Source organism: Melospiza melodia, chromosome 1 (genome assembly GCF_035770615.1).
Source record: "Melospiza melodia melodia isolate bMelMel2 chromosome 1, bMelMel2.pri, whole genome shotgun sequence".
NCBI classification, from domain to species: domain Eukaryota; kingdom Metazoa; phylum Chordata; class Aves; order Passeriformes; family Passerellidae; genus Melospiza; species Melospiza melodia.
In genome coordinates, this window is record NC_086194.1 from 106,184,325 (window position 1) to 106,472,682 (window position 288,358).

Genomic DNA, 288,358 nt, shown 5'->3' on the forward strand with positions numbered 1-288,358 from the left:
CAAATAGGTCCATATAATGCCACAAGAATAATTTTCCTTATGCTATGCTCTGTGATGCAAGATCTCACGTCTTGAAGAATCCTGTAATTTATGCAAATCTGCCAGTCTGCAAAGCCTGTGAAAGAAATAAGTCAAGAGTTAATATTCTTCAGTTATCTGGAATTTACTAAACATGAATTTTTTAGTTATTTTGGTAAAGCTCTATGTGACAGTAGTCCTTGCGATATGTCCACAATACCCTTCAGGAAGGGTATTGTTGAAGCAGAAAATATTCATTATTTCTTCTTAGTCCATGAGGTTGCAATAGTACAGTAATCAGCAGAAGAAATAGTGAGGGCTTTTCCTCCTTAAAAAAAAAAAAATTACTAATATGGCTACGTATCTTCTTTCCTATTAATATTATCGTTTGTTAATGTACAATATTTTCAGCAAATACAGTATGCTCTCTCCATTTCTTTGCAAGGAAAAAGCAAAACAAAAACATGTTATTGTCATTAAGTTAATATTTTTTTCTGCATTTTTGCCATGATTTGCTTTTATTTTATTTCATTTTATCAGGGAATTTATCTAAAGATTAAAACTACATTCAAATTAAAAAGCATAATTTTACATAGAGGTAAGAGCACTCAGTTTATTCTACAGTTAACTAGCAATAAGGTAAAAAATGCAGCACAATATTATTACTATACTAGGGGCATGGCTTTAAAAACCATTAAGGTCTATTTAGATTTAATGAAGTGAGAAAAAGTGTTTCTGGTATTGGTCTAGCACCCATAAAGAGACAAAAGAGAAAGCTTTCTTAGCTGCCAAGGCAATAGCCAAATACATAATAAACATGCACTTGCTGAATACACACTCCATTTACAAGAATACTAAGTCCTGGACACATTCAAAAACACATCTATAAAAGCAAGGATAAGTGGTTTCTCACCTAGATTTTACAAGTAATTTTTAGATTAAAGGGCATTCTGTTTGCAGACTTTTCATAGGATATAACTAGAAGGACACAGCTATTACCAGTTAATCTTTGCAATACACGGGATACTACAGTGAAATGACAGACAGATGGTCAGATTTGTTGGTGAAGGAACATATTGCAAATACACATATGTATGTATATATATATATATATATATATATATATATATATATATATATAAAATCTTATGTAAACACCAAGATGTACAATAAATCTAGAAAATGAAGTTTGACAATGAAAACTGCTGACAATGTACATACCCATATGTGCATGTATTTTTATATCCACAAAAATGCAGTTTCTTTTTTCAAAGTTAATATGGCCTTACAATACCAGCTAAACTAAATTCTACCCCATAAAATAAGTATATGGCAATAATGAACAATGGCAATATTTTCACCATTGATTCTAGGAGTGTCTTAAGCATGAGTCCTACAAAACATAACACAGGTACTCTACAGGACATGTCAAACTGATCCCCATCAACATAAAATCTAAATCTGTCTGTGCAAAGGTGTAATCTGACTTTCACCATGTCCCTGCTGTGTGTCTATATGGTGTTTGTGCTTTGCATTCCCTCTCAGCTTATGAATTGGTGCATTAAAGATACGAAAATATGGTGTGAAGAAAACTCATTATATATTCTTTGGTCAGAGATAAAATCACATTCCTATCTGATCTTTACATTAGACATCAGAAACACCACTGGAGCCAACAGGACATATTTTAAGGAAATCCATCGCTGACCAGTCAGACTGTATGCCCGGTGAGCTTCTCCAGATCTTACCACATTTTTGATGAACAAAGCTGGATGCTGCAGCTTCAGTTTCTGTTCAGCTCAGCACAGCATCCCTCCTGACCTAGGCCAAAGACTCTCAGTTGGCAGTTCACCCACCACAGACTACAGAAAATGATTCACCACAGAGTATGAACATTACAGCTTTTCCCCCCAAGCCAGTCTGCAAGTAGCAATGGCCACAAACAGCACATTGGCATGTTGAGGTAGAACATAGGTAAAAGGTTCCTTACCAGCAGCATGATATAGCATTGAGCAAGTTTCAGAAGTGAAGAACACCCACCTTGCAGATTTCCAAGACTTGGAGGCATGTAGCCACAACTGAACTAATCTAATACTGGAAAGCTGGAAAGGAGTTTGGACTGCATGACTTCCAGAGGATCCTTTTATGGTTGTTTGAAAACTGTGTGATGACCATATTTTTGATATATTTAAACAGACTCAAAACATAGGAATACATTTTTTCAGGTTATACACTTCTTGCAGTAGACTTTATTCTTCTGCTGATTGAAAGGGACATTGTTAATCAATTTGCAGCTCCTGCTATTTTGACATTAGCAATAAATACACAGTACAGTAAGAACAATGACAAGATTGCTGTTCTGTACTCCTGAGAGGAGTTCTGACTTGAAATGGGGGAAATAAGACATGAAGGTCCATATTCATTACAGACTTTCTACCTAATTTATACATACCTTAGGCCATGCCTCCAGAAATTCCACTTGAAGATCTCTTGTGACTAGCTTTTTCTGTTGTCAGGTATCCTACATGTAGCCCTTCTCTGTGGTGAATGCCAACAGAACTGATTTCATATGGATGGTGCACTTTCAAACATGTTTCATAGATCCATGTATCTCTACATCCTATGATCCATTTAAATTTGGCCAACTTGTGTAGCAGTCAAAATAGCAACTGATTGCCCAACCCTCTTGTACCAGCCAACCTCTTATGCCATTAAATTGGCACATAAATACCTGAGGAAGTGCTGATCTCTCAACAATCACTATATATGCGGTAAATGCTCAAAGTATAATCATCAGCTGGAGATGGAAGAGGAGAAAACCTATTTGCCCAGCCAAAATGCTGAAATATTTTGTACATCATACCTTCTGTAATCTGTTAGGCAAGTTGCAGGAGACAAAATACTTTTTAGAACCATTATAAATGTTTAACTGTAAACAGCTGGGCATTTAGGCTAGTTCTGGTATTAGTCTTTACTCTCCTAAAACAAAAATTACCTTCCTAGAGGAAGCCTATCAAAATTTTAATGATAAAGAAATTGATTTTGTTTGTGCTAGGTATTGCAACAGTGCTGAAATATTAAATCAGAACAAGAAACTATGTAAGGGACATTTTTTCAATTTTTTCTGGATTTTAGAGTTCAATATTTTTAAATAGATGTGTTTTGATATCTTCAACCTACATAAATATAGCTATATGTTTTGATAATCTTCAGCCTACATAAATATAGCTTCACTTTTCTATCATAAGAATCTGAATAAAAACTACTATATTTCCATTTTTGTCATTACTTACTGGCACATCATTAAGTTTATTATCTTAAGCTGCAACAAGACAGACAAATAATTCATTAGACCTCATCAGTCCATTAGAAAAGGGTGACTGTTTCCTCCTTGAATTTTTAAAAATTATTTGTGACTTGTAGTATTTTCTCTCCAGTGTGCAAAACAGTATTTCTTTTCAAAAGACTGTTTTTCTTTTATCAGCATTCTTGCATTTGCTTCTGATGCTATAATGTCCATCAAAGGTGTAGCATTAAAAATTTACCTCTTAAGATAGCATTCCAACTCAGGTGAAGATTAAAGACCTTGACTTTTGAAATATTCAATTACTTGTCAATGTTTGTGAGTCAGTAATCTTCCCCAGCATCATCAGTAATCACACCTGCTACCAAACTATTTTATTTTTCAGCTGAAAAATTATCGTATGGTTGCACGTGAAGTAATGCTGCAGAACCTACATTGATTTTCATCCCACAACATTTTGACTAGAAATAAGGACATATATTGCATTTGTTTTTCTTTTCTGTTCCATCTGGCCCCCTTGGGGTTTCTTAGGTAAAGGGGCTTTTGAAAGAGAACATTTGTCCTAGCCAGCTGGAGCCAAGAAAATGTCGTAAACCACTCGCATTAAATGACATAATGCTCAATCCTATGTGATCTCTCCAGCACATAATGCAGACAACACTTGTTTTCCACTATGCCACAGTCTGCACATTTTTCTATGCACAGTCTTCCTACTACTTCAAACAGTATCAGGAGACAGGTAAAACAGATTGCAAGAGACATCTGATGCAAAACTCCATGTAGCTGAGCAAGCCTCCAGTACTACTATAGGTTTTCTGCAAAATGTAAGAGCAAGGACTTAAATCTTCAGTAGAGAAATTTTTAACAGGGTGAATTCTCATGAGTTTAATTTAAATTATTTTTAAAATCTCAAAGTTGAAAAAATAAGATTTTTCCTTAATGAGATATTTCTCTTATGCGACAATGAAATGTATATTGAACAACACAGAGATCAGATCACTCATCACAAGTAAACTGAGATCCAAGGAGCTAAAAGGATTGCCAATGGAATACTGTCTTTATAAAGTATATTTGATAGAGTATGGCTATAGGTACACATGTCTGTGAACTGAAATATTAATAGAATATTTTATTTGGTTCACAAAATGATTAAGAACAGTTGTTTTTTAAAACCAACTAGAACTTAGGCTCCAAGTGGCCACTTGCCTCCCCCTGTCCCTCCATGAGAAAGGGACAAAAAGGCAAAGATTATGGGTTGAGATAATGATTTATTAGAAAAACAGTAATGAGATAAGGAAACAAACACTAACACCAACAATACTAACAACAAAAGTGTTTAAAAGAGGGTTATTTCATGGAAAAAATTCTCATGCAAGTCCAACTGACCCAGTGATGCTGCAGCCAGCAACTCATGAGCTCCCAAGACAAGGGAGAAAATGGTGGTTGTTACCACAGCCAGTGCTTTATTCCCTCAAGACAATAAGGAAAAATGCCTGAAAAATTGTCCATACTCACACTTCTCCCCCAAGCCTGAAACAAGGAAAAACTGTGATGGGACAATCCCTCCAAGCTGAATCATCTTCATGACATCACGCCACCACTCTGTACCCCACTTTGCTCCCCAGATAAAAAAGGAACAGAAACGGTGGTGGTTCCACATCATGTTCCCTTTTTCTTCCACCAGAAGCCATGTTCCCCAGAGATGATGTGCATGATATAGAATAAATAATCTAGACATGCCCACATGGATACAGGCTCCACAACCCCCTCATAGCAACTGTGACAAAATTAACTCTGTCTTAGCCAAAACTATGAGAAGAATACAGCATGGCTGCACTTGGATAATAGAGTATTTCACCCGAGTTACATTCTTTAATAATAGGACTAATGACAATAATTGCTCTTTTTAAATTAGTGGGACACCTTACCCAGAAATCCATCATAGATACTGCGGAAACTGAAGGAAATATAACAGATACCCAATTATTTGCATTTTCCCTACAATGCAAGTAACTATGTCTGAAAAGACACTAATATTCCTGCTGCTATTATTTCTTGAAATCTGGATCTCTTTCTCTGCAGCTGCCAACAATGCTATTGCAGACTGAAAGGAGAAACTTTGGAGTGCTACCGAGAGAAACTTGCCTAGGTATGGCATTAAAACTTGCTGCTTTCCTAGACATCTCCTCAAATATTCTGACAGATCAATTATTATGATTAAAATTTTGACCTGGCATAGCACTCTGGCACTTTACTAAAAACTCCATTTTGCTGGAAGTGTCAAGAGACCATGGAGGCCTGCCCTTATTTGCTTGCAATCTAAATGTAATATAACACTGATTCAAATAGTTGAGGGGCTGTCATAGCACTAAGACAATATTAGCGAACATGACAGCAAACAGAATAACATTTATAGAATAATTATTATTCAGTGTTAACTTAGCATTTTGGATTGGTGCTAATGGCTTCCTGCCATTTCTTTTCCTTCAAATGGAGCTCTTGCTATTACTGCAATTCAGCATCATTTATGAAGTGCATTTTGCCCTTAAACCCAAATTGAACATTAGCATTTTGCAACATTACCCTCTTATATGTTCCAGTATGAAGTCAAGCCAAAGTAGGTTCAAGGGATGAGGGAATCCAGCTCATAAAATGTTAATTATTGCTCCTATAAAAATGTTAATTGACTCAACTCTAAAATGCCAACAGAAATATGAGCATCATGTTCATTGTGAACTTGGAAGTACTGGTGATCTGATACGTCCTGCAGAGAAATAGCAGCATTTACCTAACAAAAAGTAGATCAGGATTATATGTTATAAAAATGAAGAATACATTTTATGACTTAATACCATGTACATAAAAGAAGTAAGTCTCAGAATAATGAGAAAGGAGACTTTGTCTCACTTCCCCTAAAAAAGTTTCTGAGCAGCCAGTGCAGCAGCTGCACACACCAGAGAAACATTACTCCTACTTGAAGCTAATAATTTCAGAGCAGATCTCTCAGCAGCCACTGAAGAGTCAACGAGGCATACAGGCTCCTGTCGGTTTCCCGTTACTCAGTTAGCCACCTTCTTCTTGAGTTTAACTTTTCCTGTTGATATTTATCAGGATTTGAACAGTGGCATGACCCACAGGATGCCCAGGCACTCCAGTGATTTATCAGTGCAACTCCTTTAGTCCATGAGTAGTGTGAGAGTTTGTGACAGACACACTTGACCCCTTGCTGTATTTTTGTTCAGGCTGACTAAGGGGCAGCAAACCTCACACCCTGTGGTGAATCTGTGAGCTGGAAAGCTCCTGTCTCACATACAAGTGAGTAAAGGTGCCATGGAAAAATATTTTGTAACCTGGCTTTGAAGCCCTAAAAATGAAAGATGGCCAAAGTACAAAACTAGAGTGTAGAGCTAAAATAAAGACATCTAATGTGCCTATATTGCTGACTAGCAGCCAACTACTTCACTCTATAAATATTCCCATCAGAATTAGCACAGTTTTGAGCTCTCCCTGAAATGCAGCAGAGCAATTACTCTCCCCTTGGGCAGGGACGACTCACAAAGTTTGATTTTCCCTACCTGAAACTAAGAGTTCTTCCTTGTCCAAGATGGACAAAGACCTTTACTCACAACAGATCTTTGTAAGTGCCTGATAACACTGAATTAATACTAATGAAACATTACTAATCCATGTATCTACTCAATAATAATTAATGTAAAATTTGTACAGATATATAAACCATTGTCCAAATCTATGACTAAGATTGGACCTAGCCAAACCTAGGCTGTTTAAGGAGTGGAGAAAGCAATGGGATCTATTTTGAGCCTCATGACTCAAAGGAATGATTTTCCTTATCCTTTGCATCTCTGGTCTCTGTGTGAAACTCAGTTCTAACTCAATGTGCCCTTGTGTGTTTCTTCCATGCAGTAATTAACAAGGTGGACCTCACTGTGAAACTTAATTGAACCTTGGTAAAACAGTAATAAACTTTCTTAAATTCCATTGAATGTATTGAACTCTGTCAGATCTATTGGACTCTGTCAAATTATTTTTTACATCAATAAAACATATTGCCGCTTTGCTCTTTTGGGTGATGAGCTTTTCATTCATTTGCAACAAATTGGGATTGTCAGAAGTATGGCAAGTAATATCACAGGTTATTTATGGATTCATGAAATAAATCTGAATCTCAACTTTTCAGAAAAATGTACTTGTGATAACTGACATGATTGGGAAGCTGTGGAAGAACTGCCAAATGTGGACAGTGGGCATATAAAGGATGGAATAGGGAAAGGAATTATTTTTAAAATGCTAGGTACTTGCTAAGAAGTTGCTTATCAGGATAGGAAGAATAATAATATAAAGGAGCAAGACCTAAAAAATGAAATAGAAAACAAAAAGGCAACTGAGTTACTACTGTATTTGAAAATTGAACAGCTGCTGAAATAGTTACAGGAAGCAATGTAGAAAGAATAAAAGTTAGAAGAAAAAGTCAAAATTATGCTTATGGAGGCTCCTTATCAACGTAAAACCGTGCAGATTAGGAAATTAATAGCATCCCCTGAATTGTGGGAAGCATATAATGTGACATCAATGAGAGTGAGCAAGGGGAAGATCATTCTTTGTTTTCCAAAGTCAGGTCCATTGTTAAAAGAGAACACTGACAGACCTCAGGGTGGTGCTTTGTGATACACTGTGTGAATCACTCCAGGATCTGTTACCATTGGCAAATTTACTGAAAAGAAATGGCAAAAAGGTGAAATTGAAATATAGTATTTGTGGCAAGGCTGCTAAAAACCACCTACTGAATAATGCTGAGTAGACATGAAGCAAACAAGATTTAGTGTCCAAGATATCTCTTAAACATAGGACTCAAACCTGCTTATGGAGTGCCATTGTATCACTAGCAGGGTAGCCTACGGAGCAGGGAAAATAGATGCTATGGAGCAAGGTGAACTCATAAGGTGTCTTAATGAGTTCTCTTACAAAATTTGCCTGCATAAAAGAGATGCATAAACAAGAATCCAATTATATTCTGTTATCTGCTACAACTGATTATGTGATGCTAAAACTACTACTGATAGAGGAGTCCTAGCAGTTCTAAAACCTACTTATTCATAAAATGGCATGAAATTAAAAGAGACTCAGAAGACAATGAGGGATTAGATGTTAATGATCCCCACAAACAACTCCCTATCTGGGCAATACTAATGCATGGCATTGCAAACCATGATTATGAAATAGGACGAGACAATCCATCAACTGAAAAACAGACCCAAGACCCTGAGCAGGAGGTCAACGAATTGGTGCTTGTGACCTCCCACTGCAGGAAGCACCTTTGCCTAAGTTACTGATCAGTTCTGCTGACTCCTGGTGGCTATCATCCAGGCAGAGCATTCATCTCAGTATTTTCTTCCCTCTTCCTTAAAACATAAGATTAACTAAGCATAAAACATTCATAATGCAATTGTTTAATTATACCTGCCTAGCCACAGCTAGTGATTGACAACTAAAACACAATTGTAAAGTTTTCCTCAAATCTTGAGGGCTTAGATCTTGAGGGGCTTAATGTGACATCCAGCCCCTGCACTACCTGATTCAAAGATTACTAATGTACCACAATACTTGATTTTTCCTGCAACACAAACAAGGATTTCTGAGGCAATAGTGGTCTTGGAAAAACTGCACATTATTTCCAGAATTCACACCCTGTAAAATTCACTGGTTTGGCAAGTCTAAAAATCAGATAGGAAGTAGAATTTAACAATTGATTATCAATGTTTAAATGCCAAGAGAATCCTACTAATGAATGCAGTACCCAATATTACAATTTCAGCAGCCACACTACAAACAGTCCCACACCTGTGGATGGCAGTGCCAAATGTGAAAGATATGTTCTTTGTGGTCTGCTCACAAGAAGAAGATAATGAAGAATTTACTTTTACTTTGGGGGAAATGCACCTTTAACAGACTCCAAGGATATGAACATTCACCTACAATTGTCCATTCTGTACTTGCTGAACTTTTACAGTCTCACTCCCTCAAGATGTGAAACTGCACCAACATGTAGATGATATTCTAGTCAGAGGATCTTTCCCTGTAAATGTGAGGGAAGCAGCAACATCAGCATGGCATGAACTGAAAAAAGTAGAAGTTGTGATCTCATCTGATAAATATCAGGAAGCAAGTAGAAAGTAAAGTGTTTGAGTAATACTTTACTTGGGCAATAGTGGGCACTGCTGTGTTTCCTCTAGATATCTGAAGAAAAATGGATCAGCTGCAAATATGCCAATCTAAGAAAGAGATACAACAGTTTATGGTAATTTTAGAACATTTGAGAAGGCATGTACCTGGATTTTTTATCATTTTTCATCCATTATATTAAGTTTTAAATAAGGGCAAACCCTGGAAGGGGAAATTAGAATATAAGGAGGCAATAAAAACTCTGACTGTAGAAAAGTATGTTAAAAGCATGTTAATAATTTACATCAACGCACTCTCATAACCTTATAAGAACCAAATGGGGTTTTACTGAATACAGTACTTGCTTATTTCAAACTGGTCCTGACAGATTTTTACTATTCGGCTTAACTGTGCTTAAATAGATGCACTTGGATGCTCTGAACAGAAAAAGGAGCTTTTGTCTTTAGTCAAAATAGTGAAACAAGTTGAGAAAATATACCAAAGGTAAGCCTATACAAAGCAGAGGACCATTTAACTTCCTAGAAGCAGTCGTAGACGGGACTGCTCTTTCAGAAAGAGTTTCACCAAGACTCACAGGCAGAAAATAGTGGGCTTATTTGACAGGAATTTGAGAGGAATGAAAGTAATCAACTGACATACTAAAGTTTCCAAACTAAAAATACTTTAAAATTCAGATCCATTACCATTATACAAACTTTGAAATCTCACCAATTTCCAATTCAATGAGGGAAACCTCATATTACCAACTTCAGTGAGAAATTGATACCACCAACAGAAGACATTTGATTCAGTGGAACCTCTGCAAAAAGGTTAAACAAGTCTGCTCCATTGAACATTACCACTGGCAAACAAATAACGGAAGAATAAAAAAGGCAGCATACAAGTCGGAGAACAAAGAGAAGTTATTTTAGCAAAAAAAAGGAGCAAACATCCTATATATACTTTCCCATACTGGGTGGGCTGTTTAAACAGAGTGGCTTCGTCAATACAAACCTCTGAAATGGGAAGTAAGCAGATCTCCACTTTGGAGAACTCAAGATTGACAAGCATTACTAAATACAGCCAGATAAACACCATTCAAGAGAAGATAGATGAAGATTCATTCTGAGAGCAACAAACCAGCTGCACAATGGAACCCAAAAGCAAATGCATTGACTAAAATTAGAAAAATAAAAAGTGTGAACTTTTTAAATTCCAAATGGCACCTTTTTGGAGCATGGCTACATCAAAAATTAGGTTACTCAGGTAAAGAAGTACTTTATTTTCCTGTGTAGAATAAAGGTTGCCACCTAAATAGTAAAACTAATGAAGTCATGTCTTTAACGTAGAAGAAAATTATAATCAGACCATCCTGCTAAAGCAACACTCCTACATATCAATCAAGAAAAAACTTTGTGGTCAACATGGCAAACTGATTACATCAGGCCAGTGATATTCCTTCACTCTGAGAGATACCAATACATCCTCACAGAAGATGAAATAGTCTCCGGCTTGTTTATGATGACTAAGTGACAAATGGCCAAAGGACAAAATTCAGAATGAAAGTTATCATTTTGGTTCAAGAAGAATTTCAATGAGCATTTCATACCTCATATTATCCTCAATCAAATGGGATGGCAAAAAAATGCTAATGGCTTATTGAACAAGAGTTTTAAGCCACCAAGGCCCAGTGGGATAATCGATTTTCCAAAGTACTACATCAATTGAGTAATTGATATGGACCTGCAGGAAGCCCTGTGAGCTGAACATTCTTTGCAAAAGAGGGAGCTTGATGCTCCATCCTCTGATCAAAGAAAACATTTGATGGCATGACAACAGGAAAACCTGTCATGGTAAATTTGCAACAAAGCAGTACAGCAGCTATTAACAGTAACTAAACCTTGTGGTCTACTTGCCATGAAAGCTACTGATAGTAGAGGTGCAAAACTGCATGGCAGACCTTTCTTTTTTTTCTAACCTGTCCAGCAAAACCTGCAACCAGTCTATTTTAACCTACTTGCTTTCCCATTAAAACCCACCTGTCTCAATCATCCATCAAGAGATCAGCCACTTTTGCGGTAGTGGGGATCACAGAATACTCTGGTCAGGTCAGGAGGTGCAGTACAGAATGCAGTAATCAAACAAACACACAGGACACAGTAACCTCTGTGTTAACAACATGTATAGTGAGGCCCTACATACCAAAATTGACCAGTGGACAGCAAGAATGAAGATATCAATCTGATCCCAAAAATCAACCTTACACTTTGCCTAAGTGTTTATAGTCTATCCAGGAATCTGGACATGGGTTAGAGACACATTTACATTATAGATGGAGAAACTGCCCTACAGTACAATCATGATACTGCTGAAGGATTTATTAAATTCGTCCTTTTATACCACTGCACACAGGTAACAACACCAAGGTAAACTCAACAAGGGAAGGCAATGCCCAAGAGGAATGTAGACATTTGGATTCCTTATGGGAATTTGTGCGCCAATTTACTGTCAAGATCATGGTTCAGGTGCCACAGTGGGCACTGGGAAGTTTAATATTTCTCTTATTCCCACAACTCTACTACAATAACAGCCACACCTATTGCCCACCAATGTAGTTCCTACCATATTAATCCTAGAATCAACCAAAACTTCTCCTCACAAATTACGGACATTAGACCTTATTCGATTAAATACAAAGGTCAACAGTGTGTGTTTAATTCATCATGCTCCCTCAAATGAATGAAACTACCAATAAAACCTATGTTTATGTATGTCTCATGCAGGATGGTTGGAATGGTTGCATGGATCAACCCCCACCTCTCCAAAAAAATCAAGAAGATATGTGACTGATATCTAAGGAGTAGGATTAAGAGTATTAAACAGCATGGATGCTGAAGTTTTAGCCAACAAATGTGCTCTGCAGCAAGTAATTTAGACAAGTCAGAACATCCATAACAATCCTTGTTATCATATTGGAAACTAACCAATAGCTCTTATCTGATGTATTTTCCCAATGGGAAATAAGGAAAGAAACTACCGACTAATTGCAAATGCATTATGTGCAACCCAAGTTAATGTCTGTCTCACTCTCCATTGTTTTCAGACTCAGTTGTGGGTACAATCTACTGTGGCAGTAAATTTGTAGGAAAAGGTGAAGAGACCACCTTACCCACTGTAAGAGGTAATCTGGGATAATGCAACTGATTTTGAAAAGGCAATTCAAATCCTGGTGGTGTCTAGTCAATTTAACCTATGACTCTACTGACAGTAAATCCACAACTTTTAGTATAAATATCCAATGCTTTGGTATATACTACATCCCACATCACTGGGCTGAAATTAAATCATTATGGAACTGCACTCTGTACAATAGAATACAGAGTATGGGCTCAACAAAAGGGAAACAAGTAGCAGACTGTTGATGTTGATATATGTGTTGAATGAGAACAAGGATTTGTGAAGGCAATGCTGTTAAAGCCTAAGACATTTGTCTTGACACTGAACAAGTATTTGCCATTTTGAGATATATACTGACACAACCTCTGAAACTGTACTTGTGTATGTTAGAAATGGATGTGTTTGTTATGAGAACTGTCTGTGATTTTGTATTTCTAGGCAATATCACTGTAGATAGAAGCAATCACTCAAATCTTTTTAGATTTAATTTTACTGAAATTATAGGCTGTGACTTTAACTATTCAGCTCCTGCCACTTCTCATCAATTATTACAATCTAACTCTACATCATATCAAGATTTACTACCTAACTCCATTGGAATGAATCTTACACTGTTAAGAAAGCTATTACAGCATGATGATCTCTACTCACTGCAGAAAAAGAAGTTCAAGAAAATGGACAAAGAATTATTATTCTTTGTGAGTGAGTATTACTGCTCAATATAAAGCAAAATAAATATGTCATGTCCAGAAGACTGCCAATGATAGAAAAAAATTGGTGGGATAACTTATGCAGAGGATCACTAACAGCAACAAGAAACTTGATTCTGGGCCTTCATCCCATTTTGATTTTGTTAGCTCTAACAATAAGATGCTTTTTACTTACAATCCTTCCATACAAAATTTTAGTACTTACGAAAGCAAATGCTATGCATTCATTATATGAAATCACCCAATAATGTAAAGAAAACCCATAAAATTCATAATAATATTCTACACTACCAGCTGTTTTCTTACTGTGGATCCTCAGGTGTGTCAACAGGATATATCAAGTGTTTATAGCATAAAGACAAGAGGTGAAAACATCAGGGCTCTATTGACATGAAGTAGGTTGACTCTAGTCAGGGAGGGAGTGTGATACATACACTTTACCCCTCACTGCACATTCTAACTCAATGTTCTTTTGTGTTTCTTGTGTTCAGTAATTAATAAGGTGAACTTTGCCATCTAACTTTATGAACCATGGTAAACCACTGTTAATCTTTGTTAAATTCCATTGATTATATTGAACTCTGTCAAAGTATTACCTCAGTAAAACTTATTGTTGCATCTCTCTTTTGCATGAGGTGCCTTTTACTCCTCCACAGCAGAGTTGTAAGACACCAATGAAGCAGACCATGAGCTAGCAACCAAATGAGATCCTGGAATTTTTAGTTACACTCAGCCCTGGCAGTATCAGATGAAGAATCAGACAAATTTCATGACAAGTGCTTCATCTACTGCACATCTTGGTCATATGAAATTAATTTATGCTTTTCCAATTACTTTAATCAGAGCAAAAACAGACCACTAGAAATACAAAAATAACCAAGTGACTCAACAGAGGATTTTTTCTTTTTTTATTTCTTGGTAAAAAAAAATGGTAAGAAGAAAAACTAAAGGAAGGAATAAAAATAGATAAATAATGAACAAAAGATATTTAAGTAATTCTATGAAGTTTTTTAACTAGTAAAAAGAATTATTTACCAAAATCAATCTGTTTTGCAGCATATTCCAGTGAAACTTATACACTTACAGAGTTCAGAGAAAAAAAGCTTAGTTCATTATTTTAGGCTAACAAAAGGCCAACATAGAGAAATATCTCGCTCATATCACATAAAGAGAAAAAGATTATGATAATCAGTTGTACTAATAACATCCCTACAAAGTGCTTTAACTTTCAAAAAATGCTCTTGTTTCAAGGAGATGCTAAATCAAAAAGTAATTACAGAAATTTTGCTTATTCAAATGAGGCAAAAGATCATCTGTATGAAGTGGTACAAAATGTAATTAATATCTGCCTCTTGCTCTTTGCTTAGTCTTTTTTGTTTCCCATTTCATTCTGATTCATTTTTAAGAAGACACTAACTTGAAAAACTGAAAAGCATTCTCTCACAACATGGAAAAATAAATTTCATTCTCTTCTTGACAGCACCAGGCAGAGATGTTGACACCCTGAATATATTATTAGGTATCAAGAAAAATTGGCAGTAGACAAGTTATACTGAAAATATATTTATCGCTACTTTGTCATCGCTTGTTCATTGAGCACATGGAAGTCATTCTGCATCACACCTTCCCATTTTAAGGCAAAACGGTTTGCAGATTTAACCAGTGGTGATGTGGCTGTCACTGCCTTGCAGATTTCCTACTGAGTGGGCAGACCACCACTTAAAATATTGGCCTTCTTAGTACAGGGAATAGAGGTCTTGCAGCTCTCATTTTTTCTTGCCAAAGAAGAACGAACCACCGCTTGCGTCAGATGAAAGATGGAGGCAGAAAATTTCCCTTTCCATCTGTCAGCCTGATATATTTCATAAGTGTTGAATAATATTTTAAAAAACTCTTACTGGTGTTTGCCTTTTTTTTTTTGCAGGTCACACATTTCAGTTTGATAAGTTTCCTTGCGTTTGGTTTTGAATGGAAATATAAGTGCACGCTCAAATTAAAAATTATTTGTCCGCACACATTAACAATGACTTAAAAAATGCTCTTCCTTTAATGATGAGACACACTGAAGCTTGAAACCTGTATACCTTTATAGTTTACCTTCTATTTACAACCTTTGAAAATAAAGTCTCATGTTTAGCTACATGCACATTCACTGCTAGAGCCCTGCAAGTGGAAGCAGTGCTAAGAAAGAAGTCTAAACAGAAGCACTTTCTTCAAAAGCAGACTGGACTCAAGTACACCAGCATATTACCTGCTCAAGGAAATCTAGATCATATACCCAATGAAGAAAGAAAAGAACAGGTATAATTACAAAGCAAGACTAGTAGAATATCTATCAAAGTAGAGACAGACCTCAGTGCAGAGTTACATATAGTCTGATTAATTGTGAAGCAGCAGCTTGGAGTAAAAAGTGAAGGATGGAGACAGCAGAAAGGAGCAACAGGAAAGCAGAAGAAAATATGTACTAACAGCTAGTCTTTGACAGAATGAATGGACTGGAAGAAAGAAGAATATGAGGAATAAAGGAGTGGCCACAATAGAGAGCCAGAAAGAATACCAGTTTAAATCTTTGGATGAAAGGATGAATTTCAAAGGTCTCTTTCCCTTATGGGAAAATATCCAACTTAATATTGGCAATTTCTTCGCATGCAAATGATCTCTTTTGAGAGAATAATCATTACTAGTTACGTATTACAAAATATAATTGTTGAAACATAAAACTTTCAGGCCATTACAGTTATGTATGTTTTGTCATGATTTTAAATAGGAAACTGAAATACTAATATGCTGGCTGACTTTGAATTATAATGTCAATTAGACATAGCAGGCAGCTAAACTCCATTTCTATAAATGTGACTACAGGAAAGAATGAATTTTCTGCTGGTATTAAGCATAAAATTTTGAGAACTACCAGGCTGACCCAGCTAGCATTTACTGTACTCTTTATTGCACAAGGGAAAAATACTTGCAGGTTCTTCAAACTGTGAACAAAATGAGCAAATCTGGGACAAATTAGCCAACTAAATCATTAAAATGAATCATCAAATTGACTCCCATCTGCTTGCAATGCATAGATGGAAATAAAAAGAGCAACTCTTCCATCCATTTTTCTAAGGTTCCAAATAAGTCCAGAGAGTCCTATATTGAGTCAGATAAAAAAGGCATAGTTTTTATAAATATTTAGTGGTGTGCATTTAGCACTTTGTGGGCCCTGTGAAATGCATTCACAGCAGTACTCATTCAAGTGTTTTAATTACTGTAATATCTGCTGTAGCAGTAGTCAAATAGTAATATTTTGAATTTAACCTATGGGTACAGCCTCAGAAACAGCCATGATTATCTGGGCTTTCCAGCTTTTGTCAAAAGTCCTTGAAAATTTACACATTTTTCCATAAATCTTTTTAAAAATTAAAATAAAATGGGGAAATATGTTAATTCTTCAGAGTATGAAGGCTAAAGAAAAGCTAAATTATTACAGAATAGTAAAACTAATATCATTTTCAGTCAGGGCTAACAAATGTGGAGATTTTATGCTCAATACCTGAGTTACATACGTCTCAAAACATTCCACCTGTTCTTAATTAAGTCGGGGTTACCTAACTTGTGGGAAGAGACAGGATAAAAGTGAATTGCAGTCTGTGGGATGCGCAGAATGGCAGAAGGCCATGGCAGGCAGCACAGAGAGGCTGTCTCTGCCTGACCTTGGCGGGAGGAGGTGCCAGTGGCACAGCCCCACAGGAGAGGAGATTGCCAGAAGCTGCCAGGCGGGTGAACAGCGCCCAGTCACCCACAGAAGGACATCGAGAGAGCGTTGCTGACGTGGCAGTGTGGGATAGGTCACCTAGTGAGAAGTACCATAGAAGGAAACACTGTGCCTTGAAAAAGTGTATAAAACCAGCTCATTTCTTTTGAATAAAAAATTGAGATTCTCTGCTGGTCTGGGCCTCTCTCATGGTCACTCACGCTAACTAGTGCTACTTTACAAACAATAATCCCGAGTTTAATCCCATGCACTACATCCTGAATCCCCTTCAAAATTAAGCACATATTCTTTAATTTGTAAAAAAAATCTAAGTATTTGGAATACTTATAAATTTTTTTTCAAGTTTCTAAAGGTGCAGCCAACTGTTTGTCTTTGATCATCTCAACACAGTTGTTTTTTTCTGCCCACCTCATACTTCGAGATCTTGCCCCTTTCTTCAGCTAAACATCCCTGGAAGCAGCCAAACCTTTAAATGCTCAGCTTTTTTATGCCATCTACAAGTAATATCTGAAGAAGTATGTTCTAGAAAACAGGAAATATCACTCATGCATAGTATTAATAAGCAGATTTTCAAAAAAGAAAATGTGGGAAAAAGGACAGATTAGTCTCCTTTTTTTCTAAGAGTGATCCTAAGATAGAGCTCCTAGGATCTGGAAGTCCAGATAGTAAACAGATTACAATTATGACAGCCTTTGTCTTTCTAAGTCTGCTTTCTAAGTCTTTCACCTTTCAAAAAAAAACCTGAGGAATGTTTCAATTAAGCCAGTCAGCATGTTTGTGGCAGGAAGAATGCTTCAACTTAATATAATTTAGCCAGAGAATATTTCAGTACAAAATGACATTTTTTTTCCAACCTATCCCAAACGACCTACTATAACCAGTACTGCAGCATTTTTATTTAATCAAACATTAATATTCACAATTGAAAAATTTCCTGTATTCATGTATTCTTTAATATTTTTCCCACAATACTTATTAGTCTTTTAATATAATCTTTAGTTTTACAGTCCTATTTCATCAGCTGTACTTCTGAGAAATTCCTATTTTTCAATTAGTTTCCCTTTTCCTTATTTAATTTTAGAATTTGCAGCAGAGTATAAAATTCAGAATGAGTACAGGTCACAACAATGTCCATGAAAAAGAAATAAAATTAAATAGAAATAATAATATATTACATTAAAAAAGGCTTCATTGCTTATTCAGCAGTGCTTTGTCATAACAACAGCACTAAAAATGGTAATGTTATCCATGTGATCAATAGAATAGACCCATAAAAGCAGTTATCTTAGATATATACCAAAATATATTAAAACAATTGTGCACTGAAACTTCTGGGAATATTAGAACACTCACTGGCAACTGCCCAACTTGCTTGTTTAGGAAATAAAAACAACTGGAGACGAATTCTTAAGTTGCAAGGAAAGGGAACAAAACTCTTTATTGGTGATTTTTATTTGTCATTCAATGATATTCCACCATATCCTTAGTAACAAAAAGACAGCTATAGACTACACAGGCACAAATATTTGATATTCAAAAAGCATCAACTAAGTTTCAAATATGCATAATTTTTTAATGAAGCTTTATTATTTTAGAAAGTTGAAGGAACAGAACATGAGTTTTTTGACTCTCGTATTTGAGAATCCAGTTACTAAGCAGTGTGTCCAGACTTGGGATTCTGTAGATGTCTGGCAATAACTCAGTCATTACATTTTTAAGCACCAACATTCAGCTAGAAGCATCTCATTCCTGAAATCATAACAGCTGCCAGAAAACAGGTCAAGAAGAGGAAAAGTGGAGCAGGGAACAAGGTGCTATAGCCAGCCTATTCTCTAGGAATAAAGTGAAAGCAAGCAAGGAGCATCTAACTACATAGTGAACTTGCTTCCTCCTTCAGATGATCTCTATTCCTGAGCTCCTGTGTAGAGAGGTCTCTATACAGGAGGAAACATGGGTGTGGTTGAACTGGTGGATTTCCTCAATGCCTCCTTCCTTTAAGCAGCAGAGATGCAAAAATCACCAGACCTCTCTGGGCTGATATGTACACTCAACACAGCTGTTCTTCTCCAGGGGAGGCTTGTCCTGAAGAACATGAATATAAGCCATTCCATGCCAGCCACCCCTAAGGCTTGTCCACTCCCTGGTGCCTTCACAAAGACAGCTTTTAGCTTTCTATGAAAGACAGAGTGCATAATTTAACACCTGTCTTTAGGAGTTTCATCTATTAGATCAATTTTCTAAGTTCCAACTCTAGGGAAGAATGTTGTAACAAGGGATGTAAAATCAATGAAAGCACATAAGTTTGTCAGGGTTTTCCTTAATTACGGCCATGTAGTTTTGCAATTTGCTGAATTAAGCCCTAGCCAATTTAAAGTCTATCCCATATTCTTGCAAATTTTTTACTTTGGTATATATTAATTATACCAAAAGACATTTGGATCAACAAGAAAGTGTCCCCTTAATAACTGCCTGATTTTTCTGCCTGTAATTCAAAATTTGCCATTGCTAGGAACCTTCTTATTTTTTCAGAATTTGTATAATTTATCAATGAGGAAATAGTTTTCTTGCGTATCAAATCAGATAATATCTTGACATCAAATGGTCTACTTTTTGCTTAAGCAATCTTCTGAAGGTTTGACATTTCTACTAATGCAAGGTACCAGATTTCACTTAACTATCCTCTGCAGATGTAATTAAGTACTTCCAAATGTTTTGCTTAATTGCCTTCCTTAATGTTCTGAGTGATGTTTTGCACTTTTCCTTTGGTTACGAATTGCGTTTATAGCTTCCAGTAATCCCGTTTATCACTGCAATTTGCTTAGCTTGAAATGTGCTACATTAATTAGTTCTTTTCAAGTCTTTTGAAAGAAATGTCAGGAGATCATTAATTCTATATGGGCAATTTATTATTGCTTAAGAGAATTGCATATTGCGGTCTGTTTCTTTTAGAAACTTCTTTTAGAAACTTATTTCAGTATTTCCCTGTATAAAAATTATCTTACATGATCACCTTTCATAAATCCTCCCTAGTGAATATCATTGTAAATTTTGTGGTTATAAAAGGCTCCCAAGCATTCAGCAGCCATTCCAAACAAATAGCACAAAGATATTTTTTTTGTAAACTCTAAAATTTTTGTAAACTCTAAAAAAATTTTTTTTGTTACTCTAAAATGAGTTAACAAGGCTGTATACATCATAGGAATAAGTAATATCCATGATTTATTAGTATGTAACCTGGTAATTATGAAGGTACACCATACAAAGAAACACAGGGAACTAATAGCAGAATTGTTCTTTTTACAGTTAGTTATCTGTAGAAGAGGTAATTGGTTATTATTTCTTTCTTGAAGTAAAACAAGAATACACACCTGGTTCTGCATTCTCCTGGGTTTCAGCATTGTGCCCTGGTGTAAGCGTTTACCGCTTGTCCACCTGCTTGATTTCAGACACATCAGTTGTTACATTTAGTGCCTTCAAGCAGAGGAGTAAGTCTTAGTAAGATCACAACGCTATTCACATGTTGACTCTGGTCCAGGGGAATTTATGAAGCCATCTGTTCCCCTCCTGAAGAAGATATGGGAAAGATCAAGTATTTTAAAAGCCCTAGGAAAAACTTAACTCCTGAATCTACTGACATTCATACTGTTATAATTCAAAAAGAGATCTAAGAAATGGCAGAATAATGTGAATACTAAACTTGAAAATCAAGATGGTAATTAAATATGAATAGCATTACCTGTTTAAGGAAGATTAACAGAGGCTTTCAGGTTACACTGAAGATTTGAAGTGGGAGGAGTTTCAGCTCTTTGAGAAATTAGCAGAGCATGAACTCATAATTCTTGTAATAGAAAAGGCACATATTGCCTGTTTAGATGCCCTTGATCATGCACTGTAACAGTGATCTGACTAGTTTTTTGTTTTATCGATCTGTTCCAAAATGAAACATACTTTTCTGAGGGTATTTTTCTGTTTGCATGTTGGTTTCCTGGTTTGTTTTAGGTGGTTTTTTGTTTTGTCTATTTTTGTGGGCTGTTTTTTTCTTTTTTTTTTTTTGGGGGGGGGGTTTGTTTTATTTTGTTGTTTGGGTCAGGTTTTTTTGGGTTTTTTGTTTTGTTTTTTTAGCATTAAAAGAAATTAACACATCTTTAACTTTCAATAAATACATCTTGGTTTTTTAGTTGTTTTTGTTAATATAATAACTAAAGTTTGGTTGATTTCCTATAAGTAAGAGAAAGCTATAAAGCAGAAACTGTTAACAAAAAAGCATACAGTCTATTATCAATCCCTTTGAATTATATTTGAAACACAATAACATTACAATACATTAATTACTTCTAAATGAGACACCAGGGAAAGAGCATGTCTCTTTGGGAGAAATGTTATGATTCACTTTATATACTTTAGATTTCACAGCCTAGAAACTGGGCAACTAATCACTTTCCATAAAGGAATTATTTCTTGTGAAAATAATAATATATTATGAAAACAAAAAATTCTTGTAAAAAACAAACACATTAAAGGTATATTTCAAGTTTAGAAGTTATCTAGAAGTTATTATCCTTTTTAAGTCTAAGTAGTTATGCGTAGTTTATTCATCTTACTAGACTCCTTAATGAGAAAATCAGTATTTAAGATCTTTAAGACTCTTGGTCCCCTTCTTCGCCTTGACAGGCAATGGGACTGTATCATATATTCTGTGGATCAGAAGGAGACTTTCTGAGTTGGTCTTGGTTTTGCAATATGAGTGTTGTCACATTATGACACAACTTGAAGACACAATATACAGGCTATGCAGCTTGGGATATGATAGATTTACTTGATTTCACTTCAGCCAGTATGAAAGAAAACTTAATATTTAAGACATCAATTATTAAAACATAAATATGAATAAGAAAATTCTCTAGGATCTACACATGATTGTTCAAATAACAACTCAAATTCTGGATTACACTGAAAACTGTCTCCACTAACTTATTCATATCTCATTTGCTTTATAAAGAACAAAACCTCAGTAACTTTTGACTGGAATTCTTCAGAAGTAAGCCTGGAATGGGATGAAAACTAGGAAAATACTATGAAAGAGATTCTGAGTAGGAAAGAAAATTGGTCTTTTATATAAGGAACAGAACAAAGGATTAAGGAATTAATCAAATACCAGAGTATGATGAAATATTAATTCAACACAGAGTCTCTGGCCCTACTCCCTAGGCTTTTCTTACTCATAAAAGTAGAAACTTCCTTAGATTAGGACAGACTTATTTAGTTCTTACCTTCCATTTCCTTTTCAGGTTATTACTGTCTGTAACATAGTGTCCTTGCAGGCACCTCTTGTCTTTTTCCTGTGATATACAGGAAGAAGCAGCAGGCTAAGCAACAATAGGATATTCCAATTACTACTCTTTATACACAGTATCTAGCAATAATAGAATATTATTATGCTTTTCTTTCTATCTATTTTAAAAATGGATAAGATTGGCATCTCTGCAGAAGATTTCCAAGCCAATAGGTTTTCTTCAGAGTAGAGTTAAGAGTTACATTACCTCCTGGGGGCCCTGTCTAAACCTGAACTTTTATGATTGTATCAATGCTTTGAAGACCTATAGATCGTGCCTTGTTCAAAGTAGCATATTCTCTCATCACTTGGACAACGCTTGGGTAATAGCTGAAATTATAGCTACCTTTCTATATTAATACAGCCAGCACTCTTCTTGACCTTTAGATACTTTGCCATTATCTTCTCTGGAATGAGAAACAGTTTTACATCCTTCTGCCTCAGCAGTATGTCATTACCATTTGAAATTTCTCATATTAATAATTAACAGAAATTTAAGGAAAGTCATCAACATGTATTTTGCTGTGATTTACAGCTACCATTGCAATACTTATGTTTTAATGACAACACAGAAAATTGAGATTAAATAAATCCTACTAGTCAAGAAAATCCTACTAGTCAAGAAAATTGCTAGTGTTTTTGGTACAAGCAGTTTGTTCATGATTAAAGGGTTTGCAGTCATGTTACTGGTAAATCTCGATTCTTTTTATGCTTCATCTACATATGGAACTGCAATTGCAACTATCAGTATGTATAAACCATAGCCTTCAGAAAATTTTTAAATATACACGTACTTCACAGACCATAATGATCAGCTTCCAGACTATCACTGATCCACAGACTGGAAAAAGGCTACTTCTTTTCATTGATTAAAAAAAAAATCCTTATTTGTACAAGTCAATCCTTTAAACCTTTTAAATTAATGAACATTGAAAATAAATACTGTCAGTGCTGTCCTAAATGCTCATAATGTTTTAAGAATTACCGGCAATAGAGTATCTAACTTAAAATGTAGGTATTCTATATGAATCTTTTATAGCATAGTTCCTTAAACCATTTCCCAGCACCAAAACAGGTCAGTATTTTAATTTATATTTAAAAGAATGAGAAATCCTTCACATTCCGAAGTGATGATTTTCCATTTAAGTGTACCTTAATACTAAAATTTAGCTTGTGGAAAAATATACTGCAGTATTACAAAGAATTTATGTCTCAATATTTTCACTTGTCTCTTACAACACTGAGCTACAGATTCTGTTTAAATAAATATGTGCATTAGTACCTCAAAACACTGGACATATTTTGACCCAGATACTTCTCTAAGTTCCTTTCTGAAATAACACAGGATCTATCTTCCCCCATATATTTGCATACAAAGACAAGACCAGGTTGACTGAAAAGATAGGTATTGTAGAATGATTTTTTTTCCTTCAATCTTTCTGGTCTTTGGAACAGCCAATGTCAGCTGAGAATGGCTTTGCAAACTGCAGAAATAGCATGAAGGGGGATTCCAAAAGCTACAGGCCTGTTATTGTCACTTTAGTGCTGGTAAAGTTATGGCAAAGCAGTTTATTCTGGGAAGTATTGAAAAATACATGAAAGACAATGCAGTAATTGGTCACAGTCTTCATGAGAGGAAAGTTCTGCTTATCAAACCTAATTTGCTTTTATGACAAGGTAACCCACTTGGCTGACCAAAGGAAGGCGGTTGATGTGATCTTTTTCAGATTTCATTACAGATTTTACTAGTGTCTCTCACAGAGTCTGTCTGAAAAAAATGTCAAGCTCACAGCTGGATAATCACATCAGTGATGGGTGAGTAACTGGCTCACAGGTAGGGCTCAAAGGTTTATAGTTACATGGGGTGACATCAGACTGGCTACCTGCCACTACTGGGGTTCAACAGGCCTCCATCTTAAGTCCCGTGCTCTTCAACACCTTCAGAAAAGACTTGACCACAGTACTGAATGGGATATTCATCAAGCTAGCAGACAGTGCAAAGCTGGGAGGAGCTGTTGACGCCCATGAATGTAGGGAGGCCCTGCAGAGAGACCATGACAAATTAGAGGTCTGGGCAAGCATCAACCATATAAAGTTGAACAAGGGAAGAGTCTGATTCTGCATGTGGCATGGGGCAATCCTGGGCATATGCACAGATTGGGGAAGGAGATCCTCAAAAGCAGCACTGTGGAAAAGGGCCTGGAGGTCCTGGTTGATGGCAATTTCAGCATGAATGAGCTCTGGCAGCCAGGAGGCCAGGTGTGTCCTCGGGGCATCAGGCCAGCCGAGCAAGGGAGGGGATTGTCCTGCTGGTCTCTGTACTGAGGAGGCCTCACCTTGAATCCTGTGTGCATTTTTGGCTGCCACAATATAAAAAAGACATTAAACTATTGGAGAGTGTCCAAAGGAAGGCAACAAAGATGGTGGAAGGCCTTGAAGGGAAACTGTAGTAGGAGGAGCTGAGGTCACTCGGCCTGTTCAGCCTGAGAGGGTGAGACTGAGGGGAGACCTCATCACAGTCTTCAACATCCTCATGAGGGGAAGAGGGGCAGACACTGATCTCATCTCTGTGGTGACAAGGACACGACCTGAGGGAATGTCCTGAGGTTGTGTCAGGAGAGGTTTGTGTCATATCCTAGGAGGAATGGCTGGACACTGGAAAAGGGCTCCCCAGGGAAATGGTCACAACACCAAGCCTGACAGAGTTCAAGAAGGATTTGGACAGTACTCTCAGGTACATGGTGTGACTCTTGGAGATGGTTCTGTGCAAGGGCTGTAGTTGGACTTGATGGTTCTTTAGGTCACTTCCAATTCAGTATATTCTGTGATTCTGTGAAGTTGTCTCAGGCACTGTAAGTGTACTGGGCAAAGGTGAAAGTCACCCTTAAACTGAAAACCCTTTCAATTTGTCGGTTCAGTGCAAAAAGTGCAGTTCAGTTCAGTGCATATTGATTTAAACAATCTTTTTATTTCAGCACACATTTTTTTACATATCTATTATCACAGACAATAATAATTTAGATATTTTATAGCAATTTAACGATGATGAACTTTTCCCTCTTTAGTTAGATGTAGGAATTATGAAAATACCGATCTGCATAATGTGGAAATTATATCATCAGCACTTCTCTCAGCTTTCTAGCAAAGTGACAAAAATTGTTGAACAATCTACAAATTTCAGCACTGTGCTTTCAAACTTATACTAAGGGAGGAAAGATAGCATATACATAATACATAAACTGTGTATATATATGCAAACAGGTCAGATCTTTCTTGTTTAGGAATATGAGGACATTATAGGATTTTGAGGGTCTTCTTAATGTGTCAGAAACACAAAGTGTGATACACTTTGTTTAGGAGATGTTTTGTTAGTTTGATGATAAGTTATACAGTCTAAATGTGTGGAAAATTAATGCATTGGTATGTCATTAATCTTTGTATATCAGAGTAATATACTTACTATTAATGGCAATTGAATCCTCATAAATATCTTAAAACAATGGTCTATTAAGTGTAAGCTCTTTGGGGAAAACTGCCTCTTTGTGTTTATACACCACCTTGCAGAAAGAGGAACTCTTTCATTATTTGATCCTTTAGGAATCAGTGATATATGTTTATTAAAATGACAGATTTTTCAGAATGGAATCAGCAGTAAGTAATAGCAAAATGTGGGAGGGTTTAGCACCAATGACATGGCAAGACTGGTGATGTTATCTATTTAATCACTGATACAACATAAGCCATTACTTATTCATCTGCAAATGAGGAAATCAGGCTACACTTATGAACAGGAGAATTTATTGTTTCTTTAAAACTTGTAATTCAGAAAAGAACTTGGTGGCTATAGCAGACAAGGCACTGAACATAGAGTCAAGTGCAGTACTGTGGGAAATGACATTAATGACATACAACCAAGATAGTGGCTAAAACTAGAACCATACATGGAACCAGCACTCAAATTGGTAATAGGTTCCATACTACAAAAGAGACTGTTCTAAAGAGAAAAAACTAGGCTAAACTGAGTTACTTAAGGACTTCACTCTATATGGAAGGAAAATACCTCTAATCTTAAAGATGACTTGAAAAGTGCATTTCATAGGGGAATCTTGAGTACCAAAAATGCTCCCTAACTGCGTTAGAGAAGCAGCCGGAACCAGAACCTTCAAAAAGAGAAATTAAAATAAAACAAGAACTTACATACACTTTATAAAAATGAATATAATTAACTATTAGAAAAAAAAGGCAAAAACAATGGAAGATGAAAATTAAGATGTGAGGTCATTATGGATATGTTCTAGCATAAAGACAAGTGATCTTCATATCAGACAAAATACACTAGATTCAACTTGTGAAAACCAAGTATATCTCAACTATTTATTTGGAGTGCCATACTAGATTAGTATCTAACTTTTTCAGCAAGGTCAGAAACATAACTTGAATAATGTCAGGAAAAGATGCACAGTGACCACAAATAAGGAAGTAATAAAGCATTAGAGAGCGCCCAAAGGAGGGCTGCTGAGATGGCCAGGGGTATGAAGGGGACCTTGTATGAGGAATGGCTGAGGATACTTGGTATCTTCATCCCGGAGGAAACTGAGCGGAGACCTCACAGCAGTCTGCAACTTCCTTGTGAGGGGAAGAGGAGGGGCAGACACTGATATTTTCTCTCCACTGATCAGTTACAAGGCCGTGTAGTTGTGCCAGGGGAGATTTAGGTTTGGTATTAGAAAAGGTTCTTCACTTAGATAGGGGTCAGGCGTTGGAGCAGACTCCCCAGGAAAGTGGTCATGGCACCAATCTGAGAGAGTTCAAAAACATGTAGACGGATCAAGGTAGTGTTTTTGCCAAAAATTTAATTTTAGTATGCTCTTTAATTTTAGTATACTCTTATATATATATTAAGTGATAATGACTGAGAATTTCTGACCTTCCTTGCGGTTATTTAGTCACAACAGAAGATTGGATGGCCTTTTGAGAGGTAAGTACTTATAAGTAGTTTTAAGTACTTATATATATATATATATGTGTATATATATATATACATATATATACATTAGTATATATATATATAATATATAATATATAATATATATAATGCCCAGGGGTGACTCTTGTCCAGTTCCACAGATGCTAAATCTGGACCATACATTCCATAATTTGACATAATTTCTTGGGATCAACATTCATTTCAGAAGTTTCACAAAAGCGATTTTACAGAAAGCTCCCTCTAGTCAGCCACTGGGTAGACAGAATCACAGATGTTATCTTTAGCAAATGTTAAACAGAATGTCAATGCCTGTGCAGTGCTGTTGGAGCATGAACTTGGACAACAGAAGTCCTGGAATTGATGGCTAGTTTTCATGGTTTAGGAATGGTATTCCCCAGTCTAGAGTTCCCCCTGAAACATTCCAAACCACATGCCACGTGGTCTTGCCCTCCCCTCTCCCCTGCAGCAGGCTGGAGAGGAAAATTTGAAGCAAAAATTGAAGGTAAAGTTCACAGGTTAAGATATGAACAATATTTTGAAAACAACAGCGAAATAAGACAATGGACAGTAACAGCAATGATACTGAGGACAGTGTACAGGAAAAGAGGCGTGTGATTCACACACGATTGCTTACACCCAGCAATACCCAACCACTCCCTTTGCCACACTGCATCACCCAGAAGGGAGCCTTTCCTCCTTCCCCAGAAAATGATGCGAGGTGATACAGAATAACCTCTGGGTCCTGCCATGCCCCATCTTGGCTACTGCAAAAATGAATGCTGTCCTGGCCAGAACCAGGCCCCTGACAAAACTAAATATACAATAACAAAAAAATCCCACTTTGCTCATTTAGTTGTTTTGTTTTGTTATGCATGTCGTGCATGAGTCCTTGCAAATTCATCTTTGAAAAAATAAGCGAAGAAAAATGTGTATTTCTGTGATAATCCATTCATAAATAGAATCAAGCATCTAAAAAAAAAGACTTATTTATTTGAAGATCAGTGATTTTCTCAGCAGCAAAAAACATAGATGGGACACAATCTTTAATTATGGCACCAAACAAAATCAATCTAATAGTGGACAATAATCTGTTGTGTTCAAAAAATGTTTTACAAGACTTTCAAAATTGCAATTAGATTAAAATTAGCCCTAAGTATCAAAAAAATATTTTCCTTCACAGAAGTATAATAATATCTGCATAATATATTTTATACTACTATTTCACAGTATATTATTTAAAAATAATATGAGACAAAGTAAAGATGAGAAATTTAATTTTTCACAACATTTTGCTGCTTGCTTTGCAACGTCTATGGACTCTTCAGCACTGTAAAATAACGATTGTCTTTTTTAAGAGTTTTTCTGAAAATATATTCTTATATTATGTCATGTTTTCTTTGTTAATGTTGTAGACACACCACAGAAAGCCAGGGATTGCTAGGGAATAATGGTACAGTATTTAAAAAACATATTAGCTAGAAGAGCTCATTTGGTGCACTCCCACCTTAAAAACAGTAATAAATTAGTTTTATTTTCCAGTAACTAAAGATTAGACAGCTTCCAAAATCTGTGTATCATTTTCAAATTTATTAATCTTTGATACATGAAAAGGAAATGTGGAACAGAAGGAAGAAAATTATTTATACAGTTGTTCAACAAGGAGGGTTTCTTTCAGAAACTGTTGCAGTAGATAATGCATAAAACAACATAGAATAATTTAGGTTCGAAAAGATCTTTAAGATTATTGAGTCCAAATTTTAATCCACCACTTCCAAGTGCACCATTAAATCATGTTTTTAGGTGCCACAACTGCACCTATCTTTTTGCACAATCTTTTAAATACCTGCAAGGATAGAGGCTCAACCACTTCCCTGGGCAGCCTGCGCTGCATTCCCAGCAGACATCTGAGTGTTGAAGTCCTGGCTGAGAACAAAGACTTCATCTGCCTGTTCATCCTCATTGGGTGGTCTATAACAGACTCCCACCATTCTCAGGCACATCCATGGTTTCTAACACATCCATAAACCTTATGTCTTTCCTACCACATGAATCTCCTTCCCCTACCTTCGCTGAGAAGACAAAGAGACCTGAGACCAAAGGACCTGGCTAGAAAATCATACCTCAAACACTGGCGTGCCCAGACTTATCTCTAGAGACCTTGGGCTTTTTTTCTCTTTCCCTCTTCAAGTTTAAAGTTTTTCAATGAGCCCTGCAAACTCCTGCAGAAAGTTCTTTTTTTTCCCAGCTGTCACCAATAGGTCTGAGCTTGTGTAGACCAATCCATGACCAAAAACCACAAAATTCTGCTTGTGGACACCAGGCTCAGCAACAAGTCTTCTGGTGTGTCCTGCTTACTCCCTCATCATTCCCTGCAGCTGGAAGTATTGGGTAGGACACACACTCACAATTACCATTTCACCTGGTTATTGCTCACAGAGATTTTTTTTAGTTATTCTGTCACTAAAGTGGATCATTACTGTGATGCTGTCTCAAGATACGGCCTACAATTTTTACAAGGATAACATGAGCAAATTTAAAAGATGGCATGTGCCTAGGGTGGGTATAAAAACTGAAATGATGATTCGTATCTGGAAATCTCTATCAGAAATGTATTGTTCTTTAATCTGGAAAAGCAAACTGCAAAAGGGATGTTGATAACTACAGAGCCTACAAGCATGTAAACAAGTAAACTGCAAAATTTAATGGCTAAGCCCCGGCAAATTCAGAATAGAAGCAAGACTAACTTTTAAAATCAATTAATTTTTTTTATTTCTAAGCAATCTCAAGTATTTCCCCTGAATTAATTTCTTATGCCTTTTAAAATATTTCCCAGGAGATTTAACCAGCAGTTATAGGTTAGATATAGGAATACCTGTGTGAGAGACCACACTACCGGATTGTATGATCTAAGGTGTCCTGACCCTGAATGAGATTAGTTTGCAGAAAATGTGCATTATGTTTCATCAAACAGTAATAGCAAAAATACTTCTGTCAAAAGCACGCTAAAACTGCAATTAGTCTTTAGATTTCAGCCATGAAAGAATTAATTTCAATTGAGGATGTTTATTTGAAATGCTGACAATAAGTAAGTACAGTCTAACAGGTGCTCCTATAATTAACAGCACATTCTGAATGAAAGATTAAATAATTTGGAGCAGTATTACCTTCCATTGCAATTTTCGCAGATCTTAGGCAACTAAAATAACCATTTTGGATTAAACCGAACAATGTTCTTATTTTAATTTACTTATAAGTATACTCATGGGACTGTTCTCTTTATCCAGCTTGTGCATTGACATTTGACTGTATTGCTGAGTTTTACACATTATTTTCCTTTTCCTTCCCAATCTACACTGCACACTAAATTCTTTTAAACTATATAAGGTTGGGGTTTTCTGTGGGTTTTTTTTTTGCTTAGTTTTTGTTTGTTTGTTTGGATTTTTGTTGTTGTTGCTGCTGGTTTTTGTGTTTTTAATTCTAGTGTTATTACTCTGTTCTTTATAAGTTCCTTTTACTAAAGTAAGAGGGAAGTGGCATAAATATGTTTATAAATACATCTAGGTGCAAAGACTATTGGGAGTTCAGTTAAAATCTATCTGTATTTGAGTATGTCTCATTAGTACTTAGCAGAAGAAGCAAAAATCCAACAAGAGGAGGAAAACCACTTTTCTCTTGCTGCTTTTCAAGGATCTGATGAACTTGACTTTTCCCAAGCATAGGGCAAAGACATCAAATAATTATATCAGAATACAAATACTCAAGGGACTCAGCTTGGACTCAAAAGGAAAGATAGTACTTGTCATTAGTTAACCACAGGACTAGCTGCATACATTTAAAAAAACATCTCTTTTCAGAAGAGTCTGAAAGACTTGGAGGAAAAATTGTGAAGTAGATAGAACCAGAAGACCTTGAGAATTCTTCATGACCTAAAAGTGGTCAAGCATGATATTCTTTCTCAGCAGAAATATTACAGGCATTCTATTATTTCATTTCTCCTTCTCTCCCAGCTCCAAAATGGTGGCTGAATTTCAAACCTTTGTAAAGCCTGTATTTCAATTAGTGTATCAAACCCAGACACAAATCATAATATAAATGCTGACATAAACCAAACCTGGACTGCCCATCTGTTACTGAGACTTTTGATTCCAGTGTTACTCAAAGGATGTAAGTAATATTTCTAGTACTGGGAAAGAGGCAACACTGTGGAGCTACAGATTAAAGGGATGGGTAGAGATACAAAGCTAGAGACAGCACTTCTACTCTGACACAGGTAACTTTAGGCAGGCAGCTTAAATGAAAAAAATGCAGAAGCTTGTGAAGGATCTGGCAAGGGAAATCTTTGCCAAGAAGAAAAATGTTTATCTCTAATAGTGTATAATGAAATGTGAAAATTGTACAAAATTTGTCTTGCTATTGAGCTCCAAATCTATGAGAGATGAATAAGCTCCAAATGTTAAGATCAAGTTTGTGTTAAAAGTAAATCTAATGAAAACATCATTTTAATATTTTGTCAATATTAAAGTTTCTTAGCCTACAATCAGCTGTAAAATCACAGTAGTACTTTTCTTCCTGCCACCATTTTGATACCAAATATTATTCTATGTAGCAATTGTAGGTTTGCACTCAGATGTCCATGAAGGCATCTTTCTCTTCTTTTTCATCTACTGCTTTGAATCTACTTCATCTGCTTTCATCTACTACTGGGATTAATATATTCTGATATCCCATCTGCCTAAAGTCATTATAAGCAATAGAATTTGACACATATCCTGAACTCCAAGACAAATTAGATTTTTTTTTTCCAGACTTTCAGAATTACACCTTACAAAGTGGGTAAAGGGAATTCCTTACAATACACAAACAGGCACAGGTATGGCAGCATTAACAGCTAAACACTGAGGAATCAAATATTTGTTCTGATTTTAATAAAAAGTTGCTCTTTTTACTTCCATTTATTAACTCCAGTGTTTCTGTCCTAAAGAAAATCTTATCAGATTTGATAGTCATAACCTTTACTGATTGCCCTTCTAATCCACATTTAGTAAATATGCTTTATTATTCCTTTCTTGCTGTCATCAGTTCTTTGAATTCAGTACTAATTTGCCCAGAAACTGTCAATATCTTTCTTCTAGGTTTTTAGGGTGCTAGTTTATGGTAAAGTTTATACACAATTGCCAATTATACTGAGTAACAAGTGATTTATTCTGCTGAGATAATGATTACAAACTGCAATTGCTATTACAAGTAGTGAAATAACAGTGTCCCTAAGCATTTAATGACAGTTGTCGGTATATTTCACTAGACTCAACAGAAAATGGATGCTTTTAGAGCCTCAGAGTTCTCTTTTTATAATAACAAATACCTCTCCTGTCAAAGAATGTTCATGGCAACATGCATATGATAATGTCTAAATTCAAATGCAATGATCAGGTTGGTCTTAAAGCTGGTAATGTACTCCCTCTGCAGTGCCAGACCAGACAAAAGTAGGACAGAGGATGAAAGAGGAAGAAAGAGGAAGGGAGAGAGGGAGAGAGAGAGGAAGGAATAGGCTGTGGACTCAGCTCTCAACTGTTGTTACGGTCTCCTGACAAGAGCAGAACTAACTGTTCTAAGGTGTGCATCTTCCCTGTGCATTTTTGGTCCAAAAACAAGCACATCATTGTAAATAATTTTTTTTTCTTAATTTTAAACTGAAACAGCAGAGGAAGAGACTCCATCCACAGGCAGCATTACTGTTAGTCAGTACAGAATCACAAACTGTAGTATGCCTCAGCTCAGACAGGAGATAACTTTTGCAGCCCCTTTTATCTGGGTTGCTGGAAGTCCTGTGTGACTCAGGGACATAATGGAGAAGGCACAGTGATCTGGGCCTTTAAGCATGTTACCTGAGCAAAAGGGCAATGATTCCCCACACCGGCGTGGGCTCCAGACACAGCCTGACTTTTCCATACAGTCATCTCTGCAGAATTTGTTGGTGAGAAAACTGCTGTGTCCCACCAGTTTGATTTCTGCTCTGATATATATTCTGGAACAAGAGCAGTAAAAAACTCCAAAAACCTAAAATACATTATTCCAATGAGGATAATTTGTTTGAGTTTATGATGTCTTTCTTTCCCTGATATTTAGTTGACCACAAGCAAGAAACAGCATGTGAATAAATTTTATCACAATGGGATGCATCCAGAATATGTTACCAGAACTATTAGGCTTAACTATATAACTGAAAAATATACTCTATGGCAAGATACCTGTCCTCAGGTAACTTCCTACAGCCAAAGTCTGTTAGTTCTTGTTGATTTGCTTTGGAACGATACCTCGTCCCAGTCTTTTCCTTTCTTTAATCTTCAACTATAACCAAGATGTTAAGACCAAACTACTAACATCACATTATTAATGCAGTAATATATTGACTTTCTGCAGTTAAAATCTGATTATGAATCATTCAAAAAGAGTATTATGACAGAATTTTTAAATTCAGTTAGTAGCTGAAGATACCAAAATGGTCTTAAAAGGAAACAGAAGTCTTAAGCACATTTCAAACAGTTTCTCAGCCTACATGAAGGGAAAATAAAGACCAGAAGGAAAGTGACAGCAAAACTGAATATACACAACTCATCAAAACCCAGAACATTAGACCAAAGTTTAGGTGATTAAATGCTAATTAGACAATTAAAATAATTTTAGATGCAAACAACAGATTGCATTACTGGGAGCAGCTAAGAAGATTTTGGTTCATCAGCAGTTCCAGAGCTATGACTGGAAAACAAAAAATCCCAGAGGCAGTAATAGCTCAGATAGAAACCATCCTTCTGCAACAAGTCTGAGAAACAGGACAAAGAGGAGTAAGAAATGCTCTATTGTTTGTTTGTTTGTTTATTTTTGTTTTGTTTTTCTTTTCCCATGGTCTTTGTACTTTCAAATTCTGGAGCCACAGTTACCTCCTAGAGAAACTCTGGCACCTCCAAGACCATCACAAAGCTGGCCTTGCTCCCCATGTGTGAAGATGGAGAATGGGCATGGGAAGAGAGGCACATTGAAGGGCAGGAAAAGATCTGGCAAAGAAAGCACGAGTTGATGTTTACTATATTCCTCTTTCTACAGAATTTTACATGCCATAATAAGGGACAAGTTCTGAAGAAACTACAGAGGTTTTTGGACCATGAACAATCAGAGACTTTGTTCAATTTTGTATCAGAATGATTAAATTCAACCATAAATCCTTTTCAGTACCTTTTGCAGTTTTCATCTATCTTATTTTGGCTTCCCAGGCACTTACTGAGGATGCAAGTAAATAGTGCATGCATGTCTAATGAGCCCAGTGAGTTTCCTGAAGCAAAAAAAGCTCTTGGAGGCAGGAGTACAGAGGAACACAGGAGAAGTCTGAATATTAAATAATTAAGAAATGGGATAGGAAGGGCAGGGTAGATTATAAAAAGAAAAGAAAGCCCTACAGACCTCTTAATCCTACCATGGTGTGTATCTGTAGCAAACATCAGCACCATACAAAACCTTAGATGTAAATTTGTATTTATTACAGTAAAGAAAACCTGGTGTCATTCCTGATATATCTATCACTGTTATTTCCACTCTTTTTTTTTTTTACAGCCAATATCACAAGACAGTTATTTTTTCTGACTTTGTTATATTTATAGATTGTTATGTCATTGGGATTTTTAGACCTATCTTGTCCTAAAAATATACTGAGTCATCATCACTGGAGAAGTATGGTGCTTCATGCTACCATTTAGTGACGGACTTGGCAGAGCTGGGTTTATGGTTCAACTTGATCATCCTGAGGGTATTTTTCAAATTAAATTGTTCTATAATTCTATGATTTTCTGTCAGTAGGAAAGCTGTGGATCAGTCAGAATGATCTCTATTCAAAATATGACTGGCTTCCCCTCATAATAGTAATCTGAGATTAGCTCAGTTGGTGAGAGCTTGGTGTTAATAATGCCAAGGTCAGGGATTTGAACCCTATATAGGCCATTCATTTAAAAGCTAGGCTCAGTGTTCCTTCTGGGTCCCTTCAAACTCAGACTATTCTGTGATTCTGTAAATACCATGAAGCTCTATTTGTGAAGAAATTATTTTCAATCATTTCAGTTTACGGACTTCTAAATATTTCCCATGACAATTGTGGAATTTAATTCTGCAAATTTAATACAAAGCTTTGAACATGTCCTATAGATTTCCATGTACCACAAATAAAAGATTGAAAATCTCAGACTTACAATCTAGCAAAGCAGATCAATAAATCTGACCACCAACGGGTGCTTCTAGGAATTTTGGTACATGATTTTCATTGCTGCAGAAGCAACTGCCACTTCCACATCCAGTTCAAAATTTTCTTTTTCGTGTATTTCTTATACAGAAATGCTGAAGGCAGTGAAAAGAAATGTAAAAAGAAGGAAGTGTTTTAGCCTCCCAATAAAGCAGTCCCTACTTACATACAATTTTGCCAACAGAATTACTTGCCAGAACTGAATTGTATTAATCATGGAATGTTTGGATTGAAAGGAACCTTAAGGATCCTCTAGCCCTAATTCCCCTTCCACTGACAGAGACACCTTCCACTACACCAGGCCACTCAAAGCCCTGTCCAAACTGACCTTGAACATTTCCAGGGATGGGGCATTCACAATTTCTCTGGCTGGAAACCTGTTCCAGTGCCTCACAAACTTTCACAGTAAAGAATTTCTTCCTACTATCTAAATCTACCCTCTTTTAGTTTGAAACCATTACCCCTGTTCTTGCACTACAGACCTTTATAAAAAGTCTTTTCCAGCCCTCTTGTAGTCCCTCTTCAGGTACTGGAGGGTGCTATAAGGTGTCCCCAGTCTTCTCTTCTCCAGGATGAACAACACCAGCCCTCTCAGTCTGTATTCTCCACAAAAATAAGAGGCATAATTTGAAAAACAGATTAGATGTTTGCAGTTCTTTTTATTAAAATAAAATTATTTGACTTCAAGGACTGCTGAAAAGCTCGCCAGATGGTACTTTCTACAAGCAGGCTGGATATGCCTAATAACCAAAATCAGACATGTAAAAAAGTTGAAGAATTTTCAAAATGGCCAGCAGCATACAGTAAGGTTCTTAAATTTGTACTTTCTTTTATTGGCAGAGCATATCAATGTTACCTCAGATGATTGGACAGTCACTTAGAATACTTGTCTGTATGTTAGCATGCGCAATGTCTGTGCATGAAGTACAAACTGCCCTTTCAAAATTCAAGGAACAAAAAGCCAAGAAAAACAGGGAGCAGGAATATTTTTGACAGAAATTTACAGATGAACACAGACTGAAAAGCTTCCTGCTGTGCCCCAAAGGCCAGCTTACTTAACCTTTGCAGTGCTTGGACTTTTACCTTTAGGAAAGCCTAGAAAAAGGTGGAAAGCATGTGTACAAGGAAACCCTACTGTGTCCAAGAAGGGAATTATTCATGCTGCATGCTCAGACATATGGCATGACCTTCTCAACAGAATTACAAAGGAATAGCTGACAATTCAACAAATAAACTATCAAATTTCCTATAGAAATTGTGCTTTTTAACATTTAGGGATAGAGCAATATTAGGATGAAGAAATTCTATAATATATACTCCACACACTTGAAAACATAGTCTGTGTACATTCAGCATCATGCCTGCTTTTTTTGATGACAGAAGTTATCTTTCTCCTTTTAGCTCAGAAGAACCAAAACAGACAGAATAAAAATGGAACTTTATTTCTTCCTTCAATTCAATTTAAAAGTCAATTAAGTTCAAAGCAATAGATTCAAGATTCCCCCATGGAAATCATTTTGAGGCATGGATGGCAGTGTTGAGTGAATTTGTAGCACAGGAGAGATCAATAACTGAGTGAGGTGACAATCTGTGAATGCAATACAAAAATAAAAAGAAACTAAACTCAGTGGATACTTGGAGGAATGGAGAGACAGGTCTTCAGGAAGCTGTATATAGACAGGACCGCGTGATAAGCCACATGGTTATACTGGAGCTAAAAGCATTCCCTTCTGTTAATCATTGTCATACTGAGAGACTGTGTACACACAGATAAGCAAGCAAGGAGGACAGGATATTGCACCTCAAGAAATGTGAAAGCCACCATTAGTGTCTCTGCTACGCAGCGGTGCAAATATAATTAAAGCTTAGGTATTCATGCTGATTATAGCTCTGTCATGCATTTCTCTCCTAACTTTTGATTTTGTTGGCCAATTTTATCTATGTTTTTATTGGTTTTGCATGGCCTCAGGTTTTTGTGGTTTTTTTTTTTTTTTTTTTTTTTTTTTTGGGAGGGGGGGAAGCTACAGGCCTGGCTCCAAGCTGCTAGAAGCTTCTTCCATGTCCAGCAGAGCCAATCCCTGCCAATCCCTCCAATCCCTCCATTCCAAAGATGGATGTGCTGCTAGCCCAGGCTAGGACAGTTAGAAATTGTGGTAATATCTCTGTGATAACATATTTAAGAAGAAAAATAAACATAACATTGCTATATAATTCCAGCCAGTGAAGAAAAGAGTGAGAACACATGAGAAGAGCAGCCCTAAAGACATCAGCATCAGTGGAGAAGGAGAGAGGGGGAGGAGGTTATCCAAGCATCAGAATTGAGATCCTCTGCAGCCTGTGGTGCAGACTGTGGTGAAGCAGCTCTGCTCCTGCAGCCCATGGAGATCCCTTGGAGCCACAGGAAATCTCTTTTTCATGCAACGGACTCACACTGGAGAAGTTCATGGTGTCCCACAGGAGGGACCTCCCCCAGTGCAGGAGGGGAACGACTTCTTCTCCCTGAGCAGCTGGAGAAGTCTTGGGTGATGAATTGACCAAAACCTCTACGTCTCCCTGTGTCCTTGCACTTCTGGGGGAGAAGGTAGATCTGGAAAGGAGGGAGGGCTGGGGGGAAGGTGTTTTAAAGGGCTTATTTTACTTCTCATTGTCCTGTCCTGATTTGGTCAGTAATAAATTCACTTCATATTTCTGAGTAGAATCTGTTTTGCCCATGAGGCGTTTGATAAGCAACCTCTCCTGTTCCTTATCTCTTTGTTATATTTTCTCTCCTTTGTTCAGCTGCAGAGGGGGAGTGAGTGAGTGGGTTTGGTGGGTGCCTGGCATCTGGCCTGAGTCCACCCATGGCAATGTTTGATATCAGGATCAACCTTTTAAAGTCCTTGTTGCCGTCAGGGGAAAAACAAAAGAAATTAAAAACAGGTAGCAGATACCCCAAAAGAAAAAACGAGTTTTAGCTTAAGCCCGACAGAATTATTTGACAATATAGAGACTTCAGGCAAAATAGAAAGACTAAACCTGGCTTTTTAAGTTCCTCCAGTCATGAACTATTTATATGCTAAATTAATATGAAAAAATATATCTTCCATTTAATATGTAAAAATATGCAAATATCTACATTATCATGTAGATATTTAAAAAATTAGCCATAATAAAATCTTTGAAAACATGGTTTTCTTACAGCTACAGATATTGTGCTATTTTGCACTTTATTTCAATGACTAGTTGTGATCAATATATCCTAAAAAACCCACATGTAATATACATGTACCTTAAGAATTCATACAGACATGTTTGCAGATGGTAAACACCTTCAGATTTATAGGTACTATGTTGCCTTTTTGCTCATATACATCACATGTCTTTACTTCTCTCATTAATTATAAGCTTGTTGTAAAAGGACAAAAACATTACATGGGATGAAAATAAACTTCACAACTAAAGTGTAATTGCATCATAAAATCAGACATGTAAAAAAGTTGAAGAATTTTCATAATAAATCCCAGAGTTATGGTTTTGAATCTTACTTTAATTAACATAATTAAATCTAGTAGCTCCTTTTAGAAATACTATACTTCAGCTGAAAAAGGAGCTTAATCTGATGTTTAGAAATACTGCAGACAGTACTACATCTGCACTAAAGCCAAATGACAGCAAAAATGCATACCAATTCAGAAAATTGTCATTGCTTGTACTCCTGCCCAAATTCCAGCTTAGAATTTATGCTCTTTTTATATGTCTTTCAATATTCAAAAAAACCTTAAAGGAAAACATGTCACTCATACTTTTACCTAGTGTATTTGCACTCTGTGCAAGCATAAAATGCATCTGCAATGTGGGTTCCCCCCCCCCCCCCCGCCCCCGTTTAACTAGAACAGATATTTGGTAGATCAAAATAATTTTGCAACATAAAATCCACAATTGTATACATGTGCTTGACTTTATACTGTATTTCATACTTTCCTTAGCAGGAAAAAACCCCTAAATGAAATGCTCTCCCTGCTACATAATTTTTTGGTTTCTGAGCCTTGTGCTGTGACATATTTTGTACTACTACTGCAGCATCTCTTCTTGTGCTAGGCTGGCTTCCCACTTTTGCAGGTTCAGGAAACCCCTGGCAAGCTCCGCCATGGCTGTGGGTAACACCCCATCACATAATCTACCATACAGTTGTTTCCATCACATGGACTACATTGGGGAAGAGGAGAGATCTGCAATTTATATTTTTCCATACAATATATTCTGTTTAAATGAGCTGACATCAAAAAATGCTGTGTAAGGGAAGATCAAGTTATGTTCCTTAAAGATCAGAGATAGTGAAATGGTTAATGTTTCAAGTTCATGGCTTTTGCTCAAATCAAATGCAAGTTGCTGTCTGCTGCAGAGAACTGGATTGCCAGTGCTCTATTAGGGCTCCATTATGGACTGCTATCCTTGATGAACTAATCAGAGCACTGTAAAATGACTCCAGTTATCCCTGATTATCAAACTATACTAAGATGGGTTCACAAATGAATGGGCAAAAGTCAATAAAAATGTTTTCATCAAAATGCTGCTTGTTCTGCCACAATCAAATAATCTCTACTTACAGCATGAAGAGCATATCTTGAAAACACATGCTTAAAACCGATCATGTGAAATAAATTCAACAGCCCCGGTCATGGGGTATGTCTTAAGTAATCACTAGATTAAAAAGCTTTAGCTTTCTAATAATCACAGACTTTGCAGAATTTTGGTGACTTATCTTTACATGCTGCCTGTTCTGTTATCTCCATTTTCATATTGCATTATTTAAATTTTTTTCGGAATGGAGAGTATTCTTTACATTAAAATAATAGACTAAAGAAAATATAAAAAATCAGTTTGGTCACAATAATATAATAAATATATTTTATGGCTGTATTACAATAAAGACATCATGCCTTTGATCCTTCACACCACACCCATGCTTTTTAATGCAAGGTATAGTAGCTAATGCATGTTAAATAACACTATCTTGAGAAAGATTCAAACCCAGTGAGTTTTGTCTTTCATTATTGTCATGAGGGATGCAGACTTAGTCATTTGTTTGCTTAAACAGTGTGAATTTAAGACATTGAATTACTTCTAAGTCTCATATGATTGTTTATGCATCAGGACAGCCACCTTTGTATTGCAGGAAAACAGACATACCATGAATATATCTGTATCATATCAGAAAGGGCACTTCTGCCATGTAATTTTCTTTACATCCTTTAGCTTTGCAATTTCTTTCTTTACACAACACCAAACAACCTAAAATTCCCAAGTCATCAGTGCAGTGGTACACCCAGAAGACTACAGAATGAAGAGTTTGATATCTGTGGGCTAGATTCCTTCTCAGTTACATAGATTTCACACTGAATAGTCTGTGAGCACCTATTCCCCAGCTATGGCAGAGTGGTGATGATTACTCAAGTGCCTCCTCTGGACCAAGGATACTGTGAAACTGCTCTATGCAAAATCAACCTGTGTAAAAACAATCAGTGCAAAGTCGATTCAAGTGCATGTTTTCAATATGCATTCACTCAGAATTATGTGTAATATTGCATTTCTTGAAATATTAAATGCTCTTGCTTGGGAACTATGTCTTTACTGAGATATGTGGAAGCATATTTTACAGTGGCTTCTCCAAGTGCACATTCTGGATTTGGCTGCTGTCAGTGACCAATGAACCTGTGTAGCAAAACCCTACAAGAGTACAGGAGGTCTTGGAGATGGGGAATGCTGCACAGCCTGCCATGATCCACGTGGAACAGTTTGTTCAATGCTGCAGCAGAGGTTTCCAGCAAAAATGTTTCCCATACATGAGATATAAGATTGCTATAATTTTTTCTATAGTTTCCATCATTTATTCGATAATTCAGTTTACCAGTTTAGAGTGATAGTTGCTTTTCTTACTGAGATCCGAAAAAAACCTGACACCTTCTCAGTACATAATAGAAGAAAGGGTTCAATAAAACAAGTATTGAAAGAAAACAGATACAAGTAAAAAAAGGTAATTATCAGTTGTGGAAGCAACTGGAATTTTTTAGATTTTTTTTTTGTGACTTGATATCTTCATTTCAAAAATTCACATAAGCAACAAGAAGTTATAATTTTTATTTAGCAACAGGAAGTCATCATTTGTATTTGGGTTCCTGAATGTGTAATAGGGGGTTTTTGTTTTTTGGTTTTTTGGGTAGTTAATGCATATTAATATATATTTAACTGCCTAGAGTAATTTATATTGATTTATATTTAATTTCTATTGGCTTTGAGTCGTGGAACTTAAAATAGATACCAAATACTGAATTCTTATACATAACCACCTGATGCTGAGCTAATAGGAGGCCACAGTTTGAAATTTCTGCACAAAATGAATGAGCGTCTCCCAAGATTTGCATTCAGCTTTGAAAATTATATCTGGATTGTTCTGAATTTCACTTTTAATATCTTTGATTGCATCAAGTTTTTGTTTAAACAGCCTATACCTCTAGAAGTTTACAAATAAAAATCTCAAACAAAGCCATAAACTATAGTTAGGAAGATCAAACAAAATACTGGGTTAATTTTTAATTAGATTTTTTTCATGCCTTGTATGCCACTACCAGAAGAGATTTCACAAGCAGAAATGGGTCAGTCCTAAACTTTTACTTTGGGATATCAGATACTTGTCTGTCATCTGAACTTTGAACCATGCTTATTCTCAGTCACATTTATATATGCTGCAATGTATTTTAAAAAACGCTATTTAAAATTTCCTGCAAACTTTCCAGCATTTCTGTGCTTTGTAAATAAAACCATAAGCTTTGTAAATAAAACCATTTATGCTAATAGCAAAAAGAAGGCTAATATATTTTATTTGCCCATTAATGACTGAATTTTTTGGTCAAATAGGCTATATCCTGCTTCCACTTCAGTGAATACACTTTTTTCTTGATTAAGATGTGTCTGATGTTTTCAAAGACTTAAAAGAACATTTATTCAGGCTACCCTTCTACTTCCAATAATGCAAGCTGTTTCTTACTACACTAGTCTAAAACATACATAAGATGAAGAAATCACACAGTAAATTCTCAGCTACTTCAATACTGCCATTAGCAATCTAACAGGTAAAAATTGGTGGGAGTCACTTCTGTCTTAATGGAGACATATGGGCAAAACCTAAGCCAGCACTATATTCAGCAGTGTAACTCAGCTACATTAATAGTTATTCATGGATCTTTATGTCCTGGCTGAAATCAAAGCCACATCACAACCTCACAAAAGAGGCAAAGCAGAACATAGCTATCCCAAAGACAAGAATATGGTGGGGAAAAGAGAAGGAGGAAGAATGCGAGTCCTAGAAAACCAGAACTGTTCCTGCCTGCTGGTCCTGAATACAGAACCATGACTGGGTTATGTTTCCCCTTGTTGGTCAGACAATATCTGCTGTTCCCAGAGCTCTCAACAAGACAGTTAACTTTCCAAGGCTCTGGCAGAGAAAATGCAAACAAGTCTGTTTTGCTGCCCTAAGAACCTGCTCATGTCAGTCATTCTGACAGATGGCTCTAGTCAGACTATCGTTATCTAGTAAAGTGGACAAAAAGATTATCATTATTCATGCTGGAGCTGTGGACTTGTATTGAATCACCAACTGCACATGACTGACCTACATAACTGGACTTCAGATTTAAACTGGGTTAGAGTTCCTTTCTACTTGTTTCATATGAAGAATATTACAAAAACCCCAAACTATCAGAAATTGTCTGCAAGTAAACCCATTACTAAATTAAAAAACCACTATAATAATAAAATTGAACAAAATTAAATCATAAAATACAACAATAATATTAACCTTATAAGCTCACACTATCACTTAAAAAAAATAAAAAGCTGCAGTGTCTGGAATCAGCCTCTTCAGATTGTCACATATTAAAGAGAACCTGCAACTACATGTGAAGGATTAAAACAGAAACTCTCCCTGCACTTACAGCATGCACCACCACCTATCTTTATATTCCAGTCTGCAGCAGGGACAAAGGAAAGCAGTTATTCTTAGACCATAAGTAATAGTTATGAAGTAGGATGCTGAGTGATTAATCAAACTTGCCACAGCTCTCTTAGATTTGGGCCCTATACTCCAAAGAAATCTCCATCTGTCTCATTCTAACCTTTCCCATGCATACAAAATGATATGGTTAGACTTGCAGCAGCAGTCTCCAGGCACAAAGCTGAGTTTAAACCTAATACTATAAGAAAATACTTTAATGTAATTTGCCAAGTACTACCACAACTATTTTGCAGATAGGAAGTGTATGTGATTTTGCTTTAGCTGAGTTTGCAGATTTCCAGTGTGTTCTCACAAATGTTCAAGCAGCTGAATGTAGAATGCTGACTAGTCAATAAATGCTTGTCACGAATCATGCTGGATAATGGATTTAAAATTGTATTCATCTTTGAAGCTCACTGATTCTAATTCAGACCTCAAGAAGGTCTTAAGAGCCATTTTTTTCCTCACTCTGTCCATTAGGTCTAATTAAAAATGCTGTCACTTACAATATTGTCCAACCAGTGATTTTCTGTAAATATTTACAGAAATCAGACTTGTCCAGAGAAAGAAGAAAAAGATTAAACTATTGCATCAATTTTCAAGCAACCTTTTATTTTCTGATATCATGACAGTTTTCAAATTTACATTCAGCCCACATACAGAATTTGCAAGCAGAAAGTATCTAGGCAGATGATTTTGAGCTATTATACATGGTTATATTTTCAAGCTATTTTTCAGGTAAGTCTGTAAAATGAACTAATGTATCAAAAGTTTATTTACATCTTCCCAGTTCTACAAGACTTAAAGGCAGATGACTCCTCAAAGTTGTGGATTTGGGCCTGTTTCACATTTTAATTGCCATTTTTAAAATGCTAGCAAATCTCTAAATTTTCTAGTATTGAGGAAAAGCTAGAAAATTACCTGTTTAGCCTTTCATGAGAAATAAAAGAAATAACATAAAATATATCTTTCCCCCCCCCCATTTTTTTTCTAAACTGCAAAATGGCCTTATGACTTTCAGCAGGATGACAAGCAATCATCTGGTGACATAGGAAGCTGGCAAGCAGATATTCTGGCCAGCTGGCCAAGAACACATCTGGCTCCTGCCCAGCTTTCCTGCTGTCCAGCCCCTGACTTCCTGACAGCTTCCACCATTCTCCCCTGGCCAAATGCCTTATCCTCTTGCTGGCTGCTCGATTTGCCACAGCTCTGGGCTCTGTGCGTGCAGCTGGCTGGTACAAAGGGTAGAGCCAGCTCTCCAGCCCCCCAGATGCACAGGCACCCATCTGGTGTTTGGGATGTCCAGCAGAGAGAGGGGCCAAAATGGACTGTTAACCTTTGCCAGAGATTCCAAACTGCTGATATTTACTTCCAGTGTAAAACAAACTAAAGACTCCTCAACTCAGGATTGTCTATAAAAGGGCAATTCCCTGTTTCACTGGGAAGCTTTGACTGAAGACCTAACAGCACAGAAACAGACTGGAGTGCTTTTCCATTTTCAGTAGTATTCTAGTCCATGCAATATTCAGTCAGATCTTCTTCGGAATAAAATAAAACTAGGCTGAAATAGAGGTAAGAAAATTATTTTTGAAGGTCCATATTCTACATCTCTTTATGGGGAGACGGTATGCAAAACACATGATAAACAATAATAAAAAACTTGTGCATGTAGTCTCCTTCTTCAAAGACAAGGAAAAAAAGAGGAAATAAAATTAAAGCTCCAAAGATCTCAGATTAAACCTGAGATAGAAAGATTGCAATGCAAAAAGGGGTCCTGATGTTTGCGTAGAAAGCCTTTCTTCAAATCAAGTCTTCAGAATCTTACCTGTATATGAAAGGCAAGCAAAAACATCTTTCAGTGGTCTCTGTGTATATGTATACACACATTATTTATTTTATATACACACATTTTCATATGATTTTGAAAACAACCTTCACCATAAGGTGACAATTCTACTGACCTGGCTGGGTTCCCCCCCACAGTAGTGAAGATATCCAACCATACTGGTAAGTGTATGTATTTAACACTGCATCATGCATGACTCCTTCCATGGTAAAAAAAAAAAAAAAAAAAAAAAAAAAAAAAAAAAAAAAAAAAAAAAGTAGAATGGAGTGTAGACTAGAAGATAAGAGTTTTGTGTTTCTGCAAACACAAAACACAACACATGTGCAAACACATGATATTCTTGAGAAGTAAGAAAAACCTCATGCAAGAGGTAGGTCTAATGTTCTTCCTGCCTGAACCCACTCCTGCTGCTGCCACCCAAAAAAACAGTGGTGACAGTTTATGGAAGAGCCTAAAACTATTTTTCCTGGCAACAAACAACAAAACCCAAGAGACCTATAACTAGAAGGACTTAGATGCACTAAGCCACCCTACTTCAATTCAGTGTTACCATCTTCAGGAAATTAATTAATACCTTCAATGCAATAAAGAAGACACTACTTAGGGAAAAGATCATGAATGTTACTCACAAAGGACAGGAGAAAATGCAAGGTTCCATCAGTCTGCAGAGAGGATGACCTATAACTTTATCCATAGATTTATCCATATTCAAGCTGTGTTAAAATCTCCAGTCTCTCTTCCTGCTCTCTATACTACAACACTGAAATATAATTTCTTGGAGATTCTGGAATTGGTTTAATTATTTCACTACTCATAACCCATACTAGCAATGAATGCTTACATGAAAGTTACACAATAATTTTCCTAGGCATTGAATAATCCTACAGTTTATTCAAAAGCCTAGATCAAACCGGATCCATAAAATTGATACATTTTTTACACTGAGTCTAATAAAAACTGTGAGGAAAGGTACAGCTTTATTAGTCATACTCTTCCTTGGATGAGTTTAGCAGTCGTTTAGAACATGAAGAAGTACACATGAAACCTTCATAATTTACATGCTCCCTTTCAGCAAAATGGCCACAGGTTTATTTCATTATTGGCTCTGAACATTTTAGTGAGAAATGGTTGGGGCTGACCCTATTCCTTATGGACCCTCCCACAGCTCAGCCCTAGGGAAAGGTTTTCCTGTTTTTTAGTAGAAAGGATGAAGGAGCCTATCAGGGAAAGAATATTTCATTTTCAGATCTTATCCCATCAAGCACAGGACTGGGTGAGACTAAATTGGATGATATATAACCACATTCTACATACATTTATTAGTCAATGCTGGGTAAATATATTAAGTAGCAAGGCATACTCCTGTTTACTAGGCTGTGGAATATGGAGCTGTGGAGGAAAACCCTCATATATTTTAAATAAAGATGAAATATTTTTTAATAAATTAAGTACATTTTTACTCTAGAAAATGTGGAATCCAAAACCTATGAGGGTAAACATCCTATTTCCTATTGCCTTGGAAATCTGTTACATGAACTAAGGGAAATCTTCTTAGCTGAAAATGGGTGTGTGGCACAACTTTCCATTTTTAGGTGAAACTGACATTTCATTGCATAACCACATTGCATAGTGTAACAGTGTGGCATGATGAAATAATGAAATAGCCACTCTTAGATGCAGAATTGAAGAAAGAAAAAATTACATTGAGCCAGGAAAAATGTTGGCAAAATTTACAGTAGTTATCCCCTTTCCCTCTCCTCCCAACTTCCTTCCTCTCCAAAAGAGAAATCAATGATTTTTCTTCTGAAGATATTCAGCAGTGTCATCACGAATATTATTACAGGCACCTGAGAGATCCTTATACCATTGTGTCTGGTAAGGAATGGAATGTTTGCTTGATGTATTGAAATTTTTAGCTTGTTTTATCCATGCTTTTTTTTTATACCTGACTTTTAATCTAGCAGCTCTCCTATTTTCCAGCCACAGAATGATTTTCAAACACCCATCCTTCTTTGTAGATCAGCACATGCACTGACACTGACAGCTTGCAGATTTTCCTTTTACCGCTTTCCATGGCAATATGAATCACAAAGATGAAAGTTTGGGAGTTACTGTGCTGGACAGAATTTAGAAGTCCAGAGAAAAGCTAATTTTGAATTCTAATATTGAAGGCTAAAATTATAATGAAAAAACAAAGATGAGGATAATATTGATGGCAACTTCACAGGGAAACTATGGAAAAGTTTTTTTTAACTTCCTTTAAGGCTCAGTTAAGATCTGCTTTCTTCAGCACTGTAGGATTAGGACCAGCATACATTAGCAGTCTTAGCTCACCATGCAAGGAGCTAGTGAAAGATATCAGTACTTGGCAGATAGTCAGAATGGATTACTTTCATGTTTAGGTAAAAATCTCATTTTTTGTCTAGCTTCAGAAAATGCATTTTGTAGTTCTTAAAGTTATTTATTTGTTGAAAAACAGGACTAAAACCAAAACACTGCAAGAAATTTCTGCCAAGTCATATGTATTTCCAGTTTTTCCTTGGGGGTGGCAAAAACCCCACTACTTTCCTAAATTTGACGCCCACTCTTCACAAAGAATGTTTTATACAACAAATGGCTGTCCCAACACTTTCTCACAGCAAAAGTGCAGTGTCATAGACAAATGAAGCTCTCAAAGAAAAGTAGTGTAGATCAGAGAGATATCTGTACAAACAAAGAATCAGGAGCATGTCCAAACCAGGCTGTAGTAAAAAGATGAGGTCTTGCATACTAGGTGGGTCCATGGAATTGCAGAGGTTGCCCTTTCCATGGAGCACTATTGGCTTAAAAGTACTCTATGAAAGAACCACAAAAAATAAAATTGGTGATATGTACTTGCTTCAGATAAATCTGCAACTCAGGTGACAACACAGTTTTTAAATTTAATGTGCTATCTTTCAAATTTCTGCATGTTATTGTCTTTATACTAGATTGTATCACCAGATATATGATACATATGTGTCAGGGGAGGTTTTGGTTGGATATTGGAAAATGTTCTTCACCCACAGGGTTGTTGGGCACTGGAAGAGCTCCCATGAGAGTGATCACACCACTAGTCTGGCACAGTTCAAGAAGGGTCTGGACAACACTCAGGCACAGGGTGTGACTCTTGGGGTATCCTGTGCAGGGCCAGAAGCTGAACTCAAGGACCTTCGTGGGTGCCTTCCAACTCAGGATATTCTATGATTCTTTATTCAGGAGGTCAGCAAGAGGGGAAGAATGGGGGAAAGCCTTCTCCATGATAAGCACAATTTTTTCAATTTACCATTATTCAGAACACTCTGAGTTCTAGTTTTTGCTAACATATTTTGGAAAAACTTGAATCATTAACTGATTTTCCAAATTGTTTCCAATATTGTTGGAAATACCATTCATATTGGTTAGTCACCTTTCAGAAAGAATAATTTCAATTTCTGAAACTATGAGATATTTGAAGAAAATAGGCATTTTTAAATATACATGCATGAATATACACATAAATATATATTTATATGTATACAAATATAAAGAAAAAAATACAAAAGCTACATGAGAATGAGAGATCTTTTACCACACGTTACTATTAGCTCAAAGCAATTTGGAAATTTTTCATGTTTTATTTTATTTTTTGTTGTGTTTTAGAAGTATAAACTAGATCTGAAACTGCAGAATTTTTTAAAAAATGGAAAACCCAGTTATGTTCTGTTCTAAATCATTCTATTACTCTATTGTTTTGTGCCTTTGTGATCAACAATAACTTATTCATTGTCCTTGCCTTCCTTATTACACATTGTCTCAGCATATATGCAACTAAAATTCCATTCACAGGACGCAAGGTGAATGGAATTTTTGTCAACACATATTGTCAAGCCAAACCCATAATCTGAAGAAAGGCCTGAGGAAAATTACTGTGGTGTGTTAGTTTACAAGAAGCTCAAAATGACCCAGCAATGTGCACTCCCGGCCCAGAAGGCCAGTAATATCCTGGGCTTCATCCAAAGCACTGTGCCCATCAGGGTAAGGGAGGGGATTCTGTCCCTCTATTCCACCCTGGTGATGGGACCTCACCTGGAACACTGTATCCAGCCCTGGGGTCCTCTGCACAGGAAAGACAGGGGCCTGAGTCCAGTCATTCCTCCTGAATGAGTCCAGAGAAGGAAACAAAAATTATCAGAGGACTGAAGCACATCTGGAGTTAGACTGCTCAGACTGAAGAAGAAAAGGCTCTGGGGAGAGGTTTTGCAGCCTCCCAGTACCTGAAATGGCAAGAAGAAGGACAGAGAAGAACTTTTTACAAGAGCCTGTAGTAAGAGGTCAAAGGGAATTGCTTTTATCTGGGAGTTGATTTGGGTTTGGTGTTAGGAAGTGATTCTTTACTGTGAGGGATATAAGGCACTGGGACAGGCTGCCCGGAGAAGCTGTGGATGTCTATCCCTGAAAGTGTTCAAGGCCAGGTTGGATGGGGCTTTGAGCACCCTGGTGTAGTAGAAGGTGTCCCTGCCCACGGCTGGGGGATCAGAAGTAGATGATCCTTCAGGTCCCTTCCAATTCAAACCATTCTATAGATTCTGTGATCTTTAAATGTGCTTTTTATACAAATATCATCCAGAAATGTACTCACTGCTATTCACATTTCCTAAGGACATTATAATTCAAGTTATTCGCCACTAGACATCTATTGTTCTATGAAATAAAACAAACCAACAAAGTGCTGCGTCTGAGTTCTCACCCATACTACAGTCAAAATGACAATACACTGCATGACAATACAATAATAGAGTCAAAATCCAGGCAGCTATAGTTACTTTTTTCTAGTTTGAAGAAAGCTTATCTGTCACAGCTATTTATATAGTTCATCTGTTCAGAGGTATAATGCTCTTAGATCACAAATGGTAATTTTGTAATTTCATTTTTATTTTTTGAAAAGGATTACCTTATGACTCCCTAGCAAATTCTCAATTTCCTCCTTACATTCAGATTACTTTTACATTTTCTTTTTTATCCTCCCTTCAACAGGTCTTCACTGACATGCTTTGTAGAGTAGGACAATCTAGGGTAGTTAAATTTCAGGAGAAAGGTAATTGGATTCTAATGAGCAAGTGGGATCAGCAGAGATCATTTCAGGTGATAAAACAAGACTTTTTCCTCTTTCAAACTAGCTGAAGTTCCTCTTTCTTCAAATGCTGAAGTTAAAGTGAACTATTTGAGCTCCAAATTTCTATGAACATGGGAAAAAAACCTGATTTCCTGCTCTTGAACACCAGTATTACCATAACTAGCAAGGGCCATCATTGATTATGATGATATCATATGCCTACCTACAGATATTTCCTATGGTCCTATGAAACTCAGCATGTGGAATAACATGAGTTACAGTTCTGCAATCTTTATTTCTAGCTAGATATTTTAAATATATTTCTGCAACTACAGAAGCAGTGTTGAATATTAAAATGTGTGCATACCCAGAGACTCTAGTGCTTTCTCAGTGTTCTGCCTAGAATGTTTAGGATATACTGCATAAGAGTGTCTTATTTAGATTAAATAACTGAGCTTGTTTGGCAGTTAGTTTCTTTTATAGATGTGGAGCCTTGTCTTTTTTTCCCAGCTTTGTCATTTTTACCCACACATTTTTACTACTTTGGCTTCTTCTTCTGATGTCTCAAGTAAGCCTAAAGAAAATTATTTGCTCTCCTCCTCCCACCCACTGTCAGCTTAGTGAGATAAACTGGCATGCATATTAAGTACTTCAGAAGCTTAAAGGAGCTGTAAAGAAGAAAAGTACAAAGGCAAGAGGACTATTTGGTCAGGGTTGGTAATGGAAGAGCAGGCTGTAGGGCAGTTCTACTTGTTGTGCAGATAAGTTTTTACACTGGTTAAGCTTTTCTTGTGTCAACACTCTTCATGCATGCAAATAAAAGTCATCGGGGTTTTATTCAAGCAAAGAAAATGAAAATGCAGCTATTTGATGTATCTAAAATTAAGTCAATTGCACCTGTGCTTTAGGTAGCTGTGGCTAACACCTTCTCATCTACACTGCAATTGTTTAAAGTACTGATAAAGCAATCTGGTACACTGCTGTTCCCTACAACAAAGATTGTAATTTTTTTCCATCTGTAGAGAAAGATACATTTAAACAAGCTTTTAGGCAGAGCTCATTAGGGCACTTGAAATGACCTTTGAAAATCATTAGTGAACTAGTTATCAACACTTCAAGTTTCATTTCTCTCACCACATCTGGTATATCTTTTTTTTCGGTACAAATAACTTTGATAATTATTATTAAAACCATTTACTCTCAAGTGTAAAATGCTATATGGCTGATTAGAAGGCATGTCTGTCCAATGTGTATTTTCCTTCCAATTCTGAGACTCAGACATTTGCAGCATGACCCTATACCCTTATTATGTCAATAAAAGGCACACATATGAAGAAATGTTTTCCTATTAGCATTGATTAATAAGTTTCCTAGCAGCTAGTATCGATGCACTATCCCAGATATTAATTTTCCTGTGTTACACTACTCATACTGGTGGTGTTAATTGTTTATACACTGAGACAAAGAAATACATCAGCCATTGAGAATGGTTATGCTTAGGCTTCTTAGCTTTATTATAGAGCCTGTAAATCTTCTAACTCTAAATGCACACAATACCACAGAAATCTTTCAGACCAGATCTCTGCAGCAGTAAATCAATAGAGCTCTACTGAAATCAATGGAGCCAGCATGATTTACAGTAGCTCAAGGTCTGCCCTTTCGATTGCGCCCAGTGATATAAGAGACTCAAGAGGGTTATTACAGTAATATTCAGGAATATATTTTCCAGTAAATTACAGTTCTTTAAAGATAGACTGAGGAAACATGCGTAGGTATTGCACTATGACACAGAGGATTAGCAGGGGGTGCATGCAGTTCCTCAGTCAGACTTTAGCTCCCTGTAGGTAGGCACCAAACTAGGCACCAGCACTGATTTGGGTCTTGTTCCTGCTACAGCCCATCAAAATACTTACATTCAAAATTCCTCTGTTCTGCCTACTCATATGAACATAAAAAAGTGCTTGGGGAAATAAATTTCTCCTCATTACAAAAGAACCCATGGTGCAGACATGAAACTCCCAGGCTGACAGAGGAGTTCTATCACCAGCCAAAGTGCCGAGCTTCCTCTGTCTCTGTCCTCTCCAGAGGCAAAGAAAGTAAGCTATGATCTTTTCTCATCAATCTCTACAGGTGAGTCTAAATTTTTCCTCTGATTGGCAGTGCAAGGTGATGCCTTAGGATTTTAGCTTTTGTATTTTTCAAATCCTGTACTGCATTAGTGTATAGTTCTAAACTCCATATAGAGTGTTAGTTTACTGTCTTCACATTTTGGTCAGACAAAACAACGCCTCTAGACCTGAAATTTAAGGACACTCTACTGCCTCATCCTGAAAAGTAGAGAGGGGATCAAACTGGTGGTATATGACTTCAGCACCTGAAAGTGTAACTGGAGGATTAACCCCTGATATGTAAATGGACCAAACTTTTAATTATCTGTGTATCTATTGAAAGCTTTTAATAAATACCTACTTTTTATTCTTTTAAACTTGTCTAGCCTCTGTTCTAGGTAGCCATTCCAAGGCATCAAGGGGATCCTTAACTTGAAAACTTTAAATGCCTAAAGCCAGCAAATTCAGCCATCCAGAGATGTGAGAAATCTGTATAAACTGTGTTTATCGGATAAGCACAAAGACTTAGGAGACTTAGAAATTTGTATTATTTCACTCTTAAAACCAATGTAAATGTAGAATAACTTTAGAGTCAAGTAGACCCTGTTATGTAATCACACTTGCAGTTTAGTTAAATGATATTTCTGTTTTTGAAGATTTCTGAACTAGCAATTTACTGTTTTCAGAACATCCCCTGGCAAACTAAATGCACTGGTGAATACAGTTGAGATGTGGCACTGTAACATATACTCATGGCTCTGCTGTTCATTCTTCATATAGCTTTATTGCTTCGAGGCACATAGGAGCCAAATATATCATTTTAGGTACTTGTCTTAGGAATGTTGCCAAATGGCTTTAAGTGACTGTATGCCTGCTTTGCTGTCCAGGCCATATCTTTCTTCTGGCTGATCAAATGACCAGAGATCATCTTAAAAAATCTCATTATAAAAGGCTTTAAAATATATTGAATAGAGAGGTATGACATAAAATGTGCCCACGCTACTGCAAAGTTATCCATGGTGGAGTCTTTTGATCTGGTTTTATTTTCTTTCCCAGTAACATAAACATAACTACCCCAAGCTGGAGACATAAATAGAGCAAAATATGAGAAAAGAGATAACACTTTTCCTATAGCTGGAAAAAGAAAACTAAGACCCTCTGTTAAGTGCAGAATCACTGTACTTTATACCACAATGTAGGGTATTAAAAAAAAAAAAAAAAAAAAGAATAAAAGAAAAAAAACCTCATCAAGGAGAATTAATTTACAAGACTTTCAGCTCAGGTGAATGCACCGCTTTTGTAACCCAACATTTAGCACTTTATAAACTTACAGGTGACTTTGAAGCTTTGTTTTTGTAAATAATTTGGCTGTTTAAAGTTTGTAATAAAATAAGGGATTATTTTCTCCTTTGTTAATGAGCCTTCCACATCTCTTACCACACAACTTGACAAGATTAGGGATTGGAGAGACAATGTTTAATTACTTTCACAAGCTGTTTAATGTTTGCAAAGAGTGCTTAAAGGTGTGGCTGAAAAGAGAATAATTATCACTTAATTATATAATCTTTAAGAAAACAAGTACATGTTTCATCTTTGAACCATATGAATGACAGATAGCACAATACTATTTAGCTCAAAAACCTTCACAAATCACTTATAGTTTATTATCTGATATCAGTTGTATCAGTTCATTGCATTAATACAAGTGCACACTAACAAAAACCACTGCGTGCAAGTTCTGTGATATGCTATGCTCTGTTAAAACTTTGGCTTTTTTGGCAAGTGCCATGTACAAGTGTATGTAAAGTGCTAAAGTTCTTTCTTTTCTTTGGACAGAGATATGTAAACATATTAATTCACAAATTCAAATGTTCAGGTAAATAATTTGCAATAAAATATATAGTTCTAGAAATTCTAGTACAAGACTGTATCTTGAAAAATCTGCCCTAAGAGATGTTTAAAACTGGACCTTTATAGCATTGCTAAGGCTGTACTTCATTAGTTGTGATTATACTTTAAAAAAATTTAGACCGTGGGAAATTTTTCTATTTAAATACTGAGATTTTAGCCTTATTAATGGACAAAAGCAGAAAACTACTTGAACTGGAGAAAAAGGAGGAAAAAATATCAGTATTTCTCAGACAGGACATAATTTGCTTAATCCCGGTCAGTCAAAGGATTTCTGTAAATTTTTTTTTTCCTTTTTTGCTAATATGTGTTAAGGTGTGTTTACTCCATTCTAAAAATTAGTTTTAAAAATTTAAGATACATTTGTATACATTTGTATACCTTTATGGGAGTTAAAAACAGCAAGACTCTATTACAGATTTATCTAAGATCTAAAAGTTGTGAATTTTGGCACACATTTTTGGCATGAAAACTGTCTTTAATATGTAAAAACGCTGATATATATTTAACTATAAAGTCAGTGATAGTGTACATTCATATAATAGTAAAGAACTACATTACATTGTGATGTGTTGACCCCAGCCAGCAAACTAGACACCCCCACATCCACTTGCTCACTATTCCACTTGCTCCATCAGGACAGGGGACAGAACAGGATGAGAGAAAGCAGAAAAACTTGTGAGACTAAAATGTAGTTTGTAAATGTAGGAAAGGTGATGGGTGGATTTGCAAAGGCAAAACCCTTCCCACAAGCAGATGGATGCTCAGTCAGTCTCGGAGAAATGGACATAGAGGGAGACAAAACCCCAACCCTCCTTACCCTGATTTGATGCTGAATGTGATATTATATGGTGTGGAATATTCCTCTGAACATTTTGTTCCATACTCATCTTCTTTTCTTCTTTCCCCTCCCCCATCCCACTGTGAGTGAGCTTTGCAATTTCTCCATGCTCCTTTTCCTTTGTCTTTAGTCCCACACATGAACATCCTGCTCTGTTCCTGTTAGGATTGAGGAAAAGCATACAACTGGTTTACTCTCTCTTTATCAAACCTCTATAAGGAATGCCCGAGGAGCATAGAGTGGAGCACCCAGAGTTCTCTCTCTGCCTCTGCTCTAGAGCAGCCCATGGTACATAAACAAGTGAAGGCATTAGCTTTCTCAATGGTAGTGTATTTTAGGGTGTTGTTTTCTTTTTTCTTTCCCCTGAATATATGGTTTTTGAAATATGCTTACTCTTAGTTTGCTGGAAAATCCACTACTGCCACAAATAAAATTTAATATACCACTAGAAACACTACACTATATTCTTCATTTTTACATAGAGTCGTGGTTTTTAATTAAAAACAATATATGCATTTCTTATGAAGTGCAACATTTGCATCTGGGAGGGTCACCAGCAAAGACTGCAATACTGCTGTTTGCATGGTATCAGTGGGAAGCTGGTTTTCACAGCTCTGTTTACACTGATAGGGATTCAAAATCACACACGTAACTCCCTTATGTCCTCACTCTGATTTTCTGGTTGTATTTTGTCCTAATTTTACCAGTAATCTTACAGACATTAGTAAATCTGCAAAGAGTCTGCAAAAGTGTCTGCAAGGTTTTCTCCATCTCTAGTTACTCTCTGAGTAATTCTGAAAATATATTTTTGCTGCACCATAATCATTACCTTTCATACTGATAAGATGCTCTACATTTTTTCCCTTGCTCTCCATTCATGAGTAAATTTCATGGATCAGGACAGAAACCACATGCTTTTCTGAGGTGAGGTGTTTACTCATCCCAGCCAAGTACTCTAAACTAATATACCCTGTCAAGACTTTCTACTTCTATTTATACATACTTGAGATGCTTCCACTTGCTTTACAGACAACCAGCAATACTGCAGGCCTTTCTGCCAGCCATTCCTATTGAAACAGCATACACATCTCTGTAGTGATGGGAATACTACTTTCCCAAATTGAACATACAAATGTAAATTCACCTACCTCAACAGAAATTTAAGTCTTTCACCAGGCAGTGCTGTATTTTCTGAATGCTTGATGAGTATCTTCTTTCATTGCTATACAATTTTTATAGCAAGAATAAAATAAATACCCAAGTCACCACTAAGATCATTCTGTTACCCTACCCCTCAGTCTTCACGACCAAATCCCTCTGAAAAAAAAAAAAAAAAAAAAAAAAGGGAAAAGAAAAAAAAGAGAAAAATACATTGAAAAGTTGCAAGTTAATCCACAAATGTAAGGGCTTTGGGTCCTCCTCATTCACTATGGCAAACAAAAGTCTTATACCTATGTACACCTCAGAATATTGCAGACAGCCAGAGACCTTTATATGTCCAGCCACAGATCTTTACCAAAGCAAACGGCTAAATTTGGTGTATTCACATCAAAAGAACATAATATGTATTATACCAGACAGAGATCTAGCTGGCTTGGTATTCTGTCTCAACTACTGGTCACAAGGAGATGGTTAAAACAGAAAAGAACCAGAACCAGAACCAGTGAAGGACATTTTGTCACAGCGCAGGGAGGCTCAGGACTCTCAATATGAGTATCAGCAAGCTCTCTTTTTTGATCGGAGCACCAGACGTTTTTCTACAACAAATAATAAGCTCATACATATTCTGCAAGCCAAGCAATCCTTTGGTTATATTCTAGATATCAGCTTCTTCATTCCAAAGGAGTTACATCTGCTTTTCCTCATGTCTCTAGTCTCTCCACCACAGCACTTTGCTATGGTAACACAGCTATGCTCAAGGACAGTGTCCTTGCAAGTGCAGGACTTAGATTAGCTGGGTTCTTGTCACATAGCTATTTCTCCACAACATTTCCCATTTACATGTATGCCCTGCCAAATATTTTCCATATGATGTACTTATTCAGTAGGATATATATTTAGTACTTCTATGAAATACATGGCATCAATTAATATTTGATATCCTTAAGTGGCATTATCTATCATGGTTTTGTCCAGTAATTTCTGCATCTAGGTATCCTCTCACTATCTATGACAGTCTTGGGCAATGAGCTCTTCACCACTGGGTGAAGAACCATCTCCTCTGTTTTGTCTCAATCTAACTCAGCTTAGTTCTGCCTCATTACCCAAACTCCAACTTATTTTAAGGAGATTCATATTTTTGCTATGTGTGTGCAGTGATGGTCCTTCATTATTATCTATCAACTCATCTGATGCTGAGAATCCATTTGTTTAACCCTTGTTAAACAAGAGTTAAAATGTTAAAATGTTAAAATGAGATCGTTTTGTGAGGAATAGATGAAAATGAAATCATGACATAAGTGCTCCATCTCTGAGCCCAAGATTTATGCCCCATGCTGTGGTACCTGCACTGCTTGTGAGCAAGCACCAGCTGGTTGGAATGCCGGGAAGATAAAAATGAAGCCTCAGATTTTTGTCTCCAGATGTAGCAAAGATGTCCAAAGTTTCCTGAATCTTTTATCATAGATTTATTGCTTAGATGTGCAGTGTAAAAATATTCAGTTCCCACAAATGGCTTGCAGTCACACAAACAGCTTGCAGGGCACAGCTAATGATATGAATTACATTTGTACAACTGTATATTGGTGTGACATCAAATTCATGGGAATCCTGGGCTAATCTACCCAACAGGAATTGCAAATCTATAAAACTGAATTCCTTCAAAAAGAAGCTTCTGAAAACACACGTAACAGTCCAAACTGCTGAATAAACACAGGCATCATCAAATCTATGTCAGAGCTTTTTCAAAAGAATGAAAATAAATATTTCATAAAATGCATCTGCAGGATATGCTGCATCTACAAATAAAATTCAAGCTCAGGTTTGGGGACATAAAAATTATATTGCAGCAAAGGGCTTACTCCCTTAGAAAATAAGGCCTTGAAACTGTCCAGCTACAATGAAACAATGCATTATTATTCCCTAATGCATTCATCATAAAATAAACCTAATCAGTTTTGAGAATATAGCAGTGTAATTAGCAGTGAAAGGAAACCAGTTTTAAGTTGTGGCTGCTACAAGTCCAAGAACACTATAAATGAAATATTTTAATATCTTGCTATGTTGATTCCAAAATATTGTAATGTAGAAATATAACTGTGCATATCTTTCCAGAGATGAACCTTCCATTATTTCCTTCAGTTATCAACTATAACCACTTTGCAGACTATGTTGCTCCCCTCTAACAAACAGCAGGTTCTACTATTCCTTTAAAGCTGAACCTTTCAGAGAATAAGGCTGTCAAAATTGACTTTACCAGTAATATACCTAACCTACAGTGAGTCAAATTCCAGTCTGAGGTCAACTTCCCTAAAGTGAAATAATTAGAAATTAGTCAAGATATTCTGAAATCAGACTACATTTATTAACACAGTCACCCTTTCTTCTTCTTCATAAGGATACAAAAAATCAGTAGAAAAACATCAGCTAGATTTGTTTCTCCATAATAAAAATGCTTCTTACAACTGCAATACCAGATATTTTTTGGTTAGTCAGTGAAAGAATGAAGACGTTGACAAATAATCCCTTGTGAAGGCTATAAAATACAGAAACATGATTCTGTCTCTCAAAGTACTCTTACATTGATCCTTGAATGGGAATTACTTTGGAGGATATTCCAGAGACATGTCACTGTCTACTTGACCCATTTCCCTAATAAGAATTAATTCTTGGCCAGAGTTAGAGATGCAATGGCAAGCTTTGGTCTGACATAGCCAGGCATTCTTAGAGCATGCTTCCGAAATTTTTCAACTCATTGGTATCGCACACTGAAGCAATTACAAAGTCTGGCAGGATAATCTCAAAAATACTGAGATTATTCCCAATCAAGAAATGCTTTTTCTATCTTATGATTCGAAATGTCTACTTATGGAACCTCCTTCTGCAGAGTATCTGCTTCATACTTGACATTCTTTTAGATTTTGATGGTTTTTGACCTGAGATTAGTGATTTGAAAGGAAAGCAGGAAGATATCTTCCTCTTTCCTCTCTAGTTCATATCAGAATAAGCTTATTATTTTGAATAATTTTTTCTTTTATAAGAAGAGATGATAACATGGTGAGAAGGAATTAGATCCAAGTCTCTTGACTGTTGAATGAATGAGGGAAAAAAAAAAATAGGCAAAAGAGGAATCAGAACCTAAGAATACCCCAAGGGAAGTTGCTGAACTTACTTCCTTGCCTTAATGAATCCTTCTTTTCTGCCATCCTAAACTTATGAAGCCATTCATGACAGAATGGCACAGGCATCCCTAAACAGAGCTGTAGGTGTCAGCCTCTTCCTTGCTCTTTCAGGATGTTGTTTTTTTCCCAAATGCTTCAGGCTTTTGACACATATGTCATGTAAGAGCTTAAACAGCAAATCGCTCCTCCAGCCCTGACAAGGCTGGAAAACATCAACTTATAACACACTTGGTGGGACAGAAGGAGATAAGTCAAACATCACCTTTCTTAGTCATCTTCTTTGAGTGCCCTGGAGGACTCCTCAGTCTTTTTCTTCCTGCCCTTTGGACCTTTTCCATGGGGATCCTGCTTGGAGCTGGATACTTGTTTCTCGTTTTCTTTATTAAACCTTTTCTTCTGTGAACTAATAAATATTTTTCCAGGTCATTCTTTCATACCTTTAAGCAGAATGAGAGGAGTATTCTCCACAGAAGCAAGAGAACTTTTTTTCCCTTTGTATTTTTAAGATAGAAGATGAAGAGGTACCAATGACAGAAATGTAGGCATGCAGCAATCACTACTCTGCGTGTATGCCTTTGTACACACTATCACACACACAGAGATTATCTCTGTGCTGAGATTACTTAAAACACCCCGATTTGTCTACACCAATGAAAAATAAAACTTCCTCCTATTCATTACTTCACAATTGAGTGCAAACTGCCACAAAATCCTAATTGAATCATAATAACAGTAATATAATTATAAGAATCATAATATTTTATCTGCTTTGCAGCAATTCAAACACTTTAACACGAACAATACCTTACACCGAGAAATGCATTTCAGGGTCTCCTGTGGTTCTTTCTTTAGGGAGAAATCTGCACTGAGGAGCAGGAAGGACAAGAAAACTGGTACTATTTACTGCATGCAGTCATGTGAACACATTTCTCTTTCCTTGGCAGCTTGTTCAACAGCATTCCTGTCAGTGTTGGGGGAGTTGTTGGGAAATCTGTATTGACCATTCTGATGGTGTTTGTTATTTTGTTGCATGGTGTCTGAGAGAACATGCTCAAGAGAAATGTTTTTTTCAGACAACTTCAAAACAAAATTTGACAAGGTACTATTGGAGAGCAGCAATTTTTACAATGAATACTAAAATCAGTTCTTCCATCTGCGTCCTATTCAATTTTTCTCATGCCGCAGCATGGAACTAGAATGATGGCAGTGTAAAAATAGGTCAACATATGGAAAATCTCATTTACTGAAACTGAGTACACACACTACTTGATCAATGGGCAGCTGTGTAAGAAGACAAAAATATAGTGGGAACAAGTATAAGACTGTCTATTTTCTCTAAAAATGATGGAGAAAATGGACATCCGAAAATGAAATCACTTAACCTAAAAGAATGTGCATCAGCCTACCTCTTGGTAACTCTATTCACTTCATCTGGAAATATCAATTTTCAGAACAGAATCTAAACAACAAAAGGTATCTAAAATAAATAACAAAGGCATCCTTATTTTAACAGGGTTGTACACTGTTGCATGAAAGATCCCAGCTCGAATTCCCTAAGCACTTACTAGGATTTTGTTTTAATGAAAATTGTGGGTTATTTAAGATGTGGAGGAGAAAAATCATTCTCAGCTAGTGTAGAATTCTTAATTTATTTTTGATATAAAAAAGAAATTATTAAACCACACTAAGTATCTCCCAACTACCTTCAAATACAGATTTTTTTTCTAATGTTACTTCAATTTTTTTCTTTTTGCAAACTTGAAAGCCTGATTTGTTCTGGTATCATTACAAAACAATTCTTGCAAGACAGTAAAGAAATTCTATCTTCTTACATAAACTAGTTACAGAAAGTTACAGAGAAATAAAACCTGTAGCTGCACATTTGTACAGCTAATAGCTTCAGAAGGAAAAAATCTTCAGTCTCTGTGCAACCAGCTCTCACTCATGGATCCACACTGCCTCCTCACCAGCAAGCATTCAGGAAAGATATTCTACACAGATCAGAATGATGTCGTACTATTTCACCCAGTCATTGCAAGAATAGCTATCTCTAAAACAATCTAGCATAATCTTTCCTTCTACATAATAATAAAAACAAATAGTGTAAAAAACCCCAACTCAAAGCAAAATAAACAAACAGACAAACCCTCAATCATTGTAGAAATGCTATGCACTTGATAGTAACTTTAAGCTGATTATTTTTCAGCATATAATTCTGCAATATATTTTTGAAGAAAATGAATCTTCATCTCTACATTAACTCAATTACTTTCTGTCAGTTACTTTTGACACCTGTTCCTTGAAGAAAATATGCTACTATGTCAAAAAATCTTTCACCTTTACTAAATATTGATAACTCAGTTAAGTAATTCTTAAGAAAATAATTGCTTTGAAATGGAATAACTTATTTTCTGGTAATGGTTTTACATATTCCTTTAAAATATTTTTGAAAATGTTTGAAAAATTACATTGAAAAATAGTTTAGATAAATCTTTACCATTTAGATTGTCACTTCCAAAAGAGATTTATAAGCAAGTTAAAACTGATATAAAACTGTGTTACCAAGTCAGAAGCTTTCTGGTTCAGCTTCAAATTATTCATTAATCACACAAGTCTCGACACCCCTGGACAGGTACTGTATTTTAAGCCTTAAACCTTCATACCTGCATATTTTCATCCCCACAGACAAAATCTGAAGATGGTACTGTATCAATTTCTTAACAGAAAATCTGAAACCAGACTCAAGATCATGTACCAAAGGTAATAGACATGTAAAAACATTAGATTTCCCACATACCTGATCAAGACATAAATATTTTAATTAAAAGAGGATCATTTATCTCCCTTAAGAGATTTTTTCTCTTAGTTATTGTAATGCCCTGGCCTGCTTGGCGGGTTCAGGGGACAGGAGTTTGATGTATTCTGGGTGGTGTGGGAGAGAAACAACAAAATTCTCAGGAGATCCAACAAAAAAAGTTTTACTTGCCAACTTCAGAGCATTAAGGTAGTGTAAGGTACTTGGTAAATTTTAAAACAACTTCCAGACAAAGGCACTTCACAAATTTTAATGCAGCAAACTTTAGTTTTTTCAGATACGACAAGGCCCTTACTAAGGCATTGACTAGAAGATTTTTAGTCTGGTTTACAATATATTTTGTGAAGAAGTAGTTGGGAGAGAGAAAAAGAGAAAGGAAAATAAGACAAAAAGGTGTATAGTCACCACTCTAGGACCCAGTGTGGTCTCAGAGTCCTTAAATCCAGGATAGCTGAGCACTCCACTCTAGAGGTGTCACTGTTCTTTTATCTGCTCTGGACAACTGAGGCTTCTCCACAGGCATGGGTCACACCTGGTCTTTAATGTGTCCCACAGGACCCCCATAGTCAGCTGACACTATTTTGGGGCTGACACTATTTTTGAGGCCAGTCAGTGATTTTGAGGCAGGCATGCAGCTGGACACCACCATTTCAGTCTGGACCAGTGTCCGACTAAGGCTTAAGGGGGCAGAGTGGAAAAGTGCACATTAAGTGAGATTTCACGGGGAAAATCCTGTGGCTGCAGTACTATGATGGATGGTTATAGACTCTTCAGGAAAAATAGGCAGGACAGATGAGGTGGAAAGGAATTGTTGTTCATAGAGGCAGGGCTAGACTACATAGAACTTGCAGCTGGGGATGGTTGATAGTCTCTAGGTAAGGAGGGGAAAAGCTACCCAAGATTCTGTGCTTGGGGGACAGTGTAATGTTGGATATATGTAAAGACTGAGAACAAGAAGTTGGAGTGCAGCCTTACACAAAGGTGATTGATTCTAAGCTCAGTATGAATCAACAATGTTGCCTGGAGTTCAAAGTGGCCAACCAAATCCTAGGGTGCATTAAGTACAGTAAAAGTAAACTTTCACACAGAGGGTGATGGAGATGAGAAAGTACCCACACAACTCTTGAAATTCATGAAATTAACTGTTTACTGCTCAGAGATCTTGAGGGTAAGAATGTGGGATGTCCACAGTTTCTCCTCTCCCAGCTAATATTGAGTGCAGAGCCTGCTTTGCTATCTGGGAACTTGCTGGGCACTGCTCTGACAACCATTTGTGTGATCTCATGGAAAGCAGCCCAGGTGTGCTAGGGTCATGAAATATCAGTCCTGTCACAGGTTGGTCCTCATCCCTCAGTTCTTCATCTTAAGGTGGGTCCATCCCTGTGGGTTCCACATCCTTTTGTGTCAGACTGACACTCGTGGACTCACCATTCTTTGATGGGTAATATGTGTGGGTCTCACACAGCTCTCTGCTAAATTGACACAACAGGGCGCCTCACTGTTCCTTGGTGGATCCAAATCCATGGATTCTACACCATCAGTTGCACAGCAATCATTCCCATAGATGGTGCTTCTCCTCCATCGGTCTTTTGGCACACTGACACACCTGGGCCCCATGCAGCTGTCCAGTAGAGCCACATCCATTTGCTGCACACCATTGGTCCCATGAGCAACCACAAATATTCTCATGTGATTCTGGGTTGTGTTGCACCTCCTCTGATTCCACTTTCACCCCCTGGGAAGTGGCTTTCTTCTTTGTACTACTCCCAGGAACTATTCCCATGGCCCCTGTGCACAGAGACCATGTTCCACCTCCCCTCCTGAGCCCATGAGCCTTCTCTGAATTCCGTGCCCAAGACAAGATGGTAGTAACAACATTCCTGGAGGGCTGGGGTCCTGGGTGATCCTTCCCTCTTACCTGGCACCCTGCAAGGAGCACGCCCACCTGCACTCATCAGTTGCTGAGGGGGGTCAAAGCATCCAGATGTCCCCCTGACAGGAAGAGGAGGCTCAGTCAACCTGCATAAAGTCTCTGCCTGCACTCCATAAAAGAATTGCTTATTGTTAAATGTTGCAAAAGCTCTTGTCCCCTGCCCCCGGCCCTGTCTGGAGTGTGGAGAGATGCCGTTTCTTCTGCACAGAGGGAAGGGGAGGGCCTGACATCCTTTGGGAGGCTGTTCCATTATTTTGCAAGAACCTTTTTTGGAGGCCATGGAGAGATGACTTTGGATTGTGGGGATGGTGGTGGTTCAGTCTGAGGCGCACCCTTGCTCTGTTTGTTCTTATGAAGAGCAAAGCTTCTCATCACTTTATTGGTCTATTTTTTCCCCATTCCAAGGAAGATGTCTCACATTTTGTTGGAAGAATCAGAAACAGCTCCTGAACTGCAGACTTCTGGCAGGTTTCCAGGAATAAGCTCTTGCCCTTCTAATCTGCCAGAAGATGGCTGGAAGCACACAAAGAACAAGGTGACATGAGTGACTAGCCAACACAGCTTCACCAAAGACAAACTGGGCTGGGACCAACATGAGCCTCACTTTGAGGAGGTGATAGTGCTAGTGGGACAATGGTAGGGCAGTGGCTGTGTGGTGGAGTGGCCCTAGCTGGATGTCAGGTACCCACCAAAACTGCTCTATCACTCCCCTGCGCAGGGAGAGAAAATGAAAGATTCATGAGCTGTAATAAGGGGCAGGGAGACATTGTTCATTAAGTGGAAAGGATTATCATGGGCAAAACACACTAAACTTGGGGAAATTAATTGAATTTATCACCAATCAAATCAGAGCATGATAATAAGAAGTGAACCATATCTTAAAAACACCTTCCCCCCACCCTCCTTGGTGTCCGTATCCTTCCCATTGAGAGCACAGGGATATGGAGAATGGGGTCCATGGTCAGGACATGACAAGTCGTTTATGTTGCTGCTCAGGGAGAGGAGTCCTTCCCTTGCTCCAGTATTGGGTCCCTCTGACAGGAGACAGGTCTCCACGAACTTCTTCAGTATGAGTCCTTCCCATAGGCTGCAGTTCTTCATGAGCTGTTCTAATGTGGGTCCTTTCCACAGGATGCAGTCCCTCAAAAACAGCCTGCTCCAATGTGGGTCACCCACAGGGTCACAAGCCTCGCCAAAAAAACTGCTCTAGTCTGGGCTTCTCATTCCATGGGTTCAAAGTTCCCTTCCAGGAGCCTGCTCCTGCAAGTCTTGGGCTTCCCAAGGAAGTGGTAATGTCTTCAGCTGTTCATGAAGTATTTGGACAATGGTGTAAGATGCATGGTTTAACTTTTAGGTTGCCCTTTGTGAAGTCAGGAGCTGGACTTGATGATCTTCATAGGTCCCTATTGATGCTGGATCTTCTGTGACTCTGTTCTATGATTCCATACGTCTTTTTTAAATTTTTGTCTCCCTTTTTGCTATTCTTTTGATGATGTTAAGCATCACTTCAGGAACCCTGAGGAAAGACTAAAATAATGAACAGATCTATTTGAACTATAGTACAAAACAAAAAGATTATATGCAATTCACCTCGAAAGTAGAAGCCATTATTATTCTTTTTCATGGCTATTTAAAAAGTTTTTTAAAAAATAGAAAGCTGCTGAAGTAATAATTTCACCTTTAGACATTGTCCTAAAGAAAGTGCTATGTTTGAAAAATCATCAGAAATTCTATTTCCCACTTTCATTGTGAAATTAAGAGAGCTTTTGCATTTTGAACTCTACCCACACACTGCAGCAGCAGTCCTCTGGATTGTTCTGAGCCTTAAATAGGTGTGCTTTGGAGAAAGTAGAAGGAAAAAAATCCTTCAAAAGATCTCACGCTAATGACATTCTAAACTTTTAAGAAGTTTTCTTTCCATATTTATTGAAGCCAGGCATTTAATTTTGTACTCATGGGTCCCAATGTATTCATGGTTTCCTACAGGAGATTTGGATATTTCTTTGCTTGGACAATTGTGGCTGTAATTATCTATTATTCCAGCAGCCTGAACCTTTTTGTGAGCACATATTATTAGTTGGTGGCAGTGCTCAAATGTTATCTGACATTGGCAAAGAACAATTTCTGGGCCTAGCTTTTCTTCATATATGCCAGTATGTGAATCAATAATAGCTCTTCAGAACTCAAAAAGTCTACCCCAGAGTGAGATTGGAGTAATGAGGGAAAAAATCAGACTCCCCAGTTTGAAATTGTCTTATTAGAGAGACTAGTTTGTACTTAAAAGTGAAAAGTTTTATTTAATTTTTTACCTCATTTGTGAAAACTGTGGATCTGCTAATGAGGGTGAACAGGGCCAAATATAATCCTGGTCCCACCCAAAGGGATGTGGTGGGCTTCAATAATTCTTCTAATGCATCTACGTGCAAAGCATGTGCCACACTGAATGATATAGTATTTACCCTGTCAGCAAGTCCCGGCTGAGAGGTCAATGGAACTTTGCGTATTGTGGCTTCATTTCTAAGACGTTTTATGTCATATTTCAGTTAAACTGTTAGAAGTCTTTCAAAACTAAGTGGAGGCACAGCATTCAGGACAGCTTGTCTCTATCCTTGGACTGTATGCCTGTGCCCTTGAGGCTAAGAAAGTTGTTTCCTCAGGGATGGGACGCTTGCCTAGGAGGGGCAAAGCACTCTCCACAGCTGGTGAGGGCTGTGCAGTATTGTATATTTAGTCCCTTGCCTTGTCTGAAACTGTGTGGCTGCCCAGCTTCACAGAAGTCTATGGACCTGCTGCATGATCATAGGATGGGCAGTTTGGAGAACTTCCAAATTGTGATTCGATTGTGTATGTTGAAGAACTTTCCTGTTCCTCAAGCCCAGTCTACACCTAATGTGTAGGGAATACTTAAAGGACAAGCTTTGTTAAGTTGCTGCAGTTTGGTCATGTGCATGTCCAAGCATGTATAGTTTCTAGCAATACCGAGCAAAAGACCTTCTAAAATCACCTAGGTTCCTGCAAACCATTAGTCACTTCTGAAGAGCTGGCTGAGAGGACTGAGAGTAAGGCATGCTGTCTGTTCCCTTCAATCTTTACTTCATCTCTCTCAGAGATAACACACTTCTGCTCTATAAAGAATATTTCTTTAGAAATTAAAGGTTTTCAACAGCACAACGAACTACATACAAATTCAATACAATATTTATCTCTATGTCCAAGACTGAGTTAACATAAGCATATGTACTTTTTTTTTGCCCTCTTACATTTTTCACTGCGAATGAAGCACTGATCCTTCAGAACCTTTTTCTTGAGCACCACTGAATTTTAAATGCTTAGAAAAATATAGAGAGAGCTTGTACATATTTATGATATATTCTGTTAAAGTTTTAAAATGTGTCATCTTGAAAATGCAGTGGAAACTTAAGCTTCAGATTTATGATAGTAAAATCCATATCCTCATTTTGTGTTCCACATTAATTGAATTCATTTCAAGATTTCTGAGTTTGGACATTAAAAAGTTTTGTGTAAGTATGAAAACACATACAAAGTGGTTGCATGAGATTAATACCAGGAAATTAATGTGGAAATGCTCTCATTGTTTCCTCTGGTTTTGTCCCCTTTTAACTGATGCCAGTTAAAACAAATCACAGCCAGTCATTAGAAATGTAAATAAGGATCCTATTGAGAAGTATTAAGGATCTGTTTCCTACCTTGCTTTCTGAAATCCCAAGCCATCAAAAGTCCACTTGCTGAGTGCCTGATCTCGTAATGAAACTGTGTTTTAAAATGAATTGCAGGAGTCCATATAACTCTGTTTTCCACAGTGTTAATTCATTAAAGTCTGGAATTACATTGTGCAAAGTGTAAAATTCTATGGCTCTGAGTTAACCTATGAAAAAGATAGGCGTTGAAAGGGATATGGAATGAAAAATTTGACTTTGTATCCCAATTAAACTCAATATCATGTAACTTCATTATAAAATTTCCCCTCTCTCCTCCTCCATGAAAAGGCTCTATTCAGCCATTATTCAGCTATAATATTTATGAGGAAAAAAGAAAAAAAAGAAAAAAAAAACCTGAAAAACTAAAACACTAATAAAAATAACAGCTTCTGGTGGTATGAGGACTGTTTGGAAAAAATGTAGGTCATCTGTTAAAAAAAAAGTGCACCTCAAAAATCCATATTAGTTAAAGAACAGAAGAAAATGTTTGAAAAAAGGTCTCAGAAAGCAGAAATTGTGTGTGGCAATATAAAATTTTTAAAAAGGTTTAGACTTTATCAAGCTGAAATGTAAAAAGGCAAGTAAGTAACAAACATTTACCGAAGTAGCTTTTCATAGCTATAAACATTTTCAGGGTAACATTGGAATACATCAGCTGTGTGTACTTACACAGCACATAAGTTTTAGCAGAGGAAGTTGTTGCAGGACTAGTGACGACTAAATTTATAAACAGATTCAAAACACATCAATCAAATGCCAGAGGACACATACATTGGGAGTTTTAAGTACAGTGACCCAGAGAATCTCCAAGATAAATTACTGCCTGCCAAGATCTTAAAAAGTACCCCAAGGGAAGTTCGTGCACCAGGGATACACCTACACCTGGTAGTAGACACCACCAGAGACAGCATATTGGCTAAAATGAGTATTTACTGTGACTTGCACTATGATTCTCTGAATAGTAAAATGCAAATCAGATTTTCATTTCAGAATTCCTTCTAGACTTCATGATTTATGTTTTGAGTGTAGCAAGTAGGGCAAAATGAAATCATTGCATTTGACAACCAGTCTTGATAGAAAATAGATTTCTAGGGGTTAGAGTGATTAATTCTTTTAACCACCATTTGGGCAAGTGAGTTTAGTAAATTTGGATTGTATCTACATTTGGAAGAAAAAACCCTATCACAGAAAAAAAGTGCTGTTGGTTATTTGGAATCCCAGAGAGCCATCCAAATGAGGTCGATAAAGTGGTATTGAAATTACAGGTGTTAAGAACAGCCATCATCTCCCAGTGTTCACAGAACACTTTGCCCTTTTCCTCTGATTTATTTATTAAGACAGCTTATTGAACAATCAGAAGGCAGATTCAATATGTAAAGAATACAAAGCATATATATTTTGCCTTCTTCAGTCATTACAGTTCATATCTATCTTTAACTTATGAAAGACAAGAGTTTGTAAGGGGATAAAATAACAAAAGAGATCAAAATATTGTGCACTAAACAAAATCACATTTGATCTCTTTATCCTGGCAGTACGCTAAAGGTTACACTTTTTAGCTTTTCTTTGTCACAAACCTAATAGATGAGTCTGGCTATAAATTATTATCTAACTTTCAATGGAGTGGCCAGTTGATAAAGTTTCCCAAATTCATTCATGTAGACACTGGGAAGAAAAATATCCAAAGAACTATAAAAAAGATAAAGCTTGATGAAATGGAATTTCTCCTGAAATTCCATTTGGAGCAGAATACAGGGAGCTTGGTCACTTCATATTAGAGATTGTGGCAAGTACCACCATTTCAGTAATAAATAATGTTGACATTGTGCATTTCAGTATGAAGAAAGTTATTAACAGATGATGAAATGCAGTCAAGATAGAGCAGCATAATAAGCAATTGTTTAAAATTTAAGGCACTTTAGCTATCTGTGCATACATTTGCAAAGATAAAGCATGCTAGCTTAAACTTCATCAGTAGTGGTTTTATTTAAACCCTCCACCTCACACATTTACGGAAACATATCTTACATCTATTTATATGATCAGCTTCCTAAAAAGAGTTGCCCCTTTAAAATATGAATTATACCATAATCTATCATATACTGAGGCTCAAAGGGCACCAGAATTTGGCTCCAGGTTTCTTAAGTTATTGTACTGAATTTGAATTAGAGAAAATTAATGCCAGCTAAAAAATATGCTGAGTTCATAAACTAAAAGAATAACACAGGTTGGAAAAGTCATACATATTCAATATTAAGAGAGAGACAGAGTGGTGCATCTGCCAGTCATGGTCAAATGGTGAGCAAGATCTGTTCAACTCAACAAGCTGAACAATGCAAATTGTTTCTGAAGTATCAAACACCTTGCAGGAAGAAATTGCATTTCAAGTCTTTGGATTTCTTTTTGGAAGTGTGGTACTCTGCTTTCTTCTCAGAGGTGTAGAGGACCATCTGATGTAAAGGACTTGGAGAGAGAAGAGACACTTTACAAAAACAAAAGTGCTGAAAAGCCTCTCTACACTAGTAATCAATGGGAAATCATTATTAATGTATTAGGAATTCTGGTCAGATGTTGTTTAATTTCCTTAAACACTATATAATGTCAAATAAAAGCTATTCTTATTCCTGTTAAATTCTCCAAACTGGTAAATATTTTGTTTTAAGTATATATATATTGTACTGAAAAATATGAATGTCTGAATGAACATATTTAATCAGCTTGAAATTTGAAAAAAAGTTCTCAAAACAAATTATAAGATGCAGAATTTTAATATCTCTCTGCAACTGCTTCAGCTCTCCATGTTCATTAATATCACACTAGGAAAAACTTCACTTTCTTATTTCTTTCAACACATACATGTCAAAATCATGTCCTCCAGCTGGTGAACATCTGTCATAGTCATGTGGGTTCATCTTAGGGGACACAGAATTTCTCAGCATTACATTTCAGAATTATATTTTGCAATCCTAAGCAGTGTTACTGGTGACACTGAAAATAGCTACTGCAGGTCATGAAGTTGGGGAGTTTTAAGGGTTTCTGATTTCCTGCTGTCTAACATTTTTATTCTTTATTTCAACAGCCACAAAAAGGATAGCATCATCTCAGGCCATGTACATAAAAAGTCAGCTAACAAGGCTAATATTTGCACTTCTAGGTCATCACAATGCCAAAAAAAATCTTTCTTTATGAATACTTCTTGTATGACAAAACAAAGAAACATTTACTAAACTTAGGGCAAGATGAAGCTGTGTCTAAATTTTCAAAACCATGGATGACATTTGAATTGAGGGAAAACTCTGATGAAGCTAAATATTCATACAGGATGGGATTTTTCCTTTTCATCAAGAAACTGGAGGAATCTTTGTTTATAAGCAGAAAAAGAAAAAATGGTACATGCAACACCATTCAAGTGCCAGAAGTAGGTGCTGGTCAAGTTAGGTAACTGTCCATGTTATTGTTGCTGTCTCTTTGTATGCTTGTGCATAACAGTAAGACAAAATATACTTCTGACATAAGCAAGATGCTTGCAAGTTACATTAACCCTAGGCAGGGTTACTAGAGGTTACTAGAAAATAAAAAAGACAACGCTTAAGTTGGCTTGGGAATGCTCATTTCATTAAAAATGGAACAAAAGAAGGTTTTTCTTGGTAACAACAATATCAATAAAAAGAAAAGCCCACAAAAAAAACTTCAAACAAATTTCTGCTGTGATATATAAATAAGTTCAATACAGAATTCTAAGCAACTTAAAAAAGTAAAGAAGAAGAAAGGTGACTGGGGAGTTTAAAAGAGGCTGAGAAGGTCTGTATGATCCATCAAACATAGCTACTTTCTACCTGAAATCAAGAAATCAAGAGTTCCTACTTAGCTCCTTGCCCCTCCCCATCTTTAAAAGACATCTAGGATGCTCAGAAAAGGTGATTGTTTCCTTGTTTTGTTTTGGTTTTTTTTTTTTTTTTTTTTTTTTTTTTTTTTTATCCCAGAAGTGTTTTTCTCATTAGCTGTTTTTTTTTTAGTTATTATTTTTTTTTCCTTCTTGCTGTGCAATCTGGAAAGCAAAAGCATGGTTTACATGGATGCTGTTCAGAAATTCAGCCCTTTAGCTACTCCTTTTTATGATTGATGTATTGCATCTCTTAGACTGCAGACTTGCCAACTAATATTTTAACTAAGCCTGATAAGCAATTTCAATGTGGTGTCATTTTTACAGAGTATCCTAAATCCCTCTTACTCTAATGAAGGCCTCTGCTGACCTCTGTCACTTGAGATTTACAATATAAATGAAGTCAGAAACTAAAGGTGTGCTACCATGTTAATATTTCTGAGTTTCTATTCTAAAACACAATACAATTTAATTGTGTTTACAAGACATTCACTTAGATGATAATTCTACAGAAGACTGATTTTTCAGATGGACCTTCAATGAGCTTTTTTGATTTGTATAGGGTAAATTATTTGTAATAAAGATCCCTTTGAGGGCCTTCAATAAAAGTATAAATTAATTTGAGTAATACTTCTGAAGTGATGTTGGAACTCTTTTTTTTAGAGATATGTAAACAATATCTGTAAATTTGCATTTATTTTCATACAAATTAAAACTATATCTCACTCAAAGCTCATTGATATTAAAAGGAATTATTCTATCCACTTTAACTGTAACCTTAATTTTTTTTCCATACAACAACTGGTATTAGTACAATATGAAATAAATGTGAGAATAAGAGAGATCCAGGAACACCTTTTCAAGAAGTTCTTTCACTTGTTGTGGTCTCATTGTTGCCAAAATGGGATAAAAATATTCTGTGGTTATACTTTTCATGAAATCTGGGCAAAAAATACTGTGTAATGATTGCATGAAATTCACCTTGGTACAAAGTTATTGCATTTTTCATATGGTGTGCCTTTTTTACAGAAAGTGAGTGCATGGAAGAAGGACTCATACAGTTTCAGTCATGCAGAATTTCAATACCTAGCCTGGTTTACAAAACTGATTATGAAAAGTTCCTCTGTTTAGCAAGAGAAGAAACATGTATCTACAGGAGGACATTTGTCACCCCACTGACAGAACCATATACTACACATCTCAGATTAATTGTAACACTTGAGGTAAATGTTTACAACTAATTTATTCAAGATGTGTTTTCCTTAGAGACACACAAGAGAAACTGCCTTGTTTAATAAATGGCTTATTGTGTCTGTTTCAGAAATCTGCTTTGGGGTAAGGCAACTCATAGCTTGTATTTTGTTGACTAGATGGGTGGTCATCAACTATGGAAACAGTTCAGGGTGAATAGGTGCAACAGAAACAGTAACCTAAGTCACAGGAGTCTTACCTCTCACTTAAATACCTCAGTGTAGGAAAGATCTATCTTTTTCTAATTGATTCATATTTATAAATCAGCTCAACTATAAAAAACACCACAATCTTAGATTGTTTAAGATATGCAGCCTTGAAAATCAATATGCTTATCATTTGGTGCTGGGTGAGTCAGCTGTATTTTTTTTCCATCTGGTAGTTCTGCTGGTTTTATTCTAAAGATGAGCAATGACAGCAAAGACTTTGGCACATATTTAACTCTATGTGCAAATAAAGACACGAAATCTATTATCCTACCTTTTCGCAGGCTTTTACTAATTGATTCAGAATTACTCAAGACCTAAATTTCTTCAGAATTATTCAAGCTCCTACCAGTGATTCTACCACCAAATAATGTACAACTAGGGTGATTGAGAGATATGGAAGAAAAAGAGAAACAGAAGATGTACTACAAAGCACCTATTTGGTTTAGACACAAAAAGTTTTAAAAACTGAAAATCTTGAGAAATCAGGCACAACTTCATTTCAGGTTAATATCATCAGTATATATCTGCTGAAAAATTCAACCCAGTGTTATGAAAAAGACCTGTTACTACTCTGTTGTGTAGTAGCTGTGGCTTCTCAATGCCCAGAAATTAATTTTTCATTATTTTATTTTTCTCAGACATTTCAAATGGCAAATATAGTGTATGGAACTCATTTTTCCCATCCATTTTATTTTATTCCAGTTAAAAGTGAATAGATTTTCAGCTAGTGTTCACTGGCAGACTGCAAAAAGTGGTTTAAAGCTTTACTGATTTATATGTGTTGAAAAATATGACAAATTATATTTTCAGAGCAAAAAAATAGAGATTCCTGATGATACATCCTTGCCCTTTTATAAAAATGAATAGTTTATCATGTTCAGACATGATAGTAAATCAAGATTTTAAAAAATATTGCCTTATATCAACTTCAAAGTTACACGCTCCTAAGTTGTTAATGAACAATTTAACAGCAGAGAAGGACAGTGGAGCTGGATAAAAACATTTCATCATTTGAGCCTGGCAACTTTGTGCTTTCAAGACCTAGGCAATACACGAGGAAATATATGGGTTTCCAATCTGCCTGGAAGCCCATAAAAAGGCTTGGGTATCATATTCTTCTCAGCTTCTTGAATGCCATTTGTTCAGCATCATTTATTAATCATTTGATCAAGCTAAGAAGAGAGAAATCACCAATTTGTAACAGCAGTGAACAACTCCAGTGCATGATCATGACTAACAAGCTGTAGTTGGCCCTGGCGACTTGGAAGCTTAGTTCTTCTTTATCCCCTAAAAGAATGAAGGAGCAGCATTTGAACTCTGCCTACACGTCTAAGGGCTGTCTATGAAAACATAGGCATAATGTTTTACTAAACACTGGGATTTGTTTTGAGGGGTTTTATTTGCTCTCCAAAGATTTCTTTACCTTTTCCGTGTTATGGTTAGGAATAGTATACTACCAAGTTTCTCATGGAACCTTTCAAATTTTTTTTTATAAGTTACTCTAGTTTCCGTTGTTTGATGATATAGCTCATTCAGTCCCAATAGTCTGCTAATACTCTAGTATTTAATATTTAAATAGATTTTTTCACCTTAAAAAAAAAAAAAACAAACAAAAAAAGGCAAAATTTGTGTCCCCATTATTTCCTTCTATCCATGTGCATATAAAAGATCACAACTTTCTGAAATTAACAAGTTAGAGATGTTTGATATATGTTTTCATGAACAATTAGAGCATACCGAAACTAAATAAATCCCATTTTACTTCCTAAGTACAATAGTGACATTTTCAAAATCACTTCAAACTGACAGTGTAGCAGTTACAAAGCTATGAAGTAAGAAAACAACTAAAATTCCAGCTCTCAGACACATCACAGGATATTCACACCTGCAGGCTGATTTGCCTTTATGACTTATAGCATGGAATGACAGGCATGCTGCTGGGCCTGCCGTTTCACTCCTGACCCCCCCAAAATGCCAGAGAGCTCAGATCTTGCTATTTCCCTTTTAATTCTGACAGACAAAAATCATCTGGAAGGTGTGTGCAGACATAGATGGGACAGAAGTTGAGAAATGCTTAATATCAGCCCAGATTTCCCTGCACAACAAACTGGTCAGCCTCTTTCATTGGTCACTCTTATCTGCATGTGTCCTCTACTGACCACAGGGTGCATTTGCCCCAGCTGTCCACTCAGCTCTGACTCTCTCCAGCTATAGGTACTGGGGCCTGACAAGGACACTTTATCTTCTTTTCCTGACACTAAGGCATTTCCCCTGCCATTCCCATTCATTGCACGACATATTATTAATCTAGGACAAAAAATGTCACCCTCAAATATTTATGACTGGACCTCCCCCAGCAATCTCAAGCTGCCCCTAAAACACATACACATCCTGAAAATATCAGTGCAGTGTCATCCTCTCCCTCTTGTCTCTGCTAATGAACAGTAACCATCTATTCCCATCAGTTATTCAAGCATTCTCTTAAAAGCATACATTCTAATTTCCATGACCCTCAGATACCCGTCAGCTACTTCTAAAATATTATTTGGTTCATATCCACCCACTCTGCATAATTCCTCATTCTTCCCTTGGTATTTTATTCATATGTACTGTATTTCACATTAGCATAGTACTGCTCAGGTCCAAATAAAATTGTTGAATAATAGTATTTAGCTAAATTTTATGTTATATCTTACTTGAAATTTTGTGAAGAATAAAGTTTTAGTCTACAGAAATAAGTTGTGCCATTTCCCAATGCCTGATTCCAAGGGATCTTCACTGACACAAGTTCTTGTAGATATTCTCAAAAGTTGTGTATACTCAGTCTAGGGAAAGATGGGGGCAGGAAAATGGACAGAAATTCAGTCAACTATAGCTGGTAGATTTGGGCTGAGTTAAAAGTAGATGGTGGGACTGTTCTATCTGAGGAAGGGAAGGTGTACTCCAATTGGTACATGACATCCAATTCTCAGAAAGCTGATACTCTTCCTATTGTCAAGGCTGAGTAAGTTTAATATGCAGCTAGTAAAACCAGGTTATTTATAATTTAAATAGACTATCTAGAGCTCAGTTTTCCTAAACAATCCACATACATGGCAACAATGAGTGCATAAAACAATTCCCCTAGACTGATATACAGCCTATACAAGAAATTAACAAACTTACTGTGTCCTGACTTTTTGTACAGTAAAAGAGCAGACAGAACTCTCAAACTTCCCTTTATTTGGTGACTACAGTTCAAGCACATGTATTTTTATTTTTGTCTAGGGCATTTGATTTAGGTTTTGCAGATATAAAGAGGAGAGGGGGAATAGAGTGACTCTTCCAAAATTGTGCTGGATTTCACCAATGTAAAATAAAGTGGTTTCACCAACTAGGGACAGCATCCAAACTTCCTTTGATCTATGTAATCTCACAGTACTGTATTTCTATTACATCTACAGTTAACATTTAGCTACTCTCATAAATCTGGAGTAATTCTATAACTTACTTAAATTCTGATAGCAGTATTGCAGAATTTCTGCTGCTTCCTTTATAACAGAATAAACCACAGAGAGTCTCTGATTTGATTTTATATCACCCCACCTAAATGTTATTATTTCCTTAAATCTAGGATTTAAGGTATTTTTTTTGAGGCATTTTGTTTATAAATAAAAAAAATATATTTATGCTCTTATATTTTAGCAAACCACAAACTATAGAAGGGATAAATTTCCTTAAAAGCCCTGAGCAGGAGGAAACTGATTTCACTGGTTGGGGAAATTAAATAACTAAATCTTCTCAGCATTGTGCTTTTCTTGGAGGATTTAGAAGGTCAAAAGAGGTTGGGGGGGGGGGTTGTTGGTTTTTTTGGGGGTTTTGGTTTTTTTTGTTGTTTTTGGTTTTGTTTTTGTTTTTTGGTTTTTGGTTTTTTTAGGGAGGTTATATGGACAATCTGCTGAATACTGATGCAATTTAATCTTAATTTTGTTAGATCTCAAACTGTATGTGTTAGAGAAGATTCCACCATTACTGAAAGAAGGACTGCTATGTTGTTTACTGAGTTTTGGCACATTTCTGTTTCTTTCACAAGACATCTCTGCAATGGGCAGCTGCCCCAGAGACTGGAAGTTCATTTCAGAAGCAAGCTGAAACGGCAAAATTGATAGACAGCTCTTTTACCTGAAATGCTGTCTTTGGTATGAAAAGGAGAGCAGGCTACAAATTAAAGTGTTGCAGTCTCCTTGGCTTGATGGCAGTACTAGTAATTTTCAGATATTCTCTGTGTGTGCATGTCTATGTGTGAGACAGAGGGGGAGAGACAGACAGACATGGAGAGTGACTGGAAGCTTCTTGATTAAAGAAAACCCCTATAGTATTATGCTCACGGCAGGCAAGCGATGAGAAAAATAGCAGAAATTCAATCTATCTTAAAAAATGCCAATTATTTTACACTACTGATTTTCTGGAATGTGGTAATAGGCTGTCATTAGCAGGTTCAGCAGTCGTTTCCAGAAGTGACAATGCCAAAATATATATAAAGAGATTTCTTTGCCCTTTGCTGAGTGTCTGTATGGTGGTAGAGCAGCTCACAGCTGCACATAAGCCAATTTATAACCTCCAAGTAAATTTTTAGCCTTTCATCCCAAAATTACATTATTCAGCAAAACAACCTCTGGAACATGAGAGTTAAAGTCCCATCAGTCTCCTTTAGCAATTTTCATGGGTTTGCTATCCTATCAGCTTATCAGCACACAAGCAAAGCTTATATTTTCCTCTCTTAGACAATTCTTAATGTTTGAGCGTGCCACTTTCCAGTACTCTTAAAGTGTGAGAAAATAGCAGCGAAATAACAAATTTAAGACTAATAATTTAGCAATACAAGAAAATCTGCTTATGCTTGTATAATTTACTTCAGCTAATGCAATTTCATGGTGTTGCTACGGGCTCTGAAAAATTTCGCTCTAACTCATCATCTTCTGAAAACCTTAAACCTAAACAAATTACTTTTTTTTCCCAAGAAGTAAAAGTTCATACTTGCATTGGAGTAAGATTAATCATGATGTCAGTAAAATAAGTAACAATACTGTTAATAGGCAAAATCCCAAAAGTCAAGAACTTGTCTACATTGAAGAAACATTTAAATGTGATAGTAAAATAGTAAATCTTCCCTACAGTTTCTACTCACAAGCTATCCTTTCCTTCCCAACCTTTTCCTAAATCTTCTAACATGCACTACAAACCTGTGAACCATATTTCATTACATTTTTCTGATAGTCGCTCTCTGAGAAATTACTACATGACTACAGTCTTCAGTCTTTTTTTTTACTGATTTCAGTCCACTGAAAATAGGAAATCAGAATTTGGATGAAAATTTAAGGAAAGTTTTTTAAGCACTATCCTTGCATTTGTAAAATGGTGTACTTCAAATAATTTCTAGAAATGTTTGTATTTTTCTTTAGTTATATTTTAGTTTGATATATGTAGCATGCCATACGACAACAAAAAAGCTACAGTAACGAAATACAAACGCTGGTTTATTGCTGTGAAAAAATATATTATGTGTCAAACAAGAACCTATGCACTCTGTCAGCTGCACCAAAACAGACTTGTTTCATAGGTCAATTATGCCTAAGCAATTATTTAAGGGTTTTTTTTGTCTTGGCTTTTAATTAACACCACCCAGCCGAGATGTCAAAACTGAGTGAATGAAAACTCCTGTCATTTACATCTAGTTTAGATTAAAAAGACTTCCTAAAATCACTGTTGGAAGCAGTTTGAAACTCTTGATTAAGGTTAATCTCATAGACTTCACAGTAAGAAAGTTTAAAATTGCATATATAGGATAGATGGCCATTGCTAATTAGGTAAGAAAAATAATTCAGGTCTTCAGTAGGCTTGTATATCCTAATATATACCATCACAATAACCCTACTTCCACACTGAAACACGTGCTACTTGAAGACTCATTGGCAGTGACAAGAAGAGTCAGTTCCTGGTTCTAATAAACATAAAGTAACATAAGACCCAGAGAAAGATCCCCAAGTGAAGACTTTGTCCCACATCTGCATATCAGTGTAAACAGATTTTAATATATTCCATTCAAGAAATTTGCAATGAGACAGTTGCTTTGGAAAATTTCAGCAGTGTTACATAGTTCCTGCAGCTCATGGTAAATGCTGGTTATTAACTCTTTCAGTTGAAATAAAAAACACATGTAAAAAGCCACAGAAAACAGCAAAGTTCTGTGATTCAATTTTAAATAAAGTGAAACAAGACCTAAGTTCAGCTCTGAGGTCAAATAATAGCTTCCAAAGCTTTTATTAGTATTTTATGACACTAATAAGCTAACAGGAACAAATTTCTTGAAGGAATACAGCAAAAATAATGACCCAAAGACTAGACTCATTCATAAGAATTATCCAGCTTCATAATCACAGAAGGAGTTACCTATTTTTTGCCATATCTCAGAGGTTCTCAGTTCTACTGTGTCCATTCTGTAGTGCAATTTCTAATGAAAGAGATCCAGGACTGAAAGTGGGGAATAAGTTAAGCAGCTTTTTGATGCAATATAGCAGCAAAACTAAATTCAACACAGAATACATTCATTAGATTTCCAAATACAAGAACCTACTGGGTTCGGTTGCTATGTAGTGCTAAATGGAGCGCTAACTGAAGAATTTGCAGCCAGTCCCTTATGGAGCTAAGTGTGAAGAGTTGCATGCCTGAATCACAGCAAGTCTACACCTGATGTAATTAGTTCTGCACCTCATAAGTGTGGCCCGAAAATGAATGTGACTGCACAGACTGTACAAAATCTGTGATTGAGAAACAATCTCTTCTCAGCTTGGAGATGTTCTACAGAGACATCCACTTGATGGCTCAGTGTCAGCTCAAGGTCTTAAAATGTGGCATGAGATTATATGCTAGGATACTTGTCACAGAAGAAAGAAAAGAAAAGAAAAGAAAAGAAAGAAAGAAAGAAAGAAAGAAAGAAAGAAAGAAAGAAAGAAAGAAAGAAAGAAAGAAAGAAAGAAAGAAAGAAAGAAAGAAAGAAAGAAAGAAAGAAAGAAAGAAAGAAAGAAAGAAAGAAAGAAAGAAAGAAAGAAAGAAAGAAAGAAAGAAAGAAAGAAAGAAAGAAAGAGAAGTAAAAATGAAAATTACTGGTTCGATTTGTTTACAGAAAGGGACCCAACAGTAACAAAAACCTTCAAGGTAAAATTAAGTATAAAGTGTAAATGGAAAAGAGGTTATTTTTCTAGGCTTTTTTCATTTTAGGTGGTTTCACAACAGTGCAGTTCTATTGATTTTGCCACTCTCTAAAGGAATAATCAAGTTTTTTCAGCAGATAGAGGGTCCTGAACAAATCTCTCATAGATGATTAATGCTGAAATTTGGTGAGTTTTATTCTATAATTACCTCCTGGCAACACTTCTGGACCTTTAGAATATTGGCTAGGTTCTATTTCTACCTAAGATCTTTCATAATTATACTTTTCTAAGGAAAATACACAGAGAAATAAAGATGACAAGGGAGAAAAAGAATGCCGCTTTGAGACATTTCTCAAAAGAATAGTTCAGTATTTGTGTAAATGAGAAAACAGTTGAAGGCAAGATCTGTGGAAGAAAGGTGCTCAAAGACAAAGCAGAAAAGATGTCTTGCTGGAAAAAAATCATAACTTATCTTTAATTTGCTCCAGGATTGTGGGAGAAACATAACAGGAAGACTATTTTTTTCCCCTATGGCAAAGAGTGAAAATACACTAGAAATAAGGTCTCACAAGAAGAGATTTTTGAAGAAAAAGTCAAGAACATTTTGAGGTCAAATAGTATTTCTCTAACATTTCATACAGGCCAACTCGCCCATGTAGAAAAGCATATAATTACAGCTGGCACCAATCAGCAAACAATAGTACACTGGGTTTTTTGTTCTTTTGACATGTGGAACAGAGGCCTCATATCACAAAACAGGCTAGCTTTAAGCAATGAACAGCTCCAAATTCATAGCAAACAAATCATGCATTTCAAAAAATTTTTACCTTTCCAAGATCAAGCAAAGGACTAAAAACTGTGAATCACAACAAAACCAATTTTTTATCTTAGCTTTGTAACTCCCTCGTGGTAAAAGAATAGAACAGACAATACTCTTTCACAGACAGAGAAGGGAAGAATAAAGCTGGCCAACTTCAAAACAGGACTTTGGAGGAATTTCAGCAAATATCCTATAGTGAAACTGTGAAAAGCCTTCTACAAGTATGTGAAGTCCCCTGGCACATTTTGTCGGAGTTACTGCCCTCCTTCTTTCTGAACATATCACTCACAAGCTGCATCGAGATCTATCTGGACACATCTGAGGGGCTCTGCTCTGTAGTGCTCTTTGTTGCCTCCCTTGCTAAACTCCACAGCAGAGGAGCTCAATGAAGTACCTTCACTGGAGGAAGTAATCTTGTCACCAGACAGTTGGACCTTGCACAAGAACATGAGATATGATATAAAATCTGTTTGGGTTTTTTTTTGGTTTTTTTTTTTCTACCCCAACATGACTGCCTGCCTAGCTGATGAGGTAGATTATCTGGAGAAGAGTAAAGAGCAGGTTTGCAAAGCAAAGGATTAATGACACACCCAGAGATCTGCATGGAAAAGGTTGTGAGGAGTGTGTTGAAAACCAGACAGTTTGAGAAAAGGAAAGCCAGAATCTGAGAACAGATAGAAACAGAAAACATCCTGGGCACTCCACTCTCCATAGACTTGCTAGTCAGAAGGAGTGGGCCAGAGCGGAAGGGTAATTAGAGATAAGACATGGCAGTTAGTTTTATTACTACAATTCAAAAAAGCTTGATTAGTTCTGCACTCAGACAGGATTAATTAAATGTCCTAAGCATCCCAACTCCACTACGGAACATCAGGCCTAGAAATTTGTTTATTTGGGAAGCATGCGATCAGTCAGGGGAATAACCAAGTCTTGCAGATCCTAGATTAACAGGAAAGCACTGACATGTCAACTTGAAGTCCAGCTCTTCTCACCCCACTGAACATGCCTTTTTTCTCATTTTAATCTTCTATGCTACCAAATGGGGCAAACACTGAAACTATCCTGTTTCTGTCAGTTAGGAGCAAAATTGTAAGACTGAAAAATGAAACAAATCACAGAAAACCAGTTCAAAGCTCCATACATCACCAGATAATATTACAACAACTCCATGTAAGCACAAGATTATAAAAGTTCATGCTATCCGCATCATCAGGTTCCTCTAGCAATATTCATGATGCACCATCTGACTTCTGGTTCAAAAATATGGCTGCCTTGCTCCTTCTCACTATGCAACTCCACTACAGCCTCTTCTTTGCTCATACTTCACCTTTATCAGCAGTTCATTTCATCTGAGCTATTTAATGAAATTATTTTATTGATGGTGCCCTGACATGCCAGACTGTCAAGTGCATTGCCGCAATAAGGTCCCCTAAGGAACACCATGATCTCGTTAACATGACATACTGTGCCCAAAACAGAGCCTAGTGCTAGTGCCTTAAATTCCCTTAACGCTTTAATTGTAGAAGACCCAAGTCCAAGAATTTGTTCCACTCAGTTAGCATTACAGAAGGCACCATTCTTTCACTGCCTGAAGCACACTACCGCAATGAGATAAATTAGTGTTTAGCTGGTTCATTTATCCAAACAAATATTTTGACTGTAGAAGGTACTGTCAACACATTAATTACATTAAAGACTATTTGGAGTCTTAATTATTGCCAAGTACCACACAATACTTCCTTTTAAATTTCACACAGTTTTCAGTGTGAAAAATGTGTCAGTGTCACACCTGTGACCTTGTTACCAATAACTGCCACTGCAAAAACTTGGTTATGTTCAGCACATTATTTTTCCTTTACCAAACAGTCTTTGGCAAACTGACCACAGAAGCCACTTTTCCTTCAGCCAGATATTTCCCTGGCCATTAAGGACCTGTTACTGTCTGGCATTATGTTGTCTCTCTATGTAGGAGTAATTTCAGCGCACAGAAGGGTAGGCATAGAGTTGTGCTTCATCATGCTTTGTTCAGATATAGAGTTTGTCCCATACACTTTGATTTCAATCTTCCTTACACCCTGAAGATTAGGCATGTGATATTTTTGGTTAGTGAAAGATGTGCCACTAAGGTTCTTCCCACCAGCCGTGAAGATTCACTGATCTCTTTTTAATTTCTCTTTTAAAGTACAGAGGAGAACAGTGGCAGCAAATTTGCCTCATTTGTGTTTCTCAGTCCAAGACATGAGCATCACAATGAAGCTCAAATTTTCCTTCATTATTCCTGTTGTGGTCCTTATAATCTCTTTACTTTAATATAAAATTTAAACATGGTTTGACAGAAATTATCCTGGTTCAGTCTGATGAAATGCTCATTTCTGATGCCCCAGCCTTCTAATTTTCCATTTTTTTTTTGTTTGGATTTTTTGGTTTAATTTTTCTTTTTTATTATTGTTGCTTGTTTGTGTGTTGAGGGTTTTTGTGGGGGGGCTAGGCTTGTAAAGGAGAGAAGCTTCATTTTAACATATCTAAACATGAACATTCAATCTAGTATTTCAGAATGCTTTAAAATTAAATTTACAGTTATTTTTCATTAAACATGCAAAATGGCAAACCCCATTTTTGGACCATATAAAACAATGTGTCTGTTCATCTGAAGTAATTAGACCTTTAATGATTTGACTTTTGTTTTTGTGCTGCCAATGAAAAACAATAATTCATAATTAATTAATATAATTTCATTATAACAACCTCTCTAAAATGCCCTATTCTAGTCATTCTTAGTCCAATTTCTTCCAGACTTGGGTAAACCGAAAAACATACTCAAATTTCCTCAACATTTAATGTATTATACAAAGAGATATGTGTGCAAATTTATACACTGTATGAACTGCATATATGGGATACAATTTATTTTGATGTACAGCTTCACTCACTTGTGTATGATGTAAAATCCTCTTCCTGTTTTAAATGTGCATGTTAATTTATATGTGAGCTCCAAGACAGTCTTGTAAACCAGGTAAGTCATCACTAAACTTCAGGCTACCTTTTTTACCATTTTTCCTGATCTAACCTTATATCCTGTATTTGTTTTGTTTTTCTCTAACTCAGGCAAATTCAATTAAAATCACTAATATTGTTTATGCAAAAAAAGTGGGAAAGTGGGAAAAATAATATATATTTATTGATAAAAGTATATATAGACCAGTGTTCCTGAGTGATACTTGATGAAAAACTTCCATGCAATAAAAAAATCAGATTTTTTTTTGTGGTAAATAACATGTAGAGTGAAATGTGAATGAATATTCTTCTGAGGCTTTTTTCTGCCCATTCCATAGGTCATCTTTCCATCTTCTCCTTCAATGTACATTTGTGAGTGCACATAAGTTATTTACAGTCAAAAGGAGAGTGTATGCCTTTCAAGTTTCAGCAGGTTGCCATTCTTTCAACACATTACAGAACACAATGCAATTCAATAAAATCAGTGAATCTTGACCTGGCACACTTATCTCAGCCTTACTTGTTGCTCTTGATGGGAAAAAGCCAAACTCCTAGCTTTTGCAATCATGTTGGGGTTTGGGATTAGTTTTTCTTTCCTCCTCCATCTGTTAGAGCCTCTTGGCATGGTGGTACCAGAATATGACTTCTATTATATTGTCTTTGTTGTTGTTGTTGTTGTTATTACTATTACTATTATTAATATTATTACTATTATTACTACTATTTTTATTATTATTGCATTGCTGCTGTTGTTGTTACTTCCAGAGCCCTTGATGGCAGCAGCTATATTTCTGGGAGTTTTGAGTCAGAACAAGGTCCTGCTAATACAGTAGCATCTTTACTGAAAACACAATGGTGGGCCTACTAAATGTGGTCTCTAGTTCTTTAACTGCCTGGATTCCTCCAACAGGGCTCTTTCCTCAGTTTTCTTTCATATGACCATCCTCCTAATATGAAGGCAACAGTTCCCTACAAAGGATTTTCAAATTACCGAAGTTTAAATTCACCATGAATTCTACCTTTTAAACTCTTCCACCCATGCCCTCAGAACCTTATGAAGCCATTTCTCTGAAAAGCTTTCTAAAATCTCTCACCTTTTTACTTAAATGCCACAGACCAAATAAATGCACTGTTTGTGCCCTTAGAGCTGTGTACTATTTTTCTCCTCGTCTTCACATGAAGGCAGACTGGAGAAAAGACAGCAAGAAAGGATTGCTTTTTTACTTTTCTTTGCCGCTCCTTTTATCTGTTTGCCCATTCCTCCTTTCTTTATGCACTGTGTCTTCCATCACAGTCTGACTCTGTGAAGATACCAATAATGAAGACTTTTTTTTAGAAGAACCAGTGTTTTATATATAGCCTCAGACTGGTCAGATGAACAGCAGTTTTCTCTGTGCCCCATGAGGCAAAGTTAAAGCAAAGACTGTGGTTTTCTTTTACATCTAACAAGGGCAGTAAGACAGGAGTCACGAGCTAGTCTAACCATTTTGCTTTGAAGCCTTTTCAATGTGGAAAACTCATAACACATCAAAGTGACAGTTTCTCTCTTAAAAGAAAATGAACAACAACTGGGTTTATATCCTAAAATTTGAAGTAACTGCAGAGATTCTAACCTAAAAACTCCCTTGCAGAAATGGTAGGAGATAACAGAGTTCAGTACATGAAAAACATGAAACCCAGTAATTCTGAAGTGCTACAGATATTTTAGCCAGAAGCTCTCTGGCAGTCACTTACAAGTGTGCCAGTGAGTGTGGAATTAATGTCTCAGGTAAAAGAGATTTTAAAACAACACAACAATCTGGCTTGAATACAAGGTGTACAGTGATGTTGGCTCACTTATAAACCTGGTTTGCTACATAAACCCCGGAGACTGTGAACTCCGACCCTCTTGGCACATGTCCATGTGCACGCACTCGCATGTTGCTGACTTTATCACCACTCTGAAGCTTCTTAGCAAATTTCAACAAAAACAGGTAAGAAAATGAGCTTCCAAAGATATGAGGTTCCCTCAAGTTTGGCAAAAGAATGCAAGAAAATCCCTAACTAGAGGAGAAGCTGGAGGCCATCCTTCTGAGGCAGTATGGAAAGACATTACAAGAATGTCTCAAGAGCAGTAACGTCTCTGTCAGTGCTCTCCCTCTCAGTGTGGGGTATCAGAAAACCCAACCATATGAGGCTGAGAGATAAGCAGCAAGCAGCCTTCATTAGCTTTGGGCCTAAAACTACTTCCTTTATTTGTTACACCAGCAAGTATGAGCATCTTTAAATATCACTGGAGTGTAGGTCCTCTGTGTGCTAAGGGCTATACCCTAAACATACCAAAAAGCGTTTTTTCCTGCCCTAGACAGGTTGCCATTTCCCTCACTGAGATCAGAGAAAAACAATAAAATTTTAAAATCAACCCACATGCTCTTGGGAGATACTCAGGTGCACCTTTCACAAAGATGTGGCACTAGACATTAGGGTGAGAGTGTGCTCAGATCCCCAGAGCCAGCCCAGAGGTGCACGCTGAGCAGGAACCTGCTTTAATCCCCTCCTGGCTGCGCACAGAAGCAGCAAATGCAGTGGAGCCAGCTGAAGTCTGATAAGCTTAGTAGCTGATATGCTGCCTGCACCTTATCAAAGAGTAGTTTTGATAACTTTAAGTCACCAGAATCAAGAGAGAGGGTATCAGTAACAGTCATATAATGGTAATTTCTTGCCCTTTCATTCCCTAAGTAAAAGCCAAGACACTCAAAGAGATCACAACAAAAATATACACTTTAGTTGGGCAATTATTTTGGAGTTTTTCCTAATTGAAGTTTTTTCAAACTTTATTAACTGAAATGTAGTCTATAAAAAGGAAATAAAAATAGCACAATCACACACTATAGATTGCATTGGAAGTCACAGATCACAGAAATACCTAGGATTTTATATACACAAAGTATTTGTTTCTCTTTTATTAGATAAATCACACATGGACAGATGGGTTTGCATTTTCTATTTGCTTGTTACAGAGTTTACACTTTTTTACCCCCTTATTTATGCAGTGTAAAAAACATTCATAGCTTTTATTTATATAAATGTTTTCTATTAAAATGGTGTGGATATAGGGAGAGGAAAAATAAACTTAGTCCTACATTCTGACTTTATGTCAACATAAATAGGTGTGCTTCTGTATCTAAATAATCTAATGTGAATTAAGGTAATTTTTAATATGTGAATTTGTTCATAATACACAATGTTGTTATTTAAAGGAATTAACTACTCCATGTAAAGTGATAAAACCTTCTTAAGACCATGTCTATGCAGCATTCAGAGTAGCTTTATGTTAGAGGAACTTGCACTAGCAAGAAATCATTCTGCTTAGGGATGATTGGCTAAATTATTAATACAGACATATAGCCATGATTAAATTAAACATACTGAGAGGAATGAGAGTATATGGAACTTTCTTCAACTACCTTTGATAGTCCAGAACCTGACCTTCAGTTAAGGATGATGATGTGTCAGTACATCTGGATTCACAGCTGCAATATAAAGAAAATAATGCAAAATGATAGGAGTGTCTTCTGACCCAATTGGTCTTTATCTCTTTAATAGAAATATCCATGTATGTGTTACATTAGGAATTAAATGATTACTAATTAAATTAAATTAAATGCCACAGACCAAATAAATGCACTGCTTGTGCCCTTAGAGCTGTGTACTATTTTTCTCCTCGTCTTCACATGAAGGGAGACTGGAGAAAAGACAGCAAGAAAGGATTGCTTTTTTACTTTTCTTTGCCGCTGTACTAGAAAATTAAATTGTTGCCTATATGTTTTAGAATTATTGGCATTTTATTCATATTCATCACCAACAAGTAAGGCCGAAAAATGCTGCTTTCAATCACACCAATTCACCATAATTATTTCCTGATTGACAAGATGCCTGATTATAATTTATACTCTATCTTGTTAACTTCTTAAAGATCTTTTAAAAGTGAATTTTTTGTCTTCCAGTGCATTAGAAGGTGATGCTAACCCTACTTCACAGGTTTCTTCTGCCAGTGAAGTTCTAATTATTTTTGGAATCTTCTTATGTTATTTGACAGTCCATGCTTTTCATTGGTTGGCTGGAGGTTTTTTTCATGGTGCCTTGTGGTATATTTTTTGATTTTTCTCCACAAAATATTTTTTTTTGGCTCAGCATGCAGTCAACAGAACACAAAAATATCAGAAAATTGGAACATTAGTAAAAAAGTAAGAATACTTTCTTTTATCATAAAAAAGTACTATTTTCTTAACACATTTTTTTCGAGAATCTATTAATTAATTACATTTGAAGATAAGGCAAAAGTTTTTGATCTATTCAATTCCAGTCTTTTTGATTCAAATGCCAAAAATTATTGTTAAGATATTATTTATAAAATCTTTCATAATAAGGAAAGAGCATCCACACAGTACTAAGGAAGCAGTAACAAAGTAGGAGAAAACAGCTGAAACAAGAAAATTAACCCTCCACCTCTTTTCTCTGAGTATCTTTTTATGTCTTCTGTGTCCCTTTGATATGGAGAAATATTTGTGCATACACTCCCAGTCACTTCTGTGAGACCATGATTTAACCTCAGGCTCCAATCCAGAGAAGCAATCAAGAGTTTTGAGTTTCACCAAAATTAGTGTTAGATTACTCACAGACCTACAGATTTGTGTTTAAGCTTCTACCTGAATCAACTACAGTGTTTATACCCACCTAGGGGTTGTAAATAGGTATTGAGAAAGCAGGTAAAAATGTCAACCATTAGAGCATTAGTGCTGCTCTCTTGCTGTTAAGATCATACTGTAGAAGGCTTTCACCTTGGTAAATTAAGCCATCTGAAACTAAATTTTCCATACCCAAATGCCTGCCTTAATTCCCTCTCCTATCACAGCATAGTCTCATAATGACTATAACTCAAGATGAAACACAGCAAAGTGCTGGGTTCTCCTCCTATCTCAGTGCCTTGATTTCCATGCAAAGAAAAAGATATAATCAAAAGGAATAAGGACAGAACAGGCATCAGTTTGAAAGAGTCCCTCAGGCTCCACCTGGGAAACACCATGGCACATTGCAAAAAATTCAGGTGAAAACATATTTATCTTGTTCTCTCCAGGTCTAGAATGACTTAGTTTGCTAAGAGCGGTCACTTCACACCCTGCAAGTGAGACTTCACTTTAGTACAGGCACTTAATCTCCTCTCAAAGAGGCACATGATCCTACAAAATATTTTCTAGCTACCCACAGCTGAAAATTTTTATTTCCACATGCACAGTGAAACATTTTGACTCAGTAACGGGACACTAAGTCATTGAGAGTGGCAAAGTAAGCTAACCACATCTTCTTCTTGCAGGCCTTTTCTCACAGATAACCCAAACATCTGGATTTTATTAAAATAAGTGTAATTCTAGCACATTTATATTTTAAATACAGAGACTTCAAAGCAAAGTGATGAGAGAGAATATGGGGAAGTGAGGCAGATTTAGAATTAGTTCTCCTTGGGGCCAGCATGTCCTTGCAGTTGAGTACTTGCTGCTAAGCTTTGCTTCAGTAAAATCTGTAATTTCCTGAAGAGCAGACAACAATGTTCACTTCCTGGGATGCAGCCAAGACTGTTGTAGGCAGAAAAGCTTCCCTGGTACCACAAGAGTAGCAGGTAGAAAAGGTACATAGGTGAATGTCCGCACAGAAGAAGGAGCAGAGGGACAGACAACAAAAGATGACGGACAGGGAGCTCCCTAGAAGCCAGAGGATGCTGTGCAATCTCCTGGCCACCAGGCATTTTGACACAATATGGTCACTCTTCTCTTGAGATCACATAACACAACAGTGAAAATACAAAGAAAAACAAATACTACCCATCACAGGCTTCCAGGAAATGTGATAATAGTATGTAATGGTCGTGGTGGTTAATGAGCTTGGGACAATTCTCCCTCTAATGAATCTTTGCCAATAGGAGGTGAATATAGCATTGGCTCCGCACAAGAAAAAGAGGTACTGTCTACCCTGGCACAATAACTGGGTTAGGATACTGAGAGACAACAACAAACAACGTGAGTGGAGATTGTGAAAAAGAGAGAGGAAAAAAAGTTGAGATGACATTATCATAACAGACAAGATAATGAAAATGCAATATAAGGAAGCTATACACAGAGGGGTACTTCGTGTGAGGCTGGAGACACCTTTCCCACCACTAAGCAGCAAATTATAGGCAGGGATGGAGAACTATTTTATCATTAAACAGCATTCCCCAAAGAACAAGAAGTACTTGAGACTCACAGTATCCCCACTTCAATTTACCTTGCAAAATGTATGCTCCATCGGACGAGGTAAATAGCCTGCCTTTACAGAGGATGATGACTTATTACAGCTACCTGCATGCTCACTCTTTCAGCTTGACTGGCAGATATCAAAATGTACACTGAATTGGAAAACTTATACTGAGAATAGTGTTTTCAGAATTTCACTTGTTTGAAAATTATATTCTCTTTGTTTTTATTTAAGAGACTGGAAATCACAGAACAAGATCAATGTAAAATTATACACTAAAGATATGATATAGCTGCCTGACAAAATAATTGTAAAAGAAAGAAAAGGTCAGACAAAATGTGGCCTACATACAGCTTTAGCTCAATTTCCTTGGCATTTTACAAATGTTCAAAAGTGGACAAACATATTAAAGAATTCAGAACATGTGAAAAGCAATTAGAAAAATGTAAGTGGGTAAGATATAGTAATATGCCATAATTGTCTTCAAAGGTAAATCTCATTTTTATAGGCAAATACAAATATAGTATTTTTTCAGGAAGCATAAGCTTTTTGTTTGTGTATTAAAACAACCAAAGAAGAAAGTACTATCAAACAATGCAGTTTAAATGAAGTTAAGTTGAGATTTGGGCTTAGTTATAAAATTCCGACATCAATTAAAAGGAAGCTCAAAATCAGAATTCAAATCAGTGAAAATTAACACATATGCAATATTGATAATGTTGGTAGGTTTAAAATATTTTGTAGAAATAATTCAGATTTGAGTCCAGAAAGTTATTGTGCCTAAGGTAAAACTCATGCTAATTTAAAACCAAGTACATTATCCTTTAATCTTTGTTAAAGACAAAATTTATTTCCTAGGAAAAAAATAGAAAAAATTCAAACTAACATTTTGTAAGAAAATGTCAGTGCTCATGAAATTTAGTGAAGTGTTCCCAGCTAAAACCCTTCCCAAGACTCCAGAAATATCAGAGGTCTTTTTGTTACTCATGCTCATTTTTAAAACAGAAAATTGAGTCAGAAAGCTTCTTAGTTTTATGACTTACCCAAGCTTAGCAGAAATACATCTCATACAAAAGTCAAGGGCTATGTTGATGGTTACCCTTTTTTCCTTTTTTTTTTCTCCTGTCAAGTGTTTTCCAAGGGACAAATTGAAGAGGTCAAGTGTTTTCCAAGGGACAAATTGAAACAGTGTAACAGCTTTCATTTTAACAGAAATATTGAGAAAAAGAGTGTGCAACTTTTATGCATAGCCTAGGCACTATTTAATTTTTAATGGCTGAACAGTTTTAAAACACATTTGCCTTTACATTATACAGTATAAGCAAAATTCTGTCAATTTCCCCTTACTCCTGTATGAAATGAAGCCTAGCAGTTCTAAGTGATTTTATATAAGAAACAACTTACAATTTGTGAGACTGAAAACCTGAAAAGGCAACAGATTTTCCTTTAAATTGCATGTTTTCACTTTTAAAAGCCAATAAAAGAAGCTGGGCAAGTTCAACATAAAAATACATCTCTTATAAACTTGTGAAAATCCCTGGAAAAACAGTAAACTGCAAGAGCAAAAAAAACAAAAATAACATGCAAACACTAAATTGAAATATCCTCTAAAACACCTTGACTTGCCACTTGGAGAAAAAGTCAGGATTACTCTTTTCCACATCCAAGATCTCTTCTCTACCACATGTGCAGGTACCAGCCCATCCTTAGAGGTGCAGCCTTTCTGTCGTGTGCAGCATGGTATGAGCTGCGCATCTCACCAAGGGAAGTGTCCAGCCTCTCTTTTGCAGGGCTGGGACTTTTCTTACAAGTTTAGAGAGCAACAATGAACTGGCATCGCCATTCAAACTCCCAAGTGCTGCAGGGCCACGGGGAACAGGAGCTGAGCAATCAGGTGAAAGATTACATCTTAAGAAGGAGCCATAAATAAGAACTCTACAGGTCTGACGGGGCTAGCACTAGAAGTGCTGATAGCCAGTGACTGTAGCAAAACTAAAAGTATAACTGAAGGAAGAGTGACAAATTTAAGATGACGCGAATGGGGAGAAGGATTAGATGCAATGAGGTTGCATCTTATCCACTTTCACTGCTCAAAGGATCAGGAAGGAAAGAGATAAAAAAGCACTTTGTAAGAGTTATAAGATATTTTTACATGGATATATCATTTGCTGTAAGAAAAACTGGTATTGTTGTGCCCCTTCCTGTTCAGGGCTGAATTTAAATGCTTTCAAATTTCTTGCCTCATTTGAAATGCAGCAGAGATCTATAGACTTATTACTGTCCTATATCATGACATTGCAAAATATGTCAGCACTTCCTAGGGAGGCCTACCCACCTCATTGTGAGGCTGTATTTAATTTACTGCCTCTTATCAGCTACAAATCTCATTTGTCACCACAGTTCTTAAAGTTCCTGCCTTCCACTGAGATTTCTCCACTTTCCCACAGTCTGCATTTTCAAGAGATGAATCTCATTTTGTCGTCTTCCTGCCCATCTTTGTAATCTCTCCAAGACCTTTTTATTATGTTCTGTATTTAGTGTTATTTTCAATGGCTCTTGAGTTAGTATAAGTATTCATTGAAAATCTTCTGTCTTTTCCTAATCATTCAAAAAGAAAATTAATAAAAATTATTGATAGAAAATTTTGAAAAAGTTAAACATAATTTCCAACAGCCTTTCTCTTGCCTCTACCTATTGCTACCAGTATGCAAAAATTAAAAAACTCTTCATAGTTAAGTCACGGTCATTTGAAATAGAAATACCATATAATTGTAACATTTATGAAAGGAAAAAAAAAAGAGTAGAGTTTTCTAAAGTATTTGAGGAAAAAAATTCCTCTTTAATTAAGAAGATGCTGCTTTTGTTGAAGAAGCAAAATATGCAGTAAGCATATACCACAAGTCAAGAAGAGGGATTTAATACAAACTAACATTATATCAGAGCCATATGCATAATGTATTCATCATAATAGAATAAAAGCTCAATACCTTCTCTTATCTCCTCCCACTCAAGGAGAAACTGCTAATTTCTATTAATGCAAAAAAATGCCAGGTATTACATTTGAACATAGATCCAAGCCAGGTACTATAAACCCCTTCCCATGCAAACATGGAGAAGCCCAAAGTGGTTCTGGCAAGATGCTTAGATTCCATTTCCCAACACCCACAGATTAAACTAAACAACCAGTGACTAAACTACCTGCCAGTGTACATTCTCCCTCACACAAGTCAGCTATGAATTTTTTTTATCCCAGGCCTTCTGGTATGTGCAAACCCTGTTTGGGTTGACTGCAACTGCATGATGTTTCCATATCATCATATAACCAGGAGCACATCTATCATACCAGATACCTAAAAGAGGAGGAGAGATATAAGACATGTTAATCCCCCTGACAAAACTACAGCTGATATAACTTGGAGCAAATTCGTACTTAAGATTCAATTTTCTTAGAAAACTGACAGTCACTTTCCCAGAAATTGATGCTGTAACATTACTCTACATGAGCCAAATCCATACTACATATTATTCCACTAGGGTTTTTTTCAGGTTTTGAGTTCAGGTTTTGAGTTATCACTCCTCCATTTATTGCTGTTTTGCTCTTTACAAAAGGTGTCAGTGAGGATTACCACTTGCATTTCTGCTTGTGATATCATTGAAATGTGATGATGTAAGAATTTATCCTGTTTGTACAACACTTTAATGATTGTCCTAAATGCTGCCCTCTGCAATCCATCTCTGCCAATCACAACTGATAAGATAAGTGAAAGGAGCAGTCCTAGTGATACATGGCTCTTCAATGCAGTAGGAAAAACCAGCAATTATTTTGAACTAGGCAAACAAATTCCACAAAAAAACTTCACATTGTTTTTTTGGCTGGTCAGTTTGATTTTTTTTTCCTTTTTACTCAGGCATTAGCTTAGGAAAAACAAATGAACTAAACACAAAAGCAAAATCCTCCCCAACCCATCTGTTTTCAACACAAGTTTTGAATATTTACACATATGCTTTGATCTTAAATGCCAGCTTTTGGCTCAAAGATAATTTTTTAAAGCCAGAGTGTAAATATTCATTCAAGAAGAGAAAGGCTGGAGAACCTTTATTCCAGCATCCCAGGCATTGTGAGGAAATGTCAAATGAAGCAGGAATTACTGCATCAATCCCAAATTTGTTGATAAAACAAACTGAGCATTAGAATAGACATGATGGTAGCACTACGGGCTTTTACCTTTCAGATTTTTTTTTTTTTTTTTTGCAATTGTTTTGAATAACAACAGAAGACTTCCATTTACTTCTTTCAGGGTTGTGAATGTTTGTGCAAAAACAGACAGTAACTGCTTTTAATTACAATGAGAAGGGAAGAGGTAGATGGACCAGTATTTCAGGCTTAGAGACTGAGTACAGTCTAAGGTGCACAGTGTCATCTAGAGGCCAAAACCAGCTCTTCATAAAAAGCTTTACAGTGAGGGCCTGAGGTTTTTTTCACTTGCTCTAATAGTCAACACTTTTGTCTTCTTGGCTGGCCACATAAATTATCTCTACAAGTATCTTGAACTGGAGACCAACTGCAGTCATTCTGAAAGTCTGCACTCACACCTGCAGATGAGGGCAGGAATGCTTCACAGCAAGGTACGCAAAAGTGACTGGGCTGTGTGTGATCAGCCTCAGGAACTATTTTCTCCTTACATCTCCACAAATACTTTTGAGCACAGGAATCAGCCACTGTTTGTCATCATGAACTGGCAAAGATGATTTAGTTTTAACAAATTTGTACCAACTGAGATGGATTCCACTACATTTTAAACTGTACATTTATGTCATCATCTCCATTTTTTCTAGGAACATCATATAAAACTGACATTCAGTAAAGAGGACATAGTAAATCTGGACAGAAATAATCCATCATTATTGTTATTGAGGATGCAAGAGAAAAAAAATGTTTTTTATTTTTTAAAGCACTGGAATATGTTCCAACAGAAAGATCTTAACTTACTAACCAAATGAGAACATGAAATATTTGTATCATCCCCAGTATTAGAACATGGCAACCAATACCAAAAGCTGAATTTTCAATCTGCATGTAAGAGGGTACTTCTCACATGTTTGCATGTTGTATTCTATTCTTTCCAGAAGAATTATCCCCACTTTAATATACACAAATAAAGCACAACACATCTGATAACTGCCTGACATGGAGTTAAGCAGAGTGTTTACCGCAAACAGAGTCTAGGCAGATTAGTATCATCACACAAAGAGGAAAAAACATTGGCATAAAGGAAATTATTCACACAAAAATATTTCAGGCTTGGTACAGGCTTGGTACAAACCTCATTTGGTTTCTGCTGAAAAAAAAAAAAATCCCAAACAAACAAACAAATCAGTTGGAAGAATGTAATAAAAGTGTATGCAGACCCATTTAGCAGTAGTACAGACTCCATCAGACCAAGAGAAACCCAAGAGAGAGAGAAACACAGAGAGGGGGAGAGAGAGAGTGAGAAAGTGATGGAGCACTGCACTGAATCAGAAAAAACCTCTTAGTGCACCTGAACACCTTTGGAAAGAAAGAGAGGAAGGTGAGCCAGGCACATTTTTATTCCTTCTTAGTGCTGAATAAGCACAACTCCTGCCCCCTAAGGATGCAGTTCACCTGTAATGTATGAATGAAATCTGATACATGGTGGTCCAAACCCCATTTATGAGAGAAGGTATCTAATGACAAAGAGTATAGTTAATCTGGGAATTCAGGACCTTGTGAGAACTAAGACCTTCTCTGTTCTCAGTAGCATCAATACAGTCCCCTTTATGTAAGCTAAAACCAAGCTCAGTTGCTCCTTCAACCTAAAACAAGTATTACCAACCCTGTACCTTCTTGCAACTTGCATGAAATCTATTTATATTCCTTTTTTATTCCTAATAGCATCTGCAATAGTTAAAAGTAAATGGCAATTCAAACTTCAGTATTTATAGTTCCATAATTATTTTTTTTATGCAATTCAAACCAACTGGAAAGAAGAGCAAAAACTGGGGGAAAAAAAATTACAAGTAATTTATCTGCTATTTCCCCTTCTATTTAGAGAGCAGTTAACATGGCTGCCTAGAGAAATTGTTGGAAGAGGAAAATACCTATTTGTCTACTGATTCTGTAGTTCAGCAAGTAAGTCCACTGTTGATATAAGCATAAATATTGAACATATACTATTTTTAATGCTTAAAAAATGTGTCTATAGGAGAAAAAATTATGTAAAACCTAAAAAAATCTTTTAGAAGTAATAAGAGTTACCAGAAAGAATAGAAATATATATTCTATTATAAAACATGGAAGAAAGAAGCTATCAGCACATTAGTCTTCCCCCACATCTTCAAAAGTAGAATGAATTTTAATGTAAAGTGTTAAAATTTAAGAATGAAAGTGCTGAATAGAATTATTTATAGAAATAAAGACGCACAGGCAGTAATTCACTGAAAACCCACGCCTCCAAAGACTGCAATGAATGTGAAGAAAGGACAGTGAATTTGTTCTACATAAAGGATCATATTTTTTATTGCAAAGAATATTTCTTCTTTTCTTAAATTTGATACCATTAGGCTCTTACTTCACCAATTCAAAGTGCAAACTTCATACCCTGGTACTTTATAAAACAGTAGTTCTCGAACATTAATGTGATGTCACATTAAACAAACTAGGGTACTTTTCCAGTTTGTTAGTATTTATATATTCATTTTTAAATGATGTTTTGATTGACTCCTATGCATCAAACAGAGATTTTTTTTTTCTGTCTTCTCATACAATGAGGCCAGAACACTGTTAAAGAATAGCAGGAAGGTAGTGTTTAAAGTAAGTCACTGGTTGGAAAAGTGTTTCGATGAGGAGTACTAGGTCTCTTCCCATAGAAATAGACTTCTCACCGATGATTTAGCAATTAATGCCAAAGAGAATCCATGACTCACAGAATGAGTGATTTGCACAGGCAGCAAGATTCGCATCTTGGGTTTTATCACACGTATGACTTTTGCCAATAGCTTCTTCTATAATCCAAGACAGTAAATACTCCTGAGAATTCAGCTTGCATACATATGAGAAATACAGTGATCACACATCCTTTTCGATATTTTTAAAGCAACATTCAGAAAAGAAAAACAGAAGCTATTTAAAGCATAGAGATGAAATCAGGGTGTGCACAGAAAATTTCTTTTATCTACCAAAAGAGCAATTCAAAGAGATGATTAATGGTTGCATGTAAAGAGCACTAAGAAAACATTACAGGAAAACATCTCCATTCCAAACAGATCTATTTTTCAGCTCTCAAAGCAGACTATTATATGCTGCAGGTAATTGAAAGTAAAATAATAAGATTCACAGAAGGCCTGATATTTCTATTTTATATCTGAACATTAAGGGCTTCCAACACCCATAGCATTGTGTCTACAGTATATAATCAACCACTGGCATTCTCACTTGGTCATCCAGATATTTTAAAAATCATTCATCACATTCTGAATAATTTATGGTTTCAGAGCAGAATTCCAATCAGACTTAGCTGCTGAAGTTCATAGTCTAGGGTATTTATTTCAACTGTATAAAAAGTCCAGTTTACATTAATATGCTAAGCTGAAATTACAGGGAAAAAGTCAGTTTGGATGTCTCTGCTCCAGGGGTATAACACAACACAGACAAGAGGAAAGCAACTGAAAGTAGTCGAGTTCTTAAACCAAAACAGATATCAAAACAACCAGCGGCAAAATGAGAGATTTCAGATTAGTTTCCAAATAATGGAAAGAAGCAGTTACTTTAAGTAAATAGAAGCTAGTACACAGGCTAGATGGATTGGAATTACATTAAGGAAATCCACTGGAAAAAAATACTAACACATATTTCCCCTCATTTTTCCAACCCTATGTTCACACTTATATTGAAGTAATGGAATGATGGTCCAAAATAGTTATTTGAAATGCTAAGTGAGTGGTAAAACAGCTCTTGTTTCATTGACTAAATTGAGAAATTGACTGAAGTTTTTTTTTAATTTGAAATAACTTTGATTAGCAATTTTTGTAAAATTCTTTTCCTATCATGTCAGATTATCAAGGTTTAACCTCAGTCAACAACCAAGCACCAGCAGTGACTTGCTCATTGCCCCCACCAGCAGGATTAGGGAGAGAATTAGAAAGGTAAAAACTGGAAAACTCATGGGTTGAGATAAAGTCAGTTTAACAGGGCAAGCAAAAGCTGCACACACAAGCAAAGAAAATCAAGGAATTAATTCACTGCTTCCCATGGACAGGCAAGTGTGTCAGAAAGAAGAATAGACAGGATACCAAGTATAGACATTGTGTATGTCAGTGCTAACCACAGCACTCCTATCTAAACTTTTTCAAACTCAAAACAGTGTAAAGCTTTCTTTATTTGTTGCTTGACATAGAAGTTGGTCTCCCTGTCAATGCACATCTTACTCTCCAGAGAGCTAAAATGGCTTCTTACAGCATTTCTCCATGTTTTGCAGCTGCTTTTGGGAGAGAAGATTAAATATAAAATGCTTTTAGTAATGAAAAAAACCAACAACTTTACTGTCTGCCAGACCCTGAATCATTCCTTGTACAGCAGGGATGGTTTCAATCAGAGAGTGCAACATTCTTAGCTAAACCTTGTTCCTGAAAATATGTTTTCTCATTTTTCCATGAAATTACACTCTTACCCTTCCTCATGGCTATGATAGATATAAAGAACACCACTCTCTTTTTTTGTAAATTTCACAGAAAACCACTGTTATGAAATTTCTATTATTTTTGCTTAGAATGCCCTCAAAAAGTATAAGATTTACTTTTAAGTACTTTATCTGTGGGCTGTAATATTGCTCTGTAATATGATTGTCCTTTTCATTTCATGTGCACAGTAATTCAGAACTAAAATATTAGAGCTCTACACAATTCCATGGACTTAAAACTCTCTCCATTCTCCAAGGTGAAGATCTACTTATTTTCTGATATATTCTGACACTGAAGCAATAAAAAGTCCCCACCTAACTATGTCAATTACACCTTTGTAAGTCTCTAATAAATTTCACATACTCCGCTGTTGGTCTTTTAGGGGATTTTTAAAAAAAATAAATTAAAATATTGGTTAAATGGTTAATTGTTCTTTAATTAACTTTGTTTTGCAGAATTGAATTCTATTATAACTCTTTTACTATATGTCTTTTATTTAGAATGTACCTCAAATACATTTATCAAGGTTTATTTCCACAGTTGAAGAAAGGATGGTAATTTAAAGTTGAGCATTGACTTCATGCTATGAAGTCAATATTATGATAGCAAACGTATTTCCTTATCTACTACCTGTAACATTTGACAAAAATGCTATAAGATTTTTTTTGTCATTGAATACTCTTGAAATTTATTTTTCCCACAAGTGCTTGCCAAGTCAGATCTTGGCAACTATACAGGCTGTATTATAACAGAATTAAAGTGAATGCTGGAAGTGATCACAACTGAAGCCATCTTCTGATGTTTAAAAGTTTAGTGGATTTTGTTGTTACTGAGCTTGTTTGCTTTTAAGATTTTGAGGTATATGTAACCAAAAGACACTGTATAATGGCTCTAATATTAATTTTTTTTAATCTTTCCACCATTTCTTGAAATGCCACTCGACCTTACAGTTTTGCTTGCCAAAGAGAGATGAAGGTAGTGGAATATCTCCTGTTGTTTTTTCTAATCTATTAATAGCTATCTAGTTTTGTCAAAAACCATCTCTATTTAACAAAACACAAAATTCAATAATATGTATTTTGATGAAAATGTGTTCTCAGGGGAAAAAAAAACCCACAGACAAGCTATAATATTATACACAACTTTTCCTGCTCCTATATTTATTCTCTTATGCCAACAGGCTTCAGCAACAAGAAGAAAGTGTGGCAGAGACATCATCTCAAGACATCATCTCTTCAGTTTGCAGAGGTTTTATTTCTCATATTCTGAAATGTCATCAGTATTGTAGAATTTAAACATTGGCAGCACTAAATTAGAGAATTACCTTGCTAATTCTTTTCAAATATTCAATGCCAGATTCCTTAAGAATTTATTAGTTTTTGTAGATAAATAAAAAAAAAACTGTAGGCCTGGTGCCTGATGGGAAATAAACCAATCAGATTCTTTCCCAACTTTAGCTTCTACCGTCAGCTCCAGAACATGGTCCTGAGCTCTCTGAAGAATGGAGGGAAATCAGAAAGATGGGAAGCACACTGATCAGGGTGCTGGGTTAACAATGCAGAGCTGAAAGGCACTGGGTGGGCGCCATGTGCCTGTTGCAGACTCTTGGCTGCAATGTATGTTCATTACCACTTGTTGCTGTTAAGTTGTCCATGTGGCCATACCTATGCATGGAATGCAGGGCATGATGATTGAAAGGATCAGTGTCATGGCCAAAAAACAGCCCATCAACAGGGGATGTGGCTAGCTATGGACACAGAGGGGCAGGTGCATATATTCACACTCCCCTGCAACCCCTCCATCACAGTGTTTTGCATCTCAGTAGTCTGGAATCCAAATAACTCTTCCTTTTGCATTTAGGTCCTCTCTATTAAATGCCTTGAATGCATATCGTGAGTCTCTGTTCTGTGATACCTACTCCCAATAATTTTGAACTAAATGTACACTCAATTTAGAGATGTGAAAACAACATTAAGAGTGTTTCTGCAAGCACTAAATTAGTATTTATTCAAACAAATCTGCTTTCTGAATCCTTGCTCTCTTTGCTACCAATCTAAATCAAAGCCAAGCCCTTTTTTGCCTAGAGATACTAAAATGTTTATTCTTGTCCTTATCCCTGTTTGCTGTTGTTTACCATTGATTTTCATTTGTCATCCACTGTCTGCATTTATAACTCATAATTCATAACCACTTCTGTGAAACTCTCAGTTTTTTATAACATACTATATATTTAATATGAGAGAGATGCTTTTATTCCTACTACTATTTCCAGCAAGGACATTAAGGTTTTATTCTGGGTGTACCAAAATGCATTGCTGACAAGCAGAAAGGCACCAATAAATTATTCAGGCCATTCTAAGTGGATGCCAATAAAAACTTCATATACAACAGCATTTCTTTTGGAATTTAGCATTTGAGGCATTATTCTAGTTTTAAGCATTACTTTTTGGTATAATGGATTCACTTGTCCTCCCCTTTTCAGCATAGGTAGAGCTCGGTGCATTTAAACATCAAGGAAAGATGAACTAGAAATAATTTGAAAAAAAAACCCTAAAAATAAAAATAAAATCATTACCATCCAGTTCATTCTCTAACGATAAGCAAAGCAGGGTCTTCTGCCCAAAGCACTACTAGAAAGTTCTTAATCTCTCCAGAATCCCAAGAAGATGTTGCATGGCCCATTAAAATTAGGCTACTTCTCTTTTGCATTCTCTCTACTTTCCAAATTTATAACAATTTAGGGTCACAATATTGTGGACATTAAAGCTTACCTTCAGATCAGTCTGCTTCTGTGGAACACAAGACACTTATTTGTTGGTTAGTGGTGAAAGTCAAACATTGCATTTCTCAGAATGGGCAAAAGAGAATTAAATTAATTATTCAAGGATATGGTCATGGCATATTTTTATGTTGACAAACAGGAACAGATTATTTGGCAGGGTAACAATGAAAAGTAAAATGAATATATGATGAGTCCAATTTATTGGACAGACACCAACACCAGAAACATGGTCTGTTTCTTGGGTGTATTATTTTGCAACATAACACACTCATTAAGACATGGGCCTGACCTGGGGCTTTGCCCTCAGGGTCCTTGTATGTGATGCACTACCACTGAAGAAAGAAAATACATTCTGAGAAATTGAAAATTCAACAGTCCTCAGGTACTAACTTTCTAGAGATCTGTGCTTATGTTCTGGACAATATTTTGGATATACATATTGATAAGAAAGAGAAATATATGTACATGTTATCAAATTAGGGTTTAACTTCAGAAAACAAAATTAGATGCTTATAAAGCCAGAATAAAATTATTAATATTAGTCTGATTATAGCCTCTCTTCATCCTCTGAAAACCCAATCTTTACACTTGTTCAGTAAAAAGGTTAAATTTTCAAAAGCTTTCTGAAATACTAAGTGCAATTTTGAGCTTTGATGTGTGCTTTAAGTCATTTTTTAGTATTCCATAGTCTCAGTGTTTGATTTTTAAGTGTTCAGAAATATATTTTAAAAAATAGTCTTAGAATAGTTAACCAGGCTTCACATGCAATGCCAAAGATCCAGAAACGTATATCTCCACTGAGATGACAAAAACCATTGTATTGTAGAACCAAGACAGGACAATTACAAACTACAAGGCTAGACTCTAATAATACTTCAGAACAAATGTTGCTCCATAAACAAGTATGGTGACAAAAATCGCTTCACATTAGAAACAAAGGCACTTCTAAAATGCTTCCTTGAGTCCTAGTTTTCATGACTGATAGTCTGACTCAACTGTCCAAAGCAAATGTTGATGGCTTGCTACAAGAACTCAGGCTTTGATTCACAAGTGTTTCTGCTTGTGTTTCTTTTACTTTTGATATCTAGCAGACACACTGAGCCCTATTGTCAAGCTCAGAGAACTGATCTAAGCTCAAAAATTCATGCTAAATTCTGGCATTAACATTACTGAATGTAGCCATCTTCTCACCCCACCAAGCACCCATAATATCAAATTTTGGGTGTTTTGTTTGTCTTTGACCACTGAAACTGGGGATAAAGGGGGAAAGGAAACTTTCCTGTCTTTTAATATCTTTATAAATATTTTTTTGTTTTCCTATAAGTGGATTTCTCTCCATTGCTAAGAGAATCTACAGTATCTATGCTGCCATGACTGCTGTGTTCTTTACCTAATTACTTGTTGGGCAGGAAATTCTTAAAAATTAGTAAAACTTTTATTACAGCAGTTCTGATAACACTTCTCATACAAACTCCATTGTCTTAAAAGGGAAGATAATTGTTCCTGAGACTCTCTTGCTGACAATGTTTTAGCTACTCAGAACATTGCACTGACTATAAAGTGTAGGTGGTAATCCACCAGGAACCTTCTCAGTGCCTCTCCAAGAGTACAGCTTGCTCTAGCTATAAAAAACCACCATATTTTAAACTATATATATAGAGAGAGTTGTTTGAAAATAACAACATATAAGTTTAATGGTCATTGCATTCCATCAATTCTTTCAACATACAACCTCACCATTAAACGTTTTTCATATACAGCAACTAACATTTGGAACAACCAGACAGTTTAGCCCAGTGATCAACACATCAGTGTTGACTCAACTAAAAACAAAAGCCTTGAATTTTTTCTTTCTTATTTCTATCCTAACAAGCGTAAGAGGACTCTATAAATCACATTTCAGCACAAGTGGCACTAAAGAACACAGGTTTAATTCAGTAAGCTGTCTCCATGAGGAATTACCACAACAGTCAGTATGCCTCGCTTCATGAGGGCGTGCAGATCATCTTTCATGATTTTCACAGTCACCATCTAGATACCCATGGGGTCAGATTCTGAACTAATATTAAAGCTGAAAACCAGCTGCTGGTGTAGCTGCTAAAGAATTCAGTCTTGCACTTACCACTGATTCAGATTTGAAGTAATATAATGACTGTTAATTCTTTGGCAGTTCATAAATATGTTTTCATTCAAATGCTTGCACAAGAAAATGTATAAAAACACCTATGACAAAAACAATTAAAAATCAAAAAGTAAACACAGAAATCGCAACTGCCTAGTGTACCTTCACATGCATATTTTTAAAATTATTGTGAAGTAGATTTAACTTCAAACTATTAAGCAAAAAGAAATTAACAAGTCTATAGAAGTAATTGAATTGGCTCAATTATTAGTAAAACAGGCAGAAGATACGTCTTCCTCATTCTTGACTAAATTGGCAAATGAGCTGAAGAACTGGCAAAGTTGAACAGGTTTCAAAAAACCTCTACTGCTTTTAGAGATCAGGATTTAATTGCTTATTTTCAAATAACCTGCATCTAGATCCAGTAATTACAGGAAACACCCTCAAAATCATAGGGAAAAACAGCCAACAATTTACTCTGAAGAAAGAAAATGAAAGCATACTTTGTTTCAAAAAGTGACTTCACAGCACTCCAATGCGAATGAACATCTAAAGTTAAACTGATAACTGCTTGTATAAGCACCCTGGGAAAAAATACAACTGGTTTCAAACATGGCAGGTACTGTCTGTTTGATAATTTTCTGCTCTGACCTTCACATTGGCTTTCATTCCTCTTTGCAAATGAGGGGAACTAATTACAGAGTTAAACTTTCAGCAGCTGAAGTAGGAGCAGCAAAAACAGATCTTGTGTTGTATTTCCTCTCAGAAAAAGCAGCAGAATGCAGGAAGGGAACTTTGCCAGAGAGGGCTCTGCCTCTTTGTAAACACAGTGCTGCTGAATTTGGGTAGTGCTGCCTACAAAGGCTAAAATTGAATTCCATTCTCCCTCCAAATTTAGCTGGTTTATTTGTTTGTTTGTTTTTAATTTTTTTGACTATTCCAGAAAGCTTTTCCTTTCATGCAGTCACAGAGCTTAAAAGCCAGCTGTGCTATGAAACAACTACAATTTGAAAGAGTGTTGTGGGTACAGACACCTGTGCTTTCCATGTAAGTGTATCCAAGGAGCACAACAAAAGTTCTGTGGAGGAAATGGTTTGATATTCCTGAGTCTTGGGTTACACAAAATAGGTTGGTAATTTGCCCAGCAGACCAAATAGAATCTGCCTGCTCCTTACCACAGTCTGCAGAAAGGCATGAGCTTGTTTGTTGCAAGTAGGAAATAAAAACTCAAATGTAGTCTTCCATGACCACTCTCAGACTTACTTGCATGAACTTAACCATGTATCATCTTCCAAAATTATACATGAAAAAAATGCTACGCAAGTAGTTACGAGATAAGAAGTGCATTTTTCCCATTCCATCATAAAGCACTAGATTAATGTGTTACATGAGCATCGCAGGAGACAGGTGAGCTAGAATAAGCTGTCTGCTATTAAAAACTTGGCAAGGGAGAAACGTATATTGAAAAAGAAAGTGAGTGAAATCAGTGTTAAATGCTGCCCATGGAATATAGAGGGATGATGAATTGCACTTCTTTCATTACAGCTCTCCTATGATATCTAGATAGGAAATAAAGTTTCCAACCTAGTAATTGGAATGTTTGCAAGACACTACAAGAAGATTCAGAGATTTCATTTCCTCTTCTTCCTTCCACAGTTGCCATGCTCTGAGAAGGGCTCATCCCTAGAGAAGTGCAGATAGTATTGTTGACAACACCATCTTTAAAGTAGATTTGCGGTCTAACCTGCTTACAAAATCTGAAAGATTGGTGCACTTTCAAGGTCCTTTCCAGCCACAGGCAATATACAAGGACTTGTTCTGCTGCCCTCATGCTTACAGGAACTGCCAGCAGCCTTGTCACCAAAAACAGAGGGGAAAACCCTAGTCTGCATTTCTTGAGATAAGAGCTCTGTCATATCAACCACTCTCACTCATTTTTCATTACTGTCTAAATCCTAAATCTAAATTAATTATTTTAAAAACTTTACTAGCACTGAACTTTACTAGCACTAGAACTGCACTATGCAGTTCATAATAGAACTGCATAGTTACAATTAGCAATATTTTTTAGTATTTCAGAAACAAAAACCTCATAACTGCTGTCTTATTTTAAAGCTGGACTGGTTTTAGATGTCAGATGTCTAGGAGTAACATGTCTATCTGTTTCTCCTGCACCAAATCTCCTCATAGCCTGATCTCTGAAAGCAGTTCAGAGGAATTTATTTTTGTTTTGTTTATTATAAATTTATTGGGAAAAGAGACTTATAGATGTATCCGCTACACACTGTAACCACTCACGGTTTTTGCAGACTTGATATGCCCACATAGAATACGGAAAATTAATAGGTTTTTTTCACTATAGGAACCAAATCAGACAAAGGTTTGAAGTACATCTAACTATAATTCCCCTCTATCACTTAACAGAGCACTACAATAATATCTGTAAAGATGACCAAAAAGCTTTAAATTCAAAGAGAAAGCAGATTTATTTAAAGATTAATGTGGAATAACAATGTGTTTTCTAAATTGAGAAATCTCAAGGGACTTGCTCCAACAGCTTGGAACTATATGGGAGATAACTGTCCCTGCTCTTGCCCACTGTGTCCTTGCCAGTGGGTCCTTACTTCCTGTTTGTTTTCAGATGAATCAACAACTTCACATTTTAGCAAATGCTACCTAGTCCTCACTTGTCCCCAGAAAGGTTATTTTCTTTGATTGTGATAACTGGCTTTTGAATTCTCAGCAGTCCCTTTTCCACATTTTAAGAAATTTCTCAGTCCACAGACTTCCAGACCTATTTGAGGAGGCTATTCTCCACAGCCTGTGAAAACCTCTCTTTTTCGTGGTAATTGTTTCCACAGGAGAAGTCCCACATTTCTTCCACAGGCACTGACATTTTAAATTATAATTTTTAATTTTAAAGAGCATATCATATGAACAGCAAATTAAGCATAAAATGTCCATTTTTCAGTATCTGTAAGACAAAAGGCTTGTATATTCCCATATATTGTGTTTACATATATGCTACTGGCATCCAGATGTTCTAGACTTTTTTTTTCTTTGAAAACCTCACCAAATAACCTGTCTTGTCCTTCATCTTCAGGACTTTTTGGCCTCTAGAAGCACAGCTGCTTAATGAATTTCCAATCCCCCAGTTAATCTCTGCTTCAGGCTCAGAGTGGTTCATGGACATAGAATACCAGAATCATTACGATTTGAAAAGATGTCCAAGATCATCAAGCCTGTGTTTTGAGCAAATACCATCATGCCCACTAGAGCATATTATGAAGTCGAGTAATGCTCGCCATAAAAAAATTATACAGCTTCCTATATACCTGAAGTTCTCATTCCAAAACAAAATTTTGGAAAAAATCCATTATGTCTTAATACTCATCACACAGATATAAAGCACCTTGCAAGTTGCTTTTTCATGACATTAGTTCTGGAAAGTTATTTTTTGGGAAGTGAGAGATAATGAGTTTTAGCTACAACAAAAAGAAGCTTCCAACTGCATTGTTTCTATTTTCAATTATGTATTCATATGTTTAGAATACCCTTCTTTCAAAAATAAACTCAATACACTTGATGTATGTGCAAATTCTACTAATAATGAAAGTATGAACCTGGGTTTGAGTTAATGGTGTTGCACATTTCAGCGCAATTTCCTTTTTTAGTTGTATTTCTTAAGTAAATCAAATAAAAAAATAAATGAAGAGTTGTATATTATTGCCTGGCCTTCCCCAGGAATTATTTCCATGTCCATTAATGCTACTGTAAATATGATTCCAAGGTGGAAGTCAGTACAGTTGGCAGCATATCAAGAACTAGGAATTGTCTAGAGCTGGGTGATGGCTCCCACCCTGATAGAGTGACATCTGTAACACACAGAACACAGTACTCTTTTTTGGGTACTAAATAGGAATTAAAGCACAAGATAAAATTGCAAGAACATAGAAAGAACATAAAGCAAAGTAGACCATGCAAACGTCTCCACATTTGTTTAGATAGAAGAGTTTCTGAAACAGTTTCTGAGAGACCTGACCGTGAAAAGAGCCAGACTGCTGGAGGAAAACATGGAACTTATTAAAATATAGGAAAATAAAAAGAAAATTGAAACCAAGCTAGGAGTGGACAAAGTCCCTCCAGTGTTTTCATTAGTGATGTAGAAATTCTGGCATGACTATGTGCTGGTTTTGCATTAATAAATTTCTGGTGAGTAGGGAAAAACATAAGCCACAGAAGTGATTCTCTGTGAGGAGCTGCTAAGAGCTTCCTCCATGCCTGACAAAACCAATCAATGACTAGTTTTGAATGTTGACAACTGTTAAACCATTTGAAAGAGCAGAATCTGCCTCTGTGAAATACACATTTAACTTGGTTTAGGGCAAATTTGGGAGAGAATCTCCAAAAGGGGGCTCCTCCAGAAAGCAAACCCACAGAGCCCTTCCTCCCAACCAGTTCGGGAAGAATTCCTCAGAGAGAAGTGGAAAGAACCTGTTTATTTAACAGGCACAGCACCCCCCAGCACACAAAATGAACAATACCAGATGACACCACTCTTTCACTGCTCTGAAAAAGATGACAAATTCAGAAAGTCTCTCTTGGAGGTGGTCACTCTGTTCTCAGTCCCTCCGGCGCTGGGGCAGCTGCTGCAGCCACAGAGTGCAAACCCTCGGTGTTCCCAGGTACCAGTCCAGAGCAGGTTCGAGTAGGTCCAAAAAAGGGAAAGGAGAAACAGTCCAGGAAGAAATTTGGACTGTTTAGCTAAACTAGCTAATGAGAAGAAGCAAGAGCAAGCAGAAGCAAAGCAGAAGCAAGAGCGAGAGCAAAGCAAAAAGCAAAAGCAAAAAATCAAAAGCAGCACTACGTACTGCCCCGTCTGTGTCTCCCACCAGCCATGGGGGAGCAGCTGATAAGAAACCCAAACAAAACTTTCACTCTTCAGAGCCAGTCTTGAAGGCACAAAACATAATATCCAACGTAAACAGAACACACAGATGGGGATACAAGCATCATAATGTCACCCTAGGACAACCACCAAAGCTCAGGAATTGCTCTTTTGCTTCAGGCCTTGAAGAGGTAACTGGGCATCAGGTGAGCCAGCCCCAATCCATCACAGCCAATGTAGCGAGACATACGTGGCCCAAGAGATCAATGTCCGGCTAGCTGAGGGTAAAGGCCGACACCCAGCTGCATTCCCTGCCAGGACCCCTCGGTGTCCGATGGCCTTGGGCTGTGCTGGCTGGGGACAGGCTCTCGCTGCTGATCTGACGAGAAAAGGAGCCGCACACTCTCTGGGGGTGAAATCGGTTTATTGATGGTCCCCAGAAACCAACCAAGGAGCAACCAACCCGGGAGTAGTCTTAAGAGGAGGGAGAAGTGAGGTTTTAAAGGGAGGTGGTGCACATGGGAGGGGTTTACAGAGAACCAATAGGGAAGGGTGAAGGGATGAACTTAACATAACTGACATAAGGGAGAAACCAATAGATACAAAGTAAGGGAGGGGCCCCGGGACCACAGCCAATCATAACGCCGAGTAAGTAGAAGCTTCTGGCAAGTGGGGAGGAGTTGGGGTGATTGACTGGGCCCAGGGAGGAGAAAAAGTATACATATAAGGGAAGGAGAGGGAGGAGGAATTATATAACCAAAAGGACTGACAACCCCAATGGCGGGAGTTGCCATAACAACATAATAAGTGGCAGGGCTGAAGGCGGGAAAACTGGGGGAGGGCAGAACCAGGGCAGAACCATTTACATAAAACAGGGGGAAACAATACATAAAATGGGGGAGTAATACAGCAAACTTAACAAACACCACAACAAGCCAACGCAGCCTGACAGGGCCAGGCCGGGCCCCAGTGGTAGCCGGGCGGGGAGGAGAGGCCATGGGGCCCCGGCCAAGTTGGGCTGAGCCGTGGGAGCTGACATCTTGCTGACATTAAGGCCTGCCCCCCACTGCCAGCGCAGGCCACGTGGGGCCTGCTGGGCCTCAGGAGCAGCTCTGTACTGGTTTCATCCTCTCCCCAGCACAGCAAGGCTGATCCACGGCTCAGGTGAATTCTGCCACTGCTGAGTTTCACCAGAAACTGCTGGGCAGGGGGAGGCAAAGCCATCGGCCCACGGCATGCTGCTGCTGAGTCATAACCTGGCTGCTGAGGTCCCAGTTTCCCCTCCAGTGTGGCTCCAAAGGATCTCCCACCATAAACAGTTCTGGCCTCAACCCAGCAAAGAATCACAGAACCAGCCACAGGCCTGGAAGAGATATTAACTCTTTCACTGTAGAGATGAAAATTGCAAAACATCGATCCTCTCTCGAGTGAGAGTGAAGACACGTAGGAAAACAACATGAAGACACCAAGGTCAGTAAAGGAGTGAAGTCCCAGATGGGAGGAGAATGAGGAGATGCCTTAGTCTTAAGCTGAAATTTTTTGGTAAGGCCATGGTGATGGACTGTGATACACTAGACTATCCCTTTAAATAATGAAAAAGCATGGAGGGGATGAAGTGTTCAAACTCTAGACATGTGCAAAAGCATCTATGCTGAAGCTGAAGTAGCTGTGATTTAAATGAGAAGCTTGAACAGAGAGTAATAAGAGTGCCCCCAGGGAAAGAAGAAAACTTCTGTTTCCAGAGATGATCTCAGAGATCGACAAAGAGAACCTTTGCTTCGGAACAGCTCACCCTTGAAATAGTACCCCACAAGTTGACATGGCCCATAAAAGCACCTGTGGGAAGGCTGTAAAAGATGGGATGGACTTCATGACTGCAGATTTCAGATGGCTGCTATTTCTGGAAATGAAAAGCCACGAGAGAACTATTTCTTGTGGAGAAGTCTCCATGGCATGGCAAGAGAGACTTCTCTCCCTACGAGAACTGATGAAAGACTATTCCAGAAGTGGTAAACTGACTAAAAATCCCAGGTTTTGTCTCTTTACATTGTCAGTGGGAAAGAAAGGCGACTTGGAGGGGGAGGAGACATGTTCTGAAAGTTTTATTCCGATTCTTCTTATTCTTTCTTTTAGTTCTGTTAATAAAGTTGTCTTTATACCCTTTTAAAGTTTGAGCCTGCTTTGCTCTTCTCTTTATCCTAACTCACAGCAGAAAATAATTAAATAATTCTAGTAGGTGCACTTTCATTGGGCCAGCACAAAAGCCACTACATTATTTGGTGCATTGGCCAGGAAACTCAAACTGGCGAACCAAAACCCCTACATCAATCAAAGAGGGGCAGCAGCATTTAGAGCTTGTCTAAATCCCTAGGTGACCAGGGATTTACTTGAAGTCATAAGTCCTCATACTACATTAGTCCAGTTTTGCAGAGCAATTTCAGTGAAATCAAAGCCTTATAATAAGCACCAAGCTGTCATAGCACAGTGGAGAAATGCCCCTCACATTCTTACAATTGGGCAGATGGGGGAACTACTGTGTTGCAGCATGGATTCCCTGTGGTTTGATGTGTGGGCTTTGGCACATGTTGAGCATTTTTGCAAGGAAGTATTTTACCATAATTTAACTTTTATTGTAAGGCATGACACATCCTTTCCAGCTAATTGCTCTATTTCAGCTTTTTAAATGAACAGCTCTTTCTCTCTTATGTTTCAGCTCATATATTGTAATGATATTACTGCTGCTGTTAAAGGTGACCTGGAAATGATCTTAAATTATTTGCTTCCTGCTTCTTCATTCATTTACAATAATTAAAAATGGCTAAGAGATTCTAGACTATTTCTAAATCACATCCCCTCCTCCTGCTCCAATTCCCCTTTCTATTTTTACTTTATATATATGTCATCTCTCATGCTCCAGCTTTACCCAAGTTTGAAGTGCACATGATATACCCCTAGCAGACATTTTAAGTTGAAGAAGTAATAAAGACTGTTAGGACAAGACTCAGCCCTGTTCCATGATGTTCTATACAAATCCTTATGAGTGTTGTGCTACTATCAGGAATTATCTGGCTTTCATCACCTCTGCACTAGATCTGAAACCCTGCAGTCATTCCACCCACTTGTTAGATTCTTCACTTTGTGATTGATGATTTTGGTATTGATTTGCCTTACAGAGGGGTCAAGAGGCAAGAGATGCTGTCAGAAGACCTAAAAGCCTTTGCTGAAGGGGAGGCAAATAGAGCACTCCTGTGTTAAGGTATCGACATTCAAGAAAAATAGAACTCCCCAATCTCCCAATTCTCTCCAATTTATATGACAAGATAATACCGGTGAACGTTATTAAGATCTATTCTTTTAGATAAGAGATTCAGAAAAATTTCAAAACAGAAGAGGCGAATTCTAACTTTGTGGGCGAAAAAAAGCCCATCCAGAGTGCATAGTTTTAAAAGGACTACTATGCAAAGATGTTCTCTCACCCAGAGCCAGGTCAGAGAAGCAGCTGCATCTGGGAATGGTGACTATTCCTTAATCTTTCGTTTTATGTGCAGAAGAAAGAGATCAAACCAACTTTTAAAATACCTGAGCAACAGTTTTGTTCAGCAAGGAAGAATAGTGTTCTTTCTTTCATATCTGTTAAACTGATGCATTTACTAGAGGTAAAGTCCCTGCTGGGAGTATAATGTGAAAATCCACTCAGTGTGTGTGTTTCTTTATAAACTTTAAGCGCTAGTAACTTGATTAATTTAACTTTGCTTTTCCTTTCAAACCTAAAAGATGAGAACATTCTGAAATGTACAGTGAAAAATCTTGATACAAAAAGGATTTTATTCTGTGCAAAACCAAATCAGATGACATTTTTTTCATAGAGAACTATGTAGGCTATAATTGTAGGGTACCACCAGATCATGAGGCTGCTGAAGTGAAAAACAATTTAAAACCCGCAGGTGGGCAAAGATCAATATACACCTTTGGTTCTATAGAGTGTTGCAGAGATGACAAACAAACAGATTAATCAACTACTGGAATAATAAGCAATTGATGTATTCAATATGGCTGGCTCCAGCAGTACAAAAACATGTCACCAAAATAAACAATAAGAAAGGCTTGCTGTTCTCAGGAGAAATTTCCACATCCTGCTCCCAAGTGTCAGACTTATACTGTCAAAAAATTGTATTTTTATCTCAAAGAAACTATTTGAGCAGCAGAGCACTCAAAATAAACAAAATACCCATTATTTGGATCAGGATAAATAAATTTAAGATGATTAGCTCAAGAAAAGGTCCTGTTAATTTCTGATTAGGTTCTACTTGTCATAACATAGTTTAAATTGTGAATCTTCCACAATATCCCTCTTGATATTTCCTGAACAAAAAGGAAGGCTTTAGGAAAGCTTTTGACACTGTGCCCTATGACACTCATGGACTAGCTGCTGAAGCATAGGTTATATAACTGTACAGTGAGATAATCTGATATCATCTAAATCATAAATAAAATACAAGAATAGTTAAAAAACAATTCCTATAAAGTGAATTTTAAAAGTAAGCTATGGGTGATCAAAATATTTCATTTCCCACAAAAAGAAAAAAGGCACCCATGATTTTAAACTAGACTCTTAAAAACCATGCACCAGTTCAAATTGAATCTGAGGTTTAGTCTGAGGAGAGAAAACTGAGAGTGTACCTCATAAAATAATAGTTTGAGGTATTTGGAATTTTTATTACTAATAAATTTTAATAAAAAAATCAAACAACTGATAACCTTTACTTCTGTAGTCTGCAATCTTAAATGCGATATCATGTATCTACAGAACAAGATTTCAAAAAAAACCTAGGAGTCTTCTATAGACAAACCCGAGTGGCAAATTAGAAATTTAGTGATTCAATACTTCTTAATTGTTAAAAAATTTGAAGCTGCCTCCAGAAGTGCAGCTAATAAGCTACATTAGTTTCTACTAGACAGGTTTCTTTACCAAAAAGAATAATGATTTTTTAATAATCACTAATAAATTTATCATAAAATATTAAAATATCATAAAATCTTCCAATGTGAGATATTGATGGAATTAACTGGAGATGGTGAATTCTGTAGACAATCACACTCCAATATGGACCTCTTATAATTCAGAGCCCCAGGAAAGGGAAATATGTTCACAACAAAGATTAAAAAAAGCTAAGAAAATGGTTTTTACAACCATTGAGGGAAGTGTTACTAGTTTGTTGCTCATGTTTAATTCGTTTTCCAAATGTTTTAGTGAAAATCTCAATAGCCCTCCATGTTAAAATCTGTTCTTTCCTGAAGTTATTTATGGGATAACTGATGGCACAAATCATTTGTCATCAAAAGCGTAAGATTAGACACAAAAAAATAAAAAGCTGACAAAACATACTTCAACAGCAATACTCGGAATGGCAAGTGTATAATAGAATTTTTGAAGCATTTTTTTTTTTAATCTTCCTCTACATAGAATGTGTTTTCTTACTGACATCAGTAATATTAATTTCAGAGAGACTAGGAGTGCATTATAGAAACTGTGACTGGAAAGATGGCAAGGTTTTGTTTATTGGAGTATTTTCATCTGTCTACTTTTGACAAGGTCAAAAAACTCCTCTAATTCAAATTTACACTTGGCTGCTGATGAAAAGTAGCTGTATGCTTTGACATAAAGTAACCCACAGTATCAGGTAACATACATTTGAAAACATTCCTACTAATAACTAAATTCAGGATAGCAACTAAGCAGAAATATCCATCTTTGTCAAACACTGTGCTCCCAAAGTGTTCTGCTAATCACTTGTAAGCACTGAACACACAACTCACTGAAGTCTCATTCTATTGTTTGCATTTCAGATTAACAATAATTCAAACAAACAAGAAGACATTTTGGAAAGTGTTGCAAGACAAATCTTTAGAACTCTCCCTTCTTAAAAACACCCAAACCAACCAAATAGAAAAACTCCAAAAACAAGAACAAACCTCTAAACTAGAAACCAATCAGGAAAAACACACACAGAGAAAGAGCTCCTTTTCTTATTTCCCACCATAATTAGTGTCTGTCAAGAAAAGTTACAGAAGCACTGTATTTTGTGGTGGGTGAGACATGGAAACCCATTAGTGAAAAAGTTTAAATCCTTCCAAATCAGCACTTACAAATCAGAGATGCCACAAGCCCAGGTAAACTAAGCTATCAATCTTTGCTCCTGCTGACAGAAATTCTTGCCTTGTCACAGAATTTTTGAAGGGGTTTCCATCTGATTCCTGTAGACTATTACCTAGATATGTCTAGTAATGTAATGTTTAACAGCAAGGTGATGTTAGATAGTCAGCTAGTATTTTCACATCACAGAAAATCAGTACTAAATATTTTTTGTGTTTGTGTCTCTGAAAGCAGCAACCACTCGTATGACAATGAAATTGATATTCTCTATGTGCACACAATATGTCTATGTACATTTTATTCTCATATCTGAACTTAAACCAGTGCTGCTCTGTGAATGCACAATAAGAGTAATCTGTCTCAAGCATTAAAAAGAACATGCCCTTGGATGTTTCCTATTTATCTGATCTAGCAACGACTTTCACAGAAATGATATTCTTTTATTAGAATTCATTAATAAATTATGCAACTGACATCTGAAATCCCAGCAATAGTCATTTGCATGACAGAAAACTTACACTGGCAGAAACTTTTTTTCAACAAGGTCAAAAATCTCCATCAGTTAGTTCTACATCAAGTCAGGCTGGTGAAGCATTAGGGCTGTATTCTTTCACAGTAGAAATCCTACATTAACATAGAATAACCATTTTGTTGCACATGCACAAGTGATGTAAAATATGCATTGAAGGTGACATCTGAAGAAAAAGAACAGCAACAGAAAACTCTCTTTCCTTTACTGCTTCTGAACAATGGACTTTCCTATGTCCTCTGAGGCCCTGTCATTGGCTTTATATTATAGTTTTATTGGAAAAAACACACCAATATAATTTTAACTTACCTTTATTATTACTTTCATAACCATTAAATCAACAGATTATTTTTAATAAAACTGGAATTAGGTCTTGCCGTATCAATTTACTTTTCACTACTTAGAGAGTTCTTTTAGCTGACTGTATACTCTTTGCTAGGTATGTCCTTTGATGCATTAGCCAAACAAACCTAGCATATAGGCCCACAAATTGAAAGTTCAAAGTTAAATCATGGATTCTGACATTCATCAGAGCTGATTAAAAAAACTGAGAAGGGCTTGAAATATTTTCACACAAGGATTTTTCTGAAAGACCTCTTCTGTTTTTATAACCGTTTGCTTCCCTAACTCCTCTTTCACTTAGTTTCTGAAAAGAGGTGCATTTCAGAGATGGGAAAGATAAAGGATGGAAGAATAAAAGGACAAATTAAGTTTTTTTTATCCTATAAAGTGCTCTAGAGACCATCTTTGTCTCATTCTCAATGTGAAAAGAAGCAGTAAAGTAGAATTCAACACGAGTCCTGTATGAACCTATACAGGGTTCTTTCCCTTTTGTAGTGTAATTCATTAAATCATCACCTTGATACATTCTTCCCCATAAAACAACTGCACAACGTTTAGACTTCTTGTTCATTTACAGTCTGTAACAGTCAGATTTGTGTAAAGGAGAGGCTGGGAGAACGAAATGAGAAAAGCAGAAATGCCCAAGCTCTGTAGTTTTTCTTTCAGAGCACTGCTAAACCAGTCTTAAGTTGTCTCCAAAATTCACTGTATTACATTTTTTATTGATGTTATCCATTGCCTAGGAAAGTTCTGAAACAATGAATACTTCTCTTGAAGGGGAGTCATAAGTGATGCCTTAACTCTAGCATACAGTAAATCACAAATAGCCCTATGAACCCCTAAAATAAAAGTAGTTCTGTATTTTACATTCCACTCACTGTGCAACATATCCCACTAAAGCCTGCCTCTAGGTTAGCCTGCCAACTATTTTCAAGTCCCAAATACTATGAATATTTGAGTGCATGTAGAGTGAGGCCTTAAAAAATTCTACATTACTAATCATTACATAAGTAACTTTTAATCAAGGAACTCATCAAGAAAGTAGGACAAGGCCAGTCCGGTCAACCTGAAGCTGATTATCACACAGATGTGTCATCATGCACTTTCTCAAAAGGTTTTGTTTAGATTTGAGAGCAAAATTATTTCTAGTATCAAACCATGTGTGTCCTTTTTTTCCTGTTCAAAACTAAAGCTAGCAACTGTGATTAGAAAATGAAATGCAAATACTTCTGAAGAAATATGATGTGGGGAACAACTCCATGATTTGTCATTGCCATCAACAGGCCTACACAGTACAGTGCAATTACTGTCAATGAGGTGAACAAGGCTAGGTACAAGTGAGGATCTTTGCCAGGCAAAATTTCTGTTCATATAATTTCATTCTATTATGCATAAACACCCTTCAGAGCAAAAGAGTCTCACCTCTAGAAGGACAAACTTCTAAAATGCTATCCAACTGCAGATAAAAATTAGATAAAATAAGACACCTGCTTTCTAATCTAACAGACTGGTAGGAGAGTTTATTTCTTGGTTTTCAATGTTGAACAGCAGCATAACCCAGGTTATGACTTGGATGAAAAAATTTTAAACTGCAAGCAAGTGTGGTGAGAAAACAAATACAGTAGAGCTCCATCAGGTGAGAAAAGCAAAATTAAAGACAGAAGCAGAGTGCTAAGACAGAGGTGGTCAGTAGCTCAAGGATTCCAGGGATAAAATACAAATATACAAAATGTTAAGGAAAGAAGCAGGTAATTGGAAAACTGCTCCTCATCAGCAGAGATGTTCAGCCTACGGGACCAATCATAGGATGGGATCAAAGTGACCAGTCTTCCCCCCTGACTGATGATGGCCAGGCTGACCCAACTCATAAGGGGACTTTGTGGAGGGTGACCAGCTTATTAATAATTTACCAATATCTCATAAGTTCCTATTATGTAATAATTAATTGGTTACCTATTGTATCATTTGAAAATTTCTACTTTGCATTCTCTAACGGTGCAGAACTGCTTTTTAAAGAATGCAGATAGGAAGGGCAACATTAAATGCATTGCAGTTGTTATTTGTACCTATCCATCTGTGAAGTTGCCTAATGAGAACTGGGTTAAATATACTGATGTCAATAACACTTCATGGTTTGAGCAATGGCATTGAAAACTCAGTTTCAGTACCACAAAAACTAGCAGCCTTGGTACAGGTACCAGCCACCATGTACATTGGTAGTTTCACTTGAAAATTTATTTTCTCTTTTAAATAGATTGAAATTCATTAGTTTTTTCAATTACTATGTACATGAGAATTCATGGTAAGGCAAGAGGCTATATGCTGAGAGAATTGCAAAAAGACTCACTGATTGAAATGGGTCTTTTTATATCCACAGTTTGTAGCGTGTTTCAGATATGCCATTGGAGGAGGAAAAAATAAACTCACCAAAAAAATCCCGAGACACTTAACCATTTTACTTTATTTTTTTTTTTAATTCCAGAAACATAGTTCACCAAACAAAAACTTTTCCAACTATCATAAGTATTTTTTATTTAGAAATCTGTCAGGTGCTGAGAACTGCAATGCCTGGCCCAGAAAACTTTGTCATTCATTCAAATTAAGGAAAAACCATTTTGTAAGCAGAAAATCAGTGGAAACCATGGATTTGTAGATCTCCTGCAACATCTGTTTAACTAGAATTGCTCCAGTCAGAAACCTGCGCTATATTACATCGCACAATTTGAATATTTGCCTCCACCCTGCTCACCAATACTTAAGCCTCTGCTGTTAAAGCTCTTACCATCCACAGAAGCCAGTCTCCCTGACTTTTGGGGTAATCCCTCCTCTGACACCCCTTCATTTCCTAAGGCACTGGAAACCACTGTGTATTCTGATGCAGTACACCACATCAGTTTTCCTCCTCTATTCCCTGCTTTTTTTCTATTCCCCTTTACCCCTAGTGCTCCTCTCATCTAAAAGTAAAACTGCAAGATAATAGGAGAACAAAGAAAACAACTTTTGCTTTTCAGTTAGTGCTTTCATTCCTCCTCTTCCTTTTCCCCTCCCTGCTCTTTGGATGTTTAAAAGGTTGTATGTTCTGCTCAACTCTATTGCATCTTACCTCTGTCTCTCACTGTCAATGACCTCCATGTCAGGAAAAAAATCAGCTCATGGACATGAAAATCTGAAAATATAGATATACCATTTTTACCTCATTTTGTTCTACAATACTTTCCCTCTTTAGAAACACAAAACCCTCTTGCCCCAAATGTAAATCTTAAAAGATATCAACAGGTCGTTCTTTTTCCTTTCACATAAAGTGTCATTAAGTACGCATAAAATTATGAAGTCTGTATTCCTCCATCTTTTATTTCAAGGCTTTAAATGTTTTTCAAGATAAAGCAATAAAGTTTTATTCTTTTGCAATTTGTTTTTGGTCTGCTGAGACAAAATAAAATATTTGCAATATTTACTCCAAATGAGCTGTAACAACATGGTCTAAATAAAGACTGTCTCACATCAGTCTATTACAAAGAATGACTATTTACAGAATTTTAAGTGCTACATTTTATTCTCAATTCTTCACCCTCTAGAGAAAATAAGATAACAATCTGCACAGATATCAACTTTTAAAACCTTATTTGAAGAGCATAGAGCTAATTTTCTCATAGTATATCACCATAACGGTCAAAATTGCCTGACACAAATTAGAGTATTTTCCACTGGCTGGACAAAGAAATAGCCTTCAGAAAGAAACCGAAGCAGCCCATCAACTTACATTTCCAAAAAATCACAGCTACTCTGAATGCTTTAGGTAGCAAAAGTGATTTATAGATTGTTTTTTGCTGTAGGTTCTGAGTTGTCAAACATGAAAACATTGCACTTGCACAACTCTAAAAGGGTGAGGAAGACTAAAGCAGTTGTTAAGGATTCAAAAGTAGATATTAAGGTGTGGAAAGATGAGATGCTTCCACATCCCTTCCTCTACACAGACTCAACTATAGTCATGACATATTTACATATATGGCACATCACATAGCCAGTATACTAAACCATTTCAAATCACTGTCCTCTTCCCCTGACCCTTCCCAACACCATTTTTCTAATGACATGTCCTTCCCTTTGGTTTAACCTGCCTTCTCATTTTCCATATACACATTCAATTTCTGAATTGCCTTTGAAGTATTTTTATATCAACCTTCAGCTTCTCCCAAGATTTTTATTCTTCATTGCCTAGCGTACTTCTGGCATCAAGGTAGAAATGTGACACTGTTCTTGTAAACAAGAACACTGAGCTTCATTTTCACATGCTCTGTGTAGATGGAGACTTTAAATCCTGGGATTATCTTGGACAAACTTGTCTTCCAAACCCAGTCACTCATCACTGCCTTGCATGAGTGGCACATCTAGTCTCCCTCAAGGAGGAGGAAGCACTTTGACAAAGATGCTGGTGTCACTTCTAAGATGAACTCCCAGTGTGGCTCCCACTGAACAGCCCTTTGCCCAGTCAGACATCCCTCCAGATAACACCCCCAACAAGTCACAGTGTTTAGTGCTCAGCTTCTACTCCCCTGGTTCCAAGTAGGCAAAATAAAATGGCTGCAAGAAATGTGTTTTTTCCTGAGGAGTATGGAACAAAGCAACAAAAACAAAAAAAGGAGAACCAAGAGTTACTGGTTGAAGAGCAAAAGAAGCAGAAAGGCCAAAATCAGATTTGTTCTGGAATTGTTCATGCCAATTCAAATCGTAGTCCAGGTTTCCTTCACAGAGTATCTACAATTGCTGTTATCTGTTACTCTGTGGAATAGTTTCCAAGATAGCTAGGAGTATTTCAGAAAAAGGCAGAAACATGAACTCTCTTCACCGCACTGCAGTTATCCTCACAGACTGACAGATTGCCTAGAAATTTAGATGTTCTGTACAAAGCCAACTCATGTGAAAATTAATGCGCTATGCATAACCCAAAGGGACATGTCATAACATCACCCATAATCAACAGTCAGAAGCATAATGCATTAGTTGTAATGTTTTATGGAAGAAGTGCCTGGTAAGATACAGAGGGAGCACTGTGTATGGTAATGTAAGAATATGTATTTCAGTGCAATGCTTAGTGTAGAGAAGAAAAAAATATGGGCTCAAAGCAGCATTCCTGCATCATTTCCCTCTCACATCAGGAAATTTCAAGTTTAAAACAATATTTTGTGTTGAATACCAAGCAGGTTAGCCTCTAAACCACAACAAAATATTCTTTTTGCATAAAAGACTTCAAAATAGACATAGACAGTGATACAGATTTTAGATGCTCATTTCATCCTTTGTATTGCCAGGGCCCTGAAGGTCTCTTAGTTGTTTGTTTCTAAACTAAAAATTAATCCACTTTCTTAAATCTTAATATATATAGTCAGTGAATTCTCCTCCTGAGTTAAGTCAAATTTCCTCTAGATTCAGACATTATTTCCTGCAGATGTCTCTGGCAGTCAGCTGCGTGCTTTAGCAAATAGCATGAGGGGTTACCTGATATCTCAAGAGACAAAGCAGCTGAGTGATAAATCTCTACAAATGGAGACAGTTGCTCTACCAAAGAAGCAAAGGCCAAGTTTAACACTAAAAATCCTGTCATCAGACACATTATTTTCTATTCTGAAATCCCACAGCCTTGCTATCTTTCCTCCCAAGCATGTAAGACCACTGAAGAACAGAAAAAAAAAAGTAATGTATATCATCTTTGCAACTGCAACTTGTGGATGGTACTTTCACCTTTCTGACTTTGAATGTACTCTCTTGGAAAAAAGCAGGAAAAATAAACACTTACTTAAAGTCAGCTCATAAGAGAAATATACATTTATGAGAGCCTCTAAAATAATGTGATTTTCTAACTTGAAACTTCCATCAAATTTGACGTGAACTAAGATGAGTTAAAGACAATGTCATAAATCTACTTGTTCGGAATGTCACTGCTGCTAGTATAAGTACAAGTTCAAGGGAAAAGTTTTTTCAAAAAGTCTTGTTTTTTCTCCCTGGAATTAGCTCATGAGTAGTTCATGTTCCACCCTGGATCTTAAACAAAAAGTGGGCATGGGGCCCATAAACCAGTGAAAAGCTCTTTTGCTAAATCCTGAAAAGTGGTGTTTTCTCTATTGACGGAAAAGCTTTCATTATCACAACATGGTAATTTACATCCAGGCAGCCTGAAAAGCAATTGGTCTCAACACTTCAGCAAGAAACAGGTACTTCATGCAATGGTTTATTTAAGAAGCATTTACTTAAATCCCTTAGACACTATAGTATGTAAATGTCAGTTTCTCATCTATGGAAGTCATTTTATTTTGTTTCCTTGTAATAGGTGGCTGGTTCCTCCTAGAAGAGAGGTCTTTTTTGATTTTTTTTTCCTTAATTCACTTGTGAGCTCTTTATCTTTCCTTTAACTCACCTACAGATTTTGGCCATTTCTTGGATACAATTTATCTAATTTTGTTGAAGTATTATTAACACATGCAGCTATCCCAGTTATCTGTGAAATGGGTGATCTTCATTGAAAATGAGGAGACCTAGAGGGAATGGAGACTTTCACCACCTAAGTAAACAGGGAACTAGCAGTGCCATGGAATAATTTTACAGTGGGGCTTTGAGTAAATAGATCTACTTTGGAAATGATAAATGTTCATTTGTGAAGAGAATACTGAAACTCCCTTTTGAAAAATATTACTTCCTGAGGAAATTGGACTAGAATACTTACAGTGAAATATATTATGAATGGGACAAAAATATGTCTTGGTTTTTAAAATCAGTCCTAGAAGTATAATTAAGTTACAGAGGATTCTTTGGGAAGTTATTCTGAGTTTTTTCTTTTTTCCCTTGTTGTTCTAGCATTAACATGGCATTATGAATGGATTCTATGAGTTTTCTTTTGCAGATAAATAAATAAGCATAACAATGTATGTAATTTGTAGCTGGTGTGTTACACCACAGTTCAGTAAACTTTGGCAGTTACCTAAGTAAAACATTGCTTTTCTTCCATGAGATTCAGCCTTCAGGGAATATCCTGGAGGTAACAGGTCGAATCTAACCAACAGGTAATACTCATCTCTAAAAAGGAATGTCAAAACCTTAAACTACTGACTTCTATACCTTACCTAATTCTGTATACATTATCATTTCTGTAGACTATGGATCAAATCTTTTGTGGCCAAAATATTTACAAAGCAGACAACTGAATTAAAGGCTGAGAGACACCTGGAAAATAAGCTTCCTTTCTCAACTGAGGGGCAAAATCTTTAGAACAGAGATTGTGCCTATTAATACTGGTAAGTGAAAAAAAGTGTAAAATATAGTATGCACCAAAACATTTTCAACATTCACAGCACAATACTAACAAAAATACAATTCAATCTTTCATAGAAGACACTTTATAAAGATTTAAGCTACAGCTTCTTACAGGATTAGAATAATGGTTCAGGAACAGGTTGGCTGAAAAAATGACTCCAACTATTTTAGAAGTCAATTGGGATATCATGTGTCTAAGAAAGTTAAGGGGATTTCACACATCTTAAATTAGATGTCTGTTTGTGTCAAATCAGACCAAATAAATAGAGGCCTCCCTTAATTTAATCCACTTTTAGAAGCATGTAGAGGCTGGAGTGTAGTTTTTCCTCCATAACTACCTCACAATATTTGAATAGATAATGCATTGCTCCTGCTCTGGCATAACAATTGCCTTTAGTGTTCTGTCAGTATTTATCAAATGTATCTCCTGGTGATCTAACTATATTGATGGATCCAAATCAAATGGTCAAGTTTGAAACCCGAATGATGTCTGAGTATATTGTTCTTTGGTATTTTCTGTGTCCTTTTTCAGGATTGAGGCACATACTTCTGCATCTTTCTCATGAATTCTTATGTTAACTAATGAAAATTATTTTCTCCTTAGGTAATCCACTGAGGTAACCTGATATACCAAATCCTTTTTCCACCCCTTTAAATTGAATGAGAATATAATTTAAAGGATGAGGGAAACAAACCTTAAAACCATCACCAAATTATCATTATCACCTCCCACCTACATCTGACTTTGATCTTGAAGTGAAAGTGCTTCCTGTGGGCAGATAAGGATCACCTACATAAGCCTTTTTGTGAGTTCCTTTACTAAATCTTCCTTGATAATATCCTTAAAACTATTCTGGAATATTTTTATATTCTATAAGCAAAAATTCTGAAGTCACACAGCTATGAGGATAACTAAAATATATCCTCAGTAGGCAAGCCCCATTGACCTCATTGCTCCCTATCTTCTTTTGAATCCTTCAGTATGAGGACAGGTCTGTCAGTGCTATGGAAGCTATTTCTGCTTGACACAAAGTTAAATGAGACCATTGCCTGGCTGAATGAAAATATGTTTCATATAATAAAGTTCTTGGATAAACTGAAAACCCTTGTTACAAATTAATTAAGAAATGCCAAACACTTGGGGCTAGTGAGTGTAGGGGCATATACACTTTATTATGAAGTCTAGATTTAAAACTCTAATAATCTTAATAAAATAATTTTGTTTCTTCCACAAAATAAGAATATATGACTAAAAACAAAGAATAGACCTGAAGGTATTATCCTATTTTAGATGCCTGACAGTCCTAAATAATTGTGACCCTTGCAATATTATTAAGTGTTCCAGTAAAATGCAAAGAATTAAATCAGTGAAAGCAGGAGACAGTACAGATTGCAAATGTTCAGGATTAAAGGAGTCCTGCTGTAATAAATGCATCCCCATATTCAATGAGTAACAAGCACAACAGAGTTAAAACTGCCCTACATTGATTCCACCCTGAAGGTAAACCAACTACTTTGCAATGCTATAAATGCCTGCCTGGAAACAATTGCTGTCTGGCAGCCAAAGCCACTGCATTCTAGTGACTAGAATTCAGTTTAGCTTGAAGAGACAAAGGCTGAATACAAATTTTACACTGCTGGAGATCAGTACTGAGTAGAGACAGCCATGTACACTTTCACTACATAAAGAGAAGGGCAGAACTGTGAAGGTTCATACAAAACCTTACATTTATTACAGCATATACTACACCAAAATAAAAAGAAATACCTTAAGTCACCACACGATTTTGTCAGTTGAAAATAAAAATCCTGGACTTGTTTTGAGATTTGCCCAGAAACATAAAGTCTTAGGTGCCCCCAAAATAATTGTGTATTTATTATCTTCTCTATGCCAACTTGCCCCAGATTATCACTGTCCTGTCTCTTCAAAACCCAACACCCGAGAAAGAAATTTCTCTGCTTTATCTGGGGTTCATAGAGGGCTGGCACACTTTGTTCCTTTATAATGTTCATTTAAAATGTACATGAGATTGTGTCCACTTTCTGAATGGAAACCCAGAAAGCTGCATTTCACAATTCAAAACTACTTTGGGGCAAATTTCACAATATCTTTACTGCCTGCTGGGTGAATATATGCCACAAGTTTTTCCACTTGCTGCCTGCAGCCACAGCACCATGCCAGAAAATTCAGACCCTCTGTCCACAAGTCCCAACAACTGCCACAGTTCCAGCTGCCTGCCATTCTTGCCAAGGAAGGGTTGGACTTGTAACTTGCTGGGAAGTTTCTTCCAGCAATATCAGCAGCACTGGGGCCTTTTGGACAAAAATATGGATGTTTTCCCAGGTTTTGTTTTGTCCCTGCCTCCCACTGGTTGTTGATTGCAGGAAGGGAGAGTTGTGTCACCTCAGAGGCTCGGTTGCTGTGTTGTTGTTACTTTCTCTCTCTACACAGCACGGTCCAAAAAGGGCCTTCTTTGCCATGCTGTTTTTGTCTTCTGGTCCACACAGTCTGCTATGGTGGCTGCCATCTTCAGAGGAGGGTCTTCTCCGTCATCTTGTTTTCTTTGTTCCCAGGGTGACCATAGGACACATTGGGATCTAATTGCAACTTTAAACAATAGTCAGATCCATGTGTAAAGGAATTCTCTTGTGTCTCAGATAATATATTATCATATCTTATCATATAAATGGTTCGTGTCTGCAGAACTGCTCTCTAGCAGATCAGGACTCAGCCCATGCTGGGATTTGGGGTTATTCCACCCCAGGGGCAGGACCCTGCACTTGCCTTTGTTGAACTCCCTTAGGTTTCTTTCTACCCAGTTCTCCAGTCTAAATATATCAGTGCAAACTTCCATATCTATATCAACATTATTACTCTTAATTCAGCAGCTCTTAAATTGAGTTAGTTTGATAAAATAATGGAAATGCTTCCAGATGGAATTGCCTACACAACAGCTTTAAGACTGTAACTGCATTGACAGAGAAGTACCAGTCCATTTCCTGTCAAGAAAAACATTAACATTTGTAAAACAGATCTAGGTCCATGGAATAGAGACTTTAATCTTAATCACAATTAATCTGGTCAAACCTGCTGAGGGGCTATGTAGGGTTTTCCTTCATGGCTTTAGACTTCTGTGAACACAGTCAAGTTCCTATTTTCTTAATAAGAAAAAAAAACCCAGAGAGCACTGTTTTTTCTACATGCACTTTATTCTTCATTTATTGTTCCAGAAGATAAGTGTCTTTATCTTTCTTTGAAATGGGAATGAAAACAAACATCATATGTTAGAAGACTATCATTAAAAAAAAAAGGCTAGATTTGAAGTACTAGTGATACCCCAGCAAAGTTGTATAACAAAGACAATAAGTCATGTTATAGTTATAGTACATTAAATTACAGTATTATTTCAATAAACCAAATATATTTTACATTGGACATATTGCATGTATATTGTTGAATGATTATAAGAAACAGTTTTTCACCTTGGGGAGCTATTCAAGTCAGAAAATTTCAGCTACATCCAGTTTTAGATAATATATGTGTGTGCATGCTGAAAGGAACTCAATCACAAATAGTCCGTTCTTCCAAGGTAGAGGGCTTTTTTTCTGTAAATTGCCTGTATTTTCTAAAAATCCCTATTAGTTTCCATTGTTTTTGTAAACCTCTTAGGACACAAGTCTGCAAACAGAAAGTCAGACATAAACTTTTAAATAATGCAGTGTCTGCATTACAGGCAGACTTAAACAGCATTAATGCCACCAATCTCATGTTTGAGTTTTTAAAGCAATTTGTATCAATAAAAATTAAACTGAAGTAGCAATTAACCAATTAAGCAGTGGGTTCTGTCAGAAGGAATAATATTGCAAGAATAATCTCTTCAAAATAAAGTTTAAATATTAAAAACAATAGCCACCCTAATGACTATGCATTTCCTTGTTAGTACAGTGTGAAGGTGGCAGCCAAATTCCAAAACTAGAAGCTTCACAAGGAGTTTGGCAGGTGAATCTTGACAGAATGTCACATTTAACGTTAATCAATAAACATTTGCTTTGAAATTTAACCATTAAGGACCACTTAAAAGCCCAAAAACTTTGAAATTAACATTAATAGAGTTCTCAATTAATGAGACAAACAAGAATTCTGTAATAAAAATTACCAATACAGAAAAGGAAAATCTTCAGATGTTTAAGTAATTTTCAGGTTCTGAAATCCCAAACAGCAGAGGAAATGGAGATTAGAGTATTTTGCTGATCTGAAAAAAAATCCCTGTCATAATAACAAAATAATCTTCTGCCACAGAGACTGGTCCAAAGCCAATACATGTCACTGGCAGCTTTCCCTTATGATTTTGGTGATCTTAGGAACAGATCCGAATGAGGCTAAATCCTTTTTCTAACATAATCTATGGAGACAACCACAACACAAAGTTAACTGGACACAGAGGACATTATGTAGTGCAAATGATGAATATACTACAGTTAAAAAAAATGTTTTAACTTAAATGAAATGTTGCAATAATCTCCCTAGAACAGCTCTAATCCGTTTTGCTTCAGGAAAAGGAGGTACCAGCATATGCCATAAAAAAAATGGGAAGACAGAAAATAAAAAAGCATGTGTTTCTGTGAATGTGTTTGGGTGAAAGAGGTGGCACTGCACAGTATGTATTTGTAGATTAGGTTATTAGAAGCATATGAAATATTTAGAAGGAATGAATTTAAATGCTATTTCTATATTAGGGCAAATTAAATGTTGAATTTTTGAGACAGTTTAATGAAGTTGTATCTAGTTCTTTGTCACACTCATTTTTCAGAATACTTTTTTTCTCATCTCTTTACAGTCTAGATATTATGCTGAATGAGCACTGTCCTGACCAAAGAAATTAGCTATAAAATTTAGCTATGAATCACAGGTATCAATTACCACTGGGCTCAAATCCAGCAGCTAGCTCTATTTCATTATACTGCAAAAATTCCAACAGTGCCAGGAATGGCATATGTTTATTATCTTAATGATGAACTATTAATAAGATTATTCACATCATCTAATATTTTATGTGAGGTCCCTAACTTATTCAAAATACCCACGTAGTCTTCCAAGATTAATTCTTTATTGCAGAAATAATCCAGCTGAGGTGCCCTGGACAGGCTGATTTTCACTTCCAATAGGGAGAGCCAAGACAACAGATTTAGTTGTTTTGTGTTGGGTGGAGAGACACCCAGTCACTAGCCCAGATCTGATGCTACATTTATAAACTGAGACACCAGAGTGTGAATGAGGCATACACATCAGCAGCTAGAAACGAAATCCACCTCGTTCAGCCAGAACAAAGCCTTTAAGAACTTGATTCTCGTTCCAAATAAGTGTTTATTAACAAGTAACTGATCACAGCATTTTGCTTGTCTTCTGCATATCAAGCTGACTTCTCCCTCTTGTGTCAATAAGTATTTTAGAATCATTGTAAAAGAGATTGGTGTAAAATCAATTTCTTATTATTAAGCAGTGCCTTTTGCAGGCTTACTAGTGAATGTAATTAACATAATTTTACTCTAGGGAAAGATGCTAAGTTACTTTTTATTTAGAAGCAGTGACTTACTACATATACCAATGTCAAGTGAGAGCTCAGAGGTTCCTGTGCCAAAATTCTTCATCTCATTTTGCTTGATAAGTGTGTCTCAATCCTTATTGAAAATTACTCCAATTCTTGTGAGGACTATTTTATGACTATATTGACAGTGCTACTGCTGCCTTGCTTATTAAAGACTCATCCTGAAAACCCCAAGACAGTCTGACCATACTGGACATCAGCAGAAGCTGAATGATGTATAGAAATGAACCTCAAACAATGTCCAAGGTTGGTATTGCATTTGAAAGAATGAGTAACTTCAAGCAGTGAAGAAAGTTTGCAAAATTATGCAAACAGAGGACCTGGAGCAGCTGATTTATAGTCAATGTGATGTTTATGAAATTACTCTCTTTCATTGTTCAAAAGAAAGCATATGTGCTGAAAATCTTCCTGAGCTGGTTTCCAGAACAGGCTTTTCTCCATTTTCTCCATTTTTTCTTCATTAGTAATACAAGTAAAGTCTAGAGCATACAACAAAACACACTCTTATACAATGTATGCCAGTCCTCCAAATGGGATGGAAGTATTGTATACTGCATAAGATTGAATCAGCTCTAAAATATAACCTATTTACAACTTCGCATTTTCAGAAATCAAATTCTTTAACAAATTTTTCAATAAATATGTATTGTGTCCAAGGTGTTTCAAATGGAATAAAAAATTTTCTCTTTGGGGAAGAAGCATCAAGAGTTCTTTAAAAGAAAACCATAACACAAAAACAACACTTTTAAAGAAGAAAGGTGGACTCTACAGACATAAATCACCCTGCATCTTGCCTTTTTGAGCTTCATATTTTCCCCTGCTTCCATATGCCTTTAATTTTATGCCCCTTACATTTGTGTTTGAATAATCTAAAATATCAAGCCCAGACGAGAAGCAAACTTTTCCAATGCCAAGAGTGAAAGGACTACTGTCTGGTTTCAGCTGAATGCAAAGCAAACAAAAATGAACACTTAAAATCTATCTTGATTTGTCAAAAAAATCAACTAAAAAAGGAGAAAAGCAAGATTAATTTGGATCCATAAATGAAGATGTCTGAGCTCTTAAAAAGATTCCTCAAGTTTACTAAGACTTGAATCCAGACATGAGTCATGTCAGATTTGATTTTTAAAACAAACTATCAAATATATGGTTCTATAAAATGCAGCAATTTTTTCAATGAAATTTCACCTTAGCTGTTGGGGTTGTTCAGCCTGAGGAAGAGAAGGCTCAAGCAAAACTTTAGAGCAACATTCCAATACCTAAAGAGAGCCTAAAGAAAGCTGGAGAGAGATTTTTCACAAGGACTTCTAGCAACATGACAAGTCAGAATGGCTTTAGACAATAAGAGGATAGGTTTGGATAACATATTAGGAAGAAGTTCTTTACTGTGAGGGGGGTGGGACACTCTAACAGGTGGCAGTGGATGTGCCATCCCTGGCAGCATTCAATAACAGGTTACATAGCTCTGAGCTACCTGCTCTGGTGGAAGGTGTCCTGGCCCATGGTTAGGGGCTTGAAACTGGGTAACCCTTGAGGCACTTTCCAACCCAAATCATTCTGTGATCATTTGAACTGAAAAATGAAGAAAGAGTACATTCCTGGAGGGCACCGTTCTAGAACACAAAAATCCCAATGACTCAAGATGTTTCCATTTAATATCTTCCCCACTGCATAAGCCAAAATATCAGAATTATAGAACCATGTATGTATAAATGATAAGATTGTGTCTCAATTTCAGGAGATGCAGTACACAAATTCAAAGGAATGTCAACACATGCACATTCAGGAAAAAGAAACACATTGCCACATTTTAACATGTATTGCCTTTTTGAGAATGCTATTAGTAATGAAGACTCCATGCTGGTAATGATCCTGGAACACAGGATCTACATTTCTTATAATATATTGTATCAGGATGTTACTAGTTAATCAGATGGAGATTCAATAATAATTTAGTTTAAGCTGTTGCTAATTGCTTATGATTAAAGTGATTATAATTGCACTTCTTTAAGATAAATACAAATAAGTAGCATGAGCATTGCATATTGCCATAAACTCTGAGAAAAAAAGAGTTTCTACTATTCTTGGGTTTCTAAAACTCAATAAGCTCAAGTTCAGTATTATTCTTCAGCTACTGTAAGACGTTATTACATCTTCTGTTCAATTATTGACACCTTTATTGCTTTGTTCACTAAACCAACTTGTTCTGCACGTGCTTCTTTGGAGCCAGATCCCCAGGAGGCATTCCTGGATTCATGGGAATATCGCAGTCTACAAACCTGCAAGAGATTCTGCCTTACCTATATAAATTAAATCTGCTCATCTGCTCTCCACCATAACACTTATATATATTTCTTGCCAGGCCTATAGTTGCCTTCTATTTAAACTGAAAAAGGATGAAAGTGACTAATTTTAGATACCTATCCTACACTGAAAGCCTTTAGAGCAAATTTTCCAAAAAGCTTTAAGAGGGTACTCAATAAATTCTTTTGCAAAAAAAAAAAAGAAAAAATAAATGTTCCCTGTAATGGATTTGCTTCCCTCCTCTTGTGTAATTCCAGTGGAAATTATATGTTATTATAGTTTGCTCACACCTTTCCTTTCATTGAAAAGCAATGTTGTATTTTCTACAGAAGAAATGTGTCCTTGGTCTCCCTTCATTTCATGTATTTGCCATGGACACAGTCTTTAATAAAAATTTTAAAAAATCCAAACCCAACCCCAAATATGCAAAACTGCATCATGTTTCCTACTGAAGCAGCCTACTGAAGTAGTCCCTTCTCATCAGAAAGATATAAGTCCGGCTAGAAATAGTTAAAGAAAGGTATTTGTTAGCTGAGTGAGTCACCAACTGAGTGCCTCAATTTTGTGCTCAGATTTACTTCTGTGGAACCCTTAAGATCAGCCACGATAAAAGCAAAGATCAAGTACCTTTGGAGTTTCTGGGACCATAAACATATCTGAAAATACCATGGATTTTTCTTTTTCTATGCCTTAGCTTTGAAGAATGCCTTCTTTTTGATGACTGAGGATTATGTGCAGAGCTCAGAAGGAGAGGAAGTTGGATTGGGGCAATTTTTAGTGCTTTTTCCCACTGTATCAAGGACCTGCTACTCAATCTTTCCTATGGACTCTTTCCTTTTGTTGAAAATAAATTGATTTTTAGTCACAAGCTAATTTTTAATAGCTCATTAGCTATTTCAAGTAAAAAGCCAATCAGCCAAACATTCAAAGTATTTAATTTCTCCAACAAGCTATACTATACTACCACAGACATTTCATGTATGAATCATGCTTAATAATTCATACTTCCTTAATAAGCTTAATAAATCAAACTTCCTTGTTATGAAAGCTGTCAGTAAGGTCTTTATCTGCATCACAACTATGACAGAGCAGTGTCATATTATATAACCTAAAATATATCTTAAAAAATCATAAAATATTTTCTTGGTAACATAACCAAATTTACTATTTTATATTTCTAATTATTTTAGAGACATTATAATACAGGCAAATATTTCCCATGTAATCTGTCATCTTTGCCTTTTTAAAGCCTACAAAATAGAAAAGTGTGTTTGCATCTTGCTGCAGTTTTTGTTGGAATTTGCTAATTATTTTTAGCTTACCCATCCAGCTGGGGTAACCCAATTGTTGGATTAACCAAAATAATTGATATTACTTGAATTCTCTTCAATACTCTCTTCTTTTTATATCCACTGATTCCCAGTTGACTACTGTAGATGATGTTAAGTATCGGTAAGATGATGGTAAGTGTCAGTATTTCCCTTACTCAAATTCAATATACACTTGGGGATCTACTATACCCCTAATACCTCCAGGCCTTGCTTTCAGCCCCAGTGGAAATTAATTGCTCTTGGCTGTTTCTCAAATTCGCCTCATTGCTGCATGTTCCTTCCTACCTGTTCTTGTCTGTTTCTTGTGTGATAGTGTCTGATACTATCTTGTCTGATAAGTATTCATCTCCTTACTCTGCATTAGCACTGATTTTATATTACTAATTTCAAAACTCTCATTTTTTCTTTTAAATAATACTTGGACTTTAAAATGCTATTGAATTTAGTAAATACTTTGGACACCTTACCTAATCATTGCATCATTATTTTTTGAGATCTGCAAAGGACAGCAACATGCAAAAAACTACCAAAGCATCCCATTCTTTTCTTTTGTCCTCTCCCCTCTCCAGTTCATTTAATTTCCTGTAATGGATGTAATCAGCAGAGATTCAATACTTCAGAAATTCTGACTGCCCTTCCACTTGTGGTACTACAAGCATATTTCCTCATTTCTCATTCACCAGAAAGCAGTTTCATTTTGGTGAGTGCTAACATTGAGCTATTCTGCTCCACATTTCTCCTTCCATATTTACTCATGGCCATGATTATTAAAGTCTTAGCTTTATATTTAGTCTCTGCAAATCCAGAAACCTGACACAGGATCCACAATATTGGCTGGGAAAATGCGTTTCTGGGCTTCCAAAGAAAAGGACTTTTTACAATGAGGGTGCTAAAACGCTGGAACAGGTTTCCCAGCGAGGTGAGAGATGCCACATCCCTGGAAACATTCAAGGTCAGACTGGAGGGGGCTCTGAGCTGTCTGACCTAGCTGAAGATGTCTCTGCCCACTGCAGAGGAGACCTTTTAGGTCTCTTCCAACCCAAACTATTTTATGATTCTATGAAAGTCACCTTATGCCTTCTTATATGAAGGTTACTCAGACAGTTATCTTTCCATTAAGACGTTGTTGTACATAATTGATTCTTCCTTTAAGTTTTGCTCACATTGCCCCAGCCCTTTCCCATCAGCAAGGAAGAGTTGGTCAACATGGTCAACATTGCAGGTGAGAATCATTCAGGTTCACAACTCTGTCTAGGTGAATGGAGACATACAGACATACACATACACTGTAAAAAGAAAAGTGGAAAAAAAGAAAAAAAAAATCTATTACTCCCTAAAGCAGGCACTTCTCTCTCTAAAAGTATGATCTAATACCAAATGTTGAATTAAAAGACACAGCACTCAGAAGAAAAAAATAAACTAATTTCATTACTACATATCCCACAAGATACAAAAGTATTTACATTTGAATAATAATGTTAATATTAGGACAACCATGGCATAATCAGTTGTGCTTCGTTACACCGTTTTACTGTGGCTGCAGCAGTATTGCTTTTTGATACAATTACAGAGACACTTAGCCCTTTGAAGAAAAAACAATTTTTCATTTTATGTGAAAAGTCATTTTTTTAATTCCTTGTTGGCTAAGCTGTTGCAAATATTAAATCTCAAATCAGTCATGTACAGTAAAAGATTTCAGCAAGACAATTACAAAAGCCATTTTAAACATCTGTACATAGAAGAGTATTCAATAATTCAATTTTTTTAACAACAACTCAAGGTTCACAAGTTGGAAATGTTGCAGAGACCAAATTTCCCTAGAAACACTCTTCACACTAGCATGTATTCGATCATAGAATGTCCTGACTTGGAAGGAGCCCACAAGGATCATTTAAGTCTAACTCCTAAGGTCAATCATGCTTATGAAAGTGAATTTACTAGCAATCACAAATACATTCGTACTCATTTATTCTTGCAATAGAGCAATATGACAATTCTCAGAGGTATTCTGGCTCCCCTAAAGTCCACAGACAATGTAGATTTACCAATTCTGTCAAAATGAGAAATTTTACACTGGTAAAAATTGCTATGTAGAGTGCAAATAAAACTCACATGTTGTTACAATGTACTTCTTGAAAATAACAAATTTTAAGAAACTGAATTGACAAAAGTAGTATTTTAAGCTCTTTAGGTAATATACTTTTCCAAATTCAACTTGAACTTGAGGCTCCATTCTGGATATACTGAATGATGTTGAACAAATAGAATACAGGACACATGTATGCTGCATAAAGGAGGCCTTCTGTCTTTAATTTTGCATTAGTAGGAGCTCCTGTGATGTAGTTGCCGCTGAGAAGCCTCAGTTCAAAAGCAGGGAAGAGGCAGGGGACTGGAAGAAAAAGCACTTCGTGAATATCTCTCCTGCCAGGACCAATCATCCATCCTTTATTTTACAGAACATGTCACACAGTGATGAGAATAGTATGTCCTGTGTCAAATCAATGAAGCAAAGACTTAGCCCTGTGCTTCAGCAACCATCATGAAAGATTAATCTACACAGCACGTACCCACACTTCAGTACAATTATATTCCCTGGGAGAAGATACTTGATTGTCTCAACTCCAGGCAGCGCAGTGGGCACACCCAGGCAAGCTGGGGCCAGCTGGGATGCTGTAGCCCCAGACAGAGTTCGAAATAAGGCTTACTGACTATCCCCCCTTCACACAGACTTCTATAATGTCTCAACAGGTTTATTCTTTGAGAATTTGTCCTATTACTTAGGGCTTCAAAATGTAATTAAATATCTATTATTATAAACATTCCTCATTTTTTTGCCATATTTATCTACAAAATATAAATTAGTAGTGGTGAAGGTGTGGTGCAGGTATCAATGCACAGTTACATCATCTTTAGCCACTTACTAAGACAGCTGGATGTATTTTTTAAAATAAAATTGGTTTACTAGATAAATGGACATTACCTCTTCCATCAAGTGTGTCACATGCAAATTCAGAGATTGATAGCACATAAAACTGGTATTTCAGTGTTTTTGGAAAAGACAGAAGACAGTTTTCTACTCTGGACTTAGTGCTTGAGAAAATAGGAATAAACTTTGAACAGTTCTACTTACTTTCTCTGTTTCTTTATATATTAGATTTCAAATTCAAACACAACCACAATATTTTTAATTTTGTTTCAATGGTAAAATCTAATAAAATGTTTTCCTTCTGATACTTCATTAAGCACTGTAAATTAAAGGGCAGAAACTCATAAAGTCTTAATTTAGGTGTCAAAAATAGTCTTGGGCAGAAAAATGAGGATTCACACAGGCAAGTTGGAGACAACACTGCAAAATAACACCGTATCTATAATATGCTTGCTGTCTCTCAGATATAGTTCTGGTTGTCTATATACTTCCCATATTTACTTACAATGAGCTGCCCATTACTGACAGTCAATGACCATTAGATCACTGAAGTGTCACTGTAAAAAGCCTGCTCCTGAATTATGCTACTGTATATTTCGTGATAATATTAACACATTTATATATTAGCATTATATGCAGTTGGTCTGTTTATAATATAATGATAATTATAATAATGATAGTAATAATAATAATAATTATGATAATGATAATATTACTATACAATACAATAATAATTGTACAATATTATATGTTAGCGTTATATATAGTTTTTAGTTTTTCTCTTGCAATCTTCACATCCCAGGCAAACTTGATCCTTATTAATATGAGCTGTCTGCTTCCCTGATTGGGATTGTCCACCTCCCTCTGAAAAAAACAGATAGTACAAGTAAAAGCATGATTTTCTGATGCAGTTCTGGAAGCAGTGACCTGCAACAGAGGTTTGTGAATTAAAACTTTCAAGAACAGCCAGAACCATGTGCTTGCCTACAAGCTCTGAGTAAGACACGAGTAGGAGAGGGCTGAAGGTTACCTTGTGCTGCAGCCCTTGTGATTAGCTGGGTCTGCTACAGCTGACCCATGGGTTCCAGGTCCTTTCTGCCACTTCACCTTGCTGAGTGAGCAATGCCTCCTTTAATTTCTGCTAACCCCTTTATCAGAAGGAGCCCTTTGCTATTTAGTGATGCAGCATGGCTGCAATATTAATCTTCCTGGAAAAAAACAGCTATTCTATTCTATTCTAGTTACTGAATACTGATTTTTAAACCTCCTGGCGCTGCTTCCTGGTGGGAACTGCTGACTTTAGCAATAGAATTTGAGCCAAAAGTGGGGTCAGAAAAGAGTAGAAATCTAATGTTCCCAATTTTGATGCTGATTAGAAGAAAGAAAGAATTGTCTTTCTTTGTAGGCCATGTCATATTTTAGACTCAAATGTAGCAAGCTGATGGATAGGAGCAGATCCCCCTGTGACTTCCCAGCTCTATGGGAAAAAAAGGAAAACAACTGTGCAGAGCAGTTTGAGTAATGAGGGGCCTTAATTAGAAAGTGGAACTATGCTGCTAGCATCCATATAATTTTGCCTCGTTTCTACTAGGAAATGTATCTTCTAGTTTTTCCTCCAGGTTGTCTTCCAACAAAGCTCTCTGTTTTTGAATATGACTATTAAATAAAACTGCTGTATATTTAAGACTTAAAACTTATTTCAATACATTATTTAAGTATGTGTTAGTTCTAATCGCATGGCTTGTCTCATTAATGGGATATTAAAGCATTAATGGGATATTTCACCCAGTCACAGTTAAATTCTTTTGAAGCGTTTACCTTAAACCTTTAAGTCAGGCATAAGATGAGATTCAGTCCTTATGTATTCTCCTCTTATTTTTGTTTTGTCTTCTCTCTTTAATTCAGAAAAAAATACAGCAGCTGCAATTCATTGGTTGTCAAAAAATTCCCATTCCTGTTTCTTTTCAGATACTGTTTATTTCTATTTTCTTCTGATTATTTGCATTCCTTTTTAATTTTTTTTTAAATTTTTCATTCAAAGCATAGCAATGAGGTCCAAATACACATTTTAAAATAATTTTCTGGATAAGTAGAGTATTTACAAACTATTGTGACATAACAACATATGCCTTAATGTCAAAGTAAGACATTTACCAAGAGAAAATGATATGGGCCAAGATATTGTGCATTTGCCTATGTTCTGATTCTTCAGTGCCTGAAAAGCAGAATAAAATAAAACAAACACTCTGAGACAGCCTCCTATTCTACTGAATTTGATGCATATTTGTTGTGATACTTCAGTGCCAGAAATGTCCAGAGTCCTTTCATTAATTGAGATAATTATAAAAATATCCTGTTTGCTTCATTTTTGAACTTGAACAGTGACATCTATCATTGAAAAAGTTTGCTGGTTGTACATAAGGAAGCCATCTGAAAATTAAGCTAGTAAATATTTTATATTGTAGCCTCTTTGAGTGCCTTTCAAATTCTCAGACAAGCACAAAATCAAAGTAACAACCTATCCAAATGGGAGCAAAGTATGTTTTTAAGCATTGCTCATGCTTTCAGAAAGAACATTGCTCAAGGCTGTTTCTGGATCTATGTTCACACACACACACATCTCTACCATGGGTCATGCAAGAACTCCAGCTGGGTGGAGTTAAAGCAGCTTAAAGTAATCTGGCTGAAAAAACTTCTGTGAATAACTAGTGGGTTTAATGATGTTTTATTTCAGGTGTAAGCATTACAAATACATCTGTGGGATAAGGAACAAAAAAAAACCCTTCATGAGCACTTTCTCTTACTCAAGAAAACTATTAAATGTGAAATCTTTCACTGAATCCAAACAACAATAAGACTCATGTAATTGCTAAATGGATTGTCACCTAAAGCTACAATTCTAAAAGAGCTGGATGAAATGAAAACAGAATAAAATACTGGTTCCTATACTCTAAAGTCTCCTTCAAAAAATCTGGAATATTTCTTTTTCAAATTGTGTTCAGGTCTAAATCCTGATTTTCTGTCTCCTACGTTTCTGTGAATAAAACTTGGAAAGAAGATAAAATATGCAAGTTTAAGAAAGACTCAGGAATTTCAGCATCTGAAGTGTCCTACTTTTAACTAATGGTGTTCATGGAAAAGAAAAAAAAAACAGAAAATAACTATTCATTGCAACAATTGTTAATTAAACAGAGTGAACATTTTACTCTTTCAAAAACTTTTTATATTTATAAAAGAGTTTGATAATTTACTGTAGACTGGAACTCAGTATTACAACCAATTTTTTTTCTTCATCTCTATATGAAAACTGACCTCTCAATACAAACTATGTTTCTCAATACATGTAATTTCTCAATAAAATATAAAGTGAAACAAAAGCCAGATCACAATGAAACTCAGCCTCTAATATATACACATATACTTTATGCATTGCACTGGAGTAGTCATTATCTTTCCTGCTGTTGGAATATTTAAGTTTTGAAAGATGCCAAGTAACTTCCCCAGTAAGTTTACAAGTAATTCCCCCCCAATGTATTGTTGTCACACCAGTACTGGTAGTTAGTTAGTGATAGGCTTTGTGTTGGAAATAAGACACATTAAAAACCTCTAAAGTAGTAACAAAGTGAAAAGCAGAGTCTAAGAAATGAGTAATAGTTTTATTGCAGTGGGAAAGGAAGAATTTATTTTGAGACTCCAGTGTTTGCTTACAATTCTTCTCTATCTGCTTCTAGCATGTTGACAAGTAAAAGCAGCTTGTTACATTTTGTCACCACACCACCATTAAGGCTTAGTCCTTAGACAGTGGACCATGCACAAGTAACATTCTTTGCAATCTTCCAGGGGTGCAAATTACCCTGAAGCTTCTAGGAAGAGCAACCACTTGTATTTTGTACCTTCCCTAGCCATCAGAGATACCAAGTTGTGAAGCAGTTGCCTTTACTCTGTCTTATATAAAGTGTTTTATATAAGGTATGCTGAGGCACATTGGAAGCAAAACCTTGGCATTCTCTTTCAAGAGCACAGTAATGAAAACTAATGATTGAAATATAGCTTGAAACTTCCACCACTTAAAAGTTATGATGTCAGCTAAACCAGAGAATGTTTGTCACTATGGCAAATACCTGGTAAGGTGACTTAGCTCAAGTTTCTTTTGTCACAGACCGCACTACGTGTCATTATCATCAATTTCCCCTGAGCTAAGACTGCAGCTACTGTGACCCAGTTGATGCATGGTAACTAACTGCAAGCAGCAGCTTGAATGTGAACTTGACCTGTCAGAACTTCCTTTTAATGCCCTTCTTCACAATTATTGGTCCGGGAATATTTTAGTTTTCTGCAGGGGAGAAGAAGAGTTGGGCCATTTTCTTGTTTCTATTTTCACAGGAATACAAATGCACAGCTATTCTGTACAGCTGCTGTGACATGTGTACCATGCTATTTTAACTAGCAGCAGAAGGACTGTTATTTTAGAGGGGAGGAAATGTTCACACTGTGCACTGGATTCAGAAGAAATACAGCACAGGACTCTTGGGTCTGCAGGCTTAAGAGAGGATATGTCCCAGATTTACCTACCCAGACAAAATAGCAGGCAGTGCTGGGGAAGTGCCATGTGCAGGGCTCTGGTGAGGGCAGCCCTCAGGCTCTGCTTTCTCCAACCTCAGCTCCACGTGTGATTCTTCACCATGGAGAAGAGATAGGTCAGCCTGCAGAACTCAGATGCCCACTCTATCTGCCCTGTCAATGCAGCAAAATTTATGAGCCCTGAAAGCTGCTCTGTAAAAGGTCGTGGCTGTCTGATGTGGAGCCAGAACATTCTGCACATCTGTGCCTGCTGTTTACATTGTGGGATTTTTTCCTCGCTAATACATAAGAAAAGGAGGATAGCTACATAGCTCAAATGGAAAGGAATTTCATCTGACATGCTAAAAACACCCCAAAGGTTTGTGGACATCACTGGAAAAGGTGGAGGAACTTGGAAATCAAAGAATCTGTTATAAGAGAATATATCACACAACTTCAATGCAATGCATGGTCACCATCCCTTATGAAGACTATTACTGTAACAATTTTCAGTAGGTCTCAGGTACTTTGGCTTTGAAAGTGCATATTTCACCTTAAAAACTGGAGATTATATGTCATTTCCTTCAATGACACAATGATTTGTTTGTCTTCAGTATTATTCTTCAGGGTCTGTTGTCATTCTTTATCATATTCAATTTTCATTAAAAAAAAGGAAAAATAATGCTGGATGGCTGATATGGCTAGAAGTTATTATTTTCTGAAAATGAAAGGTAATTTCATTTTAAAACTCATTGTGGCATTTACCCCAAAGCTATTGAAATGTGTAGAAGGAGGAGGGGGTAAAATTATCTTTGTAGCTTTACAGTTTCATTAATATAAGTTTCAAGAAAAATAAATAAACTTTAACAGTTTTTCACTATGGAAACAGGACATTTAATCTCAGTGGGTATCCTAAGTGCTGCATTTTAAATTTGATTTTCTTTTTTTTTTTCCAAATGGGCCTGTGGGGGAAAATTATCAGGATGAAAGGATAGGTCTGGAACTTCAGAATCATTTTAACAGCAGATGCCAAACTTTTGAAGCCTCCATGAAACACAGCCTATTGAAGAGTACTCTTGTGTTGCTGGCTAAAATTAAAAGAATTTAGGATAAACAGCTAAGATAACTGTAATGCTACAGAAAAATGTGACAATATTATTAATATAAAGAACAAGATCCAAATTTTATGAAAGACTTAGAGAACACTTTACACTTTTCTAAAATCTAGAGTTAGCGAGGGACTTTAGGTAAAGCTTCTTTGTGCATGAAAGAAAAACACCAGGCATATCTTCAAGCTTTTTAACTAAGAGAAGGGTAGAAAATGCTATAGCAATGGAAAACTTTTGTGCAGTGTAACTGCAAGCCCATGACACATGAGACAGTCAATGAAGTTAGCCCTCCAGCCAAGCAAGGGCAATCCAGGGCATTATTTCCTTTCTCCTGGTAGACTTTAGACTGCTTGGCAGAAGCCACAAGCTTTATCTGTCATTCTTTTCTAGTGAAAACCGTGTTTCTTCTGCAATTCAAAGTATCTGCAAGCTGGAGCTTTGAGAAAAAGAGTCGTAAATGTTGCAAGCATTAATCTGAAAAAGATAAACACAGAAACTGTCAGAAGCACGTTGTTTCAATAAAACTGAGCAACTCCAAATGTTCTTCTATCATATGCAAATTATTTACTTGAAGTTTTTCTTTTTCTTCAAACAAAATATATCTGCCTGTAAAAGGTCTGTATACAACTGCTGAAACCTTTAAGTATTTTTCATTTCTTCACTTTTGCTTTTTGACTACATAATCCTGCCAAGAAGCAAACAAAATCACAGAATCATAGAATGAGAGGACAACCCAGGTTGGAAGGGACCTCCAGAGATCATCTGGTCCAAACTTTAATGGGAAAGAGAACCTCGATAAAATTACCTGGCACCCTGTCAAATTACATTGTGAAAAACCTCCAGTGAGGAGGACGCCAAAAATTTCATACTGAGATGAAACCTCTCCCAGTGAAGCTTGAGCCTGTCACCACTTCTCTCTGCGGGTCCTTGCAAAGACAGAGTCTCTATACTCTTTCTAGCAGCCCTTTAGCTATAGCATTATTATGGTGAGGTTTGCCCCTAAGCCTTCTCCAGAGTGAAAAGGCTGTAACGCACAGGATGCACATGTTACTTTCACACATGGTATGAACTTGTAACTTAATGGCATAGTATTTAAAGATGGGGAAGAAAAACAAACCAACCAAAACAAACAAACCAACCAAACCAAACTAAAAAAACAGAAAAACCCAATAATTATTTTCTGGAGCAGTTGGCTACAGCTAGACATTAAATAATAAGTAATAAGTATGAAATTTTTATCTGGGTGTTTTTGGCAGTTCCTTCTCTATCTCCCTTTTCCTATCCAGCCAGGCTGGCTCCACAGCAGCCTACATCAGTCAGCGACAGGTTGCCAGACCCCTCCTTTCCTTTTGCAGGAGAAATTCATCCTATCCTTTGCACCAGCTCTGAAACTTTTTTTTTTTCTTGCCAGTATAGAAAGACATATCAAAATTTTGTTTTTTCAGGTTAGTTTGATGGATTAGTACACTGTGTCAGCTTGAAATTCAGAGGGAGGACCCCCAAGTCATCATAAAACAGGAACCATTGAAACAACAGTAAGGTTTGTTTGTGCTGCTGTTGAACTCCAATGAAATGTTCAGCACTGAAGTGCTCTTTCTGCCACCCACTCAACAAAATTATTGGTATAAGGATAGAATCTCTAACCTCTGTAGTTTGTGCCATTGTGAATTCATTGTAAGTTTGTTTCCTGACATTCTTATTTCTTTGCCCTCTATGTTCAAGTACAGAGGTTAATTTGGTAATACAAGCCATGCTGAAGAATCAGTGCAAAAGTCTATCAGGGAACTACTGGATCTCCAAATATGTTGATGATAACAAATTTTAATTGCTTCAGATTACCAAATGTATGTCAGCAGTTTTCCTCAGACCATTTTTATGCATCCAGTGTCTCAAATGATGATTTTACAACTAAGGAGACTAAGCACTCATACTGTGATTTTGGAAATAAAAAATGGAGATATCCTTTGGAGAACAAATATTCTGAGTTTTGAATAGCATTATACTGTCTTGAATTCAACAGGGATAGCACTAGGACTTTGTACCTGGCATTTAATTTAAAAAATAGCCTGTGCCTTAGAGAAAAAAAAGAAAAAGGTTGTGCTTAAAAGTGTAAATAATGATTCAGACTTCCAATTTCTTTTCATTGACTACACTATTAGTACCTGGTCAAGATACATTTTTTTTCCCTACATTGTGATTATGTGTCTATAAAAGCTGAAACACAAGATGTTTGAAAATTATATTAAGAATGCAGTCATCCTTTTCTATTCAAAATTTATTGGTATGATTAAAGTCTAACTTTTAACATAAAAATGAAAACTTCTAGCACAAAACAGAGGCGCCTGAGCTAGATCAGATACTGTAAGAAAGGTTCCTGACATCAATACAGAGCTCAGGGAGAGCTACATAGCCTTGTTCCTGGGGTTAAATACAATGATTGTCACAGGTCTGAATAAAGGAGTCTGATCTTTACAGTCTGCCCAAAGTCACAAAGGGCTGAGGCACCTACTGCAGGAACTGAGCTGATGCTTTACTGCTTCACACTACTTAGCTGGTCTAACAGGGATTTCACTGTTCCTTGCTCAGCTCTTTGAGAATGAACCTGAGCTTTCCATGTCTTGTGCAGATTTTGCAGAGCAAAATCTTTAAACAGCACTCCTACTCAACGGCCACACTGTGAAACTAGCATGATAAAAACATAACAGCTTCACTCAAAGTCGATGTGATCTTCTTGGCTTATACAAGTTCTTCATCTCTTGATGATTCCTTTTTGCACCAATACTGACCCATCTTAAGTATTTTCTTCATAAGTAGAGAATTGTTGCTGAGTTATTTTGCAGATAAAAAACCCCACCCTAAAATAGCAGTGCGTAGATAAGGTGTATGCACCACTAGCTCCATCACTAGTTAAAGACAGGATTCTTTATTTCTCCTCTTAGTCATCCCTCCCTTTAGGAGAAAAAAAAAAAAAAAAAAACAAAAATCAAAACCTAGCAAACAAACAGAAACAAAACCAACACCATTAAGCATTTAAATAATGAAATAAAATTCACAAGGGGGGAAAAATGAAGCAGAACACAGATCACAGAACGAAGATTGTCTTAGTTGACAGAGTGAGAAGGACTGTTACTCCCAAAATTGTTCTGGCCTCCTCCTGGAGCCCTAAACTGCAATTTCTTTAAGGCAAAATGTTTGCAATTGCATAAGAAAATGGGTTTTTCTTTTTTCTGCAGAAAGAGTTACTATCCTTTTCCAGCTTTCCTATCCATCTTAGGGCTAAATAAGAGTTCACATGTCTACAGGACACTTGTTCAAACAACTCTGTGTAGCAAATTGTCTTAAAAGATTGACATTTGGGCTTCACTGGGAAACTTTCTTGTTCGGTTCAGAAAAGCAACAACTGATGGACTTGCACAACAATAGTATTTTTGCCTCTGATTCCAACTGAAATCAGACCATCCAGGGTAAAGAGTAATGAAAAATCTTTTTTCTCTCAGTTATGTATAATGCTTTGTTTCAAGTCTGGTTGGAATTCTATTTTTAGAGTTTGGAGTAGTTTTTGTTCAATCACCACTGGTTCTTCTGGCTATAATCCCTTTGATTCCTACATGTACACGACACACAGACAAATCCTGGAAAGGTCACTAAGGAACAAGTTGGCCAAGAGAAAGCTGTTTAGCCTCTTCCTCATAAAAATGATTTTGTTTTTCTTCTCTTTGCATCTTACATAAATTTTTTTATACAATATTCACATGTTGTCTTCCTGTGCTATTGTCATCCAGTATTCATACAGCTGCATAATATCTTCCCACTGTGTGCATTTTACCATGAAAATTGTATTTCAAATAAATCAATACCATATTTTAAGCAAATTCATATCCTGGAATGAGCCCCACTTAGTGTAAGAGCTAATTGACTACTAACGGTGGATTAGGAATTATGAGTGAAATCAGTTTCAAAATTACATAAATTAGAAAATGTAATATACTCCCAATGCAAAAGTCTCTCACAGCTCTATTTTCCACAGCCCCTAATACAAGCGAACACAAAATATATTTGACTTACCAGGCATTTAGAAACAGAAATATATTGAAGGACATCAGGTAAGTTATAAAATCTATTTTTCTCCTAAAAAAAGGTGCCAGAAATTGGTTTTGGTTTTGTTTTTTTTTAATTCCTATGACATAAACACTGTTTGCATCTCTTCATTTTGTTTTAAATCCAGAGAAAACGTGAGAAAAACAGGAGATTAGGCCTGAAGGTAGAATTAATTTTAACAGAAAGCATTTTAAAAATCAGTAATTAGCAAATTAAAAAAGGAACTTTACATAATGGTTCCTTTATTAGGTGAGGAATACTTCTGATTGCTTTTATCTGTAGACAGCAAAAATGCTACAGGAAAGTGATATATCAGTCATATGCACAGTTTACTAATGCAATCTGTGTGTGCAGTATTGGCTTAGTACCCCTGTGACAGTTTTTCAGACTAAAGCTACAATGATTTTTATATGAAAAAAAGTCAAAGTTATCTGAGACTTGAATTCTGTGCAAATTGGTCAGAGGAAAGGAGATTTCTATTTTCTCATGTTGCTAAAAACATCAGTTTAACATCAGTTAGAAAGTAGCTAACAAGATACTAAGTAATTTCATTGTGGACTTTATTGTAATATATAGTATGCCAAATTCTGTAAACTTGTCTATGTAAAACTATAGCATATAGGTCTGCAGGAAAAAAACAAATTTGTAAGATAATCTATAGACAACTTTCCATTTGTCTACTGCTGATACAGGAAGAAATGCCTGTATTTGTGAATGTTGAAGTCAGTAGTGAAGATTCCCCTATTGTTCCTCCAACAATTTCTGACCCATTCTCACAGGGGTGAGAATTGTACACAGCTTTTTTTTCATCTCCTTGGGAAAAACACACATGCCTTCATCTTTATGTAAGATTGCTGACAGAGGAACAAGTGCTGAAACTGGGAATGGTCACCCCTACAGAAAAAAGTCTGATTTTTTCCGCTTTTCCCTTGCTATACACTGCATATACATGTGTATTTTTCTTTGAGATGAGTTTTTCTTAATCTGGATGTTTCTGCCTCAATGCGATGGGAAGTTTTGCTGGGAAGATGACATCTCCCTCATGGAAAAGTCCAAAGCAGCAGCAGGGCAGCAGCTGAGAACTGACTAGTCATATCATTGCAAGTTTAGCCCTACGGTGAACCAGGCCTTTGGGATGTAGTATCAGGTATTGGCAAACAGGTACTTGTATCCCAGTTTGAAAATATTGCTTTGTCCATAATAGAATAGAAAAGAGCAAAGGGTATTGCATGCAGCTATGGGAAGTAACTGTGAAAAGGCTTAGCACTTATTTCCTCAAATTCAAAAAGCCATGTTGTACGTACATAGTTTGTGATATTTTGCAGAGGGAGTAGAGCCAGCATATCAAATGCCAACAGTACTAACATAAGTCTTAACTGACCAAATTGCTCTACATACGTTGTTACAAAACCTTGATGAAACATAGCAAAAGTAGGTCTGCACAAAACTGAGGGCACTATCTGTCCAAGGAATTTTGACAATGTTCTTTGCTTTCTCCAGCTCCCAAATTCCGTGGTGAGAGTCCCTGGGCTGGTTGTCATTTCTAGTTTTGAAACAATGCCTTGACAAAAATATATGCCAGCCTCTAGAAAATCTGTATATAGAACAATTAACTATATCTCTAGAAATCTGTTGGATATCCTTGTTTCTTGCTACATCAATCACACACTCCTTTCTTTTTTTCGTTTTTATCTTAGGAGCTAGAAAGCACACTTAGCAATATAGGTATAGATTGACAGTACTGCAGCATTGTTTTGAAAAATCAATTAAAAAGTAATAACTAACTTTAAACAGACATACTTTGATTGAATTGAGTGATTCAAGGAACGTGTTTTTTCCTTTATGTCATATAACATCTAATTGACTGTATATGAACTTCCATTGATTTGGGATTTTTTACCTATCTAGATGTGATCAGTGCTCTTAAAGACCATTGGAAAGTACTACATGAAGGATTTTGAAAGGCTTATTAAAAGAGTTTGCCCCATAAATTGTTTTTGCCTTATTCTAGGCATAATCAGAAAAAGAACAGCAGAAAAAACCATGTGGTCCTGGTCTTGCCTATAGCACCCATTGTCAATGCAGTCATAGAAAATTAGCACCAAGACCCTATTGCAAGAAAGCAATTGTGAATTTCTGAGTTTGGTCATAACACTGCTCTTCACTTCTGTTCCTCATCGGTAAGTCTGCCTCAGAAAATAGTTTAGTTTATAATCTACCTCATACCTGTGTCCATTTGATGGTTCTGTCAGACCAAATACTAGTTTACAAAATTATCTGCCTAAACGTTCCTCTGGCTTCTTCTTTTCCTATTCCTCCTTCCTATGAGATATATTTTGCTCTCTTCTGCAAATTTACTTTTTTTTTTCTCTTAGAGGTACTTTTTTCTATAGTATTTTAATCTTATCCCTGGCTTGCTGCCTCTGTTTTCAACCACCTTTTCTTTCCCCTCTTTAATTGCATTCAGAGAGTGGAGGCTCTGTTGCGCTGTTCTCTGCCTCACCCACACATCCTTACATGTTATGAAAAAGTGGGAAAATGCAGCTCCTTTTTGCAGTTTTTAATGTCATGATTTGTTTAGTCAATGTGGAAGCCTCATCCCACAGGATCTGCAAAGAGTCAAAGACCTCCTCTTTACAGCTCAACCCTCATTATCTCCTGACAATATACCCATGAGATATCATGCCTGGTGTCTTACCACAAGATATAAAATACACTCCATGTCTTTCATTGTTAAAAATAGCAGAGACTACCAAGGAAGGATGATTTGCTTTTTAAAAGTCAAATTTTTGGAGCAGATCTCTCTTGCTGAGAGAACAGTCATGGATAAAAAAGATTTTTTTGTTGTCTTCAGTACTCACTATAATGACCATATGAGGACATTTTCCTTAATTCATCTACATATAAAAATACTCAGAAGTTGATGTTCAACTGCCTATTAAGAAGACAGATTATTCCCACTACCTGGTTGTATATACTTGTTGGAAAACAACAGTGCCTAGATATGCTATGCCGAGTGAAGGTTTAATACCAGCTTTTTTTCACTACAATGCACTTTGTTCATTAAGATCCCAACTGATCATGTTTTGGAGATGTGCCAAAGGCTATACAGAGTGGGAGACATGCAGATAATTCAAAGTTATAACCATGAAAACCCCTCATAATCTGTTTTTTCAGTTATACATATGCTTTACTTTTTGATCTTATAATTCAGGTGACCAACTAGAGCCTTGCATGTCCATTCCTGTTGGGGCAAAGAATTGAACTCATCACTGAACTCCAGTTTTATTCTAGAAATACTGCATTCTTCATTATATGCCACCTTGAGGACATGTCTCTGATGGGCCTTGGGGGATGCTGAGGCTTTTCACAGACTGCAGCTGCAGCCACCATTTCCATGGCTTGGAGGTGCTGGTGCTTCATTAATAGAAGGAGGTGGTTCAAACAATCAGCTGGATCTGGGAGATCCCCAAAGATTCAGGTGTATCCTTGTCACTGTCACCCAACCCCCTGAATCAACGCAAAGCAGTTCTTGCTGGGAAACATTCTGGCCTTTTTAGATCCTCAGCATCAGGTGAGTTCATGTTGTGTGGTAAACCCAAGTCAGAGCCAGGGTTTCAGCTCTGCCTTCACTCATAGATTTTTAATATTCTGAGTCAGGACTTGGAATCCTTCAGGGGCCACAGGAGCCCAAACTCAGCAGGACAGAATTAGTCACTGTTTTTGGCAGTCTGCATCAGGGCAAAGGGCAAGCAGGGCAGCTCCATTGGGGAGGCTGTGTTGGGATCCATGGTGGTCCAGGCATGGAGTGTATACTCACACACAGGATACCATCTCCCAGAGCTTTAGCAGTGTGTTGCAGGTGATGGTCCCCACAGGAGGCAGGGATGCACCCCAGGCAATGATAACAAAGCTTAGGACAGGAGTCTGTCCCAACCTGAACTGGAAAGAACACCATGGACCCCAAGAGGACCATATTAATGCCATCAGAGCCAAGGACAAACAAATCTGGACAGTTTAGAAGCTGCCTCAAAGCTGTTTGGCATACATCAGAAGATCACACTGCATGAAGGCCTGAGGGGGAGCAGGAGGAAGAGGTAGAGGAGATAGCTTTCTCCCTTTCCCCATCTTTCCCTCCATTTCTCTGTTCTCACAATACCCCAGCAGGTTCTGCACCATCCCTGCACTAAGCAGGGAGCTTAGTAAGCTGAGATCAGCCCAGGACTCATCAGAACACCGCCCCAGGAGGTGCTCAGGGGCAGCCAGCTCCAGACACTCGCCTGACCAGGTTTCAGCAACATTTGGATGACTTACCTGATGACTTCAACACTGTGCTCTGAGACCAGGGAGAAAAGAATTAGAGGCTGTTCTGCTGGGATTCATAAAATTAGAGGGTTTTGAGAAAGTGATTAAAAAGGCAGGCCTCAGACAGCAGAGGCCTAATATAGCGAAAAGTTTTCTAAGCAGTAGAGCAGACGTGTGAAATAGAACAATAAGCTTCTGTGATCTGACCTTATAGATAGCAACAAGGTTATTAAATGTATATCTTTAGAAGGTTAGTATGAACGAGTCTCTGTGCTTTGTCTCTAATAAATGAGCCATTGTGTTAGAAAATAAGTCCCTATTGTGTTAACTACCATTATGTGTGTTTCATATGATTGGATAGAATTATTGTCAATATGTTTTGCTCTTTGTGTGATTGGCTGAAACCTAGGCTGAGATGTTTTTATGCTACCCTGTAATGTGACGCCTCCTTGGCATTCCATTTGAATCAGAGAGCCGTGAACATGATGTCTCCATTGTCCTAGCAATGTACTGAGACTGATGTGTGAAATAAACACCTCACAACACTGATTCGGATTGTCCCGTCTCTGTTCGTGGTTGTATATAGTTGCCATAGCATGTTCCACTACGTTACAAGGCACACAAGTCTTTTTTGGAGCTTGTCTGCAGCTATTTCCAGAAACAGAAATGGGTGAGTGAATAAGTCAAGACATTCAGCCATGAGTAACACATGGAAATTATTTCAGTATCTTTCTTTTTCCCAAATGAAAATAATAAATGCTTATTTTCACAGACTTTCACTTTGACAAACTATAATTGTGCATTTTCTGTGCACTAATAATGGCTATTCATGTAGCTGAACTCATGATGGATAGCCAAACTAATGCAAAGTGAATCCATGTCTTAAGAACTAGAAAGATTGCTTCTGTACACATTATTGTGGAAAGCTTACATTTTGACATTTGGAGGCTAATCAATCAATATTTGCTTATTGTTAAATAAGCAAAATTGGCTTTCTCTTTTTCTCAGAAAAAATTAAACATCCACAGTTACTTGGCAACTTCTGAATATAATTTCAGCTTTTATCTCTTATTCACCGTCAAACAAACTACATCTAGCAGGAAAATAAGTAATTTATAAATATATTTTACTGTTATTCTCTTCTAGATAGCAGTGTATTTTGGTAGTGTATCATGGACACTCATTCACTAACAGGAGCCATTTTGTGGAATTTATTCTGCCATTATTGCATACAAAACACAATAGAAAAGTCTTCGTTTTCTCCAATGTTCTTTGTTATACTGTACCTAAAGTGAGAGTTATTTTTAAAGTTACACAGGAACTTGATTTTGAAGTATACTCTCATGAAATTATTAAAGAGAATTTTAAGACTGATATATGTATCTAATCTAAACAGCTTAGGGTTTAAATTGTAAATTCAGAATACTCTTAGCACTTTCTCAGTAAGGTATAGGTTGAAATATATTCACATAAAAGAGCTGTTGAATAATTCCAAGAAATGAAAATATTTGAGGAAGAAGTAATCATTTGCTTACAATTAATGAACAGTAGAAACCCCTGTATTTATGAATAGATTTGTTTGCTGCAAGTAATTCTCCTGCATTTAATCAAAAGATATATATCTATTTTCAGAATAGTTCAGGTGACAGCATAAAAAGACAGGACAATCTATTTCTAGGGCTTTTAGGAAAAAATATAGAGGATTTTCAATTCAAAATAATAAGGGATTGCATACATTTCCATGTAATCACCATTCAAGTCTAATATGACAGGAAGTTGTTTTAGGTCTCTTCTTATGCAGCATGAAGGAAGCAATAAGTTCTGTTTTATGGAAAAGAAAAAGTAAATCCAGCAATCAGGATGCAGCAGTAAGCTTCTTGCTACAGTGGCCTTTAGCTGTTATAAATCGCTCAGTGTGTTTTAAATCCATGGACTTCTAAGGGGACAAAATGAAATGTTGTCATTCCTTTTTCCTGTCTGGTTTTATTTCCTTTGAGGTCTGTTAGGAGTCCTATGATCTTGATTCTCTTACACGGAGGGTTTCAAATTTATCAATAACCATCTGTTGCTGTCATTCTGTTTCATGGCCCAAATCTAGAATCTCCAGTGCTAGTCCCAGTGTTTGCTGACATTTTTTTCATTTTCAGTTCTCACTGGGGCTCTCATATTCAAAGATCAGGGAGAAAGTAATGTCTTTGATGTTTTCAAAGGCTAGAAAGATATTTCTCCCCCCCAGTGTTATGAGTTTCATTTGAACACCTGGAAAGAAATCTGAATTTTATAGATTTATCTAAACAGTGATCCACTTGAACTAAAGAGGTTAAAAAACTTCTAGTAAATATAGTTTTTCATATTTTTTGAAATTGTTAATTCCTTTGTACTGTGAACAGAGTTTACACATAAATAATAAACAACCTTTGACTATCATAAATGCAATCCACCTTTGAATTCAGGTCTCTCTTTCCAGGCCACAGTGTTTGCATATCTATTATCTCCCCATCAACATAACTCTGAGAAAGGTGGGAATACAGTGGGCTTCCTGCCAGGTTACAGTGACTGAAAGATCCTTCAAAAGAACAAGAAGTATTACAGACTCAGTTCACATAAGTGTCCCAAGGCTATGTTAGATTTCTCTTCAATGTATCTTTCATGTACCTCATCTTCCTTCAGCCTCATTGGGATTCAGCACTGCATCACATTTTCTGTGCATAAAAATACACTGCCCTCATGTTATGATGACATAGGTTACCAAGAGTGATTTATTATACGCCTTTTACTCTGCATCTCTTTCCAAGACCACCACAAACTGCTTTTACAGATATTTCCCCCAATTTAACAGGGGCTGGTAGAGCTATAGCCCCTGCAGAGACTTCTTACAGATTTCTAAAACAAATATTTTTTTCCCCACCACCAAATGTACTGGTCTCTGCAAAATATTAACTTATACCTAAGTTCCTATTTAACTTTTCTGCTTTTCTCTGTGCTTATGCAGCTTCTCCTAATTGTGGGGTCACTCTCTGATCAAAGTTGACCCAATCTTGGTTTATCTGGTTGAAAAGACAAACAGCAAAGGACAAACCGTAATATTAGCAGATTCTGCATTGGTCCAAGGGTGCATAATTACTAGTGACAGATCTGTCAACTGCAAGAGCTGAACAAACATGATCTGAAGCAGAAGTGAATGCAATGGTCTCATTTTTGTCAATTTAGTCAATGAACACAGTGCAGAGGTGAACTTTTATACAGCCCTAAAATATGTCAAGCTGAACCCAGCCAGCAGGGAATCACCCAGACGGCCACAGAAAAGATCCTAGATGCCTTAAAATTTGATTTGTTATGTTTGCTCAAACCACAGCCTTGGGGTCTTGCTTATGTCTCCAGGAAATGTTATTGTCTCCTTAAGGAATGACATCACAAAGGATGCACACCTCACCTTACCTTACCTGACCTGACCTGGTGATCATTAAACTGAGTGACTGATGCTGTTCCTGCTCTGCCTGGGTAAAACTGATAGCACTGCATGGATTTTCCACAGTAAAAGGATTTCCTTGATATCCTAACAAACCATGAATCATAGTTGTAGGAACGACAAGTCCTTGAAGGCACCAAAATAACTTCAAGCTTACTTGTTACAAAATGCCAACTTTTGAAACAGTCACAGATCAAGAAATGATAAATCACTTAGTCTAGGATGGCTGTTCTGGATCTACATTACCATTGAGTGCTATTTTCAAATCCAAATAGATGGATTTATTTGGAGGATTCATGCTGATCTTTTCCATCATTGGATGAATTTGTGAGTCTCAGAGCAGACCTGATGGCTTAAGTCCTCAGTCAAAGTTTCCATCACAGGACTTGAGTAAAGCCAATGCTAAAACTACATTCTCCAGGTATGTTCACTTTCATATCTCTTCAGTCTAATTCATGTGGTCTTTTATCAATTTATCTGAATGCATTCAAAGAAATCCATTAAAGTGAGGTTACGTCCATCTTTGAAAAAAGGAAAAGGTCCATTTTGATCCTGTAACAGAAAGTTTGACCAAATAAGACAAAACCAGTAAAAAAATTCAGAAACTATTTATACCCAAAATTACTTATGTTGGGCAGTTTGTATAGCTTTGAAAAATTAACTGTAGCATAAGAAATATTAATTAAGGTCTAAAGAAGCTGAAGTCCATAAAGATGTTTTGTGACAGCTCCATAAAATTAATTACAACAGATTAAAAATCTAGCTATAAAGTAATTCCCAGCTTTTGATTAGGACTCTAATTCCAGCTACTACTTCCATTTTTGTATTGCAGAAATGTCAGTAATGTGGACTTCTATCTACAGACCCATGTCAGGACTTTTCTTTCTATCTGTGCTGGTGATATTTTTGGAGTTACACTTCTGAAACACAACTTGGGCACTTAGTTGCCACAGAATAGTGTCAGGCACCATCTGGTACCTGACTGCCAGCTTCTCTTCCTGGCCTTTTGTTAAATCTAATTTATCCCACCAATTATTGCTATTCAGATTCTCCATGAGCTTTGCTTCTGATACCCCTATGCTGATCCCAGTCCTTATCAGACTGAACTTCAGTGCCGCTCTACTTATTAATTTCATCTTCCCTGGCCAAGTCAAACTGGTTTTCTCTCAAGCTATCCAAGCCTAGCATGGCCTCTCTTAGAAAAGCCAGATGTCTTTCTCGATTCTTCTGTCTCTTGGTATATTATCTTGAGCAGTCAAGAGCAAATCTAAAGAGAAACTTACTTAGGAAGTTCTGCCCTGATCTTTCTGCCAAGAACAGTTCATATCCAGTTAATTTATGGAAATATCAGAACAGTTCTGTGTTGGAGTCATGCAAGATCAGACAATTCTTAGAGAAGATGGATTATTTTTTTCATCTGACAAAAATTTACAAGCATATAACATTTATTTAGGATTTAATGTTTGGACAGGAGCAATAAAGTTCTGAACCCTAATACACTGAAAAGTTTCAGTTCCTCCCTCAAAGCGAATGTTTTAGTGAAAGCTTGCATATGTTGTTCTTACCATGACCGAAGTAATACATTTTTTTCCTGATTCCATTCTCAGAACTCTATGAGTAATTAGAGGAAATTAAGCAAAAATATCATCACATAGCAGACACCCACTCTGGAATATTACAACCCAAATATCTCAAGTCTGGTGATCATAAGCATGAAGAACTGAGAATTAGCAGAAGTGTCAGCCAAAGTAAAGATATGAAAACACTATCAGTTCCATTTCTAGGAATTACTATTGCAATCTTTTTCACACTTACAGTTCACAAGTTAATTGTGTGAATGGAGATTCAAGTCTATTTTGAAATAATTTATTTTAAATAACTGCCTTCTGTTTTGCAATTTTGAAAGCAGCTTTCAGTTTAGTTAGTAGTGAAAGGTATTGGATTTATTTACAGTTCAACAACATTTAAATCAAATTATGTCAAAAGTTTGGATTCAATCACTTGGTTTCAGTAACATGATTTAGAATAAAGACCAAAGAACATGCTTGGGGTGAAATGAATAATCTCAAATCAATCTAAAAGCAATCTGATTAAGCTGAAACTATTTAAGGATTAGTGATTGGTATGTACATAGGAATATTAGAGATAGGAATTACTTTTACCACATTTATATTTAAATTCCATTAGTGGATTTTTTAATCAACTAGCTGTTACTGAGAAGGCTAAAATAGAAAATAAACACATTAGGTTCATCACTTGCTTACTCATTTCTTGCTGTGGATGTTCAAACACTCTAAGAAATATTAACCTCTGAAAAACACAAAGATAATTTAATACTTCAGCATATATCAAATTCAACACTGCAAATAGAATGTTGCTTACAGTTTAATTCTCATTCCACACAGATAAAAAGCACAGAAGTTACATATGGACACATGGATACAACTTACCTAGAAATATGGAAAAGTGAGTTATATTAGCATGTGGCTGAAACACTGAGCTCTAGATTCTTCTTGTGAAATTGTGCATGTCTTGGGTCATTTTGGAGAAAAAGATGCACTATCAGAAAACAGTTTAAACACAGAAGCTGAACTAAATGCAGTATTTTAAATCCACTGAGTTACTAGTAGGGGTTCTTTAAATGCAGTATAAGTAGCACTGATCCAAAGTAAGACAATTTTGCACATGTGATCCAAACACACTGCAGTATAATGCTGTACCTTCAGAATAAATGCTAGTGCAAGCTGGAGTTCCTGAGCTGGCTAGAAACTGGTATAAGGTACAAGAGGGAAAAACTGCTAGCGTTGTATCAAAGAATCTATTCCCTTTTGAAGGCAAGAAACCTGAAAAAATCAGTTGAGAGAAGAGTGATAGAGTGGGGGGAAAAGGTGAAGCAATACAATCCTACAAGTCACAAAGCTTTTGTCTTCTTTTAACTGTCATATGAACTCTTTATTTACTTAGACCAGGCTATAAAATTCCCTTTCATAACTAATGATCCAGCCTAATGAAAGCAATGCATGGCAAAACTGAAAACCTCAAACAAACCAAGCCAAGATTACCAAGAAATAAGTGCAAATAACTTTTGATATAAATCCTCGATTTGAAAATAATCCTGTCTCAAGGACATCAGGTAGAGCTCAGAGAGTGTATTGAGCATAGGCAGCAAGGTTTTAGGAGCAGAAGACAGGCTGGGGAGGTCTGCAGTGTGGCATCCATTGAAAATAGTCAGGACTGTGTGTGCCACAGGGCTTTTCTACTGTCACAGTCTAAGTGCAGGAAGGTCTGGTCCCATCAGATCCTGCCATATGTCGGAGTGTCCAGTGCCCTGGCTGGGCCATAGGTCCCTGCGCCCTTTTTCTAAAAGGTTGGCAGTTTATGGCCTCTTGCCTGGGGCTCCCACCACCCAGAGCTCAGTCTGCAGCCCGCAGTACACCTGCACACTGAGATATTTTCCTCAACACTTTTACATCAAGCAACAGAGACCAGTGCGGAAATTTTAAAGAAAGCTGAGGCTATGCCTGCTCCAGAACCAGAAGCACTATAGCTATTTCAGCAGAGCTTTACACCTCAGCAGGGAACCTATATGGGAGCAGAGATCCAGGCAGAGACACTGATGTAGAAACCATAACACTACTCTCTGCACTGCTGCACGGACTTGCAAGCTCCTGTGGTTACTTGCTGAGTTATTTCCACACAGTCACTCTCTTTTTTGCAGCATAAGCAGACCTGAGAATGCCCCTGGTGAGCAACAGACCAGTGGTGCACCCCAGCTTTTTCAACAGTACAAAGTGTAACCTCTCCACTATCAACAGGAGATGGAAGTATTCACAGGCGCTGTACTCAGCAAAATGTAGACCTGGATTACACAGTAAATCATCTTGTACAGAAGAATTGTCTTGTATGGTTTGGAGAGCAGTAAAGAAACCTAAAAGTCACACAAACTCATTTCTATCCAGCAGTGAATCAAATGTCTCACCTAAGCACATTTGAGTGCTGTGCTGTAAGGAAAAAATCTAGACTTCATATCTTAGAGTTCAAATCCAGTGTGATTAACTGACTTGATTTTTCTTTTTCAATATGGCAGAGTGATATATCTAGATAATATATGCCACCACAAACTGGGTTATAGCCAGAAAACATTAAAGAAGAATGTATTTTGTTTTGCTTTTATAAAAAAATTCCCTAGTGTCTTGCTGGAGCTATGACATTTTATACAAAACAAACAGCTATGATTAAGGAACAAATGGTTTCTGCTTAATTCAGTTTTAAGGCTCATCAATCTTTTTTTCTCCCCATTAGATGAGATTTTCTCAGCTGAAATTTGCAAGAATAATCAACAGGCACTGTAAAAATGTTTTTTTTTTCTTTCTGTGGGGTTATTGCTATTTATAATTGTGCATATAATAGACAAGTATAACTCTAACATCAGAAACATTAGGGAAGCTCCACCTTCCTTCATTTTTAGAAAACTGTCTGGTTTCTGCACAGTCAATGTACAGTAATATGAAATGTAGGCAAAAGTGATAAAACATGCCTGAATCCCAAAGTAAAATCTGGAAATTTATCCTGTGTGATTTGAACTGAGAATGGGCCTTGAGCTTAGTGCCACAACCTAGACACTAAGCAGAACTTCCCACCATTTCAGTTCCATGTAGACTAACTCTTGACTTAGACCTTGATTTGAAAAGATATCAGCTCTAGGCACCAAGTCTATGATGTCTTCCCAACAGTGAAGATACTAAATTTTAATTTTTTATTGTATTTGTGTTTTACCTGTCCCCTTTCCCCATCCCTTTCCATTACCACAGTGTCTTGCTCTCAGTTATTTGCACCAAACAGTAGATTGAAAACATATCACATTCCTAGAAATACTGCATCAGTTACTGTCAATTCTTAGCTACTCCCATGGGTTATATTAGTTTTCAGTCACTTCTAGACTAAGAAACAAACCATGCTAGTATGAGAAAGCTGCTCTTTATGATGGACGGCAATTTTTTTTTTCTGAAAAGATCTGGATATTTCTAGAGACCAATGTTTGAGACAGGATCATGTGATAATAACTGATAACTAATTTAGTGACCTTCAATTACATAAAACACTTAAAATTTTAGGTATGTAGAGTGGAAGAAAGCAGAACACCATAATGTTCATTTTGTATTCAGCAATGAATATAGTTGGAATCCACAGCTGAGCACAGTTTAAATCTTTTGTTAAGCAATTTTAATTTATCTACAAGTGAATACTCTAGAAATAGAATTCAAATAGTAACTATGATACTATAAACTCTCCTGATCAATAGGAACAAAGTAAATGAAAGGACTAAATCTTGAGCGAGTTACAGCAACCAGTGGGAAAGAGCAAGCTGCATTAGCCAGGCACAAAATGACCATACGGAAGTTATGTATTTTGGTTGCTTTCCAATTGAAATAATGAATCACCAGAAGAGCATGCTGGGAAAAAAAATCTATACAAAGTAAACTAGCATCTAGAAAACAGATCTCATAAACAAACAACAAAAAAACAAACAAACAAAGTCCCTCAAACAAACAAGAAACCCCCACAAAATAAACCCCCAAAACAATCATCCTAATTTTTTTCTATTTATGAATCTAATTTACCCATTACAAGTCATAATAAATTACTAAAAAACAAAATCTTTCTAGATCTATTTCATAGAGAATTGTTAATGCTTCAGAACAAAATCTAGCTAAACTCTTACCTCTTTTGTTATATTCTCCTCATTTTCTGTGCATTGTCTGATCAGGAACATCAGGTCTTTACAAGGATAATTTCTAAGTAGAGCACTTGCAGTATGTTGCTTGAACTCACATAGCAAACTCCTTTAGAGAATTATGTGTTATTAGAGACAGAAGAAAACTGTGGCTCAAAGTAAATTCAAAGCGATGGGTCCGTCTGCTTCAAAGTCTCCCTGTAAAAATCTACAACACTCTGCTCGTTCTCTATTATTCTAGGAGGAAGAGTCTAATCATCAGCCCCATAAATCAGCATAGTAGTAAGGGAGACAATGGGATTCTGCTGATTTATATTGAGGCAGAGTCAGGCCCAAAGCTTCTATCATGCTCTATTCTGAATCCATAGACAGAAAAACTTAAAGGAGCAGAAAAATACTTTACAATGTAATTTAGCATAAAGAAAAGGACACAATTTTGAGAAGTGTTGTGTTGACTGTGTTAGCTTTCCTAATATTGGAAACAGTATATTGGTTTGATACTTGTCTGGGGAAAAAGGAATTTAAAATATCAGTCTCCCACCTAGCACATAATTCACAAACCTCTTATTCATAGTACATAAGTCAAAGAAATTTGAGTTGCTTAATCACATGCTGGTGTTACAGGACACTGCTGAATTTCCATCCGAGCTATAGCCCCTCATCATCAGTTGCTGTCCCTTGCCCATCATCAAAACTGTGGTCAGAACTGACATTGTAATCTGCAGCAACAGAGGTGGGAATCTGAGCTGGAATTATCTGTAGTGTAAAGGTCTACCTGTTCATCTCTAATAACATCAAAACCCTTAATATTTAGCTTTACTTGACAGCTCCTGGTAGAATCAGAGGTCGAAACAAGGCTATCTCCTTGAGAATTCAAATTAAGGAATTCTATTCTCCATTATGTTCTCATTGCATGTCAGTTAATCAAAACCACATTAAATTGCTAATGTTAGTAGTACTATGTTAATGAAAGAAGCTGAGAGAAGAACTAGACCATGTGGATAGCTCTATTTTTTAACCTGGTTATTAGCACGTACAGATAGTCCAGTACAAAAGAACCAGTGTTCTGTCATCCCTCAACGCAGATTTAAAAGTATTTCAAGTGATATAACCATATATTAGGGAAAGAAGCTTAACTAAGATTGGGATATATTTTCTAGATAACTTCCCAAATGTATTAAATTGTGGCCTTGTTACTGTACAAACTTTCTCTCTTGCCCAGGATGCTAATGTTTCTAACACCAAAAAAATCAAAACTAAACAACCCCAAAAACAAAACAAACAAAAACTCACAAGCAAGCAAACAAACAAAACCCCCAAAACAAATGAACAAAACAACAAAAACAAATAAACAAGCTCCAAATAAAAACAACACAAAAAGGAAAACCAAATCAGTATTTATTTTTTGATTGATCAGTTGTTGAGCTTATTCACATCCAGCAAAAATCCAGATAAATTCACTTGTGTCAGAACACTTTAAAGTGCTTTAAAACTAGAATCTGGTTCATTTTCCATTCTATCATAACCCAGGATAGGAACAGCTCATTCAGAGCTCTTGCATGTTCTGAACTCTCACTTCATCATCTTTTCTACTTTTAGAATATTCTTGTCTTTGTCTGCTTTGTTTTTTGGGTTTTTTTTTTTCCACACTTGTTCTCCCTGCTTGTTTCTTGTTCCTTGTTTCTGTACAAGTCTTTTTCCATTTTCTGATACTCATTTGCTTGCTGGTTTTCTACCACCAGCTTCATGTATTATTTTTGTTAGCAATATTTTTCATTAGCTGCTAGTGAACTTTTATTCTTGAGGCAGAATCTTCAGACTGCAACGAAGCTGCTTTTTTGTTGACAGTCTCTTTTAAAGAATCGCAGTTCAGGGACTTAATGTTCTTAGAAATTTTTATTAAATTTTGACTATTGCTATTTTGAAAGACTATTTATGGTCTATTCCTGCCATCTTTTTCTGTCTCAGTTCTGTTTCAAAGTAACAGAATAGCTGAGGCTTTAGGAAATTTTTTTTCACAAATTTTTCCCATGTAAAGCCAAAATATTAGTCATCAGTACATTTTAGAGCAATATTTTCCCTATCATTTGATTTAATTTTATCTGTTATTTATAGATAACACTATAATATGTATGTATTCATCTTGAGAGAAGCATCTGCACTATTTAACTACAGAGTTTCAGTAAAATATATCTTTAACACTGCCATCCAACATAGCACTGCAGTGTAGTGTGGCATAGTTTACACTCATCTGCCTCCTTTGGATGTCTCTTTATCCATGCAAACATTCTCAAACACATGAACAGAGCTAGTACTGCTGTGGAACTGTTTATTTCACAATGTTTAAAATGAGAACTTTTTCCTGGTTTTAGTCCTAGATGGACTTATATGTGTAAGATACTACCATAGTTATCGAGGTTTTTTTCCTAGACATGCATCTCTTACTTATGCTAAATTAATCTCTTGGACTATTAATATTTTAAATTACTAAATAGTAAAAACTTCATCCTTTAGTAAGCCTCAAGATCTCTTCATGTCTCCTGCACAACTAGACTAAGCTTAAGAGGTATATTCTGCAATTTTCCTGTGATTAATTAAAATATTCAATTACTCAAGTTTTGACTGCCTATTTTTTGTGAATTAATTACTTGGTATGTTTTCTTTTTTCCTTTTATGCTATTAAATGCAGTGACAGAGCTGACTGTGTGTCAAGGCAATGAGCATTACCACACCTGATGTAGTCATATAGTTACAGTGAAAAATATAATTAGATGGTGTCAGCAAAAAGCATCAGGTCGGCTAAAATATCTTTATCTTCTCTTTGTATAATTTCATCACTATAAATAATAGCAACTGATCATTATAGGGGTAATCCTTTGGTAAGGAGTGCAATCATATATCCTCATTTTCAAGAATTAGCTATCTTTCATACAATGAGATTGGTTTTTGGTTTCAATTTGTTTGAAAGTCCATGTTTACAGTACCAATCCCTCTTTCTTAGCAGCCTAAGATGGAAGAGTTTCTCTCTTTAGGTCGTGCTTTGGTGTCATGGTTTAGGAATGGTGCTCCTCAATTCAGTGCTCCCACTGAAAAGCTGCAAACCATGCTCTGGTTGCTCTCTCCTCCCTCCCCTTACCCATCCGTGCGAGGTGGGATGGAGAGGAGAATTGAAGGTACAGAAAGTAAAGATCATGAGTTAAAATAAGAACAATTTACTGTAAACAGCAATGAGATAAGAAACAAAGAGTAACAGCAACAGCAACAATATCAATAAAAGGCTGTACAAGAAAGATGAATGACTCACACAAAAAAAAAAAAAAAACATCACCACACAGGAACCCGCAATACGCGAGCCATGGCCACACCACCCAGGAAGAGATTCCCTAGCCCTGCCCCTGGCAATGATGTGAGGTGGTGCAGAATAACCTCCATGTCCTAGCCAGGCCTCCCTTCTGGCTACTGCAAAAATTAATGCTGCACTGGCCAGAAGCAGGACTATTGGCTTATTAAAAAATTTGTATTACTGAATGTTTCTTGGCTGTTCTGGGGTCAGAGTAAATCAAGCCTCACTGGTAGGAGAGAACTTATTTCCTTCTTTTTAAACTTTCTGGGATCTGAATATGGCATGCTTATAATTGTGTTTTTGTACATTGGATGCACTTCAGCTGTTCAGATAATAATTTCTAAGGAGCAGGTGTTTTGAGATAAGGAGCCTTATAGTGAAAATGTGGTTACTTGACCACATTCTCCCCTTTCTCTCTGTCCTCTACCTCATTCCCAAGAAAAAACTGTTGAAAAGGAAAGAACAAAAGGATATTCAGATATTTTAGTCTATTTAGTCTATTATTTAAAATTACGTCTGTTAATAATTTAAAAAATGTTTATTTTATTAATAATCATATTAACTTTGCATACAATTAAAAGAATATTCACCCCAAATAATATACTCTCTATTGCTTTTCTAAGAAATCTATGTGTAGTATGCTTTACTAAGATTTGATTTCTATTGGGGTCTGGTATTTGGTCTATGGATTTTGGCATAATCTCATTTCAACTGCTCTCCAGGGTGCTTATGATATTCATGTTGCTGAAGTTATTCCAGAAGGCCAAGATGAAATCTGAATGCAGCTCTCTGTACATCACAGACTTCTATGCCACCGAATAGGGATGAGATATCAAGATTTTAAATGCACATTGTGGAATAGATCATATCTCTTTTTCAAGATAGGATTCTATCTATAATCTTTATGAGAAAAATTCACATTGAATAAATATGAACTCTTTCTCCCTTTGACTAATGCAGAATGCTTCAGCTTATGTATAATTCACATCTTATGGTTTGTTTGTTACTCTTCAGTGGAAAATTCAATAAGAACCTAATTAAAAGGAATCGATGTAGTGTCACAAAGCTGAAACAAAAGTGTAACTTCAGAGACAATAATATTTTATAAGCTTTTATTTTTGTGATTTATAGTTAAGGAAAGTAGTAGAAATATTAAAGCTTATTTTTTGCTAATGAAAGATTAAGTTACTTGGAGAAAAATTACTTCATTAGCTCAAAAAGGGACAATGGTTAGCGTAATCAGAAATAATATAAGATAATAGAAAAGATTTTGAAAAAGTAAAAGTGAAGCTATCTGGGAAAGTGGAAGAAAAGAATTATTAGTTAAAAAGAGCAATTGCATAAATTATTCCAATACCGTTCCTATAAAAGCCATCAGAGTAGTACCAGTAATATGCACATTTTATGAAGCAGGTGCTACTGAAATGATACTATAAATTGAAAAGAAAGAGTCAAATCATTTGCCAAGTGATTAAAGTGTTGCAATTTATTATACTTTTAATGTAATATTTTTGTGGGATATGAATAAGTTTTACAACATGTAATATAGCAATTTCATTCCTTGCGATCAATACCAACTTAGCTGTAATAGCCTATTCTAAGATTTATTATCATATTTTGCATCTCATACATAGATAAAGGTAGTTATGAAAAGAATAATGGAATTGACTTTTTTAAAAAATTTTAAGGGCTTCTAGTGAGGAAGGAATACTTCTTTTCAGGTACAAGATGCTTTACATTCCTACATAAGGTCTACTTTTAGTGTTTCTTCTCTCATTCCACGCAAAATTAGAACTTTATTATTGTATTTATTTATACGCTGATGTCTGATTTGGAACATTTTGTGACCCTACTACCATAAATATAAATAGCTACATAGATATATAGAGAGAGGTAGAGGTAGATGATGTAGATAAAACAAAATGGGAAGGGGAGAAAAAGAAAAAGGAAAAGAAAAAGAAAATGAAAAAGAAAAAGAAAAAGAAAAAGAAAAAGAAAAAGAAAAAGAAAAAGAAAAAGAAAAAGAAAAAGAAAAAGAAAAAGAAAAAGAAGAGAGAAGAGAAGAGAAGAGAAGAGAAGAGAAGAGAAGAGAAGAGAAGAGAAGAGAAGAGAAGAGAAGAGAAGAGAAGAGAAGAGAAGAGAAGAGAAGAGAAGAGAAGAGAAGAGAAGAGAAGAGTGAGAAAACCCTGTCACATTAACTTCCATTCTAGATCCATATTTGTTCTAGTAGTCTTTATTTTGATTCCATCTTATCTCTTACATTCACTGTACACAGTATCATTGAAAATGGAGTCAGTACAATTTCAAGATGTTGAATAGCTCACACAATTAAGCTATACTGTGTGATTTGACTTCCACCTTCACTTCTTGTGATTCATATTATACTCTGCAGAGAGATTTGTTGATTTATATCGGCCAATTTAATCAGAAATTGAGGGTCATCTCATAATAATCAGTCCCAGAAAATAAACCTTCAGAAAAAAGGCAGGTAGAGCAAGATCATGGTGAAATGCTTTTTTTTTTTTTTTTTTTTTGGTAAGTTTTAAAATCCACACATGCTTTTATTAAAGAATCCAGCTACTATACATGTCATACTGAAGTTCTACAGTTCCACATTATCTATATACCCTTTCTGGTTTCCAGAAAAACAACTCTGAGCAATGATGTTGATTCTTACGTCATGACAGCTCTTTCAGTAAAGTTCAAAAAGGAACTTTCTTAACCATGATCAACATAATGATGCTTTACATCTATTTTGAAATTATAGCACTTTTTCCTCTCTAATTAAAACATTTTATCCATGCAAATGTAAAAGGCACAAAATACACTTTCATTGTCAAATCTGTTCAGGTTGACTGCCTGTTCACCAAGTGAACTTGTAAAGTGCCACTAGGGTTTGGTTTTTTACTTAGATAAAAGCAAATATCTTGAAAAAAATTGAAGTTTTAAAGTCTCCCAACTTCTAGTAAGAGGCTAAGGTGTCATTTTGAACATGCATATGCTATCCCATGCTACTTGAAAATATACTCAGAAGTAAATTTGCCTTGAGATTGTGAAAGGCATTAACAGCCCCCACACATTCACGGCTAATTTAGGAGGCTAGTTTCCACTCCCAGTGTAGACAGTGCAGACAGATAAGTCCTTCAGGCATCATTTGGAGTACAAACTCAAGAAAGTATTCACTGCATTCAAACCAGCTATCTATATTAGCCAGCTCATTGCTTAGACTCCGTCTGAAGTCATTCAAAAGGAGCAAGCACATGGACAGGGTACATGAAACAGCCCCACATTAAGTTGCTGCTTGCAATCTCTCTCTGGCATATTATGAAGAATGACATACTATGAATGAGGCATAAGCTTCTGCAGAAGAATAATCTTTCCCTATTTTGTTAACTTCTTAGTAATTTTCAATTAGTTAATTTTAGTTAAGATATTTTTGGGCTTTTTTTTCTTCTCAGCAGCCTGGACCTAGACATATTCCACCTATGCATCACAACATTGCCATACTATTCTTTTGTACTGGAAACATATCTATTTTAGAAAAGTTATTTTGTTTTTGAAAATAAACTGTGCTGTGATACTATAGAGGGCTTGAGTACTCAATTGATCATCCCTCAATATGCACTTTGAAACTGAGCACATAAAGTCAAATTTTAGAAATAGGAGATTGAGTAGTGAATAGTACAATGTTCTTTCAGTATGCTGCCTTCTTGTATGAGATATTTTAAGGATATTAAGGCTTACTCCCAAAAGAAAAGATAAAAAATACTAATTAGTTGAACAATACTAGACCTATTAATAGACTTCTTTTTGTAAGAAAGCATCAGTATTCTGGCAAATGCAACTCAAAAAATGTACTAGGAATAATATACAGAAAATAACACTTGGCTGTTATTCGTCAAAACAAAATTCAAAGTGCTTCATAGGAAAGGGAAGTCTCAAGTGTCATTACTCATACAGAGTGCAGAAATTGAGGTATACAGACATAAGGTGACAGCTTACAAGAAAAAATGTAAACGATGCTGCAAATGCAATCTCAAATCCCTATACAATGAACTAATATCTACCTCTTTCCTTGATTTATATTGCCTTCTTGGTAACAAATATATGCATAAAGCATGTATATAAACCTTAGACTGTGTTCCCCCTTTACCCCTGCTTGTCTTCCCTAACTTTATTAGTGTAGCTCACAGGATAAATCACCAGAGCAGCTTGAGACCTCCAAGAGGTTTTTTTAGAACCTAACTGAAAGTCACAGCACCTGAAAAGAGAAGAAGCAAGGAAGAAAGAAAGAAGAAGAGAGGCAGGGAGACAGATAATGAAAAAGAAATAAATTAAAAAATAAAGGTCCAAAAATTCTGATTTTGTTGAGGTTTTCTTCTCTTTCTCATTTTAACACTTTAAACCAACCGCTAGCTAAATATAACCTGATGTTCCTGTTTATCTCTACAGGATATATTTAATGAAATCATTACATATTGTACCTATTTAGGGACTCTAAATGTCTCAGTCCTTGAGAAAATAAATTGAAAATCTATTAAGGAAAATGGACTTTTAAAGCACTGCACACATTGAATTTATCTTTTTTTTTTTTTTTTTCTATTTATTATTTACACTTTTTCTCATTAGATTTAAGATCAGAGACACAGTGGTATCTAAGTTACTAACACAGTGGCATGTCACTAGCATATATATATATATATTTATATATAATTTATTCGGTACTTAAACTATCCTAATCATGTTACATTGCTGAGAGGTACACAGACTAAATGACCAGAGGAACATATTTCTATTCAATATAAGTACTTGCAGTCAGTGTGTTTTCACCATCATCATATTTAACAGCCCTAGTGGATAACTTTCTTTGCCAGTTAAGCTGATATCACATATTTAACTCAAAGATTTACAAACCAGACAATTGAACAGACATAGATAACATATTCATATTCCAAGTGAGTGCCTGTTCTGAATTTTGTATATTTGCTTGTAAAAAATGCCATTTGGCATTTGCAAATTGCACAATGTTTCTCTGTAAGTGAGGTTATTCTTACTGTTTAATTAGCTGATTCCTATAATTAAATTGATCATCAGAAATAGTTACTCACATTGCATTCACATTTTTACTTTTCTGTATGTATTATGAGGGATATTCCCTTCAACAAATCACCTCAGCATCATAACAGGGATGAAAAGCATTAAATGAATTCCAAGTTTATGGAACTGAGAAAAGACTTCACACTGTATATCCTTGCTATCTTTTTTGGGAAGAAGCACTGCAATGTCAGGAAAAAAACCCAAAAATATTCTGTGGAGTCTGAAGTTGTATACACTCCAGTAAAAAGCATAGAGAAATCTCAGGGTTTTGAAATATAATAATACCAGATAAAGATTCTTTCAGTCTTGATATTGACACCAAAGAAACGTTTAAATTTTAATAAATAAATGCATTATATATATATATATTAAATTGCCCTTGCAATACTTCCGGAAAGAACACTAGCTGATCAAGGGGACCAGTTAAAAACTTCTCCCATGGGAATATATAGAAGAAAAAAGTTCATGTGGTATACTTCCTCTGGGAGAATTTGGTTGCAGTAAGTTGGAATCTTTTCAGGTAACCAAGTGTGAAATACTAGAAATGACAGGGCAAAAGAGAAAAATTTTAGTCTCCTTAGCCATTTCTCATACACAGTTTTTCCACCAGTCCAATTGCAAACTTTAAAAAAAATGTTTTCTGTATTTTATGAGAAGTTTTCATCTACAATCAAAACAGTTATTTGTTATTTTCTACCTCAGGGGGTAAAAACAGAAAACCAGAAAATGTGCTATTTCCATACGACCTATTCTTTATTCCAGAGAATTTATTTCATTATATTTCTGCAAATGAAAAAACATTTTAAGAAAAAAACCCATGCATTAATGACACTCTCTATCCATTTAAAGTTTGCTTAAAAAATCTTGAAATCTAGATAAAGTGATGTACTTTTCACACTGAGACTGTGAAACTATTTTGCATAGGAATGAAATCACATAACAGAGTACATCTAGATTTTATCAGGGGACTTCGAATTCTTGTAAGTCACAACAGGATGACAATAATCTGTGTTTTCCTTACCTATTGCTGTTATATGACTCTGACTAAACTTTCCATTTAGAATGATGGCCACGTGAGTGTAGGAGGCTAGGAATTGTGAATCCTGTCCTATCAGCATTATTCTAGTTGCTGAAGAAATGTTTTTTTTACTCAAAATTAATCTCTCCAATAGTTTTCTTTTAAATGCTCACAAAAGCAGCACACTCATGATCTCTGGATTTTACTGTCCAGATAGTATTTTTACAATTCCCTCTTTATAGGTCTCTCCCAGAATGCTGTCAATAAATTCTAGCTCATTTGGAATGTAACTGCTTAGGTATTCATCCAGATTAAAAGGACTCATGTCTTTTGAACCTAGCTGCATTGCACTGGCTTCCCATTTGACAGCATATTGATTTTTATTTGTTATTAACTGTCTATTATTGTTTATTAGGTAATGTTCCATCATACCCTTCTTGGCTGATAAATACTTGCTCTCCTGCCTGTTTATAATGATCCACTTTAGGCGACCAGCTGCTGACGATAGGATATTTGCATTTTATGGATTAAAATGCTAACATTATTGATGGAAATGAAAACTCAAGTTTGTATCAGTTTCAAAAAGCAAAGAGAATAACCTATGGCCGATTTGTGGTGAAGCATTAAGCCAGTCTATTCGAGGAAGTATTCTGGACCATATATTTATTAAACATTCAGTAGTTTGTGTAGTCCTATTCCAATAAATACAGAAAACTTGGAGAAATATCATTCTTGTCAAGCACTTCTATTTCCTTTTAGATTTTATCTACTGAGATTACTGGAGACACGTATTATTATTTTTTTTCCAGCACTATAACGTGCAGGAGTAGAAATCACTGTGACAACCCAACCCTATGAACACAGCTGGCTTTTCTGTTAATTATTACAGTTACAGTGCTATTCCTCTGGCATTCTAGATATAATATGACCTGGTATTAACCTTTATATAGAAAACTGTTTGGCCAGGTGTTTTTTATCAGATGTCTGATATAGTTAACAATGGAAGTACTTAGGCACTTTGCTGAAAGGAAAGCACCTGGTAGAACTTGAGCCTTAACCTTATACACGAAAGAAAAACACATTTTAAAACACAATATGCTAGTGAATGAGTTCCTATAGAAAACTGTGCTAGAATTCTTCTCATTGGCATTAAAGACTTATGTGATTTTCATACCAAGTAAAAATTTCTAGTGTCTTACTACATATTCTGAAACTGTACGTAATATAATTACAACGAATCAGAATTTATCAATAAATAAGTTGACAATGCTGCTGAAGCCAGATAGACTCTCTCAATATTTTTTTTGATAGCTATGCTCACTGTTTAAATCTTTGCTTAGTCTTTTCAGACGTTTATCTTGTAATAATTAAATACATTATAATTATTTTACCTTTTTCTTTTGCTGGAGAATGAGAGCCTCTTTACCTCTTCCCAGAAAAAAAAGCTAGTATTATGCTTTAAGACTAGGTTTTAGAGAAAGTGATATCAGAAAAAAAATTTTATAAGCCTATTTTAATGTCTTACAACATCAGTCATGTAAATTTCTCAGAAAGTTTAAGTCCTGTACTCATCAATTAACCTCCACTATACAAAGAGAATATGAAGAGACTGGGGAGGAATAACCACAGGTACCAGTACCTGCTGGAAAGCAGCTCTGTGGAGAAGCATCTGGGGGTCCTGGTGGACAACAAGCTGTCCATGAGCCACCAGTACGCCCTTGTGCCAGCAAAGCAAATGGCACCGTGGGTTTCATTGGGAAGAGGGCAGCCAGCAGATTAAGGAAGGTTATCAATCTTGTCCCTCCACTCAGCCCAGCTGAGGCTGCATCTGGAGATCCCCAGTTCCCAGAATCAATTATTTTTCCAGTTGAAATAAATGAACTAATGAAGAGTGTCCAGCAAAGTTTTACAAAGATGATTAAGAGATGGGAATATCTCTTTTGTGAGGAAAGGCTGAGAAAATTTGGCCTGGTGAGCCTTGAGAAAATACATCTGAGACAGAACTTCACCAATGTCTCTAAATATCTGAAGGGAGAGTGCCAAGAGAATGGAGCCAGGCTCTCCTCAGGGGTAACCAGCAACAGGGGCATTGGGTACAAGCTGAAACACCGAATCTCAGTATGAGGAAAATCTTTCTATTGAGTGCCTGAGAACAGGAATAGGCTGCCTAGAGAGGTTGAATAGTCTCTTTAACTGGAGGTATTGAAAACCTGCCTGGGCCCAATCTTGTGCAAGTTGTTCCAGAACCTGCCTTAGCAGAGAGGTTGAACTAAGTGACCTCCAGAGTATTCCCACCCTCCAAACCCTACCAATCCATGACTGTGTGAAATACAGAAACAACAACACTGAAGTTGAGGTTGACACAACATAGCACACTTAAACCTCAGTAGAAGGACAGATTTCTCATCAAAAGTCAGGGGCCCCTCTCTAGAGATTAAGCCATGTCTTTGTGTAAAATAAGGTGACAAACTATGTAAAAAAAAGAAAAAAAAACACTTCAAAGTGGCATCACTTATAATTTCTCAGCATATCATGCAATAAGTTGCAGATATATTGATACCCAAGACAATTCCTGACTTCCACATAATCTAGTATGATTTACTACTGCTTTACTGTGGCATTCACTCATCTGCTTGCAAATTGAACCGTTGTATGTCCACACAACAAGAAGCCAAGGCCTTTAGAGCATGCATGCTTTCCAGGATATTTTCCTGGAAAAAGGAAAGATTATTTTATTTTACATAAATATTATTAATATGTTTTCTGTAACAAGTTGATTATCCTTCTATTTCCACTTTTCAAAAGAGAAATTAAAACCATTTAGAACCCTTCACATTACCTGCAGATCTGAACTAAAATGTGCATACAAACACAGTTTTGTTGACATGAGAAACCCTTTAATATGGAAAACTGGTATGCTGGGATTAGTTTCTGTAGGAAAGTGACTTCAGCTGCAACCTTTCTGGTTTTCTAAGTACAGTGCACAACAGCTTTGTCAGACCCTTCTCAAGCCTACAGAAGTGTCATGGGTAGCTTTTGATTTCTAGCAGTGTATTGACTCAGTGAATCCATTCTGGAAGTAACTTGCAAAATGGATTTGTTACCGGAAAATTAAAAGTAGATTACTTTGCATTTGAGATAAGTCCTCTGATATTGCTTTTAGCTTTCTGATTAATATAATCCAAAACTTCCCATCAAAATCCTTTTTTACCCACCACAGACATACCTGTACAATTAAAACATATCCATGGAATAATTCTTGAAGACAAACATCATAGGGGAATAAATGTTGTTTCAACAAAAATTTTTAAAAATTCAAGTTAGTATTTAGACATAATATTTTTCATTATTCATCCAGTTCAACTTGCTATTTTAGACACCCCCTTTGAAAAATTATTTACTGAAGAATCATTCCCTGATGCTAGGAGTGGGAGCCATTAAACTGTTGTCCTTTAACAAAGGGGTCTTGGTGGGACCTTGCCTGTGCAATTTTTCTCTCCATTTTTATGACCTGATTTGAGGGAATCTTATTTTGGTTTTTTGATATCTGCCTATATTTCATTCCTACATTATTGTTTGGCTTTTGGTTCAAGGGCCCTATGTCCTCTGCATATGACTGTTTCTGGCAAATAGCTGCCTCAGTGTCTTAGAATTATTGCCTAAAACTTAGGAACTGCTGTAATGGATTAAACAAGTCGTTTTTCTAAGCAGGTCAGATCTGCTGATCTCATATTAATATTGCTGAATGAAGTAGGTGTTCAGAATTCAAACATGTCTGAATTCAAGTCTGTCATGATTGATGTTTTGCATAGGAAAAGAAAAAGAAAATAGTTTTGAACTGTTTCCTTTTGGCCTCAAGATTAACCATTTTTAACACTTCTCTCAAATTAACCCTGTTAAAAACCCTGTTAACCAATCCTGTTAGTCCATTATATGGACTGTGCATTCATTTTTTGAGGGTTACTTCTTTATTGTTTATTCTGAGAATTAAGTTGAAGGCACAAATGCAGACACATCTTCAATGAGCACTAGAGTATCCAGGGAACAGCTAGAAGAGGATGCACACTTAATTTTTACATTTAACATAATAACAGAAAACTGTAAAGGCAAAACTGCAGGGAAAGCAGTCTTGAAACATTCCATTCCCTGTAAATTTGAGAAAATAGTTTTGGTTCCTTTTGTTGTTCCTGGCTTGTGGGTTTCTTTTTTCTTTTTTTTTTTTTTTTTTTTTTTTTTGTTTTGTTTTGTTTTGGTTTTTTTTTTTTTTTTTTTTTTTTTGTTTTTTGGTTTTTTTTGTTTTTTTTTTTAATTCTTCCTTTAATACTATCTTTTTGTTTGTTTGTTTTGGGGGGTTTTTTTAACCCAAAAGAGGTGAGGCAGTGCCTGTCTAAATTAACAACAGATACGTTTGGCATCAAGACAAATAAAATCTGGAAAAAAACAAAATAACAAACAAACAAATAAACCAACCAAACAAACAAAAAAAAAAACAAACAAAAAAAGCCCACCAAAAGCAAACAACATCAAATATGTTGCACATTGTACTGAGGCACTTCGCAGTGATGACTCTTGACTTATGGCCAAAATCTTATTGAAAACTGCCCAGTGTAACATGATACAGCATATTCTGAATTTATTTTTTTTTCCGGTTGCCAAACTAACTGTTGAATACCAAAAAACATTTATCAGTAATTAACAGATGATGCTTCTAGTTAAATTTGCTACAGTGTTTGTTGTGCTTTTTATTCTTGTATTATCAGTGGATGTTTGGATGACAGGCCTTCACACACAGTGCACTTCTGTTCTTTGATGAATTATGCCGTTTTTAGGAAATTCTTCTTAAAGTTGTGATGATTTATCGTCCTTTTTGGAGGAAAAAGATTCACTGGAAGCAAAGATACTTCAAGGTTTATTTCACAGTTGGGAAACAAACTGCACCCTGCCTCTGTCACTCTCCCCATATCTCTGCTTCACACGCACCTGATCCGTTTACATTCAAAACATGACAAACAAGCCACGGATATGATTCCAACAAGGAAAAAATGATATTCTAATAAAGTCCTATCATAGTCCCACTGAAGCAGTGAAGATACTCCCAGTGGTATCAATACAAATTGAGATGAATTCCCAGAAACCTCTTCTTCCCTGCATTCAGGCTCAGCAAACAACTGAGATGCAGAATTTAAATAATTGACCGTATATTTGAAGATATAATAGATATGTGATAAAGGTTTCACTTTTAAAAGTCGCTGAATTTCAGCCTTCTTTTTAAAGAAAGGATTATTTGCTCTTATATTTCTTCTCTTATGAATAGAATCTTGAAAAAGTTATGTAGATCACTGAAGTAATAGATTGGTCATCTCTAACTTATATTTACATTTTTATAAGAGTCACTACCAGGTAAGCAGGGGTAGAGCCAGTCACATGAACAGCAGCAGATATAGTGAGACCCTCTTATTTGGTTTATTAATTTATTTTGTTTATTTATTTCTCTTTTTCTGAGTTGATGACAAAAAAGAAAATAATAAAAAAGAAAATTGACAAACTTGAGTTTGTCAATTACACAAACTCAAGTTCAGTGTGACCTCCTACTGTCACCAATGCATTACTACTACCAGTTTCACTTAGCTGACTGTACTTTATTTCAACAGAGATCTTGATGCATATCCAGAGAATTAAGCTACTGCTTTATATATAGGAACTGTATATAAAAAAAAAAAAGCCTAAAACACTTGCTCTGATATGTTTTACAGGACTTGGCAAAAGGAAAGATAATTTTGTTCATTTTTATTTTGAATTTTCTCAAAATATTGGGCATTGTTCTAGAGACTTTCTTCTCCAATTGTCTTCTGTGAGAGCTGGAAAGCCTTTTGGGTATCTTTGAAAATAAAAAGAGTGCATGTCAAAACATTTTAAAGTCGTTTCCCTTCCACTTAGAGCAAAATAAGGATAAATGTTTGTCTATTCCTTTATGTTTTTCATTCTCCTTCTAAACTCTTTTCTCTCTCCCTCTCCACCATATTTCCATAGTTTCTCCCTTTTATTCCAGAAGATATTTTTTTATATACTCCTTTCCATCTCCTTTCAGAAAGTATCTGCAAAAGACTGTTGGTTTTATTTGTTTCCATATCCTAATCACTGATTTCAGCAAAATATGGCCTGCAGCTTGACTCTTCTACACAGTTTACAACACATTTTTTTTTAAGTTTGGAACAACTTCCAGCAAGCAAAAGTGCATATCTCACGAGATATATTATTCATACAGAGCCTTGCCCGTGGAACACCTTAAACAATTTGTCAAGCTATTTATCTAGGTGAAATCAACCAGCACAGCATTTCATACTGACACCAATATAATTGCCTGAACTTGAAAGTTGGAATCCACTTTTTTATTTGCAAACACATTGTATATAAAATATGGAATGAACAAAAAGTTATTAAAAAATATCTATGGTTTATTTAGCGATTGACTAATGGCCACATGCACTAGAATATGAGTGCTCAAGGCTTGATGGTGGCATAAGACACAAAAAAAACCTACATCACATTTCTTTTATTTGAATATATTTGGTATAATACGCAAATGCAATACTTTACTGATGCTCTCATCCATGTAGCCCCTTTTTCAAGGATAGTTGTTAAAGACATGCAAATCTTTAACTCTTTCTACTCGGTTCTCTTAACCACTAATTAAGGGAGGATTGCAATATATGCATAAATACTAAATATGCAAATTATTCTAAGTTTTGTTCATTATAATGGGAAATTTGGAACAGAGTAATTCAGATTCAATTACAGATATAGCATCAAAAATATTTCTTTCTTTGATGGTAGCAACAGTACACCACTTCAGGCCTTGATTAGACTCATCTTATTAACTGCAGTACAGAACACATGAAACATCTATTGCAAGGACCTGCTAGTTTATAAGCTTAAGAACAGATCCTTGAGGAAGGAAAAAACTCACTTCCACTGAAACAGATGTAACTTATGGATGCTACAACAATTTTCTCAAATTACAATGCACTGCTTTTCTCCATTAATATGTTTGTGCAGTAAAAAAATACAAGCTAATTTTCTGAGCACTTAATTTAACCATTTTTCTACTAAAATACAAGGAGACAAGTTTTCAATATATTCCATGCATTTCATGTAGTAGACTGATACTGCCTGTGAATATTGCAGTAGCAGCATCTGTAGGATGGGGATTCCTTGTGGTATCTTCCCCAAACTGACAGATGCTTATTATTATGATCCCATCACATCAGTTATTAAAATTTCAGAAGAACTGTGATTTAGCTGTATGAGAGGTTGAAGGAAAAACAGAAGCATTATCCTTCCACTCTCACACGTCAGTAGTTTTCAAGGGAAGTAATGTAAGAAAAGGCAAGTCTTCCTCATGAGGAACATTTTATTTTCCCAGAAATAACAGAGGTAGATAGAACTCCTCTATCCCTCTATCTCTGTATCATACATCTTAGTACAATCATTAACCTCTGTGTTATTAGATTGGATAAGAGGATTTTTTGTTATTTTAAGTGAATTTTTAATGACAATGATTGTGCTTATGATTTTCTGTTTGTTTGATTGATTTAATGTATTTGAGACAGAGTAGGATATAACATAAAATCCATCTATGTGCATTGTACTTTGCAGAATATGTGAATGCTCATTATTTTCCCACACTGACATTCTGCTATATCAAGTAAGATCCCTATTAAGCTTTAAAGAAATAACTGTGTTATAAAAATTGGTCTGGAGAACTGGTCTGTTAAATAATGGGTCTTATTATATTTATGTACACTTAGTACTGAACATTTTTCACCCACATAACTATACAAATGCATAACTCAAATTTTGATAAAAAGTCTGACTGAAATTTCAAAGGCAGAACAGGCTCAATATTGTTTGTTTTCCTCACCATTTTACTAGCTGTAGTAATCTAACTTCTGTGGATGAAGTCAAAAATTAATAGATATGGAATTGTGCCTACGAAAAAAAGCAATAAAATCAAAAAATAATTGTAAACTGATCCTTATAATAAAATATCATTTCACATGAAACATACCAGAAGCAGCAGGAATTTTATCTTCTGTGATTCTCAATACCAACAATGTTTACTATGAACAGTGAACACTGCTCTGCAATTCTGCAAAATCATTCATTATTTTCTGAAGAAGTTTAGAAGGAATAGAAAAGAAATTCCAAATTGCAAAGAAGAAAACTGTTGAGCTGAAAAAAACTTCTGGGGTATAAAAATTGTAATTTTTCTGATCTAAAAAGATTACAAAATCTTTTGACAGCTGGCTAGTACATGTATGATATCTTATCTTTTCAGAGGCTTGTGGTCTCATTGCCCAACAATGTAGCTCATACTGGCTTTTCACAAAAGCTTCCAAATACAATTGTTCCATGGACTACACCAAGAGCAATGGAGTGCAAACTGAAACTGGAAATTTGGTCATCAGACTTAAATAAAAGCCAGAATAGAGAGGCTGCTCCTTTTCATTATTCTTAGAAATATATTTAAAACATCTTTTTGGCAGACAAAATTTCTTTGTGACCGCAAACAAGATTCTGGCATATGACTTCTTCAAAAGACCTTCAACAACCTCTTGTGAAACCACACCCTCTCTGACATAAGGAAAGTTCAAATATCAAGTCAGCATGTTTTCCAGACGTAAGTTATGTCATTTGTGTGCTGAACATTCTAATGAACATACTTTCTTCACCTATATGGGTTATATTTACAGTTGCAAAGTACCTTTGTCCCTGCACCTACACTGCCTTCAGTACTAGGGGAACAGCCATGAACAGAACCAATACTTTGCATAACAGTTCCAAATTATCTATGTGTATCAATCTCATTCGTATTTAACTCAGAGGTGATTCACTGTTGTTTTAACTAATCAGTACATTTTACTGAAATGTTAGAAGTTGAAGTTAAATCTGATTATGTATCTGAAGTACCATTTTTTAAAAAGTAGACCAGGGAAAATGACACAGCTGTTCTTAGTAAAATATTAAACTTCAAATCTGTGATTCAAAAGAAGCAAAATAGGTATACTGATAAAAAAAAAAAAAAAAAGAGATAGAAATTTGAAGGTTGTTTACTTAGTTTGTTCAGGTGGTTTGTTCAGGCTGCCTAAGCTTTAAGCTTTTCCAGCTTTGCTGCATATTGATTCTGTCTTAGACTGCAGAATTCATTAGTGGCTCTTGTAATCCTCTGACTGCCTTTCTGAAAACACTGCATTTGCAAGAAACTTCACTGCTTGCTGCCTACCTATGGGTGCATTTATGCTACATTTCAGCTCAGGTCAGAAGCACGCTCCTAATGTGTAGTTCCAAAATGTCACCACTCAAAGCACCTTAGCTGACATTTCAATGCACTTACTGTATTTATTTCCTAAAATAAATTTGTGAAACTAGACCTGGAGATTCTCTCCAATGGGCTACAGTGACTAAAATCACTGGTCTGCAGGACCAGTCTAATATAAGTTCAGAGCACACTGTCTAGAGGTACTGACTGTTGGTATTCCACTTCACATATCTGCTTCTGCTGAGCTGCAGTGCCGGCTAATCTGGGGCCTTGAGGAATTATTTAGGGCCTGCTGTGTCATTTCAAAATTAAGGAGAGCAAAACCCAAAGTATGAACAGTTTTTTCTCCACTAGTTATACAGATGAAAGCCTGTCCATTCCGTCTTTCTAATTGCATTAATATGAATTAAACCATAATCTAAAGACACTTTCTTTTTCTACTTTTGTTTCTTACCTACATTTTAACTCTCTTGCTTACCAACTGCAGTGATGGGCAGTTCCCCTAAGCGACCTTTCAACTGCATGAGCTGCTGATTGATGGTGTGTTCAGTTCAAACACAGATGAGCACAGCTTGACAAAAGAATTAGTTGATAGGTGCAACAAAACCTGTGGCACTCAGATAAATGGACTATCATCCCCCTAAGGATTTTTTTAACTGACACAAATAACACGATATTAAATTTATGAAGCTTATTTTTAAATGAAAAAAAGTTTTCAAATAAAAAAATCAGTTTCTCTATTCATCCCTCTTTTTTTTTTCTACCAACTAAGGCATATTTCATGATTTTAATTCACAAGTTATTTTATTACAGCAATAATAATTCATTGGATATCCTAATTCACAGAAAAAATTCTGAAGTCTTTTTCCAGGTTCATTCATTCTAACACTGAAGTGTCAGTAACATTGCCAAGATCCTAATAAGTAACAGTGAAGACAGTGACAACCCCAAATTAAAAATATCAAGATCAACTAAAATAAGCCTAATTCTGACAAAATTTTCCTTATATACGTAACAAGGAATTTGTCACCACTTTGTCACCTCAGAGAGATGCACCTCTGGGACCAAGGCCACTGGAGTAGGCTGGCCCTGTCCATACTGCCTGGTCTCCTCCTGGTACTATGTGGTACTTCTGTAGTGGTTAAACTGAATTATAACATGGGTTGGAGGGTGTCCCATTCCAAGTGCCATAATAATAAGAGTACTTTATTATAAGAGAACTTATTCAGAATAGAATTTGCAGTCTGATGTTCATGTTTTGCTTCATGTGCACAGTATGGGCACTGTGTGTAGACATTTTGAGGATATGGAAGTCTTGGTGGAGGGGACAGGGCTGAATGAGGCACAATCATATATGCCCGTTTTTTCCTGTAGGGATAAATACATATTACAATGATAGTTACCTTTTTTTTTTTTTCCAACAAATAATTTCTAGAGCAATTTTCTAATGTAAATGATGGGGACAAGAAAATAAGTAGATTTTAATCAAATTTTAAATTGTAAAAAAAAAATATAGATCTATATAAGAGCTGCTTGCATTCAGTTCTTATGTACAGAGTATCATAAAATAATATAAACATAAATATATAAATTTAAATTTAAATATAATATAAAATAAAAGACATTTTAGTATGTGGCCTGGATCATACCTCCTTGCCCTGCCTTTCTCTGCTTCTGACAGTTTTTTCCTTTTTCCCTGGTATCATCTCCTTTCATAGTTCATCTGTGCCCTGAGCCTGGCTTTCAAACAGCATTATTTACTGAGGTGAGTTCAACTAAAAGTTTGAATGGCATTTCAAAGGGATTCAAAGAGGTTGCTCTTGAATGGCTTCAGGTGAATAGTTTCACCCAGTGAACAGTTTTAAGAATAGTTTGTTTCTTTTCTTTAACCTTTTTATTTCTTTTCTCTCTTTCTGACTGACTTCCACTCACTACAGAAGTGCAAAGAGACAACTGGTCTGAAAGGAACACAGCAGGGAAAAGGGAAGGGCGAGGAGACAGGAAAAAGCAAGAATTCATAAGAAGTGGAAAAGTAATAATTACAAAAAATTTGGCAGCAAGTTCCTTATTGATACATCTACCCAGAAAAGAGAAAATTTCAATAAATACTTACTTTCCTGTTACTGGAAACACGTTAATCTTTAGCCTTGGAGTAAAACAAATAATTCTCCAGTGACAAGAGTTTGCCTCAGAAAATTTCTCCTTACGTATCTTTTCCCAGCTTTGTAACTGAATCTAAAACAATATTAGGTCACAGTAAATGATCAAATGTAACCAGAATAATTTGGAAGAGCATAAATCAATGCATGGGTCTGGTGTTTGAAGAAGATGATATGAGCTTGAACTTTCACTGACATTTCAAACTTGTAATGTACTGATTTAATAGTTGCTTCCACATGTGATGAATCAGTATTAGCAGATACAAGAGGTTTCTTACATCTGTTCCTATGCATCATTGAACCATTTACAATAAGCACTTGTGTTCAGGTTATAGCTGGCTAAATAACAGATATTAATGACCTTGTAGGATTACCAAAGTGGTTTGGAATATAGTTGTTCATTTCCCTTTGAAAGTATGTTTTAATTTTTCTGTTGGATTAGTATTTCAGAGTAAACTACTCTATTTACAAAAGAAAGACCTTTCAAAATTTCAAATTTCTTAACTGTTCTTTCACAAAACATTTGGTCGTTCAGGCCGCTGATTTTAAATTTGCCTATCTTCTGAGGACAGGATACACTAAAACATCTGACAAGGGAAATGTAGGAAATTTTTAGCAGGTGCAAAAAATCCACAGAGAATTTTTAGGGTTATAAAATATGCTTGGTTTTTGTTTGGTTGGGTTTTTTCCTCTAAATTACAGATTGCAAACTACTGAACATCAGAACATATAGAAATATTCCTATTGTGCTGCCATTCATTCAGGAAGAATAACAAAGGCATAACAGTAAGGACCTAATATTATTCCCTCTCAACAGCTAATAACAGGGTTTTTACAAGAAAAGCAGTCTGCACCATTGCTGAAAAATCTTGTATTATGTCAATATATTCTTAATTTATACTGACTTACAATCCCTTTCTGGAATGTCTTAGCCATAGATGACGAAGAAAAAACCTGACTTTTTCAAGGAAAACTACTAAACCTGCCAGACTGTAGCATCCAGAATCTTCATCCTCCATTCAAAGTTCTTTTGAAGAGTCCAACCAATCCCCACACACAAAACTGTTACAGCCATTTTTTAGAAGGCTGATCATATTTTGCATTTTATACCCTTGGCTCCTTTCAGAGTAGTCCAAATTCAGTCTCCAGGAACTAATTCTGGCTGGTGTAAAAGTCTTCCTGCATAGGATGTGCATGTGACAGACACTTCCTTAGATCAAGATGGTGAACTGAGTGGCAGGTGGGAGGCAAGGAGGATTAGGGATTAATTAGGGATTAAGGTATGAAGAATATGGGTAGCAGCACCATAACATGGATTCAGAATAAGAGCACATGACATATGCTACACTAGCTGTGCTACAGTTCAGAGGAGTCTTTTAAATATCAGGATATAGGAGCAGTACCCTGGCCTGTGACACTACTTACTCATCATTCTAGTTTTCTTTAGAGCTCTTAGCAAACATCACCAAAGAAGGACCCTACTTAAAAAAAAAAAATATTGTGTTCACTGAAGTATTTGAAATTGCTTGTCTCTACCAGCTTGCATTCAAATGTCCAGATTAGCAGAGAAGGGTTCAGTAAGAAAATGTGCTTTGTAACTTTGGAATGAACTTGCAGTTTAATGAAAAATATTAACAGAATATTTGTTTTAGCCACGGCAGACAAAGTAATTTGTTAAGTGAAATGTGAAAACCAAACATTTCTAAAAATGCAGCGCTTGACCTAATGCAGTATTATTTAGGGAAATCACTATTTCTTTACATCTTGGGAAAGATAAAATGAGAATTTAAAATGCTTTGTTAAACAGTTTTCTTTCTTAAAGATTTGTCCTGTTCATCAAGTACTGTGTTGACATCTTCTGTATATTCATTATTTTCTCATTGTTTTTCTCAACAGCTTTTAAATGTTGTTTCAGGACTGTTGTTTTACTGACAGAATCTCTTGAAGCAGAATTGTTTTTCAATGCACTGCTAAAAGATGTTCATTCAAGGTGAACAGTTTGGATAGCTTCCCCTCTGGAGTGATTGACAATAATGCTGAAGAAAGGATTTGCTTTTGAGCTTACTGTTTCACAGTCAAAAAGCTTGCCAGATCCAATAAATCTGCATTTATGTCTAACTGTTCCTCACATCTTTGCTTTCTGTGCTAGAGAAGAAATTTAGGAAAGCAACCTTGAGTTTAAAGCTCCATCAAGCTAGTCCACAGCCCATTATTTTTAAACTCTCCTTGTTAGTCTTCAGATTTAAAATAATTTGCACACTGTCAACAATGATCCTTTCTTCTGCTTTCTAAGGTTGTGTCTGTCCACTCCACATGACCTGCTTTTTGATGTGCAATTTATGAAAAAATGGCATGAGTCAAAAATGCCATGCTATTGAGGGAGAGGAGGACCCAATGATACTTTAACCTTTCTCAGAATAAAGCTCTCTTTTGTAGAGCTGTACTAGTGAGTTAAAAGTCCAGGTCTTTCCTTTCATTCAGCTTTCAAAGTGTGAACTAAGCAAAGGAAAGTCAGAGATTATCTCAATGCTCATTGCATTACTGAGAACATAACAGTTGTCTTACATGCTTTAGAGGACACCTGGAAGTGCTGGTGCAGGTGCTCAGCCATACACCACAGTCTGAGGTGGAGCACTCACCTGGACTGAAGATGTGATTTAATTCCTTGTGTTCCTGTCAAATTTCCCTATATTGTATTTGTGGAAAGCGACCGTGGGAAATATTTTCAGTGAAACCCTTTGGAATTCATGCTTATGATGTGCAGAATTATTTTAAAGCTAATGTTTTACCTTAGGTCAGTCCCCAAATTGATCTGGGCAAGAAGTCAGACATTTCCTTGCATCAGGACAAGCAAGAAGCCAGGCACACAGCAGCATTGCATAGCCACACTTGCCTCATGAACAAACCAGCACTCAGCATAAAAGAGGAGAAAAAAAAATTGTGTTCACAGATAGAAGGGTTAGAGCAACTAGCCCACCTGTCATAGACTATTTTCACCACAACTCTGTACTACTTTTTATTATAGAAAATCAGGAAGTCCCATAGTTCTAGGTATTGTACAAATTTTTCAAACAGCATCAACTGGATGCCCTCAAAGACCTTGCAGTCAAACTTGCACAGGTTAAAACAGAAAAAGGGCCTAAAGCTGGGCACAGAAATCCATATAACATTCCTCACTCTAACATTGCCTATAAGGGAAGTTAAGGGCTGTCCATCAACTTTCCTCTTCCTCTGCCTGTGGAGATCTTTCTACCTTTCCATTCCCTTTCCTAGTTCACTGGTATCAATTTTTGCAAGGTCATTTGGAGCACTGAAGGGAAGTGGCAGATGGAAATAATTTTATCGGGTTTATGCCTACAGATAGGTACGTCTCTATGTTGTTTTCATAATCAAATACGTAAAATAACACATCCAGTTCCAGTTTGAGAAAACTAGAAAATTCCTGTGCCTTGGTATTTATTTTTTCACTAAATAATTCCTTGCCTTTAGATTCAGAAAATTTTTCAGATTGAAATTTTTAGAGGTGTTTTGAGCAGTGAAACCTACAAGTTGTACAACTGTGATTAATCACAAACCACTTCAGGTTATTTTTCCCCATTTCCACTTTGTGTTGCTCAAAATTTTTTCTACCTTTATTCAATCCGTTAAGCACTCACTGTACATTCACTTGTGTGGTCACGTTGTACAAATGCCATCATTCCTCATTTTGCTCTATGTCAGTTTGTCTGTACCTCAGAGAATAGCATTTTCTTCAGGAACAAAAACACTGCAGTTGATTTTAAGAAACTCTAGCGTAGCTGTGCACTACCCAGGCTAAAAGTTGAAGGCATAAAACTTGAATCTGATAAAGGCAATATCACTAGAGAGAGGCTCTGTTTTTGCAGACAATTTGACTTTAAATTTGCTCTTGGTTTTGGGAAAATTTTTCCCCCTCAGGGGACTAAGTGTTTCCAAAGAGTTGAGGAAACAACAGAAAAAAGAGCTGATTTGCTGAATGCACACAGACCAGATTGTAGTGTTTATTTATATTTTGACACAGAATGCTTTCTGATTATTATCTTTTTATTTTTAAATACAGTCCTGTTGTCTCTGAAACTACATTTTAAATCTGTTTTCCTGCCTCCAGTTTACCAATATATCTCCTGTTACATAAAATTCTAACTAGAAGGCAAAAAACACCAAAAAGATAACATCACATCATTTAAATAAATTTAATATTTCTTGTGTAATTTCGTCCATTTATTTATTTTATGTTTACAAAATACAGGTGACATTTTCAGTTGGACTCACATAACATTATCCTGTACATTCATTGTTAGAACTGAAAAAATCAATTACTCAAATAGGGCATGTTAGTGGTTTAAAAAAGTCCATATAGTTTAAACAATAACTAAAATCCACACTTTCCTGAAAAGTGTTTTGACTTCAGATTTCCTTTTATCCCTGTTAAAAAGAAGGGAATCCTTTAAATAATCCCTTATTATTTCTAAGCTTTTAAATTTAGTCTGTTTAACTTCTAAAACGAATAATGCTTAGTCATTGTTAATCTAAAAACAGACCTGTCTCTCCCTGTTTAGGTATCTACTGTAGTAGAATGCTATTTACATGGAATCTGGAATGGAATGGTACATATATTGGCTATAAATGATTGGCTTAAACTAGCTGGATAAAAGAGGCAAAATTAAAACTTTTTTCCCTGTAATTTTCATGTCTGCTTTGGGAATTTTGTTTCCTCTCTTTTTCTTTTTTCCTGCCCCCAAATGACAGCCAGAAACTTAAATCTAGGGGTTTGGCCATATGAATGCCTATTTTTTTCACTGAGTTTTTAATAGCTCTTGTCAGAACTGGAAAATGAATGACTTCTGGAAAGTGTCTTGGAAAGTGCTCCACTAAATTAATGCATGAGGGAAAAATATTTAGAATGCTCAAGAACTGTTACTTGCTAGTATCTCTAGCAAGGAATACCCATAGTACTGGTATGGAAGTTTAACAGGTATGAAAGTTTTACATTAAAGTTATAGTAGCAATAATTGAACTCCAAAATTGTAACCATGTAATGTAGTCATATCTAGTCATTAAGAGAAGTTATATTTGACAGTTATTTATTGCTAAAAAATGTTGCAGATAGATATAAAATTATCCTCAATGCCATTTCTAGTGATGCAGACAACAGGCACAACACAATCATGACATTTTAAATGAATTTTGGGCTCTTTTATCTTCAGTGAGATTTAATAATTTAAGAAACTCTAGAGATGCAAATGGTGTCTTTCTTATAATCAGATTTCCAAATTTATTTTACTGGCATCTTGGTAATTAGACAATGAATTTTTTCTTGTTTCAAAACCAGTTCTCTTCCATAAATACCGTAAACGAGAGAGACAGAACCTCATAAGAAGAGCTACAGATCCTAATAAGTATGTAACTAATGGGAAAGCATTATAGAAAACTTACCTTTTAAAATAATTATTTTAAAAATCCACAAACTTTTTTCCATAATAATACCAAAGAAAAAAGGCAATTCCTAGCAAACTACTCTTGATTCATTCACTGAACATGCTACTTCTTCTTCCTCAAATATGTGCTGAGAATTGCACAACATTCAATGTGAGTTGTCTGAAATGCAACTTTAAACAGGAATCCCACAAGGAGCTGTTTGTTAACTACAAATAAGAAGTAATTTTGAAATATATTACAGATAGCATATGTATTCCATTATAAAGATTGCTGTGCATCTTTTCATAGTATAGAAATAAGCTGTGAGATAGACTACTGAAGATAAGACACATAAATTCATCTGCATCAATTTTGCTTTCAGTGTTATTATTCCTTCCAGATACATGCTTTTAAAAAAGCAATTACTTCAGAAATGTAAAGTTGCTTTACTTACAATGTATCATAAATTCAGTTTTGTAGTACTGAAGTCAATGTGAATAACAAGCTTGTGGGTTTTTTCCTTTCCAAGTATGAATACTTTTGGACAATCTCATTATTAGCCTTAAAATCAAGCTATTCAGGTCATCTTTCAAGAACTCCCCTATATTTCCATGTCCATCAGGATTAAGCAGTAAGTGGTAAATGAATTGCATGAATCATGTATGTATATGATATTTTGACTGAAGCAATTAAAAGGAATTTGGAGCAAGTTATTGTTTGTAATAACAAATGTAGGTACCTTTCAAAGCACTGTTAAAAATATCAGTTTGCTCTTCCTGCTGGATAATTGCTATTACTTTGCCAAACTTGAATATGGTATGCCATTTCAATGGGAATTTGCATGATAGCATTTTACTAAGTTTATACAGAAAAAGGCTACATCAAGACAAATACCAATAAAATGTCTAAATTATTTTAAATACTAAAGGTGTATGACATGAACAGGACAACCAGTGGATCAGAACCAGCCAGTGCGGGTTTATGAAAGACAGACCCTGTTTGAGCAATCTGGTCTCCATATATGACAAGCTGACTTGCTGTGGGTGAAGCCTCACTGTATTTCAGTAAAGCCTCTGACACTGTTTCCACAGGATTTCTGTGGGAAAATGGTCTCCTCGTGGATAGGATGTGTGCACTCTTCACTGAGTAGACAACTGGCTGCATGGCCAGGTCTAGAGAAGGGAACAAAGCAACAAAGCTGGTGAAGGGTCCATAACACAAATCCTATGAGGAGCAGCTGAGGGAGCTGGGGGGGTTTAGCCTGGAGAAAAGGAGGCGCCTTATCACTCCCCACAACAGACTGAAAGGGGGCTGTTTTCAGGTGGGGTTGGTCTCTTCTCCCAGGTAACAAGGGACAGGATAAGAGGAAATGTCCTCATGTTGCACCAGGGGAGGCTTAGATTGGATAATGGGAAAAATTTCTTCATGAAAGGGATTATCAAGAATTCACATAGGCTGCCCAGGGAACTGGCTGAGGCAACATCCCTGGGAGTACTTAAAAGATGCGTAGATTTGGCACTGAGGGACATGGTTTAACAGTGGGCTTAGTGCTGAGTTCATGGTTGGACTTGTTGATCCTAAAGTTCTTTTCTGACATAAATTAAACTATGAACCCCTGAGTTCATGGTGTTTCCTTAAAGATGTTACTGAGGGTGGCATAAGGTATCACTTACCTTTCCCTGGCACACTGTGCTCTCATGCCATAGCTGTTAAAGCCATTACCACCTCCTGCTTTAAAGAACTGGGGTTGAAGCCTCTTCCATCCTTTATGTGCAATACTTGGTTAAACAGAGAAATGCAAGACAGGGAAGGTAAATACTATGGGAGTAAACAAAGAGAATGAGTTTTGGATTAAGGGTTATCTCGTTTCTGCAGGTTTCCAGAGAATGAAAAAAAGGGAAGAAAATTGGAAGCTCATTTTGCCAGAAGCAAACTTGATAATTAAATGTCCCCTTGTTTTTCTTCCTCTTGTTTTTGGTTTTTTTTTTTTTTTTTTTTTTTTTTTTTAATTTTGCATTTCCATTTTTTTACTTCAATAACAAGCTGTTCTTCCAGGTCAAGTAGAGGTTCAGAATATACAGCTTTAATAGAATGCCCATGGCTCTTAATGTGGTAAAATTTATGTAGGATTAGCCTGTCTGCTTCTCCCACTGGACTACAAACAAATAGAAAGAATGTTATCATATTTAAGTTTCAGTACTGGAATGAAACAGAGAAGAACACATCATTAAAATGGAGTGATCTCATATATACATTAATTAGAACAGAAATATGGAAATAAAATGGTGCATTAGACATCTATTAAATGTCCTGCTCCCAGTCACTGACTATTGCAGCCTTTCTGTCTCCTGTTTGAATATGCAGGTGCTAGAGAGATCAGTCTCTTAACTTAGACATTTTGAATTACATCCCTGAATTTGAAACGTACAAATTTACCTTGTTCTGTAAATATACTTTGTCTTTTTTTGGCATAAATAAAGTACTATTTACCTGACACCAAGATCCACAACAATGTCATGGCAGTATAAAAAAATACTGTCCTTTCCTTCTTTCTTTAGTAATGCACTGAATATTTACTTTTAATGACTCTCTGTGCCCATTGTGGTGGTTATTGATATGTTGCAAATATTCATGTAATGTCAGAATCTGTGTTCCTGTAAGAATGATATTTCATGTGGTGTCCAATATAAAACTCCAGATGAATGATATGAATCTATGATAGAAACATGGTCAGTAACAAAAAAAAGTAAAGCAAGTTTAAACCAGATGACATTTCCTGGTTGTTTTAATAATTTGCCTGATTCTTTCAGAAAAGTGAGGACATTTCTCAGGCCTGAATTTTTAACAACATATCAATTTTTCTTAGTTCATATAGAGTAGCAGAGGAAAAAAAGGAATTTAAAATATAATCTATAATTTAAACAAATTAGCACGCTAGACCCTAGATGACTCTTCAGCAATTACCTAAGTCCATGAATGCTATAGCAGAAACAAATAGCCTATGAAGTTAGGATAGAGGTAGGACTAGTGGGAGAAAACTAAAACAAAAAAAAAAAAAAAAAAAAAAACAGAACGCAGTAAAAGGTTTGTCAGAACATGATACAAAATCATTTTCTCAATAAAAAGCTCTTACAGTCTCAATTGCTTTTGATATTACACTAGAATTTTCAAGAGCAAGCACTTCAATACTTAGGGGAAAGCAATGCTACACATTCAAAGAAGAGATATGAGCACACCAAAGTGACTTGAGGAGGACCACTCAAGATGTAATGTGTTAATATGATAAGTAACTTGCAAGGAATAATTTGTGCTGTTTTGCCCAGAAACAGAACAGAAATTTCATTGCAACAAATTTTCCTAAGCTTTAACCTCAGTACATTATAGATGCCCTGTTAGGAGATCTTCACTCAAATCCTAACAGAGCACTTAATTTTGCTTCAACCAAAGCAATTATCTTGAAATATGAGGGGCAAAATAATGCACATAAGACTTTCATCCGGAGATGGCTTGCATGGAACTTTTTTGTCCCTATGTATTACCATACGTTGCTGTCCTTATATTTCCATATGTTTCATAGTCTGAAATTTGGAATTCAAATCCATCATGCTCTCATAGCCCAGAAAGAACCCAAATGTTTAGAGTGAAAACAAATATTGTTGGCTGTGTGCTCTTCTAGCAACATAATAATTCCTTATATATTTCCTGCAATTACTCATATTTAAAAATACAATCATTTTATTACTCATGTTGGAGTGTGATTTTCTGCCGCCTGGCTTTTGACATAAATACTGAAACTAGTTTTATTGGTCACTTTGTATGCTTTCACTTCTCCATTTCTCCACTGTCCTTCACAGGGGAAACTACCTATCCCTTTCAGACCAATGACAGAGCCCCTTTGCCAGCACAAACTACCTTTGGCATGACTGATTTTTCTCCAGAGTCACAGACAGATATACTTTTATATTCCTGTATTAATGCTAAATTTCTCTCATTTAACCTCTTAATGTGCAAGCTTTTGAACTCTGAGACTATACTTATTATGCTTACTTACAAATCTTATTATAACAAAAGTCCCTTAAATATTTTCTGGCTATAATATAATGAAGAATAATTTAGTAAACACACAGTTGATTTCAGGCAGGTATTTGCAATTTTGAAAAACTGATTAATGAATGAATGATGCTTGTTGGTCCAGCTGTATTTTGTTTTTGTGCAATGAGATGTTAAGTCTTTCTAGATGAATATGAGCAAAGAGATATTTTCAATATGAATGATAAATTAATGTTAAAGATAATATACAAATGGAACTAAAAAATGAAATTGAAAGCTTTATATGTAGTGCTTCAGTACACAATACTTCCATAATAAAATCTATTTCCACTGGTGTCAAGACACCCTTGATTACCTTCTTTGAGCTGTTTAATCCAAAATAAAGGTCATGAAGTTTACAAAACAATGCCCTTAAAACCAATGTTCAGGGCATCTTTTTATTAGCTGCTTAGAACTTCTTGGATCAAGTACTACTTAGACAGCAAGTCAAAGGTCATGCTGCAGTTAATGGAGGTCACAGATTTCTTCATTGGCAACTACAGTGTCAGGGAAAGCAGATGACTGAAACCTCCTTTTACTCTTTAAATGTTGTGCTTCATCTTTTTAAGACAAAGGAGAAGTGCTTCTCTTTTCCACATCACTTACCTCAATGATCACTTAAGCATAAAATTAGAGAAAAGAGAAGAAAATCAAGGTTGCTGTCAACTCCTAAGCACTATGCTAATGAAATCACTACCTTCTGCATATGCTTTTTGCATAAAATTTTCTCCAAGTCTTAAAATAGCTTTTCCAACACAGTTCTTCTGACATTATTCTTTCATTAAATCATTGCCTGATTAATTGTATCCTATTGATGATAGCAATCCATTGATGCTGTATTTTCTTTTTATCAAGTAAAAGGTCACATCAACTGAAACCTGCTATTAAGCAAATAGCAAAGACATTGAAAGCAGTAATAATAGTCTTTGCCTGCATACACAGGGTTGATGATAAAATGAAGTTGGAAATATACATTTAAAACTAACCCATGTAAAAACATTGCAATATCTGAAGAAAATAGTTTAAGATAAAATGCCCTGTTTATACATAAAAAGAAGCAGAGATGAATTTATAACAATAATAAAAACTATATACAATGTCATTGAGGAAAAATTTATAGTATTGCAATCAACCATATTTGTATTTTGGTAACTGTTGATAAAGTACCTTAGGAATTCATTTACATTTAAGAATAATTTATCTTATATTTGTCTTAAATTGTGTGCTTCTTAGAGTATTTAGCTTGGAGCAGGAATATAATATTGCTAACTCTCATGAAAAGGTGGAACATTTTACCCTTCCTTTCTTAATTATCTATCTGTCCTTAACAGTTGTACACCATTGTCATAAATACATATGCTTGAAAACAGAGAACATAATAGACCTTTAGAGGAACAGCAAATTACACAGCTCAAGTGTCAATGTCAGCACAAGCTGACAATATCAGCTACTGAATAGGATTCACTATATATTAGATATTTTGTTTCCCTAGGAGTTCTGAAAAAAAAAAAACAAATTAGATTTTTTTTCTTTTTTTTCTTTTTTTTTTTTTTCGCAGATAACCTGAAACAATAACCTTTCTTGAAAAATATGGAAATTTGAAAAGCTGGGGAGAAAAGCAGCCTTGTTTCAGATGAAGAAGATTGCTTGTTACCCTTTGTTTTGGTGCAAACAGAACTGAAACTTTTGGAAGATAAAAGACTAATTCTCGACTTTATAATAAACTAAACATTCCAATTGGAAATGTCCGAATGAAAAGTTTGACTATTTTTACATTGCATTTTTCCAAAATACAAATATTTCAATGACTTACTATTGATTCAGAAAGTATTTCAGCATCACCAAAAATGTGTTTATTTCTTTCTATAACATGCAAAAATGGCAGACAAATTATTTCATCCAGTTGTCCTCTAGATACTTGTTATGTTGTCTAGCTTTTATTACTGTCACAGAAAATCACAATCTTGAATGTAATTATACTCATAATAACTCTCAAATAGGGAAATAGTACTGGTACATACAAAGGGACAGCTCAAAGAGGGGTCATAGCCCAGGGATATTCATTACTGAGGGAAATTTCCATGCCTGAATTAAGAATTTATCACCTCTGTACGTTAAAAGGCAACAATTACATGCCAAGAAAAATATATTCAGCCTCCAGCACACTGAAGAGGCAACCAACAAAGGCAGACAATTATTAATGCTGAAAATTTGAACAAAATTATCTCTCACACAGCTAAATATCTGTCTGTGAATCTGTCACTATGGGTCTCACTAAAAATATGATCCCTCCAGCCAGCAGAAGTTCAGAGGTGGAAAGTCACTCAAATTTCAAGGTGAAAAGAGAAAATCAGACATAGGAAACCTAGATTCCTATCTTTGCATGTAATTCCCTCTCTGTTCTTTGTTATAGCCCATGTAAAATAGGCCAGGGAGATGGGATGGCCGCTAGAAATTCTGTTCCTTCCCATTGTTGTTATACAAATTTATGTTCTGGGGTGCAATTTGATCTCAATGAAGATACGAGGCTTCCAAACCCGACCTGGCCAATTCACAGAGGAATTGAACACCTATGCAGAATTTCCAGCCCCACACTTCCAGCTCATGCTTCTCTGCTGTTCCAGCATTAAAAAAAAAAAAAAAAAAAAAAAGTGATTAATTATTTCTTTCTCAGTTCTGTCACTGACTGCTGCTGCTCACAAATGAATGACTGGTAGGGCTGTAAACCAACTACACTCTTGATCCTGCTAGTTTTAACAATTCTTAGTTTGCTCCTTTTCTTTCATTTTGGTAGACCTTAAGGACCAGAGGCAAGCAAACAGATAAAAAGGAGTGATAAGCAGGTTTTACCCTCTTTATTTACAAATTCATTCCTGTGACTTTTAAGTCTGATAAGGAAGCCCATCTTCTGCTTCAAATACATATTGCAGAGGGTGCTGCTTACCTTAATAATAATGGTCAACAAGTACATGAAACTCATTACACATAATTATTTTGCAGCCTATTTATCAAAAGAACAAGACTGATGGAACAGATGTGATTATAAGGGATGAGTTCACATTTTCAATAGGTTCCAATTATTAATTTACCAGTCGATCCACTTGTACAACTTTCTGGCATGTTGACAAACAACTGAAATTAGAGAATCAAATTTGCTAAGAGATGATCACAGAGAATGGGGCACAGAGAAAAAGAATTTGGGATATGATGGCAGCGAAAAATAACATATTCCTGTCAAAACCTGAGAATTAGTGAGCATGAGTTTTCTAAGCTGAGTGCCATATAAACAAACTTATAATAAAGTGATTAAAACCCAAAACAAGCAGATTTTTAAATAGTAAGGTTATGTATGGGTGCCCCATGTTGGCCTTGAGGATCTGTTAAAAAACTAACCACAGGATTTTCAGTCTTGAGAATGGCATATAATCCTCTATGACTGCCAAAAAATGCCAAGAAAGGCACTGAATATGTTAATAGCAACCACCAACAGGCCTGCTATTAGTCTGGCCATTATAACAGGTGGCTGTAGTTAGCAAGGGATATTAACACAGAGGTTTCCTGTACTTCACCATATGGTTACCATTAATTTAATACACACAAAAAAGGGAAGATATTTGTCAGCAAGCGAATCTTCCCCTTTAAGCACCTCATTCAAACCCCAGGTACCCATGAGATAATTTTGCTGAATAAAACATTATGGCCCACATGCTTTTCCATGTAATAATCCATAACAGATATTTTAACAAATCTATGGCAGCCTCCTCAGGTTGACACAGTGATGCATGCCCTTAATGAGCAAGGGCTTCACAGTGCAGTAAATGGCAGTAATAGTTATACAATATCAAATCAAATTGCAGAGCCACAGCTCATCTTTGACGGTTCACAGGACACAAAAATAGAGTCCAGCACTATGAAATTCTCTCCTGTATTACTAACCTGCACCTACTGATCTGTTTCCATGCTGCTCTATTGTGTCCAAACAAAACCATTCGAGGTAAAGGAGATGTTCTCTGATATTGTTATAGCAAATACACCAGTACTGGCCTGCCTGGAAAAGAATGATTGAGGGAAAAGAAGATTAAACAGCTAAAAAATTGCAAACAGATTAAAGAAGATGAAGAGAAGTTAAGCATTAGTCACTGTCCACACAATACAGAGAGATGGGGACATCACATGAAGTGATGAGGCAGCAGGTTACAAATGAAGAAGAGGAGATTTTTTTCCTACTGTGCTTAAGTGTTACATGTAAAATCATTGTCGAAAAGGTATTGTGGACTCTAAACACTTACATGAATTTAAATAGCAGAAAAATTATTTCAGGAAAGAAGATACCTTTGCGGCTTCTTATTAACATGCACTTCTCAAAGTGCATCCTACTGGCAGTGGGAAATCAGGAGAATTATAACTGGTTTTCCTCTCTTTTGCTGGCCACTCACTTTCTTCACTCTAGGTGGTAGGCTTTCTTTGGCTACACTGTACCATTCATAATGGTGCTTCCTTCCTTCAAGACAGTGCAAATAAATGCACATATAAGTCAGTTCCTTGCAGTATGCATCAGTCTCCTGTCTTGCCGATTTTAAAATTTTGTAATGGCTTCCTCGTTAGAAGGTTGTGGTTTTGTTGACAATATTGTTAAGGAAATATGTAAACTAAATTCCTTTTGGATTACCTCCACCAAGACCAATTAAAGACAAGCTTCAGACATTGCATTAGGAAAAGACTCTTTAAGGATGCAACACACAGAGTGAATACACTGGAATTTGGATAGGGCTTAGATTGTTCATGACCATAATTAGTGCGACAGAAATCACTGCCATCATCAATTTTCAGGTTTGAGAGACTTGCTGCAGTAATATGAAGCAACTTTGGCACACTTAGGTGTTTCCAATTAATAAAATTAATTACTATTACTTATCAAACAACTCTTAACTTATTCATCAAAAAGTTTTATTACACATACATGTGATATGAATAAAAACCACTATCTCGTCAACAAGAGCTTGCATGAGAGCCTTTGAAGGATTTAACATTTGCAAAGGTCTCTGCCAAGCCTTAAGGTAGCATTATCAGCTACAGGCATTCACCTGGATGAAAACAAAGGCTGAAATGGTTTGCAGGCATTTCTTCCAAGTCTCAATTCCTTTACTTGAGTGTTTCAAAAGACTTATTTGCAAAGAGGGGAGCCACCATTTTTATTAAAAGCCTAACTATTTCAATGGCAGCAATAGGTCATGGAATCCATCTATCTCTTGTGAAACAAAACACACCAAGGTTTTAAAATCAGAGTTTTGATGCTGCAAACATGAATAAAGATATGAAAATTAATGAAATGACAGAAGAGAATTTCAAATTGAGAAGAGAATGCCTCAGAAAAGTCAACAGAACATTGGCTAGACAGAAATTGTTTTTAGTGGGAAAACTAATCTCATTGCCTCCAAAATTTTAAATATTTCTATATAATGAATATGTTGCATATAAGCAAAATAAATATTTTATCACTTCTATTTTGCACTTCAGTATCTTTCCCATACTTAGAACAAAAAGAGTTAGAACAGGTCTTTAAATGGGGGTCAGAGTGCCTTTTCCAGTTTGATGTATTTTAATTGTTCATGGCGTAGGAGGGTCTTCAGTCAATGACTGACTTTGATGACAACTAGCAGGAGGCCTGTTTTGCTATTCTGTCAAAGATTTAGCATGCCAGTCAATATGAGATGATAAATGGTCACTTAAAATTGATCATAATCCATTAAACATTAATCGTGATACTGAACTGCACTAATGAGTTGCAGTGGATGCCAGATATTTTTGGCTATGCTTTTACGTGCCATTATTTTGAGTATCCTGAGGACATTAATCAGAATGACAGCTGTTTCTGTGTTAATATACAGAATAATAGATGAGATACAGCAAAATAACTCTCTTGATGGGTTGTGATGACATCATATTCCTCAAAAAACCCCAGAGCTCATATGATTTATTATATTAAATGTATCCAGATGGAGATATTTTCATGTTTTACTGAAGCCCATTCATTTGTTTAAATAATATATGGAACTGTGGCTTTAGGACTTTCACAGAGGCATGGCAGAACTCTCTGCCTTGTCTTAACATGCAACCAATTATGGATGTGAGCAAAATCCAGGGAGGTATGAGGAGGATTTTTGTAAAGACTCCAGCATTATTTGTTGGCATTGCCAGTAGTAGTATATTATATGACTGGACAGTATTTTCCCCAGTACGTCCTGATAATATACGACTCAAATCACTTCCCTCCCTGTAATGCATTTGTCTAAGGTGATTTTGTTGGAGTTTTTAACATATCTGCCATGGACTGCTCTGTCTATTTTCTCCTGACGTTAATGAATACGACAATGAATGATGGCCTGAAGGCCTGTTTGTAATGTTTCTCCATTCTCATAACTCTCATGGTATTTAGGGGGAAAGTCCTTATGAAACAAATAGAGCTGTTTCCTTCATCCTCTCACTCTTTTTCTTGGCCCCTGGACTTTCCAGTAGAAGAAAAAAAGTTGTCTTTACATAACTTATTTAATCCCTGAATTCTTCCAGTGTGTTTTTCCCCCTCCTTTACATACAAAAGTTCATTTTCTTTAAGAGAATAAACTCAAAGATAAAGCAAAGTTGTTGAGCTTTAAGGTCTTAAAGAATAGAAAGGCTGCCACCTGCCCCATAAAAGTGAGGTCAAATTTCTCCACTGCTAATTGGAAAAAAAATTTGCATGGCAGTTTCAAGGTGACATTAGACAGTGTGAAAATCACAGGGTTCTTTAGATGACAACATGAAATTTTATACAAATATATTTACCTAAATGAGGTTGAGAAATCTGCAGAAACTGTATGTTTGTGCCTCTGACTCTTAGCATAATGTCCCCAGAACCAATTGTGCCTAAAGTCTGTAAGGTCCATTCCCACAAAGAAACTGAGATAGTTCACTGCCATTCCACCCAGTTCTCCTAGAAAAACCATTACACCTTGAGTATCCTTCACCAGGTATGTTACCTGTGGGCTTGTTTTCCAATGAGTTCAGGAGAAGTCGCCTTTGTGGGTCCCTGCCTAGTCTCATTTTTAGAAAGAGTCTTGTGTATGCAAGAGCTTGCTGGCTTAATGATTAGCTGGATTTTCAAATACATTCAGATAGCTGTACATATATCTATACAGGTGTTCCCTCTGTAATTCTTAAAGATGTTATGGAGGATGTATGCCTATCTCATAATCATATTTTTGCAAATCCTTCTTTACCTGTGACCAGATAGATTTTTACTTAAACTAACCCTTGATTAGCTCTGGAAAAAAATTTATAAAACTCATCAGAGTAATTCCTGAAAAATCTGTGTCAAATAAAATTTGTTGAAACAGGCACTTCAGGCCCAGGCTGCAAGATTTGAAACAATACCACACCTCAGTAATCATCTTTCCTAATTTACAACATGGTGAATCTAACAAAAAATGCTAGATTGGACAAAGAGATTTATCTTAAATTTGGAAAACAATACCAGTACATTAAAAAATTCACAGGATTGGAACAACATTAAAATTCTGATATAACGAGGATGAGTTGCAAGCACGTGCAAAATTATGTCATACATCATGCATCCATATTAAGACAAGCTTAAATAATATGACGCCAAAGTTCTTTTAAAGCCAAATATATTTGTCTTCAATTGAATAATAATCCTCTTCTAATGATATAATTAATGCATTAAATTAAAAGGAAATATTCATACATAATCAGGGAGAGAAAACTGAAAAAGCATTTAGATGTCATTATGAATATGAAAGTACATTTACCTTCATTTCTATTAATGGACATAAAAATTAGGTTCTAATTTATTATTATGCAAATAAAGAAAATTAACCTATCAATATATTCAATTAAGGTATCATTCTTTGTTCCATAATGAAAAAATAAGACTAGTGCTCCTTTAGAAGGCATAAATGACGGAAATAGGTTTTCTCTCTCCCATCTTCTTAAAGCAAACTTAGTTCTCCCTGACATTTGGCATTTTTCTTCACACTACGCTCAAACAAATCAAGTGAAAAGTGCAAAATTCACAGAATAAAAAGATAATAAAAATGCTATTCCATTCAGATAAAAAAAATGCTCTACTCTACAAGATAAACAGTGCCAGCCCATCTAATTAAATCAAGGTACAACTTGTCTCTTTTGAAGTTTTGTCACCCACTTCTGTACAACCAGGATTTCATGAGCTCTATAAACAGCACTGTATGCCCTTGTTTTGCAGACATCAAAAATAAAAATCTCTGTAAGTCTGAAAAAGCAATCTCTTTAGGCTGTCAATCTAAAATAGTTAAATTTAACAACTGATCAGAAGGATCTATCATCCCGTTTCAACCCACCATTTTATAAATAATCTTGTTCCATTTCTTTGATAAACTTAAAATACCCCAAATGCCATCCGCTAAAGTTACATGATAACATCCAGATATCAGGTAAAGCTGTAATCCAAGACATGACTGTTCTATTGAGGAAATTCATTACAACACATCGGGTGAAATGCTATTCAGTTTTGAAGGAAAAGGGTGGTTAGGACAAAGCACTAGCCAATATATAAGAAGCTATGTTTTTCTATGCTTTTTGGCATCTCCTGAGAGAGACATCTCACCAGCTACCACAAAAAAAAAGGGAATGATGGACCATCCTTCTGCAGGCTGAGTGTTGGGATGACAAACCTTGTGTTGAGCATCTCCCAAGATGTGAGAAGTGACACGACACGTCCTACAAGCAAATAAGGATTTTAGTTGTTTGGGTCTCAAGTTATAAATCTGATCTCTCTTGTACTTCTCTGATACAGCTCCTTCCTACACTTTATCAGGTTTACTATTTCACCTACTGTTACTTGCTCATGTTATAGCCCAAGGACTTCTATTTAGTCACTAACTGAGCCTGGGGTTATCTCTCTGGAACAAAGGCATTCTCTGCAAGGATCATCACTCCCTTCCTCCCATGCTCATGGATCCCACTGCTCCTCTCCCTCCTGGGTATCAAACCAGCCTGTGCACATTTACACAGTCAGAGGCTTCTCTGCTATTTACATTCATAAGGGAGGAGAGGAATGGTTTCATATCTGCTGTTGAGTTTGCCTATGCTTCTAGGCATTTGATTGTTTAACTGCAAAAATTTAATCCTCTTGATGCTGTCCTTTGTAACAGGCCCAAGAGGAGGAACATTTTTCTGATTACAGAGGGCAATCACTGGAGGTGAAATCCCTGGCCTTGTTGAAATCAATGGTAAAATTCCATCAACTGACTTGTTCATCCTCTTAATCCCCTTTTAATCCTCTGTAGGACCAGATCAAATGCAATCCTTTAAACTGTACCCAGAAAAAGAGTGAAAGTTAGTGCAAATATTGGAGCATTTTGAAATGAATTTCCTCTAACTCCTTCTACCTGACAGATGAACAGCCACTGCCTAAGTGTTTTGTAGGTGCAGCTTTTGACTCTTCCTTTTGTTGCCCGCTTCAAAGTACCTTGCAATATTCTAAATCCTGAGCCAAAAAGGTCTGGTTCATTGTCAAACTATCCTGAAAAGAGAAAAATATGCATTTTATTAGAAAAATCAATTCCAACAAAGTAAAGAACACCTTACTTTACCACTTTAAGCTCCACTCCACATAAGGCCTACTGAAAATGATATTGTCTGGCTTTGAGGACAAAGAAATTATTTTTAAAATGGGACAAAAGTACCTTTCTTTACATACTTCCCTGGTGTCACTTCTCTCCTGTTTGTCAATTAATCACCCTTCAGTTAAGCTTTGTCTAAGCTTTGGTTGGTCACTGAGAAAAAACTTCAGATGAACTGACTCAGGCTGAAATATGAGTTAAAAATTTGTTGTTACCTGACCATCTGTTTTTTTCAAACCAAGCCACACATCTGCACCTCTTGAGACTACTACTAAAATTAAGAAGCGAGGGATGAGCAAGTTTTATAGAAATCTTGTTACCTATTGAAACACAATATACATCTATTTTGAATTGTATAGGTGCTATTTAGGCTGCACACAATTTGATGTAACTCTGTTTCATTTTAGTCTAGCTAAAAATGCACCACAGCAGGATGATAATGCTACGAAAAATTAAATACATCCTTCTCATCTACCCTACAATATCTGATACACTCCTGTGGCAGCTACAACTGACAGCTTTACATTTAAATCATAGCATAAGAACTATGATTTTTGGCATTACCTCAGCATAAGTGGCACCATGATTTAATGCTATGGATTGATTCTCAAAATAATATAGCTCTCTCAATTTAGGGCTTTCTGTTTAGTATTTTTAAAAATATTTTTAGATGGTTCATATTTAAATAATAAGTATCATTAGTCTCTTCCCACAGCCTCAAAACCATAAGCTATTCTGCTTAGACAATGATGCTTTTTTAAAAGGGAAGAGTACAGCTAACAAGGGTGCTGTTTTCGATTGCTTTTCCCCATCCCCCCAGAGAAGAAAGTCATTTAAAAATGTACTTCTTCCTTTACTTCATATTTATTCTGTCTGTATAATAAATATTTAATTTGTTAGCTAGTGTTTTCTTGTGCCAATATTTGGATTTGGAGGAATTTTTAGAAAATCGCCTCTCATTATATCTGGAGTGTGGTAGGCTCTGCAGTCTCAAACAACTGGAGATCAGAAGCAGAATCCACCAAGAGATAAGGTGAAAAGTCATGAGGCATCCTCCTGCACCTCACTGTTCAAACTTTAATCAACTCTCAGAGAAATAAATAATAAGGTAAGAGTTGGATGAGATTTGACTTTGACAAGGGAGATTTGAATGACAAGGTGCTGCAACTTGAATGACACAGGGTTAGGAAAATGTCAGATTCCACCCTGATATCGCTCCATCAAACAGCCATCTGGCCTTTCCAGTTCAAGCCTTTCAAGTTAAAACAGATCTGAACTGAAATCTCATAAAGGTCAAAGCTAACCAAATTGGGGTTACTATATTCCAGACAGAGATATTAAATGCTTGGTTTCCTATTATATGATTGTGTTGACTCTGTTGACAAAGACAAGTGCACCAGTCTCAAAGAGTTGAAGAGTTTGATTCACCTGAATTTCATTAGCACTCTTTCTGATCCACACTGATATACAGCACTACCTATTTTAATTTTCAGCTTTTTTAAAATCTGAAATTACAACTTTTGATATTTCAGAACAATGAGAAAAATATGTAAAGAAATTTTGTTTTTTGTAAAATAATCCATTTCTAGCCATAAGACGTCATCAATTTTTCAGCAGCAAGGAAAACAGAGTAAAGTTATAAACACTAAGTGAATATCTTAATTTTTCTTTCTTCTTTTCAGGATCAAAATCTGCTCACAGCAAAATAAGAGTACTAAGTTTCTTCTTTTCCTTAAAATTCTTTAAAGGACAATTTTTTTTCCAAAAAAATGAACAAAATAAAACACTGAGGGAAGCTGTATCCCTTTAAAGGATTGGAAAGAACCACCTCTGACTTTCACCTCACCTCAGAGGGAGGAATGTTTTGCCACTTTCATATTGACTTCAGGGGTTTTGTATTTCAGCAGTGTGCATGCAAGGCAGAGGAGAGCCAAGACCTTGCCTTACAAAATACTCTACTGAGCTGCACCTCATTCCTTTCATGTGCAAGTAACCAAGAAATCAGTGGAGTTATGTGTCTATAAAACTGATATAAGGATGAAGAAATCTGACCCTATACATTGTGATCCCAGTGTAACGGGAACAGACAGCTCAATTCTTATTTGGACCTCCTCTTCACTGAATGCTAACTGCACTTGCTTTTCAAAACTTTTCAGACTTCTAAAATGAGCCTGCATTGTGCGTAATCACAAGAAGCAATCACATAATGTTTAAAATAAAATAGTTCCAGCACTTTGGGATTAGCAAAACCCAGATATACTGATTTAAAATGAAATTCATGCTTTTTTCCTTTTGATCTTTCTCTCTCTCTTATCAGAAGTCAGTGGGGGGTTAGAAACTTATTTCTCAGGCCACAAGAGGAGAAAGAGTGAAGGAGAGGTGAACCGGGCATGCTCACACAGTTTGAAATAATGTGGGTTTGTGATGGAAGTACTGCTTTTGGGCTCTGGACAAACACAAAGTTGTTGCTTTCTGTTCAAGTGCAAAATTTAGGCTTGACTGCAAAAAGTTACACCTAAAATATGAGGCCTCCAAACACTTCAATGTCAAGTTCAGATGCCCACATTGCCTACATGCTGGACATAAGACATGCTGCCCCATCTCCTCTGTGCCCTGGCATGTGCAGGAGGGAAACCTGGGTGCTGAAGAGAGCTGCATTATTGCACTCATGTAAAACCATACCCAGAGTTAGAATGACCAGGATCTTGGGCTATGCCCAAAAGTTCCCCCACCCCAGACTGGAGTGTTTTCTTTGGTGATGTTTTTGATTTTCCACTCCTGTTCCTATCAAGGAGCAGAACAGGAACTACTACTCTTATAATGTAGTTTAATTTTCTTGATAGCGGTTCCTATCAAGAAAATTAAATTACATTATAAGAGTGATGCTTCTGGACGTGTTATCCTCTTGGCCCACTGACTGACTGTCTTGACAACTGTTCATCCATTTCTATGCTTCTAAGTAACAAGAAGAAGGTGACTGCAACAACAGTTTCATAGAAGTTTTACCATTTGTTAGGACACCACTCCAAATCTGTTGAGCTATTAATGCCTTTACATTTGTAAATAATCAATTTGTATAAACTTCAGTTAATATGTGTTTTCTCCACAATGTTTAGTGTGTGACTGAAAAATCATTTGGAATGCCAAAGAGGCTTCATAAAAAAAAATAATTTGCTATTGTATTTAAGATGAAATAATTTAGGAGAATAAAATAACCTTATTTAATAAAGACATTATTATATATTAGAATAACAGTATTTTGATGTGGAAATTATCAAAATGGGGTACAGCATTGATAGTAGAATGTGGGCAAGTCTTCAACTCAGCAGCCTGTGTGAAATCTCTCTCTTCTCTCCTCTTCCTTTCTCTGGAAAAATTCTGAGGCTTGCCTGAATCATGCAAGGGGAAAGTTGCTGTCAAGCAGAAAGACTAGACCCTCCTCTCTGAAAGGATATGTATCAAGTGTGACTTTTTTGCGGCATCTGGCACTGTAAGCACCCCAGCTTAGCTCCACAATATCTCTTAGGAGACCAGTGAGTCATACCCTTAATTCAAGCCTCTAAGAAACCTGACAAAAGCTGCTTCATTTTCATTCAGAGCTGCTCCCCAGGCAGATTAATCACCTTCATGGCCACTGGCCACTAGCACTTGAGATATAGGCATCATTTAAGCATTTCTTCACTCATCCTTGTGTTTCTCCATTCATCCTTATAATACTGAAGTCATGCAAGTTGTTCAGTACACAAAAATATTGCTACATATTTCTATAGTCAATTGACTTAACTCCAGTTTATGTTTTTCCTAAGAAAAGTGCTCATTGTTTCAAATATGACAGGTGGCTAAAAACAGACAAATAATTTAAATAAGTCAATTAATTTTTTGAGTGTTAAATCCCTGTAATTGGAAGGCAATCATTCCAAGCACAGTCCAGAGAATGTCATGTAAACTCTTACTGATGATACAGAAAAGAATTAGAGGCATTAGTTTTCTCACTTGTGGATATCTTGGGTACATTTTGACACTGGATTAACAGGGCAGTAGCCAAACACATTAGAAAAAAAATTATTGAAGTCTCACAGAAGTGATGTTTGGCAACTTATGTTATTTACAGGCAACAACAATGATCAAATTTAAAAAATTTTAACCTCTGAGACACCAGTGTATTTCCAGTGGAGTTACTCTTTGTTCAAAGTAGTACAAATGAGATGAGAGGCTTTCTATGAAGCATGAAAGAAGTAATCTACCTATTGACATTCTTAAACCAACTTCCTGCTAAAGTATCTTTTGTCTAATCACACATAGAGACAGAGGGAGAGTATGGGATTCTCCAATTCTCATCTCTGACACAGTCTTGTCCTTCTCACAGAAGGGGCACAAGAACGAGGTCTTCCAATCAGAAAAGCTTGCCTTACTATCTTGCACCACCAAAAGATCCCAGGAGACAAACATCTTGGAAAAACTTTCCATTTCACCACAGACAGACAGATGAGGGAATGACCTCCTCTGTTATCACAAAGAACAAGGCTCTTCATTCCACCACAAGGACATAAGACTTTGACTGGGACTTGAACAGGCATTTTATCAGTTCTGAAAACTGGCTATATTTCATAGGAGGAAACTCGTAGGAAATCTGTAAGGAAGGATTTTGAATCTTTTTCTGCTCTTCAACCAAAAATCTAGATAGATTAATAGATACCCATAATGGTTTAAATGTATTTGTTTTGAACAGCAATTATACTTTATATTTCCCTTTGTGTTACTATCCAGTAATTAAAATTCTTAGAGGGATACCTTATTATTAATGTATCCCTCTAAGAATTAAGGTACAAATTATGTCAAAGTCAATATTATGGACTATATTTAACATTAAATCTGAAGGCAGTGGGAGGAGAGAGAGAGAGAAAGACAAAAAAGGCAGAGAGAGAAAAACAAAAAAGGCAGGGAGAGAAAGAGAGTGATGGAAAGACAGATTAATTAGAAAATATCACCACTCTGTGGATCCTCATGGCATCCTGTTGATCATCTTCTTCTTTCTTGGCAGGGAGGGCCCCACAAAACATAGAGTTCAATTAATTTATATACATTGGGACCATAGGGGAATGTCCAGGTACCTTCCCTAGGAGAGGGCAAGTTTGACACTTTCTCTTGCAACAGAGTCTGGATCAGTTGCATCCCTTTTGCATCACTGTATTGGTTTGCCAGGGGTTGGCTTTTGGTAGCAGGGAGGGCACAAAGAAAGTTCCTGTGGGAAGTTGCTGGAAGCCTCCATCATGTCCATCAGAGCCAATCTCTGATGGCTCTGAAGATGGACATGCTGCTGGCCAAAACTGGGCAAATGAGAGAGGTTGGTAACGCCTCTGTGATGACATATTAAGAAGAAAATTAAAACAAAGTCACAGGGTGTGATTTGGCTGGTAGTAAACCCATTAGCTGGATCTGGTTTAGTCAGAGAGGAGGAGGAGGTGAGAACATGTGAGGGGAAACAACATGGAGACACCAAGGTCTGTGGAGAAGGAACCTGAGATTCCTCTGCAGGCCGTGGTGAGACCATGGTGAAGCAGCTGGGAGCAGCCTATCCTTGGAGCACTGCACCCCATGGAAACACAGACCCACATTACAGCATTTTTGGGAAGACTGTCTGCCTGTGGAGGAATTCATGCTGTAGCAGGTGCGGTTTGACTGCTGCTTGTGAGAGTGGACCTGCACCAGAGAACTTCATGGGAAGGACTTCACAGCCTCAAAGGCAAAGGACTCCTCTCCCAGAGCACCACAAGAAAATCTTGGTCATAAACTGACCAAAACTCCCATGCTCTCTCTACCTGCACAGGGAAGAAGAGAGGGGCTGGGGGGAAAGAAGTGTTTTAACAGCTTATTTTACTTCTCATTATCCTCCTCTGATTCTGTTGATAATACATTTCACTTTGCAGCTTAAGTTGAGCCTGTTTTGTCCCCATGAAGTGTTTCTCCCAGTCCTTATCTCACTCATGAAACTTTTGCTAATTTTTTTCCTCTCTCCTCTGCCCAGCTGTGGCAGTGAAGGGTGACCAAGTGACCCTTGTGGGTGCCTGGCATTGGGCCATTGTCAAACCAGGAAAATCAGGTGCAGTCTTCTGGTGCAAGGCCTCAGGAATGAGTCTGGGGTGTCACAGACACATTTTATGAAAAATCCTTTCATTAGGATTTTTTCTCCTGAGAAGCTGAGAGGCCTCAGAGGAGAAGAACAACAATAATTATCTACTGCTGTGGAATGCAACAAGTGCATCTTTGATTGGTCTCATGTGGTTGTTTTTAATTAATGGCCAATCACAGTCCAGCTCTCTCGAGCTCTCTGGTCAGTCACAAGATTTTATTATTATTCCATTCCTTTCCTTTCAAGCCTTCTGATTAAATCCTTTCTTCTATTCTTTTAGTGTAGTTTTAATATAATATATATCATAAAATAATAAATCAGCCTTCTGAAACATGGAGTCAAGACTCTCATCTCTTCCCTCATCCTGGGACCCCTGTGAACATCACCACACTGGGGAGCACTCTGAGGTCTATGATGTTTTATGACATTCCCCAGCTGCTCTAATGTGAATATCCTATGGATACAGCATTCCAGTGTTGTGGAGTTTTACAGCTGAGCTGGTTTGCATATCAGAGGATGGATGCTCAGAGGTAATGCCACACACCCAAAACTCTCCTCTGCTCTTGGCTGGGGGTGTGTGTGTGTGCAAACCTGGCCTCAGCTCAAGGGTCTGTGGATTATGGCCTCCTCCACTCCAAATCCAGACAGAACCAATTTTCAGGAACGCTACTGGTTTGGCTTTCATCCCTTTCAGCCTTGTTTACTTCCCCTAGACCTCACATAATTGCAAAATAGTGTCACCTTTATCTTACCTCACATTTCCTGAGGTGACTTAACTCACAGTCCAAAGTTCCAGTCAGGAGGCCTCTTCAGGGAGGAGCGCGCTTCAGTGGTCGCATCGTATTCATACAGTTTTGCCATAATGGGAAAAAAGTCCTTCATAACAATGTTTAAGCCATTAACTGTAACATTTCAGGCTCTCACACTCTGTCCTAAATATCTGTATTATATCTGAAAATTTTTAAATTTCAGGAACCGGTAGCATTTATGTTGCTTAAATGAGATTGGCTGTCACATGATTTTTCAGGGCAGAAATATATCAATTAATACCACATTTTTATGCATCCTTTGGAGGTCACAGTCATTTTGTGCACTGTGTAAACTGAAAAAATTTGCATGTGAAATTGCACTTTGATCAAATAAGTTCTGATTTATTTGGGTTGAGTGCATGTAGTGTCATCAGTGCAATTTCTCTCTATGTTCCAAAGATTATTACTCAAAACATTACAGCTGAAGCAATCCCAGTGTTGTTTTTTAAATATGTCAGTAGCTTAGTATTTCTTATTTTCAACCATGGAAATATGCTGTTTATTAGGTCTAAAAAATAAATTTCTAGACCAATTTAAAATTGCATATAAACTCAAAACTGAATGTATTTTTTTAAATTCAGATTCATTCTCAATACAATTCTGCATACCATAAACCTTTCTGAAATATTGTTTCACTGATGAGTTACCGCAGATACCAAGCTGTTAGGCAGCTTAAAACATCAACATTAAATAGGAAAACATGTCCAAAATACAGCCTGGGCAATGTCATAGCACACTGGTGGTCCTTCTCTCTGTAATATATTAGAGAACAATCAACAATAATAATGGAGCAAGGACTAAAAAGAACACTAAAAGAAAAATCAGCTTCATCCCCATCTTCTGGGATTGAAATGCTGCTGAGCAGTACTATCCCTCATTAGCACTTCATATGGGGTAGAATCGCTTCAATATTTCTCAACAAGCAAACATAAACGCTGAAAAATATTAGTCATTGTATTCTCAACAGAAAAACTACCCATCCTAGGCATTTGTATTGTCATATAGCCGTTCTCAGTCTGTGATGGGCTAACCTTGGCTTAGGGATGATTGGAGAGACAGCAAGTACTGCACAACAGTACCCCAAGCCCCATTCTTGTTCTAAATATAAAACATAGCATTATGAGGGCTGCTGTGGGAAAACTTAAATCCATACCAGCCAGACCTAATGCACAGTCCCACCAAAAAAAAAAAATTGGTTAGTGGATTAGGAATGTTTTCTTCCTCTTCTGTTACAGAAGAATTGGATGACTAGCACAAGTAATTGCTACCTACTAATTAAAAATAAAAGGAGAGAGTCATCAGAGAACAGCTGGAGAGATATAAACATCTGTCCTATTTCTATTACATAATGGACTACAGCAGCTTTCTGGTCAGTCATAAACACTGTCTCCCCTTCAATCAATATCACCACAAAACATGCACAGATAACTTGTTCTGTGACCTGGAGAGCCAGGAAAATTGAAGAAGACAGACTTGTGTTTTTTCCCCAGTAAAGTATTCAGAGCTGTAATTTGGCAGAGTTTATCCTGTCTCTTGCAACTCACCTTTATGTGTGCTTATTTCTGAGATCAGTACATTGTATTGAGAAAGAAGCAGTCATTTCCATAGCCTGCTATTCTACAACTGGTGTCAAGAATTTTTGCAGAATGTGCAAGGATAGAAATGAGCAGCTGGGAAGGGGAGGATTCCTGATGAAGGAGCACTCAGCTCTTCTTTCAGAGCATCCCATTTCAGCTTAGACTGAATCTATAGAACTCTAAATTCTGATTTACTTTTTGGTTTTTTGTTTGTTTGGTTTTTTTAATTAATGATGTTTCCACATCTTGAGAGAAATGCTTATCTTCACTGGTCACATATTATATGTTCAAACATTTGATATTTAAACACAGCTCTGGGACTAGATTTTTTGTAGTTTTCCTACCTTTTCCTTCATAAAGATGCGTCAAATACTAAAGCAAAGCTCATGCAAAAGTGAACCAGTTTCATTCACAGCTACATTAAGGGATTATCTCCCATTTTCTGTTGCTGGTTCCGCCAATGTCTTCTTTAACTTGTTAAATATCCACAGAATTTCTCCCTCTCCCGGCAGGTGCATTGTTTCAAGTCTTTGGGGACAATGTCAGTGCCTGCAAAGTCACCAGAACAGAAGACTTCCATGGAGATCCATGTGGATGCAGAGATCCACCTGCAACTCATGAAAGAGCCCATACCAGAGCAGGAGGATGTCCAAGAGGAGGCTGTGATCCTGCAGGAGGTGTGTGCCAGGCAGGGTCCTGGCAGGGATCTGCAGACCTGTGGAGAGAGGAGCCCCTGTTGGAACACGTAGGATTTGTGACCCTGTGGAGGACCCACGCTGGAGCAGGCTTTTCTTGAAGGACTGCACCCCTTGGAAGAGTGACACATTCCAGAAGTTTGTGACAATTGTTGCCTGTGGAATGTACTCATGTTGGAGAAGTCCATGGAGAACTGTCTCCTTTAGGAGGGACCCCATGCTGGAGCCGGGGAAAGATTCCTCTCCCTGAGCAGGGGTGGAAACAATATGGGATGAATGGATCATAACCCCCATTCCCTGTCTTCCTGCACCACTGAGGGGAGGAGGTAGAGATGAGAAGGAGGGAGGGATGGAGAGAAGATGTTTGAAGGTCTGTTTTTACTTCTCATTATCCTGCTTTGATTTTCCTAGAAATAAATTCAATTATTATCTCCAAACTTAATGTGGTTTGGCCTTAATGATATTTTCTGAGTGATCTCTCCCAGTCCTCATATCAACCCATGAACCCTCCTTTATATTTTCTCTCTGCTGTTCAGTTGCAGAAGGGAGTGAGAGCTCCTTTGGTGGGTGTGTGGCATCCAGCCAGCATCAACCCTCTATGGCACAGAAAAGTAATTTCTATGTTTTCATGAACAAGACTTGTTGTCACAGTGGTCACAAGGGTTGCAGGATGAAGAGAGAGGCGAGAATGTTGACCTTATGTTCAGAAGGCTTGATTTATTATTTTATGATATATATATACATTATGACTATACTAAAAAGAAATAGAGAGAAAAGTTCTCAGAAGGCTAGCTAAGCTAAGAAAAGAAAAGAAAAGAAAAGAAAAGAAAAGAAAAGAAAAGAAAAGAAAAGAAAAGAAAAGAAAAGAAAAGAAAAGAAAAGAAAAGAAAAGAAAAGAAAAGAAAAGAAAAGAAAAGAAAAGAAAAGAAAAGAATGAATAACAAAGGTCTGTGTCTCAGCAGAGAGCGAGACCCAGCTCTGCCGTGAGTGGTCAGTAAATCCAAACATCCACCCAAGACCAATCACGGATCCACCTGTTGCATTCCACAGCAGCAGATAACCATTGTTTACATTTTGTTGCTGATGCCACAGCTTCTCAGAAAGGAGAAAAATCCTAAAGAAAGGATTTTTATGAAAAGATGTCAGTGACAACTTGTAGTTATGTAGATCTGAACTACCTTTGATTGTGATTGGTTTTTACTAGGGCTCATTTCATGGTACAAATAAATGTTATTGTCACAGAACTCATGCCTAAATATAGGATCAAGTTTATAGGTCCTGTTCTCACACCAGGCTTTATGCAGTTAGTCCTAGTTTGTTCCTCGTATCTTGCTTCCATCTTTTTATCCTCACAAAAATCTTCTCTTACTACTACTGCCTCAAAATCTTCCACATTTAATTTTGGTATTGTTTCTTTTTTTTTATTATTTTTTCTCCAAATTAACTTGTGTGCTATTGAAAAACATTAGAATTTTCAAAATGGTGAAGTATTTTGACTGTCCTACTTTCTAAGTCAGTCTCATGTAAATATCTTTCAATTAACATTTCAACAAAAAATGGCTAACTTCTGATGAAATTATCAGTAATAAAAACCAGAACCTTTCAATGAGGACCAAGAGACAGTCTCAGAAGATTCACTTCAACTTTTTATTAGCTTTGTCTGAAAACTTGACAGTTTAAATAAACTGCAGTTTCTTTCTTCATTTTTTCTTTTTTTTTTTCTACACAAAAGAGTTACTCAGAGAAAGACACAATATTTACAATAAAATTACTACTTTTCTGAAGTAATTGAAGATAAAAATCCTGGGGTTTTTTTCTCTATAGAATATTAAGCATATGATTTAAAAAATGCAACAGACAGGATAGTGGTTTGTATTCAGTCTTACAGGTTAGTAAGAGTAATTTCTGTAGAACATTATAGGCTCTAGTCATGTTAAATCCTTCAGGGCTTTTCTTTAAGAGCTATTTGAGTTGTTTCACCAAGCAATTCGACTTTAGAAAGGATTCCTCTTTGCAGGCAATAACTCCTGTATTTTCCTGTTAGCCAGCTGTCCACACCTAAAGCTGAGCTGAATGTAAATTTCAACAACCTATAAGACATTGATGGAGTGGTTCCAAATTCAGTAAACTTTGGTCATCAGACGGCCCACTAAAATAGGTGAGACTCCGACTGTCTTGTATCAAGCTGAATACTTAATTAATCAAAGAAACTACTCGATAATCAAGCAAAAAACATTGTTAAAATTAACCTTTGGGATAACAAACAAACAAAATATTCCATTTTCACCAAAATAAGATTCAATTCCTTAAGTAGTTTTAACAAATGGTGGAAGTTTACCCTCCTCAATACCTTGTATCTCTGCTATAAAAAAGTAATCAACTCTTAAGTCTTTTTATCACATGACTCCATTAACCAAATTTTTCTATATCTGCTCTTTAAACAAGTCTTTCACCTTTTCAGATCATTCTGATGGCCCAAACACAGATCCAATGGTTAATGTAAGTCAGCCTCTCCATAGCTAACTGCTGTTTCATGTCCAGCATTCCATCAGCCTAGGGGGCTGCAGGCTCTGATGACTTGGCATACAAAATTACACAGGTACATAACAGTGTAACTTGGAAGTTTAGCCAAAATGTTTAAGTAGCTGTTGTCAAAACTTAAATCACTATTAACCTGGTTTATATGAATTTTTGTTTTACTCTTAAAGAAAAAGCTGAAAGTCCTTTTTTTAAAGCTATAATTCATAAACTTTAAAAATCCCTTTTATAACTAGTTTAATCTGAGCAGCTGCTAAAGATTAAGATATTAAGGACTAAATGTATAAATTACTTGGGGGACACTTGGATTCTACAAGTGCTTAACGTGACCTTATTTTTTTTCTTAAAAGTATTTGCCCTCTTAAGAAAAAAAAAAAAAAGAAAGTGACTGCAAAACAAGCATTAACTTGCTTACTTTGTGGATGGAAACCAGGACAAAAATATACATGAAGGAGCCCAGGAGTGAAAATTTAATCCATATATAGATCGTCCAAATTACTCTTACAAACTGACCACAGCTTATGTCTTCTGTCTCATTAATGTCTCAACAATATCTGCTGAAATTAAGCAATGATCAAATGAAAAAACTGCATGGCATACACATAGAAATGCACAATGGTCTAGTTTTTCTGGCTTGAGAAACAGCTCAAATAGTTTTAAATATCTGAATGGGCCTGCTTTAGAGCTGAAGCTTATGAAACTGGGCCTACTTTATAATCCAAACGATCAAAGAAGAGTTGCAGAATGTCATCTTTCTTTAAAGAGGGATGGGAGCAGCTCATTCAGAGGCCAGTTTCTTTTACCATTACTAGACAATCTCTTTTTGAAATAAGTTATGTTTAGAAATCAGACATTTCTCTTCCAAAGAGAGCAGCATTTTGAACTGCCTAGAAGATAATAATAACAAAATATCACACTGTTAAGATACACTGGAAAGTTGTGAAGATACAATATAGGAAATAGAAGACTAGATTCTATCCTGAGTGAAGAAACAGTACTCAGCATATAATTATCTGGTATTTAAAATAATTGTCATTTTATTATTCAAGTTCTGTAATGTGCAGGCTCTAAACATTAGATATTTTTATGGAAAAAGTATCCACCCACTTCATTTTTTTCTAGTTATTTGCCACTCAAATTAATGTAAAACAACTTCTGAAAATCCTTAATTTTATGAATAATCCCTTTGAATCTAGGCAGATATGTGAAAGATAAGCCTTGAGACAGAATTTCAGAAGTAGGTCCTGATCACCCTTCCAAATGTTTAACTGAATAGTTTCTAAAAATAAAAATGCTACAGTATTCCTTAAAAAGCACTAGTTATTTCTGACACCACCATCTACCATTTCTTCACCATCCATGTGTTAATGCCACCATATCAGACTCATGGCAATGAATCTTAACTCCATAACACACAACATGGATGATAAAACAACAGGTTTCTTATCACCCAAGATGGGCCCATGTATACTTACTAGCTAGATTAAATTATAAAAGAGGCACATAAAGAATAGCTTAAAGGCTATTCTTTATAAAGAATAGCCTTTAAGTTCCAACCCTTTTCCCCTCAAGGTCATTTAGTGACTTGGGGGAAGAATAAAATTTTCAGGTCCATTAGAGGTAAACAGACATGACAATGAGAAGATACTGTGCTTCAAGGAGGCATACTGCACTTTACTCAAAACCCACAGCTCATACCAGTGATGCAATGACCGAAGCAACACTAAATGTAGTGCAAAAGATGCACATTGGCAACAGTAAAAATGTGATCTCTGAGGGGGTAGAGTTTTCAGGTGCAGAAATAACTTCAACATAACTTTCACTTTTCACTTTATGTGAATAACTATCACATAAGACACTACAAGGAAGAGCATATGTCAGAAGTTGTTTGCTTTCCCCTACACGCAGCTGGGAGGAGTACAACTTGTTTTCTAGCTGTACAGAGAAGGTGAATTGTGCTCTTCTCACTGACCGTCTTTCTCAGGCTTAATAGTCGAATTAAAACTGAAAGAACCGATTCAGACAAGAATTACCCTTTTCCTCAAAACAAGAGCCACAAACCAGTTTGAAACACTCACACTCCAATCCCTGGTAATCCCTGTTTCAGCCCAGTCATGCAGTCAGCTCTTGCAGCAGGATGAGGTGGGCTTCACTCTTTGCCCAGCTGGTCGCAGAGGAAAGACAACAGGCCGCTGTCAAGGGCCATTGTTTGCAGCAGGAGAAGCTCATGGTGATGGCACCAATGGCTACTCCCACTGAGGAGCAAAATTTCAACCTGAGAGGGGAAGGGAGAAAATTCCTGGGGTCTTACTTCTTCTCTGAGCCCAAGGCTGGACAAAATAATCCTATTCCTAAGGAGGGATGGGAATCTCCAGCAGTTGTCCCACACATTGGCAGTCTCTGATTCCTGAAAACCCATCCACCTAATCATATCAATAATGTGGTCACCCTCCCTACAGAGCAGGATTTAGGGACAACTAAGCACAGAATAAATAATGTGCGCACTCTTTAACCACTAGTGGTATACCTAGGAATTCTGCCATACCAACAACTGTCCTGATTTAACATTTCTCTTTCTTTCATTTTTATCTTCGTTTCATTTCTATACTCCTTCCTTACCCAACTACAAATCAAGTACTTAACCTGGATGAATGGAAGTGTATTGTAAATTATAGAATACCTGAAGGTAATTATGTTTTCTATTTCTTCTTACACAAGGTGATGGAAAGAGACAAGAAGGGCAGGAAAAATATCTTGTACCACTGTTACAGTAATTGATTCTCACATGTATAATTTTTTAGAGAAAACCATACTTATGGTTTAAATTATCCATTCCATTTACAAGACAGGAGCTGAAACAAAATGTCTGGGTGGCATTTGGCTTTTAGAAAAAGCAAGGCTGTAAGTATGTAAAATATGGAAAATAAAATGTAATTATTAATAACTATTTGCATTTTGCTAAGTGCCCCAAAACCAGAAATCTCACCACAGTTTTAAGTCAAGTTTCTTTTTTTCAAAGTCTCCTTTCAGTCTCTTTGAATCATAACTTATTATTTTAACCATTTATCCTGATTATACCAAGAATCTATTAGTAATGCTTAGTGGCTGAAACAAACTGCTGGTAAAATGGAGGTCGAATGAGCTCTTCTGAACCTTCATTCTGCATGTGTGATGTCTCTTTATTGCAGCCATTTGTCATTTTTTACCTTTCAGACAGTATTAGAGGATAATTACATGGTATTTAAATTGCCAGAAATTAATGCATTTCTCCTTCCAAGAAAGGTTCTTTTCTATTTTCAGTCTACTATACACTGTAAAACACAAGCTTCTGTGTGACAAATTGGATACTGTGAAGTAGTATATGAAACAAAAGTGATTAACACCATGAACAAAGGCTGAATTCATTTTCAGATAGATGTAGAAACGTTTCATATATTTAGATGTTAAATACTGTAGGATTTCTCATGTGATTAATTTGAATGCCTATGGCGTTTTACTTTCCATTCCAAATTTCAGTAATTAAAATATTCTTGGAATACTCTTCTTAATATTAATTGAGCATTTCTCATGGCACAACAAGCAAAATGTTTATTGCTACTTAGTTTCTATTTCACACTTCAGTTCCAGCAGTCTCTAACATAAAGATCTCTGTGCAGCAGACAAAATGCATGGTAGTTTCTAAACCATGGAGTTCTGTGAGTGTACCAGAAAGAAGAAAAAAAAAAATATGGTAATGAATTTTGATCTTACTTTTACTAGCTAAATTTTAAGTCAGTAACTATCCTTGAAATGACAGCTAATTCTGATTTTTAAATATTTCCTCTTATACAATACTCCAGTGTTGGCATACAACACAATGTTCTTTAGCTTGAAGGCAAATGATCTCATTTGCAATTTTAACAGCATTGGTAAGGAGTTTTGATTCCTGATCCTGAAGATAAAATTAGTTTCCACTTCTTTTGAAAAAAAGTCCATGCATTTTATAAAACCAGTTTCTAAGAGAACTCTAATGCAAAGACAACAGAATTTCAAGGCCTTTTAGTGTGATACCTAAGGAATGGAATCACAATGATGTTATATAGAAAATATTAATAGGACACTTTGATACTGCAAAACAATGACCATTTGGAGAAAGTAATTCAGAGGAAGGAAGGTTTGAGTGTATCATGGTTGCTCAGTGCAGTAAGAGTTCAACAGTTCAGCATCCACATCATATGTGGATGGAACTGGAAGAACTAGAAAATTGCTTCATTATTATGCAATAGAAAAATGAGTGAAATTGTTTCCACTCAAACAGAAAACAACTAAATGAAATCTTATTAATATATTAGTAGATTGTAGGTAAATGTAGGGAAGTGTAATGAACATCTTACTCTTGATTCTCTCCTTTAGATTTTATAGCCCTAAGCATGAATAATTGCAGCTTTAGCTACTAAATTATCTGATACATCCACTAAAATATTTTAACTATTATGATGAAAACAAAACCCACCAATGCACTATAAAAATATTTAGAAGAAAATCCAAGGACATCCCTTTTCTACTTTTAGGAGTAAACCTCTTAAGAAAAATCCATCAGTGATGATACAGAAGATGTAAGTGCTTTAATTTCTATAGAAAACCATGTGAAATTGGGTTTTTTTTTCCATTCTTACATATCGATACCAGTTAGCAAAATAGGAGGTAGGGTAGAGGGTAAGGTTGTGAAAGTGACTAGCAATTTAGAAGACTTATCTACTAATTGATTCAATAAACTAGACTTTGAAGTAAACTCTTAGAGAACAATAAAATCAATAATGGAATACTGTACAAATGTGAAGAAAATAACAACAAAAGGAAGACCACGACAGTATCAACAGCAGTAGGGGTTTGGTTCTGGGAGATCTAGGTTTGTGTCAATTATCATCAAAGCCACTGATATTTGAAGTTCTAAGCAAAAATGTAAATTTTCCCCATTGCAAACTACACTCAGTGGACTGAATTTTATTTGCTTTATTGAAAATATTATTCTGAAAAAAATTACGAAGGATAGTAGGACTTTCAGTTTCTTAAAATACCATTTTGGGGGAGAATTCCACATGCTTCTGCAAGGAAGAGCTCTACAGAATTACAATCAAACTGACAGAAAAATTTGCACTGTCTATTGCTATGCACAAAAAGGAAATATGAAGAAACAAAGGAATAGACTTGACTTTTTAACTGAAAATTGGCACCTATTTAAGAAACATTGCAGATAGTCAGAATCAACTGGGAAAACAGAAGGCTGACAAAGCCTCATAATTCTCTCTTTGTTTTCTCGTAATACAATGAAATGCTTCACTAAACACGTATATTAATCTTTGTACATTTGCTGTAGATTTTTTTAGAATGTTTAGTGGAATTAAGAATATCAGACTAAAGAAATTATGATTTCTAGTAAGTCCTAAATAAATAGATAAATTCTTTATTAAAAATTTAAAATTTTTAAAATTACTTTGATACAATATATCAAAGTTGAAAACATCATTATGCATCTATCTATATATATGCAGTTACAATTGTATATACAGAATCATGTTTAGCTAGTTTTTAAATTGTTCTTTATTTGTATACCATTTTCCTGCATTTTTTCAATTATAAATGAACCACAAAGGAGTTTGCTAACCTTCCAGCCAAAGTTCATTCTTCCCTATGTAGTTGAAAGTAGTAGCTATTACTTTGTTTTTCAAGTTAATAGAATGTCCTAAGGTCAATCCATGTTTTGTGATTTGTGGATATTTTTTTGTACTCCAGTTCATGATGGATTTTTTTATGATCTGCACTTCTATTTCTCAGCTTACTCCATGCTGTCTATCAGAAAATTTTGTTTCTGTAAAGATAACTGTTTTGCTTACTCTTCTGCTTTTGCTGTGAAGTCTGTCCATGTCTTAAAATAAACCGTTCCATTTTGCTCTTTGTGAATGCCCCTCACTACAAGAAGAACATTGAGGCAGTGGAGCATGTCCAGAAAAGGGCAACAAAACTGGTGGAGGGTCTACAGACTAAATCTCATGAGGAGTGGCTGAGGGAGCTGGGACTGTTTAGCTGGGGAAAAAAGGAGGCTTAGGGGAGACCTAATCACTCTCTACAGCTGCCTGAAAGAAGGTTATAAGGAGCTGAGGATCAGTCTCTTCTCCCAAGTAAAAAGCAATAGGACAATATAAATTACTTCAACTTATGCTAGTGGAAGTTTAGACTGGGTATCAGGATAAATTTCTCTTTGGAAAGGGTTGTTCAAGCATTAGCACAGGTTGTCCAGGGAAATGGTTGAGTCACCATTCCTAAAGGTATTTAAAAGATGTACGGATATGGCACTTGAGGATATGGTTTAGGCATCGACTTAGTATTGTAAAGTTTATGGTTGGACTTGATAATCTTAGAGGTCTTTTCCAACTTAAATAATTCTATTATTATAAAACTAGAGGGAATTAAGGCATGCTTATGTGTATTTATGTATATTTTCATTGACTTACATTTTTTCCAGAACACAATGATGACATTTATGGGTTTTTAGTGGCAAAATGCCAAAACTGATTGAGTAATTTTATATTCTTTTTTCTTGCTCTTAAAAAAAAATTAAAAAACCACACCACATCTCTTTTATTTTTACCTTTAGAAGAAGTCTAGACAGGAGATATTTCTCAAGCAAAATGTTGTAACTTTCTTTTCTGTCCAAACCTTGTTTCTTTTTTCTCAACAAAACTAAAAACATAAAGAACATTTTGAGTCAATAGGTTTTAGAAAGATAAGACTTTTCAATTGCTAGCAATGCCCCCTTTTGACATAGATCAATTCTCCCTTCCACTTCTAAAGGTGAAGGAACTGCATCATTGCATCAATTCTCCCCTAAGCCAGATTTTTATGGCTTCACATGGCAGACCACTTTCATTTTCACTGAGCAAAATACAGTAAATGAAACCTACCCCTTTCCCGAAATGCCCTATCTCTAACCCTTCCTTTTGGAGCAGCCCAAGCTCTGACTCAGTTCCAAGAAGACTGGGGAAGGTGAAGGAGCAGACTATGAAAAGAAATATCTAAGCAGAAGGATTTGGGAATTATTTTGCAAAATTAAAACTAAATTAATAACCCAAACCTCTTGGAATTTTTTTGGCTGCTTTGATCACATTAAGTGCTCATTCCTGATCAGGTTAAGCTTGCCTCTCTTTCTAAAGTGTGCATGTACCTTACTAAATTAAAATATAATGGCAGCAATTGATAATGTTGGCAAGGAAAAACAGCTAGAGATGAGAATGGAAGTAAAGAACAGCTTCTGGAGCCCCTGAGGAACCTGAACGTATGTAAGTCTGTTGGGCCCAATAAGTTCATCTCAGAGACCTGAGGGAGTTGTCGGTTGAGGGAAGAGTCCTGGTGTAATTGCCAAGCCACTCTGCATAACATTTGAAAAGACATGGCAGACAGGTGAAAAAGTCATGAAAGGCATTCCAGTCCCCTGGTATCAACACAGGCTGGAGGTTTAACAGCTGGAGAGCAGCTCTGCTGAGAAGGGCTGGTGGGTGAGAGGCTGAAAGTGACCCAGCAATGTGCACTCACAGCCCAGAAAGCCAAACGTCTCCTGGGCTCCATCCAAAGCATCATGGCCAGCAGGGTGAGGGAGGGGACTCTGTCCCCCTGCTCCACTCTGGTAAGATTCCATTTAGAATGGCTGCATCCAGCTCTGGGGTCCCAGCACAGGAAGGACATGGACCTGTTTGAGTGAGTCCCGAGGAGGTCACCAAGATGGTTAGAGGGATGGAGCACCTCTCCTGTGAAGAAAGGCTGAGAGCCTTTCATTTGTTTAGCCTAGAAAAGAGAAGTGCTCAGGGTGACCGAATTGCAGCCTTCCAGAACCTGAAGGGAACTTCCAAGAAAGAGGAAGAGGGACTATTTACAGAAGCATGTAGTGACAGGACAAGGGGGAGTGGCTTCAAACTGAGAGTAGGTTTAGATCAGATATTAAAAAATTCTTTATTGTGAGGGTGATGAGATGCTGGAACAGGTTGTCCAGAGAACTTGTGAACACTGCACACCAGAAGTGTTCAAAGCAAAACTGGATGAGGCTCTGAGCAACCTTTTCTAGTGAAAGTTGTCCCTGCTCATGACGCAGGGGTTGGAATGATGATCTGCAAGGTCCTTCCCAACCCAAATCATTCTGTGATTCTATATATATACAAATACAAAGGTCAGAATGCAAAGGTCAGAACTTGAAAAGAGTCTACCAGGTTAAGTAATTAATTCAAAGTTCTCCAGAGCTTTATTCTGGTTGCATCCAATATCCAATTCTGATTGAATTACTCTATCATGGAAATGTTGCTATATCTTACAGGAACAGAATTATTTACCAATGAAACAATCAATGTAAATTGCACTGAAGGTGGACATGTCATTATGCTGTTCATTTCTGTTATACCTACTATGAATTACTTTATATATATATTCATAGTAGCTATGTGGCAGCTTTTTTCCCAGTGATATTGAGAAAATTAGGCAGGGAAGTTTTATTTTTAAAAAATCAGAGCAAACAACAAAATATATTTCTGTTATTTATGTAACATTTTGCCCCAAGAAATCATTCATAAGATCATCTGGTTTTTTGTCCTCTCCTTCAAAATGTGGATGGTAAACCTTGGCCATGACCAAATTGCAGTCAAGCTGTAAGTTTCTCTTCATATTTTACCTTTATCTTTGTATTGAATATTCCTGTTTTGTTCAGAGTAACTTAAATCAGACATTTCTGCCAGAATCTTGCGGGTTAGTTAAAATTTAATCCTATAAACCACACAAATATATCATCTTTGTGCCTTTGTTAGTCTACAGTGACAGGACGTCTTAAAATATTTTATAGATGATTAGGATATTTATGTGTCAACCTTGGTCCTATTAGGGTCTGTTTTTTAGTCTAAGGAAGGAAGGAGAATGATAAAGAACATTTTCAATGGCCCTGTTTTGTTTTCTTTTTTGTTTTTATCACAAGGTCCAACCCACTCATTAACTTGTTAGCTAATTAACATTTTTTGTCTACTTTCCAAAAAAAATAAAGGCTTCAACGAACACCTAAGTGTGAAATTCTAGGGAAAAAAAGATCTTACCCCTAAAGTGAAAATATCTGCTTTTGTCTGCAGATGGATAATTGTACTCTCCTATGCTCCCACAACTACCTGGGCATAACCACTTTTAGTAACTAAAGATTAAAATCTATTAAATAGGACCTGTTATAAGCTCTTATCTCATTGTTGTGATGTAGCATCACTAGGTCAATCACTGCATATCTAAGTTACTTACAAAGATGTACTGTTCGCTTTTTTTTAGCATGGCTTCTTTGGCTGTGGAGAATACAGAAAGATCAGGGTTTGCTTGTTTTTGGATAAAATATTCAAATTTTCATTGAATTGAACTAAAGAATGTGCACTGCACAATTTTTTTTAAAAAATTGAAACAGAACAGAGATGCAAAATACAAGTGCAAATAAAAGTGAAATAATATATTGGCAGACAACAAATACCTTTAACATTACTAAATTGTGTAGATATTTTTGCTCTCTGTCTCTGCTGTATTAGCTATGTAGAACAATACATGCTATCTTCAGGTGACAGAAAATTTATGCTGTCTTTGCAAATTAGTCAATCAATAAAAATTTTCAAATCTCATTGCTCTTCAGCAGGCTGTTTTATGGAAATAGAATTTTCTCTTGCTGATTTCAATTAACTTTGGTTTCCAATCAAGAGAGACAAATTTTAATGAAATTTAAAGCAGTATTTTAATAGAAAGTCATTTTGTCTATTTTGATATTATTTCAACATGTAGTTGAGACATTTTATGGAAAATGTCACTTTCACATGAGATAATTCTTATAAAAATAGCTAAGCATTTAAGTTCAAATTTCTGTTGAGAAACACAAGATGATTAGCAATTTTTCCAAATAAAAATTTAAAGCAATTTGACATTGCCTAAATGTTCCATGTCACATTGTTGGTTTTATTCCCCTGCCACCTGTTTTTCAGTTGTTCTGAAATTATTCCTAAAATGTATTTCTTTAACCCATTTTTGTTCATAAGACATCCCCATCTAAGCTACAAATTGAGGTGTTTTCAGACTTTCTGAAATAAATCAGTAGCTAGAGCTCAGTTGGTTCCTGCTTTATGAGAGTGCCTTTTTTTTGCACTGATATGGAATATTCCATTGCCATGGCAAGCAAGAACAGAAATGTGTTATCAGAAACCACGGTGGATATTTTTAGGATGCTATAAGAGCTCCTGATTTTAAGGGTCTTTTTAGATGTGTGAGGGTATATGTGTATTTATAAATCCATTCTTTTAAAAGTCACCACGGCTTGTAATATCTGGGAAGCATAAGATAAAAACATTCTTATGGAAATATAAACAAGCGTTGGAAAATATTCAGTGGACATGTAAATGTAATGTTATTTGTCTCCTGGAAAGAATGAAATGCAGCATCACCCTACCTCTCACAGAAGGTTAAACCATCAACATTTAATGAGAGAACAGAGGAAACCAAACATCATCTTCCTTCACTAAAGTTGACATTTTGTAAAAAAGAAATAATTGTAGTGGTAGTTGAGGTTTCACACTGTTAGAGACTGGAATGATTCTTAGTGTAATTTTATTTTAAAAGACATGACTTTCACCAGGCAAATAATTTACACTAGAAGGTTAAGTATTGTTTTCCAAGTATTTTAGCAATAGTCAAGCTATAAAAAATATTTTAAGGTGAAAAAGGATGAAGACAGTAGGCAGAGAATCACTTCCCTTTATTTAGCTGTGTATCTGACATTTTCTTATCCAAAACATATATTCTTTAAAAAGAAAAACCATCTTAGTAAGATATCATGACTTTTGCTTTTGCTATTTAGCATTTATGTTCTCAGTCTCTTAGGTGACCTACAAAAAACCAGTCCAGAAATAAACCATAGCATTATTACATGCTTTTGATGCCTTAAGTTTATAGCCTTTCTATTTTTCAGATTCTTTACTGCATTAATGTATGCCTCTGAACTCTGTATAGAATGCTAGTTAGCTTTCTTTACATTTTGGTCAGACTAAACAATCCTTCTGGGCCTGGGAACCAAGGTCATTCCATTTGCCTCAGGCCCTGCAAAGTATAAACAAGAATAAAGAGTGGGAAGAGTAGCACACCAGGGAAATGTGTCTTCATTACCTAAAGCTATAATTGGACAATTGACCCCTGATATAGAAATAGACCAAAATTAATATCTGTCTGAGAAAACTTGCAGCTGTTATCCACCTTGAGTCTAGCTTCTGCAAGGCTTTGCACTATCCAAGATGCATCTTTTGAAGACCTTTTAATAAATGCCTACTTTATTCTTTTATCTTTGTCTAGCCTCCATTCTAGGCACCCTCTCCAAGGCATCACTTTTGATAACTAACTAACAAAGTAACGAAATATCAGTTAACATTCAAAGTGCAACACAAACTAGTTGCAGCTCAAGAACTACTCACCTTAAAATGCACTAGAAGTATGGGAACAGTTTAAAAATAATAACTGGTACATTTCTTAGTAGTATTGAGCACAATTCATTCAAAGCACTACTTATTACAACTCCTGTTCCATATAAAATAGAACTGTATTACCAGGAAGAAAATCCATATTAATTTGGGGTGAGGGGGTCCCTGTTTTTGTTTGGCTTTGGGAGAGAGAGGTGAGAGAGAGTGTGGAATCAGACTCAGTATATAAGGTGCAACAGTGAATTTTTTATAGGTAACAGAAGGAAAGTGGGACTTTTGCAGAGAATAATCACAGTTGCCTTCCACCTCTGGGAACCTATACTCAAGCAAGGTAAAACAGAAAATTAATTTGGTGATCTCTTCACAGCTCCACTCTACAGTCAGAAAGTCATGACCAAAACAGCAAGAAGCTTGCAGTTAAATGCTGAGCTACAAACACAAGGTTTTCACTCACATGCTTCAGCCTTTGGTATCCTGTGAGTCCTCACCACTGTGCTTAATGTGAGGTTATTGGCCTGTGTAAGGTGAAGCACACCCATCTTTAAAAAATTTGTATTTTTTTGTACAGTTACTGACTTACCAGGAACAGTCTTTCTCATCCCTTGGTTTCTGAAGGGTTGATCGAAAATACAATCAATTATTTGCCCCACCTGACAATCATAAAGAAACTACATAACCTTGATTAATAAATTAAAGGAAGCTATAGCCCTGAAGAAATTACAAGACACAGTTTTACATCACTCATACAAGTTTTGCACTGGGTTTGGTGAAAAAAATGGATAGAAACTAGGGCAATATTGATAATTAAAAAAATTAAACAAAACATTGTGTCTAAGTGATATTTAATTTGGATTTTGTGACCTCTTTTTGGACCTGATAGAAGACAGACAGAGCCCAGAGCGTGCTGGCTTTTTCTCATTTCCTATCACCACCTTCAGGGGTATCATATGGCCTGACAAAGGAGATTAGATATTAAATTACTGAATCATATTATTGCTCTGCATGCCCTTTTATTTCTTACATTTTTATGCTTCTATAGCTACAACAATATTTCTTTTAGAAAACAATTCAAACGCATTTTGCAATCTCCCATTTTCTGCAACGTTTATCATCTAGAGTAATTTACAATCATTTCAATGCAGATTTCAGATTTTAAGGTCTCCATTTACTGACCACATTTTAAAAAATGGTACTGAGTAGGTATGCAAAATAAAAAACTGTTTGCAAAATTAAGTAACAAAAAAGTTTCAATGTGACTTGTCACTATCATCTCCTGCCTATTTTAATGCTTCAGTGAAGTTCAGTTCCATTATAATTCAGCAACATTCCAGCATTTTTAAATAGAAAAAAGATGTATTATCTCTCATTTTGCTAAACATTGAAGAGAAGTAGCTTGATTGGATAGAGGTGGAATGTAGGTGTGCTGTGTGGGTGGATGTGTGCGAGAAATAACTACAAAGAAAAAAATTATTTTCACTTAGTTTTGATAATGGTTTAATTGGTGATCACTTTCTGGTGTTAAAGCTTCTGAAAACAGTATTTCCAAAGCCTGCATGACCCCCAATATTAATCAACAGACAAGTGCTAAGAAATAGGGTTTTTTAAAACAATGTTTTTCAAAATCTTACCCCATAAATGATTTAACTTTTTATGTCATTGAGTAGCAAGCCATAAACAATAATATTACTTACCAATTTTTAGAAACAATGTGTTGAAATATTTAGTACATTCTGCTGTAAATAATGCAATTCATAAAACAAATATTGTTGCCTTACTGCAAGCTCTCTACTCCAACTTCTATTTAGTCAAACTTCTCAATCTACTTAGTAAAACTACTCAATGGTAGGAAAAAATCATTAGTTATTATTATTCTAATATTTTGCTTGCCATTTATTTTTTAAATTGTCAGCAGTTTCTATAACAAAATTAAATTTTCCAGTAGAAAATCTGCAATTGAGAGCACCAGCACAGCCTTTCCAATGATTCTTCTAACCCTGTGTCCTCTTTCCAAGCATAATTAAGTGTTCACACCTAAGGAAAAAGTAAAAGAAAAGTAATGCTTCACTCACTACTTATCCTCAGCTTTTGGCAAGAGTTACCTTGAATGCAATTTAGTTCCAGAACCTGCTAGATATTCTTTAGGAGTGAGTTAAGTGCACTTAAGAGCCCCACTCCATACCTTCCCATGTTCACTACATGCTACTGAGTAGTGAACAGGATCTAACCTTGACTGTTTGCTCTGCTATGACATTAAATCCCAATGTGTTTCTGGCTCCTCCAATGGTGTTGAATTTTAGCCTACACGTTTTGTTAAATACTTACAACTTTTCCAGTTAAATTGTGAACCAGACTTAATGAAATACTCAAAAATAAAGCAGAAGTTGTTTTATCTGTATGTCTTCAAAAACAAAATCTAAACCATATTCAGTGTATCAAAAAATGACAAAAAGAATAAGATATTTTCATCACAAAACTGTTTCATTTGAAATTTGAGCCTTTTATCTTCAGGGTTGACTCAGTGCCTTTTTCAATTTTACTTGGTTCTAAAAGATGGCTTTGGTGAAATTCAAATTATCATCTGACCAGAAAATAACCAATTACAATCTAAATATTGAAGAGTTTCCTTTTCACATGCCTTATCTTTCAAGTCCTAAGATATGGAATACAATGCATTAGTTTTTAAATGTGAATAAGAGAGATTCTTTGCTTCACTCTGTCACACAGAAGTTAAGAAGGAACACAAAACACATTTTTTATTCTCATAAATGTGGAGTAATAAATTAATATCCTGCAGGTTCTCATAAAATTCAATGGCCATTCTACATGATAACACACAGCATTTTGCCTGAATGATTTGCGAAACCTAGGAGGGGTCTCCTTCCCTTTGAGCTTGTACTGTCTTGCACAAGAGTTCACAATACACAGTTTCCCTGTGAAAATGGGAAACAGCAAACATCCCAAACTTTCTGCAAGTTGCTCTCCCCCTGGGAAAAATAAAGGATGCCCTGTTCTAGTTTTGGCCAAGGACAGGGTTTATTTTTCACAGTACCTGAGGGAGGGCAGAACCTGGAGATGTGTGGATGTGGCCAAGACGTGTTGTCACCATCTTACATCATGACCATCAAAGAATGTACCTGCTTTCCCTGGTCATGGGAAAACATGTGGTGGATGTAGGGTCCAGCCACTCATGGTTCATTGTCTCATCTTGATGAGCATTTGACATGTGAATTGCTCTCTCTTTTGTACATGGTTTTTATTAGTATTATTTCTGTTACTGTTCATTTACTTATGGCATCGTTGTTTCCAGTAAATTGTTCTTGTCTCAACCATAATCTCTGGTTTTTTGCTCCCAGTGAAGAGAGAAGTGGGGAGAGAAGCAAGCAGATGGCATCTGGTTTAGGAGAGTTTTGGTGGGGTGAGGCACTAAACTGGGGAATGTTTTTTCCAAACCACAACACCGCTGTTAAGAGCAAGAGGGAAGCTTGCCAGTAAAGAGCTGTAAAGGGTCCTTGAGTTGTGTAAGTTACACTATCTTCTTTTAAATTCCCTCTGCTAAATTTTCCAAGGACAAGAGATTTGAGATCAAGAAGCCACAATTAGAAGCTGTTACCCATATCATCTCACTCGTAGTGAGATTTCCTTCTATAATGGAGATTCATTAAGCTTCACAGAGACTCTGACACCCATTCATATCTGATACCTTTCCCGAGTCAGGCTTGGCAGACAGCAGTAAAAGTTTGAACTGCCCACTCTGCAAGCCTTTGATCCCTACCTCTTTGTTGTTAAGGCAATTTGGTAATATCACCATTCTCTCTTTATTGGTAAGGTTTATTTTGGACTCTGTAGATAAATACTAAAAACATTAAATCCTCTGCATTCAGCATAAGGCTTCTACTGAAGTAATTAAAAGAGATAATTTCTCCATTTTGTTTCATTGTTTGCTTGTTTTTTTGGTTTGTTGGGGTTTTTTGTTTTGTTTTTTGTTGTTTTTTTAATAATTTGCTCCATAAAAAACCATAATTTACTTTCAAAATAATCACTAAATAGGCAATGACAACTAATAAGAATGAACCATGTGCTGCAAAGAAATGAAATAACAATTACTTAAAAAGGAAGAACAATATGTCTAAATTAAAATGCTGGTCAACAGAACACAAAGCTGACATTTACAAAGGTTATGTTTGACTGTAATAAAATAAATGGCAGCTCTTTGTGCACACAGTTGTCAATTAACATTGCATATGTGTCTCTTGGATACATTTATTTCTGCCAATGATTCCTTATTCAAGATGCAAATATCTATCATTAATGTTCAGTAAGTACTCCTGACTGAGGGAAATAACTAAGAAGAATAGTTGCCTCTTTTTATTAGCATTTTCTTTTCATGGGAATGTCACTAAAAAAAAAATGTAACCTCTAAAATCAACAGAAGTTTTTGGAAACAGAAGAATTAAATACAGTAGAAATAGAAGGGTTGTAAGAAAATCCCTCTTACTGCAGATTCAAGTGAGACAAGAATTATTCTTTTTAGGGTTAAATTGAAGCAAGTAAATATGTTATTTATGTAGTTTAAATTTCTAATCTATAGTAGGGCTGCTAATGCACACATGATTTATATTGACTAATAGTTTTTAGTAACTAAAGGCAAAAATAATTTGCAAAAGCATTCTTATTTATTGCAATGCAACTGTGGGGCTCCCTAAAAGCCCAAACTTTGTGAGTGATCTATCTGTAATGAAAATATTGTTTTCTTTTTTTCCCTTTATCAGGATAAGAAGCTCTCCAGCTGAAACTCAGAAGGGATAGAGTATATTCTTCTGGCATCAGCATGGAGTGCCACTCTGCCTCAAGAGGAAATGCACAGGAAGCTGGCTGCATCACTCATTAAGCTTGAGCTTTGCTGGATGCTACACAAACCCCTGGGTTGCACACTAAGGGGCTCATTGGCAGAATCACATCTCAGTGTCAATTTAAGCCAGATTCTTTTCATGATTTTGCAGCAAGCAATAAAATCTCTTTCTGTCTCTCCTAAGGAAAAATATGTATAGAAATGCACAGATGACTTTTCACAAGACAGAGAATTATTCAATAGCCTGACGTCCATGACACCAGAAATGGCAGCTAAGGGTATTCTGGTTCTAGTCTTTACTCAGAATAGTTTGTAAATTGTGTATTTAAACAGTTATTGCACAAAATGAACAAAAAATCGCAGCACTATGGATTTGAAACTAGGTGTGGTGGGTTGCTGCAGCCTGCAGCTAAACCCCTGCCCAGACTCTTGTTCACTGACTTCTCTCATCAGAAAAAGGAAAAGTAGAACAAAGAAATCTTCAAGTCAAAATTATGGCAGCTTAAAAAGAAAATCAAAAGATGCTTGCAGAAGCAAATCACTCCTCACTGGCAGGTGGATTTGCAGCTACTTCCTGGGAAATCAAGTCCCCAGCACGTGTAATAGTTGCTTGGTAAGAGCAGTGTCATAATCACAAGCATCCTCTGCTTCCTCCTCCTCTCCTCAAGCTTTTACTGATAAACACGACATGATATGGTATGGAATATCCTTTTGGTCAATTTGTTAGCTGTCCAGGCTGCGACCCCCCCAGCCTATTGCTCACTTGGAGCCTGACTCCAGTGGGGAAAAGCCTTGATGCTGCGCAAGTGCTGTGACAGCCAAAACACTGGTGTCTGACCAACACCTGAGTTATTTGTCTACCATGAAGAACATCTGTTTCCAAGACAGTTCCACTATGAAATCTAAAAGTTGAGTGTTCTGAATATTTTGAAATGTAGGTTCCTACCCATGGGAACATTTTTGAATCCTGCAAATACACAGATATCAAATCTCAGTAAGCGGATATAGCTTCAGACCTAGTCTGCATTTTCATGTTTCCTGCCAGTAAGCCCAAGTCAGTTCTTGTGGTGTATACTTACCTATAGAGAACTCTTGTCAAATGAAAATCTCTCTTCAGGATTTAACATGATTTCTAGTGAAATAAATGGCAACTTCTTCCTTTTATGCCATTGTGATTACCTCTGCCTATTTTTTTCATATATTAACATTTATGTCTTGTTGAAAAATTTGTGCAGGCAAAGCAAAAAATCCTTAACATTTTTTTACAAGTCAGTTTAAGTTATAAGCTTTTATTGGAGAAAAATTTATATTCTGTCCATCAGTAAATCACAAGCCAAAGGGGATTTAAAGGTGCTGTATTATTTTACTAACTCCTGTTTTTAAATTCTCTATTTTTCTTCCAATTATTTATATGAAGTACTTTATCTAACCAAATCAATGTTTCATTTTAATATGTTGAAAATGAGGCAGTTTATATGATAATGATTTATATCTTCAGTATCTCCTATATATAATGAATATTTCATAGGTACTTATTTACATCTAGAACACTAACAAAATGCTTATTTCCAGATGAACTTGCTGACAATTTAAATGTAATAACATCTCTAATAAACAAATAGACTGGTTCCAAGGCACAATACATAAAAAAGCATTCAGTAATAATCTGATAAATATTAATGGCTTTACTCATCTCAGGAAGAAGAGAACTCAGGATTTATCCATGGAACAAACCAGAAAATCTTTTTTTTATTATTATTTTAGTAAATGATAATGTAATGTTGTCTGCATATAATATTTATCTGAGATGTCCTACTTATGACTACAGCAGAGCATTCCATTCTGAAGTTTTATCTCCAATTTAAACCAAGATAAATGCAATCGTTCAGCAGAATCCACACAGAAGCCCTAGATGAGTAAATGCATGTTCCCAGAATGTATTATATAAATAGAAATATCTTCTACAGACATGTAAATCTTTTAAAGGCAATATTTTTAGAGAAGTGAATGCAGAGTCAGACCAGAGATACATAAAGAGAGGTTGCATATAATTAGTTATATCTCAGCAGGAACTGTCAGTATGCAGTCCTACCTGTCAAGATTTAATACCCTCAACATTTAACTCAGAACCTACTTTGGAAAGTAGTTCAAGAACTCAACTATGCAAGCATAGGTACCATCTGCCTAAGTAGCATCATCACCTCTGTATTCCTCAGTAGCAAGGTGTTCTCCCTCGAATTGCTTCTTTTTCTCATTAGAAGCTGCATTCTTGTAAGGCCATGTCTAACTTACAAGTACCCAGGGAACTGTGTGACTGACTACTGATGTACAGCTTGACCATACAGAACTACCACTGAAAAAAGATTCTTTGCGGTTTCTTCCAGCATTTCCACCAGTGAGAGATGAGGATTCTCTAACTGTGAAACCTAAATCTGTGTGGAATTCTTGACACTTAGAAAATATGCCATGTTCCACACCATGGCCTCATGAATGCTCTCACTCTAAGGAATGAATGTATAGAATTTCTCAGCTGATGTGCTACATAGAGACAGTCCAAAGCTAGTTACCTTGCATACCTTCTCCAGAAAGGTGATTTACAATTGACAAACTAATGATCACAATGGAGAAAATACTGAAAGTACAAAACTGGTCTGGAACCAGTTGATAGATTCTGCATTGGTTACCATTCCTATGTCCATAACTTAAATATTTATATTATTCATGTCATCAGTTTTAGCATGACTAGGCAACTCTGAGTGAGGGTTGCCAAGTGGTTCTGCAAGTCAATGAGCTCTATATTTAGCAATATCAAAAGCAAATCTGAAAGTATCAAAACAGGACACATTCCACTGAGATAATCTCTTATCTATCCAGATATGAAGTCTAGGTCAAACTATAAACTCAGTGGTGCGCATTGCTTCCTCGCACATTGAATAATTAGGAAAGAACTTGATCTTCTGGTTGTCTTCACTATCATTGCTTACTTGGAAGAAGAAACTATTGGCCAGGTGTACTTTCATTTAGCACAAAGTTTCACTTTTGAACCTGAAAGATTTTTTGGAGACCAGGAGCTCTTCTGGACATTTTCCTGGATGAAGGAATTGTCTTTAATTATTCTTGAATTTTCTTCCATCTCTACTTTTTTTTGTTTTGTTTTTTTTTGTTTGGTTTTTTTTTACACACAGTATATTTGTCAAATCCATGCTTTCTCTGAGATTCTTTGACCTCTCTAGTTCTCAACTTTATTCATTGGGCCCTCTGAACTGTTTTCCAGCACTTCCAGAGGACTATAGTTTATCCTGAGGTAATTTTTAAAGCCAAGAACAACAGCCTGTGCTATCATGTCACTATTATGAAAACAGTGATTCAGCGACACTGGTTAAAGGAATCCATGGATAATAAATTTCCCCTTGAGATTTCCGTGGGGTAGTGGAGGGGAGGGTTGGGATGAAACAAAAAACTCCTTCTTACCATTCAGAATTTACTTGTCAAGATAAAATTAAACTCTAAAAGAAAGAGAAAGTATTTAGAAAATATGAGAATTAGTTATTGAATACAAAATAAAACTTCATTTTTCTATTTCATAGGTTGATGGTAGCGTAGCAGAATAATATCCATTCCCAGGGTAAAACAGATTAGCTAACTCGTACCAAAGTATCATACATAAATCATAAATCTGAACTGCATACTATTTATCTTTGTTTATATAACAAGTCTTCATCTAGATAACATATAGGGAAATCAGAAGGCCATGTCACTATTACTCAGGCAAATTCCCTAAGTAAAATAACAGACAACAGTGAAACATTCCATATTATTTTCAATCCTAAATTCATGGAACAGGGGAAAATAAAGATATCAAGTAAAAATGTGTTGCATATCTAGCCATAAGGGAATAATATTACTGAAAAAAAACCCACCAAAACCAAGTGTTTTTCTTCTAATATGTATTAGGTCATGGGTGATCAGGAAGATTCAACACTTTATGCTGTAAACTCATGTTATTTCATTCCTTACTCTTATCCTTTCCAATCCCTCTATTAATTCTAGCTAGTTAACCTCATTTCCCAGAGAAATGAGCCTTAGGACCTTCATATGTCTATCTCTCTCAAATCTCTACTTTCCATCAAAATTGATGAAAAGAACTGAGGTATCAAAATCATTAAGATGCTGAAACTTAAATGGAAAAGGCACCTAGGTAGAAGACATTAATTCTTTCAGAGGAGGGAAATATTGCAGAATATCTCAGCTGGATAATTAAGTACCAGGGACTTGGAGAATTGTAGGAAATCAACCATCATCAATTCTACTTTCCATAGAGATGTCTATTTCAATTCCAAAACAAAAGAGGCTTTGTAGAAAAGAATATGTTTTTTCTCCATGCACAGAACAAATCTGAAGTAAAAATAACCTATATCCCAATTACCCAATAACCTATCATAGCAGTATAAAGCAATTCTTGTGGACACTTCATCAGAAATCTTAATATTCAGTCAGTCTTCTGGGCCATTTCTCTCTTATTAAAATCAATAAAAAGCATTAGACTCTCACAGTCTGCAAAGATGTTATGCTACATTTTCAAAAGCTCCCTTAACTCCTTTAAAGAGCATCTTAATTTCCTTTACTCTCATTGAGAACTGAATGCTTAATTATCTCAGGCACTTTTGAAATTGCACTAGAAAAATAATACAAACTGAACACATCTAGTTTGCTTATTATAGTTCATCTCACATTCAAAATGACATTAATTGTTTAAAAGTTAAAAGCAGACTGGAATGTCTGACACATTTTTCAGATTGGAAGAAAATTTTTTTTCATATTTTTTCAAAAATATATTTTTTGAAGGTTTTTTCTGACATATTTTTCAACATGGAGGAAGAATTTACCTTATCTCCCTCAAAATAATGTAAAACCCTTACTTTTATGCTAGTACCATCTCACAGATTATGTGCTAGTCATTTAGAACTGCCAGATGAAAGGCTCTTTAAGAGAAGGAAGATAGTCTCTAGGTGTGGAGAAAATATGAGAAAATAACCTGCATTTTTTAGCAGAATAAAATTTTCCTGGTGCATGGGATATCTTTCCCCCATATATACTTTCCAATAGCATTTTAATACATGAAAAAATATAATTTTGCTACATCTCTTCATTACTAAGAACACCAATAAATTCCATATAAAAGAATTCCACAAAAACCCCAAATTATCACAATAATATTGAAGGTTTTTCTTTTCATTCCTGAAATACATTAAATGAATTGCACACAGAGAAGGCAGCATTCAATCCAATGCTCAAAATACAAATTTATGTCCTGATGCCTAACTAGGCAGAGGCTGTCCAGTGAAAGAAAGAGAGGACCTAAATTCCCTCCCCATCAGTGGCATGACTCAAACGGTTGGCACAGCCGTGTCCTGACTTGGATGATGCTGCAGCACACAGCAGTCACCTGAGATTGCAGTAATTCAGCAGCTGTGAAGCAGCATGAGCTAACAGGCATCCCACATGCTGAAAGCAGCACTGGAGAACTCTTTGTCAGCACAGAACAACTGTACTGACCAGAAAAATCATTATCTATTCCTAGACACCTGATTAGATTATTTTCATATTAAGCAACTGTGTGTAAATAGATGCATATACAGATGTAAATGAATTGTTATAAACAAAACCGTCAGAGCATGGTGAGGCTGCCAACCACAACTGTATATTCTACTACAGTGAAACAATTTAAAAATTTTTTAAAAGAAATTGCTCTTCCTTGCTGTCATTACTTATTTTTGCAGGGAACACTATGAATATGTATTGAAGTTGAAACACTCTGAATTGCTGTTTGGCTAAAGTTGGGAGGATCTTATCCAAAATACATTCTTGCTAAAACAGCACATCACCGCCACATTTAGAAAACTGACCCTTAGCTTTTATTGGAAATGCTAAAGATATGAGATTTTTAAAAAATGTTTCTTATTCTTTCATTGGTAGGAAAACAACTCATTCTGTGAGCAGCAGTAGTAAACAAGCACGTCTGATTTTTTTTCCATTGAGGTTTCTCTGATAATGATTACATCTTTTTGCTCAGAGGGAAAATCAATTTACCTGAGCATCTATTGTAATGACATTAACGGAAAAAAAAATACTGGCCATTTCCACCCCAGGTCAAATTGGTAATCAGGTTATAAAGTCATTAAGAAGGAGAGAAATAGGGAAGACAGCCATAGTCACAGAGTGCAGACTGAGAATGAGAAGCTGCAACACACACACAAAAACCCCCACCCCAAACTGATTCCATTAAGCTAATTAATGCTAACTATTGGGAGTCTTTTTGGGTTTTTTGGTTTTTTTTTAGTTTGTTTGGGGTTTGTTTGTTTGTTTGTTTGTTGGGTTTCCTTTGGTTTTCAGTCAGAATTCCTGTGAGGACTTTTTCATCTGATTACGATTCATGTCTGTCTCTAAATAGTTTTACAACTGCTTAACAAGCCAAAACAGACTGAACAAAAGAAGAGACTAGAACCAAATGATGCCACTCAAATTCCAGAAGTTAAAAAGACTGACCCTTCCTCTCTCAGTCTTCCACTGAGAGTCTTACACTCTCAACAGAAATCTGCAGGTATGAGCAGAAATGTGCAAGAGATCAGAGTCTCTGGAAGGACAAAATCATTATAAATGCCACAAATGTGGAGAAAATATCAGATGGCATTTAAATCTTCTTAGGAACCAGTGTTGCTTGGACAAGAGTCAGATTTGCAGAAGACAAGACTCCCGCAGTGCTCACAGAATTGTCTGGCGTAATATTAAAACACAGTTCAAGAAACAACAGTCTTGAAACTTGCTGTATCCTCCTACACACCCATCACTTCCAATCTATCCACCAGGGATGCTTACAGGCTTCTGCAGCAGTTTCAAAATTCAAGTTTATAATGTCAGATTTTAAATTCTCAAGTAGTAAAATTTGAACGGTTCAGCTAAAGCAAAATAAGAGCTTTATAAGCCACAAGAAAAAAAGATGAAGCATCCCAAAGTTAGAGATAAAACAAGTCCTTTTATCCTAGCAATCATAACTGAAACATAGTCTGCATTGGATTATTGTCTAGTTAGAATATATTTTGCTGACATTTTACAAGACTTAAGAAGCTATACTTTTTCCCCCCTTTTTTGCAGACAACTTAAAACCTGGGCATGTTTCATGGATTTTATTTTTTTTTTTTTAACTATATCCTATGTCAGCATTTCAGATGGTCAAAAACTCCACAGATTCCCAGACATACACTAAGATTTCAGACACACACTAAGATTTTCCTTAATTCAGTAACAACTAAGAAAACTCTTAAGGGTATGTATGGTATCATAAATCACACATCACTTTGTTCTAATTTCAGCAGCTGTTCCAGACTTTCAAAGAAAACGGATTGAATTTTTTCTACAGCACTGGTGGGGTGACCGACATCACATTTATTATCAGGCCCTTTCCAAGTTGAGCCAATTTTGTAATAAGCTTACAGCTGACTTACTGGGTATTAAAGGGAACCTATGTTATTCAGAAATATTTGGTAAGTTCCAAACAAAGCAATGCTGGAAGGTCCAGTCCAGTGTAGCTATTAATGATTAATTGTGTTGTTGTTATTATTATTGCATGCACTCCTAAGGCACTCTCCACAGTCCATCTGGTGTGCCCCTTGCATAATTTAGTATTACAACTGTTCTTTACTGAAAAGAAGGAAAGTGAGACTTCCCCTCTCCTTTTTTTTTTTTTTTTTTTTTTTTTTTTTTTTTTTTTTGCCTGGAAAGGGTTCCTTTGCAAAAATGACAAATCTAAATGACAAATACATGTAGTATTCAGGACACAACATCAGGAACACTCTAGCATCCAGTGACAAGATGACAATCATAAAGGCATAAGTTTGACAAAATGCCATGAGGAATAACACTTAGCTTAGCCTTGTGGTTTTCCTGATAGTAGAAAATTCTTACAGAGGCAGATATGTTGAAACAAACAACAAAAAACCACAAAAAACCAAACCCAAACAAAAACAAACAAGCAAAAACTCAAAATCCCACTGAAACAAAAACCAAAAAAACAGCCTAAAAATATCTCTTCCTGTCCTACAGGGTCAAGTTAGCCCTGTTCATTATAGCTCCCAGTCTGGATATAGAAAAAGAAGCAAGCCATAAGTAGCAGGGTCCCATGCTACTAAGAGTTACTAGAGGAGGACTCGTGACTAATTTGGAAACCACAGAATAAAGGAAGAACACAGAAAAATATAAATTTTCTCTTCTATGCTACAGCAAAGAATTTTGACTTTCCCTCAGAAATATGATAATTATGAAGGATAGAAAAACATAATTTCACTAATTTATGCAGCTTTAGAAACTGAAAAAGAAATATTTATGGAGGATTTTTAAATAAAACTGGAAAAAAGTAAGATTCTTTGCCAATTTACCACTACTGCAACATTTATATTCTTCCACTTTAGTTCCTACTCCTTGTGATAACACTTGCATCAAGAGTTGTAGGCAAAGGGAGATTAAAGTCACTGGCTGATGGAAGAAAAACTGTAGGCAAAGAATCAATGGATCACAGGAGGCAAAAAGATGGATGGTACTTCAAGAAAGGGCAGGAATGGGAGTAAGTTGTCATGTGCAGGCAGACACTATGTCTTGTCATTTGCTGGCACTTGAAGTCTCACAGTAAAATATTTCTTTCCTGAAATGGAGACTTTCTACATGGCTCTCTGACTCTTGCCTGCCCTGCACAATTCCAGTTAATACACAGATTTTGTAGTTATAGTACATCTACACAGGAATAGGCAAGTATTATAGCAAACACAGTAAAAGAGCTGGCATGAACATTATCCTACTCCTCATTTAGGAAACAAAGTCCTATCAATGAGATATATATATATATATATATATATATATATATATATATTCACAACATAGGCATATTTGCCTTCCCTTGCTACACTGTATGTGAACTTTCTCACATTTCTCCCTCTTCTAAACTTGAGATAATGTAAATCTGTTTCAGACTCTGAAATGCAACTTCATGCAGCATAATCTTCCCCATCATAAGATGTTTTAGTTTCTGGTCAACAGATGACTTTTTCCAGGTGATTCTGGACAGCTGGACAGTTGAAGATCCTCAGACAAATCAAACCAATTAATTACTATGTATTACACATTAGCATTAATGAACCATATACTCTGGCAAAATATACATGGAAGGCATTATCAACCCAGAGGGGTAGACATATAATTTAGAAAAAAGACTTGCCTTGAAGATTGTAATACCAAAAATTATATGAAATTTAAAGAGTTGAGGAAAACAAAAGCAGATTTAAAACAAGAATTTCTTTTATCATCACAGAAAGAAGAATAATACACATTGGAAGCAGGACTTGGATTAATTAATCATCTGCTGATGTAAGTTGTCAGTATGATGTAACCGGGAGAAAAAGAGACATAAAATTATAAAGTGAATAAATATGGAAAGGTATTAATACCATAAAATAAAATATTGGTTAGACCTCACCTAAATACTAGATGCAAGTCAAGTTGCACATTTTTTTTCACACATATTCAGTCACACATATTCAGTTTGTTTTTTTCAAACTGAACTAGTTATTAAGAGCAAAAGAAAGGTTAATCAAAGAAGAAAGGTAATATCTAAAAACTGATGTCTAGGAATTGGCTGAGTTATTTGAGCCTGAAAAGTAGATTCAGAGGACATATGAGTACTGACTAGAGATATAGCAAATAGGTAAGTATGAGAAAATTGAAAAAGCAGAGTTAACTTATTTCTAGAGACACTATTACTATAGTGAAAAAAATATACCCAGACTACAAATCAGGAGTTTGAAAAGAGTACATAACCGCCAGGAAATGCAGTTTTTCAGAAGAGAGGGAGACATTGGAGGAGAAATGGAGATAAAAATAGATCCTGATAAGTAAGTGAAGGTGTTAAATAATTTTAATATTTCTGCATTTAGGAATTTTTATTAGCTTAGCATGAGCCCTGTTTTTCACATGATCTTTTCCAGTTTGATAGCTTGGTTTTCTGGGAAACTTCTCTTTGATGAATGATCTCTCCCAGCAAAAACCAGTTATGTCTATTTCCATGAAAGAACACTTAAATCAACATATCTTTATTATTAGCTCTGTGTTCTCTTGTAAGAGCAAAGTTACAAGACATAGGAAGAAAGTAAAACAAGGGCATCGCAACAGGATCTCACAATGTGCAAAGAACAAAGATTTCCCATTTTCCATGTGGAGTAAGTTGTAATAACTGAGGTATGATTAATCACAATGAGATCTGTATTAAAATCAACAAGTCCAGTACTGGTCACATTCTGAGTTCATATAAACCCCCAGAGCTCTTAGACTTGTAGGAGATTTCCTACTTTAAGCCTGCACTGCTGAGACATCACATATGTGGTCATTTAAAATCCATGGAATTGAATCAATCAAGTACATCTGGATCCATGAAAAAGGCTCTGTGATACTGCAAAGTTGGAGAACGACCATGCTGCTAAAAATAACTGAGATGCGTTTTTGCAAACACTCCATCAAATTCAGCTGTGACTGATGATTCATTTCATTAATAAAATCCCAAGGCCATCTAAACCTAACTTCTTGGGCATCCCATATTCATACCCAGCTGCACCTTCATTGTCCCAGCTGTTATTAACTCTGCAGAAAGAGATTTATTGTCCAAGTGACTCTGAAAAACAAGTCCACTGCCATTTCAGAGTTCCAAGCTCTAAGTCAGAGGAGTTTTTTCCAGGTTCAGACAAGTTTGCTTTTAACTGCTCAGATTTGCTGTGAGTTGGTGTAATAGCATCATATTGCATTGTCTCCTGACTAAATTATGTCCCTCCCGTTTTTGTTCACTGGTTCTGCCAAGATCTTTAAAATCCATTCTGATATTGTAATGTTACTAAATGAAAGGTCTGGTTAGCAGGCTCTTTGGGGCTGCATTAAAATTAATACTGGCTAAAACTCTACATCAAAAGCACAGAAGTGTTTGCCAGTAATGTTGCTCTGAAGCTACAATGTTTTGCAGCATTACCATCAAGATCTATAACCTTTTTTTTTTCCGTCAACTGGCCTTAATCCAAGTAGACTATATGATTATCCAATGTGCTTATGCTGGGTGAAAAATTAGATGATGGTTTGAAGCTCCCTCTCATTTCTCTATGGACCTTTGCTGGACTGTGCTAGAGGCAGATTGAGGAAACAAAGAGGAACTTGAAAAAGAAAATTAGGAAAAGACAGCTACATAGAAGATGATGGCTGGAGGAATTCATAAGGGATCAATAATAGTCAGGATAGATAAGGATTATCTCAGAAAAAAAGAAGAGTAAATGCAAAAGAAAGGATCTTCAGAAAGAAAAAGGGAAAATACAGGCATTTTCTAGATTTATCTCTCCAGTAGCTAATGTTCTGCATACAAGGAACTGGTTTTTTTTACTTTTCTCATGTAATACAGATGGAGAAATAAACAACTAAATTTACTCTTTAAACAGAAACAATTTCAGCAAATAACCATCTGAATGAAATATAACTGGAATCAGAGAAAATCATTAGGGTTTGAAATGACCTTTAAGATCCTCAAGTCTTATACAACTCTGTCTGTATAGTTGGCATAGATTAAAAACAAAAAGGTCAGAAAGGAAAACTGAATAATCCATAAAGGAAAGTGAAAGCTATTCATTCAGAAAAACCAAAATAAGGAAATATTTCAGCTAAGTTAAAGCAAAGTATTACTAAAACCAGTTGTTCAGCTAAATTTAAGCATTCAGAGAAATGGAATGCTGACAGTAAATTTTCATGAACTGAAGTACAGTGAAGACATATTGAATCATATATTTAACCATGCCTTGGGAACAAAATATTCAAAACCATGTGCTCTTCAAAGTACCTCTTGGACTTATTCAGTATTGATGTACAGCCTAGTACTCTAGACAACATTCAAAACAGCAGAATAAATAGGAGATTTCACTGATAAATTAATCAAAATCAAAGTAAATAAAGCAAATGCAAAAGGGAGGAAGTGTTTCTGCAAAAGATTTAGAAATATCTGCATGTAAGTAAGTGTGATTCCCAGAGGAATAAGTATGTATTTACAGAGAGTGGATTCAAATAGACAGGATGTGGCTTAAAGTCATCCCATCAATTCTAACTGAAAGTAACCCAGGAACATATTTTTGATGGGTCTCTAATTGCCGTAAGAGCTGTCTCATCATAAACCTATTTAATGTGTAAATAAAAGTGAATTAAGAGAAGCAAGGACCAGAAAATAAGTTAACCACTCACAGCACCTAGAGGCAGAGATATCACCTGGAATGAAAAAACAATTAGTAAGCTACAATTTTACTTCTGTTCAAAAATTTGCTTAGACAAGCCAAAGTGTATGGCTGCCCTTTGAAACAAACAAAAGGTGTTAATTAGATACAGGATCAAAATACTTTTTTTAAAATTTTAATTTATGAAACCTAGCAAGTTGCGTGCAGAAAAGGAGAAGTTTAGGGCAGAAAAAAAATTCTTTTTAAATTAGTGAATACTGAACATAATTATGCAAGAATACTTGAAATAAAAAAAAAAAGAAAATAATTCTAATAAGAGATATTTCTCAAACTTTAAGGCTGTGCTTTGTCAGATATCTCACAGATCATCTGCCTTCTTAACTTTATGTAATCTGCCGTGAGTAATGGCATAACGTCTGCAATTATATTTTATGGCATTAAGTAATTGCTTACAAAGGTGACCAGTAGCATGATGTTATGTTCTAATTAATTTCATTACACCAGAATTTATAAAAATATGTTCAATTCACTAGCAAGGTCTTTATGTGACATAGCTCAGAGAACTTTGGATTCCAAATATCAATAATTAATTAAGAAAGGGAACTGAATAGAACAAGGTAGAACTTGTCCAATGGTTACTCAGGGCCCTGATTTCTCAGATTCTCTTAATCAAATACTACATATACCTCCATGTGTTATTGTCATCATTCTTATTTCCACTGACTAATAACCCTGTTACATGCCCTGAAAACACATTAGCACGTTTTGCCTAGACACTGGTTCAAATATATGCTGCGTTTCACAGTTGGAATTAATTTATTCCTGATGCTTATTATAAAGAGATTCATTCCAGCAGTACATATATAAATCCTGTGCCTGTTAAATCCTTAATCTATGATACTCTAATTAACTGAACCTACTTTTGCTGTAGGCCAACTTGAAAATGAATCAATAATTCTCACTTAGAAAAAGTCACTAGGCATAGGGGGACAAAGGAAAAACCTAACAGCTATGTAACCTGTTGCTCAGACCTTAAGAACATTATGTAAATCCAGTCAGTCTCAATTTTTTGTGTGAATTTCTTCCTGAGAATGGAGAGAGGCAACTATAGTTGGGATCAGAGCAAAAGCAGTTTTAAAATCCCAGAGTAGGTGAGCATTTCTAACCAGGTCTTACACAGTTAGTACGTGGCAGCTTCATTGAATACAAAACACTTACTGAGTGCTAAGTAGACACACATTAATAAGAATATGCTACTATATCTCTCATGCAAAATTATGAAAATTGCTCATTTGATTACTAATTTCCTCAGAGAAGTGCAATTCAGGAAACACATGAAAAAAAAGTGCAGCCTCTTGGCTCTATCATTGAGGTGTTGAACACCAAAGCATTTTTTTTGTCATGTCATTTCATAAATAGAATATCTCTTCAAACAATCTATCAGCATCTACTCTTAGGAAATAATACAGTGGACACAGTGACTAACCACAGACATGCAGTGTTTCTTTCCAGAATCCAAGGATACTCAAACCACAACAGGTCTAAGCAAGGAACTTGAAATGGCAATAGATATTTAGTATAAGAATTTGATTTTTTTTTTTTTTCAGAATCTGACATCCTAGAAACTCAGGGGGGAAAAAATTAAATAATATCTGCCTCTGAAATTATCTTCCTCCCTTATCAGGATCAAATATGGCACCAATATTTCATTACAAAATTGATCCAGCGTTACATAAATGCTAAATTTATCAGAAACAGGTGAAGACACTTCAGAGGAGCTACCCTATATTAAATGTACACATTTTGCAAAGATTTTTTTTTTGCTGTTAGGATTCCCAACATTCTTTACAAAATAGTCATAAACTGAAAAATAAACACAAACTGGCAAATCACCAAACAATCCTTAAACTAATATTTCACTTTTTCTTGTATTTGAAAAGAGGAAACAATAAGACTTTGAACATAGCTACTAAAGTGGATCAGTTCATGTAAAGTTTCACTCTTGTTAATTCAGTACCAAACCCACTTCTGGCCTTTATAATGCCTCTGATACAATTTTGCATATTCAAATTATGTGACTGCATGGAAAGAACTTTCTTGATAATTGAGAAACCAAACATTAAATAAGTAGTATTGCATCTGAAATAACATGTTCAAATCACTACTGAGGGCCATATACCAGGTAGATCTGTAATACCTTCTGCTCAGATTTGATTATTCTCTAGGTTCAAAAAAGTCACTTCCTTTCTTCTCTTTCTTTTGATCACTGAAAATTAGCAGCCTCTGACTCTTAATGGGTTTTGACTTTTTTGTGTTGTTTTTCAAGACACAGAAGCACAGCAGGGAGCCACATAAAACACTTTACATTTCTGAAAAAATGCTTTAAGAATCACTTAGGAGTTCACAAGAATTAGCAGAAGTAAGAGAGCTTAATTCAATCAAGAGAAGTGGGCTCCTAAATTAAGTGTGAGATTCAATTTCTTCTCTTTCCCTTCATTTTTGAAATTAATAGGAGTCTGTTCATGTACATCAACAGGTTTGAAATAACTGCCTGGAATCCAAATCTGGGGAGGGCCAACCAAATATGACACAGTCATCTTGAATTACAGTATTAACATGAAGGAGAAATTTTTTTAAAAACATTCAGGGCATACCTGGCCTCCTTATTTTCTAGCAGATGGATTTTCACCAAAAATACTGTTTCTCTGAAGAAACACGTCAGAGGAAAATGAGACTTCAGATCAGATTTTCAGAGGAAAATTTAAAATATTTTGTTTCAAACATGACAAAATGTTTCATCTCCATGTTAGCTGCTACTTGTTTTATCATATTAGTTCTTTAATTTTTTTATATTAAGATAATTAATTTAGTGTTTGAAACAAAATTAACAGTAACACAAATTATTTTTACTCTAGCCTCAATATAATGCATTATTCCATAATTTTATAATTGTTTATTTCAATTTCTCAAAAACATCTGGTAAAAATTTTAAATTCTATACATACCCACCTTTCTAAATAGCATAAGAATGAAGAGACAGGGGAAATAGATATACATTATATATGCATATATGCACATATATGTATCCAAACTGTTGCATCAGTTGACTAACATTGTCAAAATTTCCAGCAGGAGTGGATCCCTGACTGGAGACAGCTCATCTAATGAAGCCTAAATAAAGGGGTAAAAGTAGATTGAGGACAATAGGTTTGGAAGACTACAGGAAGGAGAAAGTGGCCCCATCCAAATGCTGCCAAAAGTGAAACCAGAGGAAATTCCAAACCTCCAGGGAAAATTTCTCTCCCATAGGAATCTTGACTAATAAATCTGATCATTTTTGTGGGAGTGCACATAAGCTTGTACTTAGAAATGGAGAGAAGTATTTAAAGTTACAATAATCAACAACTGTTTTATAAGCCCTATTAAAAGTTTTAAAATCCCTTTTGATTTTAAACTTTGAGGTTAAAACTTGTTCCTAATAAGTCAGAAGGATTCTTGTCAATAATGGAAGACAGATGTTTTAAAATTCTCTTTTTGAATATGATCAAACACTCTGCTACAATCACTGAAGGAAAGGTTAGTACTGAAGATAAAATATTCAAGCCCTAAATAAAACCTGGACATATACTCACAACCCCTATTTTTCTTGCTTATTTTTCTTAAATAAAAGCTCTGAAAATTCCAAAGAATTCGACCCTGTTAAGAATGCAATTTTACCATACTTTAGCACATATGAAATTGCAAAATTGAGTTTCTAACAAACACTGGCAACATGCCAGAGTTCTGTGCCAGGCTCCATGGCCTTTCTGATAAGTATAACAATCTAATAAATTATGCTGGAGCAATGGTACATTTGGCTCCCAGGAGAGATGGATAAAATTTTTTAATAAATTGAAAATTAATCAAGAAGCTCAGCATCAGGAGGAATAAGCCTATTTGTGAATTCAGCTTTAGAATGCAGAGACTAAAGTTTTGAAGATAGAGAAATATTTCATTCTGAGTGTAGACAAAACCAATATATATATAATTATTACTTTTTTCAAACAGCACTACAGAAAAAGTGTGTTTTAGAAGGGTTAACATTAAAGAGACAAGCTTACCTAAATATAATTTCAAATAGCAAAAGATCTTTGCTTAAAGGAAAACCACCTCACCTTTCCTATCTCAATTTTAAGTAATTCCCTTTAGGAGGTCTCCTGAGCCCTAATATTTTACTGACTGGTATCTGCCTACCAAACTGAAAAATGGATTACTCGAGGAACTCTCAGAATTTTGTGAGCTATTTTGCAAGCGAGTCACTGGTCCACAATTAATAACAAGTTAAAAAAAAAGAAAAAAAGAAAAAAAGAAAAAAAGAAAAAAAGAAAAGAAAGAAGATTAAAAACTCAAATAATGGGAAAAAAAGAAGATAAAATATTCAAGCCCTAAATAAAAGAACACCTGGACTATTAGTTAATAAAACTAGATTTTCAAGAGAAGTAGGGAAGTGCACCAAGAGCACCACCTTTTCCCTACTTTTACTCTCCCAAATATCTTTATCAAGTATGCTATCTTACACAGCAATGAAAGGCATACCTGGCAAAAAAATAGTAGCTATTATTTTCAAGCCATTTTCAAACTCACTCAAGCTGAGTTGTTTTCCTCTAAAGTATACTTGCAATGTGCATTATCTGACTTGAACCAAACCCTGCTTTCCTTAGCCTGAACTTTCATTTTTCACCTCCAGAGTCCATTAATTTTAAGGTCAGAAAGGAACATGTGTGCCCAGTGTGACCCTCTCACACAGAAAGGCCAGAGAGCTCCAAACAGCTGGTGGAAGATCCAGATATCAATTTGCAGCTGTCATTCTGAGGGAATAGAGGAGTGCTTTTGACATACTTCCCACTGGCAACATTTTTAAATAAATCTCTGCTGTCCAAAGCAGTGTCATGTAATAAGATCTCAATCTGGTCTTGGGAGGTGGCCAGCTGCACAGGCTTCCAAGGATGGATATGTTCTGCCTCTCTGAACCTGACAACACTCTGTTGTCAGCAGTGTTGCCCACTGCTCCCCCTGCCACAGCTGTTGGGATGCACAGCTGTTCATATGGTGCTCAAAACACATATGTAAAAAGTAAACAATTTTCTCAAATGACGTGTAAGAGTTACTTACTTACTGAATCCTGCTCATTTCCTCCCAGAAAATGGGGCCTTAAATCTACCTTGCAATGTGTGCCTATAGAAATCTACCTTGCAATGTGTGCCTATGGCTGCTATGCCTCCTTAGGGGACAAAACAAAACTTTTTGTAAAGAGATGAAAGCAGAAATTTAACTCAGAAGAAAAAAAAATCCAGCTACCATGAAAATAAGAATTAAAAAAAAAAAATCCTCTATCTGATTAACTAGATAATTATGTTACCTATTTTTAAGAGTGGTTCTTGTGCAGTATAAGTACATAATCTTCCAGGTACTTGAAAAGCACTTTGAAGAAAAGTAAGCACAATGAAAGGACTAAAATTTTCCTTTCCTGTAGTGATATTGTAATCCTTTTTGAGAGTGAAGCTCTTATAGGGAATTCAGAGAAAACTAAATCTTATGTTTGCTGTAAATACTGATAGCTGCATCAAACCCAGTGGTACTAAACCCAAGCTTTGGGCTCTCAGTGGATTGTACCTTGTTCAAAATGGTGCCACAACAGTACTTCATCTTTGTTTGGCTAATAAAATATAAAAGGTACCATTGCTTCTCAGTGTTTCTGAACTGATAAATTCAAGTGACAGTAAAAGTCAGCTCACCCAAACCCAGAAAATTTGCTGCGTTCACAAACTATAAAAATGTTTATTATAACTTGGATATTGATCTAACGAATTCAATACTGTCAAGTGTGTCACTTAATGTGAAGCTTTTTCCTTTGTTTTGGAAAGGCTGCAGAAATACTGTCCATTGGGATTTTTGAAGACTCCAACTTCCTACGTGTCTTGTTTTGATAGACACAGTAACTGTGTAATAAGGAGTAGAAATGCTCCGTTGCTATTGCAAGAAAAGTCTCTGTTTAGTTTGATCCCTATAGATGCATAGCATAAGAATGATGTGTTTTCCTGTATGTGCACCTCCATACACATGAAGTCAGCAACAGTTTAAAATAGAATCAGCCCTCCCCTCCAACAAACTAAAAAAATCAGATTTGTCGAAAAACCACTAATCTTTTCCTCCTTTTTTTTTTGAAGAGTATAAATTGATTGCTACCCTACTTTAAAACTTACTAGATCTGTCAGATTCTGGTGAGAGAATTCTTCAGAGACATTAAGGAGTTTTCCAAATTGAAATTAAATCTGTCCAAAATATAGAAAACCAAACATGAAGTTTGAGACCTTCCAAAACCCCACTGCAGGTACATAGGTGCCTACAATGCCACAGATCATGCCACTCTGGCAGAAAATTTATCTATCTCAATATAATTTATTGTAGGAAGATTCTAAAGAGATTGCATTGTAGATAATCAATAATTGGATTAATCATAAAAAAAAAAAAAAAAAAAAAAGAAAAATCAGTTTACCATATTGGTCTTTTATAGACAAGAGAAAAGCAGGTGACTAGAGAATTATTGACTATGTAGGAGCAGTTAACCTATCCAGACTTTAAAATTATATAGGAAAAAATAGCACCGACAAGACTTTCAAGTATCAAGTTCATGAAATGAAACATTCCGCATTTTCTGACAAGCTCAGCAGTGCAAAACCAAATCTTCCATCTTGTGCACAAAGAAACAGAGCTAGCTGTACCAAAACAACTGCAATGTGTTACCCTCTTTTCAAGCACTGGCGCTGTGCTTTGCAAGATGACATGATCTGGTTTTTCCGTAAGAGAAACGGCTCATGGAAGCAGTCTGTCATTTTAAGAGCACACCCTTCTCCTGTATTTGTGAGACTGTGGGCTCAAGAAATGTGCTGTATGAAATGCTGTAGATGGACTAAGCTAAAAATATGACTTCAGCTTTAGCTCATAACATAAAAGTTACAGGCAACAAATTCTTAGTGTGACTGCAAATGCGTGTAACACTTCATTTTACCGTAAGATTTCCTCTTGCTCTTAACAATAATTAATAGTGAATATGTTTGCAAGCTTCTGGGTGAAGTAATATGATATTCTAATCTGCCTTAAAACATAACTGCTCTAAATTTTTAGCATGCAGATTTGATTTATATATCTCATAACTATTTAGATAATACCATGACAAATGATCTTGTTAAACATTATCTCACGCACTATGAAAAGGTCAGGAGCTCATCTCAGATAGGTCAGAATAAGTATTGGCATGAAATCTACAGCAGTAAGTAGTAGTAAGAACATATGAGATAATTCTGCTGTAACCAGATAACTTTTTAATTTTTCTATTTTAAACCAAAACAATCTTACTGACCAAAGATGTGTAAACATCTTTGTAGATCTTACTCCATTGCTCCAAAGTCAAAAATGCAATTTATTCTAGAAGTGCCTGCTATTTAACAAGTCATCCAAACTAAGAGAGTCTCAGATCTATAGGCAGGGCATTTTCTAAAAATTCTGAAGGTCTGGTGCTTAAAGAGGTAACTAAATAGGAGAGAGAAAACTTTGGAGAGGGTATACCAAAACAAAAAGTTGTTCCAGAAATAGCAAACTAAAACAGGAAAACAACTGGGTGACTTTGATGTAAGATAGTGTGAAATAACAACTACCTATCTGCCTTTATCGCTACCCCATTATGTTAGCTATTTATAAAAAAAAACATTAAAGCTTGTAAATTTCATTTTATTCCTGGATTTGGTTCAGGTCATTTACTTGATCAACACTGATTGAAACTTATAGATCTGATACAGAACAGCTGTCACAACATAAAGTCTACTTACAGACCCAAGAAAAGGCCTTAGCACTGAAAAATATACTAAAAATTTTGATGTGTGCACTACTTCCCCTAATCTCCTTTTTCTAGGAGACATGTCTTGAACAGAAGTAAAAATGCCTTGAAAAATGACAGGGAACTGCCTAAACTACATAAAGCCCCAAGGCCAATAAAAATAGAATATTGGTTAATTGCCTTGTGAGTTATAAAAAAGATATTTTGTCAAAGTGAGCTACAAAGCCATCTTTAGTTTAAAAAAAATTTTGAAAAAATTTTACAAGAATATGTATTTTAAAAATATGTATTCTTCTAAAAAAATTCCACTTATTTGCTGCAAATATGTAACCAGAAAGCAAGGAGTAACATCACATGAAACGCCTCCACTTCTTTTCTTTTCTTTCAGAATATCTAGGGGTTTTTTGCATCTAGCAGGGGTCCAACTGCTTTATTGAGAGTACCAAATTTCCAGAACTACTGCATCACCTCACGGCTGCTCCCACAGAAGAGATCATCCACAGCTTATCAGCCTGTTCCCAAAAATTCATCTGCAATATGCTTAGGTCTCACCAGTAAGACTGGGGACTATTAGCTGGAAACCTTTTCTAGAGTAAACTAGAAAAGGTGTCTGGTGATCCATGTCCAGTTTTCAGCTCTGTTACTAACAAAATATAAATAAATAATGCTGCAGCAAGAGAGTGCAATTTCAGAGTTACATAAAAGATCTAGTCATTCATTATCCTGCACCGTGTTTTTTGAGACCTACATGAGTTGCAATGCTCTCCTACAGCTAAACTACAATACCCTTCAGGTACTACTACTTATGATAGGTAGAAACTCAAAAAGTGAAGGAACTCATTATTCATGATTTATGGTGGCTATATAAAAAAACAAAAACAAAGAAGCAAACAAACAAAAAAGCATGTCATGCTGTGAATGCATTCATTACTTCCCTTCCTACATAAACACTGAGCCTCTTTTGGGAGGATGTCAAATGTTATTCACCCTCTAGAATGTCTAAAAAGCTATGCACATATTAAAAACAAACGGTCAGATAGCTTAACAACTGTGTTTTTCTCACAATATTTATCTCTTCTCCTAACTGAAGTCCAGAATTAAACATGTATAGAAAATTAGTGCAGCTGGACAGCAAGTTTTGCTGCCACACTAAATATATTACAATATTTATCAAACAATTATCAGCAATAATTTTTTATTAGTACCTTTTTCCATTCCTGTATCTCTCTCACTCATTTCGTTGGCTCTAATGACAAGGGTAAAATAAGTAGGACTCAAGTCTGCATACTGTGTTCCCATCTGTAAATGCTTAATCTTTTTCTTGAAAAGTAGATATCAAAAAGTATACCCTCAATATCAAAGTGTTTTAGGGAAATACACAAATGTATAGGGTCTCCATGGCAGAAAATATATTGTTTTTTAAGAGTGTCATTTAAATGCATGTTTCAAGGACAGTGTGCTGTTCTCCTATAAACAAACCCTATTTGCCCCTATTCAAACTACTAAATTAGCACTATTCACAATTAAACAGTATAGAAGATTTTTTGGTGTTCATAATTTGAAAAAATTCAAATGGAAATTCTACATGGAAGCTACAACATGCAGCTTAACATAAGTGTTTCTAAATGTAATTTAGATGTGCTATTCATTTCCATCTTCTCTTTTTTTTTTTTTTTTTTTTAAGTGCGTAGTACAACTAAAGAAAAGACTCAGTATTCTGTAGAATAAAAAATGCATGCAACTCCCTGCTCCAGCAAATACATTTCATTCATTGTTTATGGCAATGCAATATCTGCCATTGCCTCTCTCTGTGCATAGTGGTGTGTCCCAGTCCATTATAGTCCTGGAAATTAGATGACAAGGAGCGTGCCCTGTGAGACATGAGAGTTTTCTATGCTGATGAGCATCAGTTTCAGCTCAAGGTGTTTAGGAACAGGTTGTAGCACCGACAACTCAGAGAATCAGACCTCAGATCAGACTTCATACATATTTTAATCAACTCTGTTCCTGATATCAACAGGAACATCCTCTCAGAAACACTTCTTAGTAAGCTACAAATTTTCAGAAATTCTCAGGAGGCAACTGTATTTTAACCTGTGTAAATCTCATCCTGTGCTGTATTTTCTCACCTCCATACATTATGGATTCATGACTTTCCTTGTAAAGAGGCTTCTCTCTTTAGTGCAGGCTGTAGAGAGACATGCAGTTTTCACAAGGTCCCTAGGTCAGATTTCTTGTGTCAGCAATGGCATGATTTTCCATAGTAACTAAAATCAGGGCTGTTTGGGTATGCACAGCCTACGCTAAGTAACATCCTCTATAGTAGTCAAATGAAGCCGCAATTCCTGTGGACATGTCTCAAGATCTTATACATGCAAATAAGAAAAGCCTCATCCATATTTTCCATATTACATGCAGAGTGCAAAGAGCTGCTCACTAACATTTTGATTGTGGAAATGATAAATTCAGTGATTTTGAGCCATCATAAATGTATGCTTTATACCATTTTGAAAATATCATTTCTTTTTACTCCATTTATATGATTGCTATTGAAAGCAACCACGGCCTCATGTTATTTTCCCAACGATCTTCTTTGGTTTTGTTTTTGTTTGTTTTTTATTTTAAATCTGGACACAGGAACAAGTTGCCTAAACTAACACAAAGGCTCAAGGTAGATGGAAGAAGGGCTAGTAATTGGCAAAGGAAATAGGCTGCAAATAGTCTAGAGAAGCACATCTCCTTCAAAAAGTGCAGTAGCATCTTTAATGCATCCAGAGAATGTCCTAGATCCCCTAATGCACCCCACTGCCAGCATTGTACCAAAGATAAAAGAGAACTTAAAGTAATTCAAAAGCAACTGCAGAAGCAAGCTGCAAGAAGTTAGATTTCTGGATAAAACCCCTCAAGGTTTTATGCCAACAAAGCACTTTCTTAACCTGTGAACCTCATGTTTTCTCACATCATGAGGAAATTTAAAGATTTCCATCCATTCTGAAAGCTTTTGTTTAATAATTTCCACATATATGTAAAAATTTGTACACAAGCTCTCTGCTGCTGTTATTACCAAAGTAATTGTGTCTCATTCCTTTCACAGGGGTCTACAAGCTCTAGTGCTGACCCACTGCCAAACAGCCTTCTGAATTGTTTTTTGGGTGGCTTTCTGAGAATGAATGAATTCTGTGTCCTATAAAGATTCATATATCCACTTTGACTTTAAATCATAGCATCCAACCTCACTTGCAGCATGAGGTATCTCTACAAGAAGAAATTGATCTGATTTATTTATTCATGGAATTAAATTGCTTTGATTGTAATGTACATGCTTTAAAACACCAATTCTCTCTCATCCCATTATTACACAGTTTCTTAATTACCTCTTTAATCACACTACCTAATATTGTAAAGTGCCTTGGAGTGTGTAGAGAAGTTGTTGCACATTAAGAACCAAATTAGCAGATTTGGAGAGGGATGAAGAGTCTTCTTTGTATTTTTCCTATAGCCATGTGAAAAGAAGAGTCTGCTTTTCGTCCTTTTGCTGACACTACATCTCTGAAAGTCCAGGTGGCAGAATATGATCAGACCATATGGTTCCGAGAAAAGTATTTCTCAGAATATCACTTTGAACTTACAGTTCATTAAATTTTACCTTCCTACTTATGCCTTTTTAGCATCTGAGTTTGGTTAACTACTGTGAAGCAAACCAAAAGAGGATGTAGGAAAACAGATGACAAAGCCCTAGGCTGTAGTAGATGTCTGGCCCTAAGGCAAGAGTCTCATCAAACTCCCTATTTTTGAAATGTCTCGTTGTAACATTGGATCGTGTTCTTGATATAATGTATAATGATATAATATAAAATAATAAATAATTAAATAATAAAACATAATTCTATTTTGAAGGTCTATTGCTTCACCTCCCCTGATTAATTTTAAAGTGTGTCTTGGTTGACACTTTTCTTCAAATGATTATTTTTCATAGAAAGGCCCAAAGACTATGTCTATTTGCCCCAAACAGATCAATTGACTTCCTCAAAATCTTGTGTTAAGAACTTGCAGCATACTTTAAAAGATATTAATTTCTTCACTGACATTTAATCAGGCCATCCATTTGTGAAGGACTGCAGATATCATTATTCAATTAGAAACTCTCCGTTTAGTCTATTAGCTCTCTGATTTCAAGATGCTCCTGACTTCCTTAATGCTGTGAAAGCATTTCTAGTCTTGACATTACATCTTTCTTGAAATCTCCAGTAGCAAAAAAATAATGAACAAACAAAAATCCAAAAATAAAACCAAACCAAACCAAACCAAATTAAAAAAAAAAAACAAGTAAGCCATTTTCTGTCCATCTGAAAGATGCTTCCTGGAACATTGTTCATTCTTGAGCCGTTGTTTTCAAGGATGTTAATTCTGAAAAAAAAATTGAGTCCATTTTGGCTTATTACTTTTCTTACATGCTTTTTATGAAATCTCATTCTCAACTCTTTTGGAAGGTCTACTGTGTTACAAAAAATCATCAGAGAAAGACATTTGTGCTTGAGATTGTGTTGTCTCTCCTTATATAAGATATACTTCTTATCTTCCCCCAGTCAACAACAATGGCAGCTAGGAAAGGTAGGAACAGCAGGTTCTACAGCAAATTGTTCAGTGGTTTGGTTGTTAAAATTGTACGTATCTCCAGCATTATTTTCATAACATCTTGTGAAAATTTCGCAATAAAAGAGGATGCTGCTAGTCAGGGTCCTTTTGAAAATTGTGAAACTGTCCCAGTATGCATACTTGACCATCTTTTATTTTATAGATGCATACTACACTAAATACGTTTCTCTTCAACAAGGGGTTACATGGAACCTTACCCTTTACAGCAATCTTTTTTTCAGAAATCTATTTTTTTTTAAGAAGTTTGATAAAGATTTCATTTTTATTATCATTTTGATCTTTTTCCTTGGCGTGAAATATCACACTTAAAAGAAAGTTCAAATCCACCACCAGATGTCTTTAATGCATGCCAACAGTCTGCCTTTGTAAAGTAAAACTAGTCAATTACCTCTCCATTTTATTTAGATGTGTATCCCTACCTCTATTCTTTAACTGTTTTGGTATATTCTTTCTCCCTGTTAAAATCTACCTCAGCTTTTTTTTTTTTCATTTTGGGGTTTTTAATTTATGTATTTTAAACATATATAAAACCACAAATGGGAGATAGTTAAAAGTCTTAAATGTCTCATATATCCCTATTCTCTGTCCTTCTGCAGTCTTCGGAGGAGAATCAAAAGAGAGCAGGCTGTACTACATTGATATCTTAATATTAAGAGAGACCAGGTAAATCGTATGGTTATATATGAATTATACAATTCACAATTCATCCTAAAGAATGCAGTTAGGATCTTCAGCAGGCAATCAAGCAACCTAGTCTATCAAGACACTTTGTTTGCACTTCATAGTTTCTTACTGTCCTAACAGAATAAGCTAAAATTAAAAAGAAAATTAAAAAAAAAAAAAAAAAAGAAAAATAAAGGAGGGGGACAGAGCAGAGAAGTTGCCATCAAGTAGAACTGCACAGATCACATGGCATGGACTACAAGATTTCTCAAACTGTTCTCACACACGGTTGGACAGAAACAGGCAATAGTTTCCATAACAGGTCTGGCTCAGAGCACAAGAACATGGGGCAAACCTGTTCAGCCAAGCCAGTGAGTCTGCAGCTCCATATGCTTCCATCTTCTTTCAGGAACTTCTCTACAAGCAGCATTTTCCATACATGACTTTGCAAGGCAAACTCTCCACAGGCCACACATAATTGCTCACTAATTTTACCTGTTTTCTCCCCCTCATCCTTCCCCTACACTACTACTACTTTATTTGTCAGATAAAGCAGAAATGTAGCAAGAGACTTGACTATTAAAATTATTTAAATATAGACTGTAAAGTATAGGGGTGTGCCTTTAAATCCATATTAAAAAGTCCATTATGTCTTAACACATGGAAAACAGGTCCATGCCAGTTATTCTGCAAATGCAAATGTTTAGAGTGTGATCAGGTGAAGTGGCACATTAGCTCTGTCCATGCACACCTCTTCACATCTACTTGAGATGCTGCTGGGGAGCATTTTCTGGGCTACACAAATTTCTTTTCTGAACCACCACAGCCACTCGATCTGTAAGTGGGCAAGTCCAAAATCCGTGCATATGTACAAAATAAATCAGTCACTACAAAATAATCTCTGAGGTTTAGACTGTAGGATGGGTTAAAACCCTTCTGAGAGTAAAAGATATTTTGATTTTAACAATCATTTATTATTTCCATCTTACCAGTAAAATGATGTGATCTTAATGTTTTTTTCAATGCATGTTCAAGAGAAAATGTTTGACAACAGCCTATCAAACAAAAAAGCCAACAACCTATGCCACTTTGCAACAATATCACAAAAAATCTTCAACTGACAGTGACATTAAAAAATACGCATATTTACAGGCACCTTTTAAGAACAGAAAGCACACTTGAATGGAAAGGAAGAGAAAAAGCAAAAGAGCTGCTGTTTTAGTCCCTCATGTTCCTTGTCCACATTATATAGTGCCTACAAACAAATTAGCTCATTTCAGGTAAAAAAGACCTTTCATCCCCTTTTGGCTAAGAATCCAGTGTGTAAGGTGTGATGGGGAGATGGTCTCTCTCAATTGCACACAGCCCAATTGTGGGCACCTGTGGGCTGGAACATCAGCCAAACTTTTGGGATATACAGACTTGTACACTAAACAAATTAGAGAACATTATGTGCATGAGCGAGCTGCAGCAAATCCCTCTTCAACATTTAGTACTATGAAGATATTACAATTAAATAGTATTTTATATCATAAGTATCCAGAAGGACTACTTATCTCTCTATTAATTAGTAAAATAATATTAGGAAACTATCAGTGCAGTATCTATAAATAGATGTAGGAGTCTGAGAAAAAAACCTCAACATGCTCTTTAACACAAAGGACACAAAGCAAATGGGTATAAACTACCCATGAAAGAAATACATCTGGATATTAGAGAAAGATTTCTAAACTTTCTTGAAGTTTTAGGAGGAGCTGTCCAAGAGCATCAGCATATTAAAAAAATCCCAACTAACACAATTGTTTCATAATGAAGTTTGGCTTGTTAATGAATGTAATTATGCTCTCCCATTATCTGCAATACAAGGACATTGGTATTAACTATCCAATCTACCTTATACTACTTTTTTGCTTACTGAGCAAAGGTATTGATGCCTGATATGTTAAGTTTCTAGAAAGCCTTTTTTAGTACTGAGCAATTCTCCTTTCCAAAATGTTTGGAACATCTTCTCCCTCAAAACCAGACACTGGAAGCAAAAGACAACAGACATTTTCAAGCTATCAGCATCTGATGGCTGAGGAATGTGACCTAAATTTATTTTACTGACAGCTACTGAGTAGAGACATTTTGAATTGCAAGTGCAGAATCAAGGCTGCACTACAAGAACCTGCTGGTTCTCAGTCATTTTACGTATTCTTCGTGGCCTGTTTAACATTGGCTTTTGTTTTAGGCATAAAGAGTCCTCACAAAACTGGTTCAATTCAAGCTTGCTGCATCTGATTTCATTAACAGAACTACACCTACCTCAGGCAAGATTTAAGATTGCTGTATTCTGACTACAGCTGAGATGAGCAGCTCTGTGAGGGAAAAATAGAGAAAGAAGTATCATCTGTCTTCCACCTTTACAAAATTCTCCTTTGTCTGTTATTTGCAAATTCCATAAATATTAAACAGAGAAAAATTTTTAATAAGAGAAATCTGTAGTTATTGATATACCATACATGTTTTGCTGCCTGTAGAAGTCAATAAAGTACTCAAACTACTAGGATAAATTGGCTGCAACAAAGCTAGCATTTCAAGGGTCTAAAAACAATAAAAGACAAAAGGACAAATCCCATGAGAATTGGGTACTTAGATGAAATCATCACTGCAGAATGTCTTTTTCAGAAAAATAGAGAATCTGCACAAAGGAACTGAAGTACTCTGTTATTCAGAGATGGACTGTCTTTGCCATCATCTCAGCCAAACAATAAACATCTTCCCAATCTTACTCTATTTATAAAAAAATAATAATTATTATATTTTTTCTCATACTCCATGGTGACTATACTCAGATTCTTTTTACACTTTGCATTGTTGGTAAACTACATATTTTCAGTCAGTCTTTTAACATTTTAGATTGTATTGAGTGCTAATTCAGGCAACAAGAACCTACTGACCTTGTTTATTTAGTTCATATTTTTCCCTAGAGAAATAGATTTTTATGGATATATAGCTCTCACTGTGGTATCTCATACAAATGTTGTCCTATAGTCAAAGACAAGTTAGCAGACAAGGTGGGCTACTGAGTTCTGCTCTAGCAGTTCCTGTGCGCCCCTAAGCCACAATTACTATCTATACTATCCAATCTGTAATACCCTTCATGTATCTGGAAATGCTTATGAATAATATTTTGTGGCATGATATACTGTCTCTACCGTTGTCCCATTTCATTTTTTTAAACGCTACAGCAAAATAAACATTTACAGCTACAAGTACTTTAGCAGTATTCACCTGCATATATCTACTCAGTCTTTCTAAACCAAATAATTTTGTTGTCACATTTTCCCCTTTCCATTATATTTTCAGAGAGTTCAGCTTTTACCTCCCAAACATTCTCCTCTATTTTTCTTTTATCTAAATTTTTAAGTTGAAAAAGAGTACTGTTCTTCAAATGAAATCTCCTGGGAGATAACATGTCATCTACTTGTGCCCCACCTATTAGCAGCAGCAAATGAAACTTCGCTGTTTGAAACTAAACATGCAACCATTTTTAGAAGAGTAATATCTAACTAGGAAATTTTGTGTAATTACCAGCTATAGGAATGTACAGGTCTTCAGGTCATTTTCCCTTGGCAATAAGTTCTTCCTTAATTCTAATTCACTGAGTTGAAAATATGTATTAATTTGTTTATTATTTTGCTCCCTTCAGAATCTGCTCTTTAAAGAATGGGGGAAAAAAATGGCAGGCAGCTCATTTACCTCGTTTTTTAGAGCCCACATTATTCACTATTTATGAGCATTCAGGTGACTGGTAGGCATTCATGGAGATATTTGTGAATCCCAAGAGTTCAATAGATTGTTGTGTGAATGATGATTCATCGGGAAGTCTGCGTTGCAACTGGATTATCCTCTACTGAAGATCCACTATTTATTACTGGCAATTCTTCATCTTAAAGATACCCATTATGGAAAATGCCAAATCAATATCATCTCATGCATGTGACCAATAATCACTTTCAGCAAAGAAATACCATGTTTAAACACCGAGTTTCAAGATAACATTTCCCTGACTTTTATAGTCTTTGGAAAAAAACAAAACTGTGTTGTGTATATGCCCTAAATAAAGGGGTTGTTTTTTGCTTGGTTCCTTCCTTTTTGTTGGTGGTACTTTTCTTTTAATGTGAAGTGGTGTTAATTAACCCTACATGTGGTAGCTGGGAGAATAGCAAAGCTGTTGATCTGTCTTCATAACACTGTGGTTTTTACTGCTTTCAGGTTTTAAGTATATTTTTCTAGTATTTCTAAAGTTATTTGGGGGTAGGCTGTGTATGGAATCAACAGTCTTTGATCCTGTTTAGAAGAATCAACTCCAGCATGGTTCTCTGCAATTGCCAGCACTGGATGTAAAGATCAACTCTCATCTTTCTACAATGGAAAAGTATCCTCACAGAAAATATTGCTTACATTTAAAATCAATATTTATCTGAGGCAAATAATTTTCCTTTATTCCATACTCCCTGATCATGAACATATCTTCAAAGATAAATACATCTAGCCATAAAATTAGATAAGCCTTAATGTCACATGGACAACACTGTTAAATTCCCAAAGATGGGAGCTTTATTTTGTAGCATTTTGAACCAGGACAGTTAACAGCTACAATCCCTGCTGGCAACTTTTCAGTTTGGCATTTTTATTTCAAAGCCACATATGGTTCCCAAGTACAAAATAAACATTAATTATGTCTTTCTGTGCCTTTTTATTATGTACTCTACTCTTCTCTGGGGTCTAGAGTGTGTTTGTTTATTTTGCTATAACCAGAGTATCAACCATTTCCAACTCTGCAGAAGTCTCTCACTGGCTCCTGTGGTGTTGGAGTTTTGTGGATGGTGTCTTTTTTGGGGTATTTTTGTTGTTTCAGGTGGTTTGTTTTTATCTGAAGTTTTTTTTAAATTTTGACTTTTCTTGGGTTTTGATTTTTTGTTTTAGACAAGCAATTATAGTCCTTCTTTGTAATATATTTCTAGTTAACTGAGATATCTATATGCATGCAAATATGTAAATATAGGTGTGTCTTCACAGGTTCAGTTTGCTTCTTTCAGGTAATTAGAATAAGAATGCCATCAAATGTATGTGCAGAACTTTAGATTTTTAAAAGTCTGCATATTTGTGTTAACTAGTTAATGCTAATTAATACAGCAAGAAAAAAATGGAGACACTTTGTATTAAAATTTAAACTGAAGTTACAGTTTTCTTGGTTTACCTCATCCCTAGTGGCAATAACACAAGCTAGACAGTAACTTTTATAGCCAAAGGTCTGTAGTCTGGAGTTCTATTACATTTGCATTTAGACTCCTAATATGTTTTAGGCATATTTACTCCCCTTAGACTTTTAAAGGGTTTTTGACTGCAAAGTGCATTTCAATCTTTTTTATTTTTCTGGATGCTCTTTGATATAGTGATTAAAAAGCTAAAAATACTCTTCTAAGAACGTACATTATTATTCAAATGTAGTTAAGTCAAACATATAAACAAGAACAGGATCATTAAATGTGTCAATAGTCTATTTTCCCACCTATTTTTTATCATTAGAATGTTTCTAATTTTTTCTGACTTGACACCTCATGGCTTAATGAAAAGAGTGTAGGAAATAAAAAGTACTAAAGATATGTGATTTTGAGAGAGAAAGTATTTTCCTGTAGAGAGAGAATATGAAATGTAACTGTATATTGCAGTCTGGTGCCATTTTCATTTCACTTTTTTACTGTTCAGCTTTTTAGAAAACACAGCTGATTTATTATTTCTGTCTCACAGGACCTGGTCAAGACAAACCTGGAATATAAATATAACCTCCATGGTCTAGACAGTGCTTCACAACCTTCTTAGCCCATAACTCAATTCTAGCAATTTGGATTTTTTTTTCTTGGCATTTTCCCACCTCTTTTACTGCATGTACAGCCGGGTGGATAAAGGTGCCTTACAGGTTGGGCAGTGCTGCTCAGGCAGCGAGACCCAGAGCAGAGGGTCAGCGCACAGATTTCCCCAGATACATACACCATTTCCTACTATGCAATATCTGCCTCTGACTTCAGTGTTTTTCTGTCTGCAAGTGCTTTAAGCCTGTGGTGGTTTGACCAGGAAGAAGTGGGAATTCTGGGATGCTGTGGTCAAACCAATGGGTGCTCGGATTTTGATATTGGCACCTGGTGTGGCCAGTGTGGTTTGGACACACCTCCGAGAACACACAGGGGTTAAAAGCAGAGCTTCGGCCCTGGGAGACTCTCTTGGGACTTCCAGGCAAAGAGGTGGGATCTACCTCCCCTGTCCAGCTGCTGCTGCTGGGCGGGGCAGGGGCAGCCATGCGGTAGGCCTGGGCCTGGACAGAGATGGGGGGTGAGGAGGCCCTTGAGGATGGAAGGGTGGAGGAGCCCCAAGAGACATCGGGCAGCCATTCCCCCCCCCCCACCCCCCACCAGGGGAGAGAGAGAGGGAGAGCCGGCAACGGAATGTGATAGCGGCTGGCCCAGGAGGAGAAGGGGAGGTGCAGCGAGAAGGTGCCCGGGAGGGCAGCGTGGGAGTTCCAGAGCTCTGGGACAGGCAGAGACTGAAATTTTTAATCCTTTATCTTACATGACTGGGGCCTTGCAAAAATGCTGATCCTCCTCGGAGCTGAATAAGAAGAGAGATAGGAAATGAGATAACCAAGAACTAGGCCCGAGGGAAGTGGAGAAGACTGGCTGAGTGGGGAGAGATGATGGAGTGGCCTTTTGGCTGGACTTTTCTTGTGTGGCCATAGACTGAACCAGTTTAATTCCTGTGACACAGAGACTGCATTTAGGGGGAGGCAGTGCCTCAGAACCAGGAGAGTTCAGTGTGGGTACCCCTCGGCCCCAGGGGGTGGAAAAAAATGAGGGGGGACAGATGTCCCAAAGCAGAGACTGTGCCTTTTTTGGAGTGAGACAAGGCATCCTTAAAAGACAACCCTAGAAGCAGCTCTGGTTCATGCACAGTGGTGAGAGCACTGGGCATGGAAGGAAGATGTCACCATGGCAAAAGGACTTTCCGGGTGGTGCTGAGTGACATGGAAGCACATGAGGTCTCAACGTGTTTCCAGGGGAAGCCTATGGTGCAAGAAAGACTCCTCTCCTCTTCATGAACTGAGGATTGAGTATTCTAAAGGGTGGTGCCAGACTGGGCAGTTGGTGATGTGGGGGAATGTATCGGATTGGGAAATTTTGGTGGTGGGAAGGAGGAAAGTGCTTTTTGTAAGGTTTTCAATTTCTCCCTTATAGTTTTTTCCCTTCTTTTCTTGTCGTTTAGGTAATAAAGTTTTCTTTATTTCTAAGCTGGAGCCTGCTTTGCTTATTCCTGGTCAGATCTCTCAGCAGACACCAGGGAAGAGGGTATACTCATGGGGGCACTGGCTCTGTGCCAGGCCAAAACCATGTCAGGCCATAGCATTTTTACAACATTCATCAAGCAGAATAGCACCCTAATCTCTACAAAGACTAGAGCATGAAGTAAATAATATGATCAGATACCATTGCCTTATTTGCAACTCATTTTTAATGTCAAGTCTGGCACTCATTGTTTGCTCTTGGCTTGGCTCATTATTAGCTCATTCCAATGCCAGTGCTCACTGCAAATCTTTGGGGGTCTACAGCTTCATTTGTTTAGACAACAGAAAGGCATAGAGGATGGGAAAAGAAATAAGAGCTCTCATTCACAAAGGATTGGAGAGGACCATGCAGCCCTGTCCAAGTGACAGCACCAAGCACACAGATCCTCCACACACAGAGTATCTTTAAAAAGGACCCGTACAGAAATCAGTTCTTCAAAGTGGATTGAAAAGCATAGGTCTCTATATAAGCTTTCTAGTCCTAGAGCCAACAGACATGATTCTCACCCAAAGCCCTCCATCACTCATGTATTCAGGCCAGGATTTACAGAGAATTGATTAATTGAACAGATTAAGCACTTAACTCTTCCCTGTTAAATTTGTTTTGTAAATGTTATTAACACACTGATAGTGTTTTCATTTGCTATCCGACTTCTACTTAGTGTTATAATAGAGGCAGCAACTCAACCTCCCAGGCTTCTCCAAAGAAATTTAAACATTTCAGCAAAGTGAATCCCCTGTGGGGACTCCCAAGATCACACTGAATAAACAAACTCAGGCATCCAAAACAGCTACTTTAGGTCCAGTACTTCACAGCACTGCCACAAAACCTGCACAAAAGCACTATTGGGAAAAGTAAATTTTATATCCGTGGTGCTGTTGCATAAAAGTTAAGGAGAAAAGACAGGAGTTATAAATTACGTAGATGAGATTTCAGAATCGTGATTTTTTTGTTTTCCTGAGTTTCAAATTCCCAAATTTGTACATTAAGCATTAACACTTTTCCTGGCCACCTTCAAAACATAGACTTAGAGATGAGTCAGCAGCCTTTTTTAAAGCATGTATTTATCTTTCCTTCTTTATTTCTTAGTCTGAAATAAAATTAATCTCTATTCATTAAGAAATATAATTAATTGAATCCCTGTGTTGATTCATAAGTTCAGACACTAGAGACTTTGGGGGACTGATCACACATGTGCAATTTCTTTACAAATTTAAGGCTGTCATTTAATATCTTATCCTGTTAAAAAGAATTCATTCCCACATGATTTGACCTAGTCTCTTACAAAGCATCTGCCATTTGGACTTACAAGACATAATCATATTTTGCATTAAAAGTATGTTGTTGTTATAACATTTTCTACCTGTTTCTCTGCTACAACCTTATTTCTCATGTCTGCATTTAGAATAATTTTATCTCCAAAGAGTTAAAAAGGAATAAAAAACAACAGCAAACCATGTGGACAAAAAACATTGTGTAGGTACTGGGTAAAGAGAACACAGCAATGCTCAACATAACAAAGGTACAGTTTGTGAATTTGCATATTCTCATCTGAAAAGAGGATGCCATTTAAAGATGTAAAGATCACAATATTCATGATCACCTCCTCCTTTCAGCTCAGCTGCCAGACACACACTATTTTGAAACTACACACACTGTTTTGAAACGCCTGTGCTCACTAACCCCGAAACACAACCATCCAGAAGGCAGAAGTAGAATTGTCCTGTTTCCTCTAACAGTGCCAATTTCACAGGAAAGTATTGCCTTTCTCTGTTCCCACCTCCATTAATCATTGTGAGTCTGTTTGGTTGTTCTTAACCAAAAAACCTGAATATCCCTACAGATACCCTTGGAGAGATATGCTCAGCTGAGACTGAGACAGTCCAAATTCCTATCCCAAACCAAACAGGGACAGATAGATCAATGGGAGTCAAAAAATGTTAAGTGAGGTATGAAATACCCCAACTGGGTGTGAATTCTAAAGCAAATTATAGTAAGCTATTCCTTCAAAATATTAATAACAGCTGTGTTAACTCAGTCCAAAAGGTTTATTTCTGCTGTAAATCCAGACAGAATAATTTTTCAGCCTGAAGAGTGAATTACTCCTCAAATACAGCGACAAAAATAGATTAAAGAACTTCAATTAACCACTGCATTTCAAATCTCATTCAAATGTATGACTTAGTTTTTCTTTATACGAAAGATCATATTTTTCTTTCTTTTGATTCTTTCTCCTTTCATCATGTTGTCTGGGTTGTAGCTACAAAAATCAAATAATGAACTAACATAGCTGGCATATAAAAAAATATGCAAGTAGATGGATTCCTCAAGAGATATGCAGTCTGTCTACTGTATTAACAACAAAGGGGCTTCCTGGAACTCTAGTAAACACTTCTACAGCATTTAGATATACAGAATATTCTGGTTGATCTCCAGTAAAAATGCAGTAATTTTTCTGTATGTTCTAAATAAATTTTAGGTATTCCTTAGAAAACAATAGGGGATGCTTTGATAGCAGCATTTGATTGTACTTCAATCAATGCAGACCAGTACAGCAGATCTGCGTGCAAGCTGAAGTAATGCAGTGATTTCTGGGTTCATCTTTTGATATACTCAATTTATTTTCAGTGTGCAAAATGTGCACACACAAAAAAAAACTGGACACAAAAAATTCGATCAATATATTTCTCAAATTGCATGTCACCTGAGGCACTTTAAGACATCATTACTCTGAAAGCTGAGATCTTTATTTAGCCTACCTCTCCCAATTCTGCCAACTACTGTGAAAGTTTTAATGAAACAAAATGTAAAGGTTGTTATTCATTTCTTTCCTGGCTATGTACCTTCCTAAATACATATATATATATATATATAACTTTCCTATATATATCATGTGTACTTTCATCAAGTAAGTCTAAAATAAGTCTCCTGGGGTGACTTGGATTCTTGTCACTTTAGGCCAACGCGTGAATTTCTGTTCCTGTTTAACGCAAATATCCTCTCTTTTATTTTTCTTTCCTTCTTTGTTCTATTCAGCTTACTGAATTTGAAATCATTCAGTACAGATTTGTCCCTAAAGTAACTTTTTCCATAATTATGCTGCCTTTTTCCACTCAGTAAAATGAAGTATGGGATTACTGAAAAGCTGCCTCAGGATATTTACTGTTTCCACGCTTAAAAATCAATACCAGTTTGTACTCAAGAAACATAAATCAATGATATCCACCAAATTTGCGCAACTTTATCTGTGAAACTCTAAGAAGATCAAACCTTAAAGGTATGCCCCTCTAAAAAGAAAAAAACATCAATTATATACATAGCAACCACAGGGAAGCCACCATCCAGGTAGAAAATTCAACAAATAGAATTTATTTTCTAACTAATGTGTGCAATCCTCTTTCTTCCTAGGACACATGTATTCACCTGGATTAAATACAGTCTTATGCAAAATTAATTTAATGTGGAAAAAAACCCCAAAAGTCTCAATTCTTGACTCAGTTTTCAAATTATCAAAGCAAACATATATAAAACTCTGCATCAACAATCCATATGCAATCAACAATCACAAGAGGATTGACTACCTGGAGATACAGTGGGGAAACAAAATCCTAGATTTGCCATTCAGAATTTGCTGTAGTTTTGGTCAATGAAATAAAACAATGTTTCTCTCTTACTGTTAGAAAAATATTGATATAGCTGTTTGAATATCTAATGTTGACCCTCTTATGCGTTTATATAAGACAACTCCAAAATCATTATATAATCTGCCATGCCTTTGGGTATCCAGAAGTTCTATATGTATAGCTCTATAGAGTATTATTAAAGAGATGTAAAACATAGTTCAATACATGTTAACTTACATGGACTTCAAACAATACACTATTCCAGTAATACATTCATGATTACTATCTGAAATATATCAGGATCCAAAATATGGGAGACAAGAAAGACTACAGTATTTCCTGAATGAAAAATTTTGGTATTTTTTCCCAAGTTTACAGAACATACAAGGCATAAATCAAAAATAGGAAGATCTCTCTGCTTGGCCTAGAGAGTTTGAAACACTCCCATGCCCCCCAAACTGAGAGAAGGAGTCTACAGAACTGTTCAGTATTTCACCTCTACAGGTATTTTTACAAGATTTTTATGAGAATGTATCAATACATCTGTATTTTATAAATAAGTTCATCCTTCAAATTTTATTTCCTGCAAACATCACACGAAAACATAGCTTCATGCAAATAAGCACAAGCTGAAGCTAAATTCCAAATTTAATTACTGATGATTGCCAGTGACTTGCTCCCTCTGTTACAGGGATAGAGTAGATAGTCAGAAAATACAGATATTAGTAAGTGCTGAGACAACCAAATTTACCAACCAAAAACTCCAAGTCCCACTTTAATCTTTGTAAATGTTATTGTTCATCTAAATGAAAGCAGAATTTGGTTAACTTCCTGAAATCCAGTCAGCTGTGAAACATAGCCCAATGTGTTAAATAGCCTATGAAGCAATATTGTACAATAAAAATAGTTTGTACTATGCTCCAAGGATTTATTTAAAAGCTCTAAATGAAAAATATTCTGAAAAAATGAAAACAGCAATAGAAAAAGAATATACAGATGTACGCGTCTTAGTTATAAAGAACTTGCTCAAAGATTTTGAGATCATGAAGTTCAAAAGTCACAGAAAAGCATTTTTATTAGTACCTTCCAATGGTGTCTCATGAAAATTCATCTCAGCTGGGATATCCATATATGTTTTTGTTTCCCTTAGCTCACACATTTCAGGCACAAGCTGACTCAGAAGAAAATTGAAATAAATATTGGGGAATATTTCAGACTAAAATCAGCTACAGCCGTAGTTCCTGGCCCCGCTCTCTACAATCCAAGGGCTACAAGACTTGTCAACATATTCCAAAGAGCTTACTGGCAAGGAGAGGTGGATGGTTTCACAGCTACAGATTATACTGATTTCAACCTCACAGTGGCACACAGGTAGATTTCCTGTAGAGCTGCATCCCTACAAAATCCAGTGACGAGCTCAGTAATGGATTTTCCTGGCCACAGCCACCGAGTCTGGGCAGCCCTCCTGCAACTTGCATGATGTAGCACCTCCAGACTGCTTGTGAGACACAAGGGCATCATGACCAACAGGATGTCCATTCCTGCGCAGGAATTTGAACGGGGTCTGTTGGAAAACAAGTGTGATTTTGAAAAAAACAAGGACCACAACATAACAATTCACCATCAGGAAATAAAAGCCTTTGCGGGAAATACATAGCTGTCATGACTCTCATTTTGTGATTCAGGTTACACACTCAAATTTATTTCCCATGATGTATCATATGCTTCTATAATAAAAAATAATAAATTTGGCTAGTTAAAAACTTCACTTATAATCAAAAGAAAGGGGACTTGGTAATTTCTTTTCATCACTGTCCTTTTAGACATTTTCACCTTGATATAAAAACAAAACATTTTTTATGCTTTCTTTAATATTTACACTTGACTTTTATCACATTTACAGTGGGGCAAGGTTCACATATAAGTGCTTTTTTTTTCCCCAAAGACTGAAACAGTAGTTACATCAATTGCCACAATATTTAATTTTCTGCCTTCAAAATGGTGTCACTTTATCCAGATCATCAATGCACATGGAGGCTGTGGATTATTGGACTCCTACAGGGGTAGACTGCTACAGGGAAAGCAGTTCCTTCCTCTCCTCCCCTCAAGCACATCACTCACGGAGCATGCACACATACCTTGCTAGGCAGCACAGGAGAAACTTCCCCTTCCTAACCTCCACTCTGGTCAGGAATATGGCCACTGTCCTGTCATTTGGAGAGACAAGAAGTGATGTACTTCTGACTCACCATATAACTCAGCACATGGTGCTCATCGTGTCACTAATGAATTGTCTCTGGTCTGCCCAAGATTTATTTTACATATCCTCCAGCATACTTGGAGATCTAGACATAAAGCTGAGCAATCTGCTCATGCATCTGCAGTGCATTCCAGAGTACTCCAAATCTTTACAACAATGAATTAACAACCAAGTTACTCACACTAAGAAGCACAACCTTAGTAATTGTTTTACAGTGTTATGCAGGACAAGGAGTAATGGCAATAAACTGAAAGAAGGAAGGGTTGGATTAGGTATTGGGAAGAAATTCTTTACTGTGAAGGTGGTGAAACACTGGAGCATTGCCCAGAGAAGTTGTGGTTGCTGCATTCCTGGAAGCGTTCAAGGCCACGTTGGATGGGGCTCTGGCAATCTGGTCTAGTGGAAAGTGCCCTTGCCCATGGCAAGGGGGTTAGAGCTAAATGCTCTTTAAGGTCCCTTCCAAGCCAAACTATTTGAGACCTCTGGAATTTAATAAAAAAGGAAACCAAGACAGAATAAATTTATCATACACATTCTCCCCATTCCCTCAGCACATTTAATTTCAGATAGACGAAGTTATATGAGGAAGCATTGCCTTTGACATTTAAAAATAATTGTTTTCTAGTTTCTCAGTATCAGTTACCCAATGTAAATTCACATGTGAAAAGACAGCTAAGAGATTATGCAGATATTAGAATAAAACTAAGTCCTCAGCTACACTTTTTAAAGGAAAATCTCTTTGGCTGGCTAAAGTAATGTTGCATAACACCTGACAGCAAATTCCATCAACTATTCATAATGTGTTTTCAATGAGCAATACTACTCAGTTTCTATACATTTAGATGAGAAACAGAGGTAATCTTTTCTTCATTCACATCTTTAAATTTTTTAAGTGATAACAAAAAGTCTTCTGTTCTTGAAATTGATGTGCAAGTAAAACAGGTCCATCATCTGCATCATGGTTTAAAACAACAGTGTGGTTTGAACTCCTTGTTGTTTCAGATCACACAAAGTCAGCTTTGATAAACAGGAATTCCAATGAGCCATGCAGGTCAGGCACATTTCAATTTTTTATTTTTTCTTCAAAATGTCTTTCAGCAAATTGTTTTGGTTGTGTCTAAGATATAGTGTTTTCTATTCTGAAATAGTTTAACACTATAATTTTTTTAAAGGAAGGTTAGAAAAGACTGACAGGAAAGCAATTAAATCCCTTAAGAAAGGATTAACACTTTGGGAAGGGCAAGGATACAAAACCAGTTATCATTATTTAATATAATTAACATTACTGTTTAGTTAGACATTTTCTAACCTTGTCATGTTTCAGGAATAATTTGTCCTTAACTTCTGTTACAACTTCAACAAGTCCAAAAATATTCTCAGAAAGCAGGTAGATAATCTCAATAGCATTTTCCTTATGGTTGCCCCAACTTACCTAACTGGAGGAGTAGGACTGTAGGCAAGTGGGACTGCTTGCACTCCTGACAGCCCCAGGGAGAATTTGAATTTCACAGCATCCAATTTCACTCTCTTTTTTCTCCTCATACACAAGATAAAGATGCTTCCTCTGATTTGCTCAGGGAAGCACTTTACCAGAAACATGATGCATGGCATGAAGCAAAACACCCACAAAATAAATGTGAGACACTGGAGCACAAGGAGAGGTTTTGTTCCTTTTTTCCAATGGCCCCAAAAGAATCAAAATGAGACAAATATAAACATTTTTTTTCCTAATTACAGAAGTGACACAGACAGTAACCTAATGAAGCTACCACATCACCAGGTTTTTTACATATATTCTGCACCAGTTATCATTCCAGATTTTAATCATTAAGGATGAAGCAGACTTCTGACTTTGTGGGCAGCAGGTTAATGAAGAAATATCTATTTATAATTAAAACATTAAAATATCTAAATAATCTTATCATACTTACTAGTCACACATAATACAACATACATGCAAAAAAGTATTCAGCTTTACTCAAGCAAAGAGCTGCAAAAAATGTCCTCAATGCTGTATCTTGAATGACAGAATAGAGAACTAGTTATGGATTACAATTATTCACTTAATAGTTAATGATCACAAGTTAATCCACTTGTGATCATTATGCAACATTTCCCAATAGTACAAAATTATGAAAATCACTGGGGGGAATAGGAGTAGTTTGTGGCAACTCTATTTCTTCTAAGACTGGGATGCACTAGCATTAGCATCTCTGAAAAAAACAAGGCACAGTAGGGCAATTCAGAGAATCTGTTGGCAGGGATCTGCTAAAAACCTTCTTTCACACGTCAGCACGACACTGCTCCCCTTCCTACTTCTTTCATCTTTACAGTGACAGATGATTGGGGCTGGAGTAGCATATTATACTGTATTTCTCTTTCCCAAATGCTTGCTGGCCTGGCTTCACTTGAGGCCTTTAGGTGCTAATGAAATATAAATGATAATGCAGACACTGAGCTCTAAGTGCTTCCTAAAAGCTTAGCTGAAGAATGCATTTGAAATAATACAGGATTTATTTGTCCTACAGGATTTTTTAATGTTTTGCACAGAATTAACATATTTAGATGAGCATGCTTTGAGGTCAGGGCAAGAATTCTTCTCGCATAAGCAACTCAGCTGAAAGTAATTTACTTGAGAGGCTTAATCAATCCTCCTTTTGAATGCATCCAACTTTGCAGCAAAGCAGCATTTGATGGAGTACATGTGATGGAGTACAGAAAAACATACTGGAAAGGTTCCTTTCAATTATAGCATTTTAATTTGACAGAAAAAGTTTGTCTTTTGCAGACTGTGGTTCGCTAGCTAGAAATGCATTAACTTTTGAGAGAAGGAATTTCTGTCACATCAATCTAATGTGTCTGTCAACCACCTGATGTCTCTACTGGGGTAACATAAACTTTTCTGAATTGTCATATCTTCACTGAAATCGTTGGTCATCCTTTAGACACTGAAAATACCCTAAGGACCAATCTTTAACAAGAAGGATAGCAGAGTGATTAACAAGTCAAGCCCCAGGTACTTTGGACTGCACAGCAGCAGCTGATACAGGTTTATTCTTTGCACTTCCATGTTATTTGCTGCATTCATTGGGCAATCTCTGGTTATCCTGCATAAGGTAAAATATTCTTTCCCAAAAAAAGATTAGAATCTGACCACAATTTTTCCACATTCCACTGAAATCATTAGCATTTTGGACACAATGAAGATGGCAGAATTTTGTCTTACTTATGCGCCAGGGCCGTTGAAATTTGCTGCTTTGGAGTTAAATGCAGATTATTGCAGAAGCCAGGAGTTGCCATATGTTCACAGTAATCGATGGTTTTTTTATCTGTAATGGCTATCCAAAAGCTTTTGTGTATGGAGATGTTAGTAGTGTGTGGCTTTAGGCAGATATCTATTAATTCATACCTAGATAGATAAATATAAACAGACAATAAGGCTATAAGGCTGTCATTGAGAACAGATCTTAACCAACACAATGTCTAGAGAGAAGTAGCATGATTGCAAATCAACTACAATATTAAAATATATTCTATTAGACTACATCTTCAGTTAAAGAAATTACCAGATACAAATTTATTACAGACTAGATTCAGATGGGAACTATAAAGATCAATTACCTACTTCATTGTTTCAACAAAAATGAATGAATGTAATTTATTTCTACATAGACTTCATGGACTTTCACAATGTGTCTAACAGAATTTATGAAATAAATTTAGATAAATTCTTGCACTATTATGGAAGGTTACAAAAACATAACCAAAACATTAACACAGTTGTGATTATATTAGGAATTTAAATTTATATTTATTTAAGCCAATTTCAAGTATCTGCAGGGATGCCTTATAGCAGGTATGCTGGACTGAAAAAAATAATTCACAAAGAAACCCCAAACCAAATCACTAAAAATCAACTCTCCCTATCCCCATCCAAATTCCACCCCTTAAATGTTGATCATTGGTGTTCACTGATGAACAAAAAAACTGAGCAATGAGGGAAAAAATCCAAAGAAATTCAGTACTTCAGATGTCTTGGAAAGAAAAAAAAAATAAATTGATGCAATTAGCAATGAAATAAAGTCAGAATAGCAATGAACAGATTACCTTGTAATCCTGAATCCAGCTAGACAAAACCAAAACCTCTGGATACTAGGGTATGAATATTCAATAAAATATAAAGATCCCTATGTAGAATTTCAAACTGAGAACTTAATGAGACTCTCCAATGAATACTTCACAAACTGCTGTTTTGAAGAAATTTTCAGTATCTGATTGCCAGGGAAAACATTACAAGAAAAGGCAGAAATGAAGCCATGTGGGAACAGAAATAACTGATCAGAAATTGCAATATTTGGAATGCCTAAGCAGTAATAAGACTCACCTGTGAGAAGAATATTAAATGAAGAACACTGAAGCAGAAATAATCAATTTTGAAGATTTAAAATACAGGCTTTTTTAAAAAAACAATTAAGATGACAGAGATTATTATAAAAGACAAAGATAAAATGGCACAACAGTCTCAACTGCACTTCAAAGTTATTCTAGAAGACTAAATGGACAAATAGACATATTCTTCTGCTGCATTTTTAGGCAGACCTTCTGGTTGGTGCTTTTAACACAAAACAATTCCTTTTTGATCCCAAGCAATGGGTCTTGGTGACTGCAAAGTCACCTCAAAAACATATTTCTATTGTCTGGTTAACTACACAGAAATTACTATTCTAAAACCACAATAATGACTCCCTGGACATGAGAAATAAGGAAATTTAAAATATAATAAATTTAGAGGAAAAGGATGAGGTGTCCTGAGGTCTACCAAAAGTAAGATATTATAGGATATATAAACATGCTACAGTTCAAGGGACATAATATAAAAAATGCATGTTTTGGCATTAGGGTACACTAGATTTTCAACAGATTTGCCTGTGAGGTAACACAAGTATTTCAGAATGACTCTCAATTATGAATGATTTGGGGCACTAGAATGTATCAAGTTACAACTTACGCTACATCTTAGGTGCAGTTGAGACAAGAGGCTTGTCCCAAAGTGCAAGCATTTGTCTCTCCTCCTGTAAGCAACATTAATCAATGCTTCTATGTACTTCCAGGTCTTAATGCTCTTACACTGGCAAATTCATACTTTTTTTATTATTTTGATTTATTTATCACCTTATTGGGATATACACCAACTTCCAGAGAGTTCTTAATACAGACCAGTTGGCAGCATCCACCAGAAACTCTGGAATTATAAATAATTGTTCATATTTTGTTTGGGTTTGTTGTTTGCTTGTCTCTTTTGCTTTTTGTTTGTTTGTTTGTTTGTTTTTTTCATAAAATCACTCAAGAAATATAGATCTTTACAGATCATAGAATCACAGAACACTTAGTCTTGGTAGAGGGCTTAAAAATCATCTAGTTCCAATCCCCCAACCACAGGCAGGGACAATTTCTGCTAGACAAGGTTGCTCAGAGCCCCATCCAACCTGGCCTTGAACACTTAAATGGAATGTTATATTCACAACTTCTCTGTGAAACATGTTCCATTGTCTCACCACTCTCACAGTAAAGAACTTTTTCCTAATATCTAATCCAAATGGTCTAAACTTACCATCTTCCAGTTTAAAACCATTTCCACTTACCCTCTCACTCTGAGACCTTGTAAAAAGTCCCTCTCCAGCATTCTTGTAGGCCTACCTTTTTATACTGGAAGGCTCGCCCCCAGAGCCTTCTTTTCCCAACTCTCTCAGCCTACCTTCATGGCAGAAGGGGTCCAGCCCTCTGATCATCTTTGTGGTCTTCCTCTGGACTCACTTCAACAGGTCCCTTTCCCTCTACTTCTCATTTTTGGGGCCCCAAAACTGAACCCAGAAGTGGAGAATCGCTTCTCTCAAAGCGCTGGCCACACTGCTCTTGATGGGCTGCCAGCACACTCACTGCTGGGTCATGTTGAGCTGCTCATCAACCAACACAGCCAAGTCCTTCTCCAGAGGGCTGCTCTCATTCCGTTCCCTGCCCAGCCTGTATTTGCACTTGGGATTGTCCAGACCCAGGTGCAGAACCTTGCCCTTGCCCTTGTTGAGCTTCATGAAGTCCTCAAGGGGTTACCTCTGAAGCCTGTCCAGGTCCTTCTGGATGGCACCTCTTCTCTCAAGTGTGTCAGCCACACCACAGAGCTTGGTGTCGTCAGCAAAATTTCTGAGGGTGCACTCGACCACTGTTTGAAGGACAAAATTCACCTTCATTCAAACTTGGATGAAGTTATTTTCTACATAAAAATCTTAGCTTTAAAATCAGAAAAGACAAATTTTGACAATAAAAGTGAAAAATTTCTGTATTTAAGTACTACAAGGGAAAAAAATCTCATCATCGTAAAGCCTATAGATTATTTTCAGTTTGCTTTCATTCTTACAAAATTAATAATCAGTATCCACTAAGAGGAACAGAGCAGGGTAATTCATGATATTTTCATTTTAGTGGATATATACGAATGTGCTGAAATTTGCCTTGTTTGTATAGAGGAAGCACAAGGGGAGAATTTTTTGCTTAGAACACAAAACAATACCAACAAACAAATTAACAAAACCCAAAACCAAGACACAAACAAAAACTTGCCTGCCACAAAAGCGCTTACAGCCCCTCAATCTCATATGATTAGACAATTTAAAATATATAATATTTAACAAGTGCCAGTTGCTGCTACGTTGATATTAAAACAAATCATTCCATAATTGCTGATCATAAAGTAGTTTTATAATTTTTGATCAGAAATAAACTGATATTTTGAAGCTCCAACCTTTTAAGAGACAGGAGAATTAAACCCAATCTTCCTTCACAATAGGGATAGAATCTATGCCATAAGTGTTTATTTTAAGGGCCAAAAATAATCATAGAATCATTAAGGTTGGGAAATACCTTTAAGATGATTAAGTCCAACAATTAAACCAGCATCACTGTGTTCATCACTGAACTGTGTCCTCTAGTACCACATCTATATGTTTTTATGAACGCTTCCAGGGATGATGATTCCACCTTTTCTCCTGGCAGCTACTTCCAGTGTCAGCTGCCTTTGAGTGAAGAAATCTTTTCTAATATCCAATATTACCCTCCCTCGTAATCTACCATGTTGCAAAATTTTTGTCCCCTTGGTACTACATGGCAGTATTTATGGTCTCACACCCCATTTGCTGTCAGAGAGCTCCCAGCTGTGTCTGCACAATAGAAGAGCTGCCTTGGTACTACAATCAAAGGCTCTTGCAAATGTCTTTGTAAAGCCTCTATTTTAATAACTCAAGTAACTTGCATTTTGGTATCAAAAAAGGTCATAAAAATAAGCTGATAGCAACTCCAATTAGTAGCTCTACACTCTGGCAGCATGGATCTGAGAAATCAATCTGATGTTTTGTTTGCCAAGATCTTCCTTTGTGTAATCAATGTCTGCACCCAGTATATTTATGATTGATTTTTTCCTCTGTTCTACTTCTCTAGACAAGTTGCAGACATATTTCAGTTATTCTGTCATCTTTTAACAGCTTCTCTGTGTCCCTAGTTCCATTTGTTTTCAAATTAAGTTCCTGCTCATTCTAGCAAAGGATGAACTCCTGATATATAACTGTGCTTAACCTGACATCATCAGTATTAACTTATTGAATAGCTATTTCAGAGCAGAAAGGGGACCAGTGTGAGGCTGGAATGCTGGTTCACTGGAGATCAGGATGATAACAGTGCTACCTACACTATGCTTATCTATAATAATTTCTTATTACTGCCAGAGTTATTGATGCATGCAGAACAAAAATAAAAAGATTATGAATTAATAAGACTGATGGAGCTCATAGAACAGCAAGCAGATTCCACCTGCTAGATTTAACCAAATGATTCTGAGACAAAACATAAGAGAAAAACACTCAGAAATTGAGCTGCTGACATTCTTAGCACTGATTTTTCAGTTGTTGAAAAAGAAAGGGGAGAGCTAGCTAGTTTTAGCACTGCTCAAAGCAATAATGTTCCTTCCTTCCCCTTCTCATTTTTCAGCAGCAGACTAATTTGTTCTGTACAGTACTATCTACTTTGTTGGCATTGTCAGCAAGTAATTCCCATACTGTCAAATGTGTATTTGGGAAGAAGCAGAAACCTTTCCCATTGTTCACCAAGAAGAAACTGCAGATGTGCATGGGTAGGAACCACTTCATCCTTTATTTCACCAGTTCCTGCTGCTTGGACACACCAGGCAGTACCACCCTGGATTTCTATTTCTTTGTTAACAAGTCATCTGCATGGGAGAGTCAGAGGACACGTTTGTTTGACCACACTCTCTCCTGATGTGCACTGATGATATGTTTGTACTGTGAAAGTTCAGCTAAGTGACAATGGCAAATGTACCAGTCCTTTCATCTGAATCAAAGGAACTATTATACAGAGACACATTTCTCAACAGTGGAGTAAGCCATAGCTTATCCAAGGTATTTCTGCAGAAACACAGGGAGGAGTTTCAGGGAGGTGACTTCTCAGAGAAACCTGTGCCTGAATGTGGGGATCCATCTCTTCACAGCTGGGTGGGAAGTAGGCAGAGGCAGCATCAGTCTCTCCAGGAGGTAAAAAGGATACACAATGCATAAATCCAGGAAGCTCCAGCAATGGGCGTCTCAAATAAGGCCATGCAGGGAGTCTGTGGTATAATAAGCCTCTCTAATATCTGGCTGGCAAATACTCTGTAATAAGTTCCTCTAGTACTAAAGTTTAACTCTCTACACAGTTCCAAGAGAATTTAAAACCCCGTTATTCATTACTGCTTATTATTTTGTTTTTTCTTATCTTTTTTCATACCACATCATTATGCAACTTCTTACATGCATAGCAAAACCAAGGTCTCTTTCTGATTTCATGAATACCAAGAGAAATGTTTTCCTAAGCAATTAGTAATCATCCTAAGCCATAGTTCCACTCACAGTTATAGAAAGTCAGGATAAGAAAATATTTGAAATGCAAAGCGTATCCACTACTAAATTATCAAAAAGACATAATAGCAGGATAGTAAATATGTGGTATGTATATTTAGTATTTATTATAGAAATTTACTGCATATAAATTATAAGAAAGTGCCAGATGCATCTAATAAACATGAATAAGGAAGGTTTCATACCCCCAGAGCTATATATGATGCTGTCTTATAGCTCTCTGGTTGAAAACACTATGTGAAAATCACTTCACCTTGTTTAATTGGAATTGGATCCTCTAAGTCTTCTATCCTGCATTAACCAACTAGTCCAAAGCAAGTTTCTATTAACCTATTCTCCACATAAGAAGAAAAATGCAGTCTTTACTAAGTAGTATTCCAAGGAGCAAAAAAATAAGTACTTTTTAGCAGAAGCATATTTTATAACTGTAGTTCTTCTTCTGAAGAAACACATCCTAATGGATACATTTTGATCTTAAGTATTATTTTAAAATTCTCCTTTTAATTTTTAATATTAAAAATAAAAAAGAAAAATATAATCATTTTCATCAGACCACCAAACTTTGGAAATGTGAAAGGGAAATATTTCCTAGCAAAAAAAAAGTAGCTCCCCTAGCCATATTATATGCATGAAGAAGGGAGTAAAAATAATGCTTTCATTTCCCTCTTAAAACACAAATAGTTTTTTTGAAAGGATAACTTATAGTCTTTCATAAAGAAGGAAATAAATTTCAAGGAAAACTGCTACAGGATTAGCAATAGAGTTTAGTCATTGTTACTAGTGATTGAGAAGCAGGGAGTAAAACCACATAGATTTCCTTGGACACTTGATAAGGAATTTTTAGGTCAATCCATGTATTTGAGCCAATAAACAGAATTGTCATATTTTTTCCCTTATTTCTTCTGTGACTTTTTCCTGAGATTTTAAGAATTGTTTACTTTCAGTAGGTTTTTTCAGTGAAATAAATAGCCACCAGAAGAAATAGACATTTATGCACACAGTTCATATAGAAAATAACACCAGAACATCCTCTAGCTAGCTTTTATCTTCTAAAGACAATGACAGCTTAGCATTATATTCACAATTGAAATAAAGCCAGCTGTACTCGCCAACTTATGTCTACTTTGAGCAATTTCAGCCACTACTTTGACTGAATGCTATTTGTCACATATCAAGAGCATTTCTGACATTCGCACTTACTTAAAGGGAAAATAAGTTTCCCACGCCCATTCACTTTTCAGGCTGGGTAATAGCTTAGATTGCTTGTCAAAATGTGAAGCTCCTTCTTAGTCTCTCTTTGGTGCCGATGGCAAAAAGACATCATGAAAGAAGAGAGAAAAATGCTAAAACTGGAGTCACTGAACTGTTTTTGTTTAGGATGCACATAGCACTTGCACTTCTTACTTCAAGTCAGCTTCATGATGCTGATTTTAAAGTGAACAGTGACTCAACATAAATGAATACATAGATGAAGTTATTGAAAACAAATATTGCTCCAAGACTCTTTATATTTTTATGATATTCAAGTAAGACCAAGCATCAATTTTTAGCTTTACTGCCTTTAACTTTCTTCATGCCAGTGAAAGGTGGAATTTAGGAAGCCTCAGGATCTCCTGGAGTCACTAACTTCTTTCAATGATTTAAAGGAAATAAAACCAAACTGTAGAAAAATAATGGATGGCTACCTGAGCTTTTATTTTAATCTCATCTGAAAATTTTCTACTGATATCCACTTCTTGCATTTCACTGGGAAGCACTTAGGCAGTGTTGTGAGTAGAAAAGTTGCCCAGTTTTTTAAAAGGTTGCAGAGTTCAGAGATTGGGCCAGTTGCTGCCAGGGTGGAGTTCTAACTGTTTGTTGTTGCAATCACCTGTTGTTAATAGTTTGTCGCTAACTACCTGTTGTTGATGGTTGGGGATTCCCCTTTTTGTCGAGTAACACCCTGCTGCTTCCTGGAGAATGGCACCCAGCATGGTGAAGAGGAGGGGACATCGAGGTTGGCATGAAAATGAAGAAACCCCTCACCAAACCTAGCAATAACCCATAAAAACAACGAGCCAACACAGAATTAAGGGATTGAAGTGATGTCTAGATGTGAGCAACAGATTCCAGTATCTGCTAAGACCCTTTTTACCCCTCACCCTAACCTAAAGATGTTGACTGGAAAGAGGACCTCAAATGTCAAACTAAAATAGTGGGAAGCTTCTGGTGCTCTCCTGAGGACAGAAGCGCCGGCTCTGCCTGCAGACCAGTGGACACAGCTGTACTTTTCCTCCTCCTCCTCCGCACCACTCCTGGAAGCAGTGGTGGCGTGAGCGCGACCTCTCGTTTCTTCCACCTGAGATGATTTTTAATAAAGGCATTAAAAAGGAGAAAGACCTCCTGCCCCATTTGTTTCAGGCAGGATAGAATGTCCAGCCATGCCCACTTCAGAGGGTGAATTTCTGAAGTCCCCACTGCTCTAAGTGCTTACTCCTCACCACAACAGTACAGGGGACAGCTGTTTTTTTTTTGAAGCCTCCTTGTTCCTGCAGCTCATTGAAACTAAAGGTGCAACTAAATATTGTTAGCAAAAGAACTGTCTACTGATTGCATACACCATGAAAGGGCTTCTAAATGGGAACGTTTTGATAGGTAAGGCACAGAAATACTGGTGTTTGACATTCATTATATTATGCATCGAGTGTCATCAGGTATCTTATCTGCTCGTTTAGAGAGACAAAGGACAAATGCGAGCACCATGTGAAAAATAGCAAGCCCATGCAACTGACAGCACAAGTTTTGGCACAAAGCTTGAATAGTGTGCTAGGCAATGCTCACTTGCAGAAACTTGCAGTTTTCCACAGCCCTTCCTCTTTCCTGTCAATCCGCAAATGCCTCACGTTTAAATCCTAACTAAAAAAAGAACATGCTGCACATCAAAAATATATGCATGCTGCAGCTGCATTCCATTCTTCCAAATTGACTTGAAGTCCTTATCTCTAGCTAATTAGCTCTTCAAAAGCCCGTTAAGTCCTGGGATACCCAGGTGATACTGTTGATAACATGCCAATTATGATGTAAATTACAAAGACATAAGGTTAAGAACTGGAAAGAAATGGACTTACTTTGTCCTTATTAGAATAGGTTATTATTAAAGAGCTGACTTAAATATGACAGATTACATTTCACTTCCCCCAAGTCTTCTGAGATGAGCATCTTATCTTGAGATACAATGTCAGGGGTGTTAATTGCTGTGAAGTACAGAAGCGCATAAGTTCAGCTAGGAACACTGCACATTCTGATTCATGAATATGAAAGCAGAGACTGAAGCAAGTGATAAACGACCCATCTACAGCTAAATGCTGGTAATCTTCATATTGATGCAAGAATCTGCCCAGAACCTGAAATTCAAAAGAGCTAGGAGCTAAAGGCTCATATTATGGTTTCTGACTTTGCTTGTTACAGCTGGGGCTTAAACTGTGTAGAAACAAAAGTCCTGAAATTATGATTCATGCCCCAGCTGGAAAACACACAGCTTTCTAATGCATTTTCTGGTTTTCAGTACAGATTCCGGTATCGCTGTGGGCGGGCGGTATCAAACATGCATTCTCTAAATGGCTGATATCAGAGCATAACAACTGACTGTGCAAGGAGTACTGCACGGGCTGTACAAGCACATCTGATTTGTAGTCATTTCACAGTCAAATTCTTCCTGGCAAATACTTGGAAGCAAATAGGATTGCTTTTCTGATGTTTGGGGGTTTTTCTCCCCTAAGTAAAACTGCATCAGGAATAACATTTTCTGCAGTTTTGGAATCTGGAGTGCACAGTTTTCCATACTGTTAGAATTTGAACTCCTTTCTCTCATGTCCAAAACCAGAAAATTTTTTTGTCTTGAAGTTGTCATTACTGGAAAACACAACCATAAAGTACTTTAAAAATATTTTATTTTAATACCTACCAGCACTCATATAATTGCAGCATCCAGGATCTAGCTGCAGCAGACCTGTTCTGGAAGAACTAGGGCTGTACATCTGTGAAGAGGCAATTCCTGTCCTGAGTTTTATCTTTCAGGCAGGTAAGGTGATTAACAGATTACAATTAGAATTTTTGTCATTTTGTAATAGGCTCAAAGTCAAGCTAGTAAGAGATTAAATCTTCAGCAGGAATGATTATGTGTAGCAGAAGCAGAATTCACTTTCATTATTTCAGCAAGAATCTTATAAAATAGTCATGTTTTGTTTCTAGTCTCTCACCAAGACTCTGGAAAGTAAACCTGTGTTAAAAATATTTTTATAGAAAAGAATTAATGGAAAAAATAGCGATTCTCAGTCCTCTAAGAAGACTATCTGCTTTCAAAATATCTCAAAAATCCAGTATCCTCTTCAGCTGAAGTCAATCCCTTGAAACAGATGACACAGTAATAGTGAAATGGTGACATTTCTCTACCAAATTTGCAAACCAGGTTACTCGAGTGTGGGATTTTGTCCAACTCAACCATAAACAAGCTTGCCCCTATTTAATAAAATTCACTAATTTTTAGGTAACTTGATTTGTGCATTTCTCTCCTCATTCCATGTGTCACCTAGCTTTGTTTCACATTACTATATTTCACTTTACTAGCTAAAATCAAAACCTACTGTATATTTGTAAATTCAAACATGGGACCAGCGATGAGCTCCCTGAATTTTGTCATGGCGATGGTATTGTGTAAAACCCCTAGACTGCAACTGAATGAAATACGAAAAATAGTATAACCTCTAACAATATTTATTCTAATAGTCATCTTGACACTCAATTTTAAATTTATTGTATTCTTGCATTTTAAAATTTTCAGTGTTCTACAGAATTTCATTCAGAAAATATGGTCTAAAAAAGTAGGTAGGGGACATTCAGAAATGTAATGCAGCTAGTACTTCAAAGTACTAGCCAAGGGGACTGTAGAGCACAATGGTTGCTGGTTTCTGTAATATCCATGTGCAGTTAAACAGCTCACTACTGAAATTTCAAAATCATTAATGTTAATATTTTTTGAAGTAGGATGGACAAACTTGACATTCCTCAGAAGAGCGTTCTGAGTAAGACACTAACAAATAGCTTTTTGCTCTGTTCATATTCACAATCTTACATTTGCAAGGAATAAGCCTTTCTTCGGGTTTTAGGGTTTTGTTGCATTTTTGGTAGGGTTTTTTGGGTTTTTTTTTGGGGGGTGTTTTTATTTTTTTTCTTTTTTGTTTGTTTGTTTTCTCTTTTTAGAGAGTCAGTCTGAACTGTAGTGTTCATTTCAAGAAAAAATTCTTGAGATTAAGGGTAATTGGAAGGCAGTTAAAATGTAATAGAATTGCAACATATTTAGGTTAGACATTATGATGGAATTCCATTAACAGTAAAGAGATGGAAGAACTGGGCATAGCAGGACATCTACCCATCCCTGCCTTTCCTTACCCCCATCTACCACTGGTAGTTGGTGCATAAGGAGATAACCCAGGGCCTGAAACCCCCAGCAAGGGGTCATCTCTGGCATCAAAAGGGCTCAGACCTCAGCTAAGAATCAACATTTTAGTCCGGAGAGCAGATGTGGAAAGAGGTAAATATTCTTGACTGAGAGACACTGTTTTACGAATTATAAAAGGCACAAAAATTATCACAGAGGCAGAAGCCTTCTACACACCTTACTGAAAGTGTGGAAGATTTCGCAATGGAGTTTGGATGCAAATTCCATGGTTATTTCCTTGGGGATGGAGGGAAAGGATCTTGATGTGCACCCCACCAGCAACTGTATGGTAAGATACATTCAGTCCTAAGTTATATCATTTCTTTGCTAGCAGTTACATTAATTGCTACCTTTAACCTCACACTGTATATATCTACAAGAAGTCTCTTTTTGTCCTTATTCCAGTGTCGTACTAGTTTGTTTAAAGTCTTATGTCTGTTAGTTCGATGTCCATTAGATAAATATTTCATTCTATAATAGACGAAATCAGCCATTATTAAAGAACTTATGAACAAGAGTGGGTTTTGGGATGCTGGCCACCTCAATAAAGCTATTGCCTGCTGCCAGAGGCCTGGGCAAAAGGCAAGGACTTATCTAAACCCCCACATCCATTTCTAACATCAGGCTACCAGTGAATATTGTAAAATCTCTCACTGGAAATGTTTACAAACACCTGTCGGGTATGATTTAGATAGTTTTGATACTATATTGAGGTTAGGAGATGTCCAGGACAACCTTTTGATCTCCTCCAGCCCTATTATTATTTGAATATACATGAGCAGAACTGTAAATTGATAATTGCACTTGTAGAATGGCGTATCTGTAACATTGATATACTTTACTCAACTATACCTACAATTAGAGATATTCAAGAGACAGCTCTGATTTTGTTTAGCTATAGGTTTCTGTTTTTTTTTTCATCTACTATATAAGCAAAACAATGATAAATTATTACTAATTATTTGTCCTTTTAATACCCTCCCTTCTTTTCCTTCTGCCTTCATTTTTTCCCCTACTAAAACTGGGAAACAACTGTTACAGAAAGAAGTAAATTTTCTCCACCATTCTCCAACTATGACTCTTAAAAGAAGATTAAGAACCCCAGATATTCTTAAACCTTAAAAATTATTCTTAAAAGTTTTTAGAGGTATTATCATCAGAAAAGGATTGTTGTTGATATGAGATGAAGCAGCCCTGTTCAACAATCATGTTTTCCATGCTTTCCAGCTTATAGTAAACCACACAAGAATGCAAAGTGGGATAAACTGTGCATGAAGAAATTTCTTAAAAACATTACCTAGCGTTTCTCTGTGTACAAAAGCAAAAACTTTTCTATTCTCTCAACTATTTTCACCAGTATTTTCAATACCAGTTGTTCTTATCTTTGTGAAAATCTTTTGTCAATTCTTGCTCTAATAAGCTTTTTTCATTATAACACCAAATTCCTAGGGCTGATTATACATTGTATGAAATTATTTGTTTTTAAATAATTTTATATGTATTAAAATTTAATGTTTTGTCTCCTACGCAAAGGGAGTGATTTTAAGTATCCACCTGAACTCCTTTTCTGCCACAGCTACTAATTATTACCCTCCCCAATCTACTTTCTCTGACATTCTTTCCTCTGACCTAAAGAAAATTTCAGAGTATTTCACCTCATCCAGGTTTTAGTTTACATGATTGCACCTTCTACAAGAATTATATTCTCAACTGCATTTTCCTTCCCTAGATGTGATGGCGCTTTCATACACATTGCTAAAGACTGTCCAGATGTTTCCATTGAGTCATCCCTAATGCCAGCTAGAGGTATTTGTTTATTTTGGTTTATGTTAGATGAAATTAGCTTTGAAGTAATAAGATGATCAGCTCATATTTGCTCTCCCAATATGGATGGTAATGCCATAAATACTTCCATCCTCTATTCTTGTATCATCTATTATTTTTGCATTTCTTAACCCCCTTTTCAGATTATTACAAGATTTAAACTACCTACAGAATAATTTCTTGGCTAAAAAGCTTTTACAAGAAATAATAATTTAGTAATTCTTATGATTATTTGCTTTTACTGCAGTAGAACCTAGGGATCCCAGACATTGACTGAACAAGATGTGCAGTCACAACAGAAAGAGTAGTTCTCACTCCACGCACTTCCAGATTAAAAGAAAATCAATCACTTTTTATACAAATTGGTATTCTCAACTGTAAATAAATAAGGTCAAACCTACTACAGGTACAGATATTAATGCAGCTGAGGTGAGTTAAAGCATGCATCCCAAAAACTTTTCATTACAACTTGCTTTTCTCAACTCCCCTTTCCTTACTGTTCCGTGCTTCCCGAAGAACTAATGACATCCTACCCAAACTACTTTACTGAATTTTATGTGACAGATGGTATTTATTTGCAAATAAAAGTTTTCATTTATTCTTCTTTGTCAAGTTTTCATATTTAAAAATTAGAGTCACACTTGGTCAGGTTCAGGATGTGATTTGAGAGTTTTGATTTTGATTTAAGCGCATCTTGGGTTTAAGAATCTGAGCTGTCACTGAAAAAAGGAAAAAAAAGGAAATTCTACTCAGACATAAGTAAAGCTACCAACATATGAAATGGAAAGTTGATGCAAATCCAATATTCATGCATTTTTGTTTCCAAAAGAAAGCCACATAGTTATTCAATATGCTGAATATTAAATCTCAGCATTTGAATTGTACTTTAAAATTTTATTTCTTTCTTTTTTCCCTTCTACACAGGATTTCAAGAGCGGCCTTGGTTTCTTTGCCACAAACAGGAAAAACTGAATGTGGTCTTAAAAATCACTGTCTCACCAACTGCTCCAGCTCTACCAGAATAGACTATACTTGTAGAGAGAACCAACCTGTCCCTTCCGTCAGAGACAAAGCCGTTGCTTAGCAATAATTTACTGGTCAAAGAAAAGAATAAGAAAGATGGAATGTATGTCTATCTATTCAGTGTACCTTTGGCAGATAAAGTGATCCTGAACTCTGATCCTTGCTCAAGGCGTTGCCTATGAACTTGCATTGAAGAGACATGCTACAACTAAAAAAATGTAAAATAAAACTCTTCCCCATCCATTCTATTCAAAATGCTGCTAGACTTACTTTAGTGATATATTAACTTCTAATTCTACTTTTTATGAGAAAGATAATTGTTTGCCTTGATTTAGTACATATTGTTTTAGAAAAATATTCACATTAAGGCAAAAATTGTTATGCTTCTAATGAAAGTAATATGACCTGGACTCCCCAGCTGAGGTAAATATGAGACTAAAAAAGAAGTATGTAATGAGCCTAGACAATTTTTGAATAATAAGCAAAACTTCACACAACTAATTAGAATATTTTTGACTTCTTTTAATGAACTTTAACAGAAGTATCAAGAAATATATCTGTCCTTACTGAGAAAAAAGAGCAGCATGAATAATTCCACTGTTTTTTATTTTTCCAAGAGGGAAAATTTCTAAAATTTAAAGAAAAACTAGGTAGTCTTTGGAGTAGAGAATATGAATATTTTAATCTGATGCAATGATGCTCCTAGCTGTCTATAATACATTTCCTTCATTCCTTTTGGATCCGTGCAGAAACACTGAGTTGAGTTGATCTGCCTTCTTGCGAAATCTTATTTGCACTAGATTTATGGCTACAGCATAAATACTTTTAAAACTTTCTTTGCACTGACTAATGCTCAGCATCGTCTGTGTTCACCAAGCTCTGACAAAAGGTCAATTGTATTAACCTGTGTTATCTCGGTGGGAAAGAGCTTAACCCACCCCTTCTCAGCAGCACTTCAGGAATCTGATTTTTAGCAACTGTAAGAGTGGCCTTAAATCACCATGTTCACTGTATAGACAACACTGTTTTGTTTAAAATTGAGCTCAATATACAAATTGGGGTTCACACATGAGAAAATCAGTACAGGGGGAAGCATGAGGGCACTTCTACACCTGGGCACAGAAGTAGGTTGTAAGTTTCTGCCTGCCATGAGAAGCTCACAAGGGAAGGGATACTTTTACATGGGAACTTTTCAGCGACTGAAGGCTTCTCACTACTCTTCTTTAGCATTTCCTAAAATATGATTTGTTTTTAAAAAATATCACCTTTAGGTTATTTTTTTAATGATGAAAAAGCTCCAATTAACCACACTTATACAAGTTCGTTATTTTGTTCCTTATAATATCTTGTTTTAAGTGTATAGTGCCATTTCATTTTTCTCAGACAGAAAAGCAGTTTTTTGTCAGGTAGAGTGTTCTTACACACAACACGGTTTTTACTATCAGGGAAATACTAAAGTCACCAAGACTCTAGACCTAATTATATGATATTTATAAAGGAAATTTGAGGCTCATATTGTGAAGGATATTATGGGAAGTCTAGTTAGATTGCTCAGGAGCACTGTAATGTCTGTTATTTTAAAGCATGGTAAAGATGGGGGGGGAGGGAACACAGCAGCAATAGGCTCATATTTATAATTAACCTAGCCTGTAAAATCCTTGCAATAGTGTCAACTAAGATATTACTGTCTACTTTACTCAAATTAATTTGTCCAATCCAAATGGGCTTTATGAAAACAAGGCTATCAAAAAATAACATCAGTTTTAAATAGACTTAATAAACATTGAACAACATTAGAATAACCATTCAGTGCTATTTTACTCTGTGTAGAGATGTGGCCTGGGTGAATACTCTGAATTACCATTTCAATATAAAAAAGAAATTTAGAACTAGGGATAACTTCTATACTCAAAACATTAGTTTCTTTCAATATTTCTAGGCTATAAAAGGGTTGGTAACTGTGTTTTTGCCTTTTACTATTTCATTTTCCCTACACAGGGAAATGCATTACTTTATAAACATTTCAAGCCACTGATTAAATTTACTTTGAAGTGATAAAATGCAGCCATCAAGCAAATAATTTGCCATAACATTCAGTGTTTCACTGTAAGTCCTGTCATTGGAGTATCATGTCTTTACATCTCTTTCATTTCCCATAGAGGGGAAAGGCCATAACTTCTCATTTTCCTTATGATGCCAAACAAGCCAATCCTGCAGAAGAAAAGAGTAATTTCTGTCATCTTCCCCTGTAGTCCTTCCACAAACTGGATTTTGAGGAGGATTGGGAAGGACAGAGGTTTTGAGCTACAAAGCTGCATTACAAGACTCAAACAGATACAACATATCCAACTTAGAAGTTGCCACTGATACAAGCTGGGCACTGGACCAGTCAACCCCCAGAGTCCCTTCCAGACTGCCTGAATCCTTGTTTCGATGCAATGGGGCTTAAAGAGCAAACAGAAAGTCCACAGGAAAACAAACAAACAAACAAACAAACAAACAAAAATAAACCAAACAAACAAGCAAACGAAAATCCACACGGGCAGCAGGGAACCTCTAAAGTCACAACTGTAGTGAATTTGGAAAAAAAAAAAACAAAAGTGCCAAAAGCTATGGGCATGTTGGTTACAATTTATGAAGTAAGATGATTGATTTATAGTCATATTGACATACTGGCAAGACATCTAGGTCACCTCTCCAGACAGCCCTCAGCTGCTGGTTGCCATGCAGCTCCCAAAGTCCAGAGTAAGCTGGGTGCAGCCATCACATCCCCCACTGGAGGTTATGGCTTCAGTGGGGGAGAAGGGGGTACACGGGGCCGGAGAGGCTGAACAACCACACCTTTCTGTAAGTCCAAGGCTTAGAGGGATTAGTAATATCCAGACACAGGAATGAGATATTTTTGAGGCAAACATTAAGAGATGCAAGGTAACAGACGGTAATAATGAATGCACATGTGACAGGGATAGACCAAGACATATAAACCAGTAATTTGTCTAGGCTCAAAACTCTCAGCCAGGCAGATAGGGTGAGTGTCCACTTCCCAGAGCAGACCTTCCTCCAAGGCTTTCTTCTTCCCATTGTCCAAGACCCTTCCAGATGATGAACACCTGAGGTGTGCAAATGAGTTTCTGCCCACGAGAGGCCAGCAGTAGCTCAGAAGACAAAGGGATAAAGAAGAGTGAGGGGACCATAGCCCAGCAACATGAGTGTGCAGTGGGACCCCCATTGATGCCCAGTCTTCCAGCTTTGCTGCATTTCTGTCCAGGCTCTCTGGTGAGGAGATGCCTCGAAAGTTGCAATATAGGGTAGAAAACTTACTGAGCTTCTCACTTCATTACTGCCCACAGGTGCACACATTTGCTAAGAATATGAACTTCCACGGGGCAGAGATGGCTGTCTCTGTGCACAACTGGGGCAAGTAGTTTTGTGGAAAATCTCAAAAGCTAATATTCTACATATACTAAAGAACCCAACATTTCAGTCAGCAGTATAGGAAACCTCATATTATATGAGACATTCACAATCTGTATTAGCTTAGCTCTTCTTACTGCTTAGGCCAGATTTTCAAGCACATTGGGAATAATTTATCTGCTTTCTCTCTTGATTACTAAGCACCACATACGAAAGGTAAACCAAAACAATTTTCTGAAGATGCACCGTTGAATTTAGTGCTACAGATATCAGCCATCTCTCAGATTCTGATTTTCACTGGAATTGTTGAGTGGTGCTTTGTCAGCAATGACTTTGCTGCAGTGCAGAAAACTGCCAGAAAAGAAAGAGCTGATGAAAAGTAACTTAAAATGGAAAAGTATCCTGCACAACTCCCATACATGTTCATATTACCAAGAAGCAATGAGTATGTATTCAGCCTTAACAACCAAATAGTGTAATTTACAAATAAAACATTGCAAAGTAAATTTCTATAGAAATGGAAGATCCTGTGTGAAGAGAAGCCCTCATAAATGAATATCAAGCACTACATAAACTGCTGAGATAATACATTTTCCATGCACTAAGAGTATGCATTTAACAGCTTTTATCTGTCCTCATGCATGCAGCTGATAGTCATTACAGTAGCATTAGAACTGCACCAGATTTATCGCATTTGCAATGTAAATTTATCACCATTCAAACAGTCCTAGCACCTGTGCCTTACCACTAATAGACATGCCATTACATTTGCAGCTTCCCTCCATCATTCACAGTTGAATGAACCTATAAGTGAAGCTGAAATGTAAATTTAAAACCACTCTTTCAGAAGTTTTGCCCTTAAAATCTGTTCAGGGGAGTTTCTCCCACTGCAATGGAAAATAGCTCTTCCTGTAATGTTTCTTGTACAGACCAAGAGTTGATTCAGGGTGGTAAAACAGTCACATGAACAGTGTTCATTCATATTTATTCCACAGATGACCTCAGGCATTCGTTTTCACCTAAAATGCCAGGGAAGTAAGGATTTAAACTACCTCCCTTCTTTGAGTGGAGCAGAGCAGATTATAGGGCAAACTGTGCAACAGAGGACTGGACTTGCTCTGGTCATTCTGCAAGACTGCAGGTCCCCAAGAACCCTCATGGGCCACCGCAATTTTTGTGGAGGCTTCTACACAGACACCTCTTTCTAAAGCAGCCCCCAGGAAAAACTAGCTAGAACAACCCGGGGATCCCTTCTTGCACCTGCCTGTAGACTGCAAAGAGCAGACTTGTGTTGTTCTCTCCTGTGCAAACTGTAAGGCTGGTCTGCTCCCCAGTGTGGAGAGCTGCTGGCAAATATTCACAGCATTGTGATCCCGTACGGTTACTCTTCACTGTATTCCAGGTGAGATT